Genomic DNA, 288,358 nt, shown 5'->3' with positions numbered 1-288,358 from the left:
AGATAGATTGCGTTTTCCTAAGCATTCGGCTTAGTAATGGTCAGGGAGCCACGGATTGTTGATGCCATTAATTAGCATTGATTTTGGCCATGAGTGACAGAAAACCCAAAATAACAGTGAATTAAGCAAGATAGAAGTTTATTTCTCTCTCATGTAAAAGTCCAGGTAATGGAAGGTACTTGACCATGAGCAAACCATAACTCAAGGCAGAGAGGGAGAGAAATCCCCTGGCTTCTGTCCTCCTCCTGCCCTCCAGTCTTCCGTCAGTGCCTTCTATCAGCTAACCTATTGGGAAGCCAGTTGGCAAGGGAACTTAGGACATGTAGTTTCCTACAGCCCAGAGCAGAGCAGAAAAAAGGTTGGAAAGAGAGTGGAGAAGAAACAGGCACATAACCACACCTGGATTTGGAGCAGTGAATATACCCTGTGGTGGCACCATTTTATGGAGGGTCTTGGATGTTGTTGGTATGGGCTTCTGCTTATTTTGTTAGGCAGAGGAGGGTCATAGAAGGTGAAAGGCAGAATGGCGTCATTGAAACTGTTTGAGGAAGACTTCCTCCATGGGGAGAATGGAGGGGAACGAGGAAATAATAGGTTCTCTTTGAGTACTTGCAGTGTTCCAGGCACAATTTTAGGTACTTTGTATTTATTTAATCATCTCAGAAAAATGATGTGTTGAACCTGAGAAGATTTGATGATACTCAGATGGAAACTTCCTGTAGTTAACTGGAAACGTGGGTCCAGGGCAGAGGGAAGGGGAGGAGGGTAGGGAATGAATTAAATTAATCAATGAATTTGGTGGGAAGTAATCAGAGTTGAATACAAGAATTGTAGAGCAGCAGCGAAGGACAAGCTGAGAGTGGAAAGCTACATAATACAGTAGTCTCTAGGTATCTGTGGGGAATTGGTTCCAGGACCTCCCCCCACCCCATGGATGCCAAAATCTCTTATATAATCCTTTATATAAAATGGCCTAGTATTTGCATATGACCTCTGCACATCCTCTCATACACTTTAAATCATTTCTAGATTACTTAAAATATCTAATACAATATACCACGGAATATACCACAGACTGCCAGAAGAACAAACAAATGTGTCTTGGAAGAGTTACAGCCAGAATGCTCATTAGAAGTAAGGATAGCAAGACTTTGTCTCACATACTTTGGACATGTTATCAGGAGGAACCAGTCCCTGGAGAAGGACATCATGGTTGATAAAGTAGGGGGTCTGAGAAAAAGAGGAAGACCCCCAAGGAGATGGATTGACACAGTGGCTGCAACAATGGGCTCAAGCATAACAATGATTATGAGGATGGTGCAGGACTAGGCAGTGTTACGTTCTGTTGTACATTGGGTCACTATGAGTCAACCAACTCAAGGCACCCAACAACAACCACCTAATGCAATGTCACAATTGTCACAACTGAAGACTTGCTATGGAAGGCAGCCTTATGTAAGTCTCTTGAGCTCTTCTGGGAACACTGATGCTACCTAGGCATTGGCCGATCCATGCTGATTCTCGTGATCTTGATGTTCATGAGACCGTAGCGTTTACATAGGTAAAAGCCAGCCATCACTTACTAGCCTGAAACAACTTCTGCTCGCTCTCCCCCCCGCCGCCCTTAGCTTTTGAAGGACTGCTTTGACCACTTCATTGTTTTTTGGGAGCCATTTTTTCACAGAAACAAAGAGTGCACACAGCCCAAGTAGTGAATGAAAGAAATGGGGGCAAACAATGCTGAAACAATGACTGCTGGAGAGAGACTGTGGGTTTGTGAAACCGTGGAGGCCACAGCAGGATGCTACACATCGCTTCGTTCCTGAGAATTCAGTGGCGTGCTCAGTGTGCAGCAAATTCAAGTTTTGGTTTTCAAAAGTTTTTTTTTTTTCCCCCCTGAATATTTTTGATCTACAATTGGTTGAATCCATGGATATGGAACCTGCGGTTATGGACGGCTGACTGTTTCCCAAAAATCTCAGTGATCCGTACTGATAAACAACAGAGGGTGTATCCCTGGCTGGGATTGGCAGGAAACAAAAGGACTAGAGAATGAGGAAGCTCAGTAGGGTATGCAAAGAATTTTTTAAATGTCTGACCAATCAGGTCCAGGTTGGTTAGGCAGGGAAATGTATCCTGAGAGGGGTGGAGGATTGGGAAAATAAGGAGCAGCTGACAGGCTTGAGGTCGTGAATTCAAAATCTTAAGCAGTGGGACCCAGGCATTAGTGTTTTTTAAATCACATCAGGTAATTCAAAAGTGCAGCCAAGGTTGAGTTAGAGGGCACTGGAGAGAGGGCTAACAGGATAGCAGGTTGGGGTAATCAGAGTTCAGAATCTTGACCACTCAACAATTTCAAGGAATAGTGATTGGCTGAGGTGGAGTGGAAATAAGGATAACCAGAATTGATGAGACTGAGCATGAAGAACTGTGTAAGGTCGTCTTGATGTGAATGTCCTTGGCTAAATTTGGATAATGATCTCACTAAAGGAGAAGCCAAGAGTTAATCATAAAGGATCACATTCAGGTAAAATATGTCTAGAGAGATGAAGTTGTCCATCAGGCAATCACCCAGACACCTGGGAAAAAAGGCACGGGCCATTGTTTAAAATCCTTCCATCTTGCTTTATTTGACACCCCCTCTCCTCCAAATCAACAGTTGAAGTTGGGAGATGTGACAGATTTGGTTGGGAGGACAGAAGCCATAGATAAACTGGCGTTTTGATGAGCCTCACGTGCCAGAATTAAGCTCGTTCTTTGTTCTTACTGTCTCACAGTCACCATTTTTTTTTTTTTTAATATATACATCTTCCACCTCCTGTCAGTTTGACATACTGTGGTGGCTTGTGTGTTGCTATGATGCCAGAAGCTATGCCACTGGTATTTGAAATACCAGTAGGGCCACCCATGATGGACAGGTTTCAGTGGAGCTTCTAGTCTAGGCCAGACTAGGAAGAAAGGCCTGACAATCAACTTCTGAAAATTAGCCAGTGAAAACCTTATGACTCACAACAGAACAGTGTCAAGGCTCACTTACTTTGGACACATCATCAGGAGGGATCAGTAACTAGAGAAAGAGATATTTGGTGAAGTAGAGGGCCAGGGAGGGCAAGGGAGATTCTCAGTGAGATTAATTGGCACAGTAGCCACAACACTGGACTCAAACATGCTGGTGATTGTGAGGTTGACACAGGACCAAGCGATGTTTCATTCTGTTGTACATAAAGTCACTATATGTTGGAGTCAACTCAAGGGCTGCTGTCTGTCTTACTGATAATACATTAAGATACTGAAAACATTCCAGTCGATCACAGTGTGTCTTATTTTTGTTCTCGTCTTCTGTAGTAAATTACTTCACTTAACTTCCCTGCGTTATCAGGGGGTGCCCATGGGGGATGTCGGAGGGAAGGAGAGACTGAACAAAACTCCACAGACAGAAATCTCCTCTCAAGTAGATGACTACACGCACATGTTTCTTCCCTTCCACTGAAAGAGGTCAAGGCACGTGTTCCAAAGACACCTGTAGTATTCGTCACTCTATATGATAGCTAACATTCATATGGCAAGTGGAACTAAATCTAATCATATTTTTATATCCATATGTCATTTTTTTCCCTTACCGAACAAGACCTGAGGATTTTAGTACTTTGCGCAGGTTTTGAGGCCAGGATATTGGTGCCTGAACGTTACTTGTTCCTGCTCGGTGATCCTGACCCAGGAGGTTGTACCTGCAAGGAAGAATAGCCAATGGGAAAGAAAGTACCACTTAAATGAGCTAGAAGAGTGCCTGAATTGCAGGACTTTTCCGGTAACCTGTGATGGAACAGCGTATGTTCCCATCATCCCTGTCCACCATCCTCTACCTTAATAGAGAAGGACAGGCTCCAGGGAAGCCCCAAGTCCAATTTCCCACTTTCCCTGCAAGAGAGAATGGCAGACCACCCCCAGATGGGTGAGCCCTACTTAGTGGCAGACTTAGTGGCAGCAGTTGGAAGAGCAAGAGTGACCTGTTAATACAAGACCCTGTCTGTCTGTAAAACCACAGCCCAATGAGTATCTTGGGCAACAACTCCTCCCTTAAGAGGGGTGACTAGGAAGGAGACAGGTGGAGAGGTGTAGAACTCCCCAAATACTCTGCATCGAGCTTGCTTCACCATGTGAGCCTTCAGTGCCACACAAATATCAAAGTGTGTGGGCTACATTTTGTTCTTTTGGCAATTTCTGTGCTATAGTGTTAAACTGAAATTTCAATTGTCATCATACTTTTTAAAGAATATTACAAGGTGACAGGAATGTGAAGGAGGCATCTTGGACCTTCCAGCTCTGCTGCCAGATGAATACCACAAAGCGACCGCAGTTGTTGCCTCTTGGAGCAGAAGAAATGCCACGCCAAGCCCTGCCTCAATTCCTGGCCCGCAAAATAGTGGGGTATAATAAAACAGTGATTGTTTTAAGTTGCTAAGTTTTGGGATAATTTGTTATGCATCAAAAGATAACTGGGACAAACATACCCTATCCACCCCTTGTCTCTCACCTCCCTGAAATAGTTATGCCTCTCTCCCAGTTACTGGTTAGTATTTATTGACAGCCTTTTCCATTTCAGAGCCTGCCTCTGCTGTTACCTAACTTCATAGTTCATTTTCAGATAAAGTTAGTGGACTCACCGATAGATTTAATTCCTTTGATAAAACACTGATCTGCTTATGAAGGTTAATTTCAGGTTAGGCTATTAACCCTGCTTAGAAGCTAGAATTGGAAAAATTTCTTCACTTTTTAAACTGGAAGCATTCCTTCTTCACTTTTAAAACTGTAAACATTTATTCACGTTTTAAATTGTGTAACAATGAGAAGACCTTGATTTTACATTTTAATTAGATGCTAGGGGAATTGGTTAACTAGAAAGCCCTTTTTGTTTCAGCCGTCACTGAAAATGTTCAATACAAACACATTAATCAACTCAAGTAGTAAGTAAAATTCAGTTAAACAAATTTTTTTTTTGATGGTTCAGAATCCTCTTGTAGGTAGTCATTCTTAACACCAGCTATCACTGCCTGAGATGGAACCTAACAAGTACCTGGCACAGATCTCGGAAATGGTGTTTGAAAATATTTTCATATGATCATGTTTTCTTCTAACTTGCTATTTCTAAAAGTGAGGGCCCAGGAATTTCTCTCAGATATTTAAGGTTTTATTAAACTTTTCTATATAGTGTTAAATTTTTCCTTTTTTCTTTAAGGGTGCTCTTAAAAAACACTGCCATTTATCCTGTGGACAGTCAAGTATGGCCTCTAATCTGGTACCCTTGTTATGGGGATGCACAAGAGAAATTCTCAGGTCTCAATAGGAATAATGGCGTGCTCTAGGGTTGGTTTGTTTTTATCTTAGGGGTGAGCCCTGAACAAGTAGCTGATAGAGGTGTTAAATACGAGGAAGCCCAGAGCCCACCGCCACCCACTGTAGTTTCACAGCATCTGTTTTGTTGTACTAACTTTACCCTCGCTTCATCTAATTTCTTCCATCATTTTCCTAGTCTTGATTTCCTCACTTTAAAAAAACACAACAAAAAACTAGTGTTATAAGCATTTTTATAAACTGTCTTAAAAACTTTTTGGCACAAGATGGGGTATAAATACAGCATTCTTTTAAAAATCTTTCCAGACCTTTTTAGGGTATCTTGAAGGCCCTTCTTTCATCAGCACACCCTACTATACCAGCACTCTGTGCGCTTTATTATGCTTTTCAGTTGAGAAGCCATTAGTCATTAAGCCTTAATTCTAGAAAGTGAACTGAATTTAGTGATACAGGCCGAAGTCACTAAAACCTAAGTTTTCTAAATAGATGCTTTGCTTAAAAAGCAACAAAGAGAAATTCATTCATTCTTCAAATATCCAGATATTTGCAGAAGGCTGCTATCTTTGCAGGAGGCTAAGGAGATTGAGCTAAAAGTTTAGACTTCCTTCTGGATCATTTTTTACCTTCTAGCCTTTACTTATAATTTTACCTTCAGATACTATTTGTTAGTTTTGAGGCTTTAAAAATAAATTTGTTAAGGTCACATTTGAGATGAAGCTTATACATAAGCTAGATATTATTACTGAGTTTTAATTCCTTACAATAAAGGCTACTACTATGGGTGACTTTAGATGATTTTTAGTTGAGTACTTTACTTTGCTGAATGAGATAAATACATTTGTTAAAAAGTGTCGTGTTCCAGGTTACTTAAATGGCTTACAAAAATACGTATAACAAGACAAAACTCAAGAGCATGGATATTAGTATATAACTAAAAGCAGATACTCAAAATACATACTGTGAGAACTTCTAAGGTGGGTTAGTGACAGAGCTGGTTGTGGAATTCAGGTGTTACTCTTTCCCCATCACTGCCTTCCAATTCAGAAAGCTCTAATTTTTATTTGTGTGGAAAAATACACTATAATATTTAAAAAAAAAAAAAAAAGTAAAAACTGAGGCAGTTGGTATTTCATGAATTGATTTTCTGCTTAAAAATACTGCAATTTTGTCATCGCTGTAGGCTTTGAAGGACTGAATAATTCAACCTGTTCTAGCATTCACAAGTCAAGACTGCATAAAAATGCTACAGTAGGTGAGAAGCCAGCCCATACCCAAGCCTGAGACTAATAGGGTCTCCACCGTCTATGTAAAGACTTACACGGAATGAATGACAAATTTAGGTGTCTCACACCAGTCATGTAAGTTGAAGCAATGTTTTGGTGACATCTGGAAGAATGTATAAAGGGTAAATTAATGCTCTTCTTCCTGTTTTGACATTGAATTCTGTCCTACCAGGCCCTTCTTTTACAGGGAACAGACGTGGATGCTCACTCCATCTATGAATGTCTTTGTCAGCTCTGCAGTTACTAGGTTGCCTGTGATCCCAAGCAGTAAATATGAGATTTCGTATTTACTAAAATCTCAAGCAAGTATTATGTTGAGAAAACAGAGGCTCAGCAAATAATGAAATAAAGGAAGCTACAACCAACAAAGAAGCATTAATAGAAATGACCAACACTGTTTGGGTACCAGAAAGGCAGTTCAGACAAGGTTCACAAGTATGAACCTTGTGCCATGGAGACAAGATAAGATGGACCACTTTACGTCCTGGCCAAGTCAGAATTTTATCGATTTAATCCTATTTCCCTTGGAACACAACTTTGAATTTGGGTAAAAGCAATTAGTCCTCCTGTTGTCACAGTTACCGTAGAAGGAAAACAGCTTTCCTGCTTCTACCTTTAACCCAAACCTTCTAGGTGGTCTTCTTTATCTCTTAAGTCCTATTTACATTCCCAAGCCTCATTTAGTTCTTTGGTCTTTACAAAACATATACTGGCTCCAAGAACATGTTTAACGTTCCTTTGGTTTCAACAGAAACCCTAGTGGTGTAGTGGTTAAGTGCTACGGCTGCTAACCAAAGGGTAGGCAGTTTGAATCTGCCAGGCGCTCCTTGGAAACTCTACGGGGCAGTTCTACCCTGTCCTATATGGTCGCTATGAGTCGGAATCGACTTGACGGCACTGGGTCTGGTTTTGGTTTTTTGGTTGGTTTCAACTACTACTTTTGTACAGGTAATAAGCAGATCTCTATACCCCATCCACACCAACTTCTGGATCTAGTAGCTGACTACAGGGCAAGTCCTGCCCACCATCTCCCCCCTCCAGGCACACACATGCAAGAAACTACTTATTAATAATTTCAATATGTTTATATAGCTGATTATATATTTTTAAAGTTCTATGAACACATATGCAAACTGTATACCTTCTAAATATCTTTTAATTCAAATTTTTTTAACCAAAAGTTGAAAACTTTACAAGAATGGTAATTATCTTAAAATGTTGGGGTTCCTTTTTTTTCCCCTTTGTAAGTCTTAAGCCTGGGTGGGTCCTTTTTAGGCTCATCTATTTTTAGTCCACAGGTCACATGATTAAGTCTCTCAAATAAGCTTTTTTTCAAGCAAGAATCCCTATAAAAACAGGGCCAGTCTATGTGATGGTGTTAATTTTCAAAACATCTTTAGTAAACAAATAAAGGGGAGACATAAAATACTGTGATTTGCTTGGTGAATTTTAGTTGCGAAATTTCTTCTTCTTTCGAAACTTCTTTCCTGCTGCATTTGCTGCTTTTTCAGCCATGATCTCTGAGTATTTCTTTCGATTGTATCTGGAGGAAAAAAAAAATCAAACCTTTAAGCTCTGAAGTATGACACATCAGAGATTACGAAGAAGTCAATATAGCCTTTTGGGGAGCTTTTAAATCTCAGAATTTTTTGTATTTTCATTATCTATTTCATCACAGATGTATTAAGTTGCCACCATGTGTCAGGGGCCGTATTAGGATATGAGGAGAGAGTAGTGGTCAAGAGAGCTCTAGTTCCTGCCCTCATGGAACCTGCAGTCTAGCAAGAAAAAAACGACAGCTGTAATGGGAAGACTTCTGAAAACTTTCAGCCATTAGAGGGCTGTGTACTACATCCACTGAACAACAGAGCTGCTGAATGCTATCTAATGCTTTAAATGTTTTTGTGAGATAAAAATGTAAAACCAAGGGCCAAACAGAACAAAAAGTTACACTTAGCTCAAAGTACATGGTATGTATTTCTTAGGATCTTAACACAATATACACTAGTGGTTTTCAAAATATGGTCCAGGAACAAGACCCTTCAGGAGTCCATTAGGTAAAAACCACTTTTACGGTAACCCTAAGGCATCAGTCGCCTTTTTCACTGTCATTCTCGTGTAGAGTTTTCCAGAGGCTACGTGATACGCAGTATCCCGGCCAACTGAATGCAGAAACAGATGGAGGGCGCCAACTGTTTTTAATTAAGCCACATGTTAAAAGATATTTGAACTAAATTATTCTTCATTTTATTTTCATAAAAGTATGTATTTGTTAGTATGTGATGGGTTTGTTATTTTTAAAGGAATTAATATTTTTAAAGTTTCTTAGTGTTAATTTCCATTGTGGTAAATATCAATAGATGTAATCCATAAAAATAAAGGTTCTTTGGGTTTTCAATAATTTTTAAGAGTGCAAAGATATCCAGAGAGAAGACAATTGCTGCTATAGACTATACTTCCCCTTTGAATTTTGGAAATACAGAAGTACAATTTATTGCAGAAAAATACCAATATAGTAGTTAGAACTAGCTTCAACAAAAGCAGGGCTGTCAGTACAGTTAATTAGGAAAAGTTAAAAACTCTGAACAGATAAGATCCCTTTGTTCTAGAACTTTCACTGCATCATATGTATAAACTCAAGTCTGCTATCACATGACCAAGGCTGAGGATTAATTAACAGCTTCTTTAAAAAGCCGTTTACAAGTTTACAACAGAGTATACATTTTGGTGGTAAAGGCAGTATTCATTTTAAGGTAAGAAAAAAAAAGTAAAACCCATTTACAGTAACAACATAAAGTTTCCTTTTAAAATAAGGTAGGTGGTGTACAGATAGTGCAAGCACTGTGACAGTGATATTCAAATCACTGACATGGGAAACAATGACCTGACAGATGATCTTTACCTGCAATTTTATGAGTTTCATTCTACTACATTTCTAGTTTACTGTTCCACATCCCTTAGTCTAAGATATTTTTGTTTTTTGTTTTGGTGAAAGCACTATGAACATTGCTATGGCTTGTGAGAATGCCAATCACCCAAGATTACAAAATGCAGATCAATTTTTATCCACAACATACAGTCAACACTTAGGTAAACAGCCTGAGTCAGCCTGCACCACACCTCTGTGATGATGGACAGAAGGTGACAGGCCTGAGAAATATTTGGGAAACCTGGAGGGACTCTGACAGTCTGAATATGGGATTTAAGAAAGAAGGGGTGTTAAAGACTTGCCCTAATGAATGGATGGTGGTGCCATTCACTCACAGAGATACAGAGCCCTGAGAGAGGACCAGGTTTTACTACAGGTAGGATGGATCAGTAGAGACCACTAGTTCTTGGATATGCAGAGTTTGAGGTGCTTTTCAGACACGCATTAGATGTTCCTGAGACACAGCTGGATATGTGGGTCTGGACTCAGGAGAGATTTGGACTAGAGATATACACTTGGAACTCAGCAGTACCTAGATTATAATTAAAGCCCTATGAGGATGAGATTTTCCAAGGAAAGCATACATACTGAGGAAAAGAGGGTTGTTTATTCTAAAATTTTTACCATTACCCAGACTCATCAAATACCTTACATAACCTGAGTTAATATGTCTTCCATGTAATACACACTCTATTATTCTTAAAATCCTTGATAAGTGTTTTCATCTTTGCTATTAAATCAACTGGAAAGTCAGCAGGCATCTACATGAGGTATGCTTTTAAATCTCTCTCCTAATATATATGTTCACTTGTTTCAAAGACATTTAAACATACAGTCATGCATCGCACACCCTCCCCAGGGGATGCCCACAACCTGACTTGGCAGAGACCCTACCCCGCCGCCCCCCACCCACAGGAACAGGAATGGGTACCCCTGCCACTGGAAGGACCAGGTGCCCGGTTCTGCTCCCGAGCACCCAAGGTTGGCATGCGTTGGGGTGACCTGCCAGGGCAGGGGCTCCAGCTCACGGGGACCACTCTCCTGTTGCCCCAGCCCATACCTAGAGGCTCCTCACCAACACCTTAACGGGCCTACAAGTGCTCACCTGAGGTGTCCACTGTGGGAGCTGCCCAGGCTGTGTACTACATAGCAGTCCCCAGGCCCATGCACCTGGGACCCCACACCCCACAGACCCAGGTGTTCGCACAAGGTCTGAATCACAGAACATCCTATTTCACAGAACATATCTTGGGTGATATCTTAAAAATCTTCCAAATCTACACCCACCGGCTCTGCCTCTCTCTTCCCCTTCACAACCATATTTCAAAGAGATGTCTCCATTTCCAACTCATCCCCACCCCCTCAGCTCTCCAGTCTGACTTCCTCCAAATCACTGCCCTAAAACTCTATTCACCAAGGCTATTGTGACCTCCATGTAACTAAACCCAAAGGAAGTTTTAGTCCTTATCTCATCTGACCTCTCAGCAGCATTTATTCTTGTGAAACACTCCATCTGCTAGTAATGTTCTCTTTCCTTGACTTCTATGACACCATGCCCTCCTGGTTTTCCTAATGGTCCGTTGGCTACTCCTTCCCAGTTTCCTTGCAGGCTCAATCTTCTATTCCCAGTCAGTCCTTTAAATATTTTCAAGCTTCCCTCTAAAGCAATGGTTCTCAACTGGGCATGATTCTGCACCCCACAGGGGACATCTGGAAATGTCTGAAGACAATTTTGATCGTCACAATCGGGAGTGGGAGGTATGTGCTATTGGCATATAAAGGCCAGGATGCAGACATCCTACAACACGATGGGACAGTATCCCCTAACAAAGAATTATCTGATCCAAAATGTCAATAACTGAAACAGTGCTGAGAAACTTTGCCCTAAAGCATTTACAATTATCTAACATTTTAAAAGTGTGCATATTTTTAAGCATACACATTATATAATAAAAAATGAATTCCTTACCTTCTGAACTCAGAATCAGCCAGCAATTCTTCCACAATAGTTCTTTTCCGTTCCTTCTTGGGAATTCGTGAATGGTAGAAGTCAGCTGGATTGTCAACAATGGTTCCGATCTATGAAAAATTGATTGAAATAAATCATGCAAATACCTGGATGTGATGATTTGCTTTCATATTTCAGGGTAGCTTTAATAAGGTATCAGTACAGAAAGGAACAGAAAACACGAGCTTACCGGTGTTAAATTTACTTTTCATACTTTTTTTAAGCAAAAATAAATCACCTATCCAATCAGCACACTGGTTCTACTAAGTGATATTTCTTCAAATATATAGCAGACTCGAGATTCCTTTTATATAATGGTCTACAGTAAATTCTTGATAAACAGTACAACTAGAGAAGAAAAGTAGGACAGATAAGCTCTTTTTTGCTTAGTTTCTCAACTCAGTGAAATGCACATAAACTCTACTACACTATTCTATTTCCCAGGTTATCATAAATGCTGCCAGATTAGGATCTACTTAGTGATGACTGCATCTGTTCATATATTCAACTGATTAAAATTTGTAGAGTGCCCAGTATGTGCTAGGCATTGTGCTAAGTGTTAGGAAAACAGAGAAAGGAACTGGTTTCTGCCAGGGAAGAGGAGTCTAGTCTTAAGAAAGGTTGACAGGTAACAAAAAAATTAAAGTATACCATAACATACACTAAACAAAGCACCACAGATGCTCAGAAGGCTAAGTAACCAACTCTACCTAAGAGAAGCAGGGAAGGTTTCACAAAGGATGACATATTACCTTGGATTTGGATGAGCAAAATTTCACCAAGCAAATAAGGTAAATAAGGGAGGGCCAAGCACATGCAAAGCCAAAGAATGCAAAGACTGGTATGCGCATGTTCTGAGAAGACTGAGTAGGCGAGTGTGGTGGAGTGTAAGAGGGACAGATGACACGAGAAGGGCTGGTGACCTGGGTTGGGTGCAGACTGTGGTGGGCCACAGTAAGGTGTACAGATTCTATCCTGTTGGTCATAAAGAGTCACTGAAGGTTTCTGAGCAGAGGTGTAACGTGAACAGATTTTTTTTTTTAAACAGAAGACTGGCTACAATGCAGAAGACGGATTTGAAGGGAGAGCACAGGACTATTATGGTCATCCAGGTGAATGACAAGAAAGGTAGTCAGAAGAATGGCATGAATTTGAGAGCAACCAGAGGATGCATACACTGGACTTTCTTCTAAAAACACTTTGAAAGACAACTTTTTAACTATTTGCAGAATTTGCCTGGGGATGTCCCAATACCTTGAAAAAAGGAAGGGATCGGTGCAAACAACTCCCTCTTTCCTCCACCCTACATGGGTTCTTGCTCGTAGGCTAGCACTATTCGTATATGGTACAGCCACCGTATAGGTTCAGTAAGTTTTAGAGAGCTGGCCCCAGTTACCATTTTTTAACGTCGTTCTTCTAAATGGAAACTCATTATAAGCTGGTGACTGTCTGAATTGGGTTCTGGCCATTATTATACGGCCTAAACACATAAGGTCTATACCTTACGTGTATGCCCTGTAAATACTGATCTATTTTTAAAATAAAAAGATGACTATAGTGCTTTCCAAACTAAAATGACAGAAGATCAACGATTATTCTTTTACTTCATACCTGGAAGTACTTCGGGAAGCCATCTCTATCATTTTTCTTGTAAAACCGTTTTGGGTCCATGCTAGCTCTCATCTTCAGTGCTTTGAGATCATTTTTTAGTTCATCTGTCAATTCTGGAGCTTTCATACCAAACCAGCCATTGCCTGCTGTTTTTTGTCGCTCTTCCTGAAATTCAGATTTCAACAATAAACATTCAAAATCTAATAAGCGAAGAGGATAAATTTTACCCAATTTCCCCCAAAACTATACACACAGAAAATTTTGTGAATTAAAAACAAGTAAGATTACTTTACAGAAAGTATTAGTCTCCAGATTCCTCATCTCTCATAAAAGGGATTAAATCAATCACAAAGAAAAGTGCTTTCTCTGGTAAATCAGGTATAGCACTACTGGTTTCAAAAATGAGAGTTCCTTCAAATTTATTTTATATCTTAGCAAATAATTGTTTCTGCTGGAGAATAACTCGCAGCTTCAATTATTGTCTAAAATAGCTAATAATGTATAAAAACATTTTCATCTCTGGAGCTTAAAGGTAAACATTAATACTTTCAGTCCCCCAGGTGTCTCAGAGAGCCACTCCACTCCAACAGTGCAGAAATCTGTATTACTTCTAAAGTAAAACAAAAATTGCTATTCTTGTGAGAACTCTTGCCCACTGCCGTCAAGTTGATTCCAACTCACAGCAACCCTATAGAGCCCAACAGAGTAGAACTGCAAGTTAATTATTTTTTGATTCATACGATAAATATTTATTGAGTGTCCACCATGTGCCAGGTAGCATACAGGGCACTCCACATTAGTGACATTAATGGGAGTGCCATCGTCTGGGTAACTTCTTTATGCTGGACAGTTGAGATGGCAGATGAAAGCAATCTTCTATACTTTACCAAAGAAAATGGGCTCTATCCTCTCATTTGGCAAACTAAATAGACCAGGGTTTTCAGCTAGCTACATTATTAAGTTCTCTACAACAGCCCACAAGTGAGCTGTAAAGATGTGAGAATACATATAAAATGTTTACAGAATCATATTTTATGGGTCTTTTGATAGATACCCGTGATCATTTTCTTTGGCAGTATATGCATATGTGTGTGTGTGTATATATATATTTAAATAGCATATAAATATATAATATGCACATAAACTACACTTATGAAAATATATACATATTTTAATAATACAACGATGTTGTATAAGTTGAAAAAACAGTCAAAGCCACCTAAACATCCTAAATTATTAGTCATTGTACTTACTCTGCGTTTTTTCTGACGCTGAAACTTTGATTCTCTGTATGGTGGGACACTGTAGTTTTTTTCAAAATCAGGTGTAATGACAGTTTTCTGCAGAAGCTATAAAAAATATTAAATTGGTTTTAAAATCACATCTGAATGCTATTTAATTTTTTCAGTATTTTTGACTTATACAAGAAAGATTTCCCACACTCCAGATATACTAACCTGCTTTATGCAACAGACACATTACTGTGAACTGTCCCTGTCCTTAAATTTGGAAATTATCATCACATTAGAAATGTTTTAGGAGGCAAACTGAAGTATTATTTTAGAGAATCTACAATAAAGTAGGTATCTATCTCAAATCCCCTTTTCGGATCTGAACCTATATAATCGGATTTCCATTAATATGCCCACCACTTGTACGTATCGTTTGTAACTGGCCACCTGCACCAAACGACTGGAAGATAAAGACGAGAGGAATAATGTCATAATAGCCCTTAAAGTCCCTGAAAGAAAAAAGAAAGGAAGGGAAAAAAAAAAAAAACCTCAACTAGTCTTTGATGATAAATTCTTTTCATGTTGGTTAAAACAGCTTTCTGTGGCCTAAAGAGACTTGGTAGACCATTAATTAACAGAATGAGAAAAGCAATATAAATTTTGATTGAACGAAATGTAATTTTTATAGTGGTGCAGTGATTAAGTGCTTGGCTGCTAAACAAAAGGTCGGCGGTTCAAACCCACCAACTGCTCTGTAGGAGAAAGATATGGTAATCTGCTCCCTTAAAGATTACAGCCTAGGAGACCCTATGCGGAAGTTCTACTCAGTCCTATAGGGTCATCATAAGTCGGAACAGATTTGACGGCAGTGGGTTTGGTTTTTGGCTTGTTCATACTAATCTGCATTGCTTTTAATGTCAACTCATACATGTAGAGATCGACTTCATCCTTTTTGATAGCTGGTAAGGAGCCGAGTGTTTAACCGTCTGCACCACCCAGGGACTTCTTGAACCGGATTTGAAGACCTAAAGTTAAGAGGCACCAAGGCTAGAAAACACAGATTTGAGAGAAAGCAGTATAAAGGTGGTGGTTGAAGCTGAGGGTTTGGATGAGGTTACCCTGACAGTATTCCTTCTGAAATTATATATAAAACGTTGTGTCCCCGCTCACGTATGCATTTTTTTCTGGTTGTGGGGTTGGGCACTCAACAGATTTCAGATTCTCAATAGGGTCCTGGATAGTTAAGAACTAAAGTATAGCAGGAAAAGAGAAGAAACAAACCCCTGGGATCACTATTGGTGGGTAAGAGGAATTAAAAAAAAAAAAAAAAAAAGGAATACTGGCCCTATATTGCTTTATTCTTCAAACATCATTTTTCTTAGATTAGACCTTATAAAATATACAAATATTGTGGGAGGGGGCAAAAGGAGCACATTAGGCTAATGTGGTTTCACTTAAGGGAAATCAGTCTTTTACCAAAGATGAATCATTTCTAGAAGTAACTGACTAGTTCTATGAAAATGTAACAGGACATTTCATGTAACTTACCTCATTTTTGGTTTTCTCCTTGATTTGTGTTAGGGTTCTCTTGTTAGACTGAAGTCTGTCTGCATTGAAATTAATATATAAACCGCCCAGCTCTTTAATACTCAGACCAGGGTCTATGCTGCTGCTTGTCAACTTCAGACTGAAAGAGAATTTGCCATTTAAAGATCAAGTAATCCAATCAAAAAGGAACAATTAAGACTTATTTTAAAATCACCTTTTCTTTTCTTTCCTTTAACTGCCAGTGATCAAAACAAACAAACAAACAAAAAAGTATCTTATTTTACAGTGGATGAGTTCCTGAAAAACTGTGCAGATCTATTTCACATCTACTAGTAAAGTCACTTAGAAGCAGCTCTGGGATGAATAATGAACTAAACAAAAAAGCTGCTCAGAAGCACATCCAAACGTATTCCCTACATTTCCTGAAGAGGAATAAGGCCATATAACATGCCAGCAGAGTTCACAAAGACTGACAGAAAAGAGGCATCTGGTAATTTGGCTCAACTTCACACGTAGGCAGTAAATTAATAAACGTACATATCACTATCTATAAAATCAATGAGAAAGACAGGTTCTTCTACTCTGAACTTCCAAGACATTCAAACGCAGAATGTTTTTCTGGCTAACAAAGGGCATTTGATAGTGTCTCTAAACTTGAGAGTCTTAAACAGGGATGAATATTCATGTTTACCGGTGGACCTTTTTCAAAATACAAATGTCATACCCCAGATCTACCAGATCAGAATCCTCCACAGTTGCCTGGTCTCCTCCTCCATTTATGTAATGAGAATTTCTACTTTATATTACCAAAGTCCTTTTTAATACAACTCTTAATATAAGCAAGTTTACCTGGATATATAGTCATGTTTTCCTCCTAACTATCCATATAAACTGAGCAGTTGAAAGTGTAATCAGCCCCTACTGGAAAGTGAAATCTTTCTACTGCAGTGCCTCGGCAGTGATTCTCAACCCTGAATGTACTTCAGAATTAACCTGGGGAAGGGTGTGGCTTTTAAAAAATACACCTGAGCCTAGCCTCAAGAGGTTGAGTTCACTGGTTTACAGTGAAGACCTGGCATCTGTTAATGTATATTTTCTTTCGAGACTGCCTATATTTCCAGTGGAAACATTGCCACCAGGAACCTGTACCTAGGAAAAACAATTTAAAACAGAAAAACTAAAGAAATGGCCTCAAACATTAGTGCTTTTCAATGGACATGATTATATGTGATTAATTTCCTCATACTTTTCTGTATTTTTCAGTTTCTCTACAATCAACATGTACAAAAACCAAATTGCTTTCCCTTTCCTTTTATGTGGAGTTCATGGGTGGTGCAAACAGTTAAGCGTTCTGTTACTACCAGAAAGGTTGGCAACTCATGTCTACCCACAGGTGCCTCAGAAGAACGGCCTTCTGAAAGATCACCAAACCAAACCCGCTGCAGTTGAGTTGATTCTGACCCGTAGCAAGCCCGCAGGGTTTCCAAGGCTGTAATCTTTACAGAAGTAGGCTGCCACATACTTCTCCCCGTGGAGCAGCTGGTGGGTTCGAACCACTGACTTTTTGGTTTGCAGCTGAGCGCTTTAACCACTGCACTACCAGGGGCTCCTTCTGAAAGATCACAGCCATTAAAAACCCTACAGAGTGCAGTTCTACTCTGACACACACGGAGTTACCATGAGTCAGATTCAACAGGACGGCAACTGGTTTTTTGGTTTGCTTTTACGTTGCTCTTGACAATCACAAAGAATATTTTGTTATCAGATAATTTCTAGTGTTAAACAAAAAGATATACTTTGAGCTATCATTGGTGGGAAAAATATATAGACAAAGGCACCCACAGAGACAACGGCAATACTGGGAAGGACAAATTGTACAGAACCTAAGGCAGTCGTTTTCTTCTCCAGGGCCATTTCTAATATTTTATATTTTTATGGTAAATTATCCACTTGAAATATGTATCAAAATTTTACTTTTAAAAATAAGCGTAAAACTTACAGTTTAGACTTTGTGCTATTTAATAAGTTTTCTTCATCACTGAGCTCATTATCTTTATCTACGTCATGGTCTGATACCTCATCACTTTCTTCATCCTCTCCCTCTTCTTTTTCTTCCTCAGTGGCAGCCTCACTAGCTTTGTCTTCCTCTTCCAAGTAAAAATTTTTATCAGCACCCAATCCAGGAGTTGTGTCAATTACAAACAACGCAGTGTCACATGACGTATTTCCCAAGTCGCCATTCAGTGACTCCCTCCGACTACTATTTTCAACAAAACATATGGTGTCTTCTTCATTCTCACTGTTTTCAGACTGCTGGCTTTCATCGCTGCTGAGAACTAATAAAACAGAATCACCTTTATCCTGAGATGTGTTGAGCTCAGACTTGTATAGTTTGGCATCACATTCAAGATCCACATTCCTTTTATTATTCATGTCTTCGCTAACACCTATAATTGTGCAGTCTTCATCATCATCACCAAACTGTGTCAAGTCACTTGTTTTTATGGTCCTCTTTCTTTCTTCATCCCATCTGTCCACTTCTACAACTGCAAATGTTTGAGCTAATGATTTCATTACAGCCTCATAGTTCAGATTTGAGGGTTCTGGTGTGGTTTTACTATTCTGGGGAGTTGAATGCTTTTCAGAAACTAATTGCTGAAGGCTAGTGTCCTGAAGCTCAGAAAGACTCTTCAACTGCGAACTTTCATCATTAATTTCTTTTCCCTTACTTATTATTCCTTTGGCCTTTTCATCTAAACCTTTACAGTTCTGCTTTTCATTTCCTGGTACTATTTTAACATCTTTCTGCTCAGTATGTGCTTGTAATTTCCTGTGCATACTCCGGGTTGCTCTCCTAACTGCAATTCCTGAAAATGAAGAAATGTCTGAGCACGATGACTCAGCATCAGAAATATCTTCTGCATGTGATTCTTGGCTTGGTTTAGCCTCCCTTCTTCTGGCTCTTGTAGTTATTACTGTGGTAGGCACAAATGCAGAAATGCCTGAAACGTGAGATTCTGCTTCAGAGACTTCTTCAGTATGAGACTCAACTACCGGAGTTATTTTTGGCCTTTTCCTCACACTGGATGCTGGGGTGCATGAAACTAAGATCTGCCTTCTCCTAGTTACTCTTACAATGGGATCCTGGAGCTCAGACACAGCAGAAGAATTTGATTCTGCTTCAGAGGTCCCTCCATCAGTAGATGGTTCAATCATCTCCGGTAATGAGGTTTCCATTCTGCTTTTCCTCTTTCTGTTTTTAGGAGTTCTAGGGACTGGACTCCGTTCCCCAGTGGTATGTGATTCAGCAGTACTTTGGTTATCAGACTTAGATTCCTTCCTGCTTTCTGGATGCTCTTTAATTCCATTAGCTGCATTCTGCAAGCAAGAGAAAGCACCCTAATTTAGGTAGAGCTGGAACTAGGGCAAAGTGAGTGAAGTACTCCCCTCAGAAGCAAAATTTAAGAGGTTGCCAAAAAACAGCAATCAAAATAAACATATTTTAATGCTATGTTTTTAGAGCAGCCTTGGTGGTGCAGTGATTAAGAGCTTGGCTATTAACCAAAAGGTTTGCAGTTCACTCCTTGGAAACCCTACGGGACAGTTCTACTCTGTCTTATAGGGTCTCCGTGAGTTGGAATCGACCGGATGGCAACTTTTTTTTTTTTTCTTTAAAGAAATCAAAATGAATGCAAAAAATCTCTTATGATATTAAAAATCAAAATTTTAAAGACTGGATCTGACCCTGCATTTTCAGGACCCTGCCTCGCTCTCCTCACCCTATTCCTGGTCCTGACTTTAGGAGGCAAAACAATTCAAAAAGGAGAATTCTCTCCACTCAAAGTTAAATGGTCTAGGTGGGTTTACATCCCAACCCACATATAGGGAGTGAGAGGAGAAAGAAAGGACTAACGCTGTCTGAGCAAAAACGGGTTTAGGAACACACCGATGGTATCAGTCGCTGCCTGATATGCAGGCGATGTGATGCTCCATTTCCTTCCCCGGAGAATCAAGAAGAAGTGGACGACTAGCGCCACTGAGAGCCACAGACTGCGTCACCGCGGCCCTCCCCACGCCGTAAGGGGTGATGTGAAGTCATTGCCAGCCTTCTCACGTGAAAACGGTGCTTTCTCTCCTATCCCCTACATTATACTCGCGCATCGTGTGCGAAGTTAACCTTCCGTTGAGCACTAGTGGCACAGTGGTTAAGAGCTCGGCTGCTAAGCAAAAAGTCAGCAGTTCGAACCCACCAGCCACTCCTTGGAAACCCTATGGGGCATTTCTACTTTGTCCTACTGGGTCGCTATGAGTCAGACTCGACCGAAAGGCAATGGGTTTGATTTTTCGTTTGGGCGTTAACAGTGAGATTAAAAGGCCTGAGCTATGCCTATGCATTCCGGAGCTGAACAACCCGAAGCAAGTTACTTAAGCTGTTTCGTAGTAAGAACTGCCTTAAAAGACGGTAGTGAAGACCAAACGAGACACTACCAGTAAATCGCTTAGCACGGGGTTCGGTACACAGCAGCGCGCAAAGTTCGGCCCTCGCCGCCCGCCATCCTCACGCTCCGCGGGACCTTGCGCACCCCACCTCCCTGAGCACCGCTCTACGAAGGGGAGAGGAGAAAGAGGGGAAACTCGAGATCTCCTACCTTCAGCGGGGATCTTTCAGCTGACGTGGCTTGGGTCGTGGCCTGTGGCCGCGCCGACCTGGTGAGCACCATCTTCCCGGCCACGGCCTCCCCGGCGGCCCCCGTGGCTTCCCCCTGCGCCGGCGCTACGGAAATGCGTCAGGGAAGTGCGGCGCTGTAGTTTCTCGCGAGGATGCCGAGACTCGCGAGAGCTCGTACCGGCCTCTTCCCCACCGGCTGGGCAGGGGCGGTCAGAGATGAAGATTTCGGAAGGTTACGTGTTTATGGTAGCCTCTTCTCCAGCGCTTTAGACGATGAAAGTTTTTTTTTTGTCTGAAGAGACCTTCGTGAGGTAGACAAAATCCGCAGTGACAAGGGCCTTCGTCCCCCTTTCACAGGAACGAATTGGAAAATCACATCTTTCTTAGCCAATCCTCTCATTTGTTCAGTAATTCTAAAGATTTTAATGTGGCCGTGGGTGTGGCTGAGGGAGATTTTTGTATTATTTATAACACTTTTTTAAAAACAATAATGCACTCGTGTGTTATTTGTGTAGTTAAATATGAATAAAATCTAAATTCTTGGTGTAAGAGCTTTATATTAAGTTCTGGGAGATTAGGAAGCTGTACAGTCAAAAGGCGAGATAATGAGTAGCGATTGGGAATAAGAAGAAATGAAGAAATTGTAAAGGAGAAGGATAAAAGAAAATTTCAGTGAAAGGAAGAGAATGACCAGAATCAAGCTTTCTGGTTTTCTGTTAGGATGAAGGGGAAAGCTAGTACATGTTTGAGGGGAATAGAAAGAGATTAAAGAAGTTAACAGAATTTATTGTTGGAGGTGAGAAAGGGTGAGTGCCTTACTAGGTCTATTTTCTCCCAATTTTTTAGTAACAGAAAACAAAGTTTTTTCTTAAAGTAACAACACAGATTTTTAAGTGGGCACACTGCTACACCCACAACTGTCAGTTTGTGCAGCTGTGGTGGTTTGCATGTTGCCATGAGCTAGAAACTCTGCCGCTGACTTTCAAATACTAGCAGAGTCATCCAGGTGGACAGGCTACAGTGGAGTTTACAGAATAGGGAGAAAGGCCTGGCGATCTGCTCCTGAAAATTAGCCAGTGAAAACCTTATGGATCATGGCAGAATATTGTCTGATACAGTGCTGCAACATGAACCGCCTAGGTTAGAAGGCACTCAAAATACACAATGGCTGCAACAATGGACTCAAGCATACCAATGATTGTGAAGATGCTGCAGGACCAGGCAGCATTTCATTCTGTTGTACATGAGGTTGCCATGAGTAGGTGCTGACTCAACGACACCACCACCAGGGTTTCCTGGCCCAGGATAGAGGTCAGAGATAAGCTTCTTACCACAAGCCATGAGTGCAATAGAGTCCCTGAGCTGTAAAGGCAAGAAGCCAGACTTGAACTCTCTGCGTTGGGTCCTAAACAGGAATAAGGACAAGTTGTTCAGAACCAGTGAATCCCTTAAGGTTTAGGCAGAGAAAATGGAAACCACCCCATAAGGAGGTTGTTAGGTTATGTACCAAATCCTGCCTGGTCCTGCACCATCCTCATGATCAGCACATGCAGGCAGAACATTTTCACTAACGATGACCTCAGAAAAGGATTACAAAAACATCTGTGGAGTGTTAACAGAAGAAACTCCCCAGGCCCAATACAAGAGAGTTCCAACTGGAGAATCCAGCAAAAATAGAGCAATCTCAAAACGTTTATGATTTGTTGGCTCTCTGTTGGTGGCCTTCTCTAGTGTGTACACTCAATGTAAGCAGAGTTGTTATCTTGCTCACTGCTAAATACGAGTGCCTGGCACATAGGAGGTACTCAATAACTGTTGAACAAGAATGTTAAATACAAACAAAATGGACTTTAAAATGATTGTTTATATTAAGATCAAAGAGCTAAAGGAAAAGCACTCAAATTAGAAATAGGAGAAAATAGAAACAATAGGCAAATAGGAAAGATAACCAAGCAGAAATCTTGGAGATATAAATTAAAAACTCAATAATGGATCAAACAGTAGATCAGGCTTGAAGATTTAGAGAATTGGAAGCTAGAACAGAGGAAATTTCCCAGAATAAAGTCCAGAGAGAAAAAACTTGGAAAAAGACGAAGAAATGAAGAGACATAGGCATAGAGTGAGAAGCTCCAGTACAGGAGTTCCAGAAGGAGAGAATACCAAGTATGGTGGAAAGACAATATTTGAAGAGATAATGGCTGAAATATTTCCAGAGATGAAGAAAGATGAATTCTTAGCATGAAAGTAAGGCTGAGTAAAAAATGTCAAGTCTACGCATAATCCCATTATAGTAAAACTATATCATCGAGGAAAGAAAATCCAAAAAGACACCAGTGAGGAGGACTTACACTACCTGATTTCATGGTGTAACTATAAAGCTATAGTAATCAAGATAGTGTGGTATTAGAAAGACAGATTAAGGGAAAAGAATGTAGTTCACAAATAGACCACGAATTGATTTTCAACAAAGATGCCAAGGTAATTCAATGGGGGAAGGGACAATCTTTCAATAAATGGTGAAAAGGAAAAAACAACCCTCTACCCTTGACTCTCACTATACCAATAATAATATAATAGCTTGAAATGGATAATATACGTAATTGTAAAAGCTAAAACTATAAAACTTGTGGGGGAGAAAATATCAGAAAGTCAAAGCTTTCTGATAACCCAAAAAACATTACCCATAAAAGAAAACTTTGATAAGCTGAAAAAAAAAATTTTTTTTAACTTAACCAAAATTAAAATCTTTAGCTCTTGGAAAGACACTGTTAAGAAAAAGAAAACTTAAGACACAGACTGGGGGCAAACATTTGCAGTACATATTTCTGATGAAAAATAAATTGAACATCATCAAAATTAAAACATTTTGTGTTTTAAGGAACGCCATCAAGAAAGTGAGAAGACAACCCATAGGATAGGAGGAAATATTTGCAAGTTACGTATCTTATAAGAAGCTTTTATCCAGAATATATAAAGAACTCTCAATAATAAGACAACCCAATTAAAAATAGGTGAAGATTAGAATAGATTTTTGTCCAAAGAAGACATATGAATAGTCAATAAGCACATTTAAAGATGTTCAACATTATTAGCCATCAGGGAAATGCCAGTTAAACCACAATGAGATACCATTATCCACCCACAAAGATAGCTAAAATTTTAAAAGATTGACAATACCAAGTGTTGGTGAGAATGAGGAGCAAGAAAAACTCATATATTGCTGGTGGGAATGTAAAATGTTACAATCACTATGAAAAACAACTGGGCAGTTCCTTATGAAGTCGAAAACACACCATATGACCCAGCAATTCTATTCCTAGGTATTTACTCAAGAGAAGTAAAAACATGTCCAAGTAAGACTTACATATGAATGTTTACAGCAGCTTCATTCACAAAGCTGAAAACTGGAAACAACCTAAAGCCCACCAAGAGTTGAATGAATGAATAAATTGTGGCATAACCATTCAGTGGAATACTACACAGTAACACAATATACACAGATGTATACTGTGGACACAGAGTACACGCTATTATTTCCATTACGTGAAATTTTAGAACCGACAAAATTAATCTATAGTGAATGTATTAGTTATCTATTGCTACATAGAAAATTATTCCAAAACTTAGTGGCTTGAAACAATGAACATTTGTTATCTCACAGGTTCTGTGGGTCAGGAATCTGGGAGTGGCTTAACTGGGTGCCTCTGGTTCAAGGTCTCTCAACAAGGTTGCAATCAAGGTGTCAGCTGGAACTGCAGTCTCTACTGAAAGCTTGAGGGACAATCTGCTTTTAAGCTCACTCACTAATCAAAATAATCAGATTCCAGTCCACGTTCTGCTACTTACCAATGATGTGACCTTGGACCAAGTCACCTTACCTATGTGAGCTTTATTTTAGATTCCATATTTTGAAATTAGGGATAATATTGCCAGCTTTGCCTGCTTTACAGGCCTTGGTTTAAACTTAAATGGAAAAAGTACTTTTGATAGTATCTAAATGTAAGTTCATATAGTTAGTACTACTACTAGAGCAATAAGTTATTCAGTTTTTAAAAATTATTTTTTTGCTTTAGATGAAGATTTACAGAACAAATTAGTTTCTCATTAAACAATTAATACACATATTTTGTGACATTGGTTGCCAACACTCTCCCCTCCTCAACCTTGTGCTCCTCATTTCCATTTGTCCAGCTTTCCTGTCCCCTCCCACCTTCTCGTCCTTGCCCCTGGGCTGGTGTGCCCATTTAGTGTCATTTTGTTTTATGGGCTGTCTAATTTTTGGCTGAAGGGTGGACCTCAGGAGTGACTTCAGTACCAAGTTAAAAGAGTATCCGGGGGACCATACTCTCAGGGTTTCTCTAGTCTCTGCCAGACCAATAAGCCTGGTCTTTTTTTGTGCGTTAGAATTTTGTTCTACATTTTTCTCCAGTTTTGTCCGGAACCCTCTCTCGAGATCCCTGTCAGAGCAGTCAGTGGTGTTGGCTGGGCACCATCTAGTTGTGCCGGAGTAAGTCTGGTGGAGGCTGTGGTAGTTGTGGTCCCTTAGTCCTTTGGACTAACCATTCTCTTGTTTTCTTTGGTTTTTTTCCTTCATTCTCCCTTGCTCCAGATGGGGTGAGACCAGTGGAGTATCTTAGGCGGCTGCTCACAAGCTTTTAAGACCCCAGATGCTACTCAGCAAAGTAGGACGTAGAGCATTTTCTTTATAAACTATGTTATGCCAGTTGAGTTAGATGTCTCCCAAGACCATGGTTCCCAGCCCTCAGCCCAGTAATTCAGTCCCTCAGGGAGTTTGGATGTGTCTATGAAGCTTCCATGACCTTGCTGTGGTCAAACTGTGCTGACTTCCCCAGGATTGTGTACTGTCTTACCCTTCACCAAAGTTAAAACCCTGTTGCCCTCAGGTCGATTCCAACTCATATGGACCCTATAGGGCAGAGTAGAACTGCCCATAGGGTTTCAAATGAGCAGCTGGTGGATTGGAACTGCCAACCTTTTGGTTAGCAGCTGAGCTCTTAACCACTGTGCCATCAGGACTCCTCAACAAAGTCACCGCTTACCTATTGTCTAGTTAGTGTTTTTCCATCCCCACCCTTCCTCTCCCTTGTAACCATCAAAAATTGTTTCTTTCGGTATGGAAAACTTTTCATGAGTTTTTATAATAATGGTCTCATATATGTCCTTTTGTGATTAACTTATTTCACTCAGCATAATACCCTCCAGATTCATCCATGTTGTGAGATGTTTCGAAGATTCAGCATTGTTCTTTATTGTTGTGTAGCATTCCATTGTGTGTATGTGTTTGTTTATCCCATTCATTTATTGACACTTAAGTTTCCACCTTTTTGCTATCGTGAATAGTGCTGCAGTGAACATGGGTGTGCACATATCTATTCATGTGATGGCTCTTATTTCTCTAGGATATATTCCTAGGAGTGGGATTGCTGAACTGGATTCTATTTCTATTTCTAGCTTCTTAAGGAAGTGCCATATCATTTTCCAAAATGGCTGTAGTATTTTGCATTTCCACCAGGAAGGCATAAGAGTTCCAATCTCCCGGCAGCCTCTCCAGCATTTGCTATTTTCTGTTTTTTTGATTTGTGCCAGTAATGTCAGGGTGAGATGGTATCTCATTGTAATTTCGATTTGCATTTCTCTAATGGCTGGTGATCACAAGCATTTCCTCATGTGTCTGTTAGCCGCCTGAATGTCTTCTTTGGTGAAATGTCTGTTCATATATACTTCACCCATTTTTTTAGTTGGATTATTGGTCTTTTTGCTGTAGAGATGTTGGGTTTTCCTAAGGATTTTAGAGATTAGACCTCTGTTGGATTTTTAATAGCCAAAAAAATTTTCAGTCTGTAGGTTCTCTTTTTACTCTTTTGGCAAAATCTTTTGATGTGCATCTAAGTGTTTAATTTTTAGAAGATCCCAGCTTATTTTCTGGTATTTGTATATTGTTAGTTATGGTTCATATCCTATTTATGTCATGTATTGGAGCCTCTTTTTTCTTCTATAATCTTTATAGCTTTTGGTTTTATATTTAGGCCTTTGATCCATTTTGGATTAGTTATTGTGTATGGTGTGTGGTATGGATCCTGTTTCATTTTTTTTGCAGATGGATATCCAGTTTTGCCAGCACCATTTGTTAAAAAGACTCTTTTCCCATTTAATGGATTTTGGGCCTTTATCAAAGATCAGGTGACCACAGGTGGATTGATTTGCATCTGGGTTTTTGATTTGTTCCATTGGTCAATGTGTTTGTTGTTGTACCAGTAAGGTTATTGTGTTTTTCAGTTCCTACTTTATTAGTCGTTTAAGGGCTTCAATGATGTTCTGATATTCAGTCTGCAACCTGGTATTTCTTTATAGATTCAATTTCAGATTAAAAAAAAAAATTTAGCTGGGCTTCTGGGACAATATGCAAACACAGCACTATCTGAAAGGGGTAAAGAGGAAAACAAGGAGTCCTGGTGGTGCAGTGGTTAAAACGCTGGGCTGCTACCTGAAAGGTCAGTGGTTCAAATCCACGAGCTGCTCCATGGGAGACAGATGTGGTGGTCTGCTTCATAAAGATTAACAGCCTTGGAAACCCTATAGGGCAGTCTGTTCTATAGAGTTGCTATGAGTTAGCATTGACTCAAAGGCAACGGGTTTGGTTTTTTGAAACAGGAAAACACAAGGCACAGCCATGGCATAAACTTTTGTTGGATAAAAGGGTCCACGGAATGGTGTGGTAGGCAAAAGAGCAGGCAACAGGTACAGGCAAGGCTGCCCTATTGGTAGTAGATGGTTGAATATAACTGGGAGTTTTGTCTTATATTGAAATTTACAGTATTAAATGGGTCTCACAAGACATGCATGATTTCTCAAAATAGGTACAGTAAAAACGTGTTTTTATTTTCTTGCTTTGTTTTAATTACATACATATCAAAATAAATGGAAAATTTTAACTAAAAATAAAAGGTACCAGAAAGAAAGGACAGACTACTTCAAGGGAAGAAAATCAGGACCTAGAAAGTTTACTGCCCCAAAGACCTGCACTGAAAGAATTACTGAGGACATAGGTAAGGAAGAAAAAAGTGAACTTAAAAGGAGTAGGATGCAAGAATCAACAATGAGCAAAGAAACAGGGAAAACAGCTGAATCAAAATAAGTAAGGCTTACTGAAAAACATGAATCCTCTTAAAATAATGGACCAATAGACACCAAAATCTTATAATGACATTTTATACATTTAGTCATTGCTGAGGGATACACATTAAGGTTTTCACAATGCTGCTAATGGAACTATATGCAGCCATATCTCAATGTATTTAGGGGAGTTGGGCAAGTTTTAGTTTTTTATAAAATGTGATTTTTCCAACCTTACCTAACTCTTGTCTCAAGAGAAGCTATTCCTTTCTACCTGCTAAACACAAGTTTTAGAATAAAGTGTTTTCCTTGAATTTCTGAAGTTTACATATAAACTGCTTCATCATTCAGTGAATCCTTCACCATTTATACATTCAGTAAAAGCATATTTACAAACCAGACAAACTAGGGCCTCTGCCCAGAATGGCAACTCACACCAAGTCCTCTGAGGTAACTCCAAGGCTAATTTCTTCAGGTAAGCCTTCCTCATCTTTAGCCTGCTTCCTTCCATATGCACCCAAGGCCTCTTCTCCACTTCTATCATTAACAGATCCTGTCTTTTATCGCTGTTACTCATGTAAGGATCTCTCCCTACCAAATTCACAATACCAAATAAACACAATATGCTCCTTGGAGATCAAGGTTTTCATCTCTGTATCCGTCCCCAGAACCTTGCACAGCGCCCAGCTCATAACAAGTGCGCAATGCTTGTTTATTGAATGAATGCATGGATATCTTTATGGCTTGGATTTTTTTTTTTTAATTTTTACTTTGCTTTAAGTGAAAGTTTACAAATCAAGCCAGTCTCTCATACAAAAATTTATATACACCTTGCTCATACTCCTAGTTGCTCTCCCTCTAATGAGACGGCACATTCCTTCCCTGCACTCTCTATTTTTCGTGTTCATTCAGCCAGCTTCTGACCCCCTCTGCCCGCTATGGCTTGGATTTCTAAAAAATTATTCATATTTTCAAATCATACTGGGTTTGAGCTCAAATAGTTTGAAATTGATGTTGCCATGTATTGAAACAATTTAGTTAAAAAACATACAACTCACATTAAATTGTAATATAGATAAAATTAAAAGCTGTTATATTTTATTAATAATGCTTTATATTTTGTCTTTTATAGCACACCAATAGACACATGTAAGAAAAAGTAGAATTATCTAATGAAAACATTTCCCCTTCTATGTATATTTCTAAGTCTGAAAACAACAAAAATATTAATGAAAGCCATGTTACATACTTTTCAAAAACAGAACTGACAAATCCTGTCACCAACTTTATGGGAAAAAGACAGGTACAAGTTCTGGTACATTAGGAAGTTAGCTATGAAAAAAATAGCTTCAGAATCATCAGTTGGTATATTTGAGTATGAAAACACAATTGATACAATGGTATAAATTCTCATGAAAACCACTTCATATTTCTCTAAATGTACATTTGGAAGAAAGATGAATTGTCAGCTGCTATACAACAAATAAATCAATTTCTTAAATAAATCACTTGCTTATATTCCCAAACGTGGAAAACACTGGGTGGAACTATTAGAAAGAAAATATTATAAAAAGAGACATAATTAAACAAGCCTTAGAATTTTTTTCATAAGGAGCCTCGGTAGTACAGTGTTTAAGTGCTCAGCAGCTAACTGGAAGGTTGGTGGTTCGAACCCATCATCATCTCAGTGGAGAAAAGACCTGTCCATCTGCTCCCATGAAGATTTCAGCCTAGGAAAGCCCCTGGGGCAATTCTACTCTGTTCTATATGGTCACTATGAGTTCTAAGTGACTCAGCAGCAAGAGGATACACAGACCTTAAATTGCTGAAAAACACAATCCTATTTCTATTACCACTTGGCTCTGGTATGAAAAGTCTCTACCATTCATGCAAAATAGAGTAACTTTTTATTTTTCATTTTACACATAGCTGTCCAAGTAATCTTTTTTGAGAACTGAAAAATTATTAGGTATTATTTGTGATTCAAGAAGTCCATGGGTGGCACAAATGGTTAAGTACTGAGCTACTAACCCAAAGGGTAGGGGCTCAAGTTCACCCAGGGCGCCTCAGAAGAAAGGTCTGGCAGTCTGCTCCTAAAAGATCACAGCCATGGAAAACCCAATGGAGCACAGTTCTACTCTGAAACACATGGGGTCACCATGAGTCCGAATCGACTTGCCGGCAACTGGTATTGGTTATTTGTGATTCAAGGTTTAACACCAGCCATCCGTAAATGTAGGCTTTTTTATTAGTGTGCCGGCACAATGTAATCTTCAGAGTTTACACCAAATGAGTACATTTTATAAGACACCTTGCTCCTTCAGGTGACTACAGTGTCTTGGATTTGAGACCAAGATGAACTCATAAAACAAATCCCAAAATACAGTATATTGTATTAAAATAAGGCTCCAGGGTTTCTTCCAAAATGTATTAACAAGCGGCCGCTTCTTTAGGTGTTTACTCGGCGGGGGGGGGGGGGACAATCATATAAGTGATCTCTACTTTGGTCATTGGATATACATTTTCCCAGAAAACATGACTGTCATATACACTGTTGATAGCTTAGCTTTCAGTTTTAAGCAATTATTTGGTAACGTTATTCTTTATTTTATGGCTTTTAAAACATTAAGCCCTTAAAATTAAATATCTGAAAAGTAAACACTATATTCTGAAAGTTCATGATAAAAGGAAAAGGGTGTAAACATTAGCTTGGAAAATTATAAAGCCTTTAAAAAATCAATAAGGTTATTCAATAACAGAAATTTAACAGAGGTTGAAACAAACACAAACTTATTTAAAAATTCCATTCATGGCCCTTTTCACAAAATGAATCTATAATCTTGCTTTTTTGTCAAGAGTCGGGGGGCGGGGGTGCGGTGGGGGTGGGAAGCCGCAAAAATCTTCTGCTGACGTTTGGACACATTAGCAAGATAAGTTTCCATTTTCAAAATAACTCTTCAAAGAATTCATTTTTCTAAGTCCTGGGTTTTAAAAAACAATAAATGTGACATAAACGCTCCCTCTTAAAATATCTCAACCGATTCACTATATAAGCTTAAAATAAATTGACCACTTGTTAAAAGATGTTATATGAAAAAATAAAAAAAGTCTGTGCATTTCCAAATAAAAAAGTTGACTATATATGTACTTACGAGCGCTGGTGACACAGTGGTTAAGAGCTCGGCTGCTAACCAAAAGGCTGGCAGTCTGAATCTACCAGCTGTTCCTTGGAAACCCTACATGGCAGTTCTACTCTGCCCTATCGGGTTGCTATGAGTTGGAATCAACTCGATAGCAATGCATTTTTTATATGTATTTAGTAACATTATATACAATTCATATCATGGCTATATGGCTTCAGGAAGTGCAAAATCTAAACAAGTTTTAGTAGGTGAATCGGCTGATTTCACACTGTAATTCTAATGATAAATTACCCAATCAGTAAACCACAAAACTTTAACTTAATAGGTTCTGGTGTACTTTTTTGAATATGGAACTATCATATCTAGTTCTTTTCCCTAAACTGAGAAACCTTCAGCAAATTATTTTATATAGCTCATGGCTTAAAAATATTGAGATACATTTTTAAAGAATTTTTCAAACTATTTGGGTTATAGGCACAAATTTATAGAATTAAGACGACCTACAGTATATATCAAGTGAGCCCTGGTTGCGCAGTGGTTAAATGCTCAGCTGCTCACCAAAAGGTCAGTGGTATGAACTCACTAGCTGCTCCACAGGAGAAAGACGTGGCAATCTGCTTCCATGAGGTTTTACAGCCTTGGATACCCTGTGAGGCAGTTCTACTCTGTCCTATAGGGTCGCTATGAGTTGGAATCAACTTGATGACAGTAGGCGTTTGGAGAGTATATAGCAGAGGTCACACCTTATTTATTTGCTATTTTCTGGCTCTTAAATTAATGAGGAGTTATACTAGAAGAGCTGGTCTCTTCTAGCTCTAAACTTCTGATTATACTGTTTTGCTTTGAAATAGTTGAGACCGTATCTCAAAGTTGTCTAAGTAGGTAACTTTGGCCTTGAATTAAAGATTTTTTTCACTCCTTTTTTTGGCTTTTAGTCCCTTTTAGCCAGTTATAAATCAGTTATCACTTATTTTACTCCACTGATTCTCAATCCCTGGCTCTCTACCCATTGTGCCCCCCACTGTCTCCAGAGCCCGCAATGGCCAACACATGGTAAGTGCTCAAAACTTCTTGAATGAGTAGCAAAATATTAAGGATGAATCAAGAATTAAAAGAATCTGGAGTTGGTAACAGTTCTTTTATAAAGCCTCCAAACAATAATTTCAAATTCTTCTATTTGCCTTTTCAGGTTTACTTTTGGTTTGTCTTTGTAAATAGTAGCAAGAAAAAATACGGGACAAGAATACAAGGTTAAATTGTTGTTATAGCTGAGCTATAAGCAAGGACACACAAAAAACTTGTTTGCATTCATGTACTGAAGAAATGAGCTTTATTTACACTACTAGTAGATCCCAGCTACTCCAGTTATTCTGAGATATAGCTAGTTTATCAACGACAGGAAAAATACCTTCCAGGATTTCAGTTTTAACAACTGTAGTTGCTTAGTTATATTATAGAGTAGGAAGCATTTAATGAAATTTTTTTTAAATAAAAAATATGTATATACATTACCCTGATACCTAGGCCAAAATATATCTAACAACAATTTTCTTGATTTCTATTAGTCATAAAAATAAAGGGAAAATATATTGCAAGTTTTTTTTTTTATAGACAATTTCAATTAGAAAACAACAGTTTAATGAAAACAATACAATGGTTCATGTGAGTGAATTAATATGAAGGCAAGAAAAGTATTGAATACCTGACAGATCACATATTGTCAAATGTAACTAAAGCATATGTGCCTCAAAGACACCATTTAGATTTTTACGCATCTGCATTTTATCTTATATTCAAGCAAAATACAAAGTCAGTAGTTGTGATCATAAATCATTGTTAAGAACCCCTTCTTTTAGCTTGTAGAATGTAGCCTTTTGATTTAATAATCCCTCTGCTTTTAACAATGACAGAATACCGCAGTAGCCACAGTGGTACCCACTCATGTGCTTGAATGTCAGGGATGCTTTCCTGAAGAGCTTCTTGGAAACTTGCTTCAGAAAGCAGTTCTAAAAAAAAAACCAAAAAAACAACCCACCAATAACAAAGTGTTAAATTCAGAAACTGAAGCTTACTATTTTAAAAATAACAAAACACATCTAATTGAAAGTAACCATTTCACAGGGATATCAGTTCAGACCTGATTTTTTTTTGGATAGTGGTTCTCAACCTGGGATTGATTTTGCCCTCCAAGGGACATCAGGTAATGCCCAGGAAGATTTCTGGTTGTCACAACTAGGGAAGGGTTGCTAGCCACATCTAGTGAGTAGATGCCAGGGATGTCCATAAACATTCTGCAATGCTCAGGACAGTCCCTATGAGACAGATAGGGTTAAGTGTGCTGGCCGAACAAAAGAGCTGTAAAAAGACAACCATCTAGAAGTTGGGTAAACACACCCGGTCAACATGAGATAAGGTTGAAACAACCCATGAATTACAATCTCCTTTCTTAGTGTTTTTCTAGTCCCTTCCCCCTTTACATGTGACCGCTGTTTAACCTTCCTCAGCCCTCCGAAGACGGCGATGTAGTTCCAAAGATCAGTGCACTTGTGCTATATCCCATAGTAAGTGACGCCAAGGGCTGCTGAGAAGACTCCATCTTGAGTATCAGCAGGTTCCATCTTGGATTTCAGATGTGCAGGCAACCTAATTAACATGCACCGCCATTCTGAGAAGTACCTGCCCTTTGAAAGAAGCCCACTAAATATTCGTTACTCTATTTTCTCTACCGAACCCATATAAGCCCGGGCCTTGCTTCCCTTTTGAGTCAGCCTTTGGAGAGGCTTAGTCCCCCACTGACTCCTTTTGTTTGACTCAAGCAAAATAACACTTCCTGAAGATAAAGTTTGTCTTTCGTGTGTATTCTTACTTGCGAAAAGACAAGGACCCTTTGTGTCAGCTTGGAGATTCGTAACACCTACAAGAAAAAGTTATCTGGCCCCAAACATTAATAGTGTTGAGGTTGGGAAACTGTTTTTGAACAAAACTTTTACAAGGAATAATAAAGGTTTTTTTCATATACCAAATGTAATACATGTACTGTAACATTTTAATGTTATATATTTATATATATTTTATATTTTTTATCTACTCAATATTTAATAAAATGTTTAAAATAAAAATATGAGTGCAATAAAATTGTACCAAAGAAGCTTACAATGAAAAGCATTGGTCCTCTGACTACCCTTACTCTTTTGTTCTGGTGGTTACTTCCCATCTGTAAATAATACACATGTCTATGCTAGCATTTTCTGATTTATTGTTCAGATATTACCCACTGACTTCCTTCTAGGACAGATGAAAATGTAGCTCACTTTATCATCAATCCCTCCGCTCCCTCATCTTTTCAACTGTTACTTTTAGTTCCTCTCCTGATTATCTTTGTAACCCTCAATTAACTTTGTAACTCTAATCCCATCAATCTCTAATCTCTAATCCCATCAATCCTATCAAACAGCATCTTTTCACTTACTAACCTGAAAGATAAGGACAACAGGACAATAAAGATGACAGCACCTCCCCTTTTCCCCTTCCATTCCTCCACATGTCAGTTATATTTCTCATGTCTACAATGTCAAAAATAACATCCACAATCTCTTCTGAAACAATAATGAAGTATACAGTTTTTGTTCACAGACCGATTCCCCAAGTTGAAAATCAAGCAGTGTCTAGATTATATTATTTGTTTCCATAAATATTGTTCACTGAAGTGCTGAGTAATATATTAAGATTCACTTCATTTCTTTTACAGCCCTTTATTTTTCCTGGAATTTTTAAGCCTTCCTTTCCCTTCCTTATACAATAGTATAAGATAAAACTAATAAGTTTTATCATAGTCTTGATTTTTCCTTCAAAATTTTCTGTAATATCTGACCTGGGCCCTTTTTGCTTGGAGACTTTCTTTGCAGAGCCTTCAGTACTCCTACTCCACTTTGGTCTGGCTGTTCCCTGGCCCTACTGTGTAGCATATTAGGGGGGAATTTTGCTTTACTGTTCTACTGGGAATGAGCCCTGGTGGTACAGTAGTTAAGCACTTGGCTGCTAACCTAAAGGTTGGCCATTCAAACCCACCAAGGGAGAAAGATGTGGCAGTCTGCATCCGTGAAAATTTACAGCCTTGGAAATCCATGGGACAGTTCTACTCTGTTCTAAGGGTCTCTATGAGTCGGAATTGACTTGAGGGCAACAGGTTTGGGTTTTTTGGGTTTTACTGGGACTGGATCCACTGTTTTCTGGATCACATGGCATGCCCTTTCTTGTACTGAACACATCTTCAATTAACTGCCTGTCTTTATTCTGCACTCACACTTGATTGATAATTAGGGTTGGTATAAAATTCTACGTTAAAGATCAACAACTCTCAGAAATTTTAAGACACTGTACCACTGTCTTCTACTGTTGTTTGTTACAAGAAATCTAAAATCACTATAATTCTCTCTCTCTTTTTTGCCTGTGACTTGTTTTTTTCTCTCTGTACACTCTCAGGATCTTTTCTTTATTGTTGATGATCTGAAATTTTCATTGTGATCTAGGTTTGTGATCATTTGTGATCTAGGATCTAGGTTTGGGTCTATTTTTACTATGTTTGGGCACCAGGTAGGGCCCTTCAATTTAAAGACAGGTGGACAGGTATCCAGCTCTGGGAGATTTTCAACTACTGTGATAATTTCTTCCCCTCAATCTTTTCTATCCTTTCTTTCTGGCTTTTTTTCAGTTGGAGGCTGGACCTTCTGCATCAATCCTCTTTTACACTCTTGTATTTTATAATTTTGTATTTTTTCCTACTAAGGTTTCCTCTACTTTATATTCCCACATACACATTTGTGAAGGACTGTGTGTGTGGGCATGTGCATAGGTAAGCATTCGTGTATTAAATTCCTAAGAGCTCTTTCTTAATCTTTTGCATATTTCCTTTTCCAAAGCATCCTGTTCCTATTTTGTAATTAGATTATCTTTTCTAAGGGCTTAAAAAAGCAATGCAACTTTTAGTGCTTTCTTTGTTCCAGGCTTTGTTTAGAAAGTGTTTCAGCAACTCCTTTAAAAAAATTTTTTTAGTTTTAATTTTTATCAAAGTTAGACATAAACATAATTTAGTCAAAAAGTTTTTTAAGATTTGTTATGAAAACAAGAGTCACTGCCCCACCATCCATCTTCCACCTTCCTAGAGGCACTTTCACCTGTTTTGCTAATTTGTCTGGTTTTATCTCCATGTCTCTGAGTAACATACTTGCATTCCTAAGAATTTTTTTTTTTCAATTTGTCATTATCTATTAATCTTTTGCCCACCCTTCATATACCTTTTCCATTTCCTAATTCTCTGAAAAGAGATATATCATAATTTTAATTAGATCCTACCCAGTATTTCCATTATCATGTAAATGTATTATGTACATGTAGCTCATGATTAACTATGGTAACTATGATCACTACCTTTCCTATACAACTTTGTTTTCCCCAGAGTTAGTAACTGTCTTGGGTTTTTTTTTGTACTTAGCACTAATCCTTAGCTTTTCACCAACTGTCTAGGTCTCTTCTCAGAACACTGCCACACATTAGGTGATCTATTGGTTTCATTTTCCTAAACCAGTCTCTTCTGGAGCCTCTGACTTTCTCAATGCTTGCCCTCCATGCCTGGCTGTCAACTTAGATATGCACTTCGTCATTATCCCGGAAATCCTGACTCTCTGTATGTAATCTATTTTTTTTTTCCTTCCTAGAAGACTACAGAACTTTTTTCTCCCTTGTGTTCTGAAATTTCACAATGATGGGCCTTGGTCTGCGTTGCGTATATTTTCACTCATCATGCTGCATACTCAGTGCCCCTTTCAAAATCAGGTCCTTTAATTCTGGGAAACCAAAAACGAAACCCGATTCTGACTCACGGCAACCCTATAGGACAGAGCAGAACTGCCCCATAGGGTTTCCAAGAAGCAGCTGGTGGGTTCGGACTGCCAACCTTTTGGTTAGCTGCTGAGCTCTTAACCACTGGGCCACTGAGGCTCCAATTTGGGGAAACTTCTCTGAATTATTTCGCTGATGCCTTTCTCCTCCAATTCCTTCTGTTTCTCTGCTCTTTGGGGGGGGAATTCCTAATACTTGAAGATGGGACCTCCTGGACCGTGGAACATGGGATTCAATTTTCTTACCTTTTCTATTTTCCATCACTTTTGTCTTTTTGCTCAGCTTTCTGGGAGATTTCCTCAATTTTATCTTCTAATTCTCTTTTCTTTGAGTTTTTTTTTTTTTTTGGTTCTATTGCATTAAAAAAATTTCGGGTCTTCATTTTTGTACTCTGAATGCTTATTTTTCTAATTCATAGTATTCCATTATAATTTTGTGGTTGCAGTATCTTAGAATATTATTGATAGCATTTTTTGAAGGTATATTCTCTGCATTGTTTCCTCCAAGTTGCTTTTTTCTTATTTATTTTGGTCTCCATTATTCATATCAGAGATGTTCCTCAGATGTATGGTAATCCTTTATTGTCTGCTCATATTTAAGAGCGGGGAACTAAAATTTTGACTGGAAGCCCTAAATGCATGAGTGGGACATTGTTAACTGGGTACTTCATTGTACAGTGATCTGGCTGGGCTACTTGGTTGGGGAAACTCAATGTCACTATCTTTAAGTCTTTCCTCTTGGATTGGTCAGAATACCCCCAAAAGATTACTTCAATCTCCTGTCCAGGTTTGAGGAGCCAAATGGCAGGGTCTTCTTAAATCTGAGAATACTTTTTTTTTTTTAAGCTCTCATCTGTTTCCTGAATTCTCTCTACTCATCTTTTTTAGTCCTTGCCCCAAACCCTTACTGTCCTTTGTTAACTTAATTATTGATTAATGTTTAAAAGTTTTTCTTATGATGATGGCTCTGGATATCTAGTAAACAGTTATAATAAAACCTCTTTACAAAAATACAAAGCAGATAACAATAGTGTAATAACCATCATGCTCCCAATACATGGGGGAAAAACAAAAAGCAAAATAATGGAGTAAAAGATGCAAAGACCAAAATAAATCTAATGTATTAAAACAAAGGAAAAAGGTGAATGGATATAAAAAACTTTAACAGGTGGTCATTCTGAGTGAACTTCTGATAAATTAACTAATCAGTCAACAATCTTATGAAAGGAAAAATTAAAGAAAATCTCAAAAGGTATTTTTCTCTAATAATTAAATAAGTAAATCCCAAATCTTTGCTTTGCATAGTTCATATTTATTTACTAACTAATCAAGTATGTCTAAAGTCCCTACTTTCAAACCACATCACTAAGAGGATTAAAAGTTCGTGGGGGCTTTACTATGGACTATTTTCTTTCAAATCTTATTGTCAAAGAGATATTAGTATTGCTCCATGAGTAACCCAAATCTTACGATTTGATGAATGGTATGCTGGCAAAGTGGAAAGAACATGAACGTTAAAAGTCTAACAAATCACTGTGTAAATATGTGTTGTCATAGTGATCTCATATGACAGAGTACAGCCGCCCTATTGGGTTTCCTAGGCTGTAATCTTCATGGGAACAGATCACCAGGTCTTTTCTCCCACAGAGCCACTAGTGGATTCAAACTGCTGACCTTTTGGCTAGCAGCTCAATGCTTAACCGTTGTGCCACCAGTGCTCCCACTGCCATCGAGTCGAGTCTGGCTTGTGGTGGCCCTATAGGACACAGTCGAACTGCCCCATAGTGTTTCCGAGGAGCAGCTAGTGGATGTGAACTGCCGACCTTTTGGTTAGCAGCCAAGCTCTTAACCGCTGCACCATCAGGGATCCTGCCACCAGCACTAAAAGTTAACTGCTATTTCAGTTATAGCCTTTCATTTGCAAAAACTACTGTGCGATAGATTGACAAACTTCACTTTGGTTTTTAAAAAATAACTTTTTTGTATGTGAGTATAAAATAATACATGTCCACTGAAGAACATTTGGAAAACACGAAAATATGAAAAGAAAAAAAGTCACTCATAATCCTATCAACTGGAGATGACCCGTTTACCTTGCCGTGTATTTCCTTCCATGTATGTTTCCACATCTTACACAACTAGTTACAGCTTAATTTACTTATTTTTCCACTTAATCATGAATATCTTTCCATATAATTAAATATTCCATGAAAACATTTAAAAATTCTCCAAGTACTGTATTTCATACATAATTTATACATTTATTATTAGTCAAAAATTGAGGTTTTTCCTAATATTTCGCTAGTGAGAATAATGCTGTGATGAACATCCTTAAGACTCATGTCTGGATATGGAATGATAGGGCCACAGGTCACTTTTAAGGCTTGATACATAGTATATTGCCAACCGCTTGCAGAATGGCTGTACTTCACACTTCCACCAGCAGTTGATAATGTGTGACTGCCAATGTCACCATATCTTTGTAAGCTTCAGCCATCATTTTAAAAATCTTTGGCAGTGGTATCTTTTCATCTGTGCTTCCTTGGTATTTCTAATTCCATGTTTGTATTCCAGCCCTCTACTACCCTTCCTGTGCCATGCTCACCACTCCCCTCCTCACTCCCGCTTCTCCAGCCTCACTGACCTCCTTGCTGGATCCTGAAAGCCTCCAGCGCATTCACACCTGGAGCCTCTGAAGCTACTGCTCCCTCTTCCCTGAACGCTCTTCTAGACATCCGTATGGCTCACTGTCGTACTTCTTTTGGGTCTCTGATTAGCGTTATCTTGGCAGAAAAGCTTCCCTGACTGCACGATATAAATCAACAACTGCTAACTGGGCACTTTCTTCTCCCTCAACCAACTTAATTTTCCTCCATATCATATACCAACACATATCACATTTGCGTGTATTTTATTGTCTGTTTCCTTCCATTAGAATATAAGTTCCAGGAGGGATGGCATTTGTCTGACTTGGTCCTATATGTCTAGTAACCAGAACAATGTCTGACACATAGTAGGTGCTCAAATATCTATTGAATAAATCAGTCAATACGGAAGGATTACACTGGGGTCAGAACTAACCATACAGATAGGAATTAGTGACCACCTACACAGTATGACTTGAGAGTACTATAGGGTTGCAATGAGTTGGAACTGACTCGATGGCAATGGGTTTGGTTTTTGTTTTTTTAAAAAGGCCCATCAGGAGTTCTGGTGGTACAGTGGTTAAAGCTCCCAGCTGCTAACTGACAGGTTGGTGGTTTAAATCCACCAGCCGCTCCGCAGGAGAATGATGTGGCAGTCTGCTTCTGTAAAGATTACAGCCTTGGAAACCCTACGGGGCAGTTCTACTCTGTCCTATAGGGCTACTAAGAGCTGGAATTGACATGAGAGCAACAGCTCTGAGCGGTTTTAAAGAGCCCATCTGCCCCAAATGACCTACTGTGATACCTGAATAGCATTAATAGTAAACTGTTAGTAAATGTTAACTATTGTCACACGCCAGGCACTTTTCTGAGTACTTTCCAAGTAGTAACTCATTTAGTCCACATGCTAACCCCATGAGATAGATACTATTATCCCCTTTGTAGGAGAGTGTGGCAGAGAAGTTAGGTTGCACACCTAATAAATGGTAGTTTTCATAACAGATTCAAATTTTCCTTGGAAAAGTAACATTACTATGGATTTGTTTATCAGATTGTCTAACAGAGAAGCAGTCCCTAAGGAGATGACACATAATACAGATTAGTTTTAATGGGAGCAGGGGAAAGGGTAAGGCAAATAAAAAAGGGAAGGTTCTAAAGTCCGGATCACCTACTTCACAATTTTACCTGTGAGTTAGAAACGACTTGACAGTGATGGGTTTGGTTTGGGTTTTTGGTAGTTACACTGTCACCACAGCTTCTAGGACAAAGCCAACCCAAAACCCAGTGCTGTGGAGTCGATTCCAACTCCTAGCGACCCTACAGGACAGAGTAGAACTGCCCCATACGGTTTCCAAGGAGCGCCTGGCAGATTCGAACTGCTGACACTTTGGTTAGCAGCTGTAGCACTTAACCACTATGCCACCAGAGTAATGGAAAATAAACCCTTTCTAAAGAAAAAGGGAAATTTCAGAACAGCGGTAGGCCTTCAAGGATTTACAAACAAAATTTTATTTTAGATGACAAGGAAACTTCAATGTTTTACAACTCAACTGCTTAAGAATTAAAAAATGTGACGTAGTTAATGAGTTATGCTACTCATTAACTACGTACTTTTAAAATTGATTCAACTATGTTAACTCATGAGTAAACACTACAAATCTTTGAAGAGAGCTGCTTCACTAGGGATCAAAGTGTCTGCAGATTTGTTAATGGTCTACCCAGGATCAGCCTACACGTTCTAACCAAAGGCTTTAGAAAGAAAACAAGATTAAAACTCTCTCTTTATATACGTATGCAATAAATTCTGCCACAACAATGATTCATTAGCACAGAGGTTAAGAGCTCCGCTGCTAACCAAAAGGTCAGCAGTTTGAATCCACCAGCTGCTCCCTGGAAACCTTTTGGGGCAGCTCTACTCTGTCCTAGAGCGTCGCTATGAGTCAGAATTGACTCAATGGCGATGGGTTTGGTTTTTGTTTTCTTTTTATATAGGCTCTAATGAAACATTTATCTTTGCAAGTCATGTTAAACATTCTCTTCTCAGTCCCCCCACTTATCTCGTAAAATGATAAATATTCTATAGAAGGCAGACAAGCCATTCTCATTAAACAATGTTTCTGAGTAACACCAAATATATGCTTTGATATTAATAATAAAATGTCTAATTATCACTATCCTAATACGTTTACGTTTCAAATTAAATTTTATCTGCCTTTTTTTCTAGATAGTTACTCTCTTTAATTAAATGGCTCTTTGGTCCAATCTTTGCTGTACTAGTCAAGTGTATATATAATACAATTTGGAATGCCTTAAGATATCTTTTCTATACAGCTAGTAAGATAGGCTCCGACTTACAACAGGGTCCCATTCTGACGATTACTCTGTTCTGTTGAATAACTCTCTTTTTTTCTTTTAGTTTTCATTATTATTCCCTCTCACTATCAGTATCTTTATAAATCTGATCTTTATTTGTCTTTGGGGGTTAGAAACATTACACCTATGTAATGTTAACATCAGCTAATTACACACTGCAATACGGTACATAGTGCATATTACTAACGAAAAGATGCACACAGACAAAAAAACGAGATGGTCGTAAGTGCAGTTCATTGTAACTTGAATACTTTGTAACTTGGAGACTACCTGTATTCGTTAACTTCAACAGGCTAGAAGCTCAGCAAAATTTCCCTTCACTTTTTTCCCCATTGATATAAAGACAAAAATAAAACTTTTTGAAAATAAGGGCTTATGTTTTGAACTAACCATTGAGAATAGTTTTAGATAACAGCATTGAACGTTTATCACTGTACACAATTAAATGCTAGATTTTAACAAGTAGCTTTTTGTAAGACAAAAGCCCATATCAAGCTTGATAAACAAAAATATCACTCTCACCTTTTGGATCATTATGAGTCAATAGCTGTATGTCAAATTGTTTAGCAAATGCAGTCAGATCAGGTGGCATCACACAGCAGGAGGCAAGATTAACTTGGTTACTATTTGGTTTTACCTAGAAATAAAAATAAAATCATGATATCTCTATTAAGTTAACTAATATGAAAAATAAAAAGCAATATGGGGTGGTAAAAGTGTTTTGGAACTAGATAGAGGTGATGGCTGCACAACATTGTGAATATACTAAATGCCATTGAGCTGTATACTTTGAAATGGTTAATTTTACGTTACATGAATTTCACCTGAGTTAAAAAAAAAAGCAGACAGCAATAGGACTCAATTTCAGGACTTAGGAAAAATCACATTCTACATGGCTTAAAGTTTGTGAAGTACTTTTACATGAATATATTAATGTATGCTTTTCTAACACATATTAATGGTAACAGGAACAGGAAAAATAGCTGTGGCATGGGGGAAAAGCCAATTCAGCACTACATTGTTAAAACGTCTCCCGCCGGAACCACTGGTCAATCTAATACATTGGCCTTGGAAAACAAACATGCTTCTAGGTGTGATGGTTCCAGCTACAGAGGAAATATGTATCTTCAAAGGTATAGAGAATCATACGCATATGATAAGTACATTTAAGGTTAAACTGTTATAAAATACGGCTATTAATCAGGCACATTTATAAAAAGAGAAGAATTAAAAAACTTCTAATAGCTGCACTGGCTAATTCATATACAGATTCTAGACCATCCAAGTCTTTCCAGCAGTATTTTGGCCACACTGTGGCTATCACCAAGTCAAGGAAGAAGGGGGAACACTTTCTTAGAGTCTTCCTGTCCATAAGAAAGTCTGAAAGTTCTGAAAAGGAGAAGGCTGGGTATAAAGTAAAAGAAATAAAGAAAAATACAGTAAGTTTTTTTTAAAGGTATAATACTAGTAAGCAACTCCTCTAACAACTCTGTAGGTTATTAGACCAGAGAGTGGGGGTGACTAATTAATTCCACCTAATCCATATCAAGCTGTATGAACTAAGAGGCTTGCCTCTTGAAGTCACAGTTGGCAAAATATTTGTTATGCGTGATATACCCTCATGAAATCAGAGCCATGGCCTAGTAGTACCTAAAGAAAAGCACAATTTCTCATCACATATGTAAAACTGAAGGACACGGTGTCAATTCATTTGGCTATGAATGCTTTGACACACATTTTCTGGTGTGCCTGGTCACTCATTTTAAATGGGATTAATGTTAAGTTCAACTAGGCATGAAAAATAAAAACCCTCATACTTTAGATAAAGCCTGTCTCCAAAGTCCCATGTTTGGAACAGTCACCCCACAGTGAGTGTCCACTATGTGCATGCCGCTGAATCTCTCAACCAGCAAAGACAGCAGTGGTAGGATCCTTTCCCAGAGAGCTCACAATCTGGCTGCCCTTTACCTGTGCCCACTGGTACAGCTGCTCCAACTGTGTTTTGTCTAGATCAGAAGTACCAATAGCAACAATCTTTTTGCTTTGCACTAAGTTTTCTAATTCCTCCCAGTAAGGCTGCAAATGCTCCAAGGAAAGATGAACGCCATCTTCAATAGGAGGAGAAGCAATGATGACAGAGTCCAGGTGCGCAACTCCAAGGACCGAGCAGGCTGACGTAAAAGAAAACGCAAGAACGACAAACATTCTTTACATCACGAAAACAAGTGCTTCTGGGATCCTCGAAGTACCCCAACAAATAAATGTCCTCAAAGCATCCCACTGAATTCTGTCCCTGTCATTCAATAGTTTTCTATACAACAGATTATTTCATTCAGTTTCATAATTTACATATCATTTAGAACATTTCCTTTGTTTAAAAATTTGTAAGCAGCCATTCACCTACTTGCTCTTTGTCACAGACAAGTGGGTTTCGTTGCCCTGCCTTTTTCCTAGGGAACTCACGGTGATTATGGGCTCTTCTTTCTGGGGAACAGCAGCCCCAGGATTTTTTGGCAGCTTCCTTATTGTCATAAAATTTTCTTCTCCAGCTCTACTTGCTCACCAGTTTCTCACATGGTTGATCATAAGAATTATGACCTAATATTGTGTAACTAGTAGTCATAGCAAAGAATAAACCTAAGAGTCTGAAAAGCTGAAATTTATGGTCTTATAATAAGAGGTATATTTCCTAATTTCTATAAAAACAATTTAAGAGCCTATCTTAAGCAATTACTGATCACTCCACAGATTCAGGAACCAATCAAGTTTTCAACATATATAAATACTGGACAAATGTTTTAAAAGCAAATAACTATAACATCACAATAACACAAATGACTGCTGAAAACAAATGCTTCATGGGGTAGGGGGCATTTCATCTATAGTATTAAAAGGGACAGGTTAAGAATATGATTATGGAGAATCTGTATCACCAAACACGTAATTAACAGTTATATGTTACACCTCTTATGTTCCCCTTACATATCAAAACATAATCCTACATAATTCAAATATAATTTGACAGAAGCCTTAAGAAACCAGGCCAAAAAATAAATAAATAAATAAAGGCAACTAGGCTAAAACTTTAAAAGGTGAAATTAGAATCAGCTCATTTTGATTTTTTCAGTTCGATTCACATTTTTCTCCATTAAACATTTTTTTTAGAGCAGTTTTATGTCTACAGAAAAATTGTACAGGAAGTACAGAGTTCCCACATACAGCCCTCCTCTCACAGTTTCCTCCATAATTAACATCTTTCATTGATGTGGTACAGTTGTCACAAATGATGAACCAATACTGATGCATTATTATTAAGTAAAGTCCACAGTTTACATTAGGGTTCACTCTGTATTGTACAGTTATATATGGGTTTTGACAAAGGCATAATGTCATATATCCACCGTTAAGGTATCATCATACAGAATCGTTTCACTGCCCTAAAAATGCCTTCTGCTCCACTTACTCATCTCTCCTCCCCTCCCAGAGTCTCTGGCAAATTGTTGATCTTTTCATTGTCTCTACAGTTTTGCTCATTTTCTTTTTTACCTGGACACAAGTTATAACTAACACACCTATACTAATTTAAGGTCCACTACTTAGAAGCCCAGGAGCCCTGGTGGCACAATGTTTAAGTGCTTGGCTGCTAACCAAAAGGTTGGTGGTTCAAACTCACCAGCTGCTCCTCGGGACAAAGATGTGGCAACCTGCTTCCGTAAAGATATACAAGCTTGGAAACCCTACAGGGCAGTTTAACTCTGTCCTATAGGGTTACTATGAGTTGGAATCGACTTGACAGCAATAGGTTTTTTGGACTTAGGAGCCCTGATGGCACAGTGGTTAAGCACTCAGCTGCTAACTAAAAGGTTGGCAGTTCGAGCCCCCCAGCCACTCTGCAGGAAAAAGATGTGGCAGTCTGCTCCCGTAAAGATTATAGCCGTGGAAACTCGATGCGGCAATTCTACTCTGCCCTGTAGGGTTGCTAAGAGTTGGAATCAACGCAATGGCAATGGACAGGGTAGGTAGGGTACTAATGTAAAAAGTTAAATGTTGGCTTACCCATGTCAATTGCATTTCTGGTTGACGATGAAGAGTTTGATCCTACAATGAATAGCTTTGCTGGGTAACAAAGAAAACAAAACTGATTACTGATTCTATATTTAGGGACACATTTAACTACCAAATATATTATTAATATGGCTAAAATACCAAGATGACACATAATCCTGAATGATTTTTCTTTTCCTATTCATGTAATTTCAGATTATTTTTATTTTATGACATAAAAGTATATTTCCGTTGTAACTCCTTATTATATGCTAGTTGCCAACAAATACCTGTATGTCAAAAAAAGTAAATATTAATTTCCCATGTATCAGAAGGCAGATCAGATATATATACAAAGATCTTAAATTACCTGAAATGTTCATTTTTATGAATTAAATATGGCATTCAACATATGCAACAAAATTTCTCTGAATTACATTTCTTGTTATTTGTCTCTTGCATTCTACTGCTATATAATCTTCCTGAAACATTGCTTTCCTTACGTTACCTCCCTATTTGAAAACCATCACAGCACCCCTACCAGGTGGCCAGATGACCACTTTGGGCCCAACCTTAGCTCCCATAACTACCCTCTGTGAAAATTCTTCCCACCACTATTTCCCTGGCCCTGAATTCATGCTGTCTGAAATAGCCTTCTCTCTCTGAAAGATGAGGCATTTTTAATTTTTAGATAGGCAGCGAGATGAAAGCTTTTCATATGGGGAGAATTTTGATGCCTATCAAAAACCTGAAGGCCACTGGAACTGGAGGACAACTTGTAAGAGATCTAAGGGGGATCTACACCATGATGCATTGCAACCAACAACAGAAAGAATGTTGCTTTCGGGTTTGGAAATGGGTTTTGGAGTCAAGCAAATCTGTATTCCTGGCTTAACCACTTACTAGCCACCTGTATGGCAACTTTTAACTTCTTTAATGTCACCTGTGCAATCTCTGCAAGATTGTTTTGAGAATTTTATGAGAAAATACAACCATACAGTGCCAAGTACCTGGCACAAAGCAGGGGGCACAAAGGGAGACCCAGCAGCAAAAACCAGCACCATCACCTAGCACTAACTTGGTGCCAAGCACCGTGCTCAGTGCTGTAGCTGACTTATTTCAACCAATTTAAAAAGAAGCCTGTGAAACAGATGCATCCCCATTTGACGGTTGAGAAAACACGCTCAGGGAGATTAAATAACTTGTTAGCCTAAGATTCTATCGGTGAGTAATCTGCACACCCAGGAATCTCAGTCTAGTCCGTCTAACTCCAGAGCTCAAGCTTTTAATGACGACATGATGCTGACTGTAGGCTGATGGCAAGAAGAGCGCATCTTTTCATTTTTGTATTCCTTGTGGTTTGTTTTTGAACCTAACGCAGTTTCTGCAATGGAGCAGTCACTCAATACATTTGTTGAAGTGATATAATGTGTTTTTTATTTCTCGCCATGCACCTTGTTGCCCAGGCTTCTTTTGACCATTCCAGGTGACCTTAGTCTTTGGTTACCAGTATCCAGCCAGGAAGGAAGCGCTCATGCCTGCTTTGGGTGGACACTGCTCTTAAGCCTCCCTTTATCCCTTCCACCTCCTTCATCTTAATCTTTCTATTGCTCTGAAGTCTGACACACAAGTTAAAGAAAACATTGTGAAAGGCAGCAAGTTGAAGTTCTAGTCAGACTCCACTGAAGCAGCTAACACTGAACTCCTATAACTCCCTAATTTAGAGTTGACATTAAAATTAAGTTTAAAAAGGAATATTTGTATTTCTTGCACTTAGTGACAGATTCACTCATTATCAGAGGCAGAGAAAGGCTTATTCCCATGCCTGACAAAACCTGAAGGTATCACTTCTATTGTGTAACAAAATGAACTGTAAAGGCTGGACTTTACCAGAAACTTTCATTTCTTCTCTTTCATCGGGATTTATCTTTTCTATCGCATGAGAGACAGTACATTCCAAGACATCTGGAAACTCCTATAATAAACACATGATATTTAGAATATAAAATTAAATGTTTCTGATTAACTATAATATTTTCTAATAAAGTCCTTCACTTTAGAAGCACGGAGCCCATAAGATGACAGGGCTCTTCCCCTGAGGTCCGGATGGGCTTCACAAAGTTTGCAAAGCCCTGAAATAAAAGTAAAATCCTGTGTATGTGTCCATTTTCTGGAAAAAGTGTTTTGTTTTGATCAAGTACTCAGAGGGCTGAATGAGCAAAATAACAAAAATAACAAAAAGGGGGTGGGAGTATGTGAGGAGTTAGAACCATTATCACAAACCAAAAATAACCAAACCCACTGCCGTCAAGTTGATTCTGACTCACAGGGACCCTATAGGACAGAGCAGAACTGCCTCCGAGTTGCCAAGGAGCGCCTGGTGGATTCAAACTGCTGACCAAAGGTTAGCAGCCGTAGCTCTTAACCACTACGCCACCAGTGTTTAATTTTATTTACAAAAGAAACCAATGAAAAATAATAAATATTATCCATCCCGAGTAATATGTGAAAAACTTTCTACATTAATTACAAAAATTTTTAGACAAAAAATTTATTTTCTGAGTGCAATGAAAAAACGTGAAGGCCATTCCAATGGGTTTAATAATGAACAATTCACGAGGATCATGATAAAATGGTAGTACATATTACTCAGAAATTTATTACCTCATGTTTGCAAGATTAAAACAAAGTAAAAGCTGAGGCCTTTCCCATGATTCTTACGTGCATTACAAGGCCTGGCACACAATGAAGGCTTGGTATGTGTTTAAGAGTCATGCACAGAGTAAATGGTAATTTCAGAGAAACACAGATTGATAAAACACAACTGTCAATGTCTGCTTAGCACCTACAGTTATAAATTTGCAGTACGCCCAGGGGAACAAGTATTGCCAGCATATCTCCTTTCGTACTTTTAAAGTAGCCTGTGTAATTTGTTAGGAACCTTTTGCTGAGTTAGATTCCCAAGAGTGGTTTACAGACAGGTGTTTTGTATATTAACATTTATGATAATAGTCACATACTAACATTTAAAGAAACAATTCTCTGTTGTTTCATCAGAAACCGACATTTTAAAATAAAAATTATTTCTAGTGACTACATTATTGGGTGATATTCTACCAAAGCCATCTACCAACCACAATTGCTCTACTAGACCAAATATAAAATGGAGCAAAGCACTGCTGGTGAGGAATAGTGTAATGGGAACTAAGCACAGAGAATCTTAGTATCTTGTCAAGTTGAGGGTTGAAGGATCCAGATTTTCTGTTTTATGCTTAAGCCAACTGGGCCATACTACCATCTCCTCAAATCAGCCACAGGAAGTTTTATGCCAATTCCCTATTTTATTTCCCTATCAAAACAGAGGAAATTAACTTCCTGCTTTAGCTTCACATTTCCTTTGATATTCACAATTTCTGCATTCCCATTGCACTTACCCTGACCAATTCTGGGCTGATTTGCGAACTCCACTCATTCAAGGTCTTTTGGATACAATCTCGAAGCTGCAAAAAGAATGCATTTTGAAACTGTGAAATTCTTTACACTTTTCTGTACTTCTACAATAAGAATGTATTAGTTTGATAAGTAGGAAAAAACGATCAATAGAAAATACCATAGAAACTAAAATCTTAATTCTACCAGGTTTTTGTTTCCTTTAATACAAAATCAGACTTGTTTTTACCTTATTTTTAATTCTCAAACATTCTTAACCTAAAGCAGTAGCTTAATTATTTTTAAAGTATTTCTGTACCAACGGGAATTTTAAAGTAAACTATGAGACATGAGAGCATTCACAAAAAAACATTTTTCAAGAATGAGGTTTTCTGTTTTGTAAAAATAAAGTATATAGTAATAACACTCACAGAACTTTGAACTGACAGGGTTTTTAACTAATCCTCCTACCAACTATATAAAAAAACCTACTATATAAAGCCAATAATATTTTATTGATGAGGAGAGTGAAGCACAGAAGGGTTAGTTTTGTTTGGTTTTGTTTTAAGGCTCCAGAGTTTATAAACAGGGGAACCTGGATTCAAGCTAAGGCAGTCTGACCAGGATTTATATTAACCCCTAGGCTGTATTCCTCAAAGACAAATGATTTAATAATTGTAGCCAGAGGAGCTCCTACATCAGATTCGCCCATGGAGTTTATTAAAAATTCAAACTCCTAAGCCCCTCCCAGATCTGCTGAATCACTCACTAAGGACAGCAAGGACTTAAATTTTAAAAAGCATCCCAAGTGATGGCTATGTACTCTGAAGTCTGACAACCACGGGTAAAGACATATCTTGCAGAAGTCAACTTGCATAATGTCAGTCCCTAAGCCATTTCCTCATACTTAGGTACACCTCCAAACTGTCTTCAATGTTATCTTACCTAAACAAAAAACATTTTTACACTAATATTATAGTAAGTTGTAAATTACAGTGTTTATTATCTTTGTATTTCTTACTAGCTGTATATTTCAAACTTATTTAACAGTGGTCCAAAGACAGACATGCATTCACATAATGAGCCAACACACACACACACAAATCCATATAAAACACAACAAAAATTTTACAAAACGATATTTACACTCGTTACGCATCGGCCACTCTGATGGCCTCTATTCTATTGATTAGAAAAAATATGCTGCTGCTTCATGACTCACTAAACTGATTCACAGCTACCTATCGACCAACATTAGCAGTCTGAAATCACTGCTTTATAAACATCCAAGGGCACAGTGCTTTGCATTCTGTGGACAATCAATGAAAAGAGAAATGAGTAACTAGGAGAAAGCCCTGAACTGTAAAAGCACTTTCCTTACAGCAACAACTACTAAGAACTCACTGTCTAAACTACGATTGCTTATGATGCAAATTGACACAAGCACTTCTTTGCTTTTATCTTAGCACAGAAAATTACAAGGAACAATTGATTTAACAATTTAAGGGCACACAGTCATCTACAGTAAGATTAACCACAACAATAATTTATGTGTTACCCACAATAACCCACTTGAACTTAAGAGACAAGGTCTGTATCTTCACTGAAAGTACATTTATAATCAAATTTAAGTCAAACCCCGCTGCCATCAAGTTGACTCCAACTCATAGCGACCCTATAGGTCAGAGTAGAACTGCCCCATAGGGTTTCCAAGGAGTGCCTGGTAGATTCCAACTGCTGACCTTTTGGTTAGCAGCCGAACTCTTTAATCAGTGTGCCACCAAGGCCCCTAAATTTAAGTCAGTAGATAAAAATTATTTCATAGCCATTACGGACAAAATTCTAAGTCAATATTCTTCTAAAATTAGTCAAAGTTGAGGTGGATCTAATCCTGAGAGAATTCTAAAAAAATTTCCCTTTGGAAGGATGGCTTGTTTGCATACTAAGACTTTCTTGATGAATTCCTCAATTCAGGAAGCTAAGTATATTTTTAGAGTACTCACCCTTTTCTTGAAACCGTTTCTTTAATCTTGGATTCTGCAAAATGTCAGGGCAACTTGGGGCCACAGTCTTGTGAGACAACTTAGTCAACTGGCATAATGACACAGTTCACAAAAATAATGTTCTACACCCTAGTTAGGTGAGTAGCATCTGGAGTCTTAAAAGCTTGAGAGTGGCCATCTAAGATACAATTATTGTCTCTACTTGTATTGAGCAAAAGAGAACGAAGGAAATCAAAGGCTCAAAGAAGAACCTGGTTCACAGGACTATTAGCCCACATGAACCACAGCCTCTTCTAACCTGAGACCAGAAGTACTAGATGGTGCCCGGCTACCACTACTGACCGTTCTGACCAGGGACACAATAGGTCCCCAAAAGAATGGGAGAAAAATGTTGAACAAAATTCAAATTCCTTAAAAAAGGCCAGATCTACTGGACCAATAGAGACGAGAGGAACCCCCAAGGCTATTGCCTTAAAATAACCTTTGGACTTGGAATTAAAACTATTTCTGCAGGTCACCTTTCAGTCAAGTAACAGATCAGTTTCTAAAATAAACAACATCATCCATGAGTAATGTGCTTCCTTAAACGAATAGCTATATGAGATCAAGCCATCAATGTTTATCCAAAACCAAAGACAAGAAGGCAAGGAGGGAAAGGGAAGTTAGATCAATGGAAACAGAACAAACGGAATGGAAAATAATGAGAATGCTGACACATTGTAAAAACTGTAACCAATGGCAGGGGACAATTTGTATAAAAATTGTTAAAGGGGATCCTAATTTGCTGTGTAAGCTTTTAACTGATACACAATAAAATATTAAGGAAAAAAAAATGTCAAGACAAGTCAAAGAGCAGTCCAATGTTACAATTACGTGAGAAATTCATCGACTACGTATCACAAACCTAAAGACTGTTAATCTTTTACATATTATCTATACTGACTAAACACGAACTTGCGTTTTTTTGTTCTCTGCTCTCGTCATTCTCATCACACAGAGATAATATCACTGAGGGTAAGTATCACCTCAAATTAGTGTATCATTAGAGTTGTTTTGTGCAAGAGTTAAAAACACCACATGATTCCACCGGTCACATTCCCTTACAACAAAAAATTGCGCAAAACAAAACAATAGTGTTTGATTTCATAAAATTCTAGTGAAACAAAAAAATTGGGGCAGAATTCGGATGCAAAAAAAGTTAGAGACTTTTTAGGAGAGTTAATCCAATTGTCTACTCAATGTGTAAATTTTCTCAATAAGGAGTGATTCCTGAGGTGATGCTAACAGTTAACGTGCTCCAAAAGGTTGGAGGTTTGAGTCCATTCAGAGGTCCCTTTGAAGAAAGGCCTGGCAATCTACTTCCAAAAAATCAGTCATTGAAAACTCTACAGCTCACGATACTGCTATGACACACATGAGGTCACCATGAGTCAGAATTGACTTGTTGGCAACTTGTTTTTTTGATTTTTTATTCCATTTAACATCTCCAGTGAAGTTGAACTGCTTCAAGTAGCGCACCCCAACTTGGGGTTCTGGATGTTACAAAGTTCTTCTTTATATAGAAACAAAACATGCCTCTCCTACTCCAACTAAACTGACACATTTTCTCCACAAATTTGCTTTAGGTTTGTGATACGTAGTCGATGAATTTCTCACGTAATTGTAACATTGGACTGCTCTTTGACTTGTCTTGACATTTTTTTTTCCTTAATATTTTATTGTGTATCAGTTAAAAGCTTATACAGCAAATTAGGATCCCCTTTAACAATTTTTGTTTCTTCTTCAAGTTTTCCTCAAATATTTTCCATTTCTTTAGCTGTGTCCCTCATACGTAGAAGCCAAAATAAAACACTATAAACCAGAATTAGATCTTTGGCTTTTTTTTTTTGAAATGTGTATTAGTGAGAGTTTACAGAGCAAATCAGTTTCCTATTTGATAGTTTGTATTTTTTATAGACATTGGTTTTACTCCCCACAATGTGTCCCCATTGTCCCCATTTCAGCCCTAGTTTTGTTTCCTTTCTGATTTCCTACCCCTTCCTGCCTTCTCATCCTTGCTTTTGGGCAAATGTTGCCTTTTATCCAGATCTCCTATACTTGGTTGCTGTAAGGAACATGTTCCTCTTCAGTGTCACTGTTTATTTCCTGGGCCTATCCATGGTTTGGTTGAAAGGTGGTCTCCAGGAATGGCTTCAGTTCCAGTGCAGAAGGGTGTCTTAAGGCCACAGTCCCCGGGGATTCCTCCAGAATTAGATTTTTGAAAAATGTTTTTCAAACTGTGGCATGTGACTCAGTGCATTAAGAAATCACATTCAAAAAAATTAAAATAGCATAGAAAAAAATTAGAATACATGGTATATACAGTAAGAATTGGGTTTTTCAGTGAAGCTTGTGTTTCATATATATATATACTGTGGTTGCACTAAAAAACAAAACAAAAAATGTTGAAAGCCACTAGTGCAGAGCATGTGGGAGAGAGATAAGAGAGGGAAAATTTCACCCAATATTACCAATGTACATGCAAAATGCTGTACTGAACCACCACCACTGGCAGAAATTAAGGTTCTAAATACAGAAATTTTTATCTTTGGGAGAGAACAGTCAAAGTGGGTGGTTTAAAAAAACATACAAACTGAGTTGGAACCTGGACCCAGAATAAGGTATAGATTCTGATTCCTATTAAAGGCGCACTGACTCCCAAGACCAGGCCTGGGCACAGAGGTCCAGCACAGACTTGGGGGGATGTCATGTACTGCTGCATAGTCTACCACCAATATCGTCTATGAAAAAGCAGAAACCACCTAGGAAAACAGCTGATGACATCAGAATATGAAACTGTTTAGGACTTTTCTTTTACTCAAGATTTATTTGATCTTTCTGACTGAGCGAGATAAGGAAGATAAATGCCCATACTGTGAGCATTTTTTAATTTTAATCCTCACAACAACCTAACAAGGAAGGTATTATTATTTAACCTTAGAGCTATCTAAACAGACTCTAAAAGGATAACTTTCCCAAAGTCACAGAGGTCCTAAACTAAAATGCAAACCAGCTGCCACTGGGTCAATCCCAACTCAGGGCCACCCTATGTGTGTCAGCGTACAATAGTGCTCCCCAGGGTGTGCAATGGCTGATTTTTTTAAAGTAGACTGCCAAGCCTTTCTTCCAAGGGGCATCTCCAACCTTCCCATTAGAGTCCACCACACCATGTTAGCCAGTTGTACCACACAGGTACTGGAGCCCTGAAAGTTTGTTTATTATTACTGTTTCTAATACTGAAATTGTCCTCTAACACCAACATGTCTCAACAATTATATGTGCACAGTCAACGGCTGACTATCGACTCATGAATGACCAACAGCAAATATATAACGAGTGTGTAATTCCAAGTTTATCTTTGCCATCCCAAGTTACTAAGTAGCCCTCAGGCAAATACAATTAGGCTGACTGATCTTTGACAAGAAAAATGTATACTTTGTTGAAAGCAAAATGTGAGTGTTTAGTAAGTTGCCTCACAGCAATAGAGAAACTAGTGTCAACATCCTAAAAGTTAAATTTACTAATATTACTTCATCTGAATCCACCAAAAGCTAACCTCTAGAATAATTCTTTACCTGGGCAGTGGAGGAAGGGAGCAAAGGGCAGGAAGAGGGATGGGGCGGTATGCCGGCCCTCTCTGACCCCACTGCCGAGGAGAGTAACACAACACGCTAGAGAGTTTTGCAATCAACCTTGAGCATGGTTAGAGGCGTCACTGGGCGTGAAGCTGCACCTGCCAAGTTTTTAAGCCGCTTTATCTCCAGCAGCAGGTTAGGATTCGAAGTCGCGCCGCCACCGGCCCCAGCCTCCTCCCGCGGACGGAGCCCAGGTGCGCGCCTCGACTGCGCCCCGAGCCCCGCCACCGGCCCAGCCTCGGGATCCGCCCGCCTGGCCCGAGGCCTGCCCGCGACCCTCGCGTCTCCGCGGGCAACGCTCGCCGGCCCTCACCTCTTCGCTGTGCGTGGATGGGCACTTCTTCCGCAGGCGGCCCCAGTTGAGCAGGTTTCCCGTCTGCAGGTGCAGGGTGCGGGCCCGCGCCAGGAGCGCCCCGGCCGCGTGGCTGTCGGTGCCCATGGCAGCGGCCGCCGGAGAGGGCGAAGCGGCGACGAAGCCGCGGGCGGGCGGGCGGGCGGAGAAGGCAGCCGCCGCGCAGGACGCGGTGCCCGAGGCGGAGCGCCGAGCGCGAGACCGCCGACCCCGCGCGGCCGACCACGGCCTGCAGTCGCGCCCGAGGGAGGCCCGCTGGTTGCGGCGGGGAGCGGCGCCCGGGAGGGAAGTGCTGGAGGCTGCGGCTCCTGGTACTGCGGCCGCCGCCGCAGGAAGGCAATGACTAAGCAGAATCGCAGCAGAGAAAGTGCTTGGTAACCGTTACCCGTCCCGCGGCGGCGCAGGGGCGGAGCGCCGGATAGGCTGCGGGCGCCGGCCCGCGGGTGACTGGCCCTCTGCCTGCGGCGGGCGTGGCGCTGGGCGGGCGAGAGAGCGCCGGGCGCGCGGGGCGGGGCGGGGCGGGGCGGAGCCCGACGCTCAGTAGGGCTCCCCCTGCCGGTCAGAGGCCGCGGCACCGGCCGACGCAACTTCCAGGTAGTGCGAGCAACTCGCGCTGGCGGTCTGTCCTCGCAGCCAATGGGCCGTCATGCCGGTGATTTTCTGACACACTTCTTTAAAAAGACAGCGACAGCGTCAACCACGGCTTTGAAATACTATCTGATCTGAGTTCTGGAGCAGGTGTTAAACCAGAAGCGCCCCCTTCCTTCTCCCTTGCTTTGCAACACTCTGAGTTCACTTCCTTGCTCAAGAGCTTTCCCCCAAGCCGATTATAATTCTTTATGGCCACTAATCAAATGCCTATTGATTTTCACTATGTGCTGGACAATGTGTGAAGTCAAAGAGTAAGACTTAATCTTGCTCTTGAAGCTTAAACTCTAGTTCCAGAAACAAGACAAACGTATGCGAAGTTTTATCATAGGGCAGTTTATTTCCAGATGAGTTAACATTAAAGAGAACATTTCAGCCAGTGAGATCAGGGAAAGCTTTATCACCTCCTTTAGAGATGGATGTGATTCTTTTACTCCCATTAATTTTCACCTGTGGTAGACTTGCTGTAAACATCAAATACAAAGTTTATTAGGTTTTTCTTAAGAAGCTTTCTGCTTTATTGGGGTGGAATCGGATATATTTACAGGCAAAATGGAAATCGTATTACAAGGGGTACAGAATGCAATTCCACTCGGTAAGTTGATAAAAATTAGGGGAGAGATGGAAAAGATCATTTTAGTAGGAGGTTATCAATTGAGCCTGATCTTGAGTAAATATTTGTTGGCCGAATGAAAGATGAGTAAGAGTTAATTGAAGGGAAATGTAATCCCAGAAGCGAGAACAAACATGGGCTATTTAAATTAATGTGAACATTTGATTCTTCTGCTGAATTGCCCTGTCATTATTCCTGGACATTTTGTATTCTCTCTAATAACATGAAAATAATATTTGGTTATGGCTTAGAAGCTGTTGTTGTTAGTTGCCATTGAGTAAATGCCGACTCATGGTGACTGTTGCAGGTTGAACTGTGTTCCCCTCAAAATGTGTGTCAACTTGGTTACTCCATGATTCCCAGTATTGTATGATTGTGCACTATTTTGTCATCTGATGTGATTTTCCAAGTGTTGCGAATCCTGCTTCTATGATGTTAATGAGGTGGGATTAGTGGCAGTTATGTTAATGAGGCAGGACTCGGATTTACAAGATTAGGTTGTGTTTTAAGTCAATCTCTCTTGAGATATAAAAGAGAGAAGTGAGCAGAGAGACAGGGGGACCTCAAACCACCAAGAAACAAGAGCCAGGAGAATAGTATGTCCTTCGGTTCCAGGGTCCCTGTACTGAGAAGCTCCTCGACTGGGAAGATTGATGACAAGGACCTTCCTCCAGAGTCAACAGAGAGAGGAAGCCTTCCCCTGGAGCTGGCACACTGAGTTTGGACTTCTAGCCTCCTAGACTGTGAGAGAACAAATTTCTCTTTGTTAAAGCCACCTATTTATGGTATTTCTGTTATAGCAGCACTAGTTGACTAAGACAGCAACCTTATCTGTAATAGAACGTAATGTTACTGGGTCCTGTGTCATCCTCATGATCGTTGCTATGGCATACCTCCTAAGCTCTTAGACCTCCTCTCTGGGAATTTGCATAGCATATTGGTCAAGAATGTTGATGACTGTATGGCTTGCAAACCTGGCTTTACCAGGTACTAGGGTCCCTATGAGTCAGACCTGACTCACCTACAGTTAGGAACTACAGAACCTAAAAACAACAACAGGATCTCTGTGACTCAGAATTGACTCGACAGCAATGGGTTTGGTTTTTGTGTTATTTAATCTTAGACGAGTAGCTTAGTCTCTTTGTGTTTCTCTTTCTCCAAACTGGGCAGTTGATAGTTTGAACCATTTGAAATTGCTGATGATTGACCATTTTTGATCTACGGAAATGGCAGGTACCCATGGTTCCGTGTAATATAGTATTTCCCACAGTGGGTAAGTGTGAGGAGTAAATGAGAGAATACTTGAAAAGTCCCTAGTACAGTTCTTGGCTCATAGCAAACACTCAGTAAGTGAGAGCTGCTATTATTATTAGTTTCCACTCTTTCCTTTACAGTTCAGTCCGCACATTGGCAGATTCATCACATGAATTCACAGCAGGCATCAATAATGCAGCTGTCACCAGCTGGTGCCATCTTAAGGATTTGGAGGAACAGACTGTGGTTTGGAATAGAAGAATATGGGCAAGTGCAGAGGAGTGGATTTAAACACAGTTTGTTCTGAAGACACGTAAGAGAGACAGCTATCTTGAGCAGAGAGTACCCCTTAAAGGTGATGGGAATGAGGAGATAATTAATATAGGAATATTATCATCAAGCTGAGGCTTTTGGGTTTGGTTTCAGAGCGACTGGGAAGCTGGTTGAACTTGAGTAAAGCAGAGTCTTGACTCAAAGCAGTGAATGGGCAAAAACTGATCTGTGTTTTAAAATACTATTTATGTATTAAATATTTATTCCTCAAGTGTCTACTACTTGCCAGGTACTGGGCTAGGCACCACAAATGCATAGTGAGCAGACGGACTTCATCCTTGTTCTCATGTAGCTTACAGGCTAGTGGAGGAAGCAGGCTTTAATCATATAATTAGAGATACATGTAAAATTTTACTGTAGTTGTTACTATACAGAAGGAGTAGAAATATAATAAATCTGCAAAAGGTATGTAAAATTGTAGTGGGGAATGACTCAAGATATCAGCAAGAAGATTCTGGTAGTCACCTAAACATAGATTAGTGGGCACCTGGCCCACAGTGAAGGAAGGCTGTGAAGATGCATCAAAATAGAGTGCACTTGCCTTCATTTTGCCCTAGTTTAGTAGAAAGGAGAGAAACCAGGTTACAGTGATGGGGTTAAAAAAAAAAATGGTAAACCAGGGAGCCAAAACACAGCAATTAGGCTCTTAACATTCTCCTTCCATAGTGATCAGAGCACAGCAAAGCCGATGAAATCCTAGCACAATCTGCCCTACATTTATCATGTCCCGTTTTTAAGTGTGGACAGTTGGGCGAAGTCACATTACGATAATTTTATATTACTTAGGAGATTGATGATTATGGGATGTATCCAAACAAGTGATCTATTTATTTATATAAACAGCACTTCTGTTAGCATAAATAAAGTGCCTGGCATGCAGTAGGTACTCAATAAATATTTGTTGAATGAATGAATGAATGTTGTTTCTGGTGATTCCTTTCAAGGCTGGGATGAGTGTCCACCTACCAGTTATTTTCTGAGGGCACAATCATTCCAATTAATCACCTCACTCAGCCACTGCTAAACTGTTGCTGCAGCAGAAGCTAAGTAGGAAGACACCAAGCAATCTTTCCGCCCATCTTCCAACCCTGGCCTCACCTTTCCCTGCCCCATTGCACTATCTAGTCGAAGGAGGAAATGGCAGAAAACCTTTTCTAAGAAAGCAGGCAGGACGGGCACTCTCAAAAGGACAGAACGTTAAGTCTGTCAAATGGCTACTAAGTGGTGGAGCTGAGATTCAAACCCAGGCAGCCTGGCTCCGGAGTCCATATGGTTATTGAGAAGTGATGAAGCTAGAAATCGAACTAGTTCTGAGTAAGTCCAAAGCTCCAAGTTTCATTTAATCCTCACTTGCACATAGATGATTGGATTTTCCAGAAGATGGTTGGCTATTTTACCTGGGTTATGCTTCTGAGTAAAAGGGAGCGGAATCAGTTATTCACACGCCTTACCATGTACAAAAAGGGCTACCAAATCTCTAGAAAATGAGTGGCATGAGTGTAGGTTATTCAGTCATTCAGCAAGTATCAATTCTTGCTCATGGAGACCCATGAGCAGAGTAGAACTGCACTACACAGGGTTTTCAAGGTTTTTTTTTTTTTTTTTTTTTAACCTTTTGGAAGCAGATTGCCAGGCCTTTCTTTGGAGGTGTCTCTGGGTTGTTCAAACCGCCAACCTTCTGGTTAATAGCAGAGTGCTTCACTGATTACACTACCCAGGGACTCCTATTCAATTCTAATGTGCCGCTCTAGGAACTGTTTTAAGGCATTTAGGCAGGTTTGTGAAGACGAAGTTCCTGCCCTCCTGTTCCTTGAATGAAGAAGACATATAGTAAATAAATAAATTTAAAGACAATTTGAATTAGTATTTAAGGCTATGAAAAAAAAATAAAAGTATTGTGATGGAGTATATGGGAGATTAGCAGTCTTTTTTTTTAAGGTTGTTTTCACTTTTATTCTCTTAGCTTACATGCAAAACTATCCATTTTCATTTTCATGGGCTCAGAGTTTGCATATTTTTGTTTACTAATTCTAACATAAAGCATATTAGTCCTCCTTCCTACCCAGCTTTGAATATTCTCCATAGCATCTATATATTCATGTAAATGATCTACACAAGCATTGGACAGTTCAGTGCAAAAGGACAAGCCACAAAAAAAAAAAAAACCACGTGAAAGTTCCCTCGATGATGTCATTGCATTCATTGGCATACTTTGTGTATTCTTCCCTTTGTATTTCTTTTTCCTTTTTAAGTAGTATTTTGTTGTGTTTTCAGTGAAAGTTCACATAGCAAATTAGGTTTCCATTTAACAATTACTACACAAATTGTTCAGTGACATTGGTTACATTTTTCACAATGTGTCAACATTCTCATTAATTCCATTCTGGATGTTTCATTTCCAGTAATTTGGTTTCCCTGTCCCCTTACTCTTTTATCTTTGCTTTAGCGTAATTGTTGACCCTTTGGTCTTATACAGATGATTTCTAAAAGGTGTGAAGTATTTATGGGTAATATTCTTTATTATTTGGAGGAAGAGTCATTAACAACCTGCGTTTTGCAGATAACACAACCTTGCTTGCTGAAAGTGAGGAGGATTTGAGGCACTTACTGATCAAGATCAAAGACCACAGCCTTAAGTATGGATTACACCTCAATATAAAGAAAATGAAAATCCTCAACTGGAACAATAAGCAACATCATGATAAACGGAGAAAAGATTGAAGTTGTCAAGCATTTCATTTTACTTGGATCCATAATCAGCACCCATGGAAGCAGCAGTCAAGAAATCAGAAGACACATGGCGTTGGGCAAATCTGCTGTAAAAGACCTCGTATTGAAAAGCAAAGATGTCACCTTGAAGACTAAGGTGCACCTAACCCCAGCCATGGTGTTTTCAATCATCTCATATGCATGGGAAAGCCAGAAAATGAGTAAGGAAGACCGAAAAGGAATTGACGCCTTTGCATTGTGGTGTTGGCAAAGAGTATTGAATTTACCAGAGACTGCCAAAAGGACAAACAGATCTGTCTTGGAAGAAGTATAACCAGAATATTCCTTGAAAAAAAGAATGGCAAGACTATGTCTCACATAGTTTGGACATATTATCAGGAGGGATCGGTCTCTGGAGAAGGACATCGTGCTTGGTAAAGTAGAAGGTCAGTGAAAAAAAGGAAGACCCTCAACGGGATGGATTGACACAGTAACTGCAACAATGGACTCAAGCATAATGATTGTGAGGATGGCGATAGTCTTGGGGAGCCCTCTAGTCTCAACCAGTCCAGTAAGTCTGGACTTTCGAAGAATTTGAGTCCTGTTCCACACTTTTCCCCTTTTAGTGGATCCATTTACCGATCGCGCAGCACCTGACAGTGTTTCGTTCTGTTGTATATGGGGTGGCTATGAGTTGGAACCGACTCGATGACATCTGACAACAACAACGATTCTTTATTATATGAGCCAACCTATTATTAGCTAAAATGTGACCTCAGGGGTAAGTTTCAGTTCAAAGTTTATGGAGTATCTCAGGGTGATAGTCTTTGTTATGTTAATTAGATCATGCCTGAGCAGGGGAGGTTCTGAATTGAATCACTCCTGAGTCACAAAAAAAGCAGATTAGATACAGAGGCCTGCACACGGGGAGGCAGACAGATGCACTCGAGAGGATCATTTACCAGGGAATGCTTGGGGCTAATGACAAGGAAGGAATCAACATGGCCGAGGCCTTGATTTGGACTTTTAGTCTCCAGAACTGTGAGAAAATAAATTTCTGTTCTTTCAAACCATCCACTTGTGGTATTTGTGTTACAGCAGCCCCAGGAAACTAAGACACCAGCCATGTAGCTAATTCAATTCTTGGTAATCACAGGGCTGCCTGGCTTAGGCTACTGTATAATTATCTTCCTCAGATCTTACTGTTGTTGCTTGCAAATGGCAATGACTTTACTCCATACAAGGATGGGATGAAGCTTTAATGGGATAGATGCATCATCGTTTCCAATGTTGTGTATTTTTATTATTGCTTCAGATAAATTTGCTTTCTTACTCAGATGTGACAGAAGAAGCCAGTTTCTCTGGGGTATGGCTGCATTCTCCACCTAACTTATGGTGAAAGCTGATAGAGTTTGGATGCCAAGAGATACCTTAGGGGAAAAGAAAGCAACCGACACACAATTTGAGCGAATTCTACTTACTAATGCCCTCAGAGTAGAGGGCTAGAACAAGCGCTGTACAAAGAGAGGAAACAGGCCAAGCCTTTTCCATTAAATCTGAGACACAGATCAGCTTGGCGCTGGGTGCACCCTCAAACCCCTGTACCCACGTTCCTGCTCGACATCGCCATCTGAAGTCCCACAAGCTCTGTGAGTTCTTGACAGTTAAAGCTGGCTCCTTATTTTCCTTGATAAACTATTTATCACAGTTGGTGACACCACTGTCCAGCAGTTCCCCAGAAGCCATGACAGCCCTCCTGTCGTCCTTTATCCCTCCCACTCCCCATGCTGGTTTTTCTTTTAAATCTCTGAAAACTACCATTTTTGTCCATCCCCACTCTTGGTCCCCTTTGTTCAATTATTGCAGCAGCCCCCTAATGCCATGGATTTCCACAGAACCACCTGGACGGTTGTTCTATACTGCAAATGAGCATCTTCTCTGTGTAAAACCCATTTCTTTTCTCTCTGAATGGGATGCCCTTCCTCTCATGTCTTTCTGGAGACAAACTCATCCCTAGGGACCCCACACAGGTGTCTTTTCTTCTGTGATACCATTGATTCCCCCAGTGAATCCATCTCATTCCACTTCCCCTGCTTCTGTAGCTAGCCGGCAGGTCCAGGACTGCAGCCTCACACTTGCTCTAGTGAGGGTTTCCAGTCTGTCCTCACTATGAGATCATGAGCACTGGGAGCACTTATTTTTGTATTTCTGTATCCAGCACGTTGCCTAGCGCATAACAGAAGGTGTGCTGTGAATGTCTGTTGACTTGAACATCCAAAGGAGCAACCACACACTGGGGATCCAGCAGAAAGATGGGATAGTCTGTGTCACATATAAGTCAGCGTCTCGAAGCCCCCAAAGAGCTAGTAGCCACCTTGTAACATTGCCCAGCTGTGTCCCTCAGTGTATTTGGTGATCCTCCTCATCTCATACACCATCTATTTCCCACCAGCCATGACGTACATATCAGTAAGATAGTTTTCATATTGTCTGCTTGGTATGGTAGAAGGGGAGGTGAATTTGGAGTTTTTTTTTTAGGCCTAGGAACTCATCATGGCTTTGGTACTAACTAGCTGTGTGACCTTTCAGAAGTCATATATATATATATATATATATATATATATATATATATATATGTATATATATATAATTTTTTTTTTTAATCAGCCTCTGTAAAATGAGGGTGTGGGTGGGTGAGTGACTTAGACTAAAATTAGTGGTTTTAGATATATGCTCAGGGGCTGAGGGAGGCAACTGCTGGACTGCAGCCTGGACCCTCCTTCAGTCAGAGCAGCCCTGTGTTGTTTACACATCTTGGTAGTGTTTAGTTGGAACAAAGCGTTCCTCAGTCAAAACCTGTTTGAAAATCCCTGGCTTAGATGAGTTATAAAATCCTTTTCCTCCTCCTATTACCTCAGGAACCTGGGTTCCTTGTTTGTTAGTAAGCAAAAGACTTTGCTAGTCTTCCGAAAAGGATTATTACCCGCCGGGACGATTTCTCTCTCTTTAGTTTTCTTAAAATCTTCATCTAATCATATGTCCAGCAGGTTCTCTAAACTGACGTTGCGTGTACCATCATGGCTTGCTGGTATTCTTAATGTCTATCCAACCCTTGCTCTCAGTTCGTGCCGAGATTTGCTAGCTGATTACAACTCTCGGCTCTGCAGTGATGTCATCTGGGAGATCAGCTAGCCGCCCTGAGTTTGGAGGCAGGCCCCGATTCGCCTTCTGTGAGTTGAGTGGGAAGAGAAGCATTAGAATTGGCAAGAGTTGTTTTAAACCTTCGTCATTCAATAAGCATTGCTAGGTGCCTATCCCGTGCAAGGGGCTGTGCTGGGGGGCCGCAGTGAGGAGTTGGAACACAGACTACTAGCTCTTAGGACTTTTACAGATTGTACATCTTCCAACCAACAATCAAATTAACCTAGAATTCGGAGGTTCATAATTGTTTGTTTCCTCTCGAAAACAAAAATAGAATTTGTGAGCAGTTTTGTTCCTATTGGTATAATTTTCATAGATGAATTCAGTTCAGACTTGCTCTCTGTGATCTTAAGCTGCATTCTTTCCAGCTTGTACATGCTGGTTCAATGGAGAGCAGGAACATTGCAGATCCTGTAATAGCTGTAACTGAGTGACTGATTTACTGTTTGCTCTGTTTTTCCTTTTTTTAAAAAAACAAAGCAAACTAGCTAAAGAAAGCATGCACTCTGGCCTCTATGCCTTCGCACATGTTCTTCCTTCAACCTGGAGCGTTATTTCCCCGTCCCTGTCTCCTCTTCCCATAGCTAACTGACTCTTTAAGTTTCTGTTTAGTGAATCAAGTCCTTTGGGAAGCCCTCTTAATTCTGGGGTATGCGCCCCCCTTGTGTTCTCCTAACACATCTTGTAGTTACCCTTGCTATAGAGAGCACTTACATGGTGTTGGTCTGCTTCATTATTGCTGCAGAACATCTGTAATACTAACTTACACATAGGGCTTACTGGGTACTAACCATAGACACGCTTTACATATATTGTTGTTGTTAGGTGCTGTTGAATCATTTTCAGCTCATAGGTACCCCCATATGATACAGTAGAAATGCCTCCATAGGGTTTTCTAGGCTGTAATCTTTCTGGAAGCAGATGGCCAGGTCTTTCTCCTGCAGAGCTGCTGGGTGGATTTGAATGGCCAACCTTTTTTTTTTTTTTTTTGCGTGTTTAAGTGTTTATTTATTTATCTAATTGTACCTTAGATGAAGGATTACAGAACAAACTAGCTTCTCATTAAGCAATTAGTACACATATTATTTTGTGACATTGGTTACCAACCCCACGACAGGTCAACACACTCTCTTCTCGACCCTGGGTTTCCTATTACCACCTTTCCTGTCCCCTCCTATCTTGTAGTCCTTGTCCCTGGGCTGGTGTGCCCCTTTAGTCTCATTTTGTTTTATGGGCCTACCTTATCTTTGGCTGAAGGGTGAACCTCAGGAGTAACTTCATTACTGAGCTGAAAGTGTGTCTGGTGGCCATATTCTCAGGGTTTCTCCAGTCTTTGCCAGATGAGCCACCAACCTTTTGGTTAGCAGCCAAATGCTTAACCTTTTGTGTCACCAGGTCTCCTTGCTTTACACATACAAACCCACTAATCCTCTTATCGCTATGAGGTAAGTACCGTTATCATCTCCATTATACAGATGTGGAAACTAAGACACATACAGGTTAAGCGACTTGCCCAGGGCCATGTAGCTAATAAATGGCAGATCTGGGATCCTAACCCAGGTTGTCTAGCTCCAGAGTCTATACTCTTAAGCACAGTGCGTTTCCAACACCAGGACAATCTTGCTCACAGGAGTATTAACTAGCTAACTAGTTAACATGTCATGGGGTTGGTAACCACTGTCACAAAACAATATGTGTACTAATTGTTTAATGAGAAGCTAGTTTGTTCTGTAATCCTTCATCTAAAGTACAATTAGATAAATAAATAAATAAATAAAAACACTTAAACATGCAAAAAAAAAAAAAAAAAGGTTGGCTATTCAAACCCACCCAGCAGCTCTGCAGGAGAAAGACCTGGCCATCTGCTTCCGGAAAGATTACAGCCTAGAAAACCCTATGGAGGCATTTCTACTGTATCACATGGGGGTACCTATGAGTTGAGAATGATTCAACGGCACCTAACAACAACAGCAACCAGGGCCTAGTGATTTGCTTGGCTCCCAGAAGGCACTAAATGCATACTTGTTGGGGGAGTGGATGAAGCATGACCCTCACCCCCAGGAACTACCCAATTGGTGGCCTGGCCACAGAGAGCTATAATACAAGGCCAGAGACAGAGACGTCAGAAAGAACACAGACCCAGGGCTGAGGGCCTGGGAAAGACTCATGCTGTCTGGGAGCTGAGGGCCCACTGCTGTGTGGCCAACCTTCTTTCACAGGGAGCTGACACTTCAGCTGGGCAGCGATCACTTTTGCCTCTGTCAGGACAACCTGGAACGTGTCTTGTTCTGAATCTTGAGCTAGTCAGTCAGATGACCTCAATTTTAAGAGAACTGTTTGATTTGTAAAAGAAGCCTATTAAAAACAATTTTCTCTCAATGCCAAAGAGTGAGGAAATAAAACTTGTAGTATCATCTAAACAATAGAATTCCCAAAGCACAAAGAGAGAGCGACTTTTCCTTTAAGAAGGATTTTGAGTCTAAAGAGCTTGTGTAGAGGAAGCTACCATGAGTCACAAAGCCTCAGCCACATGCGGGGAACAGAATGTCACCAGAAGTTGGCTAAGGAGGATGGTGGCATGGGAGATCTCAGTCCTGCCTGTCCCTCAGCTCCTTCATCCTGAGGGGAGGAGGCACTTACAGAGGTTTTTAACAACACGCATTCATAAAAAATACATGCTAATAAAAAAAAAAATTTATGGGGGGCCTTACTTTACAGATTGCAGCAGAGTTGTCAGACATTTTGCTCTAACAAAGTCTGTGCTTGGTCTTGCCCATTTTGTGAACACACCAACTCCTTCCCTGCACGTGGGTTCATTGCCTCTTCCCCTTCCCCTCAACTCCTCCAAATCCTTCTCCCTCTCCCACTGAGTCTTCTCAAGTAACTCCAGTCCCCATTAACCTCCTGATTTTTTGTAATTTGTAGTAGAATGTCGATCAGCCTCCATCAAGTCGATTCAGACTCATGGTGACCTCGTGTGTTTCAGAGTGAACCGTGCTCCACAGGATTTTCAAGCCGTGAACCTTCACAAGCAGACCACCAGGCCTTTCTTCTGAGGCACCTCTGGGTGGGCTAGGACCTCTAATCTCTCAGTTAGTAGTCAAGTGCTTAACCGTTTGTGCCACCCAGGCAGGGACTCCTGTGCAATGTTAAAGGCGATACCCTCTGACTTTAGGTTGTGCGGCTTAAAATTTGCTTCTGCCAATTTCTTGGGCATGTTACTTAACCTTACTGAGCCCCAGTTTCCCATATGTAAGACAGAACACTAATAACAGCTCCTGCACTATGGGGTTATTATGAGGATTAACTGAGGGAATATATGTAAAGTGGTTGGTACAGTGCCAGGTACATACCAAGCCTTCACGGTCTAATCCCATAGAACAGGGTCCCAGAAGCCCCCTCCCCCTTTGCCTCTGGCTGCTCTGTGGTCCTAGCAGCATCCCAGCAGTGGCTTTGTCATCTGCCACATACCGCAGTCACAGACACCGGGAAATTAGACAGGGACTGAAGTTCCTAATCTAGTGTTTATGCCCCTTGGTAATGCGGTGAAGCCCTTCTGGGACGCAGAATAAAATGGGCTACAGCAGCTTAAGCACCAGCTTAATTACTAACCAAGTCAGGGAGGGTTTGGCTGAGGACCCTAACTTACATTTGGGGCGTTAACCTTTATTCATCCTGTTACCTGCCTCATCTTGATCCTTTGGTTTTATTGAAGCGCAAGAAACTGAAGCCAACCCAAAGAGAAGAAGAAGGTTTATAAGCCCAGAGCTGGTAGAGGCAGCTGGGGCTCTGCCTCTGCATTCCAGGGACCATCCGTTATCACGTGTCCTGAAAGTATGCCCAGCCTCTTGGTACTTACTCCCCGCCAAAGCAGGCTACAGGGATTTTTCATGAGATTAAAAAGTAGCTATTCACCAGGCTCACTATGAGTAAGCAAAACTAAGACAGAGGACCCCAGGCTCAAATTCAGTAACTTGAGTTTGTTGTTGTTGTTGTTGTAAGTGCCCACGGAGTTGGCCTTCTGACTCGTGGTGACCCCATGCACAGCTGAACAAATGCTGCCTAGTCCTGCTCCATCCCTGTGATCGACTGAGGATTGGGCCACTGTGAGTCACAGGGTTTTCAATGGCTAATTTCAGAAGTTGATCTCCAGGCCTTTCTTCTGAGTCCATCTTAGTCTGGAAGCTCAACAGAAACCTGTTCAGTATCACAGCAACATGCAAGCCTTCACTGACACATGGGTGATGGCTGCCCATGAGATGCATTGGCCGGGAATGACCCCAGTCCTTCTGTGCGGAAGGCGAGAATTCTACCTCCGAGCCACCCACCGCTCCCAGACTTGAGTTTGGGCTGCCTGATGTCAGAACTGTGCTTCCAGGCAACAAAGAGACTGCATATCTGACCAGCATGAATTCTTGGGCTTTACATCTGCCACTGTAATCAGGAATAGGCCAGTCTTCTCATTTTTATGTATCTATTTACTTATTTTTTATTTTTACAGTTCTGAGCTTCTCAGTTGTTTAATCAAAAGTAGCTGGAGCTGTGGGGTAGAGGGTTTGATGAGTGAGAAACCTGAATTATAAGCCACGGGAGCAGGATTTGACCTCAGTATAAGCCCAATGACAATGGCTCATGGGGAAATTAAAAAAAAAAACTAAGTCTCATTGCTTTGCGCCAGAGGTTTCCAGGTTGTCAACAGTTGCAAACATTTGCCAAACACTTACACTGAGCTGCACTGTCCCTGTGCTGTGTGCTTGGCAGGCATTGATTCACTCACCCCTCATGGCAACCCTTCAAGGTCAGTATTAGTATCCCCACTCTGCAGATTCAAAATTGAGATGCAGAGAGTTTGGTAACTGGCCCAAAGCGAAGTAGCTAGAAAGTGGCAGAGTTGGGACCTGAACCCGGGTCTGGCTAATGCCAAAGTTTGCATTTAGTAGAATACAGGAAAAATATCACCAGACTCCCTCCTTTCCCCCCAGATCAGTGGAATCAGTGGGAATCAACATGCTCCTCTCTTCCTTAGAGCGGTCAGCAGTCTCCCTACTCTCAACACCTTAGAAAGGGGGCATGGATTTGCCCCCAGAGTAGGAACTTCAGGAGGGGAGGTTCAAGACTGGCAACACAGCTCAGCACTGTGGGGACAGTTATTTTCTGGTCTTGGTAGAGATTAAAAAAAAAGTCACCATGGAGTTGACTCCAACTCATGGCGACCGCATGTGTGTCAGAGTAGAACTGTACCCCATAGCGTTTTTAATGGCTGATTTTTTAGAAGCAGATTGACAAGTCTTTCTTCTGAGGAACCTCTGGATATACTCGAACCTCCAACCTTTTGGTTAACAGCTGGGTGTGTTAACCGTTTGCGCCACCCAGGGACTCCTGGTAGAGAAAAGGCTTAAGCAAAACCCGAACCATGGAAAATGGGTTGTAGGGAAGTATGTATGCTTCCTCCCAAAGAAAAGGTACCTTTCCAGTCTAGATTTGTTTGTTGTCAAAAGCACCAACTGCAGGGGTCTGCCTGAGATTTCTGTCCTGTGACCCAAAATGTGAATGTGTGATGCAAAGAGTGTTTGTTTTAGGTTGGAGGATTTGGGTTGGGTTGTATCCAGGGCTGAGGTGAAGGTTGGGTAGAGTCCAACCTGTGTGCCTTTCAGATTGGTCAGCCTCTCTCCTACCTCCCTGCCTGTGACCTTAGCCTGCAAACTAACCCAGCCCTTTGTTTTACAGGCCAAACTCCACACTGGTTTGCAGTAGTCAGAACTAGAACTCCAATCCCCTGGTGCTCTTTCCAGTGCTGCCAGGCCTTGTGATTCCTGTTTGTTCCCAGTAAATCCGCACCCTGGAAATTTATGTGAAATGTCTGCAATCCCAATGACTTCAGTTGGCATTTAACTCTCAGTGAGAGCACAGTCCACAGATGCTCTGTGCCTGACATGAGGAGGATGCCTGAGGGGTAGACCCACCAATAGGTTATTCACTCAGCAAATGTTAAGCTTCTGCCTTACGCCCAGAACTGGAGGTTACTGGAGTAAATACTACAGCCCTTACCAGCAATATAGCTAAGTCTAGTGGGTGCCACAGCCATGTAATCAGGCAGCCATTCTAGAGAGTGATAAATGTTTCAGAGGGTAGCCCCAGGGTGTGCTCGGAGCAGAGCTGATGATATCTGACCTAGTTTTTTTGGGGGGTGGGCTCAGGGAGGATGCTCTGCAGAGGGTGATAACTCAGCTGGGAATAAAAGAATGAGTGAAGGTATGGGAGAGGGGTGACAGTGTTCCAGGTTAGAGAGAGCTAATGACAGTTGAGGATCATGTCTCATTTAGTGTGCACAGAGCTGGAAGAGGAGAGAGATGAGACAAATAAGACCCAGACTTTGTAAGCCTCAATAAAGACTTTGGACATGTTCTTGAGAGCAGTGGGACATGAGACTTTAGTGCTATATGCAGCTTGTAACCTAAGAGAGAAATCTTTTGAACTCCATGGTAACTGTCCACAAAAGGTTTTTTTGTTTGTTTGTTTGTTTTAAGAGCTCTAGAGGTAGAATAAGTTCAGGGTCCTTGTGCCATGGATAATAACTAACCTTGGCATTTCACCCTGGCCACTAATCCTGCTTTTGCCCTTGTACATGGTTCCATCGGAGAAACTGGGGCCAGGCAAGCTCAGGTGCATCCCACTGCTCTGTGGTTTATTCCCTGCCACAGGTCAAAGACACACACTAGATGTGATCATCATGGGATAATGTGACTAGACACAGTGCAGACAAGGGCTGCATCCCTGAAAGCCAATGATATATCCTGTGTATTTCTTTGTTTTTCTAAATAAGGCTGTCTTCTAACAAGAGATTATTATGAAAGTAATATGTTGTTGTTAGGTACCGTCGAGTCAGTTCTGATTCATAGCAACCATATGTACAACAGGACGAAACACTGCCTGGTCCTGAGCCATCCTCACAATCGTTGTTATGCTTGAGCTCATTGTTGCAGCCCCTGTGTCAATCGACCTCGTTGAGGGTCCTCCTCTTTTCCGATGACCCTGTGCTCTGCCAAGCATGATGTCCTTCTCCAGGGACTGATCCCCCCTGACAACATGCCCAAAGTATGTAAGACGCAGTCTTGCCATCCTTGCTTCTAAGGCGCATTCTGGTTGTACTCTTCCAAGACAGATTTGTTCTTTCTTTTGGCAGTCCATGGTATATTCAATATTCTTTGCCAACACCACAATTCAAAGGCATCAATTCTTCTTTGGTCTTCGTTATTCATTGTCCAGCTTTCACATGCATATGATGTGATTGAAAATACCATGGCTTGGGTCAGGCGCACCTTAGTCTTCAAGGAGACATCTTTGCTCTTCAACACTTTAGAGAGGTCCTTTGCAGCAGATTTACCCAATGCACTGCGTCTTTTGATTTCTTGACTGCTGCTTCCATGGCTGTTGATTGTGGATCCAAGTAAAATGAAATCCTTGACAACTTCAATCTTTTCTCCATTTATCATGATGTTGCTCATTGGTCCAGTTGTGAGGATTTTTGTTTTCTTTATGTTGAGGTGCAATCCATACTGAAGGCTGTGGTCTTTGATCATCATCAGTAAGTGCTTCAAGTTCTCTTCACTTTCAACAAGCAAGGTTGTGTTATCTGCAAAATGCAGGTTGTTAATGAGTCTTCCTCCAATCCTGATGCCCTGTTCTTCTTTATATAGTCCAGCTTTTCGAATTATTTGCTCAGCATACAGATTGTATAGGTATGGTGAAAGGATACAACCCTGATGCACACCTTTCCTGACTTTAAACCAATCAGTATCCTCTTGTTCTGTCCGAACAACTGCCTCTTGATCTATGTAAAGGTTCTTCATGAACACAATTAAGTGTTTTGGAATTCCCATTCTTTGCAATGTTATCCATAATTTGTTATGATCCACACAGTCGAATGCCTTTGCATAGTCAATAAACCACAGATAAACATCCTTCTGGTATTCTCTGCTTTCAGCCAGGATCCACCTGACATCAGCAATGATATCCCTGGTTCCACGTCCTATTCTGTGAAAGTAATATATGTTTCCTATAAAAAAAAAAAATTACACATCTGGAAAAGAATAAAATAGAAAATGGAATTTCCTGCCTCCCCAAGAGAACCATTATTTTCCCATACTTTAAAAGAAATGAATATATTTGCATGTCTAGGCATTTCCTGTTTCAGTATTCTTTAACAAGTAAAAATAGGTCCTCAGGCCCCTCAAAATGCCCTCTAGTTCTTTCTGGAAATCCCCAAAATGGTGCCTCACATGTGCCCATAAACCTGTCTGTCAATTTTAGCTCCATATGGCACTTTCTCTGTTCTCCTTCTTCTATCTAGCTCCCACTCTTGTGTGTCTGCTGCTAGCAGAAGCGTGAAGACTTTCACAGAAACCAAACACCCTAGCCAATGTATGGGTGCTGTCCCCAGATGCCTCCAAGACTTCTAGTCCTTGGCTGGCAGAGTTGGGATATTGGGTTCCATGCAAAAGTGGGGAGAAAGCTGACTGCTCACTGTGTACCAGCCACCCTTTGTTATCTGGGGTCCCAAGGCTGCTCTGCTTAGATCCCGAATCTCATGACACCTTTACTGAACAATTCCATCAGTTTCTATTGCTAACCCCTCTTGCAAAGAAACAAAAACCAAACTCCTTGTTGTCAAGTAGATTCCTACTCATAGCAACCCTGTAGACAGACTAGACATGCCTTATAGGGTTTCCTAGGCTGTAATCTTTACGGAAGCAGACTGCCACATTTTTCTCCCATGGAGTGACTGTTGAGATTGAACTGCCAACATTTCGGTTAGTAGCTGAGCGCTTAACTGCCACGCCACCAGGGCTCCTTAGCGACCCTATAGAAAACAAACCAAGCTCATTGCCGTCCAGTCCATTCTGATTCATAGCGACTCTACAGGACAGAGTAGAACTCCCCCATGGGGTTTCCAAGGAGGTGCTGGTGGATTCAAACCACTGACCTCTTGGTTAGTAGCCAAGCTCTTATCCACTGCACCACCAACACTGCTTAGCGACCCTAGAAGAGCCACAAAATCAGTCTGGGGGTTGAGTGAAGGGGAAGTGCTTTTCTTTCTCTTATTGTTCTTTTCCCTTTTCTTTGCCTCTGCCTACCCACGTAAATAAAAAAGGCTCATCCCTACTGTCCTTTGTCTTCAAAGAGTTTATACTAATTCGTAGAAGCTCTTTGTGTATTATGACTATTAACCTTTTATTTATCTATATTGAGAATATTTTTAATCAGTTTGTCTCCAATATTGTTAGTGGTATCTTTTGTCCTTAAAACATTTCAAATTTTTGTGTAGTTAAATCTGTTCTAATTTTGCCTTTATGACCTCCATGTTTTGTATTCTGATTCGAAAAGCCTCTGCCACCCCAAGATTATAATAACATTCCCTTCTAGTAGTGTAGGGGTTTTTGTATTTAAGTTACATATTTTTTCCATGTCTGAAATTTGTTCTTGTGAATGTCATGTGGTAAATTGATTTCTTTAAATTTCCCCATCCAGTTGGGTGTAGAAGCCAAAACCAAGAGGAGAGAGGGGCCGAGCTACTCAGCTGGCTCGAATGCCTGCTGCACAGGGAAGCTCGTTGGCTGACAACTCAGAGGACTGTGCTCTTTGATAGCTCAGAGCCTGTCTGCTTCCTGCTGAGAATGACTCTCAAACTTTGTGTTTTAGAGCCGTCCTTTGCCTTGGGATTTAGTCCAGGCTTCAGAAGTTCAGAGGGACATGTTCAGGGCTGCATTTTGCTGCATGTGAGGACAGGTTGAAGCATCACTGTGAACCATGATGATTGAGTTTCAGAGAGGGACAAGACTCTCCTGTTCACAAGTCCCTGGCTCCATCCTGGCAGGGTGGGTGTCTCTTAGGGTTCTCTAGAGAAACAGTACCAGTGACAGATATAAATACAGATGATATAGATACACCTGCAGATGTAGAGATTGATTTATTCTGAGGAATTGGCTCTCATGATTATGCAGGGTTGGGCAAGTCCAGAATCTATAGATCAGGTGACAGGCTGAAGATTCTTGCAGTCTTGTGTCCCCAAATCTGTATGTCAGGAGATGGGAAGAGTGAAGAGTGAGGGAGTTCTGGCAAATGTCTATTTATGAACACGTTAACCAAAATTGTTCCCTTCTCTTCCTGCAATACATACAAAACAACTTGGGAAGTAAAAAGAGCACACACTCAAACTTTATCTTCAGTGAATTAAGAAAAAGAAAAAAAGATCCACCAAATCCAAAATACATATAAGGCTTCCCAAAAGATCTGAGAACTGGCAAAAGCCATGCAGAAAATGCTATGAGGAGTGTCAACGGGTCTGACCAGCAGCAGATTTATTCCCAAAGTGGCAGATTTATTCAAAAGATGAAGCACAGAGCTGTAGTTCTGGTCTACTACACCTCCAGGAGGATCTGTTGTGAGCAAGGTTGAGGTCAAACAGAGCTGTGACAAAGCAAGGTAGAGACGTTGTGGGGTAGGTAGAGAGAAATACTAGGAGCAGAGCTCAGAATTCAGTAGCAATTATTCCCTTGTTGAAGTGAGGGACATCTCTTGGAACAAAGAGGCCACGTCCCTTGATTGCAGCTATGCATAGGGCACTAGGGAGAACAAGGCTGGTGTGGACACCCTTCTGAATGTGGTTTGGTTTGGGGAAATAGAGGAAACAGGCTGGTGTAGAGAAGAATAGAGAGATACTGTTATGGATTGAATTATGTCTCCCAAAAATGTGTGTCAACTTGGTTAGGCCATGATTCCCAGTGTTGTGTGATTGTCCACCATTTTGTCATCTGATGTGATTTTCCTTTATGTTGTAAATTCTAACTCTATGATGTTAATGAGGCAGGATTAGAGGCAGGACTCAATCTTCAAGATTAGGTTGTATCTTAAGTCAATCTCTTTTGAGATATAAAAAAGAGAAGTGAGCAGAGAGATGTAGGGACCTAATGCCACCAAGAAACAAGAGCCAGGAGAATAGCATGTTCTTTGGACCCAGGGCCCCTGTCCTGTGAAGCTCCTCAACTCAGGAAGATTGATGACAGGGACCTTCCCCCACAGCCGACGGAGAGATAAGGACTTCCCTTGGAGCTGGCACCCTGAGTTCGGACTTCTAGCCTCCTAGGCTGTGAGCGAATAAACTTCTCTTTGTTAAAGCCATCCACTTGTCGTATTTCTGTTATAGCAGCACAGGATGACTAAGACAGAATTTGGTACTGAGAGTGGGGTGCTGCTCTGACAGATACCTAAAATGTGGAAGTGTTTTTGAAACTGCAAATGAATAGAGTTGGGACAGAGGCAGAGGACAAGTGCAGCAGAGAACCTGCAGCAGCATAGAAGCGGCAATAGCAGAGAACCAGCAGCAGCAGAACCAGGAGACCAGTGCAACATGGTGCTGGAGCTGACCTACGGAATGAGAGAGCTGAGTGCCTGTGAGCAGAGTGCTTCCTGGCAGGGTGGGTGCCTCCAGGCACTTATTGGTGGAGCTACTGAGCTTTGGGACACTTGCCCCTGCAAGGCAGATGCAGGTGTGAGGCCTGAGGAGCTGAGAGGCCAAGAAGCCAGGAAACAGAAGATCAAGAGACAAGGGACACAAGAAGCTACCTCAGTCTCAAAAGGTATAGTCATGGCCTCAGGGGTTTCAGAGCGTGGAGACATGGCCTCTGGTGATTCTAAGGGTGGAGTTGCCACTAGATGGACTAGGAGGATGGTGCACCTAAAGCCGAGGGAGCAGAGTTGCTGTCCCAGTGGGCCTGGAAGGTGGAGCTGAAGCTCAGGGCCAAGGGACCTTCACTCAGAACCTGAAGAGTATGGCCAATACCTAGAGTCTGGAAGACAGGTACATTGTGTAATTTGTCTCAGAGAACAGAGGATTATTTTCAGAGCTTTGAGGGCTAAAGTAATGTGTTCTGCTGAATTGCTTGGTGCCTGTTATCCTTTCTTTTCCTCTAGTTTCTCCCATTTGTAATGGAAATGTCTAGCTTTGTGCCTGTTCTGCCGTTGTACCTTTGGGAGCATATAACTTGTATTCTAGATTTCACAGATGAAGAGGAATTTTTGAATTTTGGTTTTGGAGTTAAGACTTTTGCTATGATATGATACGATAAATATGTTTTTTATGTTGCAAGGGTATAATTTTGGGGGAGCCAAAGGGTAGAATGTCATGGATTGAATTATGTCACCCCAAAAATGTGTGTATCAACTGGATTAGGTCATGGTTGTCCTCCATTTTGTGATTGTAATTTTATGTTAAGAGGATTAGGTGGGATTGTAACTAATGACTAATGACTAAGACAGTGTCTATTATATGTCTGACAATTTTCTAGAAAAAGAAGTGATCTGCCTTTGTGGAACTTATAGCTTGAGGAAGAAAACACAAAGATATAAGAAAACAATAGATATAACAAATAAGTTCCACGCTATGTTGGAATGTGATAGTGCTGTGGAAAAAGAAAAAAAGAACTAAGTAAGGGGGGGCTAGGAGTGCAGGTACATCGGGGTGGCAAATGAGTTGCAATTTAAATGTATTTCAGGTCAGAACTAATTTAGTTTTAGGTAAGAACTCAACTCCTCTGATTGGTGGAAAATGGAATCATTAAAGCAAGGGACACGGAGGGTTTCATAAGGAAAAAGCACATGGGTGAAGCGAATTGCCTTGATTCATGATTCCTCTTCTAATAATGACTTGAGTGCTATTTTGGTTGGTTAGCATCAGGACAACAAGGGGAATGACAGTACTAATCTGAATCAGGTTCAGAGTTAATCTGAAGCAGGACTAAAATATTGACTGAAAATCTAGTGCAGTAATGTGACATCGTGGTCGTGTCACCTGCCAGGTAAATGGAGGACAAATAGTCCATTACATAGGCGTGGAAGAAGTTCCACTAGAAATGGGGTCAGTGAGGCCATACTACAGAAGATGTACAATCACCACATTTATCTTTGCTTTCATCTTTCAGGTAGAGCTGGATATCCACATTGCTTGAGGCTTTGAACTCATTTGTTTCTCTAGGAAGAAGCATCAAACAAACAGTGGGGCTCATTAAAATATGTGCTATCTTCCTCAAAGAGTGGTCTTCTTGAAGTGAAAGTTACCCCTAGCATCAGAGAACCTTGGAACTTCAAGTAGCTTTAGAAGACATTTGGTCATTTACCTCAACTCCTCGTTTCATAGGTAGAGGAACTGCCCAAAGCCAGTGCAGAGGATTCCTGGGAATCAGGTCTCCTGACTTCTTATCTGGTTTTTTCCCACCATATTGTGCTGTCTGCGTTATAATCTTATAATTAGAATGTGGAGTTACTATATTTTTGTGTTAAAAAGCAAAGATGTCACTTTAAGGGCTAAGGTGCACCTGACCCAAGCCATGGTGTTTTCAATCGCCTCATATGCATGTGAAAGATGGGAAATGAATAAAGAAGACTGAAGAAGAATTGATGCATTTGAATCATGGTGCTGGCAAGGAATGTTGAATATACCATGGACTGCCAGAAGAACTAATAAGTCTGTCTTGGAAGAAGTATAGCCAGAGTGCTCCCTCGTCTTACATACTTTGGACATGTTATCAGGAGGGATCAGTCCCTGGAGAAGGACATCATGCTTGGCAAAGTAGAGAGTCAGTGAAAAAGGAAGACCCTAAACAAGATGGATTAACATAGCAGCTGCCACAACGGGCTCAAGGGTAGCAAGGGTTGTGAGGACAGCGCAGGAGCAGGCAGTGTTTCATTCTGTTGTAGATGGGATCACTATGAGTCAAACTGACTCGATGGGCACCTAACAACAACAACATTTTTGTGAGTGGTTATTCAGGAGTGACTGCTTATTTTCTCTTTGCTGAGAACGATTACCCCATAAGTGTAAGTCCTTGGCAGCCATGTTTTTACCAGGTAACCCTGTACCTGCCATAACTGATTTGGTCAGGATATATCCATGATTCAAGTTGGGCCTGTTGGATTCTTATTTTGAGATTTTGGACTGATTGAGACTAGGAGTTGGGACTTCAGTTACGTAAACTCTCCAAGCTATAGAGGTAGAGGGAAGGTTCTCAAATTCCCTCACTTGAAGTCCTAGAAACCGTCTTATCCTATTTCTTAGATTTCACCCTTCCAATAAAACCTTTGTTTTATTGATACCAACTTAGACTAGTTTCTGTTATTTGCAACCAAGAAAGTCTTAACCAAGAATCTTAGAAGCCAAGGACAAGAAACCAGTTGCTTCCAAATCTGAGCTTTATTTCATGTCTTGAGTAAAAGTCATGGTTCTTTTGATGTGGGTTATATTCCATTAAAACATGAAGGCTATGTGAAGAGTTAAAGTCTTTTGGTGGTACGAACAGTTAACATACTTAGCTGCTAACCTAGAGCTTGGAGGTTAGGGTTCACCCAGAGGTGCCTCAGAAGAGAGGCCTGGAGATCTGTTTTGAAAAAACCAGACACTGAAACCCTATAGAGCACAGTTCTACTCTGACACTCATGGGGTCACCATGAGTCAGAGTTGACTCAGCACAACTGGTTTTATTTTATTTTTTATTGTGCTTTAGGTGAAAGCTTACAGCTCGTATTAATTGCTCATACAAAAATTTTTACACATATTGTTATGTGACACTAGTTGCAATCCCTATAATGTGACAGCACACTCCCCCTTTCCACCCCAGGTTTCCCATGTCCATCCAACCAGTTCCTGTCCCTTCCTGCCTCCTCATCCTGCCTCTGAACAGAGGCTGCTCATTTGGTCTGGTGTATCTACTTGAACTAAGAAGCACATTCTTCACGGGTATTATTTCATGTTTTATAGCCCAGTCTAATCTTTATCTGAAGAGTGGGCTTCGGGAATGGTTTTCGTTCTGGGTTAACAGAGCATGTAGGGGTCATGGCTCCAGGGGTTCCTCCAGTCTCATTCAGACCATCAAGTCTGATCTTTTTACGTGTATTTGAGTTTTGCACCACACTTTTCTCCCGCTCGGTCAGGGCTCTCTGTTGTGTTTCCTGTCAGGGCGGTCATCAATGGTAGCCGGGTGCCATCTAGTTCTTCTGGTCTCAGGCTGATGGAGCCTCTGGATATGTGGCCCTTTTGTCTCTTGGGCTAATACTTTCCTTGTGTCTTTGGTATTCTTCATTATCCTTTGCTCTGAGTGGGTTGGACCAACTGATGTATCTTAGATGGCTGCTCACAAGCTTTTAAGATCCCAGACACCACTCACCAAAGTGGGATATAGAATATTTTCTTAATAAACTTTGTTATACCAGCTGAGCAACTGGTTTTATTTGAAGACTTAGTCTACTTGGAACTGTGGGAAAGATTGAGCACTCACCATGGAGGGCTTGTCCTAAAGGAGCTTATGTTCTCTTAGGAGTCAAGATCTGTGTGTTAATACTGGTTGTATAAGACAGTGTGAAAAGCGCTCAAATTGAGTGCCTCAGAATACAAACATCTTTCGGAAGCAACCTCAGTTTCTTTACCTGTAAAGTAAACATAATAATACCTTCATCATAATGTAAGGAGGAATAAATTATATTAAATGAAATAACACACACAGACATTAAGAGAGACAGAGGCACAGCTGGGTTTGAATTCCAGCTCTGCCTCTCATTAAAAAATGTGAAATCAATCCCAGAGCTTGGGTGGCCTCATTTAAAAGTGGGGGTAAGAATAACCACTTCACAGGATGGTTGTGAAATCTCTGGCTCATAATCAAAAACAAAACAAATAAACCCATTGTTGTCAAGTCGATCCTGACTCATAGCAATAATACAAACCTAGTGCCGTTGAGTCAATTCCAACTCATAGCGACCTTATAGGACAGAGTAGAACTGCCCGATAGAGTTTCCAAGGAGCGCCTAGTGGATTTGAACTGCTGACCCTTTGATTAGCAGCCATAGCACTTAACCACTACGCCACCAGGGTTTCCATAGCAATAATAGGAACTTGATAAATGTTAACATTCCTCCCATTCCTAATCTGTTGTCCTAGTCATCCAGTGTTGCTATAACAGAAATATCACAAGTGGATGGCTTTAACAAACAGAAATTTATTTTCTTATAGTTTTAGAAGTCCGAACTCAGGATGCTGGCTCTAGGCGGGGTGGGGGGCTTTCTCTCTCTGTTGGCTCTGGAGGAAGGTCCTTGGCTCTTCTGAGCTTCTGCTTCTGGGCAATCTTCATGTGGCTTGGCATCTCCCTTCCCCCATCTCTTCTTTGTTTGCTTGTTTAATCTCTTTTAAAAAAGAGATTGACTCAACAAGACACATCCTACACTAATCCTGTCTCATTAACATAACAACCCATTCCCAAATGGGATTATAACCACAGGCATGTAGTTATTGTTGTTAGGTGCCTTTGAGTCAGTTCTGACTCATTATGACCCCTATGGACAACTGAATGAAACACTGCCCAGTCCTGTGCCATCCTCACAATGGTTGTTATGCTTGAGCTCATTGTTGCAGCCACTGTGTCAATCCATCTCATTGAGGGTCTTCCTCTTTTTCACTGACCCTCCTCTTTACCAAGCATGATGTTCTTCTCCAGGTACTGGTCCCTCCTGATGACATGTCCAAAGTATGCAAGATGGAGTTGCACCATCCCTGCCTCCAACGACATTCTGGCTGTACTTCCAAGACAGATTTGTTCACTCTTCTGGAAGTCAATGATATATTCAGTATTCTTTGTCAACACCATATCTCAAAGGCATCCATTTTTCTTTGGTCTTCCTTATTCATTGTCCAGCTTTGACAGGCATATGAGACAACTGAAAAAACCATGGCTTAGGACAGTTGCACCTTAGTCCTTATAGTGACATTTTTGCTTTTTAACACTTTAAAGAGATCTTTTGCTTTAGGTTTGCCCAATACAATGCATCGTTTGATTTCTTGACTGCTGCTTCCATGGCTGTTGATTGTGGATCTAAGTAAAATGAAATTCTTGACAACTTCAATATTTTCTTCACTTATCATGATGTTGCTCATTGGTCCAGTTGTGAGGATTTTTGTTCTCTTTATGCTGAGGTGTAATTCATACTGAAGGCTGTAGTCTTTGATTTTCATCAGGAAGTGATTTGAGTTGTCTTCACTTCCAGCAAGCGAAGTTGTGTTATTTGCCTTGTTCTTCTTTGTATAGTCCAGCTTCTCAGATCATTTGCTCAGCATACAGATTGAGTAAGTATGATGAAAGGATACAACACTGACACACACTTTTCCTGACTTTAAACCACGCAGGATCCCTTTGTTCTGTTCTCACGACTGCCCCTTGTTCTAAGTACAGGTTTCAAATGAGCACAATTAAGTGTTCTGGAATTGCCATTCTTCCCAATGTTATCCATAACTTGTTATGATTCACACAGTTGAATTCCTTTGCATAGTCAATAAAACAAAGGTAAACATCTTTCTGGTATTCTCTGCTTTCAGCCATGATCCATCTGATATCAGCAATGCTATCTCTTGTTCCATGTCCTCGTCTCAATCCAGCTTGAATTTCTGTCTGTTCTCTGTTGATGTACTGCTGCAACCACCTTTGAATGACCTTCAGCAAAATTTTCCTTGTGGGTGATATTAATGATATTGTTTGATAATTTCTACATTCTGTTGAATCACCTTTCTTTGAAACGTGTGCAGATATGGGTCTCTTCCAGTTGGTTGGCCAGGTAGCTGTCTTCCAAGTTTCTTGCCATAGACAAGTGAGCACTTCCAGGGCTGCATCCTTTTGTTGAAACATTGCAATTGGTATTCTGTCAGTCCCTGGGGACTTGTTTTTTGTCAATGCCTTCAGTGGAGCTTGGACCTCTTCCTTTAGTACCATCAGTTCTTGATCATATGCTACGTCCTGAAATGGTTGAAAGTCCATCAGTTCTTTTTGGTACAGTGACTCCGTGTATTCCTTCCATCTTCTTTTCATGCTTCTTGCATTTTTTAATATTTCCCTGTAAAGTCCTTCAATATTGCAACTCTAGCCTTGAATTTTTTCTTCAGTTCTTCAAGCTTGAGGAATGCTGAGTGTGTTCTTCCTTTTTGATATTCTACCTCCAGGTCTTTGCACATTTTATTATAACACTTTACTTTGTCTTCTTGAGCTGCCCTTTGAAATCTTCTGTCAGCTCTTTTACTTCATCATTCCTTCTTTCGCTTCAGCTACTCTACGTTCAAGAGCAAATTTCAGAGTCTCTTCGGACATCCATTTTGGTCTTTTCTTTCTTTCTTGTCTTTTTAATGACCTCTTGCTTTCTTCATGTATGATGTCCTTGATGTCATTCCATAACTTGTCTGGTCTTTGGTCATTAGTGTTCAGTGTGTGAAATCTATTGATGGTCTCTAAATTCAGGTGGGTTATACTCAAGGTTGTACTTTGGTTCTGTGGGCTTGTTTTAATTTTCTTCAACTTCAGCTTGAAATTGCATATGAGCACTTGATGGTCTGTTCCACAGTTGGCCCCTGACCTTGCTCTGACTGATGATATTGAGCTTTTCCATCCTCTCTACCACAAGCACAGAGGTTAGGATTTAAAACACACGTGTTTGGGGGACCCAATTAAATCTGTAACATCTGTCTTTTTAGACTTCTCTGTTTGCTTTGGTGGGTTATAAAGTCACAGCCTTTGCCATATAATTATTGCAGCTTGGGACAGTTGGAGTTTATAAACTAAGGTGACAATTTGAAAATGGGAAGGATCAGCCCAACCTGTTTAAAATGCAGTCTTTGAGAGGAATCAGCCAGGTGCACCTAAAGCCTTTTGTGTGGCTAAGATGAAGGGTAGCCTAGTTGTCTGTGGGTGTATGCACATGCGTGTATGGATGTATGTGTGTGTGCGCGTGCACGTGTGTGTGTGTGTGTAAACACCGATCTCTTGAAAATCACCTTTGTCATTTCGGTCTGTGGAAACACACCCTATGGTCTGAATGTGGTCCCTGAGCTGAGGGCACTTGGGAAGGTTGGAAGCTTGGTAATGGCCCTGAACTTTTGGCTCCAGGCTTGATGGCATTGAATCGGAGATCTTAGACCAGTTGGCCACAGGTGACCAAAAAGTAGAGTTTTTTTTTTTTTTTTTCTTTTTGCAGATTTTGTTTAGCCCAGATGGAAATTCTTGACTATAAGACCAAGAAACAGCTGTGTCTTCTGGACAAGATGGAAAATCCCGTATTATAGGAATGGTTAAGAAAGTGTGGTGGAAAGACTATGTGGCTTGAGGGTAGACAGATCTGGGTGAATCTCCACAACTTACTAGTTACATGATCTTTCTCAATCTCAAATTCCTCTTAATTAAAGTTGGAATTATAATATCTAGAATTAAATGAAATGAGTTTAACATATGTGAAAGTGCCTGATGTATCTGTCCTTACTTTTGACAAAATAACTATAAAATGACACAAACATTATTTTGAGACCCCTTAAAGAGTTTATTTTAATTAAAACTAATTCCCAGATCTCAAAGTTCTTTTGAGATTTCAGGTATCTTTATCCCAGGTCAGCACAGGCTAGTTCCAAATTCCCTATCCCTAAGTTGCCATGGGCAGCAGAAAGTAAATGGTCATTGAATTGTCCTGACCCAATTAGCCTTTTGGCCTCTGCATTAGAACATATGGGTACTTGGTCAGGTCTCACTAAGACTAACCATTCAACTTTTCATGTTCGTGAATTATAAGTATTTTATTGCTTTAGTTCTTTAGTGTGGAATACTTATCTCTTCAAGTTTTAATGACTGTACTGGTTTATTTAATCAGTCATGTGTATGATTCCAAGTGATCCAAATTATGAGTGCAAATGATCGGTCCTTTAGAAGCTTTTTGTTAATTACAAATACTTTTGATACCTATACTGAAGCTTATCCTTTAATTAATGATAACAATTAATAGCGTTTCTTAAATTTTGTAGGTGTCTTATACTACACACACATATCATTGCATCATATACACAAAAAACCAAAAACCAAACCAAACCCGTTACCGTTGGGTCAATTCTGACTCATAGTGACCCTATAGGAAAGAGTAGAACTGCCCTATAGGGTTTCCAAGGAGCAGCTGGTGGATTCAAACTGCTGACCTTTTGGTTAGCAGCTGACCTCTTAACCCCTGCACCACCAGGGCTCCACACACACAAAAATGATGTTTAAATGTTTATGCATATTCTTGGCCTAGAAGCAGACAGGCAATTTGACGTAGAAAAGCCAGGATATTTGACCTGGGTCTCCTGTACCTGATTAATACTGTCGTCCCTTTATGGTGTTTAAAGCTCCTGAACATGATTATTTTTCCATTTTCTCCTCTAGATTCTCAGTGGTATCCATCCGGACAGCCAATGAGACTTAATTCCAGCAACTACTAGTCAGAATTCAGGCAGCAAAGAGGAAGTCTTATTAATCATAAGCCAAAACAATTACATGGGAAGTCTTTAGGAAAACAGTGGTCCCAGTATAGAGGCTGGTAACTGGGTGGCTGTGCAGCTGAGTTGTTAACACATTGGCTGGGGAGCTGAAAGTGAATCCTAGCCCACCCACTCTAATTTATACTGTACAGAGGCCTCCTGTTCATTTTAGACCTGCTATAGGGTCACTATGAGTCGGAACTGACTCAACAGCCCCTAATAACCACCACAACAACATCAAAGTAGGTGCTTGGTGTGGGGGCACAGACGAAATAAGCCCAAGATGTGGTTTGTGCCCTCTGAGGGTATGCAATATGAAACATAAATGCTACCTTCTGTAGTATTGTCCACCTTTGGGAAAGATGAAACTTTTGCTGTGGAAGAGGCAGGGGAAGGAGACGAGACAGGTGCTGGGCCCTGAAGGCTCGATAGGGTCTGGAACCTGGGGAGGGCAGAAGGTGAGCTCCGAGGTAGGATGAGTATTGCCTACCAGTGTCAGTCGACCTGGGATCCTTCTTATGCTCAGAATCACCAGGTTACAAGAAGGCAATTTCTGCAGAAATCCAGCTAAATGGATTAGGTTGTTGCAGGAAATGAGTGGCTAAGCTCTAGGTTAGATGTCGTTGTTGTAGCCACCACAAAATATTTACCAACGTATTGATCCTCTTTGGCTGCAATGAACTATGCTATATTAATCAGGGTGGGCTCAGCTCTCTGAGATGGTATAATTACCATTTCAGGGGTAAATAACCAACACGGCTTGCACCCAAGCTCCCCCTGGGCCTTTGTTAACTAAATGAGCACAGGTTCTGTCCTGTCAGGAGCTCCTGCAGCCCCCACTGGCCTAGACCCAGGATCTGCTTCAGGCTCTAGCTCCTAGCAGAGCTGTGTCCCTCAGAATTCAAAAGCCCCTGGTGGATCTGGGATCCTCAAAGCTTTCACAAGCCTTGGGTTTTTGGCAACAAAAGGGACAATCCAGGAACATTCCAGCAACAGACCTTTCCAATGACCTCTTTTCCCAGGAGATTGGCACTTTCAGAGCCAACTGTGAGCTTTGTGGCCCCTGGGCTACAGGTTACTAGAGGATTATCAGAGGATTAGGGGCTTTGCTGAGTGAGCATGTATGCGGTACTTTCCACCAAAGCGATTTTTTCTAAAACAGATCTGATCTTGCCACCCCACTAGGGCTCCATTTCTCCTACAGTTGTGTTTAAAAAAGTGTTGCTCAACCATCCTCTATCGAAATCACCCAGGGAAGTGGGTGGTTATTAAAATGTGGATTCCTGGGTCCACTTCCCTGACCTATTGAGTCTGAATATCTGTGTGCACACCCTGAGATCATGTACACATTCCAAGATAATGCACACACAGCTGGAGCACCAGGGCCCAGGGCAGAGGCTGGGGAAGACTGAGGGATGGTCTGCCTTCACAATACTCCCCAATTGCATGGTTCCATGGGTTCAGAGACCTATACTTAAAACAAGCTCCCCCAGTGATTCCTATGTCTACTAAAGTTTGAGAATCAAAGTATACTACAGGATAAAGTCCAAACTGCTTAGCATGGAGTCCAAGGCCAACGAGATGTGGCTCTGCCTATCTCTATCTTTTAATTTCCCTTGGCAGCTGCCCCCTGCCTCCTCTCCACTTCTAGCCAAATTGATGCACCTTAAAGAACTTGCCAGGGTCTCTCACCCCCATGCTGCTTTCACTGCTGAGAACACTCTCCCTACCATTTCTCCTCTTCTTTCTTCCCTTGTTATTCCTTTATTCTTCTTAATGATTAGCTCAGCTATTGTTTCCTTTGGATTAGGCATGAGTGCCCTTAGTGGCACTCATGGTGAATCATAACCACCTGTGCACTTGTCTTTCTGTCCATTGGACTATGTGCTCCATGAGAATGAGGGCCATGCCTTGAACCCTGGTTTTCCAGTGCACACTATGATCCCTGGCCTTTAGCAGATGCTCAGAAACAGTTGACAATCAAGTGAATCAAATGAATCATGTTCTCCAGTTAAAGACAGCAGAGTCTTGAGTTTATTTGTGTCGAATATGACTTAACAAGACCTAAACAGTGGTGATGGTTGTTGTTTTTAAACTCTTATCTATCAAGGACAACAGAAGAACTAATAAAGAAGAAATAAACCCATGCTATGAGATTAACCATGTACACTTAACTAAAAATTAAGTTAGAGTAGAACTGCCCCAAAAGGTTTCCAAGGAGCATCTGGTGGATTCGAACTGTGCACCTTTTGGTTAGCAGCCGAGCTCTTAGCCACTATGACACCAGGGTTCCATAAAACTAAGTTAGGCATAAAATATGCAACAAATTACAAATAGAGATATAATCACAGTGTGGCCCTGTACTAGCTGTGCAAAACCACATTCAAGGAGCTGAGGTTGGTTTTATTGGGGTATTAGGTGAGTGGGCTACACTGGTGGTGGGAGAGCCCAGAGGCTGAGACTAAGATAGATGTCCTAGTCCAGGACCTCAAATGAGGAAGGAGTCAGAGGTCTCAGTCAGTATGGTTAGCTGGGCCAAAGATCTGTCGTCCTAAGACCAAGTAACCACAGAAGGCAGCAACTGGGATGGGGACCATGAACAACATCATCATTAGGGCTCAGGAGCCAGACAAAAACTGGACCAAGACTGTCGACGAGTTTGGAAAAGACATTGTTAGCACCCCTCTCCAGGAGCTCTTGGGACAGCTTGACAGGCCTGCGTGATGAGGTTTTATGTTGAAGGCCTGGTTTGGGGCTGTCATGTTGGGGGGCAGCAGTGGAGCGTGAGCATAACACCCAGCCCCTGCTTTACCTCCATGTGCCTTTCATCCTTAGCCTAATAAGAAGCTCATGTCAGCCTCCGGGCATTAACCGAGTCTGTTCCCGGAACCCCAGGGAGTGTCAGCACAAGAGTGTTTAGTCCAAATGTTACATGCATGTGCTTCTTTTGCTTTCTTAAACCCTTTGGTCTTATTATTTCCATCTTCACGTTTATTTACCATTCTTTTCACCTCATCAAAAAGTTGAGTGAAAAATACAGAAAGTATCAAATGTTGGAGAGGTTGTGGGGAGACTGGAACTCTTATGCACTGCTGATGGGAATGTAAAATGGTACAATCACAATGGAAAACAATATGGCGCTTCCTTAAAAAGCACCATATTTAAAAAGTAGCTTCCTAAAAAGCATACAATCCAGCAATTCCGCCCCCTAGGAAAATATCCTAGAGAAATAAGAGCTGTCACACAAACAGACATATGCACACCCATGTTCATTGCAGCATTATTCACAATAGCAAAAAGATGGAAACAACCTAAGTGCCCATCAACAGATGAATGGATAAACAAACTATGGTACATACACGCAATGGAATACTATGCAATAATAAAGAACAATGATGAATCTTCGAAACATCTCACAGCATAGATAAATCTGGATGGCATTATGCTGAGTGAAATAAGTCAATCACAAAAGGACAAATACTGTGTGAGACCACTATTTTAAAAACCTAAAAAAAAGGTTTATACATAGAAAAAAACAATCTTTGATGGTTACAAGGGAAGGGAGGGGTATGGAGGAGAAATCACTAAATAGATAGTAGACAAGTGTCAACTGTGGTGACGGGAAAGAGAATACACAATATATGGAAAGTCAGTACAATTTATCCAAGGCAAAGTCATAGAAGCTTCCTAGACACATCCTAACACCTTGAGTGACTGAGTTCCTGGGGCTGAGGGCTGGGGGCCATGGTCTTGGGGGATATCTACGTCAATTGTTATGACATGGTCCATAAAGAAAAGGTTCTACATCCTACTTGGTGAGTAGTGTCTTAGGTCTTAAATGCTTGTGGTGGTCATCTAAGATACATCTATTGGTCCCAGCATGTTCAGAGCAAAGGAGAATGAAGAAAATAAAAGACACAAAGAAAAATTAGTTGAAAGGACTAATGGACCACCTGAACCACAACCTCCACTAGCCTGAGTCCAGAAGAACTAGATGGGGCTGCGCTACTACCACCAACTGCTCTGACAGGGATCACAGTAGAGGGTCCCAGGCAAAGGGGGAGAAAAATTTAGAACAAAATTCAAATTCGCCAAAAAAACCCAGATGTATTGGTCTGACAGTGACTGGAGGAACCCCCAAGGCTGTGGCCCACTGACAACCTGCTAACTCAGAACTGAAGCCACTCCCAAAGTCCACCTTTCAACTAAAGATTAGGCAGGCCTATAAAGCAAATAACAACACACGTCAGGAATGTGTTTCTCAGTTCAATCAAGTATACAAGACCAAATGGGCAGCACCTACCCGAAAGCAAACCCAAGAAGGCAGGAAGGGGCAGAAAAACTGGACGAATGGACACTGAGAACCCAGGGTGGAAGAGGAAAGGGGGAGAGTGCTAACACATTACAGGGACTGCAATAAATATCACATAACAATTTGTGTATAAAATTTTTGAATGACAAACTAATTTGGGCCGTAAACTTTCACCTAAAACACAGTAAAATAAAAACAAACCAACTAAACAAGAAAACAAATGTTGAATGAAACAATATTCATTGGATTTCTCATGGAACCATGCCGCTGGGGAGTATTATGAGGGCAAATTGTTCCTTAGTCTTCCCGAGCTTCTGTCCTGGGCCTTGGTGCTCCGGCTGTGTGTGCATTGTCTCGGGGTGTGTGCGCAGCCTCAGGGTATGTTTCTGCTTCCAGGTTGTGAACGACCACTCCAAGTCTCTCTGCAAGAATCTTTAGCATCGTTTCAAACCCCAAGGTCTCCTGGCTCTTGCCTTCCTTCTCATTCTACTCTGCTGTTCCAATCCCAAGCTTTGTTTCTCATTAGTGTTTTAAGCACTGTGGTGTGTCCCATTCCTTCCTTCCATCTCTTTGATTGTACTTGTAGAAATATTGTGCTTTTCAAAAGAGAGTCTAACAAGTGTATACACGTAGTTTGGGCCTTTTCTTGGGGCCTGTGGGCTTTCTTGCTGTTCCTTGTAGTTAAAAGGAGAGAGGTATGAACGTGGGCTGAGGACAGGACAGGGGTCATCAAGACTCAAGCCTGATCCTGGCTCTGACATTAAGTCTCTTTCTGCCCTCAGGTAAATTCCTTATATCTTCCCCTTCTCACTGGCTTTAATGAATACCCCAGGCTGTTTCTTGGGGAGACGTGAAATATTATTGAAAATGCTAAGTGTTGTTGAAAATATCTCCTTAGGTAGCTCCTCAGCTGCATCGTTGGGCAAATTCCAAATTCCTTTCTGTCTTCCTGCAGCTTCGCAGGGTCCAGGGTTGGATACCCTAGTTATCCTCTACCTGAGCACCTTCAGATAGCTAACCCCTTTTGCATGAAAATAGGAATATCAGGCACGGACATTTGTTAACTGTATCTATTTAAAAAACTCACAAGCAAATTCTAGTAGAATGCGCTTATGAAAGCCAAGGCCTGTTGCCAGAGAAAGCTGTGTGTGTGTGTGTGTGTGTGTTTCCTGTTGCGGGCCATGTGCCGTGTTACATAACATCTGATCCTTGACCTCTGGATGTTATCCAGCATATAGCTGGTTGGATTTGGGGCCTTAAACGCCTTAGGAGCTGTTTGTAGCCTTGCTGGGAACTAGGTGACGCTATGGAGTCTCAATCCTGCTTTGTTAAGTAGTCTCTTCCACTAATCCATCTGACACAGCCCAGCTGATTTTCAGCTACATTGATGTTGCTTACAGTGTTTCCTGGGTCCTCTGGAAGAGAAAGAGTTTTGATAAAAGCCCAGCTGCTGAGCTCGTGCCAGCCCTTCCCAAGCTTGCAGAAGAGGTCCCTGGTATTCCTGAGGACACCTGTACTTCTATGCAGAGGGTCCCAGCCTTGTTGTCTTGAGTTCCCCTGGGCCAGAGAACAACAGTACACTTCTCTCTATACCAAACTCCTTCACTGGGGTAGATCCATGTCCTATTCCTACTGGTATACAGTTAACTAAGGGTTTGTAACAGCATTACCTTAGTCTAGAAGGTCTTATTTTTGGCTGTTGGATGAAATAAAAGCAATATTTCCATCATATCACTTCAGTCAACCAAGCTAAGCTGCTTTAGCCAGAGACCCACACTAATTTGGACTGTCTGAGAGGACCCCTGGTGGTGCAGTGGTTAAAGCATTCGGCTGCTAACCAAAAGGCTTGTGGTTCAAGCCCACCAGTGGTTCTGCGGGAGAAAGATGTGGCAGTCTGCTTCTGTAGACTTACAGCCTTGGAAACCTTATGGGACAGTTCTACTTTGTCCTCTAGGGCCACCGTGAGTCAGAATCAACTCAACAGCAATGGGAACGGTCTGAGGGGAGGGTACTGTATTGATGGACAGCTCTGCTCCACACATTCAGGGACCCAGAGTCCTTCCATCTCATGGCTGTGCCATCCCCTGAGTCCTTGAGATTGGACATTACGTTACCCCAAGTCCAAGTTCCAGATGGCAGGGTGGGAGAAGAGAGCATGGAAGACATTGCGCATGTCACTTCTGCTCTGCTCTGCAGCAGAGAATTTAGTGTCAAGGCCACACTTTACAGCAAGGCTTGAGAAATGCAGTTATGTTACACAATTAGTCTGTCACTGTCGGAGAAGGGGAGAACAGATTTCGGTGCAGAGCTCTCAGCCTCCTCCCATCCTATCCTTCTAATTCATTCAGATACTTTAAGTTTTGTGTTAAAAAATCTGACATCAGGGCGGACTTCAGGGGCACGTGGTGTGTGCAGTTGGCAGAGTTCTACACGCAGAAGGGCCCGGCTTAACTTCATGCTCTGCTGCTGCCATCTTGAAATTCTTGGTAATTTTTTAACAATTTTTTCATTTTTGCACTGGACATAACAAATTAAGTAGCTGGGCCTGCCTCCCACTTCTCAAATTAACATTCCACCCGTTCTGTGTTTAATGAAAATGTACTTTGTAGTAAGGCACCATGAAAAATCATGTCGAGGATGCAAAGATGAGAAGATTCGTGAACAGAAATCTTACCATCTAGTAGAAGGGTGAGAGAAGTGGAGTAAGTTGCTATTCAAAAAAGTTGCCCACACATTACTACAAGTATTGAGACGAGTGAGAGGTGGCCTCTGGTTGCAGAGAGTGGCAATTAATGGTTTAAGAGATTAGCCCTGGATAGGATATCTTTCAAATCCATACAGAAAATACAAGAAGAATATTACAAATACTGTACCTATGTACCCACCACCTAGTTTTGTCATTTCTTAACCTGTTGCCATGTTTGCTTCGGAGCTTTTAAGAAACGAAACTATCACATATACAGTGGAAGCCCTCTTTGTAGCTCTCCCTGATCTCATTCTCCTCCCACTCTACCTAGAAATAATCACTTTTTCAGTTTGATGTTTATAATTACTGCACATGTCATGATATTTTTCCTACATATACATGTAGACATCAAAGACATTGGCAAAAAACAAGGCTCCAGAAACTGATGTAATACTAATTAAGATGTTTTAACAAGTGGATGCAGCGCCCACTTACCTATGCCAAGAAATTTGAAAGACAGCTACCTGGCCAACCGGCTGGCAGAGATTCATATTTATGCCTATTCTGAAGAAAGGTGATCCAATCAAATGCAGAAATTATAGAACAATATCATTAATACTACATGCAAGTAAAATTTTGCTGACCAACATTCAAAAGCGGATGCAGCAGTGCATCAATAGGGAACAGCCAGAAATTCAAGACAGATTCAGAAGAGGACGTGGAAGAAGGGGTATCATTGCTGATGCCAGATGGATCCTGGCTGAAAGCAGAGAATACCAGAAAGATTTCTACCTGTGTTTTACCGACTATGCAAAGGCATTTGACTGTGTGGAAGACTCTGACAGATTATATGACTCAGCTGCGAGTGTTGATTGTTAACAGTGTTAATTGTGATTGTAAAGACTGTGACTGTAGAAGCTCTAACTGTGAAAAAGTGGACTAAGGGGGAGGTACTGCTGGGCTCCAGTTACAGTCGATGAACTTAAGTTCCCTTAAAGGTTTTGCTTCTGCTGATACCTTGTGAGACTCCAAGCAAGGGAATAATCTTCTCGCAGTTCAGTTTTATCAGAGGCCAGAATAGGTGAAGACAAGATGAACTACTGGAGAACCTGCCCAGATCAGATGGACAGAAAATGATACACCAGACCTGAATGGCTGGTACCTGAGTAACCGTACCTTTAGTGCTTTTTGCCCTAATTGTTTTTTTTCTTTCTTTTTTTTTAATTGTGCTTTCAGTGAAAGTTTACAAATCAGGTCTCTCATACAAAAATTTGTATACACCTTACTACATACCCCTAGTTGCTCTCTCCCTAATGAGACAGCATACTCTTTCTCTCCACCCTGTGTTCCCTGTGTCCATTTAGCCAGCTTCTGTCCCCCCTACCTTCTCATCTCCCCTCCAGACAGGAGCTGCCCACATAGTCTCATGTGTCTCCTTGAGCCAAGAAACCCACTCCTCACGAGTATCATTTTCTATCCCATCGTCCAGTCCAATCCCTGTCTGAAGAGTTGGCTTTGGGAATGGTTCCAGTCTTGGGCCAGCAGAAGTTCTGGGGACCATGACCCCCAGGGTCTGAAAGACTAATTGTTAATGACTGTTTTGGACTGGTAAAATGATTGGGAAGGTGAAGTTATCCTCCAAGTATAAAAGCACTGTCGGTTGACCTAGTGTGTAATGGATTGCTTTTGGATGGCCTTTCTTGCCATGGTCTTATAACTTCTATCCAGGTGATTGGGTGAGATTGTGCAGATATGGTAATTGTGGCCCACCAAAGGGATTGGTCAGTTTTGCCATCCTGCTAGGTTTGATATGAGTGACCTCAGAAGTGGGAAAGAGACAATCCCACCACCACAAGGAAGGACAGCCAGGAGCCAGCACATCCTTTGGATCCGGGATCCCTGTGCTGAGAAGGGAGACAGAGAGAGAGCGGTAGCGCTGAAGATGGTGAGAAGAGGTGGCAGAGACCTGGCAGCAGGAGACTGCGTGGTGGGCTTCCCAGCCCATGGGGAGAGATACCTGAATGGCTTTGGGCAGAGGCCTAGGGCCAGGGAGAGGCATGCCTGTGAGCGCAGCTGGGAACAGACTGTCATGATGGAAGAACTGTGTCCTGAGTGTTCCTGAACCTCAATTATAACCTGTTTCTTCCCCAATAAGCCCCATAATCATGAATATTGTCTGTGAGTTCTGCGTGGCCATTGCAATGAATTATCAAACCCAGCAGAGAAGTACAGAGTGCTGAGGGAGGGACGGCTGGTGTCAGAACTGGTACAAGATGACGGTGAGAGAGGGCATGCCTCACAGGAATCAGCCTTGGGCTGTTGATCTTGGTTCTCCTTCCTCCTTGTGAAGTTGGAAGAGGTCAGGCACTGCCCCCATTCTGTTTTTACAGTGCATCATATTATGGATAACATTGTGAAGAATGGGAATTCCAGGACACTTTATTGTGCTCCTGAGGAACCTATACACAGACCAAGAGGCAGCTGATCAAAGAGTACAAGGGAATACTGCGCGGTTTAAAGGTGTGCATCAGGGTTGTCTCCTTTCACCATATTTACTCAATCTGTATGCTGAGCAAATAATCTCAGAAACTGGACTATATGAAAATGTAACCAAAGGAGAGGGTTCTTGTCCTGTCTTATTAGCCGATCAAAATAAGACGGACACCACACCACCAGTTGCAAGGGAAACAGAAAGTGGAAATTTATTGTCTGCACAGCCAAGGAGCAATGCAGGGTCTAACAACCACAAGGCCATGTGCTCGCTGTCTGAGGGGGTTGGGGAGCTTTTTATTTCCAATGGCATCTGGGGCCTGGGTTTGGTGCCCGGAACTCTCTGCCCTTATCACTCCCATGTCCACATTTGGAGGTCCGGATATTGAATCCTGTCGGTGATGTTCAGGTTCAAGGACAGATTGAGGACACCGCTCTTCAGGTCCTGCGCATGCGCCAAAACATTGGTTCGGGCATGCACAGGATTCTGGCACCAAATGCCAATTGTGGTTACGGAGGCAGCTTGGTCTGGCCAAACCGCAGTTAGAAGCTGTGGCTTGTCGGGCTGCGAGGGGGGCGGGGCACCGTGGTGGAGCCGGGAGAAGTCTCCGCGGAGGCTTCAATAACAATGTGGCATCAGGATTGGAGGAAGACTCATTAACAGCCTGCGTTATGCAGATGACACAGCCTTGCTTGCTGAAAGTGAACAGGACTTGAAGCACTTCCTGATGAAGACCAAAGACTACAGTCTTCAGTATGGATTACGGCTCAACATAAGGAAAACAAAAATCTTCACAACTGGACAAATAAGCAACATCATGATAAATAGAGAAAAGATTGAAGTTGTCAAGGATTTCATTTTATTTAGATCCACAATCAATACCCATGGAAGCAGCAGTCAAAAAATCAAACGCTGCGTTGTATTGGCCAAATCAGCTGCAAAAGACCTCTTTAAAATGTTAAAAAGCAAAGACTTCACCTTGAAGACTAAGGTGCACCTGACCCAAGCCATGGTGCTTTCAATTGCCTTATACACATGTGAAAGCTGGACAATGAATAAGGTAGGCCAAAGTAGAGCTGATGCCTTTGAATTTTATGGTGTTGGTGAAGAATATTGAATATACCATGGATTGCCAAAACAATGCAGAAATCTGTCTTGGAAGAAGTACGGCCAAAATGCCCCTTAGAAGGGAGAATGGTGAGACTTTGTCTCACATACTTTGGACATGTTATAGGAGGGACCAGTCCCTGGAGAAGGACATCATGCTTGGTAAAATAGAGGGTCATCGAAAAAGAGGAAGACCCTCAACGATACAGATTGACACAGTGGCTACAACAATGGGTTCAAGCATAAACCATTATGGGGATGATGCAGGACTGGGCGGTGCTTCCTTCTGTCGTACATAGGGTCGCTATTAGTCAGAACGGACTGAATGGCATCTAAAAACAACAACAACATACCAAAAAGATATAATCTTTAGTATGTTTGCATGTTTGAAACTTTATAAAAATGGCATCATACTGCATTCATCTATTAATTCAACAAATATTTATTGAGTATCTACTATGGCCAGGCACTATTTTAGGCATTGGGAATACAGCAGTAAACAAAATAGACAAAAATCCTGCCCTCATGGAGTTTCTATTCTAGAGGATCAGAAAGACAATAGAAACATAAATAAAAAATACATAGTGTGCTAGATAACGATAACTGCTAAGGATATTAAAAAAAAGAGAGAGAGAAGAGGGGTTGTGTGATATCAGAATGGGGTGGTGGGAGCAGTTGAAATTTTAGATAGAATGGCCAGGGAAGGTCTTGCTGTACCTGTCCTTCTGTCATTTGGTATTTTTGCTAATTATCATGGTTTTTTTAAACTGTGGTGAAAATATACACAACAAAATATTTGCCAATTCAACAATTTCTACATATATAATTGAGTGGCATTGATTATATTCTTCATGTTGTACAGCCTTTATCACTATCCTTTTCAAAAGTATCCCACCACCATTAACAGAAACTCCATGCTCCAAGGCAAACTCCTCCTTCCCTGCAATCACTAATAATCTTTGGTTTCTATATATTTCCTTATTTCATATGTGAGATCACACAGTGTTTGCCCTTTTGTGACTGACTTTTTTCATTCAACATAATGTTTTCAAGGTTCATCCATGTTGAAATCATTGTTTTGAGATTTATCTCTTTTGAAACATTTCTAGTTCATTCATTTTCATTGCTACATAGCATTTCATTGCAATAGGCCACTTTTTTTATTCATTTGCCTGTTGACTAATGTTTCAGTTGTTTTTAATATTTTGCTATCAGAAATAAGGCTACAAGGAACACACCTGAACATGTGCACATGTTCAGAGTTTCTCTAAGATACACAGCACCAAGGAGTAGACTTGTTCAGCCAGTGGACGTGCATGTCTTCAACTTTAGTAGATGTTGCTATCCAAACTGGTCGTAACCATGTATACTCCCTGCAGAAAGGGTTAACAGAACAGCCTGCTTACAAGAATAGCCCTTGGCTGGTGTCTGGGAACTTGGATTTCTGGAGTGTTCCCTCCATTCCCTAACCTAAGAGTTGTTTATAATGCCTAGCTTGTTTGTACAAACATTGTGGTTTATGCTGAACACCTGCTTTCCTTCTGGGAGTTGGAAATTTTGTAATGTGCTAGATAGGGGTACCCATGTGGACAACCCGTTGCCATTGAGTCAATTCTGACTCACAGCGATCCTACAGGACAAAGTAGAACTGCCCATAGGATTTCCAAGGCTATAATCTTTTTAATCTTTATGGAAGTATGACCGAAACCAAAAAACCCATTGCAGTTGAGTCGCTTCTGACTCATAGTGACACTATAGGACAGAGCAGAACTGTTCCATAGTGTTTCCAAGGAGCAGCTGGTGGATTCGAACTGCCTACGTTTTGATTAGCAGCCAAGCTCTTAACTATTGCACCACCCAGGCTCCACATATGTGACGAGCTCCTAGTAACCTTGGGCGCTGAGTCTCTAATGAGTTTTCCTGAGAAAAACATTGCAAGCACTCTGCTGAATTTTCACTGCTGAGTGATGACTGTGGTCTGTGTGACCCTCATGGAGGGAGAGAGCATAAGGAAGCCTGCACATAGATTCCTTCAGACTTTGCTTGTGCCTTTTCCCCCTATGACCTGGCTGCGTATTCTTACTACATCACTGTAATAAATCTTAGCTTTGTACAGCTACATGCTGAGTCCTTTGGGGGTGGTCTTGGGGACCCTACTTACATACTCTACCTGCAGTGAGAGTTCCCATTGCCCCATTATCTTGCAAGACTTAGCATTGTTCAACTTTAATTTTGAAATAGTATCCCGTTGTTATTTGAATTTACATTTCCTCGATTACTAGTGAGTTTGAGCATCTTTTCATATTTTTAGTGACTATCTGAGTTTTCTCTTCTGTGAAGTGCCTACTCATATTTTTCACTCATTTTTCTTCTGGTTGTTTGTCTTAGCTTATTGAATTATAGAAGTTCTATATATCTGGATACTAATTCTTTGTTGTTTATGCACATTGAAAATAACATCTCCCTGTCTGTGGTCTGGAGCCCTGGTGGCGCAGTGGTTAAGAGCTTGGCTGCTAGCCAAAGGGTTGGCAGTTCAAATCCATGGGTCACTCCTTGGAAACCCTATGTGGCAGTTCTACTGTGTCCTATAGGATTGCTATGAGTCAGAATTGATTTGACAGTTTTGGTCTGTGGTCCGTCTTTATCTTTTGTAGTGTGTTTTGCTTTATGGAAGTTTTTCATTTTAATGTAAAAAAATTAATGAATATTTCCCCCTATTGTGTGTGTGTTTGTCTTGCTATGTGTCTTTTCAGAGGCTGCATGGAGTAGTGATTAAGGGCTTGGGAGTCAGACTATGTCAGTTCAAATCCCAGCCTCATCACTTACTGTGCAATTTAGGTTAAGTTAACCTTCCTGGGTCTCAGTTTCTTCATCGATAAAATGGAGATAATCACAGTTCTTGCTTATTAGATGGTTGTAAGGATTGTATGGAGCCCTGCTGGTGTAGTGGTTAAGAGCTTGGCTGCTAACCAAAAGGTCGGCAGTTTGAATCTACCAGCTATTCCTTGGAAACCCTATGGGGCAGTTCTATTCTGTCCTATAGGTCACTATGAGTCAGGATTGACTCGATGGCAACAGGTTCAATGGGTTAAGGATGATATGATTAAATATGTGAAGTGCTTAGTAACAGTCTATGGCACCATGAAGACAGGGGCTGTGTCTTTACCACTTTTCTCCCAGAACATGGGCACTGAATGCTTTTTGTCCCTCTTCTGGCCTCAGTTTCCTCTCTCTCTCTTCTTTCTTGCTCCTTTGATTCTGTAAGAGGATTGACTCAGTTGTCAGTATCGTTCAAGACGGAGGAGATTGCCCACTTCTGGTGGAAAACGAGAATAGCACCCTGCTGCGTGCTTGGAATGTTGTCTGACAAGGTGATGTCTGTAGTGCTTTGCAGATGAAACGTGCCCCCCGAAATTCATATGACCCAAAACAATAAGATTTTAGCTACAATAAACTGAGACCCCATTGGAAAATTAGCAAAGTATAAAACCAAGAGGATGGCTGCTGTCTGGACACAGCTTGACTTACTGTACATCCCATTGGACAAGCCCTCACTGGTCATTCCATACACATCTAAGCCTTGATATCAGGCACCAAATCAGAAAGCTGAGTGTGTCTCATGGTAAGTCCTGGGAAAGGCTCTGAGAAGAGTGCCTGTTGGGGTCCTCATACCATATATGTCTCAATACTGTAAGTTTTAAATCAAGCTAGCAACCTGCTAAACAATGACCTTCATAATGACCTAGGCCAAATTTAGACTACTTGGACTCCTTGGAGTTCCACCTTGGATGATGGTGGAGCATCACCAGCTGTCCCATGTCTCAACTCCTCTTTTCTTCCCTCCCCTGTTTTTCCAAGGGATGTCATGCATGGTGCACGGTGGACACTAACCTGCATGTCCAAGGACCACCCTCTGGAGGAAAGACCTAGGAAAGAGGCCCACACAGACTCTAAAAGCAGGCTTTAGACCATCTGAGCAGGAAATTCCAAAGTTTGACCTTTTTTCTTGTTTTTTTGTGTGACTTCCCCCTTCCCTAGGACTGTTAGTACCTATAAGCCCTCAGGAATAGCACTCTCACTTCCCATCTTAAATTAGTGAAAATAGACTCCCATAAAAAATCCATTGCTGTCAAGTTGATTCTGACTCATAGCGACCCTATAGGACAGAGTAGAACTGCCCCATAGAGTTTCCAAGGAACACCTGGTGGATTTGAACTGCCAACCTCTTGGTTAGCAGATGTAACTCTTAACCACTATGTCACCAGGGTTTCTGAAAATAGACTAGTCCTTTTAATTTACTTCAGCTTATATTTTCTCTGGAGAGTAACTAGGCCAGTCTTCAGTTCTTAAATGCTCATGGTCAGTAAAGGGTATGCCTAGAAGCTGTCATTTCCCTTGAGTAGCAATTCTCCTGGCCACCTTTTATATTTAAGTCCTCGAGCAGCTGATGTGGACAGGCATCCTAGGCCAAAGGGCGAGAGGTTATCTGTGATCTTGGAGGTGACCTGTATGTCTGTTCTTTTGCTCTTCCTTTCAAAGAAAAGATGCTAGGGTAGGGTGCCACTGTCTGGACATTGGATATGGTAGAACGTGTCCATCCTCATCTGTGCCAAATATTATGGGGAAGAGTATCGCATAGCAAATTGGTCCTTCGGTCATGACCAGTTGTGGTCGAATTGACTTCGACTCATGGCAAGCCCATGTGTATCAGGGTAGAACTGTACTTCCCAGGGTTTTCACTGGATGATTTTTCAGAAGTAGATTGCCAGACCTGTCTTCTGAGATGCCTCTGGGTGGCCTCAGACCTTCACTCTCTCAGTCAGTAGCTGAGCACATTAGCCGTTTGTACCACCCAGTCGTTGTTAGGTGCCGTCCAATCAATTCCGACTCATAGTGACCCAATGCGACAGAATAGAACTGCCCCACAGGGTTTCCTAGGCTGTAATTGTTACTGGAGCAGATCTCCAGGGCCTTTCTTCTGAGGAGCTGCTGGTGGGTTCGAACTGCTGACCTTTTGGTTAGCAGCTGAGCACTTAACCATCGCATCATCCAGGGACCTCCTCTACTCATAGGAGTTTAGAAAGGGGCAAGAGATTAACAGGGGTGAGGTCAAAGGGCAGAAAAAGTACCAAGAGAAAGGAGCTCTTGGCCCTTAGACCTAAAGGCATAGGATGAGGGACATGGGCTGCAGCACCCTCCCTAAGCCCTCATCTTTATACCAGTTGACTAATTTCTTCTCCTCTCTTGTTCCTCTTTTCTTCTTGTTTCCCCTGCAGCCCTCCCTCCCCTTTAAACCTATCAGTAGGTCTTTTGGCGCAATTCTAGCCTGTTTGGGTATATCAGGCTTTGTCTAGTTCATGACATCTAACAACCCTCACAACCCACCACATGTGACTGCTCAGCCCCACTCCCTGCTTAGTCTTCTTCCCTGTGAAATTGTAGTTCTTAACTGAAATCACAAAACCAGCCAGGATGCAACAGTGTGATGTATCAGCCGCTCACACCTGGGCTTTCCCAATCTCTACTGTGACTCTAGTTAAAATAGTTTTATGGTTTTGGTCAATAGATAGATTAAAAAAAAAAAAAAGTTAAAACCAGATTAAGCTCTAAGGCTATCAGAGTGGTTTCTAAATCTTTATTGGCAGTTAGTTGGAAGCATCTATTATGTGCAAAGCAGAGAGCCAGTAGCTGTCTAGGATTTCTTGAGAGCTTTCTCTGAAGAAGCATAGAATTCTCATTGTAGAAGTAGCATTTTATCCCCCTCATGTTCAAGTTCTTCTATGTCTCTTTTTCAATATTGGGATTCTGCTCCTTTCTCTCCTCCTCCCCTCCCCTCACTCCTGGGGCCTGGGGTACATCTGTAGATAATGTGGTTGAGCAACACTGCTCTAGAAAGTGAACTAGGAAGCCCATCTGTGGGTCATGGAGAGGAGATGGCCTTGGCAGAGAGTCTATTTCCTCTCCTCATCCATAAGTCTCTTGAAGTGGTTTGGATAAAACTATTATTTTCGGATTTTTGGTAAGCTTTTATGTGTACTACTAGATGTTCTGTGAAACATCCCCTCCTATCACTGCAGAAGACACGCACTCAGCATTGTATGAATGGCAGGGCTTTGTATGAACAAGGGCTTCACGACTTTAAACAGATACAAAGATGCGTTGGACTTCATATTCAACCAAGAATCCATTCGTGTGTCCTTTGTTCTTTGTTTCTTGCTCCAATTATATCTATGAGGTAGGTACACAAATAAACTGGACAAACAGATGTGAAACCTAGATTCAGATAATACCCACTGACAATGGATAACGTTTATGTCCGTTACCAATTGGGTATTTCCTTCGAATCCTAGAAAGCAGACTTGGTGCAGAACATCAGGTCTAGTCCATTTGATCCACCCTAGGTGTTGCAGAATCTTGCCATGATTAGTCCTCCTGTGGCAATAAATCTCACAGAAGATTACGGCAAGACAGGGAGCCCTATGCACACACAGAGAACACCAGGTGTTACGGCAGTTTGTGATGAGTACCTCTGCATTTTATTTTTTCCTTAAAAATAAAACACACACACAGAGAAGAAAGCAGATCCACTCGAAATGAGAGAGGTACCGAGGCCAAAGTTACTAGAAGGATAGACTGGGCCTTCTACTTCTATGGTCTGGATGCAAAGGGTTCTTACATTGTTTTGGCTGGAACCGTTTCACCATCACGCGTCCCGGGTGAGTGAGTGAGTTTTGGTTTCCTTCCAAAAGAGCCTCATTTTGAGTTCACTGCACCCTCCTCATGTGTTTGTTTTCTGCTGCTGTGGGATCATTTACGCTGGCTGGTGGGTTCAGATGACCACGTGAGCAAAGACCCTGTACCTCCAGCCGCCTGTCATTCCTTTCCTGCTGTAGGGAACGGCCATGGGGCATTCAGCAGACCTGTGGAAGGAGATCAGATGGGCTCTCGTCATCTCGGTTTTCGGAAGAGATTGTGCAACTTCTTTTAGATTTTAAAAGTTAAACAGATGGCGAGCAATCCCTGAAGGAAGCTGAGCTGAGGCACTGTGACTCTGCCAGGTCAGCAAGGTTGCCAGCTGTTTGTCTCCCCATCTGTGAAGGGGTCAGAGCAGATGATTGCTTAGGTCTTTCTGGCTCCAAGATCCGGATGTTCTCTGCATATGCACTTATAAAGGTGCACACCCCTGTGTATGCACACACATGCACACATCTTAGAGAGAAGCTACACCCTCTGTGTTGTTTCCAAGGTTGTCTGGGGCTGCGTTTTAGCCTGAGAAATTTGCCATGGCCTTACTGTCTTAAAAGCCAGGGAGATGCCATAATTTATTGTTACCCTTGAGGTGCAGAATTTCCTTCAACCACCTCCAATCAAGGTGGTTCCTGGGAAGCATGTAAACTTGATGGGAGGTAAAGGGAGTGAAGGTAGGAGGGTGGACAGAGATTTGAGCCAGCACTCAGGATAGAAGGCTCCACATCGAAGCTCAGGGACTAAGTCTAAGCTCCATGAGAAGTGGACATTAAAAGGAGTACAGACTCTTGTTAAAAGGTGGAGTTGAATTCCTGAACTAGTACTCAGCTGTAGGGGTGGGGGATGTGAGTGAGGAGAGGGGTGGAAGCAGGTCTGCCCAGTGTAGACAAAACATGGTTTATCCTATTACTGGTTTAAAATCACACATCGCCTTTGGAAGATGACTAAGTATAATGTTAGGGCTGAGAACAGGCTTCGAGGTGGGGCAAGGAACCTATCAAGGCTACAAGTAGCTCTGAAACCAATTGACAGGACAAGTGTTACATGTGAAAACTTTGTAACAATGTGTAAGACTCAGGATCAGAAAGTGCTATGATTTTGGAAAGCACATGTGGTGGGCAATCAATCATTAACCCATTTTACCAATTGCCACAGAGGCGATTACGAGGCATGGCGACCCCATGTGTGTCAGAGTAGAACTATGCTCCACAGAATTTTCAGTGGCTGCTTTTTCAGAAGTAGATCTCCAGGCCTTTCCTCTGAGGTGCCTCTGGGTGCACTCGAACCTCCAACTTCTCGGCCAGCAGCCGAGCATGTTAACCATTTGCACCACCCAGAGACTCTATTTAGGATATTTCTATGTTGACTGATCAGGTGCCTCACCTATCAAAACCTTGACCCTCACCTGTATTCATAAGACAAACTGTGAGATTCTGCAAGTCCCCACCCCCAAAGTTGTTTTCCAGGACTGAGTTCTCTGAAGAATTTTAAGACATTCTTGATAAGCAGATACACTGATCTCTTGATAATGAAATGTCAGCATGGGTTTTGCTTACAACCTGGAGCTGTGAAACCACCAGCCTGCTGAACTTCCTGAAGCTTCTCACATTTGTTCAGGCGCAAGTTAGGAATGTTTCCTAGAACTCCTTGAGGAAAACTGCCATTTTCTTGTGTGTAGGATATTTTAAGGAAAATTGTTTTAATGTAGCTTAATGTAAAGAAGAACACAATTACTGTTCTGTGACTGATTTACTTACGTACAATGCCATACAGAAGGGTTTTTGCAAACCTTTGTAAACAAACTATGTAATAAAGTCAGAGTTAGTCTTACTTTTTTAGGTTTTGAATCACAAATTTATTATAAAAATATACCAACTGAATAGCCTTGCAGGTATTTTTTGCAGCAGGTTTTCTAATATCTGTCTGCTAAAAAGCCAAAAACAAAATTGAAAAATGGTCATATCTAATAAGGGGGAAAGTTTGCAATGAACTGCCGCATATCATAGACCATCAGCATCCCTGGCCTGGCCCAGAGAGGATTTGGTATTAACGCTTTAAGAAGAAATATGCTGGGGAACACAAGGCAGGGAGACCATTGGTAGTTTTGCGTTATCGTATCCTGAGTTATAAAAGGGATACCTGTTGCTGTCAATTCCAACTCATAGCGACCCTGCAGGACAGAGTAGAATTGCCCCATAGGGTTTCCAAAGAGCAGCTGGTGGATTTGAACTGCCGACTTTTTGGTCAGCAGCTGAGCTCTTAACCACTGAGCCACCAGGGCTCCTATAAAAAAAGATACTTAACTGCAAATGGCTTTCCAAAAATAATTTTCTACCACTGTCAATAGGAGATGCATAAATGAGAAACCAAAAAAACAAACCACTTGCCAGCAAGTCAATTCCGACTCATGGCAACCCCATGTGTTTCACAGTAGAACTGTGCGTAGGGCTTTTTTCAATGGCTGTGACCTTTCAGAAGTAGATTTCTAGGCCTTTCTTCCAAGGCTTGTCTGAGTAGATCTGAACCGCCAACCTTTCAGTTAATAGTTGAGCATTTAACCATTTGCACCACCCAGGGGCTCCTAAGTGAGAAAGAGTGGATGGGAAATCTCAGCAAAGCTAACCTTCCCAGGACAGGAGTCTTGTCTTCACTTAGGTACCTCTGGGCCCTCGGGCAGCAAAGTCAATATTAAAAACCTGTTGCTGTGGAGTTGATGCTCACTCACAACGACCCTTTAGGACAGAGTAGAACCACCCCATAAGGTTTCTAAGGCTGTTAATCTTTATGGAAACAGACTGTCACATCTTTCTCCCATGGAGCACTGGTGGGTTCCAACTGCTGACCTTTCGGCTAGCAGCTGAGTGCTTAACCACTGCACCACCAGGGCTCCTTCAATCTTACCAGGTAACCATTATGTCCCCACCAGAGGCAGGAGAAATATTCATTACAAGGACTGCCTTAGAAGGGAGTGTTTCAGTCATTAGCTGTATTTGATTTTTCTTGCAATCAAGAAACTGGCTGGGAGAAATAACTTTAAGGGATAAAAAAGTTTTGCACATCTTTGCTTATTAGAAAAATGCTCTGATTTGAAAAATAGAAGACAGGAAAGTTAGGAGAGATTGGCTGAGTTAATTTGTCTCTTAAAATTCCGTGCTTGGCAACAGGCACTTGGACGCTGGCACCTCATCCAGGACTTTCTCTAGCTCTCTCTATCTTTCTGGGAAACTGCGATGGGGGTGCACACTCCTTACATGAAGCATGGTGCCAGGGCAGGAAGCTGGAAGCACTCATCCAAGAGTTATGACAGGTCAGGAGACACAGCTATTACTTCCTCCTCCATCATCTTGATGTTTTTATAAAGACCAAAGCGCCCCCTTCCTACAACAGGTGATAATCTTTGATCTAACCAACTGTCTCCTCCATTGAAACTGAGTGCCTGGGGGCTGGCTAATTCCCTTCCCTTAAAACACAGACATCTGACCAGACATAGATTTCAAGTATCCCAACAACCAAAATGCTTTCATATTGTCTCCTACTTTCCTGACTTCTTATGTCTAAAATCCAAGTGTATTTTATGTATTTATTTTTGCTATAAGCAAAAAACATGTAAGGAAGTTCATTTCAAAAATGTTCTCTCATACCATCCAAATGGTTTCCTGGTTACTGAAGAAACCTATGTAACCACCAGCTGGAAAATGCTTCAGCACAGAGCTAGTGGGGTTGGCTGGCACGTGGTAAGAACATGATGGGGATGTGGCAAGGACATGGCAAGTGCGGGGCTCTCTGCAGGAGACCCAGGGGACCAGGTGGGCCTCCAAGCCAAGGTCTGCCCCAAGCAGCCGGCCGTGAAAAAGGAGCAGGGTTACCTTGGCTTGCAGTCTGGCTCCTGAGGCTCCTGCAGCTCGAGGGTGCAGAGGAAGGTCGTGAGCTTCTGTCTGCTGTTTAGCAAAGTTCACGAATACCTGGTGGCAAGAGAAGAGCAAGAGTAGGTAGAGATTTCCTGAAATGCAGCACCCTCTACCCGCTCACCCCTTTGCTTTTATTGTCTGCGGTTAACATACAACACAGCTGGAGTGACTTGTGGCCTGCCCAGGAGAGGGTGTCCTACCACGTGGAACCCCAGCCTGCAGGGACCTGAACAAGCTTATTTCTGGGGAGTTCCCACCAGAGGAGTCAAAGAACTTGGGGTCACCAAGGCAAGACAGGATCTTAGCTAACAGGTCCTTCTACTCCTTTAGAGAAAAGAAACTTTTTTTTAAAAAGATAGCCAATCTCTTTTCTTCCTTGTTGTTCATTTAGAGTGTAGAGTGTGGCCACGACTCCAGCTTGTGACTTCATCTGCGCAGGTGAGCAAGCTCCTCAAGGAGTAAATACACACGTGGCTGCTTCCACCTACTTTATTTGACTGTCTTTAGCCCAGACCCAGTTGCCATAGAGTCAGTCCTGATCCCATGTGTGTCAGAGTGGAACTCGAACCTTCAACCTTTTGGTTAGCAGCTGAGTGGGTTAACCATTTGCACCACCCAGGGACTCTGGACTGTCTTTAATGATGTTTATTAAAACAAAACAAAAAAATCCCACATGGGCATACACATTTATTAAAACTCACAAACTATATACTTAAAATGGGTACATTTTACTATATGTAAACTGTACATCAGTACAGTTGATCTGAAAAGAAAAAAAAAAAAGCCACCACCACAAAGCAGCACGGATGAAATAACATGCCATAGTGCAGTGAGGAACAATGATGTCAAAGAGTCAATGAAGTTTGCTGATGACTAAAATATAGTTAGAAAACAATTTTCCCCTAATGGACAGAGAGACCAATGTGTATTAAAACCTGGGAAAGTCGTGCCCTGTCTGGTGTCAGTTCCTGCCCCCATTGAGCGTTCTGGCCCAGTCTCTGCCTCCGCCCCGCTCTGCACTTGGAGTGCCTCGGGCAGACTTGCCTGGTCCAGCGTGGTCTGTGTGACTGAGTATTCCTCGATGAGCAAGCTGTCCTTGTGGGAGATGAGCAGCTGGAAGATCCTGGCCAGGGAGGAGGAGCAGACCTGGAACTGGAGCATGTTGTAGTGCCTCTCCCTCTGCACACTGCCCGGGAAGTTCCCCTGGAAGAACTGCTCCACGGGGTTCAGGTCAGGAAGCAAGTCATCCTTCGGGGATTTGATTTTCATTGTGACAATGTAGCCATCTCCAAACCTAGGGGATGCACATGGTGCAGGACAGGCCTCTGTTAGTGGTTGGGTCTAAGGCAATCCTAAAATAAGGAATAGACTTATTTTGAGTAGGAAATACTGGGGGTTGAAGTCCCATATCATAGACCTTGTGCGTATGTTTAAAACTAGGAGAAAAAAATCCAATAGGAGAAGTCGTTTGATATCAGTTTGGGGGCATATCAAAAGGTTGGCAGTTCGAATTCACCAACCACTTCTTGGAAACCCTATGGGGAGGTTCTACTCTGTCCTATAGGGTCACTCACTATGAGTTGGAATCAATTTGACAGCAATGGGTTTTTTTTTTTTTGGTTTTAAATGTCTGTGATAGGGGCATTGGTGGTTCAGTGGTATAATTCTCACCTTCCATGTGGGAGACCCGGGTTTGATTCCCGGCCAAAACACCTCATGCGCTACCACTGCCCATCTGTCAGTGGAGGCCTGAGTGTTTCTATGATGCCAGACATGTTTCAGCAGAGCTTCTGGACTGAGATGGACTAGGAAGATCTACTAGGCAATCTACTTTTGAAAACTGGCCAATGAAAATCCTATGGATCACAACAGTCACTACTGATCATGGGGATAACACAGGATCTGTCAACGTTTAGTTCTATTGTGCATGGGGTCACCATGAATTGGGGGCTGACTTGATGGCAGCTGACAACAGTAACATGTCTGTGTGATGAAGTGAGATAGACAGCCTTGCTGAAGTCAAAGGTGATTTTAGCCCCATGTGGAGATCACAGGCCCATTCATAAAGACATGTGGGACCAGTGCAAAATCAGTGGTAGCAAAGGCTGACTGGGTCTTCAGGAGATGATCCCGGGTGGGAGCAAGGGTTTGGCAGCACGTTCCCGAGGAAGCTTCCCGAAGCACATGGAGCTGTAGGGCCAAGGCTACCAGTGTTTCTCTCCTGCCTTCATGAGCTGGTCACCTTTCATGTGGATGAAGAATGGCCCACCCAGGGTCAGCACATCCTTACGGCAGGACATACTGGGTCAGCTCTACTTTATTTTAATGCCCCTCCATGACCTAGGGTTGTTCCTCTCTACAGCAAGATGCCTTTCATTGTTCAGCTCCAAAAAATGGCTGTCCTTCCATGTGTGGAACCCTCATCCCTACTCGCTCCACCACAGAGATATTGAGGGGTTACAGGGAAAACCCGCTCATTGCCATCGAATCAATTCCCATTCATAGCAACTTGTAGGACACAGTAGAACTTCCCCATAGGGTTTCCAAGGCTGTAAACTTTACAGAAGCAGACCACCACCTCTTTGTCCCACAGAGAGGTTGGTGGGTTCGAATTGCTGACCTTTTTGGTTTGCAGCAAGCACTTAACCACTGTGCCACCAGGGCTCCACAGGGAAAGCAGTGAGGGACATCTACTTCCCCAGGAGTCCGGCACAGGAAGTGCTACTGACACAGGTCTGCTGACCCAACAGGCAGATGAGCCCATAAATGTCTATGCAGTGTCCAAGCCATAGCTGCTCAAGAAATCAAGGGCCAGATACCCATTTGCCAAATGCAGCTTGTCTACTAGACCTTTCCCTCCATCATTCATCTGCCCTGATACATACGAAGGATAATATCTACTGTGCCACACACCACCATGGGTACATTGAGACTAAGAGCCTCACACAGATAAGGTGATTTTTATGCTCTTCCTTTCAGTGACTTTTATATTCTGGGCTCTCAACAAGTGTTTGTCAAATAAATGAGTGATAATTATAAATCCACATTTCCTCCCCTTCCTAGTTTATAAAGTGTATCAGAATGCAAGGAAGCTTGATGTTATTACGATAACCTTATTTTAACTGATTTCCAGCTTTGGCACCAAAAACCAAAAATGGTACTCATTACCTGTTGACTCCAGCTCGTAGTATCCCTGTAGGATAGAGCAGAACTGCCCCATAGGGTTTCCAAGGAGTGGCTGGCAGATTTGAACTGATGACCTTTTGGTTAGCAGCCTCAGCTCTTAACTGCTGGGCCACCAGGGCTCCAAATTTTGGCACAAGAAGTGTTGTTAATAAATTATCTATAGCAGCTTGTAATTTATAGGTACAGGATAATCCTGCTTGAGATTACCTGCATTGCTGGTTTTTATCAGTATAACACAGGATCATTTCTCAGACTCAAAAGCATACAACGTGCTAGGAAGAAAAACTGGTTCTCAAGCCATTTGGTTTCCTAATCATTCCTACATTGGTTGTGAACTCTTATGAAACAGGTCATTTGATCCTGGATCTGTCATAATAAATGATGGGATGATGAGGCAGTGAGAGTGACCCTCCCTCATCACAGATTGCCAGATTCCTGATCAGAATCCCCATCCAGAGACTCCAGTGTGCCTTCAACCACAAGCAATTAGCCCAATATAGAGGAGTTTCTAAGCTCCCTGGGTGGCACCAACAGTTTGTGCTCAACTGCTAACCTAAGGTTGGTGGTTCAAACCCATCCAGTGGAACCATAGAAGAAAAGACCTGATAATCTGCTTCCATTAAGATTACAGCCATGAAGACCCTTATGGGGCTGTTCTACTCTGTAACACATAGGGTTGCCATCAATCAGAATCAACTTGAGGGCAATGAACAACAACAAAGAAGAGTTTCTCATCAGTAGAATGGCTTTCTCCAACTGCTGCTGGAGAAGGAGGCCCCAGCTACTGCCTGCCTTTGCCCTGTAGGGTGAGGGGGCAACAAAGTTCTCCCAAGCGTCAGCACAGAGCCCAGGGCCTGGCTGAACCCCACCAAAGGTAACAAAGGGTGTCCCCCACATCATCTCCTTACTTGTACTTGAGGTGCTGAATGGTGCCCAGGCACTGGAAGGCGCCCTTCACCATGATGGCCAGCCGGGTACACAGGGCCTCACATTCCTCCATGCTGGGGGAGGGGGGAACAAGGAGGTGAGGAAGAGTAGGGAGGACTCTCGCCCACCCTTCCCTGAGACCCTGGGATTTCTTGCCTGTGGGATGTGAGGACCACAGCTCTCCCTTCCCTGATGATGCTCACGATGGTGTTCCACAGCATGCGGCGGGCCTGGGGGTCCATCCCTGTGGTGGGCTCATCCTGTGGGTAGGACAGAGGGCAAGGGGCAGTGCAGTTGGAATTGGCTTCTCCTGGCTACTGTATCCCCCTTGGCTGGCTCCTTCTGAGCTGCTCTGGCCTCTGGGGAGAAAGAGCTGATGGACATCATACAGTCAGCCTCAGCTGGGAGGGGCACAGTGTCCCCAGGTGTGGAGTACGGAAGGCATGAGACTAAATCAGAGAGTGAAGAAACATTTTGCACACCTCTAGACCCATTTCAGTCCATGAATGGGTTAACAATGATTAAGGCAACATGGAATTATCCCAAAAAACAAAAAACCAAAGCAAAAAAAAAAACTACATAAATGTTTTTAATGAGGCACGGAGATGGCCCAAGTGACTTTTCAGGTTCCCTTCTCAGTCCTGTGAAACCCTGGGTGGTACAAATGGTTAATGCACTCAGCTACTCACTGAAAGGTTAGAGGTTTGAGTCCACCCCGCGGTACCTTGGAAGCAAGGCCTGGTGATCCACTTCTGAAAAATCAGCCACTAAAAACCCTATGGAGCACAGTTCTACTATGACACACATGGGGTCGCCATGAGGCAGAGTTGACTCAACGGTAACTGTTCTTTTGTTTTGTTTTGGGTCCAGTCCTGTGACCCTCATGACCCTCAGGCTACATGGGGACGAGACCTCAGGGCTGGTCTAGCTCAGGTGAGCATCACACGACGAGGGGCTGCTCCACGACATGGGTGCCCTTTGATCCAGGGCAATGCTGCTGTCCACTTCAGATTGCAAACCGAGCTCCTCAGGCAGATGTCATTTCTGACCACTGACATCCCGCAGCATGGGCTGAGTTTCCCTCCTGGGGGCCCGAAGCCCCACAGAGGACTTCTGAGGAACTTTTAGTGAGAATGTATTGTGGCTCCAGTTTCATCCTAGATCTGTGAACTAAAAACCGGGCTGATTTCCTCAAAACAAGCGACAGGGAGCAATTCAGACTAGAAACAAACTGCTGCATTCTCTAAACTTGCTGAACATGTCCAGAACATGTCTCCCCAGCCAAAGAGATACCGCCCTCGGTTTAAGCTCCTGGGGCCTCCCACCCTGGCCGCGGGCTGCGGCGCCCCTCACCAGCAACACCAGCGGCGGGCAGCCGATCAGCGCCATGGCTGTGGAGAGCTTCCGCTTGTTGCCCCCACTGTACGTGCCGGCCAAGCGGTCCGCGTAGAGAGAGAGGCCGAGGCTCTGAATACTCCAGTTTGCAACCTAGGGAAGAAGAAGAAATCCTGTTTGGGAAGGCAAACAAGCAAATACCCTAAAACTTCAGCCACCAGGATGACAGACCCAGCTAGGCTGAGATGGGGCCACCTGCTGGTGGCCTCTAGCACATGCTCCTTTCTGCTCTGGGGCTTGGAGCTCATTGGGTGCTGCCCCCTGGGAATTGGCCTTCAGCCTTACACAGAGCAAGGCAGCTCTTCTTACTGAGTGTCCCGGACTACGGCTAGAGGTGGAGGAGGAAGAGTTCTAGGTTGTTTTAGAAGATGGTGGGTCCCAGACCGGTTGACTCCACCCATTGACACAGTCACACCTACGGTTCTGTGTTCTGGACTCATGGAAGAACAAGGGGTCAAGATGGCGGCTGCCTTTCCTGTAACTTTTAAAACAGCAAAGCCTAAGCCAACTCTCTGAAGCCTACGGCTGAGGGGCAAAAGTCTGATGTGATCTGTAAGCAGAGCACTGTGTCTAATAAATACTCCCTGAGTACCTACCATGAGCCGGACACTGTATGAAGCACTGCAGACTAATGGTGAACACAGCCATTGCTGCCATATTCACAGAGTGGAGGGGGAGGCCATAGACAAAGTAAACAAGATAATTAGGCCATGACAGTGCTTTGGAGGAACTCAACAGGGAATTAGATGGAGACCAACAAGTGAATGGGTGTATGTGTATTTGTCTGTGCATTTATACACACACATACACAGGAGGTAGACAAGGGAAGTCAATGGAGACAAGCCCATCATGCTTCTGCCTTTTGTACTTGTTGTACCTTCTACTTGGAATGCTCTTCCCCTAGATAACCACATAGCTCACTCTCTCACTTCCTCTAGGTTTTCACTCAAAAGTCACCTCTTCTATGAGGCTTTCCCTGGGCCATCCTACCTGACCAAACCCCACATTTGCTTTATCTTTCTCCTAGCAATTACTCTCTGATGTATATTTTACTTATTTATCCAGTTATTATCTATCTCTCCCAGTAGACTGTAAGCTCCATGAAGGCAGGATTTTTTTTTTTTTTTTACATTTTATTTAGAAATAGTTTCAAATTTACAGAAAAGTGTAAGAACAAGAGTAGTACAAGGAATATTCAGAAACCTTTTACTCTCTTTCGTATACACACACATACTTTTTTCTGACCCATTTTAGGGTAAGTTATACACCATGGCCCTTCACTCCTAAATACTTAATTGTGTATTTCCTAAGAGTAGGGATATTCTCTTATAAAACCACAGTACAGTTATCAACTTTAATAAATTTAATATTGTTACAATACTTTTATTTAATCTATGGTTCAGAGTTCAGTTTTGCTAACTGGCCCAATAATGTTCTTTGTCACATTATTTTTCCCTCTCTCTCCAGCACAGAATTCAGCATAGCGTCAGCATTACATTTAGTCATTATGTCTATTTACCTCCCGCAATTTATGACTTGGATATTTTTGAAGAGTACAGGCTCTGGTTGTGTGTGTGTGGGTTTAAATGGAGTGTCTCTCATTTGGAATTTGTCTGATGCTTCTTCATTAGATTCAGGTTACATATTTCCAGTCAGAATCCTACACAAGTGAGGTTGTGTGCTCCCCAGGCAGCACATCTGGAGGCATGCGATGTCCATCTGCCCCACCTGGCAATGCTAATTTTGATCATCTGGTCAAGATGCTGTCTGATTTCTCTGCCGTATTAGTTCCCCTTGCAACTAATAAGCAGTCTATAGGGAGGTATTTTCTGACCATGCAAATACCTTGCTTCTTATCAAAAACTTCCGCTAGAGTTGGCACCCACTGACAATGGTTACACAATCTCATCTTTACTATGATGGTTGCGAAACGGTGATTTTCCAACTCCAGCATTTCCTTCACACTAACCAGCATTTTTTAAAAATTTATTTTTTGTTGTTGTTTTTGAGAGTATACATAACAGAACATAGACCAATTCGACCATTTCGACATGTACCATTCAGTGACACTGACCACATTCTTTGAGTTGTGCAACCATCCTCCCCCTCCTTTTCTGAGTTGGTCCTCCCCCATTAAGTTGCTGCCTCCCAAGGTTCCTATCTAATCTTTCTAATTGCTGTGTCATGGCTCTCAGCATTTGACTGTCCACAAGAACCCTCCCTTCTCTTCCATTTATTTATTCATCTATTGATTAACGATATGGATTTATGGATTCCTACTTTCCCCCCAATGGTTTATAATTAATCATGGTGCTTAATTATCTTGATGCTCAAATTGTCCCATATTTGGCTAGTGGAAGCCTCTTTAAGATGACTCGTGATGCTCCTCCAACATTTTTTTTAAGCATTTACTTACTTTCTGGCATCATAAAATGTTTCAGATATATTTTATATGTATGCTGTCTCAGATCTGGGGTCAGTCATTTATCTGAGGAGTGATGATTTCTGTTAGTGGGGAATAGAGACCAAAATTTGGGCATTAAGTGTGCTCATTGCTACCGGGGTATTTTTGCTTCTTGGTCTTTTCAAAAGACAGAGCTGGGAATATACGTATGTATATATATATTTATGCTCAATATGCTTGAGCACATATATGGGCATACACAAAGACATATATATGTGTGTACATACATATATATTTTTTTAGAAGTCGTGAATCCACAGTGATAGTTACAATTCCAATCTATGCCCACAGGATTCTTTCTTGCCTTCACTCATTCCATATTTGCAGGCCCCTTCTTCTACACAGAGAACTCTGACTTCCAACAGTATCAACACATTTACTCATTTGCTCAATCCTGTAACACATCTAAAGTTGTTTCAGAATCACTTTGCCCACATCGTTATTTAAAAAACAAACCTATTAGAAAGATTAGGAGGATGGCACGGGGCCAGGCAGCATTTCGTTCTGTTGTACATAGGGTCGCTGTGAGTCAGAACCAACTCGACGGCACCTAACCACAACAACAACTAGAAAAAGCTCAGATTTTGTGGTTCTCTCCCCCATCCCACCCTGCCCAAGACTGAGGGTATACAGTCAAATACCGTGTTCCTCAGTTATTTGTACTAGCTCTTTCTTTTCTCCCTTTCAGTGTGATGACTAAGTATTCACTTGAAATACAATTAGGTTAAACTGTTTCAGGTTGCTTTCAATATTAGGTTTTGTTTTTGTTTTCATTTTTACCCTCTTCCTAGTCTTATTGATTTAATGTTCTCTTTTGAACATGTAGAACATTAACATGCTTCCAAAGGTCAAAACTGTACAAAAAGACATCATCAGAAAAGCATTACTCCCTCCCATTTCCTTTTTATCCGGCTTCCCTTTCGTAGATCATTACATCATTTTTTACGGTTCATCCTTCCTGGGTTTCTATTTGTAAAGATAAGCAGACATGTGTATGCTTTCTTATTTTTCCTTCTTCTTCACATAAAAGGTAGCGTTCTACATATGTTCTTTTGTACTTTGCTTTTTTCACTTAACAGCATCTCCTGGAAATCAGTCCATATCAGTTCACAGAGATCTTCCTCATTCTTTTTTTTTTTTTTTTTTTTTTACTGCTGCACAGAACTTCACTGTGTCTATGTATCATAAATTATTCAACCTATTGCTCTACTTAAATGCTTAGAAGTTTCCAAAATTCTGCATTTACAAATACTGCTGCAATGAATACCCTTGTGCATTTTTTATAGTTGGAGGTGTATCTGCAGGGTAATTCTCCAGAAATGGGATTGCTGGGTCAAAGAATAAAGGTACACAGAGTTTTGTTAGATATGAGGGCCTGGATTTTTTGTCTGTTTTGTTCATTATTATGCCCGCAGCTCCTAGACCAGGACTTAGCACACAGACACTCAGTAAGCATTTGCTGACTAAAGGCATGGATAACGTGCTACACTTTTCCCATCTTTAAATGAATTCGCTCTCATGAAACAGACTTATAGTTTATCAAACTTGCAAGTGGTCACAACAAAGTATTTTTACCCTCTCAATTTCCTCAGCTGGCACACCTCGAAGCCGGGCATAAAGGTAAAGATGTTCTCGCCCTGTGAGCAGGTCATCAATTGCATCAAACTGAGGACAGTAGCCCATATTTTGATGGACATCAGAAATGTTGGTTAAAATACTGCAAGAAGAAAGAACAGCTTGTGAGTTTCCTCCATAGAAGGGTAACTAGTGAGCTGGGACTGGAGAAGCTTCTGTCAACAGAATAAGGAAGCTGCATCTTCTCCCTCTTTGCTTCAGAAATGTGCACAACATTTCGGAATCAAAGCAGGGGTCCTTCGGTTAGAAAGTGGTGAATTTCAGGAGTTCTAAGCTTTGAATCCAGTCAGATCCTTCATAGTTTCAGGGCCTAGGATACACTGAATACATGTTATCCAAAGGGCAACTTTGTTTATGATTGAATCACCTCACACCTGAGTTTAAAAACAAAGAGACCATCAAGTTTAAGAAAATGATCAGTGGTTTTTGATCCCTTTCAGACATTTGGGAAGTAGCTAGAGAAGACAGATGTTTCCCAATGGAGGTAAACTTCTCCATCCTTTCCATTCTTGTGAATTGGCAGAGGTACAGTCCATGAAAGGGGAACCAATCAGATTACCACCTAGAACAAGAGGTAGATGAGGAGAATGAGTGAGGTGAATTGGGTTCTATTAGCTTCCTTTGGCTAGAATAGGAGCCCTGGTGGGGCAATTGTTAAGCACTCGGCTGCAAGGTCAGTGGTTCAAATCCACCAGCTGCTCTTCAGGAAAAAGATATGGCAGTCTATTTCCATAACTAAAGATTTACAGCCTTGGAAACCCTATGGGGCAGTTCTACTCCATCCTATAGGGTCACTATGAGTCAGAATCAACTTGACAATGTAGTTTGACTCAAATATTCTTGCCCACTAGAAAATATCTTGCCTTGAAGATAAAAAAAACTATCCATTGATTATCTGGTAGCCCCTCCCTCCTGCCCCAACCTTATAGCTTAAGATCTATGACTAAAGGATGATTATAATAGGATGGAACAGAGAGAGGCCAAGCAGTCCCCCACTATGACAAAAGCCACCTCATGTATGACTGGACCAACTAAAGCCACCCAGTGAAGCAAGAAGGGTACTTTGCCAAATTCACAGGAGCTACCCTACCAGAGAATTTCAATCCTGTGCCTTAAACCTATAGTTTCTTTCTAGCTTCCAGCTCAGTTTTACCTCCGGACACCAGACTTGTGTCTCATTTGGCTATAACTTAGTGTCTCATGGTAAATTTCCGTTACATCCCCCATTCCCTTCCCTAATGTCTCATTTTGTTGCCATCATGACTAAGCTAAGGTGAATCTGCTGATGGGGTAGGTCCAGCCATGGCTTAGCTCCATTCCTGCCAGTCCCTTTGCTCCAGTCCCAATAGGGCTGGGCGTGGAAGGCCGGGAAACCAATTTCATGATGTCTGAGCCACAGAAGAGTGCTCAGGATGCCTCCTGCCCAGTGGGCATTGGGCCATCTTGAGGATGGCTCTCAGGTGAAGGAAGGAAGCCCCCGTCAAGCAGATGCTAGCTGGGAAGATGTCAACAGCACTCAACTCCACTTATAAAATCAGAGCATTGAGTTTCTCTAGACACATCTAGTGTGTGTAAGAAGCGGTCAGGATAGACACAAACCAGCAAGAGCCCATGCTTCCTGTCCTGTTCTATAGAGAACCAGTTTGTCTAAATGCACCTCATTACAGACAGTAGCAGTCACCCTTCAGAACAAGCACACGCCTGTTTTCCCTTTATGCTCCTTGGCCCAGCAAACCCACGCTTCAGCACAGAAAAAGCTGATACTGATTAAGATCCCAGGAGGCCCTTGAACCGGCACCCATCTACTTAACCCAGAGAAAGGATGCTTCATCTAGGATGGCTTGTGTGTACATATATATATATAAAATAATGTACATATTGTAATTTTAGTTCATTGTTGTTGAGAATATACACAGCAAAACATATACCAATTCAACCATTTTTATGTGTACAATTCAGTGACGCTGATCACATTCTTTGAGTTGTGCAACCATTCTCGCCCATTAACATAATTCCACTGCCCCCCTAAGTTTCCTATCTAATCTTTCGAGTTGCTGCTGTCGCTTTGATCTCTATGGTGGTTCTTAGCCTGGGATCCAGGGGTCTCTGCAGGATCATAAATGTGCTTTAGGACTTGGTAAATTCCCAGAGACTGCAGAAAGTGTGGAGGGAGGTAATGAGAGGGCAGCGTGTTTTTCTGGAAAGAGCGCAAGTGCTCATCAGATAGTCAAAGGAGTTCATGACTCCCAAAAAGTAAAGAACCGGTTTAGTGCTTCCCAGAACTTTCTAAGAACCCATGCTTGCAGAGGAACCCTTAACAATCTCAGTTCAACTCAGTTTTTCTCCAGCGGGTCCGCATTTTGGATTTTTTGGACCAAGCTCTCCGGGATGTACACCCCTCTGCACTCACCTTTCAGCATCTCAGGCGCAGGGTCTGATGATCACCCTCTCTATGCTGGGATAGGGGCATGGCCTAGGACCTGTGAGTGACACCCTGAGACGGGAAGAGTAGGGCACTCACCTCTTGCCTGCTACGGTGGCGTCACCTGAGGTTACTGAAGTGTCCCCAGTAAGCATCTTGAATGTGGTTGTTTTGCCGGCACCATTCACTCCCAGAAGGCCAAAGCACTAAGGGAGAAAATGCAGAATTGGTTTCCCCTAGAGATATGGAGTTTCCTCCCTCCTTTCTTCTCTCCCTGCCTCCCTCTGTTTCACTCATGCATTCATTTATAAAGCCCTGCAGTTTACCAGGCACCACACACACACACACACACACCCGTTGTGGCTGAGCAGATTCTGACTCATAGTGACCCTGTAGGACAGAGTAGAACTGCCCTGTAGGACTTCCAAGGAGCGGCTGGTGAATTTGAACTGCTGACCTTTTGGTTAGCAGCTGAGCTCTTAACCACTGTGCCACCAGGGCTCCTTACCACGCCTGGTACTGGACAAAGGCAATAAGCCATAGCCCTGCCTTCAAGGAAGGTGCAGTCTAGCAGGGAGAGCAAGATGTGTAACAAGTGAGCACATAACACACTGAAGGAACTGTGACGATGAAGAGTGTACTGGGGCCAACTCTACCTAGAGGGTCAGAAAGAGCTTCAAAAAAGACGTGCTTTTCTGCTGAGTTTTAAAAAATGAAGAGGAATTTTGCAGGTGATCAGTTAGGAAAATGGCATTCTAGGCAGATGGGCAAGGTAGGCGAGGATGAAAGAGTATACAATGAATCCGAACTGCAAGCTGTTGGTTTGTCAGGAGCCTGGGCATGTGAGCCGGAGAGAGATGAGGTGGAGGGCTGGGGACGGACATGGGCCAAGACAGAGAGCTGTGAATTCATTCAGAGGCAATGCAGAGCACTGACGGGTTTTAAACAGTGACATGCTCAGAGCTGTGTGTTAGAATGACCTCAGCAATGGTGTGTGGCATGGCCTGGAGGGAATCGAGGCTGGAAGTGCCAAGAAGTTGGGAAACTATGGCAATTGACTTGGAGGGAAGGAAATGGGGGCTGCATCAAGGAAGAAGCTATAGGGTGGTGAGTATGGGACAGGCTTAAATGGGAGTCAGAAATAGAGGAGGAAGTAGCATAGTCTCTATACTCGGTTCTACTTGGTTAATAAAAGAGGGTTTATGGTTTCCTGGGTAGTGCAAATGGTTTTTAATTGACTATTAGTGGTCACATCCACCCAGAGGTGCCAAGAAAGAAAGGCCTGGCAATCTCTTCCTTAAGATTACAGCCATTGATGGGAACTAGTGTGGTGTGCTCCAAAAACATCAAAGCAGTCAATGCAGTTGAAGTGTAGTAAGCAAGAGACCTAATGGTAGGAGATGAAGTCCATGAGAAGCCGAAAGCTAGATCATATCCTGCCTTGAGGCCACAACATGGAGTTCAGATGTGTCTAAGTCCATAGTCATTCGCCTAATGTCTTTGCTTGAAAGACCTGGATAAATTTATGTACCAGGGATTCATACAGATGGTACTGGAGGAGTGCAGTGTCCTTCAGCCCCGACTCCTCCTTTCATAGATAAGGAGACCTGGAAAGGGACAGGATCTCACCTTGTGTTAACGGCAGCTAATCTAAAGCTAGTTTCACCACTACCACCATATAGAAATGTCTCCAGGAGGAGATGGTGAGAGGGGAGGGGCTGTCTCCGGGATCCCAGCAGGCACACAACACCGCGGTTGGGATGGGGGATGGGAAAGAGGAGAGAGAAGCTCAGTTTGTACCGGAACCCATGGAGTCCAAGGCAGCCAGAGCAGAAACAGAGAAAGTGGAGCAGCAAGCTGTCAGGGAGCCCGAGGGAGCAGAGTAAGGGGGGCTGGAACTCAGGAGGGGAGTAAGGGAGCCAGAGTCTGTGGGAGGAATAAAGAATGTTTGCTATTTTAGCTGCAAATTATATTGCGTTCTGTCCTGGGCTTCAGGCGTGCCTGCTGAATTAGGTGCTGGGCCATGTGAGTGCCCAGGGCATTTTTCCCAAGATTCCCCTCCTAGACTGAAAGTTTGTCCCTAAAAGACATTCTGTACCCCCAGAAGGTTCTAGGGGTCAGTCATGGGTACATCCACAAGGCTGAGGGACAGGACCTGGAGGCACTGCCTTGGAGAGGCTGTGTGTGATAGGGCTGCAGGGACCAAGACCATTCTGGGAGCTTAGGTCAACAACAGAAAGATAACAGCCATTGAAAATCCTATGGAGCATAGCTCTACTCTGAAACACGTGGGGCTGTCATGAGTCAGAATCGACTTGATGGCATGGGGTTTAAAGTATGGATCAAAGACATAGCACCAGTATTCACAGTTCCTCCAGCCAAGGCTGGCTCCAGGCAAAAGTTCAGAGCCCCTTTCTTTTCTTTTGATAACTTGGGAGTAGGATAACATGGAAAGCATTTGTCAAAACACTGGAAACTCCCATTTTAGTTCCTCATTTGGACTGCCTTTGGGCTGATTTCCCTGATTTTGCTTCCTACCCCTCCCTCTTGGAAATGTCCAAAGCTGAAGGTCTTCTCATGCCCCAAATCAAAACACATTTCCCCAATGTTCCTCTCTGTCCAGATTCTCTTCTTTTCACTGAATTCTTGCTGTGCCGATGACCGCCAAGGGTCGTGGCCCACTATGGGGTGTGAACTCTGGACTAGGCATCGAGAGATTTGGCTTTGAGTCACCTGCTGTGTGAACTTGAGAAGCCACATTTTCCTTCCTGGGTCTTAGCCTCCTTATTTATAATTGGGTAATGACACCATGTCATAGGGCTGTTTCAAGGATTAAATGAAATAATGCATGAGAAAATGCTTTGCAAAGCTAGAAGAAGACAAGGAAGCAGGTCTGAACATTTCATTGGGGGCCAGGAAGGTCTGCAATGTCAGCCCCTAGGTGGTATGATGGTTAAAGTGCTCTGTTGCTAACTGAAAGGTCAGCAGTTCAAACCCACTAGCCACTCCATGGGAGAAGGATGTAGCAGTCTGTTTCCGTAGAGATTACAGTCTTGGAAACCTTATGGGGCAGGTTTACTCTGTCCTATAGGGTCTCTATGAGTTGAAATGGACTCAACAACACTGTTTTTTTTTTTTTTTTTTTTAGGGCAAGTGTATACTTGGGGTCCCTGAGTGGTACAAAAGGTTGAAGGGCTGAGTCTACACAGAGGTGCCTCAGAAGAAAGGCCTGATGATCTACTTCCAAAAAAATCAGCCATCGAAATCCCTATGGAGCCTAATTCTGCTCTGATATACATGGAGTCCCCACAGTTGGACGTGACTTGATGGTGCCTGGTACCTGGAAGGGTGAGTGTGTGAGTTGGGGGCAGGAATCGTGCTGCCATCACAGAGCCCACTAGCCACATGTGGCTACTGACCACTTGATATAAGTCTAGTCTGAGTTGAGATGTGCTGTAAATGTAAAACACACTGATTTTGAAGACTTAGAATGAAAAAAAAGAATGTAAATGATCTCCTTTAATAATGTTTTATATGGATTACATGTTGAAATAATATTTTGGATGTATTAGGTAACAAAGGATATTATTAAAATTAGTTTCACCTGTTTCCTTTTCACTTTTGTTCACGTGGCTACCAGAAAATTTAAATTTACATACGTGTCTTGCATTTCTACTCGGTAGTACTGCTTCAGAAGGAAGAAGACACACGCTCTAGAGCTGATTTTCCGAAGCCCACTCCCATGTGGCCTGCAGAGTACCCACCTCTCCTGGGCGGACTCCGACACACAGCCTGTCCACCGCGGGGCTGGAGGTGCCGGAATAAACCTGCAAGGGGCAGAGCAACTGAACTTAGAACTGAGACGGGATTTTGTAGGGAGGAGAAGAGGCAGCAATGAGGAAAGGAAGGTTTAGGGGAAAAGTAACAGGATCAGGAGGTTAAATATTGACATGGGTTCACAAGAGGTGCTGAGTGACAGCGTGCAAAAGAAACGCTTGGGGTCCCATCCCCAGGAGCTGACCCATACTGCGCAGAACTGGAACAGAGAAAGGTCAGTGATGCTCAGCTGAGGTGGCTCCCTCTGAGACCCTGTGCTAACCTAGGATAATTACCGGGAAAAATGCATTGGAATTAGATGTTCTCAGAAGATAAGTTATAAAACAAAGAGGCGAACTCCCAATAAGATAAGGAAAACTGATTGCTCGCACAAAATTATAGCTTATTCTACAGAAGGCAAACTACGAAGCCGTGCCATCTGTGGCTCCAACAAGCACCTCCAAAGGAACATGCCTATACCTATTTTCTTACCTTTGTTAGTTCATGTAGCCTTAAGATATCAGTTTTATTTCCCCCACTAATAATTCTCTGTCTTTCTTCAGCCACATCATCGTCTTCATCAACTATGGGCTCCTTAGTGGGCTCTGCGATCCTAGAGGAAGGAGACAGGACCGGATGCCTCCTAGAGGAAGGAAACAGGACCGGATGCCTCCTAGAGGAAGGAAACAGGACCGAATGCCTCCAATCTTTCACCTAACCTTTCTTCCTATTCTCACACCTCTGCCCTCACCTGGGCTTCCATCCCCTAAGGCTTGAATTGTAAGAAAAGGCTCCCCTCTACCGAGCAGTGAGCTTCTTAAAGCCAGAGATAGCTGTATGCTCCCCTGGGCCTAGGAGTCCTGGCGGTGCAGTGTCTAAGTGCTTGGCTGCTAACTGAAAGGTCAGTGGTTTGAACTCACCAGCTGGACCACGGGAAAAAAATGTGGCAGTCTGCTTCTGTAAAGATGACAGCCTTGGAAAGCCCTCCTTAGCAAGCTTTCCTGGACAGTATCTTGTTTCTTATCCTGTCATCCTCTCAAGCTGAGTCTGGCCATTTGTAAATAAAGGTTCAGATGACTTGTTTTGATTCACAGGGAATGCATTTACTGGAAATGAATCTGTCCTCCTACTCACAGGGTTGTGGTAAGGACTGAATGAGACAATAGGTGTCAACACACTTTGAGTAAAACCACATGATCTGGAAGTGGCTCTGGTTATGGCAGACAGTGTGAGGAATTGTCTGTGGGGCTGTTCAGCCCTTTCAGGCCCCCTCTGCAGCGTCAGCCACGTCTTTTTTAAGAGGTGGCAGGTGTTCGTGTGTGAGAGAGCTGCGGAGGTTGGTTACCCAAGCCGACTCATTAGCTTCCAACTCTGAGAGCAGCACAATTGAATCCTGCCCTGCATTAAGCCCTAAAGAGGACCAGAGATCCGTAACCCCTTGCATCAATTCCGGCTCATAGTGACCCTACAGGGCAGAGTAGAACTGCCCCATAGGGTTTCCAAGGAGCGGCTGGTGGATTCGAACTGCTGACCTTTTGGTTAGCAGCCAAGCTCTTAACCACTGCGCCACCAGGCACCCAAGGAGGGTCCAGGGATTTGCAATTCAGGCTCCTGGGCCAAACCCAGTAAAAATTACTCTGGATTGTAGAAGGGCTGACCCCTGGAAACCTGAGCACCCAGGTCAGAACAAAGCACGTGCCGGTAGGGCCTGAGGGAAAAAGCCCTGGTGTGGAGTCAGGATTGGCAGCCACCTCTACCCCTCCCCCAGGGTGTGGAGGGGGCATCATCACTGCCCCTTACCCCTCTATGGTGCTCTGCTAACCTCACACCAAAAGAAACCTGTTATCAAATCGATTCCAACTCCTGGCAACCCCACGTATGTCACAGTAGAACTGCACTCCATAGGGTTTTCAACGGCTACAATCTTACAGACGGTCCCAGTGTGGCTCAAACAGTTAAGCACTCAACTACTAGCCAAAAGGTTGATGGTTCAAGCTCACCCAGAGGTGCTTTGAAAGACAGGTCTGGTGATTCACTTTTGAAAGGCCACAGCCTTAAAAACCCTATGGGGCAGTTCTGCTCTGCACACACGGGGTCACCATGAGTCAAAATTGCCTTGATGGCAACTAACAGCAACAATTTTACAGAAACAGATCACCAAGTCTTTCTTCTGAGGCATCACTGGTTGGATTTGAACTGTCAACCTTTTGGTTAGCTGCGAAGTGCAAATGGTTTGCACTACTCAGGGACCTTATACGCTGCCCGCATATTACTCCCCTCCTTCCCTACCCCCACTTTCAAATCTTCAATTAGGATAAGAGCTTATTTTTGTCTATTTTCAGGTGAAGACATGAATCTAGTTTCTGGACTTGGACACTCCTTAACCATTGACATTTGCAACGTTACCATCCAAATTAAAATGAGTATATGTTAATAAAGAGGATAAAATATGAGTAATCGAAGGTAATAACATTGTATTTAAAATATTTTAAAGTTTAGGCACCTCACAAATTCTAGCATGCCTATTTTAACTCAATTCTCCTTCTTGCCTTATTCAGAACATGCCAGGCTTTGATAAAATAAAAAAAAAAATCACGGAGCAGGGGTCATGAGGAAAGAGACGACCACATCTGTGTGAAATCAAGTCCTGGGACACAATGAGCTGGCATTGGCACCCTCAGGGCAGTGACATGAACGTACCATCGGGTGAGGAAGAAGTGTTGCTGGATGAGGAGGGTCAGGAGGAAGTACACCACCCCTTCTATCGCCATGGCAACCAGGTTCTTCCCAATCAGGTCCCATTGGAAGGGATTTGAAGAGTGCTGCTCACCTGGAGACAGAGGCCACCAGAAATCAACATGAATTGAATTCACTTCAGCTGTCCCAGCTCACTGTTATAGATCTGGCTTCGACACTAGGGCAGTTGGGCCAGGCATTAAGCAAGGGATCGCCAAGCAAGAGCCAAAAATGACAGTCCCATCTTGGGCTCCTCAAGTCAGAGTAGCAAAGAGGAGTGTCCTACCCTCAGTCCTTCCTGAGGTTCCTCAGCCATGGAAATAGAGGCACCCTCACCCCTTCTAGGCAGTAGACAACCCCAGACAACAAGCTACCCCTCACCCTCCACCCAGGCTGACGGTCTGACGTAGGAGCTCCTGCTGCAGCCCTCCCAGCCTCGGGGGATCCAGGTCCACCCTCCAGGGCTTCGACTGCCACCTACCAAACCGGGCATAGACGTCTGTCACGGCCTGGCTCAGCGCCAGGTCAATGAGGCCCCGGCCCAGGCAGAAATGGGGGAAGATAATGAGCAGCTTCCTCAGTGCGGCATTGAACCTGAGCAGCGTCTGAAAAACAGAGCAGTAGGATTGCCAGCAGTAGGGCCAGGCCTACCTGCCCCCCTCCTGACCAAAGTATGGCCTGTGTGCTTTCATGCGGCAGGATCAGGGGAAGGCTTGCAGACACAGAGATTTGTCAAGCAGAACACAAGGGTTTGATAGGGAAGTCCTGAAGTACTTGGAGGAGGTGTCTCAGGACTAATCAATTACTAGGGCTCCCTGTAAGCTTCTGGTGCGTGGGGACTGCTCCACTCATCCAGCCAAGCAGTGTTTTCTAGCACTTACGATGCTCAGTCCACCACCCATCTCTCAGTTTGTCATACTGCAGTGGCTTGGGGTTGCTGTGATGATGGAAGTTATACCACCACTATTTCAAATACCAGCAGGGCCACTCATGGTGGACAGGTTTTAGTGGAGTCGCCAGACGAAGCCAGACTAGGAAAAAAGGCCTGGTGATCTACTTCTGAAAATTAGCCAGTGAAAACCCTATGGATCACAACATTGTGCTGATACACTGCTGGAAGATGAGCCCCCTGGGCTGGAAAACACTCAAAATGCACAGAGGCCGCAACAATGGACTCAACATACCAGCGATCTTGAGGCTGGTGCAGAATCGGGCAACATTTTGTTCTGTTGTGCATGGGGTCACCATGAGTTGGAGTTAACTCAATGGCAACTAACACCAACAACAACTATGCGCAGTACAGTGTGGGCACTTGGGATAACTGTGATAAACTTCCAAGTTACTCTCCTTGAAACTAGCTGACTTCGTGGGCATCAGCAGGAATCTGTAGAGAAGCAGCCCTCTAGCTCTCTCCTTGGTGAACTCTCCCTACAAACGTACTTTGTAACTACACATGATTTGGCCCTCAGAGGCACCTGCCACTGGCAGACCCAGTGTCTCTTGCCTTGTGTACTGGTGTGAGCCATCACTGGGGCCTGAGACTCGTTCATTGGCCTGTACCAGAGGAGAGGGGCCCAGAGCCTCTCCCGGCCCTGCTTCTGAAGTGGTCCATGCCTGGGAATGCTCTTCTCAGCTCCCCTCAGGGGCAGCTACCATTGTCTGGACTGTCACCAGCAGACAAGAGGGCCAGAGACTCTCTGGGGTATGTGTTGAGTTGGGGGGACTTGTTTTCAGCTGGTCAGACTCAGTTCTGCCCCAGGGTGGGAGTGTTGGGCAGAGCCTCCCCCAAGAAGACAGAAGGGACACCAAGGGGTGAAGCCGACAAAGCTCCCAGCTGAGCAGCTACCACCCACTCCAGCCAAGCTCATCTGGCCCACCCCTACTCCACAAGCTCTCTGCTCTCCAGCCTCAGAGCCTCTGTTCACATTACTGCACCCCTCTCCCCTTCCCCCGTCCACAACATACCCTTCCCACAATGCACTGTGCTCTTTTGCCTCTAGGCCGTTGCATTGGCTGTTTCTATCACCTGTTACTCTTAGCAGGAAAGGGTGTTCTTTTCCTTTCTGCTCCCTGGCATATTCCTATTCTTCTTTAGAAAGTTAGCTCAAGTAGCCCCTTCTCTCATAAGCCTTCCCAGATTCCTATGGTAAAATAACCAACCCTCTCTTCAGTACTTTCCACATTCCATGATTAATTTTTTTATCTGCCTTCTTCCAAAAGTTGGTGGCCCCCTGGAGGGCAGGAACTGGGTCCTGATTATTTTTGTGTTCTTCCTAAATACCTGGTATAGTGATTAGCTCATAGCAGGCACTTTAATATTTATTAAACGGGCTAATAAAATTTTACTTATTCTAGGTCACGCTCAAATCAAATTTCCTCCACAAAGACTTTCCTGACCCTGCAGCCCACTATTCTGGCCTACTCTGATCCATGGTGTTTTATCTGTTTCGTTCCTTTGATGTTCTGTCACATACTGTCTGGTGGAATCTCTTGTACTGTGGTTTATATCAGTTGCTAACTTGGAGTGTGGGTCATTTCCCCACTGGAACAGGAGCGTCTTGAGGGCAGGACGAGTGGTCACACTTATTTATATTGGTGCATCCATTCCGTGGTGTACATGGAGTAAATATGTCTTGACTGAGCAGGGAGAGCAGCGACTGGAACTGGGGAGCCTCCTGTGGGAGACTGAGAATTTCTTTGGCATCCGTCTATTTGATAATTTGCATGAAAGCAACCAGCTTTTATGGGGGGAGGGGGTGTGCTAAGTGAATCTTGGTGCAGCCTGCAGGAGGAAGGATGTTCCTGGGTGGATTTAGCCTTGCTCTTTAATTATTCAGAAATAACATACTCTCTTAAGACTTAGTGAGCTGTGAGCCTGTGAGGAAAACAGCACTGAAGAGCAGCATTCTCAGTCTGCCAGCTGCTCTGGCTGTCGTTGGACCTCTGTTCTTATCCCTCTCCCTTCTGAGGTCCGAGTGTGACTGGGTAATTTCTCATCAGCCATGGGACAGATGGAGTTTCGTTTCTTGCTCAGTGGCCGCAGAAAGCCTAATAAGACCTGGGAAGCATCAATGTCAGGAACGGCCACAGGCTGAGAGGCCTCAACACACATTTATTTGTCTTCTGTTCTCCTAGCAGGTCCCAGAGGCAGAGGGGGAGACGGGGGCATGGGGAGCAGGGGGGACACGGAGGCTAGTGCCCACCCTCAGCGCTGAGAAGCGTTAATGAGGGAAGGAAAGGCTGGAAAGGCTGCTGGGGACACAGGCACATGGGCGAGCCCAGCAATTCTTGGGAACATTCTGAGGACAGTCATGGTCAGGACCCAGTCAGACACAGTGGCGTGGCGGTGTGTGTGCCTCTGTGTGTGGAGTAATTCCTGCAGCCATTGGCATTTTTTTTTTTAGTATCCATTTTTTTAGCAAGCAAATTAAACTGCTTTTTATGGGCAAAGAGAAAACTGTGGGGGTGGAGATGGGGACAACTGGACTTCATAGCTCATAAAAGTAAATCATTCAGTACCATAAATTCCTAATCCTGCCCTAGGATTAACTTGTACATAGAATAGCATGTGTTAGTATGCTACAATTTGCACGAGAAAGTGGGAGAAAGACTATATATGTATTTGCTTATATATTTTCAGAAAAATGCACAAGAAACTCGAATGAGAGGCTGTCTCTGGAGAAGGGAATTGGGTGACTAGGAAACAGGGAGGAAGGATTCATTGTATGCTTTTTTGTACCTTTACAATTTTGAAATCACATGACTGTATTACCTGTGTATGTGTAAAGCCTAACATTTGAAGTCCTCGAGGTAACCTTCTCAAAGGAGCAAGCAAATCTACAAGTTTAGGATTATGAACGGTCATTTATAGCTTGCAAAATGAGTTCAGAAACCCCTGACACTCAGAGAACACAAATAAACAAGGAGCTAAGGAAGGAAGGGAGGGACGGAGAAGGGAGGAAAGAGGAAGCAAAAAATTCATCTTGCACTAGCTTCTCTAGATACAGTGCTTGCCCACCGCCCTGCTTGATAACACATCCTCTCTGGTATCCTACTAATCAAACAAGGAAGCCACGCAAGTCATGCTCACCCGGTTATTTTCAAATAAGTCCAAGATGAAGGTGATTGCACTGCTGTTGATGCCAATAAACAGATTAGCACAAGACAAGGCCACGTAGGCTGTGCTGGGGACATCAAACAGGAAGGATGCTGGGTACATCATGGGAATGACTGCCCACCTGTGGGAAATGAAACAACTCAGAGAGGACAAAGCTCCAACTGCCATCCCACCTGCTGTACCTCAGAAACAATGCATTATCCTCACACCTGAGGTGAACTGTTTGAACTGGTCAAAGACCCAGAGGGACCAGAGGTACTCTATCCCCTTGGTCTCTGTGTCTTACCTTTTAAATCCATTTAAAATAATACCTGCCCTGACCATCCCAGGAGGGTTTGTGAGAAGAAAATGAGACAGTAGCTGGGACCGTACTCTGTGAATTATAAAGCCTTATACAATGCATGGAGCCCTGGTGGCGCAGTGGTTAAGAGCTACGGCTGCTAACCAAAAGGTTGGTAGTTTGAATCCACGAGCCGCTCCTTGGAGACTGAATGGGGCAGTCCTACTCTGTCCTATATGTTCACTATGGCTTGAAATCGACTCGATGGCAACAAGTTACGTAATGCATAAGATGGTTCTCCGCTCTGCAATCCTTTCTCCTCCAGCCTGGGACAGCAAAGCAGAACTGAAGGCAGCAACAAGATCATCTTCACAGCTCACTGGAGCTGACGTCTCACAGCTGCTTCCTGAAATCTCTATTTCCAAGAGCAGTGAATGGAGACCGCTGCTCTTACAAGACTCTACTGGCCTACATGTTGTTGTTGTTGTTAGGGGTTGCTGAGCCTATTTTTTATTTCATAGTGATCCCATATGACAGAGTAGAGCTGCCTCATAGGATTTCCTAGGCTGTTATCTTCACAGAAGCAGATGTCCAGGTCTTTCTCCCACAGTGCCGCTGGGAGAGTTCTAACCACTACCCTTTCAGTTAGCTGCTGAGCGTTTAACTGTTGTGCCACCACGCTCCTTACTGGCCTACATAGGAAGGGACAAGCATCATTATTTCCATTTTCCAGATGAGGAAAAGGAGGCCCAGGCGGGGTGAATTACTTGTCCTCAGTTGCATGTATAGTAAGTGGTAGGCCAGGGATATGAGGCTGCATGCTTTGCTCCATAATTCTACTGACCATAGGCCCCATGTCACCCTCTGTCCTTGACTCTTCAGCTAGAGCCTTCTACTGTGTGCAGACACCTCTCAGCATACAGCTGGAGATGCTAAGATGGGCAGATTGGGCACAGATGAATTGGAACCAGAGCTGAGGTAAGGAGCAGGTAAGGAGATTCTCATACTGCCTTGGTCAGGCCACAGTTTGAGTAAAAGAAGATTCAGACCACGTGGCGTCTGAATTCAAGACACTGTCCCTGAGTAGACTGAGCCTCAGAAATACCTCCATCCATGGAGGAGTCAGGAACAGAAGCCAGACCCTGGGGCTAGGGGCTAAGTCTGCCCATGCTACAGCCACTGGGGAAACCCCAGGTCTGTTGTCGGGACATAATACCCCCTCCCCTGCCTTCTCTTTCGTTGGCATTAGCTCATGGCCTAAACAGCTTACCCATACAGCATGAGCAGTGCAATGAGGGCAGGTAGATTGCTTGGAGAAGTGTATGCTTTCTTCTGAAACCCGATGAAGATGCCCACCACTAGGCCAGCACTCACAGCATAATTCATCTTGAAAAGAGAAGAGAAGGGCAAACTCACAGCCTCTTAGGCTCTCCCTTTCCTCCCCTGCAAAATGATGGGTTGGGACCAGCCTCCTTCAGGGCTTGTGGTCTGGGATTCTGATTCTATTTGTCTAAGCAGTTCTTGTGTAGTTAACATATGGTAATCCAGACCTTAGTCCTCTAACTTATATACCTCCTACCCCACCTTTTACCCTCCTGCTCAGGGAATCTTTAGTCTGCTAATCCTTCATTTGGCGGCCAAGTATCTGCCCATTGAGGCCTATTGCCACTGATTCTGACTCATAGAGACACTATTAGACAGAGTAGAAGTGCCCCTTAGGGTTTCCAAGGAGTGGCTGGTGGATTCGAACTGCTGACCTTTTGGTTAGCAGCCGAGCTCTTAACCACTATGCCACCAGGACTCTGCCAAGTGTCTACCAATATCAGCTTCTACCCTAGATACCTACTTTCTCTTTCTAGTCACATAGCTATCCTTGGGATCTCTGTCTGTCATCAGACACACTTAGCAGTCGGCCCCCAGTGTAAATTCTACTCCTAGTCTTTTAAAAAATAATAAAATAAAATAAATCAGCACTTTAATAAGTAGCTTTTCAGTGCAGGTGAGCCTAGCTCCTCTCATGCTAAAAGCACAAGGCCAGGAAGTGATGGTCAAGTTCAAAGTAAGGCTTGACTGTTCTGACCCCCGTCCCATGTGTTCATGAATGTTTTTGCATACAAATAGTAGAGAGGGGGAAGAATTTAGCTGCTACTAATAATTTCTGGGTTTTGTGTTGTTAAGTGATGGTTGCATAGTGAGTTGAGTAAGATAAAAAAAAAAATGTGTCTTCAGGAATCCTAATATTCACCATCATTATAGAAAGCCATAGTGGAGTAGGCTGTTGGTGCTGGTCTCCATCAGTTGATATGTCTTCTCACAAGAAGTGGAGGCTGACGTTGGTCTTAGAATAATGCAATGAAACAAGGGATCTTATTACCCAAGATGCCCAGAATAGACTGGGATTTGTGTTGTAATGATTCCTGGTACATTATAATTAGGCCTTTCCTACCGGTTCATTTTGACCCTGTGGCCTGTCATAAAGTGCCTCATCTTGACCACCCCCCTCCAACCCTGGTAGTGAAAGAGGGGGTAGTCTATTGTTATTTACTAAATGCTGATTCCGTCATTTACCCTAAACATTTAAGATTCTGATATAGTGAAGATCTGGTTACTCTGGGAAAGCAAAATAAAACTACTACGTAGAGCTGCCAGGTTTAGCAAATAAAAACATGTAGGATGTCCACTTAAATTTGAATTGCAGATAAACAACGAATCATTTTTTAGTATAAGTAAGTCACTTATAATATTTGGAGTGGGATATACTTACACTAGAAGTAAATGATTCATCGTTATCTGAAATTCAAATTTAACTGGGCGTCTTATATTTATCTGGCAACCCTACTACTAGGGAAGTTCCACCCTGACCCATTTGGAAGCAAGGCAGGATTTTAGAAAAGGAGGTGGTGTGAAGGACCCCTCAGTAGTGCCCCCTCAGCTCCAGACTACTCCTGAGAAGGCCAGCCTCATGCTCCACAGTGAAATGGTCATTCAGTGGTCAGAAGCCTCTGTGGGGCAGGACACCGAGAGCCCCCACTTGGCGGATATTAAGCTGCATTGCACATCCCTCTCCAGTGCTGGGCTGCTAGTTCCGTGCCTTTCTAAGATGTTCAAGGGACAGCAGACACAAAAGGCCCTCAGCATAGCACTTTCTAGCAGCACTGGCAGTGTAAGAACCCCACCTGGTGTGTCCCCTCAGTCATGACAGACACAAATGCCCACTTTGGGCCCATGGAAGTGAGAGAGGTGCCATCAGCTAACACTTACGATGTCCCAGAGGAAGTTGGTCAGCCAGTAGGTGGTGGGACTCACCCCACTGACAAACTGGAGGTGCTTGGCTTTGTTCACCCTCTCCTGGATCAAATAAAGGACAAAGCTGGCTGGGACGAAGGACATGGCAAAAATCACACAGATGGCAACCACGGCATCCACCGAAGTGGTCAGACTGCAGCGAAACCAGAAGACACAGGGAGTGAGATATGAGGAAGGAGAAGCAGAAGCAGGAAAACATCCAGAGTTGGTCTCTGCCAAAGCCTTCACCAGACTCCAGATAATGACCCCAGAATCCCCTTCCCTGGCCTAAGCATATCATTCCACTAATTCAAACCAGGTCGTGAGTAAGTGGATACTTGTGGGTTACCTTTCTGTTTCATGTTAGTATTTCTAGAAACCTTTCTTTTTATTTTCTAATTATTTGTTGAAAAAATAGATTTTTTATTAACCATATATACTTCAATGCTCTTATTAGTTCCAATAATTTCTCTATAAATTCTCTTGAATTTTCCATGTAGACAGCCATTTGACCTATAAATACATTCCTTTTGTTTAAATAAATAATTTATTTTGGTAAATTACATCTTCAAGAAATACATCACAACATGGGAAAATGTTCATAATGAAAATTTAAATGAGAAGATTGGTCAACATTTACTTTAAAACAAAGATGAGAATGTAAGGGGGCAGGGAAACAAGATTAATGGAAACAGAACAACCAGAATGGAAATATTGAAAATGTTCATGTATTGCGAAGAATGTCACCAAGGTCACTGAACAATTTGCATAGAAATTGTTGAAGGGGAATCTAAAGTGCTGTGTAAAACTTCACTGAAAACACAATAAAATATTAATAAACAAATTAAGTGAAAAGAGAAAAGGCAGGTTACGTAGCAGCTTGGGTTTATTCACCCTTTCCTGGATCAAGTACAGGATGGTCTGCGAAGGGAACAAGTAGGAGCTGAAATCCAACATATAAGCCCTGTCCCCTGGTGTGGGGCAGTGCCTGCCTAGAGATAGAAGCATCTTTGACTAATTCCCGCAAAAGCACCATGTGTGCGAGTAACTGTCCACATGAAACTACAAACGGTGGGATCCACACACATGGTAAGCATAGAACAAATGACTGGAAGGACATGCAAAAATGTTTAGAGGAGTTCCTTCCCATTTTCCCCAGGAGAAACATGGCCAGGAGCAGTGAAGAGGCACCAAACTACTGGTAAGGGGTCATGATTATGGTTGGTTGGCCAGGGTATGTCTTGAAATGATTCACATACCCACAGCTCTATTATGGAAATTTGGAATATGTCCTCGTACCTCATGGCATCATTGTGGACAGAACTGAGCTGCTGGCTAAGGATATAATGAAAGACGTAGGATACTGTGACATTATGGTCTGTGTGTGCTAAAAGGAGGTTACAAATTCCATGCTGACCTTGTAGAACACTTTAAGAACATCAGCCAAAATCCAGACAGATTTGTCTCTATGTAGGTTGATTTCATCAGACTAAAAAGTTACAGGAATGACCGATCCATGGATGAGATGCAGATAATTGGAGGCAATGATCTCTCCACACTTACTGGAAAGACTGTCCTCATTGTTGAGGATGTTGTTGGGACCGGGAGGACCATGGAAGCTCTACTCAGGAGCATCGAGAAATACTTGCCCAACACGGTTAAGGTAGTTGGTTTGTTGTTGAAGACAGTATGTAGAAGGAATGGCTTTAAACCTGAACATGATGGAAACCCTGGTGGCGTAGTAGTTAAGTGCTACAGCTGCAAACCAAAAGGCTAGCAATTTGAGTCCACCAGGTGCTCCTTGGAAACTCTATGGGCAGTTCTACTCTGTCCTAGAGGGTCGCTAAGAGTTGGAATCGACTCAATGGCAGTGGGTTTGGTATGCTGGATTTGAGACTACAAACTTATTTGTAGTGGGTTATGCCTTAAACTACAATGAGTACTTCAGAGATCTGAAGCACATAGGCACGATCAATGAACCAGGTAAAGCAAAATATCAAGTCTAAAGAAGTAAAATCCCACCACCAGATTTCCAGATAACTTCGTACTTAGGAGTGCACTGGGGAAGCCAGCATGTAAAGTTTATCTCCCAGGGATCTTCACTTAACAGGATATTAAGAAAAAAATTTAACGAGAGAGCTTACTTCTCTGAGATTATCATGTAAAGAGTACCAACTGTTCTTAAGGGAAAAAAAGCAAGGCTTTTATGTGATTTGTTCAAAATCAAACACTCCATCTTGTACCTCAGGAGTTCTATCTCCTTTCACACTCCTAGCTATACTTTCTTTTGTTTTGATACAGTCATTATGCTTTATTATTATTCCCAGGAATACCCCCCACCTAAAACCAAAAAACCAAACCCATTGCCACTGAGTCAATTCTGACTCACAGCAACCTACAGAACAGAGCAGAACTGCCCCTTAGGGTTTCGAAGGAGCGGCTGGTGGATTCAAACTGCCGAGCTTTTGGTTAGCAGTCTTAGCAGTACTATGCCACCAAGGTTTCCACCCCCTACCTAGTAACTCAAATATTTTTCACTTAACCTTTTTTCTTAAACTCTATTTTGGTAATATTTTACGATCTTTACAACCTGGAAATCTCTGAAGTCCTGAGCCTGTATACTGAGAATGCTACTAGATTCCCATAATAAAAATGGGGAGAGAGGACAATTTGATATAAATTTCTGTTTGTACATTTCTGACAGGCCATTAGGATCAGCTTTTGACAAGATCTTTGTGAAACATAGTTTCAGATGAATCATAATAATGTTATGAAGCCAGCCTGTGCTCGGTGCTCGTGATTTGGGCTTCCGGTCTGTGACGACGGTATGTCCTGTGTGTACAGATGTGCTCAACTGTGTTTAATAGTACGAATTTTGATTAGAAAAAATACAATGGCAGGAAGGCCCTGCTTTCTAAGTTGCATCCTTTCATTCATGTGGGACATGAGCAAATGCCAGATTTTAAAAAAGTATTCTTTTAATGGCAGAGAGAGAAAAAAAAGTATTTTCAATGTTCAAAACTAAGCAAATATAAATTTTTCCTCTTGTTTGCATCAAAGGACAAGACACTAATATTATGTCTTGTCCTGAACGTGAACTCAGAGGTTGGATTATTATTATTTTTTTAATGTCCTTTTAAGACGTTCACACAATCCAAGGCACTAGAGAAAACAAGCACGCTTCAGAAAGCTTTTTCAAGTAGCCTTTTTTTTCCTTGACCATTTTCACTGCTTTCTCAGGTGCTTTCTAATATATGGGGATTTTTAACTGAAAATAACTTTGGAGCTGTTTCTCCTCACTTCCTAAGTGGAGCAAATGTAAAATAAATAACTAAACAGCCTTTGTTTGGTTCTGAACCATACGTAGTGTATTTTTATTAGGCTTTAACTTTTTTTTTTTCTTGGCAATTTTTTTTTTTTTAATTGAACTTTAGATGAAGGTTTACAGAACAAACTAGTTTCTCATCAGTTAGTAGACACATTATTGTATGACATTGGTTAATAACCCTGCAACATGTCAACACTCTCCGTTCTCAACCCTGGGTTCCCTTTTACCAGCTTTCCTGTTCCCTCCTGCATTCCAGTCCCTGCCCAGGGCTGGTGCGCCCTCTTAATGTTCTTTTGTTCCTTGAGCCTTTTCAATCTTTGGCTGAAGGGTGAACCTCAGCAGTGATCTCATTACTGAGCTGAAAGTGTCCCGGGCCATACTCTCAGGGTTTCTCCAGTCTCTGTCAGGCCAGCAAGTCTGATCTTTCTTTTTGAGTTAGAATTTCATTCTACATTTTTCTCCAGCTCTGTCCAGGACCCTCTATTGTGATCCCTGTCAGAGCAGTCAGCTGTGGTAGCTGGGCACCATCTAGTTATACTGGACGCAGTCTGGTGGAGGTCATGGTAGATGTGGTCCATTAGTCGTTTGGACTAATCCTTCTCTTGTGTTTTTAGTTTTCTTTATATTTCCTTGCTCCTGAAGGGGTGAGACCAGTGGAGTATCCTAGATGGCTGCTGACAGGTTTTTGAGATCCCAGACACTATTCACCAAAGTAGAATGTAGAATATTTTCTTTATGAACTATGTTACACCAATTAAGCTATATGTTTCCTGAGACCATGGTCCCCACAACCCTCAGCCCAGCAATTTGGCCCCTCAGGGAGTTTCGATGTGTCTGTGGAGCTACCATAACTTTGCTTTTTACAGGTTGTGCTGGTTTCCCAGTATTGTGTGCTGTCTTACCCTTCACTAAAGTTATCATTTATCTATTGTCTATTAAGTGACTTTTAAACTAATAAAGAATAAGAAAGCTAGTTATGTTTAAAAAAAAAAAATGTATAGAGGAAACACCCTAAACTGTGTTGGGTTATAGATAGTAAATTCTTAATGAACATTTACTATTTTATAATCACAAAAAAATCATATTTCAAAAAAAAAAAAGGCTTGGCAGGACAGGAACTTGGGCTGAGTCAGAACTACACTAGGACAGACTATTTGTCCCCATTCTGGGGCCCTGAAGGACCCCTGGTGGTGCAGTTGTTAAGAGCTCGGCTGCAAATCAGAAGGTCAGTACATTCAAATCCATCAGCTGCTCCTTGGAAACCCTATGGGGCAGTTCTAGTCTGTCCTACAGGGTTGCTTGAGTTGGAATCAACTTGATGGAAACAGGTTTCAAGCTTTTTGTTTTGTTATGTTTTAGTTTGGGGACCCTGAAGGGTATCCAGAGAAGGCACAAATGGGCCAAGGCCCAAGTTTTACCAGATGACACTGGACATGTTCAGTAGCAATCAGAGTATACTGGGGATAGTAAAATGCCTTCTGGGAGGCAGCATGGTTCAGTGGCAGAATTGTCACCTTCCACGCAAGAGACCCAGGTTCAATTCCTAGCCCATAACTTCATGCACAGCCATCACTAGTGCACAGAGGCTAGCGTGTTGCTATGATGCTGAACAGATTTCAGCAGAGCTTCCAGACTAAGATGGACTAGGAAGAAAGGCCTGACGGTCTACTTGGGAGAAATCAGCCAACGAAAGCCCTGTGGATCACAATGGTCTGATTTTGTTGTGCTGGTCACCATGAGTGGGGGCCCACAGGGTGGCAGCTAACAACAACAGCCTTCCAGAAGATGTTCGTGTTAACAAAGGCATTTCCACAGAGGCCTCAAATATAGCAAATATTCTACAAAATGCAAAGATTGATGTTTTTACTGCCTGAAGCTGTCCAGTAAGTAACAGCTTAAGTCCAAGGAAGGCCAGAATCTGTCAAACATCTCCAAAGCTTGGCCATCCGTGGGAAATTACTGGAATCTAAGATAGTTAACTACTAGGGAAATGAAAGATTTATTGAACTTTCCTAGTTCCTGGCCTTCATTTTGCATACTGTTAAGGAGAAATATGTGTAAGCTCCAGGAGCAGCTTGTTATCAAGAGCCAAAAGAGAATGGAACCAAATAAAAGCTTACTTTCTAAATAAACTCTGGGGAGAAAGGATGGCCAAGCATTTGGGTACACAAAGTATTGTTTGCATACCAAACGTCTTAAGTTCATATGTGCCTGATAAACATTCAAGGAGCTTGGTGCCACATGGCTTAAGCGCTTGGCTGCTAACCAAGAGGTCAGCAGTTAGAACCCACCAGCCGCTCCATGGGAGAAAGATGTGGCAGTCTGCTTCTGTAAAGATTACAGCCTTGGAAACCCTGTGGGGCAGTTCTACTCTGTCTTCCATACGGTTGGTATGAGTTGAAATTGACTTGATGGCAACGGGTTTAAACAACATCGCCATCCAGCCCAGCGTGTCCAGAAAGTGGAGAAAGGGGGCGAGAAAGCTGAGAGATTGGGGACCATGGTGGCTTACACCGTAATCTCTGAGAGCTGCTCTTTGGTCAGGTTCAGGGGTTGACTTATGACAGTGATTCCATACTCCTCAGGATTCTTGTCCTCAGTCAGGCTGCTTCGTAAGATGGCGTTGTGGGCCACATTGAGAAAGCTGACCATCGCGTGCCAGCCTTTGTTGTTAAACCACACCTAAGAGAAGGTGGAGAAGGTGACTTTGTTAGTGTGCGGTGTGTTGTGACACCTGAGATATGGCCCTAATAATAATAGCTGTTTAAAGAAAAAGTTTACACAGGAAAAAGAATGTGAGAAGGAGGAAGGGCTTGGCAGCTGGAAGACATTCCTCTCTAGATATCAACAAGAGGAGGGGTGGAATTTAATTAAGCTGGAAAATAAAAATAAAATGACCAGCTCAGGTGAATTTTTAGCTCTAGGGCAGATTATTCGGGTTAAGTACCTTAATGTTGTCTTCAGTTTCTAGAAGCTTAAGGAATTCAGACATTTCTTTAGCGGCCTCTCTGGTGATAGGGCCCTACAAAACCGTAATAAACAAGCAAGAGGGATTTTTTTTGTTGTTGTAGCACTCATGATTTATGTTTCATGACACTTGAGCAAGTCAAAAATCCTACCCAAATCTCCAGTCTGTTTACATACCCCGCTCACATTCATTATCCGGCCAAGGTCACTTAAAAACCCAACAAGTGCTTCCCCAGTGATGGGGAGAACAGGAAGCTTTCCCCCAATGGAAATTCCTCCATACCTGACAAGGGAACAAGAAATTCTCAGATCAGTGCCATGAACCAGATCTGGGGTGCTTTGCTCCTACCAGTAACTCTGTCAGTTTCTGTAGGAATATGTATACTTTTGGGGGAATCATCTAGACTAATGATAGATACTGCTCCACTTTGCAAATCAACTTTTAATTCTTCCTTCGTTGCCTCCAGGATGAAGTTCAGACTCCACATCTCATTATGCAAGGCCCTTCTGAGTCTGGTCTCTGCCAGTCTCTCCAATCTCATCCCTCCTCACACTTTTCCTTGAATGATATATTCTGGCCATATGAATCACCTCCAGAACTCCAGGTGGTCCAGGTTGCCTTCATGTCCCTCTGCCTTTGCAGGGCTGCTAGCTTCCCTCAGGTGCCTTTTGCTTTCTTGAGCATCTGGCCAATTCCAACTCATTTTTCGTATGTCATCATCTCTTTGAAGTCTTCCCTGACTACCTCCCTCCACCCCAACCAATGACTCCTTTGCTGTGCTACCTCTGTACTTTGTGGTACTTCTGGCATCATTTGACTCACCTTCACATCTAATCTAGACCAAGTCCTGCCATCCTTCTCAGTGCCTCTCAACCCCACCCCTGGTCTCGGCAGGTGGTCAGCACCTCCTGCCTTGACTCTTGCTCTAGCTTCTCAACTGGGATCCTAACCTTGGGCCTTTCCCCCTCACGGATCTTCCACAATGCTCTGGAAGTCTAAAGTGATCTTGGTAAGACACAGATATCCAGTTTAAAACCCTTCAGTGGCAGCACAAAAGTCCAACTCCTCAACAGAACAAAGTTAATTTGCATATTAGGCAAAGCAAGGGAGAAGATCTTTATTTCTCATTGCCTCAAATTGTGTCACGTTTCTGCTTAAGCTGAAGCTCTACAGTTCCTTCCCAGGAGTGATTTCACTGAAAACCCATTTCACTTAGGGGGGTCTTTTATGGTCTAGAATATGGCCAGGACATAAAGTCAATTTCAGCTCTGTATCCATTCTGAAGGCCAGTTCCTGAGGGAGCCTGAGGGGCTAGGCTACTCTTAGAATACCCTTTGGGAATCTCCAAACCTCTGGAACCACTTAAGCCTCCAGTATGCCTCAGGAAGGTGGTGAGTCTGGAGCTGAGAAAGACCCCAAGAGCCTTTAAGGAATTAGCCAGGGAGTGCCTAGGGCTTAGGTCATGAGACCCCTCATGGGAGCATTCTAAACTGTATATGCTGGGAGGTTTTAGAACCTCCCTTGGGGTGAACTCAGGAACTTTTTTTCAGGGAATACCATCTCCCACTAATGTCCTCCAGAGATGTACCACTGAGCATTTCCTGAATTAGGGTGTCCCTGTCCACCCATACTTCAGGACATGGCTTGTGAATTCCTGGGCACATACAGAACAGCCCGTCCACATGACTTTGAGTTGTGGCTTATTTATGTGCAGCTATCTTGGATCAATCTGAGATCTGAATTTTTATAAAAATACTTTCTTACCTCTGTTCGTTGACCCAGAACTTGCTCTTTAAGCTGAAAGCCGAGATAAAATCATACAATGAATACCACGAGGACAGCAGCAGTGTTAGTTTCCTTCTCTAACGATCTCTGGGAGTGTCAGTCTTCCGGGGTGTTTCTGCATTTCCTGATATCAAGTAATGTGGGAATCTCCTAGCCTAGGTGCTGAGTGGAATACACATGTGGAAAAAGGATGGATATTTCCACCATTGACTCTCCAAGTCTATCATGTATGTTGGATTTTCTAGAATGTTGTCAGGGCATATTTTAGACCAATGGGTCCCAAGTGGACCCAGAAAACATGGTAGTCACCATACCTGTGTGGAGTGAAGGCTGCTGCTCTCCCCTCGTCCACCCTCTGCTAAGGAGGCTCTAATAACACTTGGGGGAAGGTCTGAAGGTACCGCCCCAAGTTAAAGACTGACTTCCAACCAATGGAGGGGGGGAGGGGAATAAAATTACAAGATTAGAAGTGAGAAGACACCAACTGTAGACTCCGAGTTCAAGCCTGCCCTCTCGCTGTTGTCAATCATCAAGCACAAAATCCAAAATTACATATTGCAAATTTGCGGCTGAGAAGTTTGGGATGGCCGTACCTTTGCAGAATTATTGAGCAAACTCTATGTGCTCTGCTTTTATTTTTATGCATGGCATTTATTTTACTTTTATGCTTGGGTGATATTCTGTTTGGCTAACTGGCGACTTGGCACTGCCTTCTCAGCAGTTGCTTTCACCATCTGTATCGTGTTCCAGTTAATGGACTCATTTTATCCCTTTTTAGGGCTCTGGTAGGGGAAGCAACAGAAGGCACTGTTAACATTAGACAGTATGTTTTATTTTAAAGCCCCAGAGCATGTGGGGACTGGGTCACCGTTCCTTACAAGCCCCTCTTGGGAGCATACTGTTGTCAAGCCACTTGCTCTGATAGGAGGCTACTGAAGTTGGTCCCTTCAGGGGTGGGGCTTGATAAGAACAGCTGAAGAGGAAAGTAGTACAGTAGGTGCTTACAGGAGAGTTCAACAGATCTTTTTTTTTTTTTTTTAAATCGTAGTATGTATAAAAGGGGAGCCCTGGAGGCACAGTGGTTAAGAGCTTGGCTGCTAACCAAAAGGTCAGCATTTCAAATCCACCAGCTGCTCCTTGGAAACTCTATGGGGCCATTCTACTCTGTCCTGTAGGGTCGCTATGAATCAGAATTGACTTGACAGCAACAGGTTTGTTTTTTTTCTTTAAGCGTAAAATGAGCCCTGATGGCACAATGGTTAAATGCTTGGCTGCTAACTGAGGGCTGGCGGTTCCAACCCACCCAGCAGCTCTGTGGGAGAAAGACCTGGTGATCTGCTCCTATAAAGAAAGATTAGAGCCTAGAAAACCCTATGGGGCAGTTCTACTTTGTCACCTGGGGTCACTATGAGTTGACAGCTCCTAAGCACAATAATGTAGTGTGTGTATATATATATATATATGGAGCTCTGGTGGTTCAGTGGTTACATTCTCAATGCTCTGAGGGAAAAAGATGTGGCAATCTCCTCCAGTAAAGATTTACAGTCTTGGAAATCCTATAGGGCAGTTCTTCTCTGTCCTGTAGGGTCACTAGGTGTTGAAATTGACTCAGCAGCAGTGATAGATATATGTGTATACATGCACATGTATATATAAATATATAATACATGTATTATATATGTATATATAGAAAACATTTGCCATTTTGACTTTTCTTACATGTACAACTCAGCTACATTAATTATGTTCACCATGTTGTATAACCATCATTACCATCACCACCTAAGTTTCCAAACTTCTCCATCACCTTTAACAGAAACTCGGGGCCCCCTTTTTCTCCCTCCCTCCCTCTTTCCCCACCCCTAGACGCTAGTAATAAACTCTGGTCCATTTGGAATTTTAATGGGCAGTAATAATAGATGACAATTTACAGTTAGAGTGTGACAAGAGTAATTAACCGGGCCCCTGGGCACACTGGCACACTATCTCACTCCTCTTTTCTATCTTGTTCCCTGTTTAAGTTTTTCCTTTCTCCTTTTTGCTTCTTATGTTTCCCTCATGGTTTTTTCTTCTTCCTCTTCCTTTTCCCCTTTACTCTTCCTCTCCTTCCAAACTGTCTCTTCCTTAACTAGTTAAATGTGAGGCTGCATTATTGAGTGAATCCTGTGCTTTCTGCTTTTGCTTTTAATAGTACATGGGTTAAACTTTAGACTGCTTGCCTTAAACAACAAACAAAATTAATCTTAAATACTTTCATATCACTCAATTGCTTTTTCTGTTGGATGAAGCCCTCAAACTAAAACAAAAAAGTCCACTGCCCTGGTCATAGGTAAATCACGAGACTGAATTATCTCCTGTCCTTAGTCAATGTTTTCTACAGGGAACCAGGATGAAAAGTATGAAAGGGTGTCTTCTTACCTGCTTCTTATAAGAGCAGGATACGTCTTTACCAAGAAGTCAGAGATGTTTCTATTGGTGAGGTCTTGGAGAATTTCAGTGCTGCGCTGTGTTCTCTGCGGCAATGAGACGCTCATGTTAACTACTTTGGAATTTGAGGACTTGCATTTTGAGAAACCATCTCCAAAATTATTTATAGACCCAGTAGTTTGGAAAACACTGAATAAAGCACTGGCATCTCCCTAGTGATGCAGGGGTCGTCTTTGTTCGCTCTCTTTTCTCCAATCCGCCCACAACATAGGATGGCTCAGATTCCAAAATAAATCTCCAATCAATTCACCTCACTCCATTTCAGCTACTACTACCTTAGCCCAGCCACCACCATCTATCTTACCTAGACCTCTACAAAATCTCCCAAACTGGTTTCCTGGTTCCACTCCTGGCCCACCACAATCCATTCTCCAATAAGCAGCCAGACTGAGCTTTAAAAATGTAAATCAGAACGCCCCAGACACCTTGTTTGAAACACTGCAATAAACCCTAGATCAAACCCAAACTTATTGCCAAGGCCTATTAGGCCCCCAAGGAGTCCTGGTGGTGCAGTCGTTAAGCACATGGCTGCTAATCGAAAGGTTCAAACCCACCAGATCTCCGGGGGAGAAAGATGTGGCAGTCTGCTTCTGTAAAGATTACAGCTTTGGAAACCCTATGGGGTATTTCTACTCTGCCCTACAGGGTCGCTATGAGTCCTAATCAACTCTACAGCAATGGGTATGGGGCAATGGGCGTGGGTATTAGGCCCAATGATCTGGCCCTGCCTCCTTCTCTGAGCTCACCTGAAGCTACTCTCCCCTCATGCTCCCCTCCCCTCACTCTTCCCTTCCCTACTATTCTCCCTTCCCCACCCTCCCCTCACTGCCACCCTTACCCCCACCCCTCCCTTACTCTCTACCTTCCCCTTATCTTCTCTTCCCTCTCCCTCAGTCTTCCCCTCCCTTCATCCCTCAGCCTTACTTCACCGTTCCCTCGCTCCCCTCTCCCCACCCCATCCTCCTCTGTCTCTCAAATGGCACCTCTCATTCTAGCTTTAGCCTTGCACCTGCAGTTAGCTCTGACTGGAATACCCCACCAGGAGAGCCTCACGAGGCTAACTCCTTATCATTCAAGTCTCATCCAAATTCTACTCCTTAGAGAGGTATTTTCTATTTCCAGTTGCTTGCTATTACTTCACACGATTTTATAATTTTCGCAGAACTCATCTCCATCTGAAATTTTCTTTCAGATGGATCTGTTTACTTGTTTTTATCTGTTACCCCTGCATAATATAAGCTCTGTGAGGGCAGGGGCCTTCCCTGACTTGTTTGCTGTTGTGTTCCCAGCACCCAGACTAGTACCCAGCATGTAGCTGATACACAATAAATATATTCGTGACACGGATGGAAGAATTCCAACAATGCTTTACAATTTACCAATCACTTTCAAAATACATCCAGAACTGCTGCCATTGAGTTGATTCCAACTCAAGGTGACCCCATGTGTGTAAGAATAGAACTGCGCTCCATAGGGTTTTCAGTGGCTGGTTTTTCAAAAGTAGATCACCAGGCTTTTCTTCCAAGGTGCCCCAGGTAGTCTTGAACCTCCAACCTTTTGATTAGTATGTTAACCTTTCCACCACCTAGTGTTGTTAGCTGCCATCGAGTCAAGTCTGACTCATGGTGACCCTATGTGTGCAGAGTAGAACTGTTCCATAGGGTTTTTAAGGCTGTCACCTTTTGCAAGTAGGTTGCCAGGCCTGTCTTCCAAGGTGCCTCTGGCTGGGTTCGAACTGCCAGCCTTTCCACTAGTGCTCAACCGTTGCTCCACTAGGGCTGGGCCACCAGGGTTCCCATCTAGCACTAAAAAAAAAAAAAAAAGCACTGGAAGCTAGTAAACAAAAGACTTTGGAGAATTCAGAAGTCCATTAGTTTGGCCACCAGGTGGCACTATTACTTAAAAAAAAAAACAAAACCTAGTGCCATCGATTTAAGACCAGATTTTTTTTTTTTTTTTTGCTGGGTTTTAATGTTAGTTTCTGATATTAAACTGACTCACTGCCAATTCCAACTCGTAGCGACCCTATAGGACAGAGCAGAACGGCCCCATAGGGTTTCCAAGGAGTGGGTGGTGGATTTGAACTGCCAACCTTTTGGTTAGCAGCCGAGCACTTAACCGCTGTGCCACGAGGGTTCTGTTTCTGGTATTAGCTGACTTGTATTCCAGTCATTAATCTTGTCAAAAGAGCACTGACTCTGGCAAGCCTCAAGAGTCGTGATGCTTGATGGATTTGCCAACCTGAAGGAGCTGAGAGAATTTTTGGTGGCTTTAAACCACCATCATCACACACCGTTCTTTTAATTTCGTACCATATTTTCCCCTCCCTTTTTCCATTTTATTTTCCCTCTTCTTTTCACTTTCTTCACCTTGTTTCTCTCTCTTACACTAGAAGAACTAGCATTTATTGAATGCCTACTGTGTGCCCAGCACTATATTAAATGTTCTAAATGCATCATCTTATTTAATCCTAACATCCTTATGAAAGAGGAATTGTTACTTTAATTTACAGATAGAGAAAGTGAGGCTCAGAAAGGTTAACCAGCTTGCACTGGTTACAGAGCTTGTAAGTAGTGGACCTTGGACTGCTGGTCTCCATAATTCCTACTTGTCTCAGTCTCTCATCCTGCTCCTCGACCTGAAAATGGCACCTGGGGGAACTGCCAAGCTCCGCCAGCAGAATCCAGGCTGGAACAGTTGCTGAAGTTTGGGACAGTTTATTATCATTTTTTTTTCTAAAACATTTGTCAATAAAATACTTTTATAGCTTTATCTCCATGTATACTATAACTCAGGGATCGAACACTTCCAATTCAGGCCCTACTACCATTCAAAGACTATTAGAGCACAAAGGGGCCCTAGAGACAATAGCACCCCCCACCTTCATTTTCCAAATGAGGACAATTTACTGCCTGAGTACCAAGCCCATACCCTCTGGACTTATCTCAGGCTGGATGGAAGTGTGTTTGAGGGAGTGGGATAAATGGGTATAAATAGGAATGTGTGTGAGATGGAGCAGCTCCTATCTCGATGCACAACACTTTATTTTGCACCAAAGAGAGGCATGGATAAGAGTGAGGAAAGGCAGGAGTGAAAGAAAATAACAGGAACTGTTTTGACTTTTTCCAGGACTTTGGCTGTAGTAGCTTATTAACTTTTTCCCCCAGGAACAATGACTGACCTTTCTAAGCTAGACAGGCAGCCTTCAAGTTTCATGAACATAGCATTTAGGAAATGAATCACCATGTAGCTAGACTTGCCACCTCCCCCAGTTAAGAACTTCAGGTACAGTGTCACAAGCCTCAAAAGTCCTGATACTTGATGGATTTGAATACAGGCAGCCACAGGGCCTTAGCTCTTGATTACAAACTAAAGAGATGCAAGGCTTCCTTTCGGGCTACAGAGACCAGTACGAGGAGAAAATGTGTTGTTTGAGAAATACAAAGATATATGCTTTTTGGGTATAAAATAGAAAGATTGGAGGCTCACAAACAGAATCATTTACAAGCCAGCATTAGTTTTCCCCCGTTTTCTGCTCTTTCCTTCTGCTGTAGTAACAGACTTTTTTTTGGGTACAAGGCCACCCAGAATAAAGACTGTAGTTCCCAGTCTCCCTCGAAGCCAGGTTCTGGCCAATGATAATAAGGGCAAGTGCTCTGTGGTAGGTTCTGGAAATCTTCTTTAAAAGATAGCACATTTCTGCACTTTGCCTTCTGTTTTTCTTCACCCTTTCTTTCATTCTGCTGCCCGCAAAGTAGATGCTGCCATCTTGGATAAAAAAATTGAGGCCTCCTTAACTTAGCATGGAGGAACAACAAAATAGAACATCATGGACCACCCACATAAACTTTTACATGAGGAAGAAATTGTGTCTTCTTTAGCTTGGATTGTCAACACTTGAGTTGCATCTAATTCTAACTAATACGATTTCTTTACATACTTTATTTGACTGAATCCTCATAATAATGCTGTGAAATAAGTACCATTATCCCCAACTTATAGGTGAGGAAATTAAGCCTCAGAGAGGCCAAGCAGCCAATCTGTGCTTCTCTGGCTCCAGTGCCCATGCTCTTCCTGCTACACCACACTGCCTCTTTGGGAATCATTTATTCATTGACAAATCATTCTAGAGGGCCATCTTAGTGCCTAGCTTTGTCCTAATCAGCTGGTAGGCCCACTGACAGCTCCAAGGCCAAGTAAGACTTCTCTGATCCCTTTCACTGTCTCTGTAATCCCCAGGAAAGGCTCACTGTGAAATATGTGGGAGTACAGAATTCTTCCACCATACCTATTCAATCTGTATGCTGAGCAAATAATTCAAGAAGCTGGACTATATGAAGAAGAACGGGGCATCAGGATTGGAGGAAGACTCATTAACAGCCTGCGTTATGCAGATGACACAACCTTGCCTGCTGAAAGTGAAGAGGACTTGAAGCACTTACTAATGAAGATCAAAGACCACAGCCTTCAGTATGGATTACACCTCAACATAAAGAAAACAAAAATCCTCACAACTGGACCAATGAGCAACATCATGATAAATGGAGAAAAGATTGAAGTTGTCAAGGATTTCATTTTACTTGGATCCACAATCAACAGCCATGGAAGCAGCAGTCAAGAAATCAAAAGACGCAGTGCATTGGGTAAATCTTTAAAGTGTTAAAAAGCAAAGATGTCACCTTGAAGACTAAGGTGTGCCTGACCCAAGCCATGGTATTTTCAATCGCATTACGTGCATGTGAAAGCTGGACAATGAATAAGGAAGACTGAAGAAGAATTGATGCCTTTGACTTGTGGTGCTGGCAAAGAATATTGACTATACCATGGACTGCCAGAAGAATGAACAAACCAGAATGCTCCGTAGAAGCAAGGACGGCGAGACTGTATCTTACATACTTTGGACGTGTTGTCAGGAGGGGTCAGACCCTGGAGAAGGACATCATGCTTGGCAAAGTACAGGGTCAGCGGAAAAGAGGAAGACCCTCAAAGAGGTGGATTGACACAGTGGCTGCAACAGGGAGCTCAAGCATAACAATGATTATAAGAATGGCGCAGACCGGACAGTGTTTCGTTCTGTTGTGCATAGGGTTGCTATGAGTCGGAACCGACTCGACGGCACCTAACAACAACAACACAGAATTCCCAAGAAAGGATGCCGTCCAGAGCCAAGACTGTTGATGTCTCTGCAAAAGATAAGTTGCTGGCTGTGTGTAAGTTAGGCACACAGCAAATGGCAACCTTCTCAACTAAGGCTGTTAATAAGTGTGTAAATGCGTAATGGGGGGTGGATAGTTGTGGTTCAGAGGTTGAATTTTTGCCTTCCATGTAGATCTGGGTTCAAGTCAGCCAATGCACTTCAAGAGCAGCCAACACCCATTTGTCAGTTGAGGCTTTTGTGTTGCTATGATGCTGAATACGTTTCAGCTGAGCTTCCAGACTAAGACTAGGAAGAAAGGCTTGGCAACCTACTTGGGAGACATCAGTCAATGAGAATCCTATGGATCACGATGGCTTAATCCCTTTGTGCATGAGGTCGCCACAAGTCAGGAGCTGACTCCGGGGGCAGGTCACAACAACAACAAACTGCTACGTGTTTGTACATCACAGCATTGTTTATAACGGTGAAAAACTGGAAATCTAAATATCCAACAATGGGAGATTAGTTAAATAAGTGAAAGTAAATTCAAACAGTGGAATAGCATGTAGGCATTAAAAAGGGTGGTGTTGATATATATTATTGACATGGAAGTATGTTCGTGATATATTATTAAGAGAAGATAGCAGGTTGCAAAATGGTATTTCGAATATCATCCTATTTGAACAGATAAAAATTGAATATTATTGGTGGTTGTTTCCAAGTGATGATATGTTTTTCTTCTGACCTATGTTTATTTTCTAATTTTTCTATGATAAACATGTATTACTCAGATACTTTTGAAATATTTTCTTATCACATCGAATAGGCAGTGTTTGATGGAAAATGAAGCTTGGTCAGTGACTCCACGTGGCAGCAGTGAGGCCCTCTGGGAAGCTTCTCTGAGGGCCCTAGGGAACCTACATCAGTCCCTCATTCAATTGTTAGTTTAAAATATTAGTTAGCTAGAGACTCTGGAGGCATTATTTGTTTCCCCAAATCCCTGCTGTCTCATACAGATTTGGGGCTCCCTTGAGTTTCCCAGGAGTCCCTGGGTGGTTGCACTCAACTACTAGCCTAAAGGTTGGTGATTCAAACCCACCCAGAGGTACCTTGGAAGACAGGCCCGGTGATCTGCTTCCGAAAGCTCACAGCCTTGAAAACCCTCTGGAGCGCAGTTCTACTTTGCATGCATGGGGTCACCATGAGTTAGAATCAACTGAACGATGACTAACAACAACAACAACAGGCTCCCTGGAGGTGGGGTTGGAGGTACCTGAGGGGGAGGAAGCCCCCCAGCACCCTCTGGGCATTCGGGGAGCATGGTGAGCTTCTCTCTGGTGCTGCACTTGCAGGAAGGTGAGGGGTCGTCTGGTGTCCATTTCTGGTTCTGAAGCAGATGGGAGACGTTCGGAGACACAGAGGGGGCCCGCCAGGGGGTTGAATTGCCGCAGGGATACTCCCTAGTGGAAGAAAATATCTCACAGTTGACCAAAGTTGGCCAAATCTATAGAAATGAGGAATAGTGTCTAGCTCTCTCTTTCTTAGCCTTTTCTCCTCATCAGACCCCTGAATTTTCTTCTTATATTCTTGGAGGTTAGTTTCTGCTCAAGAAAAATCAAGACTAGGATTTTGTGGATTGACTAGGTGAGGGCTGGGGAATAATGATCTAGTTTGTGAACTCTTTTCTCTCTCTTCTTTTTTTTCTTCTAGAGGCTTGGCTATTGAGACACACAGTAAATAAGAGAGGAATCTGAAATTGGTCTATTCTGGTCCTTATCAATAGCTCTGAAAAAGATTGGATGAGAAGTTAAAACTACATTGCATCGTTAGGATCCCTAGTGGACTTTAACCGTCCTCTTTAACTCCCTTGGAAACCCTAGCGGCGTAGTGGTTAAGTGCTACAGCTGCTACCCAAAGGGCTGGCAGTTCGAATCCTCCAGGTACTCCTTGGAAACTCTATGGGGCAGTTCTACTCTGTCCTATAGGGTCGCTATGAGTCGGAATCGACTTGATAGCGCTGGGTTTGGTTTGGTTTTGCTAACTCCCTTCTCTAAACTTATAACAATAATTGAGACTTTGCCGTATTTGTCATTAATGCCATTCTAGCCCCAATTATACAATAGCACAGCCTCCCATCTCCCTCCCTCCCCTGTTCAAACTCTTTTGAAGTAAGCTATGGAAAGCACATGTCAGCTCAATATAGGCTTTCTATATTGAGAAATATAGAAATATAGGGCTGTTCAATGCAGAGGCTTTCTAGGAGTGTTGAAGGAGAGGCTGGTTGAGAGCTGGTCAGAAATATGGAAGTGATTCATGTAATACAAAGCAGGGCTGTGTTGGGCCCTCTCCAGCCCTGCCGTTCCAGGGGATCCCAGGGGAGCTGTTGGTGTGAGGGCTGGAGTGTGTGGGGACTTACGGGAGCCACCCTTCCTTCAGGCAGCGGTTGCCAAAGCCTGGCTTGTTCAGAAGGACGTCTGCAAGGACCGCGAGCCGCTCACTGCCAGGCTCATCCATGCTAGACAGAGAGAGAAAAGCTTACTGAGAGTGGACAAAAGGGGTCAATATGCACCTCAACAAGCATTTATCGAAGGGTTATCGCATCCCAGGCATGAGGTTCAGTGCTGTGGCTGCAGACAGAACACTGCCTTGGAATGGTTATGGCTCTCCTGGGATTCTGGTAGGTCTCCGGCCACACCCAGTAATCCAATGGCATATCATGTCTGTGCCTCCTTAAGGCGTAGCTTCAATCCACTCACCTGAATTCTACTTCCTCTTTCCTTAACCCCCTCCCCAAACAATGCTGGTTGTCCACTTGGGATCACCTTTCCAGGTAGTGGCATTAGCTTCCTTTCTGAGGGCAGCCAAGGACCCCTACCATCCCGGTGAATGTCCCAGGGAAGTGGGATGGTCAGGGCCCTACTGAGCACTGTGTGACCCAGGAGCCCCACAGCCCAGAAGGTGCCTGATGACCTCTGGGGACAAGTCTGAGCACCTGAAGAAGGTGTACTGCTGCCCGTACATCCAGGGGTGAAGGGTCAAAGCGGGGTATTCACCAAAAGGAGGGACGATGATGGAAAGCATCAGAGCCAATAACACAAAAGTGGCTGGAAGAACAATCTGTGGGAAAATAAATGTGGAAACGGGCTGTGTTATGTGAGACATTAAACACACACACACACACACACACACACACATTCTTTTAAACACTTATCTATAGCTTCATAACCAGGCCCAGGTAGACAAGGTCTGGTTTCTGGGGAACGTTATAGGCAGAGGAAATGGTGTGTACAAAAATTGCATGGGCAGGCGATGTAGAAGAAAATGGAATGTTCCGGTGACTGGTGAGGAATCTGAATGTAGGCCAATGTTCAGCCAGAGGTTAAAGGGCAGTTCAGAGAATAAGTCATGTTACTGTTCTCTGGCCTAGAGTTTTTTTTTAATGAAAAACATCAAAATAAAAAAGAGGACAATGACCTTGGCATGCAGGGCATTGCAAAAATGAATGAAAACATGACTTTACCCTTCACTGTAAAAATCAAAACAATAATATTAACACATTTACTGTTATTCTATTTTCTCTGCTTGGTGAGGTCTAACACATACAAAGAAGCTTTGTGTTACTAAGAATCAAAATAAAGGCTTGGCGAGGAGGAAACAAGAGTCCTGACAGAATCCAAGGAGACTGCTGGTGGCTGCGTTGGAACCCCCTGTGCAGGAGAAGGCCCAGGAGAGGATGGAAACGCCAGGAGAGGGCACCACAGGCTCAGGCAAGGAGCAACTTGAGAGCACAGCAAAGACCCACAGTGAGACCTGCGCCAGGAAGTCCTTGTGGCTCCTCGTGGCATGATGGAACCGCTTGACCAGCAGGGCCTGCATGTGCTGGAGCACGAGGCGCGCTCCGGTGTTAAGTGGGGCACTGTGGTTCTCTGACTCTGCATGACACTGGTCCTCTCTGGGGCAGCTGCGGGAGTCCTGGGGAACCTGTCTGGCCTTCTCCCTGGGACCCAAACAAGGGTGTCGGAGACTGACGTTTTCTCCTTTCTGCTGAGTGCCACCTGGTTTGGGAGATTGAATTAATAATTTAGAAAAATACCCGAAGGGTCTGGATCACATATGTCATTTCTTCTTATAGCACTGGCTCTCCCTTCATTGAAATCAGCAACAAAACATCCACCAGGTACATCAACGCACTTTAAAAAAAGTCTGTTTTCCACTATAAATAAACTACAGGCAGAATCGCCTAAAATAACTTTAAAATTCTCTATAGCAGTTAAAGAGAACCAAACCAAACCCAGTGCCATCAAGTCCGACTCATAGCGACCCTATAGGACAGAGTAGAACTGCCCCATAGAGTTTCCAAGGAGCGCCTGGCGGATTCGAACTGCCGACCCTTTGGTTAGCAGCCATAGCACTTAACCGCTACACCACCAGGGTTTCCCTAAAGAGAACAAGATAGGTCTAAAAGCATTGACACAGAGAGGTGTTAAACATACAGCTAAGTGAAAAAAACTAAGTTGCAGAAAAATACGTATAATAAGATCAGATTTATGTTAGAAAACATACATCATATACAAAGAAAAATGACATTTTATGTATACACACACACACACACACACATAACTGCAAAGCTCTGAGAGAAAGCACACCAACTGTTAGCAGAGGTTACCACTGGGCAGGCAGAGTTGGATAAGTGAGGATGAAGCGGGAAGCAGTATTTTAGCCTTTTCATATTATTTGAAATTTTTTTTAACAACAAAATATATTTACATATTACCTGTTTACTTTTTAAAAAATTAAAATTCAAAGTCAACTTGGCACTTTCTGAATTTTTACAGGCTTCTGAGAAGTGGTAGAAAGACTAATGAACTTCCTTAAGAGAACCGGGCTTGTGGATGCTGGTACTTACTGGATTCATAAATTTGGGAGAGTGGTTTAACCTGTCTGAATCTGAGTTTTCTCAGGCATAATATGAAAATGAAAACATTTGACGGGGCTGTTAGGAAGATTAAATAAGATAAAATATGTGAATGTGTTTCATAAACCACTGGAAATTGTTGCAGCTGTAGTTTAACATCACTAATTAACATTCACTTGGAGAGCATCTGTCTTTGAGCAGACAGGGACAGCCTAGAGGATGCTGGCTACTGGCCATCTGCTTCTTTTTGTCGTTGTTGTTGTTAAGAGCCATTGAGTGAATCCCAACTCATAGTGACCCCTATGTACAACAGAATGAAACACAGCCTGGTCCTGTGCCATCCTCACTATCGTTGCTATGTTTGAGCCCATTGTTGCAGCCACTGTGTCAATCTATCTTGTTGAGGGTCTTCCTATTTTTTGCTGACTCTCTACTTTGCCAAGCATAATATCCTTCTCCAGGGACTGGCCCTTCCTGATAACATGTCCAAAGTATGTGAGACGAAGTCTCGCCATCCTCGCTTCTAAGGAGAATTCTGGCTGTACTTCTTCCAAGACAGATTTTTCGTTCTGGAAGTCCATGGTGTCTATTCAATATTCTTGCCAATACCACGATTCATAGGCATCAATTCTTCAGTCTTTCTTATCCATTGTCCAGCTTTGACATGTGTGAGAGGCAATTTAAAGTACCATGGCTTGGGTCAGGAGGACCTTAATCCTCAAAGTGATGTCTTTGTCTTTTAGCACTTTAAAGAGGTCTTGCAGCAAGTTTGCCCACTGCAATATGTCATTTTATTTCTTGACTGTTGCTTCCATGGGCATTGATTGTGGATCCAAGTAAAATGAAATCCTTGACAATTTTTCCCTTTTCTCCATTTATCATGATGTTGCTTATGGTCCAGTTGTGTGGATTTTTGTTTTCTTTATGTTGAGGTGTAATCCATAATGAAGGCTGTGGTCTTTGGTTTTTATCAGTAAGTGCTTCAAGTCTTCTTCACTTTCAGCAAGCAAAGTTGTGTCATCTGCATATCGCAGGTTGTTAATGAGTCTTCCTCCAGTGCTGATGCCACATTCTTCTTCACATAGTACAGCTTCTCAGATTATTTGCTCAGGATACACCCTCAAGTGCCCTAGGGCACAGGCATCTGCAAAGGGTATTAGGTCAGCTCAGTCTTCCTTTCAATTTACATCCATGGGCACTTATGATGTACCACCTGTGATGCCGAGGCCTTGGTGATATGGGACCCAGCCCAGCCCCTGCACTCAGAAGGGTGGAGAAGTTCTGCAGGTCTTCTGACCTGCCCAGTGCCAGAGTCCCGGTTCTCCAACCTTCTTTCTTCCCTAGTCTAGGCTCATATTTGATCTCTGCTGTGGCCAGCTCTCCCTCTGTTAGGAGCCCTCATGCCTCTCCTATTCACCGGCTGACCTAATCTCTAACCTCTAATCTTTGCCTTCTCCCTGGGCGACCCCATCCAAACTGGAGTCCAAGATCCTGGCCAGGCCTGTTCAGCATTGCTGGTTTGTTCCTACTTTTCTTCTGCTCTCTAGTGGTCACTAGTGTAAGCCATGTCTTCAGATGTGGCACTGACCTTCTTGGTGCAAGACCATGTGTGACTCAGTGGACAAGTTCCCTCAGAATTTGGAGATAAGAAAACATCATCCTCTAAAACGGAAACAATCCCTAACAGACGGACTTGGCCATCTGAAGTCAGCCATCCCAGGAGAGGCAGTGAGGGTGTGGAATCTAAGATCCTAGATTTGAAAGCTAAGACTATGAAATAAGATCCAGAAGCATGCATAACTTTAGGCAAGTCATTTATTCTGTTAGCCTCAGTTTCTCCCAGATGAGGCAGATCCTTGCCCTACATGCTGCATGATATTATAAAAACAAACCAGTTACCATCGAGTCAATTCCAACTCATGGTGACCCCATGTGTGTTAGAGTAGAACTGCGTTCCATGGGATTTTCAAGGGTGCCTCTGGATGGAGTTAAATCTCCAACCTTTTGGTAAGCAGCTGAGTGCATTAAATACTTGTAAGCACCCACGAACTCTTCATGAGATTATAGCGACAATCAAAGTAGATATTAAGTATTTTGGAAAGTATAAAGGGCTACACAAGTTTGAGGTAAGAAATGATTTGTAAACTTTGAGATTAAAATGTTTCTAAGTCTTGATTGGAGCTCTCGTGGTGCAGTGGTTAAGAACTTGGCTGCTAACCAAAAGGTCGGCAGTTCAAATTCACCAGCCACGCCTTGGAAACCCTATGGGGCAGCTCTATTCTGTCCTATAGGGTCACTATGAGTTGGAATTGACACAATGGCAAAGGGTTTGGTTTGTTTTTTTTAAGTCTTGATCAGGAATCAAATACTGTTTTAAGGACTTGGTGAGCATTAACTGATTTACTTCTCTCAATAACCCTAAAAGGCTGATATTATTATTATTATTATTTTATAGATGAGGAAACTGAGGGAAAAAGAGGTTAAATGAATTACCCAAAGGCACTCGGTTAGCAAATTACAGAGCTCAGTTTTGATATTTGGTCTGCCTCACTCTAGAAGCTGAACTCTCAACCACCACCCTTGGTGACTCCCTTGGAACATCTTATTCTAGGCCCATGCTGACCAGACCGTCTTCTGATCTATGATTTATTTTCCTGAATGTATCTCATTATTAAGAAGGAGAATTCTGTGCGGATAAAAGGCCCTAGTTCTTGAATCCAGCAAGTCGTTGTGTATTGTTGAATCAATTCTGACTCATAACAACCTCATGTGACAGACTAGAACTGCCTCATAGGGTTTCCTAGGTTGTAATCTTTATGAGAGCAGATGGCCAGGTCTTTTCTCCTGCAGAGCGGCTGGGTGGGTTCGAACCACTGACCTTTCAGTTAGCACCTGAATCCGGCATAGCTGCTGATATAAATTAGCATATTTTCGTTCTAGTCTTGGTTAATGTAGGTCTTTGCCTTTGGATGAGCTGAGAGAATTCAATTTCTGTGTCTGTAGAGCTGAAAAGAGAACCTGGGTCCTGTGGTGAGCACACCTCTCCAGAGGATTGCCCTACTCTCCATCCTCCCACTCTGCCAGGATGGTCACCTCTCTTGGCCACCACCTGACCTAGCTGGATGGACTGGAGAATGTTTGGGCTAGTATAGTTGACCACTGGTAATTCTGTGCAGAGCTGATAGGTGAACTTCTGGGATAACTTACCTAGCAAGATGAAAACCATGTTATCTTAACAATTGGCACCAGAATCCCCCTTTGGGAGGAGACAGTCTTTGCTCAGGAAAACATCGTGATATGCTACTCTGGGTAGAAGGAGATAACCAGTGGGCATGGGTGGTGTCAAGAGCCCAAGGCAGCAAAGGAAAATTGCAACACAGCAAGGAGAGAGGGAGCCAGATAGGGGAGGGAGGAGCCAGGGAGGAGATTTTAGCTCTGTAGGTGGGTGCCTATTGTACTCTCAGAAATGGTTTAAGTTGCAGGTGTCTCTCCTGAAGGTCCATCTCCCCACCCTCCGCAGTAAAGTCTTCTACACTGACGAATACATTGTGGGGCTATGGGGTATTGGTAAAATCGTGGCAGGGGCCAGATAGATACATGTAGAAGAAAGACTCCCGGAATCCATAGGGATCTTGATCCCTATGGTTTCAAAGGTCCACAGGGCACTAAATATACCCTGAATGATTTTGTCTAGATCTCAAAGGGACCAGGAGACTCTAGCCGGTTTCTGGGTTGTATTTACAGTCACCATTATCTTTAAAGGCTACCAGCTGTCACTCACACAGATCTTCCTCAAAGGCGGACAGAAGGGATTAGAGAGCCTGGTGAAGATGAGAGGAGACAAGGATGAGGATGTGGTAGGAACAAGAAACCAGGAAGTGGGATGAGAAATACTGGGATGGGGAAGCTATCCATTGATAAAAATCCTGATCCATCCACAAGAATTCTGATTCATCAAGGGTGTTCCCACTCAGAGCTAACTCATTTTGTCATTCCATTGTTATTCAAAGAATCCAAGGAGGTACAATGCCTGTTATTTCCAGTCAGATCAAAACAATGGAGGAATATTCGCCTGCTTTGCTGTTTCATGAATGTATCCTTAGATTTTTCTAAATGAGAGCTTGGGGGTGCAATAGGGGTACAAGCTACACACTCAGCAGCGTACCTACAAACAAAGGTCCTGAGTCAGAATCCTCTGTAACCTTCAGAAAAATCTGTCAAGAAGAGAAAAAGAGAGAATTTGGTTTAGGCAGTCCCACTCAGAAAAATCAAACCCAAGCTCAATTTTGTTGTGTATTGCTTCATAACGGGAAGAAAATACATATGACACTTTATCTAAGAACACAGTCTTCTATAAATATAAAAATGTATGCACACTGTGACGACAGCTACATCAAATATGTATGTGTATAAAAAAAAAGACAGGAGGAAAGAATGCCAAAAATGAACATAGTTGCTCTACTTGGATGGGGTGGGGAATTATATATATGCTTTTACAAAGCTTTCCTTTAGTGTTAGTTTTTTTAAAAGAGCCATCTCTTATGGCACCTGAGAGAAACCAGCTGGACTCTCTGCCTTACCTCTTCCAGGGGAGTGTCCGAAATTCCAAAGCTGCTGAGCCCCAGGTCAGCCAGCGTCTCCTCCAGCTCCCTGAAAAGGCTGGCATATGCTCTCTGCTTGAAATTCTTGTTGGGAAGAAGGAAGATAAGTTCTTGACCAATGCATTCCACCAGCTCTGCCTCTGGAACATGGTGGTGAACCAGTTTCATCAGCTCATTCACATCGCCTAGGACAAGAAAAAAAGACTGACACCAACTCTATTTTCCAGAACCTGATCGTTTATTTAGATGGGAGATTATGAAGGGCCACTGCTTTCTTCCACCTTGCGTTTGGGGGAAGGGCATTTAGATACCCAGTAGTGACTCTTCTGGAGGACTGCCACTCCGTGTGATGGGCCCTGAGAGGTAGATGGAGATGGAAGCAAAAGCGCTCCCACTAACTGGCTGTGCAGCCCTGGGGAGGTGGTGTGACATCCCTGTGCCAGCTTCCTCCTTTGTTCAATCACTTGTGTTCCTTACAAGCCCTGTTACATTGGGCAGGTTATATCTTAGTTTCTTTATCTGTGAAAGGGGAAAAGAATAGTACCCACTTTGTAGTTGTTTGTGAGGTTTGGGTGAATTACACATAAAGCACTTAGAACAGTGCGTCACGCATAGACGAGTATTTTTGGTAGTTACCTCTGAATCAATTCTGACTCATAGGTTCCAACTGCCAACCTTTCGGCTGGTAGTTGAGAGCTTAACCGCTTGCGCCACGCAGTTGCTGTCGTTATTATGAACATCATCTCAAGGAAGAAAGCTCTTCATCGTTCTTGTTGCTCATTCTCATTCACCACAAGCCTGAGGGTTAAGAATTACGTCAAGTTGTCTTCATTTTCCTGGTTTGAGCCAAGCTATAGGGGGCCTTGCCCAAGACACACACCTGGAACTGATCGCCAAGCTGGAGTGAGAATGCCCCTCTCTAAATCCCATACCCATACGTGGTCTAACTTTTTAGAGAATTGTACTATTTTCGGAGCCCTGGTGGTGTAGTGATTAAGAGCTTGGCTTCTCAGCAAAAGGTCAACAGTTTGAATTCACTAGCTGTTCCTTGGAAACCCTATGGAGCAATTGTACTCTGTCCTATAGGGTCACTGTGAGTTGGAATCAACTCCACGGCAAAGGGTTTGGTTTTTGGTTTCGATACCATTTTCCTTGGGATTGTGGCTGCCTCCTCAAACAAGACAAACAAAACAAAACTTAATATGCAGGTCACAGGAAATTCAGAAGGGTGTTGAGGAGCTATGGAGAGGGGCCAGAGGGATGGGGCCTGGGGTGAGTAGCAGCGGGTATGGTGAAGTGTCAAGTATTAAGTACTTACCTGATACCCTCCTATATTAGAAAATGACTTTTATACACAAGCCTGTGTTACTTTAAAATGAAAATTTTTAATTAAAATTTCTAATTAAAAAAAATTTAAAGAGTGTATTTAAAGAGCCAGTTCCCTAGTACATTCTCTTGAGAGGCAGGTCAAAGGGAAAGGGGTTCTGGAAACTTCTCAAGCTCTTCCACAAGTTGTTCTCTTAGAGAGTTAGGATCACCCAGTAGGGTTTTTTTTTCCTCCTTTGTTTTTAAAATGACCAATTTCATGGCTTTCAACCCAAATCCTTCTGCTGAGTTGGACTGGTAAGGCTTGCTCTATGTCAAGCCTACAAACTGGACTTGATTGTGTTTAGCTCTGGGATGACTTCATACAGAGGCTGAAGAGATCTTTACATGAGGAAGCAGCTCTGCCCTGATGGCTCTCTAGGGGTTAAGTTCATTGTTCTCTGAGGAAGGAAATTGAACCTGAAGCTGCTGGATTCCCAGGAATTGTGTCTTAGAAGTGTGTGTCAGCCTTTCCAGAAGTAGACCTTTAGGTCAGCAGGGCTTTTGGCGTCTGGCAGGAGGTCTGTGTGTGTGTGTGTGGTATGTGGGTGTGTGAGCCTTTCAAGGAGCTAACTGGGGATTAAAATGATCTTCCCTTCCTTACTTGGGGCACAACTATTTACTCTTCTTCTATTTGTACAGAACAGGGATGTACCACATTCCTATGCTAGGCAAAGAAAGTAAACCTTCATTCAGAAATAAAGTGAGATTTTTAAAAAACCACTTCATGATGAAAAAGTTTTGGAAATAGATGATGGTGATGGTTGTACAACTGTGAATGTAATTAATTACACTGAACTGTATACTTAAAGATGGTTAGAATAGTAAATTTGTGAGATATATATATATACGTATATATACATATATATACGTATATATACATATATATATACGTATATATACATATACATATATATATATATATATATATATAGCCACAATAAAAAGAAAAAGCATCCCAGCCAAGCAGGCCCTGTTTCCTACTTGATTTTGGTGGACCACAGTCATTAAACATATTAACATTCTTTTTTTTTTTTTCTTAATTATCAAATTTTTTACTGAGATTTCCTCCCAACACGAACATTCAGAAAGGAGGGAGAGACCCACAGCAAAACAGTCTGGGAAAAAGACACAGGAATGTTGTCCTGAAAGAGGTTCTCACGTTGACCACAGTTCTGGCAGTGCAAAGAGATGGTGAGAGAACAAATGTTGACAATGCAACTCTAGGCATTTTCTCTCGAGTTTTAAGCAAAGCACGTAAATATTGCCTCGTTTTCTTGTCTCGCCCAGACTTCAGTTAGTATATTCCCCAGATTTAGAAAAACTGTGTGCTAAGTAGGGAACTGTTTTGTTGTTGTTGTTGTTTTCGTTGATAAGCAGAACTCTTCCCCCTCCATGAGCCTGGGTCCACACATAAATTTAGCTTCACTCCTACTTGGGAACTATGGGCTGTGTGGTGTTTCATTTGCAAAGACACCCCCATGGGAGAGGCAGATGGGCATTAACGGAGAATGGAAAGAATTGTTGGCAAGGACTCTGGATCCCTGTGCCCATATTCCAAAAAGCAAGCTATCACTTCTTTAGCGACATCTCGGTGGAGGCTTCTCCGTGACATCTCCCTGGAGGTGGGGGTGCCCCTTAGAAGACTCTAAGGCAGTCTGTATGGAATCCAAGGGAGACTCTACGGAAAACCGTGAAGCTGAGGGGAGAGTTATGAGTGTAGCATGTGATGTGTGATATTACACAGACTTGCCATCCACAAAATGCGATTTCTGACTCCCTTGTAAAGTTCGCTGAAGACTGTGCGGCACTGTGTCTCCACCAGAGGGTTCCACAGGGCACCTTTAGAAGCCGTCCCTGGCAGCCACTAAGGAATGCTGCCTGGAGCCAGAGCCAGGAGGGCCCCAGAAACGGGGGCTTGATATGGGCAAGGCACAGAGTGAGATTCCTCATTAAACAGAAAGGTCCCCAAATTCCTTTTGGGAATGGAGGAGGATGGAGGAGTAGAAAGCGCAAAGAAAACGCTGAGCAGTTGCACGATGTTGAGCCAGAGAAGTACACAGAGTGCTCTCTTTGCTCCCACTGAAATGCATCACAACAGGACGCATCCAACAAGACCGAGGATGACAGCCAGAACCGAGGCATGGCCTGTCCCAGCCCTTACCGTCCAGGACTTGCTCTGGAGTTAGCTCATCAACGCAGGCTGGACAGCGGCTGGAGGAGCCCTTGGACACACAGCTGCAGGTCCCCTGCAACAGATGGACAGGATGACTGGCATCTCCCTGATGCCAGATGCTCGCACTGCCATGCTTTGTTTCTCACAGCCAAGCATGTGCTACGTGTTTTTTTTTTTTCTTCTGAATTTTAATCTCTTCATTCATCTGAGCAGTTTGAGGGTGTGGCCACTTGATTTTATCCTGGAGAGTGTGTGAGTCAGGCAGAGAGGAGAGAACCTCAAAGGATTCCGTTGGCGTGTCATTAGTTATGTGGCAGGTGTAGGTCTGCCTGTGCAGGCGTTCTGCTCTGCCCTCGCCGCGGGTGCGCGCTGGGCTGTGAATCTACCCGGGACAGCAAAACCCAGCAGCAGCCAGACCCTTACACTAAAGGGGCCAGAAGCATCAATAATGCTGCAGTGCAACAGCTGTGACACTCTGAATGAGTAATGCCTTTTCTCAAGGCACCCAGAGCACATTCATAATACGTTATCTCATTTATCTTCACCACATCCCTGAGAAGCAAAGGCAGAGATGATTAGTTTCACTCTCCCTGTGGAAAAACATACAAGGAATTACATAATTTGCCTAGGATCATGGTCTGTCCACCTTGGGTCTCCTGATGGTGAGGTGGTCCCTGCTGATCGGTGTTCTTTTTTTTTTTTTTAATACCTTTATCATTTTTATGGAGCCCTGGTTGTGCACTGGTTAAGAGCTCAGGCTGCTAACCAAAAGATCAGCAGTTCGAATCCACCAGCTGCTCCTTGGAAATCCTATGAGGCAACTCTACTCTGTCCTTTAGAGTTGCTGTGAGTCAGAATTGACTCCAAGGAAAAATTTTTTTAAATCATTTTTAGGTTATAGTTCATAAGGAGGCCTTTTCTTAGCTTTCTTTGCCAATGGAACTGAGGTTTATTTAGAGAACATAAATGTTGGAATGGAAAAAAATGAAGACTAAACAAACACTCTCCTTGAAACAGCATAATCTTTCAGAAGACACTCGCATCTCTGTTGCACCAAACCAAACATGTAGTGTGGGATAACCAGTTGCCCTGAGTCTGTTCCAACTCATGGCCACCCTGTGTCTGTCAGAGTAGAACTGAGCTCCTTAGGGTTTTCAGTGGCTGATTTTTCAAAATTAGATCACCAGGCGTTTTTTCTGAGGCACCTCTGAGTGGACTCAAGCCTCCAACGTTTTGGTTAGCGCCGAGCCCGTTGACCATTTACACCACTGGAGTGTGATCATCACAGGCCGTTCATTTAACACTAGTTATTTCTTGTTGGGCTAAGCATCTGTAGGAGGGTTCAGAATGCCAGTTTATCAAAATCTCCTACAAATGATCCCAGAAGCAAGGAGGCCAGTCCTGACAACTAGAGCCTGATTTGGGTAGAAATCCCCGAAACGGCAGCCACACTGTGGTAGCTGTTTTAGGAAAAGTCCTGAGTTCCTTCTCACCCAGGTACGGCTCTTTCCCTGGGCAGACATGTACCTTATCGCCTCTTGTTCGGCTCTGGATGTTCTTCATCTTGCGCACCAAGGTGAGGTAGAAGCCTGTGCCAAAGCAGTTCTTCAGGAAGAGCGGGGTGCCCGAGCAGTAGAGTCTCCCTTGGGAAATGATGGCAATGCGGTCCCCGAGGAGGTCTGCCTCGTCCATGTGGTGTGTGGACATAATGATGGTTCTGCCTGCAAGGAGAGGGGCCACAGGATGGCGAGGCAGGCCCTGTGCAGGGCAAGGTGGTAGAGGGCAAGCAAGGCATACAGCAAGCAATCTCCCGGTGACATGTTCGCCCAAAGTGGGAGCTAATAAATAAGAACAAGGGTAGGAATTCTGCAGCAAATTCCAGGATAGCAGAATAACAATGACAACTACCAATACCGACATAGCACACTCCATATTGTAAGCACTGTCACAAATAGGATCCTATCATCAGGCATAGGACCTGATTCAAATAAGTCACCATATATGGGACACACTGACTACTGTCAGTCAGCATCTATTGAGTTACATTTGTATAGTCTCTGGATTATGAAACCCACATTTATAAGCTTGGATTATGAAACCCATGTTTATAATCTTTGCAAAGAACACATACACATATATACTCTTTTGTGCTAACTAGAGAAAAAAAAAGTTGCTGTTGAGTTGATTCTGACTCATAGCAACCCTATAGGACAGAGTAGAACTGCTCCACAGGGTTTCCAGTGAGCACCTGGTGGATTCCAACTGCTGACCTTTTGGTTAGCAACCTGAGCTCTTAACCACTGAGCCACCAGCTAAAAGAAAAAGGTAATGAGGATTCTAGGATGGCAAATTTTCAGTGAAAGGTGTGGGGAAATACTGTGCACATAGAGTGATGGAGAATCTTGGGTGATGGGTTTGACCACAGGGTTGAGCCACACTGTCACTCTTATGGGCACCCTGAGCTCTGCTTGCTGTATTCTGTATTTCACTCTGGCTGGAAGGTGATGTGACAGAGGAGGAACTCGGAGACATTCCCATCTGCAGTAGTCCTCTCTCTGCAACACCGAATACCCAGCATGTAGTCCTCACACCTGGTCCCGAGTGGCCAGCTATGGAGCTTCCTGGGATTTTTGTAGGGGACTTGGGTTCCTTTAACCAAAAAAGAATTTCGCTTAGAGCTGTACCATTATGCCACACAGAAGGGCTGCAGGCTGGAAAACTTTCTAGAATATTCTGGGAAGTAGGTTATGCCATCAGTGACTCCTGCTTATGATGGTGGAAAAATCTCAGGAGGACTCAACTGGAACTTAGATTCACCCAAGTCACTGAGAAAGCCCCATCTGAGTGTAAATACTGCTGCTACTTTGGTCAGATGCAAGACTCCAGGTATGAGAGAGTGGGGACTGGAGACAAAGCAGTGTCCTTCCCAGGGCCATTACCTGAGCGATACTTCAGGAGCAGGTCCCAGATTGAGCGTCTTGAGTAGGGATCCACCCCAGAGGTTGGCTCATCCAGAATGACCACCTTGGAATCACCCACAAAGGCAATGGCAACAGACAGCTTCCTCTGCATGCCGCCTAGAAGTATAAGGGGCAGGGTGCATCACAGGAGCTATGGAGGGTGGAGAAGAGAGAGGAGCCAGGGCTGGTGGTATACAGGGAATACCCTACTCCAGCAGCAGTCTGGGGCTGTCACTTTAGACATTTATACAGCGTTCAAAAACCCTAGTGGTGTGCAGGCCTTGTAAATGTAGAAAAGGCAATCCCTACCTCCTAGGATCAGACTGTTTAAAGACTGCCCTCACATTTTAGTTCAAACGCATAGATACCAGAACAAATAAAGCCCAGGTTGCTGTGAGACAATGCTCCATGTGGGAAATGATCCAGAAGTTGGCTGCTGTTAGCATACTAGAATAACTTTACAGAAGTGTTCCGACTCTTAGGAGCTTGCCTGTTACAAGCCACCCACCACCTACACTCTCCTTGTTCACACACACTCTTGTCCTGAGGTGCACTGAGAAACAATAGCTTTTGCCATCTGTACTCCTGTATTTTTCCAATACCAAACACCTGATAGATCCTGCGCTTCTTCATTCCTTTTGTGGTGGAGGCCTGTGTCCTCTAACATGGCTTCCATCTCCAGCTGGGACTCCTCCCAGGACTTCCCTTTCAGCTGGGCATAGAACAGGATGTGTTCAGCAACCGTGAGGCTAGGGGGATGGGACAACAAGAAAGGCAATGAGCTCAGCAACTCTGCTTCTTCTGGGGATTTATCTTAAGCATGGGTACAAAGATTAAGCAATGAAGATGTTCACCATGGTGTTGTTTATAATACAAACCAAACAAAAACAAACACTGCCTAAACATCTAGCAATAGGGAAATACCTAAATAATATATTTATGTAATGGAATAGGATGTAAACATTAAAAAATTATTTTATAAAAGAGTAATTAACAACATGAAAAGAATGTTCATGATATCTTAGGTTAAAAAAAAAGTTAAAAAAAAAAAAGCAGTAGGTTTCAAAAACCAGTTAACATTGAGTCGATTCCACCTCCGGGTGACCCCATGTGCGTGAGAACAGAACTGTGCTCCACGGGGTTTTCACCTGGCTGACTTTTTGGCAGTAGATCGCCAGGTTTTTCTTCTGAGGAGCCTCTGGGTGGACTTGAACCACTGACCTTTTGGTTAGCAGCAGAGCATTAACCGTTTGGGCCACCCGTTTCAAGTGGGACTCCATTTAAAGTCTAAATGTGCATCTATATATGCATGGGAAACCCTGGTGGCGTAGTGGTTAAGTGCTCCGGCTGCTAGCCAAAGGGTCGGCAGTTTGAATCCGGCAGGCGCTCCTTGGAAACTCTATGGGGCTGTCCTACTCTGTCCTACAGGGTCGCTATGAGTCAGAATCAACTCAACGGCACTGGGTTTGGTTTTTTGGTTTATATATGCATGGGAGAAAGTTTTAAAAAATTATGATATTATATACTATACTAAAGTGTATATATTTATCTCTGGATGGTGAAATACAAAATGACTTTCGTTTTCTTCTTTTTTGTTATCTTTCCTTCCTTTTTTCCTTCTTTCCTTTCCTCCTCACCTCCCTCCCTTTCTTTCTCTTTCAACAATGACTATGTATAGTTTTTTAGATAAGAAATAAGAGATATTTTAATTGGTGAAAAAAAATTAATTGAAAAATGCCCTGAAAAGTCATTCTTTGGTGTCGTGGCTTAAAAGGGAAAAAGGAACACTGGTTCTCCTCCTTGGTTCCTAAAAAACATTTCAGGACCAAAGGGCCCGGAGACCAGCCACTCTGTCAGAGAGAAGGCAGCATCACTCTTCTGAGGTAGACATCATGTCTGAGTGCCAAAGACACAATCCCCTTTTCTCAGAGACATCTGTCTCTGCAAACAGAGATAAAAGGACCTTGAACACTAGGGAAGCCAAACAAAAGTACCACCATACACCCCCAGACCTGGCATCCCTAACTGGGCTCCAGAGTGTGTGTGTATCAGGAGCACAGGTGAGGAGAGGGGCGGGGGGGTGGGGTCTCAGTTCCTTTTTCACTTACTGGTGGAACAGGATGTTGTGCTGTGGACACATGCCAAGGCTCTGCCGCACCGCATCCAGGCTGGTTTCAATGTCCTTTCCCCCAATGAGCACAGTCCCCGACGTTGGTGGCAAGAGACCTGTCAAGATGGACCTGCCAAATGTGGGGGTCAGTGGGCAGAAGAGATGGTCTTTAGGAACACGCCTTCGGAGGGCAGCCCATCACCAGGGTCAGTGAGGACTCTCAGTGTGAGGCCCATCTGTCGCTCTGACTTGAACCCAAACAGTCATTAGTGTGGGGACAGTTCCATATATGGGGTTTGTCATGCAGTGTGGACATATAGGCCCTGATGCTGATGAACACAGTGCTCTCCTTTTCTGCTCCCAGTTCTCCTGGGCAGTCACTGAGGGCCTCAGGCAACCCCAGCCTCTCAGAACATGCTCTTTTTTTTTTGCTTCCTTTGTTAATTAACCTTCTTATTATTATACATACACACATAGACATATACGTATGTATACATACCAAAAACCCATGGCCATCGAGTCGAGTCTGACTCATACAGACCCTGTAGGACAGAGTAGAACTGCCCCATACAGTTTCCAAGGAGCACCTGGTGGATTTGAACTGCTGACCTTTAGGTTAGCAGCTGTAGCCCTTAACCACTACACCACCAGGTTTTCCGTATGTATATAACCCCCCCAAAAACCAAACCTGTTGCTGTGGAGTCAATTCTAACTCACAGCAACCCTGTAGGATGGAGTAGAACTGCTCTATAGGGTTTCCAGGGAGTGGCTGGTGGATTCAAACTGTTGACATTTTGGTTAGCAGCTGAACACTTAACCACTGTGCCACCAGGGCTTAAATGTATATATATATGCGTGTGTGTGTGTATGTGTGTATAATTCTATTAACCTTGTAATCCCAGTCTTAGCTACATAATCCTATACACAATGGTCAGAATGTTCTCTTGTAGCTACAGGTCCCTCCCCAATTTGGCATCACAGTAGCTGGCATCATAGGGGTCAATAAAAGGTGTTCACTGCAGGGGTAAATGCTTTGCCTGCTGGGGGAGCAGTCACAGACGTTGAAAATCCATATGTTCCCATTGCAAAGCCCAGGCTAAGGTCTTAATGGTGGCAAGAAGCCCTGGCACACAGTAGACCCTCAATATGTATTGTTGTTAGCTGATGTCGAGTCAGCCCCCAACTCACAATGAACAAAACACTGCCTGCTTCTGCACCATTCCCATGATTGGTTGAGGATTGGCCCATTTTGATCCACAGGGTTTCATTGAATGATTTTTGGAAGTAGATTGCTGGGTCCTTCTTCCTAGTCCATCTTAGTCTGGAAGGTCCACTGAGCATCACAGCAACCACAAGCCTCCAGTGACAGGTGGGTAGTGGCTACGCATAAGGTACGCTGGCTGGAATGGAACCTGTGTCTTCTGCATGGAAAGTGACAATTCTACCACTGAAAAACCAACGCCCCCTTCAATGTTTAGTTGTTGATTAATTGACTGAAGCCAGGCATCGGAATTATCACCAAGACTATCATCTTTGGACCCGACAGATAAAAAGCCCAATTAAAAAAAAAAAAAAAAACCAAACCTGTTGCTGTCGAGTCAATTCCAACTCATAGCGAGCCTATAGGACAGAGTAGAACTGCCCCATAGAGTTTCCAGGGAGCACCTGGTGGATTCAAACTGCCGACCTTTTGGTTAGCAGCCGTAGCTCTTAACCACTACACCACCAGGGTTTCCGAAAAGCCCAATAGCAACCACTAAATCTTTTGTAAAATGGGAAATAATGACTCGCACCACATGAAGTTGTTGTGAGGATTCAATAAGTTAAAGTGTTAGAACAGTGTCAGCATGAAGTAAAGCTCAGACACATTATTACTACTATCATTGCACACTATGTGTCCACCCCCTGGAGAAGCTGCGTTTCAGCAGTGGATGAAGTAATATGTTTGCCCTTGAGAAGCCCTGAGATTTGGATGGAACTTGGGGCTCTCTGACCATATTAGCTCACAAGGAGAGGAATCAGGCAGAGCAAGTGCGGCCACGCCCAGCTTTGTCCTGAGTTCAGATACCATCTCAGGCTATCTGAACTTGGACTTAGAAGTTGAAATCTCTGTTGATCAACCACTAGAGGGAAACAGAGCCAAATACAATGGCACTGGCCCCACATTCCATTCACACGGAACCGCCCTCAGAGAACATTCCAGCGTAGGGTGTACACTTTGCTGTTCCTTCCTGGGGCTTTGCAAAAAGCCAAGGGACAAGAAGACTACGTATCCCAGGGCTCACCTCCCTCAGAGAGGTCTGCCCCGCTCCTCCTTGGGAAACCTTAGTGAGTTCTCCTCAGCAGAGGGCACTCAGGCCCCTCAGAGGAGCTTGGAGAGCCTCGGGGTGAGCAGTCCACACAGTCTTCCTCCTCCCTGAACTGGGCTTTCAACTGCCAGGCTGTTACCCTACAGGCCCCTTTACAGAGAGCATCCTTTTTTCTTTCTCCAGAACTACCACCAACCCTTATCAGGGGCCCCACTCTGACATAGAAGCCACCTAGTAAAGAGCAGGCAAAGGAATGTTCTGTGAAAATAAGGCGTCCCTGAGTGGCACGAACGGTTAAGTGCTCGACAACTAGCCAAAAGGTTGGTGGTTCAAACCTACAGAGAGGCGCCTTGGAGACAGGCCTGGCAACCTGCTTTTGAAAGGTCATAGCCTTGGAATTCTATGGAGCTGTTCTACTCTGCACATGTGGCGTCGTCATGAGTTGGAATTGACTCAATGGCAACTAACAACTACCAAGGCAGAGCATGTGGCAAGGGCTTTATCACCAGCTTAATAACAGTAACCCAGGAGGGGATGGGGGTGGAGAGGGCTCCTGGATGTCAGGGATGAGCGACTGTGAAAGAGAAGGAGCCCTGTGGTGGGAAGACCTGCTTCTATCCCCACTGAACGATTGGAGCCCAATGACATTCAGAAAATGGCTTCAACTCACTGAATCTCTGCTTCCTAGGGCACACCAAGAGGGTGATGAATTTACCCCATTTTCCTCTCAGGCTTCTAGTGAAGATCAAATGAAACAACACATGGGACCTGGCTTTGAATTGCAGTACACTTTACACATTCCTGGGACCACAAATATAGAGCATATTTTTTGCCACAGAATTCAGTGGGAAAGGGTAGGCTGCAGCTAATAGGGAAAGAATAAAGAGAAGAAATGACAGGATAGAACGGCAATTCAACTTCTTTGCCTGAAGACTCACAAGGTGGTGGTTTTCCCCGCTCCATTGTGACCAAGGAAGGCAGTGATCTGGTTCTCATAGAAGGTAATGCTAAGACAGTCCACGGCTGGCTTGCCACAGGGCTCAAAAATCTTTACCAGATTCTTCACGCATACCCCAGGAACCAACCCTGGAAGCTCACGTTCAAAGAAGGATTCTGGGAGGGGAAAAAGGAACATGATGTAAATATAATGCCTTAATGTACACATTCCCCGAGGTTCTTTCTTCAGACAGTTGTCTTCTCCTGCAATTTTATCTGCTCCCATGGCTTTAGCTATGACCTTTGTACCGACAACTGCCAAATCTATAGAATAATGACAATAATGCCAGCTAACATTTATTGAGCGCTTACTATGCTCCATGTACTGTTTCAAGTATCACTCTTATAACAGCCCTATAGAATGGACATTATTACATCACTTCTATAGACGAAGAAACCTGGCATGGAGACATGAAGTGTCCTATGAGGCCACATAGCTCGTGAGTGACACAGCTGAGATTTGATCCCAAAATGTCCTGCTCCAATGTCCACACTCATCATGGGGCACTCTCTGTCTTTACAAAGTTAGCCCTAAGCTCAGTCCTCAGTACCAGGCCTTCATTTCTAACAGTGTGAGGCATTTCCTCACGGATTTCTCGTAGCAGGTCAAGCTCCTCATCTTCCTCCCTAAACAACATTTTTCTTCAGACTCTCTCATGTCCACTCCTGCAGCCACCATTCTCCTGGTCACCTTGGCTAATGCTGATTTTTTGCTCCTCAGGACTCCAGTGTTTCTCTGATTAGCTGGGCAGGCAGTCCATTCTTCCTCGTCACTGTCCCTCAGATTCCCTCTGCTGTCCTACTCCCACGCCCACCCCCCGCAGTGTAGACTCACATTGCCATGATTTCCCTTCTCTCTGACCTCCAGTCTCTCCCTGCTCAGTTCACCCCACACAAGGCTACTTGATTCATCTTCTCAATATTGTCGCTCTGAGCATTTACTCCCCTCCAGAAAGCATCCTATTGCTCCTTCTGTTCCTCCTGCCCTTGCCTGTGACTGAGGTGGGACTGGACCCCAAGCCCCTGATTTCAGCCTTGGAATTCCACTCTGGGAGCAGGGTCTTCCCAGAGGCACCGGTGGCTGCAAACCAGCTCTGTGAGTTGTTGCGGGTTGTCGGCCTCAGTGGTGGAAAACAGACATGAGGTGGGGAGAAGGCATGGAAACGAACCCACTCATGCAAAGTCAGGCAAAGCCCGGAGACCACACTGCCCCTCCCAAACCAGGGTGATGACAGCAACAGCATTTTAGCATCCAGAGAAATGCCATATGCTTAGGGAATGGAAACCTGTACAGTGCAGGTTTGAGAGGGATGATAGGGAAGGCAAAGGCAGGAGAGAGAACAGTCGTGAACCTGGTCCTTCAGGTCAAGAATTATTAGGTAACTTCCACTGTCAGGAAAGGCTTTTTTGATGGCTTGAATGAATGGGCTTCCAAATTTGTAAACCTGAGTGAAGTGTGGTCAGTTCCCCTGGAGCTCTCATCCCCCTTGAGCACAGAAGCAAGGCATTGCATTTATTTTTGTCTTTCCTTATAGCTCATATCCGCTTTAAGGCCCAGTGACCCAAGTTATTGTTCTCGTTAAATCCTCGGAAGTCAGCACGTTTGTGCAACTCACTTGGGATTTGCCTAACAAGGGCACAGACACACTACATACTTGGGGTTTGCTTTCTCCAGGAAATATGCGTTCATGTCTGGGCTGGACCATTCATTCTGCACACATGCAGCTGGACCCTTGAGAGGGCACCAGGTTTAAATCTGGTCAACAGAAAAGTGGTTTTCTGGGTTTCATTGCATGCTAATCATGAGGTATCTTGGTCTGTAAGACCCTTTACAGTGTTCAGAGCCTTTTCCTGGTCTCTGCTCTGTGTTCTTTGTTTGGAGATTTTACCATTTATTCCTTCTGGGTGTTCCGGATCCTCTGTTTCCTCCGTTAGGGGCTCAGTCTTTTCCAGGGCCCTTTCTTCTCTGGTTGAACACCCTGCATCAACCAAAAGCCAGTGTTATTCCCCCAACCAGATCTGGGAATCAGTAAAGACAGGAAAACAGGGGAGAAGTGGGGGGGAGGGGGGCGAGCAAATGAGTTTCCTAAGATAACGGGAAAGCGCAGTTCCCTCAGAAGTCTAAGTCAGCATTCCAACAACCAGCCCCCGTGTAGGCCCACCAGACTCGGACCCACTGCAGGCCTGTGAAGTGCTGAACCGACCCTGCTGGAGGTGCCTCACACTAGCTGGATGATGTAATCCCCCCAAGTCCTAGAGCAAGTTCTATAATGAGAGCTTCAGGTTAAGAGTTTCTCCTCATCCTGTTAGCACTCCAGGAGGGACCCACGATGTCAGAAATGATGACTTAAATAAAGGAAGAAAATCAGGACTGGATTTGAATTGGTTAATTATCCTTAGCACAGCACCAGTACTTTTCACCCCATTCCAGAACATAGCAAAGTCCTGGTGAACCATGAGTCAAAGTCCATTCAGGGCGATACGATGGACACCCAGTTTAAATTACTCCTCGAGGAATGGTTTACCTGAGAAATCCACCTATATAGGTATTTGAGCATCTCGTCTTGATTTTTAACTGCAGAGTTGAGCCTGGTTGAGGTATCAGAAAAAAATCAGTTGCTATGGAGTCAATTCTGATTCATGGAAACCCCACGGGCATGTCAGAGCAGAAATGTGCTCCCTAGGGTTTTCAATGGCTGACTTTTTGGAAGTAGGCCAACAGGCCTTTCTTCTGAGGTACTTCTGAGTGGGTTTAAACCTCCAACCTTTTGTAACTGGTTAATGCAGTCATCTGCTAACCCAAAAGTTGGAGGTTTGAATCTACCCAGAGACACCTACGAAGAAAGGCCTGGCAACCTACTTTCAAAAAATCAGCCCTCGAAAATCCTGTAGAACATTAAAGAATTTTATCAACAAAATGAAAAGACAACCTACAGATTGGAAGAAAATTTTCAAGAGCCATATACTAGATAACGACCTAACCTCCAAAATACATACAAAACAACAACAAAAACATAAATAACCTAATAAAAAAAACGGACAAAGGACTTGGACAGTTCACCAAAGAGGATATTCAAATGGCCAACAAGCACATGAAAAGGTGCTCAGCATGACTCATAGCAACCCTATAGGGCAGAGTAGAACTGCCCCATACAGTTTCCAAGGAGACCCTGGTAGATTCGAACTGCTGAGCTTTTGGTTAGCAGCTGAACTCTTAACTACTACGCCACCAGGGTTTCCTCATTAGCCATGAAACAACCAAAACCAAACCCACTGCCATCGAGTCAATTCTGACACATAGCGACCCTAAAGGACAGAGTAGAACTGCCCTATAGAGTTTCCAAGGAGCGCCTGGTGGATTTGAACTGCCGACCTCTTGGTTAGCAGCTGTAGCACTTAACCACTACACTACCAGGGTTTCTCATTAGCCATTAGGGAGATACGAATCAAAGCCACAATGAGATATCACCTCATCCCCATTAGAATGGCAATGATCAAAAAAAAAAAAGAAAAAACAAGTGTTAGTAAGGTTGTGGAAAACCTGGAACCCTCATCCACTGCTGGTTGGACTGTATAATGCTACAGCCACTGTAGAAAACAGTGGATCCTCAAAAAGCTGAGCATAGGATTACCATATGAGTCAGCAATCCCAATCCTAGGTATATAGCCAGAAGAAGCAAGAGCAGGCGCGCAAATAGAAACCTGTACACCCGTGTTCATTGCAGCACTTTTCACAATAGCCAAAAGGTGGAAACAACCAAAATGTCCATCAACAGATGAACAGATAAATGAAATGTGGTCCGTACATACAATGGAATACTATACAGCCATAAAGAGAAATGAAGTTCTTGTGTATGCCACAATATGCATGAACCTTGAAAACAGTATGATGAGCAAAATAAGCCAGTTGTGAAAGGACAAATACTATATGATGTCACTTATATGAAATAAGCAAATACATAGAAACCAAAGATTATTAATGGTTACAGGGGGTGGGAGGGAGGGCATAAGGGGGAGTTTTTGTTTGGGTGATCTACGTTGAGTTTATGTTAACGGTGGTTTGGATGAGGATGGGGATAATTGTGGCACCACAGGAAAAAGGGAATCACTGCCAGTGAGTTGTAAACGTGGAAGTTGTTGTGCTGGTGGATGCTTTGGCGTGTATATTTTTACCATAATCCAAATCAAAACAAAACAAAAAAATTCCACACACAGATCACAGTTCTACTGCGACACACATGGGTTGCCATGAGTCAGAGTCAGCTTGACGGCACTATATCAGACAATGTCCCGCTGCTATTTATAAGGTTTTCACTGGCTAATTGTTTCAGAAGTAGACATGAGGTTCTTCTTCCCAGTCTGTCTTAGTCTGGAAGCTCTGCTGAAACCTATCCAGCAAAGGTGACCCTGATGGCATTTGAAATACTGGTGGCATAGCTTCTAAAATTACAGCAACACACAAGCCATCACAGTACGACAAACTGACAGATGTGTGGAGGGTTGAGGTACAGGCCTGGACAAACTGAGAAGTATAAACACACACAGACACACACACACACACACAGGCATAGTTTGTAAACTTGGCATTTGGTTTAAGAGGACATCAGGACATCCTGGAAAGGGAAGAGCAGCAGAAGGGGAGGCCGGCCAGAGGAAAGCAGGGGTAGGAGGAAACTGCTGCTGCCAGGCGTCTGTAGTCACAGGGCCTCCCAAGAGGAGGGTGAGTTTTTTTTTTTTCCCCCCAGTGCAGTAGCCAACCAGGGCCTCTCTCAGTCCACTCCTCCCTCTGAAGAGTTGGAATATATGGGGTGCAGCAGCAAGCAATGAGGCCTGGTTGTCGGGGACGCTCCACAGCCAGTACTTCTCTTTCTACTTCCAAAGAATTTTAAAACTTAGTTCCCACATTCCTTTGATCGCTTTAAGAGCTAACACGCTGTACCAACGTGTAATAAAATCGCTCGGGAAATATCCTTCTAAATAGTTTTGTCACTGGAGTGAGTCCCGTGCCAGGAAATCTGTGTCCTGGTTCCAGATGGTGCCCCAAGTCACATTGTGCTGTGTCCTGTCTCTTCATTTGTGGAAGGCAGGGGCTGGGTCGAGAGACTCAGCTCTTCTCTGATTTCAGAATTTTACGGATTGATTTCTGTCTAGCCTGTGAAACTGAAGACAAATATTTGGCTTCTGTCAGCAAAAATACATGTGATTCACCTTTTGAAGGAAGACATTTGTCTCAGGAATTTTTTTTTTTTTTTTTTTTTGAGAGGTAGAGTACCTGCTGGAATTGTGAAGAAAGAAAATATCACAAGTCCTAACATTCACTGACATTAGAAGCATTCCTGGAGCACACTCCTATGCCAAGATTCCCACCAGTGACAGGATTATAACTTTATGACAGTGGAAATTTTAAAGTCTATAGACAGAGAAGACAGATAGACCAACGTAATGGAAAAATACTGAGTTGTCCTGCTGTTTGTTTGAACCATTAAGAAAAAAAAACAAATAGCTTTTTAAATGCCCTAGACTAATCCCTAGAGAAAACAAACATCTATCTTGGGGCTTAAAGGATAAACCCTGGCCCAGGCCCAATACTACAAAGAGCAGGTAGGTGAGGGAAAAAACAAAACAGATCGGAAAGAATTTTCTTTGCTTTCAGAACCTCCTAGCTCCGGGGGAATCCCCAGGTTCCTATGCTTCACAAAGGTCTGTGGTTTTTCCCACTTCTAGAACTCTCCCTGGGCCTCCTGTCTGGGTCAGTAGGAAAGGTTCGTCGTTACTGTTAGTTGCTATGGAGTCGGCCCCCAACTCATGATGATCTCATGTACAACGGACGAACATGCTGTCCGGTCCTGCACCATCCCCACGATGGTTGTAGATAGACCTTTGTAATCAGCAGGGTTTTCAATGACTGATTTTCAGAAATAGATCCCCAGGCCTTTCTTCCTAGTCTGTCTTAGTTGGGAAACTCTACTGAAGCCTGTTCAGGATCATAGCAACATGCAAGCCTCCACTGACATATGGGTATTTTGTATCTAATATCCACCCCGGACCCATCTGTTAGTCCTCCTCCCTGGACCACAAGAAAGGTCAGCTCCGGGAGAGCCTGGGAGTATCTGCCTTGAAGATCAATAGCCCCACCTCAACCTCTGGAAGAGCCATCATCTTGGGAGAAATAATTAATTTATATTTTGAAAAGGTAGAAAAGAATTAAAAAAAAAAAAAAAGCAGGCATCAGAAGATGAATAAAAAGATTCCTTCATGATTTTCTGGATCTCTTCGCCTTAATCTGAGAAACTGCAAAAGTCATTTGCACCCTGTGGTGATTTAGCCTTTGTTTAGTAAGGTAGCTTAAACCACCATGAACAAGTTGCACAGGACCCTGGGTTTATCAGTTCTCAGTCACTTGCTCTAGCCCAGGGTCTCTCAGGAAACGTGAAGGTGGGCTCCCAGAAGCTGTGATGCCTTGCCATGGTGGCAGAGGTCCCGGGTGGCCGCTGATCACCAGGAATCATCCCTGTGACACAAAGGACCACTTCTACAACCCACACATATCCCACACATGGCCAAAGGAGCTAGTCTGAAATATTAAGATTTGGTTTTGTTTTTAAATAACTCACCTTCACCACCCAGCCAGTAGGACTCTTGCAGAAGGAAGTACCAGGGAAGTGGGGTTCCATAATCCCCTAAAAATAGACAGACAAATAAAGAGAAAAGCCTGAATAGTCTTCCTTTTCCACTTTACCATAGTTCCATAAGATCTCGAATTCATCTATCTGAATGTCAGATTGTTAGCTATAATATTTAGAGTTCATTCACCAAAACATGGCTACCACAAAGTCTGCTCTCCCAATGTTTTTATCTAGAAGGTCATGTTCTTGGGTGGAATTAGCAACACTAATGATCTTGGTTTCCAAAAAAAAATTTCACTGAAGAATTAAATTATTTCTTTTTCCAACAATTACCAGATAATAATAATGATAATAATCACTAATATTTGTTGTATGCTTTCTCTGTGCCAGGCACTGCTGTAAGCCCTTTTCATGTATTAAATAATTGAATCCTCAAAACAACTCTAGGAGATAGGTAGTACTATTACTGTTTTACAGATAAGGAAACAGAGGCATACAGAGGTTGAATAATCTGCTTAAGGTCACGGCTAATTAAATAGGGGTGCAGGAATTCGAACTTGGGTAATTGGGTTCTAATACTACTTTCCTTAACCACCCCCATTTTACTGGCTCCATCTGAGTTTCAGGAACAAACTCCAAAATGTATACTTCAGTTCTCTTAGCAAGTTTTATTCCCTGCAAAACGTTGATTTTGTGAGAATGCTCTTTGTTTGTTTAATCGTCATCACGTGTTTCATGGCTTTCTCCACTGGCAGATCGTAGGCTCCTCAAGAGCAAGCCTAGGTCATTTTTGTCCACCCCTCTGTTCCCAGAATCTGGCTCTGCTCAGCCCCTAACACATAATCCTGCTCAGCAAATAGCTGTCGAAAAAGTTAAAGCTTTTGGCTGAAATAAATCACTTGAGTTAGGCACAAATTGAAATTTCAGTGCAACTAATAATTCTCACTGTAATACCTCCTCCCAATGGTCCAGTGAGAGAGAAGAAACTGAGGCTGAGCAAGATTCAATGTGTTGCTCAAAGTTACATAGCTAGGATCTATACTCAGGCCTTCTGACCCTCAGTCTAGCATTCTTTCTCGTTCTCTGAGGTTGTTGAGATGATCTGAGAGCCGTGAATTCATCCCTCCCCAGGGGTCCTCAGCCTCCCTCTCCCCTGCGTGCTTTTGGTCACAAGATGGAGACCAGCCCACGACTACCATAATGCAAGGTGGCTTTCGGTTGACTTGGAGATCACTCAAGTGAAGTACAGACTTTTTAGCTACCAGGAAATGCTAATTTGAAGGGAAATTCCATTTCCTGCAGAGCAAATACAAACACTAAATTTGGATTCAGGAGCTGATTTTCCAGGCTGCAACACACTGTTGTTGTTAGTTGCCATTGAGTCAATTCTGACTCATGACAACTCTGTGTGTTACAGAGTAGAACTGCTCCATAGGGTTTTCTTGGCTATGACTAATTAAATATTTATTCAGTGTCCACCAAATATCAGGCACTATTCTAGGCAAAAGGCCTATAGCAGTGAATGGAACAACCAGGTGACCGTGCTCATGTAGCTCATGGTTTCTTGAGGGTAGGCTGTCGATAAATACATAAAGATGTATCATCTCAGGTGGTAAACAGTGTTTAAAAAAATTAAGTAGGGCAAGGAGACAGGAGCACTGAAGAAATGCTATTTATATAAGGATAGATATTTAGATATTTTTCGTCAGGAAAACACCCTGTGATAAAGGGACATTCGAACAGGAAGCAAGTTGCAGATTGAAGGAGGAGGTGAAGGGCCGTGCTTCTGGCAGAGAGGACAGCAGATGCGAAGCCCTTGAGAAGGAAATGTATTCAATGTGTTGAAGAACAGTAAGAAGTTTGGTGTGGCTAGACCTGAGAAACATGGGGGAGAAGGGCATGAGATGAGGAAAACAGTGGGAGGCCAGATATTGTAGCATGTCACAGGCCAGGGTTGAGACCCTGAATTCACTCTGAAGGAGATGAAAAGCCATTGGAAGGATTTGAATATGAGCTGACATGATCTGAACTAGATTCTCAAAGGATCTCTCTGAATACAGTATGGAGAATAGACTCGCAGGAGATGAGGGTGGAGGATGGAGTCTTGGACTGGAAAGGTAGTGGTGGGGGTGGTAACAAGGGACCAGATTTTCGATACACTTCTAAAGTAGAGCCAATGGGATTTACGACACCAAGATTTAAGTTTCACATTTCATAACATGGAGGAATCTGGAAGGCATTATGCTCAGTGAAATTAGTCAGTTGCAAAAGGACAAATATTGTATAAGACCACTATTATAAGAACTCAAGAAAAAGTTTAAACAGAGAAGAGAATATTCTTTGAAGATTAAGAGAGGGTGGAAGGAGAGGGGTTTTCACTAATTAAATAGTAGATAAGAACCATTTTAGGTGAAGGGAAAGGCAACACACAACACAGGGGAGGTCAGCACAACTGGACTAAACTAAAAGCAAAGAAGTTTCCTGAAAAAACTGAATGCTTCGAAGGCCAGCGTAGCAGGGGTGGGGGTTTCAGGACCATGGTTTCAGGGGACATCTAAGTCAATTAGCATAATAAAATCTATTAAGAAAACATTCTGCATCCCACTTTGGAGAGTGGCGTCTGGGGTCTTAAACGCTAGGAAGTGGCCATTTAAGATGCATCAATTGGTCTCAACTCACCTGGAGCAAAAAAAATGAAGAACACCAAAGACACAAGGTAATTATGAGTTCAAGAGGCAGAAAGGGCCACATGAAGCAGAGACTACATTAGCCTGAGACCAGAAGAACTAGATGGTGCCCGGCTACAACCCATGACTGCCCTGACAGGAAACACAACTGAGAACCCCCGAGGGATCAGGAGAGCAGTGGGATGCAGACCTCAAATTCTCGTAAAAAGACCAGACTTAATGGTCTGACTGGGAGCAGAAGGACCCCAGAGGTAATGATCCCCAGACCTTCAGTTAGCCCAAGACAGAAACCATTTCCAGAGCAAGCTCTTCAGACAGGGATTGGACCGGACTATGGGATAGACAATGATACTGGTGAAGAATGCGCTTTTTGGATCAAGTAGACACATGAGACTATGTTGGCATCGCCTGTCTGAAGGGGAGATGAAAGGGTAGAGGGGGTCAGAGGCTGGCCTAATGAACACAAAAAGAGAGAGTGGAGGGAAGAAGTGTGTTGTCTTATTAGGGAGAGAGCAATTAGGAGTTTACGAATTTTTGTATGAGGGTTCGACTGATTTGTAAACTTTCACTTAAAGCACAATAAAAATTAAAGAAAAAAAGATATAAGTTTCAGATGGTGGTTCTGAGAGCACAAATTCAAGGAGCTTAGAAATGATGAAATTTAAACTAGATGGAATGGGTAGTGCTAGAGTCACCATGAGTCAGAATCAACTCCATGGCAACCAATTTACAGACCTGAAGAACCCAACTGCCTTTACTCTATAGAGGGAGATCCTTACCTGGAAACACCTGGTCAAGGTACCAGGCAAACAGGCCATACAGAGCAGCATCGAAGAGCATCATCTTCATGGACAGGAGGAAACTGAACTCATCGCCTTCCACGGGACTGTTGCCGATGTTGCTCCACTGCAGCCCCAGGCCTTGCTCTTCAAAGCGAACCAGGTACTCAGTGCCAAACCCGAATGCCACAGGAGACAGCAGGCTCTGCAGTAGGGAACGGGGGCCTGGGAGATGAGCAGAGGGTCTTTCACCCAACACAGCAGCACCCAGAAACCCACAAGCTCACAAGGTAGGAGAAGAACCAAAAGAAGTTCCACGTTGTATCTAAGTGTAAGCCCACCTCAGGGAGGGGTTAAGGCAGTCTTCCCATAGGAAGAAAATTCTGGAAATGTCTCTCAGGCCTCAGGGACCACTGCCCAACACCCACCGGGCCACGTCTCACCTGGTCAATGGAACACAGATGAGCTGTATAGTGTAATGGGGAAGACAAAGAAATGCCACACAACAGAACACACCCAGGGACCAAAGGACCTCACGTTGTCCTTCCTCCCTCTTTCCCCTTCTTCCTATCTCTTTCTTCAGATCACACAGTGCTTGGCAGAACAAAGATGTTAACATGAGATGCTTAGGGAAAATTCCATTTGAAGAGCCCATGAAGGTCATCAGTTTCCTAGGGCAGGCTAGGGGGCTAGTAGGGGATGGTGCCATGACCCCCAGTGGCTGATAGAGAGGCAGGAAAAGCCTCGCTTTACACTAACTACCATCCTTCCCTATCTTAAGACTAGGGACAATCATTTTCTTTCGTTATCTGTGAAGAAAACAAGTAAATTGAATAAACGGAATGCAGAAAGAGGTCTGAAGCAGAAGCTCCACAGCCATGTCTCCATGGGTGGCTGCTGATTGGGCAAAAAGCACAAAGGCACATGAGTCAGAATGGACTTGATGGCAACTGATTTGGTTTTGGTTTGGTTACAGGGTTCAGAGGCTGCTTAGCCTGGGTCAATGAGAGGGTGGAAATGGTTCATTTTAAACAATTAGAGACAAGACAGTGCTGTTAGTTTGGGAATTGTGAACTAAGAGATCTCTCAGCAACCGCAAGCCAAGTCCTGGAGCCCTCTCCTGACTGTGGTCTGCTCCTGTGTGGACTGGGTCATTGCCTTATCCTTCTGCCCACCCTGGTAGAGCATTTTAAAGACACTTGTAGAGCTACTCCATTCAAGTTATTTTAGAGAAAAACCAAGACTTAATTCACGGAAACTTCTTTTTAGATGGAACAGTCTGAATCTTCGCAAACACTAGAAAAAGAGATGGAGTGACATGCCACGTTGGTCGTCCTCTGGTGGATAAACAAAGGGACCTATGAGTTGAACTGATGTCTCAACTACTTCCCAGGGCAGATTCATGAGGCAAGTTGGATGAGGAGTAACTTCTCCTACTTTCTGCTCTGTGGCTTTTATCCCTTAGTCCCTTTACGCCCAGGGGCAAAGGGAGCCGCCTCAGAGGGTGACCTACAGGATAGGTTACGACCCTTCAGAGGAAACGTATCATCCACCAGGGTGACCCCTCACCACAGCTAACTTCAGCTCGGCCGTCATCTGGTCTTGCCAGGCGAAGCAGAGGATGTGTGGCAGATAGAGGGTGAAGTAGATGACGCCACTGCAGGCTGCTGCCAGGCTGGCCCTGGAGAAGAGTGTGCTGAGCAGGAAGCACTGCATGATCGTGGCGGCGGAGAACACCAGCAGGAACAGGAAGAGGATGAGTGGGTTGCTGTAATGTAAGATTCTTCCATGCTGAAACCAAAGAGGCCACAAGTCAGTAATTCCCCCCCACAACCAGGGGCAGCGTCACACACAGGGTGTGACCTCTGGTGCAGTGGTCCCAGGGTCTCTAGAAGCCCTCTGCCCCAGAAGGATCTCTCCCACAAGCCTGTTGTCGGTGCCGAAATTTCCGTATTTAGAGACCCAACACTTCAGTCTCTTAATCCTACAAATGCCATTTTCCCTGGGACAAGTTAACACTTTAGGCTGTCTATCAGTCACTAGGAAACCCTGGTGGCACAGTGTTTAAGATCTATGCCTGCTAACCAAAAGGCCGGCTGTTCGAATCTACCAGGTGCTCCTTGGAAACCCTATGGGGCAGTTCTACTCTGTCCTTTAGGGTCACTATGAGTCAGAATCAACTCGACGGCAACTGGTTTGGGTTTTTTTTTATTATCAGTCACTAGAGAAGCCCTGGTGGCACAACGGTTAGCCATTCTGCTGCTAAGTGAAAGGTTGGCAGTTCAAACTTACCCAGTGGCTCCAGAGGAGAAAGACCTGGCGATCTGCTCCCATAAAGATTATAGCCTTAGAAAATCCTATGGGACAGTTCTCCTCTGCCACATGGGGTCACTGTAAGATGAAATCGATTCGACAGCACCCAAAAAAAGCATCAAAAAAAACCAGACCAAACCCAGTGCCATCGAGTCGATTCTGACTCATAGCGACCCTATAGGACAGAGTAGAACTGCCCCATAGAGCTTCCAAGGAGCGCCTGGCAGATTTGAACTGCAGACCCTTTGGGTAACCCACAGCCGTAGCACTTAACCACTACGCCAGCAGGGTTTCCACAACATCAGTCACCAGTAATTATTACGTGTTAAGTAAGCAGATCCTTGGTGGGGAGGGGATAATGTAGATAAATGTGTCTACAGCAGAGAGGAAGACCAGCATAGGGGGTCTTGGGGCATTAATAGAGCCCAAGGCTATACTGGGTAGATGGGAAACAAGGGAGGTGGGAAACCACTCAAAACAAGCTTTAATATTTTGTCTGGAGCCTGGCCTGTTGACTTGATCATTTACACTTTGTATTCTGAGTTTTGCCACTCACATTGGTAAAAACATCAGTGATTAATCCAGATCACTTGGAAGTGGATTGATCCTTTCCATTCATGTTCATCACACAAATACATTTCTTAAAACCTGTGGATAATACTCAATAGCCTCCAAAGTCAATTACTTTGGCTTTGTAGAAAACAGGACCAAACTAACAACTCTCAGTTAGAGTTAGTTCGACTACAGGATAAATTGAGATGTTCAAATTTTTTAGGCCTCCTGAATTTTTACCCTTTGAACGTATCTCCAAATACATATAGACCATCCCCGGCTTTTCTCGAGAACTTAGAAGCACAAATAGGTTTATCTCGTAAGTGGGCTCTGATGAACTGGTAGTGGCTCCCTAAAGTACTGGGTTCCTCTCAGTAGAAAAGAGAGATCAGTTAACAATGTCTGTCATGTGCATGCGAGAGTTGAGGTGAACAGATGTGCTACTTATCTGCTATTGCCATCATTTCTCCTTTATAATCTAATGCCTGCTGGGCACTGACAGGAGATTGAAAAAAAAAAAGGATAAAACAAATGACAAAGGGGCTGGAAGAGAGCCATGCCTAACTAGAATCAGAGTCTGAGGAAATTTAAGCAAAGGGCAAGAGCTCTCGCTTATGTGTGTCAGAGTTCTCCACATCACCCTGGAAAGGCCACCCATTTTCCTTTATCACCTGGGAACTCAACAAAAGCAAGTCCATGACTGAACATGTGGCTTTTGGCTGGAAGAACATTAAGATAATTGCTGCTCTTCTCAGAAGAATAAAATCCGTTTCTTAGCCCGGTTTCTCCTCATAGCAAAGTCCTAGGACTTCTAACCCAGTTCTAAAAAGTTCTAGGCCTGTATAATTCTAATTGACTCAAGGCAGAGATGTCAGTCACGCCTTGGCTTCCTATAATGACCACTTTTCTTTGTTGTTTCTGTAGCTTGCATAACAATGGAACCTTCCCATTGTCCCTGCTTCCAGCTTCTTTCCTGAAATGTTGAGGTGGGGAGGAAGGGACAGGGAAAGATGAGAAAGTCATTCAAAGGAAAATCCTATTTTGGTGTGGAAAGCTCTGTTTCCGTCCTTACTGAAACAATGTTCCAGTTCCCACAAGGAGAAACCCCTTTGTGCGAGAAACTTTCTTTGCCTCACGTCCTAAAAGCTTTGAAGTCCTAATGTCTCATTGAAGTCAGAGCTCAAGGTCAAGTCAGTCAAAGTCTCATGGCCATTGCAAGTCAGATGTTTATGCATTTTTGACTTCTTTAATTCTAAGGACACAGACTATCTTGGAAAGGAGCAGACCAAAGGATGGGAAGGAACATGGGGCCACTAGAGGAAGACAAGGAGCTCAGCTTCTCCCCTCATCTCTATAGAGCTCTGGCACCATTTGGCACATTCAGATGGAGTCAGGTTGTTTGAGCAGAATGACCTCTGTCTCAGCACTGATTTTGAAAGGGCTCTAGCACCAGGTTTGACTAAGGCCAAAGCTCACTGGATTTTAATGCAACATTAAAAAAAAAAAAAAAAAAACCCTTCAGACTTGCTGCATTTCACTGCCAAGAAAGAGGCAGGACTTTAACTGGATATATGGACAGAGTATGTGATGGAACATTGTTGCATTAGATTAGCACTAGGTATGGTCCAGCATGACAGGGAGACACTTAGAGTTCTGTGGGTGACCACACATATTACATAGTGCAGAGAAGTACTTCATATGATGATGGAAAGAGGAAAAACAAGCTTGATATGACTACATTTCGAGCTTGTAGATTCTACCAAATAAAATATCAAAAATCTATCTAAATGTATGTCCTTATTATCCAACAAATACAATAAATCATCTACTGTGAAGGAGCTAAAAATAAGGGATTGCAGTATATTTGTGAACCAAAGTTTTATTTTCAAGTCTAGCTTGCAAGGGAGTTGCATGTTTGCAGAGCATGGGCCCATGCATGCTGCCTGCGGCTATAAAAAACCCTTATCGCTGAGGAAGGATGGACTCCAAATTCCATCCTTTAAGACAGAAAGATCTTGAAGATTCTGCAGGCAGGAGGATATTCTCTGGGGAAGCCATGAATGATGTGGCCATGATAATGATAACACTGAAGAGGCTCTCCACATTCCAACTTCAGCCAGTGGTTGGGACAGTAATCCCAGGAAAACACTCCTTGTACTCATTTCTTCTGTGTTTGGAAAGAGAGGACACTTCTGAACATACAATCAACCTGTGTTAACAGCAGTTTCTTGAGAGAACCCAAGGAACGGGGCTGGATAATCTATGTAGACCAAGTAGCTTCCTGGGCAGGATGTGGAAGACAGGGGGGTGCTATGATACAGTGGCTTCTTGGGTGGTCTTTGTTGCTCTAGGTGTCTTCCCCTTGGCTGAAACAGCCAGTCAGCTAAACTGCCATGCTCCTATTGGTGGCCAGAAAATAACTAATCCAGGCACAAGTTGATTAACATGAGGAAGTGTGAGGAAAACCAAATTATCCAAGGTTTTTCTGGGCCTTCTCCATCTATCTGCTTACCATGATGAACATTGTCAGGAGGAAGATGCTCATTGACATGATAGAGAAGCTGTCCAGGAACCAGGTACACCAAATTACTGCATTGGAGACACCCTGATTTTTTAAAGTTTCCTTCAATCTCAACTCCTTCTCCAAGACGATGCTCTTTACAGTCATGGAGACAGAGTAGATCCAGGCCAACACCATGAAGACAGGGAAACAGCGATTCAGGATGATCATAAAGCTGAAGCAAGAGCAAAGAATCAGAGTAGCAGAGTGCTCTGTACCTAGCAGAGGTATAGTACACTTATATTGAATGATTTTATTGAGAACAAAGCCCAGGTGTAGGGGAGAGAAAGCAAAAAAATCTCTACTAGGCATTTAATGGACTAGAATGATTTAATACATTGTATTTTTATTTTTATCTGGAAGGGTTACTTTTTCTTTAGAGCAAGATGGTAGCTTTCTAGTTAACCCAAATGAATAAATAGATAAAATGTGTAAATAAAATCATACTATATGTTTTATATAGCATAGACCTTCCCTGTAATTCCTCACAGGAAGGGACTACAGACTTGATGATGTGGAATGCGACTGGAATAGATAGGTACATGCTAACCGGTACTGACATCAAGAGGTTGGTCAATAAACAAGAGGAACTGGTCGTAGTGAGGTCAATAACTGGGCTCCTCAAGGGAGTCAGCTAGCCCAGTACTGTCTGCTATGCAGGAACTAATTAATGTGGCACTCCAGAAGCCAGCAGTCTATGAATAAACCCATCAGTGATCCCAAGCTCTATTAGCCACTGTCTCTACCAGCCATGTACAGGTAGAGTAGATCTGTGGATATGCACTCCAGGAAGCAGGGTGGATTTGATAATCTGGAATTACTTTGTTCTGAACTCTACACATGTTTTCTATGTGCTAGTAAAGCCCTTGGGGGTTAATATCTATTGGAAATTGTTAGCTGTTTTCAGAGAAAGGGCCAAATTCTAGTATGGGACGGTTTCACTCAATATGGCCCTAGGAGGAGCATGGCAAGCTCATAAAGTCTAAACTTCCGGTACTGACCACCAGAGGGCTCTCCCATGCTGAATGACCTAATCCCTATTGTCTTTCCACACCAACCCCAATTCTCGGCCAGTCCCTCCCATTCTGCTATTGAAAGTGGAACTGGGTTTTTGCTCCTGGGTCCACTTGCCATCTGTGCCTACTGTCCAAACCCAAACTGACTTCAAAATGGCCACTGGCATTTTGAATTGTTCTCCCTTTAGTCTTCTATGGAACTGAGCATGGAGAAGCGATTGGACTAAATTGTTGTGAGAACGATTCCTGTGCCCATACTGGGTTTTATTTCACTCTCTCTCTCACCAGCTAGCAATTTGACCCTTCCTTCAGGCTGTACATGCTTTTCTCCTCCCTGGACTCCGCAGACACACAGGTACGCTATAGGGAACTTGCCAGTTTTCTTCCAGGAATTGAATCCCTAAGCCAACTCTACAGTAGCCAGCTGCTGCACTGGGAACATTTCTGACCCCATCCGCCGTGATAAATGAGCCCTCCCAGCCCCTGTCTCCTTCTCTGCGCCTTTCTCCACCACCCCCCAAAAGCCGTGTTCAGCGAAACAGTAGGCCACTTCCTTAGCCTGGGGACTGGGTGGGCAGGGAGGAAGGGCCCAAGCTCATCCGACACATTCCTCTACCTTTTCGTTAAGCATACATCGTGGGAACGTTAATTAGAGAAAGGCCTGCATTACTCCGAGGCTCCTAGGAACCGGACCTACTTGCCATGCAGAGTCCTCATTTGCCGATTTGGCAATCACTGGGCAAAAACTCTGACCCGAATCCTTCCACATACCAAGCACACTACGTAGTGGGAATCTTAAAAAGCCTTCGTTCCCTCTGCCAGCCTCACTTCCTTTGCTTTAATTTTCACCTTCCCTTCATACCCACGCACCAACTCCTTTTTCTCTCCCTACTACTTCGCTTGTCCATTTCCCCCTGCCTGGAGCCTGGGAGAAGTTGGCTCCTCAGTCGGAGCCCCATTCTCCGCAGTCTGGCCTCAGTCCCTGAGCTTCTCTCCAAAGAGGTTGAAGCCCTGGGAGCACCCCACCTGACCCCAGCCCCAGTGCCCCGATTAGGGCGGAGGAGCTTAACCTGGGACTCACGAGTCATCCACGAAACAGGGGTAAGGCATCTGCTGGAGATAGATTCCAAACGGAACTTCAGCCTGGGCCTGACTCCTGGTGATCCCCTGTTCAATCATGTCCTGCAGATAGGCAAACCCTCCCCAGATATAACGGAAATCTTCCACAGGATCAGCTCTGGGACCAGAATCCCAGTACCTGAAAAGCAACCAGAGGGGAGAAAACAGGATGCCAGCGGGAACACTTCATGAACACACTTGGAACTCACTCTCTGGGAACCTTCTGTGGAAACTTTCCAATTCTGTTTTCTAATTCAGAGTTTATATCTCAGTTATGAACATTAGCCACAACGTGATTCTGTGATTGCTTTCATTCAAGGACTCTACTTACAGCTTTACAAAATTATCTTACTTCCTCTTATTTCACTTAATTTTATTGATCTACAGGCTGAGCCCAGTCTCAATTCCTTACCTTGTAAAACAAAACAAAACAAACAGACAAAAACCAAACCTGTTGCCGTGGAGTCAATTCTGAGTCATAATGATCCTATAGAACAGGGTAGAACTGCCCCATAGGGTTTCTAAGGCTGTAATCTTTGCAGAAGCAGACTGCGACATCCATTTCCCACCGAGCAGCTGATAAGTTCCAACTGCCCACCTTTCGGTTACCAGCCCAGGCTTAATTAACCACTCTGCCACCAGCGCTCCTTCTCCTTACTCTGTATGTACCAAATGTAATTTCCAACCAAATGTAACTTGCAGCCAAATGTAATTTCCCATCAACTTTGGAGAAACCCCATTTGTAGCATCCCTATGTGAAGTTAATGCAATGTCCTGAGGTTCTATAACCAAACTGCACAAGGCCAGCCGGGGATAAGTGCTAATTTAAGGGATGTGAAGACAGGGTAGCTGAGCTCTCCTGGCCCTACCAACTAAACACATCTAACTGGTTAGCTTTGTTCTTTGATCCTGAAGTGTTTCTGTGCTTTTCCAAGTAAACCTCCTACCACTGGGAGGAGATGGGTGGCCTTCTTCTTGAATCGTACCCTAGGAGTGGCTACAGCCTTCTGAGATTGCCTGAGACATCACCTGTCTTTGATCTTATTGGTTTTCTCCACCACATCTATGTCCATGCGGATCTTGTACTTCACGTGGGGTGGTAAGGAGCTGGTCCAGGGATACATGTCAGGGAACACCACGCCGGCCCAGAACCTGTTTTCCTCCAGCAGAGACAGGGCTCGTTGGGTGAGTTGGGTTTCATCATCGTAGCTTTCAAACTTATCCAGGGTCAAGCACTGCAGATAATCACAAAAGTTGAGAGAGTCTGATGAGCACCAGCAACAAAGATTCAACTTCAAAATAAAAGGCAGAGGATGAGGGCTGCTGCCCCAGGGAGGGGTCAAATGCAAGAAGACCTATAAACTTAATGTTTGCTTAACTCTGGAGTCTGGTGTCAATTTTTCAGTGTGTCTGAATTCAGGAGCGGAAGGGGGCTTGGAAATGCTGACTTGCTCTTAGCCCCGCAGGTTTCATGAGAACCATACAATCCAGCTGTCCAAGGCTGTCCAAATATGGAGCTCCTCAAATGACAAAAATACCCGGGGCTCTCACTCCCCAGCATGGGGAGGCAAGGGAGTGGGGTCACCCTGGATGAAGGCTGCTTTGAAGCTCAGAAAGCCTGATGATAAAAGAGTTTTAAAAAGGAGAAACATTCCTAGTGGCAAACCTTCCTGCCTCTCTCCAAATATACATGGATGGCCAGCTGAGGAAAGAACAAGAAGGAAGAAAGAAAATAATAGAGAGCCAAACTGATTTAGAGAAGTCATTTCCAGTAACAATTCTGTGACAGGTAATGGTGGTAGAACAGGAGCCCTGGTGGCACAGTGTTTAAAGCACTTGGCTGCTAACCAAAAGGCTGGTGGTTCGAACCCACCAGCAGCTCTGCAGGAGAAAGACGTGGTAGTCTGCTTCCATAAAGGTCATAGTATTAGAAACTCTATGGGACTGTTCCACTCCATCCTACAGGGTTGCTATGAGTAGGATGCAACTCGACGGCAAAGCCTTTTAAAGGTGGTGTACAAGGAATTTCCTAATATGTCTCTTTTCACCCCCAGAAGAGAGAAACAAAAGGTCAAAACTACGAATTTCTTTTAATGTGAATATTAGGGGTTGTCTACTTTGCTAGGTTTATTAAAGAATTATATTGTTATTTGTACGTGCTTTTTTTCCTTAACTTCTTGTTGCTGTAACACACTACAGGCATTTGTGTCAATGTCTCTTTCTTAGAATGTAACTCACAAGAGGTCAGATGGCCTTGTCTTGATTAATTTGATCATTAAATACTTACTGAGAATCTGCAATATGCCGGAGCCTGCTTGGCTCCAGGGATACAAGGAGGAGAGAGAAAATCTCTTCCTCAAAGAAACTCAAGACCTAATGAGGGACAGAGTTGGGTTAAACCAACAATTGTAATACAGAATGAGCAGGTTCTGATGGGTGCCAGCCCAGAGTCCTCTGGGAGCCCACAGGAGGGATGTACCAAAGTCTACGTGGATGAGTCAGGGAAGGCTGCTTTGGGGACAAGACTCTTGGGCAGGATGAGGATGAGCAGGAAGAAAAGCAGGGAAGGTTGGCTCAGGCAGAGGGAATAGCACATGGAGTGTCTGGGACCTGCAAGAAGAGAGCATGGCCTTATACTTGGCTGTGCACTGGAACCACTGGGGAGCTTTACAAAGATACCTACGCCCAGACCCCACTCCAAACCAATTAAATCAGAATCTCAAGAGAAAGGGCCAGGGCATCAGTATCTTGCAAAAACCTCTGAGGGTAATTCCAATGTGCAGAGAAGAGCGCAGGGTGGACAGAGATGAGTGGCCAGAGACGAGCACTAGAAAGATGGGTGGCAACCAGATCATGTTTGTCCTTCTGGAATTTGTAGGGTGACCAACTGACTGAATTCTTTCTGGGGACATGGGGTTATCAAAGCTAGAACCAGGAAGTTCTGGGCAAACTCTAAAAAGCCCTAAGGAGTTACTGCAGTGTTTTAAGCCAAGGGGGCAGTGGTGGTTCAGTGATAGAATTCTCACCTTCCGTGTGGGAGACCCAGGTTTGATTCCTGGCCAGTACGCCTCATGCCCAGCCACCACCTGTCTGTCAGTGGAGGCTTGTGTGTTGCTATGGTGCTGGACAGGTTTCGGCAGAGCTTCTAGACTAAGGCAGACGAGGAAGAAAGTCCTGGTCATCTACTTCTGAAACTCAGCTCTAGAAAACCCCGTGATTCACAGTGGTCCGATACCCAACCCATCACGGGGAAGGGGCAGGGCTCTGTTGTGTGGGGTTGGAAACCCTATGGGGCTCTTCTACAGGGTCACTATGAGTTGGAATTGATTGTAGGGTTTATGGCATCTAACATCAACATGATATATGTAATCAGATTGTTTCAGAAAGATCACTGGCAGGAAGGGGGAATATGGGGGGTTCAGGATGGATTCAAGGAGGCAAGGAGAAAAGCAGGAAGACTGGTTAGAAGGATTTTGTAATTTCAGTTTAAAGGAGCAAATTAATTTGCACAAAGAGCCTGTAAGTTACCTGGAATGCCAATTTTACTGACAAGGAAACTGTGCTTGTGGAGGGCACCTGCCTGAGACCTCACAGCCGACAGTGGCAGAGCCTGGATTCTCTCCTGTTTTCAGCTCTGGGCCCAGAGTTCCTCCTGCCACATCCCAGGTGCTCAGGAGGCACAGGAATAGTCCCATCTACTGTATGGCTTGTAAGGCCCTTTCGTGTGCTCACAACTGTTTTACAAAGGAGTTATCAATTATCCTCATTTTACAGCCCGGAAAACTTAGGCTCAAAGAGGCTGAGTAACATCTCCAAGACAGTCGTTACTGTCAGCTGCCACCAAGTCAGCCTCTACTCATGTCAATCCGTGTACAACAGAACAAAATGCTTCCTGTGCCATCCCCTTCATCAGTTGTGGATTGGACCACTGCGATTCATATGGTCTACATTGGCTGATTTTCAGAAGTCGATCTCCAGGGCTAACTTCCTGGCTCTTCTTAGTCTGAAAGCTCCATGGAAACTTGTTCAGCATCATAGCAACACGCAAACCTCCACTGACATTCGGGGGTGACTATGTATGAGGTACGCTGGCCAGAAATCAAGCCCAGGTTTCCCACATGGATGGTGAGAATTCTACCAGTGAACCACAGAGTAGGTATCAAATCCCAGTTCATTTGATTCCAGGAGAATTGTTACCAGAAGAAATAAAGAAATGAGAAAGGTGGACCAATCGTAAGGACCTAAACAGAGAACCAAGCTGCCACAGGACTGGTAAGAAGCAGATAAAGCCAGCTCAGTCACTGAAAACCCCTCATTCCTACATCCCATTCCAGGGGCATCAGAGCTCCCACCCCAGCCAGATGCCTCTTATTACTGAGGAGTTGTGTTTGGACGAAGTACTGCAAACCTAATTTAGGGCCTCCTGAGCTAAAGTGCTAAGGGAAACCCTGGTGGCGTAGTGGGTAAGTGCTACAGCTGCTAACCAAAAGGTCTGGCAGTTTGAATCCACCAGGCGGTCCTTGGAAACTCTATGGGGCAGTTCTACTCTGTCTTCTAGGGTCATTATGAGTCAGAATCGACTCGACGGCAGTGGTTTTTTTTTTTTTTTTGCGCTGAAGTGCTTCTCCTCAGGCTCCACAGCCTGGGAGCAGGCCCCATGTAATTTTCTCAGTCTTCTAGATAAAAAGAAAGCAAACAAAGGAAACTGTTAACTTTCCAGCTGATATGGGAAAGAGGAATACAGGTACATGAGAAAATCTGGAGGGTCAAGGCTTAAATAACACCATAAGAAGAAGATAACTATTTTAGAAGGAAATGGAACTAGTATTTCTTTAGAGAATACCATTAAGTACAGGCGGAGTTAATGGAAATGGGGAATTTTCTTCAGTCAGCCAGTCTCTCACAAACAGCCATTGCCTAGCCTAACAATGGCCAGTCCTGAAATGAGAAAAAGGATTTACTGGCCTCATACACAAAAGGTCCTCAGTAAATGTTCATTTCCTCTGCACAGACATAACATTGTTGTTGCAAGATACCGTTGAGTCAGTTTGACTCATAGTGACCCTATATGACAGAATAGAACTGCCCATAGTATTTCTAGGCTGTAGTTTTTACAGGAGGAGACTGTCAGGTCTTTCCTACCATGGAGTGGCTGGTGGGTTCGAACTGCCAACCTTTCAGTCAGCAGCTGAGCATTTAACTGTTGCACCACCAGGGCTCCTTAGACATAACATAGGGTTTGCTATTTTAAAAAGGCCTTTCGTGGGGAAGCTAATATGTAGACTTTCACCTCAGTCAGAGACCAAGGACCTGGTACTCAGTGTCTGTCAGTACTTGACCCAACAACACCGACAGAGAATTGTCAGTATAAGAACTGAGCTGCTTAGAGTACATATCAAATATACATTTAATTTCCCTTAGGGAGACCTCAGCATTCTATAAAGATGAGTAATAGAATAATCTCACTTTATCAGTTCAGTGAGTTTAGAACTGCATATATAGAGTTTTAGTATTGACTATCAGAGTGAATCTGAAATTAAATTTCTAAAATGAATAACAAAGTCATGCTGGGAGTTGAAAGTTCTTCTTTGCCACTTCTTTTAGCTCTGGCACTTTGTGGGCACATAGAAAATGTTCCACCAGTGGGTTTGAACTGACAACCTTTCAGTTAGCAGCTAGGCATTTAACCGCTGTGCACTCAGGGCTGAAATCCCATTGTATACTGTCTCATAAGTAATGTTGTCAGGTGCTGTCAAGTCAGTTCCAACTCACAGCAACCCTACGTACAACAGAACAAAACACTGCCTGGTCCTGAACTATCCTCACAATCAGTGTCATGCTTGAGCTCATTGTTGCTCAAGCATAACAACGTATCATAAATAAATCATAAATATGTTGTATCATAAAAAGGATTCAATACAACCATTATTATTACTGTTTACACAAACTATCTTGAAAGCCAACAGAGTTTAGTGATTTTTAAGTCCCTTTCAGGTCATCTTTCATTCGTGACAGCTGTTTACTAGTGGAGAAAGGCAGTTATTTTCTTTAAACAATATATCTGGGAACATAACCTGTCCTCAGCTGATCCACAGCACCTCATCTGGTTAAAACAATGTGATGGACAGAAGCCAAAGGCCCAGGTCCCACTCGGGTGAGGGGTGTGTGTGTGTCCTAACCCACTGGTGTTCACCGTTCATTAGGTGAAAGTCAGACAAGCTTTATCCAGAGGAAGGTCTTATAAAGCTAATCCAGAACGTCGCCCCCACCAAATCTTCCCGAGGTCAAGACAGAGCAATTGTAGAAGCTTCTTTAGACATGAGTCAAAATTCCCTGGGTCATCATCTGAGGTATGAATCATGATGCATCCTTGAATTCTCATGAGAGGCCACCTGCCTCAAAGCAATTGGCCTCATTCCCTATTAGAACTTGCTCTGCTCACTGCAGTTAAAATCTGGGCTAAAGCAAATATATATCCATTCAAGTGTGTGTGTGAGTGAGTGTGTGCGTTTGGGAGATTTTCTTGGGGTTAGTCGCTCTTGGGTTGGCTCCAACTCATAGTGACCTGATGTATAACAGGATGAAATATTGTGCCATTCCCAAGATCGCTGGTATGTTTGTGTCCATTGCTGCGGCTATTGTGTCAGTCTGTCTCACTGAGGGTTTCCCTCCTTTTCACTGGCCCTTCACTTTACCAAACATGATGGCCTTTTCGAGTGGTTGGTCTTTCCTGATGTGTCCAAAGTAAGCCAGTTGAATTCTTATCATCCTCGGTTCTAAGGAAATTCTGGTTGTATTTCTTCTAAGACTGATTTGTTCACTCTCTTGGCAGTTGGTGGTATATTCAATATGCTTCGCCAACCAACACCGTAGTTCGAATGCACCAGTTCTTCTTCTGCCGTCCTTTTTTACTATCCAACTTTTGCATGCATATGAAGTGATCGAAAATACCATAGCTTGGGGAAGACACACCTTAGTTATCCAAGTGACATCTTTGCTTTTTAAAACTTTTGCAGCAGATTTGCCCAGTGTAATATGTCATTTAAGTTCTTGATTGCTACTTCTGTGGACTTTGATTGTTGATCCAAGTAGGATGAAATCATTACTTCAATTTTTTCTCCATTTATCATGATGTCATTTATCAGTCCAGTTGTGAAGATTTTTGTTTTCTTTATGTTGAGGTATAATCCTTACCGAAGGCTGTAGTCTTTGACCTTCATCATTAAGTGTTTTAAATTGATTCATTTTTGGTAAGCAAGGTTGTGTTATCTGCATATTGCGGGCTGTTAATGAGTCTTCCTTCAATCCTTATGCCACATTCTTCTTCATATAATCCAGTTTCTGAGATTATTTGTTCAGCATCCAGATTGAATAAGTGAGATGAAAGGATACAACCCTAACACACACCTTTTCCAATTTTCAACCATACAATATCCCTTGTTCTGCTCAAACAACTGCCTCTTGGTCTGTGCAGGTTCCACAAGAGCACAATTGAGTGTTCTGGAATCCCCATTCTTCCCAATGTTATCCATAATTTGTCATGATCCAAACAGTCACATGCCTTTGTGTTGTCAATAAAACACAGGCAAACATCTTTCTGGTATTTTCTGCTTTTGGGAGATAAATGTTATTAAACCCTCAGCTGAATTCCTTGGTTTTGACATATTTGATCTGGTCTGATTTGCTGGTAAGTTAGAACACAGTAGGTTCTAATGAGGTTGTATAGAGTCTATCTATAAAAGCTTTTCACTCCATACAGGGAAAAACTGCAGTATCTTGGATGATAGGGAAGAATGTAGGTAGACAAGAACTGGCCAGCATAAGGGGTAAAACGTAAAACTCTCACTACTATTGGGAAAAGAATTCAAACGGCACCTTTAGTGAATAAAAGGACTGTTCTATGGCCTTAGAGGCAGATTTGGGGCAAATGTAGCTGCCAGAGTTCGAATCTCAATGAAGCGTTATAATGCCCTATGACAGCCAAAGGCAGTAAAGCAAGACAAGTGGTTTCCTTATCCCCTTCTGCCTCCCACTGCTGTAGCCAAACCCAGGAAGCAGGGCAATCACCAACTGACTGAAGTCCACACAAGTCCTGTGGTTCTCGTCAGTTGTTTTGCTGATACCAGGAAGCAGGGTTCACCCTGATGGAAGAGGGTAGAGCTCTCTCCAGAGCAGGCAGCTGTGTTCTGAGACCTCCTGAGAATGCAGTCATTTGTTTACAAAGCTAAATCAAACGCCACCTTGGGAGGAGAAGCCACAGTAGCAGCAGGCTGCCTTCCTCAGCTGTGACCTCTCCAACTCTAATTCAAACACATTAAGTAAGAGATAAATTAAGTTATCTACTTGGTGGAGGCAATGGAAGAAAGAAAATCTCTCTTTTTGCTTGAACTTGATAATCAAAGGAGACAGGCACCCTATGCAGACACCATAGCATAAGCAGCCACGTTTTGACTAATACACCCAGCATGTGTCACGGATGAGGTCTTCAGGGATAAAGGAGGCACTGCAACCTTAGAGATGTTGGCCTGGTAATCCTGCCTCTCTCATCTCTAATTTCCAAGCTCAGGCTGAGAACAAAGAGGCTGATGAATGGCTGTGGAGGCCTGAGGTGGTCCTGCTGGTGTTAATGCAGACACCTGGGGTTTCTTTTGAAAAATGCCCATGTTGTGGGCAAACATCCCAGAATGAACTTCCTGGCAGATCTAAACTGTAACATTCAAGATTCATTTCCCAGGGCATACAAAAAGCCACTGGAAAAATTGTTGCTGTTAGGTGCCGTCGAGTGGGTTTCAACTCATAGTGACCCTATCTATACACAATAGAATGAAACACTGCCAGGTCCTGTGCCATTCTCGCAATGATTGCTAGGCTTGAGTTCATTGTTGCAGCCACTGTGTGAATCCATCTCATTGGAGGCCTTCCTCTTTTTTGCTGACCTCCTACTTTACTAAGCATAATGTCCTTCTCCAGGTACTGATCCCTCCTGATAACATGTTCCAAGTATGTGAGACGTAGTCTCGCCATCCTTGCTTCTAAGGAGCATCCTGGTTGTACTTCTTCCAAAACAGATTTGTTCTTTTGGCATTCTATGTTATATTCAATATTCTTCACCAATACCACATCCAAAGGCGTCAATTCTTCTTCAGTCTTCCTTATTTATTGTCCAGCTTTCGCATGCATATAAGGTAATTGAAAACACCATGGCTTGGGCAGGCACACCTTAGTCCTCAAGGTGATGTCTTTGCTTTTCAACCCTTTAAAGAGGTCTTTTGCAGCAGGTTTGCCCAATGCAATGTGTCTTTTGATTTCTTGACTACTGCTTCCACAGGTGTTGATTGTGTATCCGGGTAAAATGACATCCTTGACAACTTGAATCTTTTCTCCATTTATCATGATGTTGCTTATTGGTCCAATAGTGAGGATTTTTGTTTTATGTTGAAGTATAATCCATACTGAAGGCTGTGGTCTTTGATCTTCGCCAGTGAGCACTTCAAGTCCTTTTTACTTTCAGCAAGCAAGGTTGTGTCATCTGCGTAATGCAGTTTGTTAATGAGTCTTCCTCCAATCCTGATGCCCTGCTCTTCATGCAATCCAGCTTCTGGGATTATCTGCTCAGCATACAGACTGAATAGGTATGGTTAAAAGATACAACCCTGACACATACCTTTCCTGACTTTAAACCACACAGTATCTCCTTGTTTTGTCCGAGCAACTGCCTCTTGATCCAGGTACAGATTCCTCAGGAGCGCAATTAAGTGTTCCAGAATTCCCATTCTCCAAAATGTTATCCATAATTTGTTATGATCCACACAGTCAAATGCCTTTGCATAGTCAATAAAACAGGTAAACGTCTTTCTGGTATTCTCTGCTTTCAGCTAGGATCCATTTGACACCAGCAATGATATCCCTCGTTCCACATCCTCTTCTGAATCTGGCTTGAATTTCTGGAAAAAATAGCTGTGGGCTATTTGAGTTGGTTGAGGTTGTGAGGTAGAGGCCAAAGGCATTGCAATAAATTTTATCTTACACACTGGGCACCGTGAACAGACATCTGAAACATTCAGCCAAAAAGGGTAAGGAAATGCACCAAGACTAGAAAACAAAGGGACAGGAAATGCACAGCTGCTAAAAAACGTCCTTTCTGTTTCTAAAATAAATAGATTAAATATAATAATAAACCAAATAAAAGATGGGCCTCAAAGACTCACAGGGGCGAAGCCACCAAAATGCTTGCTATCTAGTTGGGTCCAAGAGAAAACATGACTTAACCTGACTGATAACTGCAAGGGACTTTAGCTCTCAAAATTTTCTCGTTTAATCTTTCCAACAACTCTGGGAGGTGAGTGCTATTTTATTCAAAGTATTTAATAATCCACAGACCAGGGCAGTGATCAATAAGAACAGATCTGGCTGCAAACACCTGATTCAGCCACATTAGAGAACACCATCCAAACTGTGGCTCGAGTTATCATTCTTATTTTTCAGACAGTAGAACAGCCGTTTGCCCAAACCACAGAGGCTATAAATAAGGGCTAGAGACAGTGTCCCATCGCCTACAAGATGAAGCTCAAAAGGCCTTTATAAGTCAGGCCAGTTGACATTTCTAGTCCTATCTCTGGACACTGCTGTTCCTCCTCACGCTATTCCCCTGGTGCTACAGCCCCACCTCTACCCAGACTATCTGCTTCTCTTGAACTTGGCTTGCACATTCTCACCTCTGCATGTTACTCCTCCTTCTGCCTGAAATTGCCTTTCTGCCTTGCTTAGGTGGTGAATTCTACTTAAGGTCCAGCACAAATATTATTTTCAGTTGTAAGCCAGGTGTCTACTTTATGCCACTGCCCCTCCACTAGGGTAAGATCAAAAAGATAAATAAGATGCATTTATTCACAGTCAATGGTAGTGGGGAGGCATATGAACAAATAGTTACCAAGGGCTACAATGGGGGAAATACGGTGCATAGAAGAAGACTTGAAACACAGGAGCTGAGTTCTGAGGGATGAATGCAGGTGTAGACCAAGCATTCAAGAGCAGGGAAACGCCTGAGGGCAGCACGCCATTCCATATAATGTGGAAGAGTCATGACTGGGCTAGATAGGGATGGGCTCCCTGGGTGGCCTAAATGGTTAAGTGCTTGGTTAATAACCAAAAGGTTGGTGGTTCAAGTCTACCCAGAGGAAAGAAGAAGAAAGGACTTGTGATCTGCTTCTAAAAGATAACAGACATTGAGAACCCTATGAAACGCAGTTCCACTCTGACACAAATGGGGTCACCATGAGTCAGAATCAACTTGATGGCAATTGGTTTGGTTAGAGGTCCCTGGGTGATGTAAACGGTTAATGCTGTCGGCTGCTAGCCAAAAGATTGGCAGTTTCAGTCCATCCAGAGGTGCCGGTGCCGGGGAAGAAGGCCCTGGGGTCTATTTCTGACAGAACTATACTGAAAATCCCACGGAGCACAGTTCTACTCTGACACATACGGGGCCACCATGAGTCAGAGTTAACAGCAACTGGTTTGTTTTGTTTTTCACCTTTATAGTGAACAGGAGTCATTGAGGAGCTTTAGGTAGGTGTGTCACGGCAAGACTGGGAATTTAGATTTCACTGGAGGCAATGTGGGAACTGAACAGAAGCAGCGAGAGACTGGAGGCCCAACAACCAGCTAGGAGTCAGCAGTCTTGCCAAGAGATGGTACAAACCTCCATAACAGACGTTATGGAGAAGGAAAGGAAACAGGGACTTCAGAGATAATTTGGAGAAAGAATTGACAGTACTTGGGAGGATTTGTGATGTTTTGAATTTTGATTTGTACAACCTTTTTCTGCTCCACCATACTGAATTATTGTTCCATCAGTCCTTTGAGATACCACTACTATGGCATTATTTAATGACATACTTAAGTCTCCCAGTAGAATGTGAGTTTCTATGGGTCAGGGACTAATCATATTTACCCAGATATAGGTAGTTCAATAAATGCAAATGTATAAATGATTGAATTCAATAAATGCAAATGTATAAATGATTGAATGAACTCAATCTTCTTGGTTACCTACTCTAAAAGAGCCAATCAGAATAGTTTCTATTATCCTAAATATTATAAAATAATAATTGTTGCCTTCATCAGACTCATTATATAATTTATCTATTACTTGCCCAGTGGATATAATTTATCCATTACTTTATCCTGTACTTATTGAGTCCCCTACTAACGTACTTCACATACACATAGAAGAAAGAACTTCTCATTGTAGCCAGACAGATCTGGATTACAATTACCTGGTGTGGTACTTAAATGGTGCTTGGTTTTTAAATCTATAAGATGACAACAATAATGCCTACAAGGTCCTTGGGAGCATTACATGAGACGACTTGTAAAAGTGTCCAGTATAGAACTTGCTCAAAGCAGGCTCAGGCTCCAACCAATCTAAGTCCTTTCTCTCTACCCATGGCCCCCAACCTGCCCACTATCTGCATTCTCATTTCTCAGTCCAGTCTATGTTTCTGAGATACTGAAGAGGCATAAAATAAGGTCATTGCCTGTGAGTTGCTTATGATCTAGTTCACGGCCCTTGAAATAATACTTGCTCTAGTGTTGTAGACTTTTGTATTCTTCCCATCCTGCTCTCCCAATTTCTCCCTTGCCTCTCATCAACATCACTGGCCCTCTACTTAACGAAACATGATGTCCTCCTCTGGCAACTGATCTCTCTTGACGATATTCTCAAAGCAAGCAAGTGGCCTTCTCCCTTATAGTCTCTAAAATGTCTGTGTCTGTTCTCTACCCTCTCCTGTCTGTCATTGCTCAGTGGTCATCTAATGGCCAGTGTCCACCAAACCTCTAGTTCTCAGGTCCCACTGAGTGCTGGACACCCCCACCCCTTGGTCCCACAGGCACCTCAGACTCAACAGGTCCAACAAACATATTTATGCTCTCCCTCCGCATAAAACCTATCCCCCTTCAGCATTGCCCATCCTGGCTAATGTCGACATTCACCTAGATTCTCAAGCTAGAAATTTTAGGGTCATCCTTAATTTTCTTTCTTCTTTACCTTCCACAAAACAGCGATCATTTATCAAGTTTTACTTTTGCCAAACACTGTGCTAACTGCTTTTATGTACATTTACATACATTAGATAGACAGATGAGAAGATAGGTAGGTAGGTAGATAGATAGATAGCTGCTGTTCAGTCATCTTTGATTGATGGCAACCTTATATACAACAGAACAAAACATTGCCTCTCCTGCATCATCCTCATGGTAGCTGGCCTGTTCAAATGCTTCTTTGTGCTAACACACATCTAGAGTCAACGAATCAACAGAAGAAAGCAGTAGGACAGACAATCTGCAAATATCCATTACCTGACTCTAAAGCACATTGCATGGCCAGTGGCTTTACCTTCTTAAGCCTATTTTTCTTAGTGCCTGGGAAATAGCATATGCCCGCCCCCCAACCTGAGCACATTCCGACTTGGTGGTAGTGAGGGGCATGTGGCCAGGAGTGTGCAAAGTACAGAGGAAAAGTAGTCCAAGACTGCCCCCCCGCTCCTGAATTCATCGACAGCATAATCACCCTGTAGATAACAAAGTGTCACACACCTATATCGACCGTGCTGACAGCAGAGGAAAAAGCAGTTAATGAAGGCATGTTTTTTCAAGATTTAGAGAAAGGCAGCTGTTACTGGTTAAAGTATAATTTTATGCCTTCGTCAGAGGTATTTTCATATTAAAAGTTGGCTGAATTCAGCTTCCTGATGTGAAATTTGAGACTTGATATTCAAATGTACTATGAAATTAAAATACACTGTGAAATCTAAATAGTATTTCATCTAGGCCTAAGCTTTCACTAAATAAAGAAATCAAAGGCAAGAGGTGTGATGTTGGTTTTAACGAAAGGGTAAGCAGAGGAATAATTTATTAATTTTTCTAATTGCGCTTTTCTCCAGAAGCAAAAGATATGTGTGAACAAAGGCACAGATAAATCATGAATATACAGGTATATACATATCTGTTTAAGGCATTTTCCTATATGAAGACTCGTTTACCCTCAGTCTCCTCAGGTTTGGAGAAGGGGGCGATGGGAAGGCCAGTAGAAACGAATCCCTACACAGGTGAGCGATGCGAGGCTCCCAAGCTGTCGGTGTCATTTCTTCCCCTAGCCCACTGCCCGCCCTCTAACTGGGAGGTCTCCCTTTCACTTATTTCTATATTTTTCCCTGCAAGTGACAGGAAGAGATCAGGGCAAATGAGATTGAAGAAGTCCCCTGTTGAGGAGGTGCTCTGAGGATAAGAAAGTTCTGGAGCCACTGGAGTACCAGAACATTTTCTAGGGCCCTCCTTCTGAGTCTTCAGGAATGGTCTGACAGTCCCGATTATAAGTCAATTCATTAAGGTTAATATGGCTCCAATAGTCAAGCACCCAACTGCTAAGTGAAAGGTTGGCAGTTTGAACGCGCTCAGTGGCTCCATGGGAGAAAGGCCTGGCGATCTGCTTCCGTAAAGATTATAGCCAAGAAAACCCTATTGGGCAGTTCTACTCTGTCACACAGGGTTGCTATGAGTCGAAACTGACTTGACAGCACCTAACAGCAACAACAACAACAATATGGTGGGTAGCTAGAGTATACACAAAGGTTTTGAATCTTAGGAAAAATATATTCCCCACTGGGTCTGTGGCTCAGGGGTAGCTACATCTGTGTTGTTCATAATAAGAGCTGTTCATTGAATGTCTCTTTTGGACTCTGAGCCTAGCACTTTCTCATTTCATCCTCACAGCCACCTAGAAAGGATGGCATTACCACTCTCAAAGTGTTTTTGTTTAGCAGGGACAGGCTGCAGGGGCAGTAGGGAGTTATTGCTTTAGAGGTACTGAGTTTCTCCTTGGGGTGGTGGAAGGCATTTGGCAATGGATAGCGATGACTGTACAACGTGGTGAAGTGTAATTAACGTCACTGAATTTTACACCTAAAGATGGTTAAAATGGCAAATGTTTTGTTGTATACATTTTGCCACAATAAAAACGTTTAAGTGTTTTTGTTTCATTTTCTTTGGTGTTTTTTTTTCATTTGGGGGGATTGGCAGGGAAGCAGTCATAGAGGCTGACCAAAAGAGAACTTGTCAAACCTCTCAGTACAAGTCTTATTATTGAAAAAGACAGCGTCAGGTGACCCTAAACAGCCCATGAAACAACACACCTATTTTCAAGTCCAGGAGAGACACTTAGACCCATCAACAAGGGGTTTTCATGCCTGGAATCTGTAGGTGGTACAAACTTTTAAACTCAGCTGCTAATGGAAAGGCTGGAGGTTAGAGTCTGCCATGGGTGCTTCAGAAGAAAGACCTGGCAATCTACTGCCAAAAAATCAGCCATGGAGAACCCTGCGGAGCACAGTTCTACTCTGAAACACTTAGAGTCGGAGTCAGCTGGTGGTGGAGGTGATCTACTAGTGAAGGTGCTCAGGGTGGGGTGGGGTGGGGTTTTCAAGCCTCCTCCAGATGTCCCAAAGCAGAAGAACAAAAGAGAAAAATCCAGGATGAATTGCCAGGGATTTGTTTCTTCTTTACCACCCATTTCTCCCCTACTATCTTCTTTCAGTTAATTACTCCTTTGTTTTCCTCCCCATTCTGTACTCCACACTTCCAAGGGGCAGGAAGATCAGAAACCACATCCTTACTACCTGTGCGGGGTTTTGCCACCACCAAAATCCCTCTCGGAACCCCTGGGAGAGGCCACTGACCTGTGGCCACCATCGCCTCTGCTTAGGGGCACTTTGCTTGGCTAATGGAATTGCAAAGCCCTTGGGAAGTCTTGGTGGCTCAGGCAGGATGTGATTAGCAGATTCAGAATCTCTAGAACATCAGATGAGTGGTTGGGACTGAGTGAGATGATGCCATCCTTCTTCTGAGCAGTATTTTTTGGCTGTTTGTATTTGGTTAAAATCTAATATTTATTAAGTGATTGCCATATTTCTGGTGCTGTTCCAAGTGCTTTGCATTAATTAACTTATTTAATTCTCATAACAAGCCTATCAGCAAGTACCATTAATATTCATTTTACAGATGAGGAAACTGAGTCACAACTAATAGGGATTTGAACTCAGGCAGTCTGGTCTCAGAGGGTGAATTCTTAACCACTTAAGGAGTATACACACAGAGAGAGAGATTGAGAATCTGTTGTTGGGTGCCTAGTGTTATATTAAGCAAAAGCTATACAGAAAAAATAATCCTTCGAGGAAACAAGACTTCTCTATGTACATGATACATATGTCAAGTCAACCAAAAGATAGGAAGTATTCTTTATTACCCACTGGTAGTACTTTACAAAAACATTATGGGAACCACTGAACTCCATTCTGCAAGAATAAAGAATAAAGCCCCTCTCCTCTACCCACGCCCCCTCCCGGGGTCCTGCCTATATTTATGATGACAGCTGGGTGGATAGTGTTAGGCATAACCCAGGATGTGGAGCTAGCTGGTAGAGGCACTGGAAGAAGAGGGCAATGCCGGTTCAGTAATTGTATAAGGGAGCCCACACATCTAATAGGTCTGTAAATTACTAGGTTTCTCCCCTGGACATTCTGAGTCAGTTGATCTGAGTTGGTGCTCAGGATTCTGTTTTATAAAAAGCACCAAGGTCATTCTTGTCCTCTGACAGGTTGGGAATTGCTTAGTAATTTCTTGAGCTTTGGTGTTGCTACTGCCATGCCTGGAACCTTCTGGAAGGTCACTGGGGGAAACTGTGTTGCCACTTCCATGATTCCAGAGAGGGAGGGTCACACATCTGGGAAAATTCTGGTGGCGGTAGGGGCAAAAAGGAGTAGTCCTCAAGAGCACCCAGGTGACAGGTGGAGCCAGCTTTTTCTCCTAGTCAGTTATCCCTTGGGACCCAGGAGTCTGGTGGGGGGTGGGGGGAGCTAGCTCCTGAGGGTCCTCAGCTAAATTCCCTCTCCTATTGCCCAGAACATCTTCTACCTTCTAATGGTTTTAGATGAACCGAGACCCAGACCTGAGCTACTGGCAGGTGTGATAAGCCCTGGGGGTTAGAGATAGAGAATTTGAAAATGACTAAGTTGTGCTCCCTGACCCTGAGTAACTCCAAGTCCAGCTGTTCAGCCAGAGGTGTACACATTAACAGCTAACTCTGATCTACCTTGGACAAGGTTCTAAGAGAGATGTCAACAGAAGACCAGGAACGTACCAACGAGGGAGCAACTAACTATATTGAAGCAGAAGAGGTGACATTTGAGCTGAGTCTCAACGAATGAAGGAGTAGAAGTCCAACAGATGGGGAGGGGGTGATTTCAGGCATTAGTGAACATATATTTTTCTCTCTGGTTTTCTTCTGGGGAAATACCCTCCTTTGCTTCACTGTAATCCTGCTTAGTCCATGAAATTTAAATGATGCTAACTCTACTTCCCTTATTCCCATGGTGGCCATATGGTCCAGGCCTGGCCAATCAAAGCACACCATCCCTCCCAGGCTGAGGGATTTTGGGATAGGTATGTAAGCTAGGTCAAGAGGAGAACTCTCTGGAATACTATGAAACCAAACTCACAGTATTGCTTATGCTATGGGAAAGCCGTTCCTTCTTTCTGTGGAATTGCTAGCTGTAAAGATGACCACAGAGGGCTGTGAGCAGTTGATTCACCACCAAATGAAGAGGGCACGGCCAAGAACAAAGCCAGGAAGAGGCAGGCAGGAGGGTGAGATGTAGGGATGTGAGTTCTCATGGTAGCATCCCACTCCTAGATCTAGTTGAGCTTCATTGTGATGTCAGCCAATGACTTCCCTTTTTAATTTGGCAAAAAAGCCTGTGATCAAAAGGGATCCAATAAATGCACAGAGGAAGCAGCATTTGCAAAGAGATGAAATCATGAGAGTTCAAAGGTATGAGGGGTGGTCGAAGGGCCAGTGTAGCAGAGCTGAGGCGTATATGAGTGAGCAGTGGCTGGGGCAGATTTTGAAGCGATTGTGTTCTTTGAGGATTGAGTCATTAAGGTTTTAAACAAGACAGTGATGAAGCAGACGTGTGTTTGGGAATATAGCTCTGTGTCAGTGTGCAGAAATGCCTGAAACAAGAGACTGGACCCAGGAGTCCAAGGAAGAGGCCGTTAGAACAGACTGGCTAGGAGATGACAATGCCTCTAACCTCAGAGAGACTGGAAAGAAAGAGGCAGAGATGAGAGATATTTAGGAAGTAGGCTTGACCCAAGTCATGACAGACATGACAGAGGCAATCTAGAGGTCAGAAGGGCAGGCTGTCAATTCAGATAGCCCCAGATTTGGATCTTGCCTGCTGTACCTAACAGCCGTGGAATGGATCTTATTTAACTTCTCTAAGCCTTGGCTTCCATATCTGTAAAATGGGAGCGATAATAGTTTACACTTCATGGACCTTTTGTGAGGGTTAAATGAGCTAATGTATGTAAAAGCATTTAGCACAGTGTTTGGAAAAAGTAAGACTCAATAAATGATGGCTGTTTTGTGGAATGTAAAGAAGAAAGAAAGTTAAAGATGACTTTAAAATTTCTAGCTTGAGAATCTAGGTGAATGCCAAAGACACTAGCCAGGATGGGCAATGCTAAAGAGGGATAGGTTTTACAGGGAGGGAGAGCATAACTTTGCTTGGTGGACCTGCTGAGTCTGAGGTGCCTGTGGGACCTGGGGGTGGGGATGTCCAGCACTCAGTGGGACCTGAGAACTAGAGGTTTGGTGGACACTGGCCAATAGATGGTCACTGAGCAATGGTAGACAGGAGGGGGTGGAGAACAGACACTGACATTTTGCAGGCTATAAGGGAGGAGGCCAACACCTGTCTGTCAGTTTGTCATGCTGTGGTGGCTTGCATGTTGCTGTGATGCTGGAAGTTATGCCAGCAGGGTCACCCATTGTGGACAGGTTTAATGGAGCTTCCAGACTAAGACAGACTGGAGGAAAGGCCTGGTGATCTACTTCTCAAAATTTGCCAATGAAAATCTTACAGATCACAACAGAATACTATCCTATATAGTGCTGGAAGATGAGCCCCCTACTCAATGGCATTACACAATGGCCTCAACAATGGACTCAAACATACCAACAATCAAGAAGACGGTGCAGAAATGAGCAACATTTCGTTCTGTTATACATAAGGTCGCTATGAGCTGGAGCCAGCTTTACGACAACTAACAGCAACGACAAGGGAAGAGGAACCCACCAAGGAGAAGTCAAGGAGCAGTTAAACCAAAACCAAACCCCTTGCCATTGAGTTGACTCCGACTGATAGAGACCCTATAGGACAGAGTAGAACTGCCCCATAGGGTTTCCAAGGCTGTAAATCTTTATGGAAGCAGACTATCACATCCTTCTCCCGTGAAGCAGTTGGTGGGTTAGAAACACAGACCTTTAGGTTAGCAGGTGAACATTTAACCACTGTGCCATCAGGACTCCTTAGGGAGCAGTTAAAACCAAACCCGTTGCCATGGAGTCGATTCCGACTTACAGTGGCCCGACAGAATGAGTAAAACCGCCCCATAGGATTTCTGAGGAGTGGCTGGTAGATTCAAACTGCCGATTTTTTGGTTAGCAGGCATAGCTCTTAGCCACTGTGCCACCAGGGTAGGCAGTTTGGAGGTAGGAAATGTGAAGAGAGAGAGCTGTTTTAACTGTGGATTAGCTGACAGTGAACAGGACGCATCTCTGGGGGCTGTGGGAATTCTTGTTCTTCAGTGCAGAGAATGAAAGCTTAAACCCAAAACGGCTTGACTTACTAAAGGGATCTCTGGCCCCACCCATGGGGCTGTCTTCAAGGGGTCCACTGCAGCCCTCACATGCCTTGCTGCCTCTTACCTCCAGGTATTGATTAACCAGGCGTAGGGTACGATCAGTGACATTAAATATGTCCCTCCAGTCGAAATTTGCCATGTTGTCAGCCCTGCTCTCCGGAGGACCCTTATAGAGGAAGTTCAGCACGGCTTCTGCAGTAATACCTTCTTCACTGAGCTGCCTATTCAAAAAATCTTTTACTGTTGGGTTCTCCAGGATGTCCTTGGGAAAAAGCAATAGTCACAGCATTTAGAAAGTCCACGAATCTTGGACCTGTTCCCACTTTTAATGATTAAGCATGGAGACCCTAAGGCTCTCTACAAAACTGATTTTTCATCCACTCTAAAGCAGACCTATCCATACCCCATTTCCCCCAAATACATGAGTTTCCAATGGAAAGGAGGTGTGTGTGTGTGTGTGTGTGTGTGTGTTGGGGATATATAGGAAACTTTATTTCTCTTAGGAATTTTCTTCTTTCTTAATTATCCCTGTTATATAGGACTCTTGTCTCCTGGCTTTGCAGAGCTGGAAATGAGACCAGCCATCAGACTCAACCATCTTTGCAGTTCCAGAGCTCACCCCTTGGGGAGATGTCCCTTTGAATCTGAGGCCCTCAAGTGAATTCATAAAAGGAAGAAACCTCAGGAAGCTACTGGTCCTGGTGGCATAGCTTTTAGATTTCCCCCTGAATTCAAGAAACATTGCCCACCCAAAGTCAGTGACTCCATTTGGTGACAGCTTCTAGAACCTAGTGCCTTTGGGCCTTGCTTGTTATGCTTTTGGCCTAAGTCCAGTAGTGATTAACCCTTTCCTGGGAAAAGGAAAAAAATGGAACTTTCCTGGCCCTTCTTCCCCTTCCCCAATCATCCTCTAAGACCTTCCGTACTCTGATCATGGTCATCTGTGTGCTCTTGTCAAAGAAGTACCAGATCTGGGGCCCTACTTCTTCCCAGGCCTTGACCAACTTCCAAACACGCTCTAGTTCTTCAAAAGTTGAGTTGGCCTAAAACAAGACAGAGAAAAGAACAGAGAGAAAAAGAGAGAACTTTTCGTTGTATCTTTCCTGCCCCAGTCATAAACCTTGAATGTTTGGGAACATTCAAGGAAGTGTTTTTCATTTTCTTAGTCTATTGATATTTCCCAGAACAATCTGTTATTTCCCAGCCTCCCAGAAGGCAAGAATCTAATTTCTTAATATCTCTGAGGTACATGTAATATTGATGATGTTATTGTCTCTGAGCTTCATTAAAGCTAGATTTGGACTTCCTGTGAATAAATATTCTCCCGCCCTATCTTTGCCCGTTCTGTGTAGCCAGGATTCCAAGAACTGTGAACCCTTCCATCAGGGAAATAAGTCAGGCACTGGGAAAGAAAGCCTCATTGTAGGCTGCAGTAGAGGAGGGGAGTCCAGGCAGGGGCACTGAAGCAAAGCCAACCAATGGTGACTATGGATCAGGGAGGAAACCCAGGAGTTCACTTAGCAAAAAACAGACACAAGGCTTACTACCAGGAGGGCACATGAAAACACACACACATTCATTCTTCTGGGAGGCCCAAGGTATAAGGGACGAGAGCAGCTGGGATCTTACGTTCTTCAGTATTCTGCGAGCCAACTGGGAATCAGGAGTAAAGAGGATTTTTCCCATCAGCAAAGGCTTTGCTGTCCTCCAGACTATTTTGGTTAAGGGGTTTGACTCCAGGCTCTGGATCAATGCATTACAAAAGGAAGCTGCCAGGAGAGAAGGGACAGATTTTATAGAAACTCTCCAACTGCTCACAGCTAAACATGGTCATTAGTGTGTTCTAACCACATGTCTCTTTCAGCTCCTCTACGGAGGAGTTGACGAATAACCTAAATTAATAGGCTGTACCCTCCCCCACCCCAGCTCCCCAATAACAAGCTCATCATTAGTAACAAAATGCCACAGTGCATCTCAATAATGGCCTCATCAGAGAAACAAAGGGTGGGGCTTGCCTTGTGTTTTTTTGTGCTTTAGAAGAAGGAGGCTGAGAAGGTTGCGGGGTGATTATTGCAAGGACCAGAGGCCATTCTAGATGAAAGGAACCAAGAGGTCAAACAAGACCTCCCTTTGGAATCTCAGCGTTAGCCTCAATAATTCCCCTTCAATTAGCTGCTTAACATCTTTGTTGTGTGTGGCTATCTCATGGCCCAGCTAGTCTTGGTGAGTCCCTTGCAGTCTCTTTTCAATTTTTAATTACTAGTTGCATTTCTTCCCCCACACCCATCGATCTACCACACAGGAGCCAAAAAAAATAGTGAAAAGTGGGAATGATTACTTGCCAGGGACTTACCATTTGGAAAGTATTTCAGTACTGTACACACAGATTTTCACTGCATCGTGTGTGTAAAAATATCTCAAAGCCGTGTTTACTTGCGAAGGCTGTTCTGACCTGAGCTTTGCCTGCTATCCTGATTTTGCCTCCTCATTTATCTTTCTTCTCTTCCTACAGAACTTAAAGCCAGTCCAGTTAGATCAGTGGGAAATGTCCCCTCTGTTCCCTTTCCAAGTGGGCCTCAGTTGTTTCCATGGCTCACATTCCGAATTCTCTATCAGCACAGACACTTTTCTACAAGGGTAAATGGACTTTCTGGCAGAAGAACCCCCTTTGCCCAAATCTGCTCAACAAGATCAAGGTACAGTCAACTCCAGGGTTGGTATAACTTGAAGATGTTAAACCATCTGGGTAATCAGCATCAGAGGGGGTTGACACACAGACTCAGAACACTTACTTGTTCTTTTGTCATAAGAAAAGACAGGATCTTTCCTTGTGGAGTCAATCCCCAGGAAGGCCTTGTAATTGTTGTCTTCATACCAGTTGAAAGAGAACACTCGAGAACCTCCTCCCTCTGGATAGCCACACAGGAGGTCAGACAGGATGCCCATCAGTTGTGTGAAAGTCTGTGGGCCGCCATTCTGCATGAGGGGCCTGGTCACCCACAGCAAGTTTTGAACACTCGGACGAAGGACAAACTACAGCAAGACAAACACTTCAGGTTATTTTAAGACAGCCAGGATCATCATACATGGTGAAGCCCAAGCTCCAAAGTTTGAGGAGACCTCCACATGTACTTTAGACTTCTATATTTAAAAGAAAATATTCAGGAGGCAGTGCCAACATGGCACCATGCCATCTCTCTGCAGCAAAGATCTGAAAAACTAAGCAAACAGATACAAATGTCAATACCAGAACCTTAAGCATCAAATGAAGGGATAAAGAACTAGACCAAATATCAAATGGGAGAGAAAACTGAAGGAAAATGAGGAGAGATATGGAATGGAATCCCCTGCCAACTAACATGGCACAGTGTTGCTATATGGAATACAGCCAGCAACAACTCCAAACAGGGAGTATGGGAAGGCAACTTCACAGGGCTCCCAACAGGAGACAGCACCTGGTAACCAGAGAAACACACTTTCCCACCCCATACCCTTCTGCCACCTCTGGCCTGCTGCCGCCCTGGGTTCGTCTTACCCTCACCTGCCGGCCAGCACCTGCTGTGCCATTTTTTTTCTTTTCCCTTTCTTCCTTTTCTTTCTCCCCTCCAGCTAGCCCTGTACACCACCTCCACCCCTTCCTGATGGGCCATGCTGTGCCACATGGCTATAGGGCCACTGGCCCACAGCTGCCCCCGGTTCACCCCTGCCCCCCCCGCCACCAGCTCCTGCCATGCCAATTTTTTTTCTTTTTCCCTTCTTCTTTTTCTTGTTTCCTCCCATCTAGCCCTGTATGCCACCTCCACCCCATCCTGCCAGGCCACATCTCACCAACTCTGCTAGAGAGACACTAGCCCATGGCCGCCCCTGATCTGCCCCAACCCCACCCACTGGCCCCTGCCATGCTACCATTTTTTCTCCTTCTGTTTCTTTCTCTTCTTTCTCCCTCTGATCTAGTTCTGTACATTATATCCCCTACTTTCCAACTGGCCCTTGAGTCTGCCCTGCACCCACATGTTGGCCCCCAACATGCTTCCAGTTTTTTAATTAAAAATTTTTTTCTCTTTGTTTTTTTTCTTTATCCCTCCCACTTAGTTCCATACGCCACCTTCCCCCCTGCCACTGGAACTCACTCTGCTGCCGTGGCTAGAGAGTCACCAGCCTGTTGCTGCCCTGGTCCGCCCCACTCCCACCATGCTGCCACTTATTTCATTTTTTTCTTTCTGCCTCCCACCTAGCCTCATACATCACCTTACCCCCTTTCCCACTAGCCTCCAGGTCTACCCCATCCCCACTCACCAGCTACATTTTTTTCCTTTCCCTCTTTTTTTTTTCTTTCTCCCCCTCACTGAGTCCTGTCCTCCACCCCCCTTCCCACTGGCCCCCATCATGACACAGTGGTAAGAGCATCCCCAGTGCTTAGGCCCACTGCTGCAGTGGGCCTGTATTACCCCATCTGCCGCTTGACCAGCTGCTGAATGGTGGGAAGCAAGCCAGTACCACTCCCCATCCAACACCCTCATGTATCTGGCAAGGGGCTGTGAATGCTTCCACACTGCTGGACCAGCATCAGGAGGCAGACAGCACTCACCCATTCTGCCCTCAGCCACCTCGCCAAACCACTGTAGAGTGAAGTAGGCTCACCTGGCCCTACCCACCTAGACAAGGTGATGACAGTTATCATGCCCACAGACGAGAAAGCAGCAAAGCACGCTTGGCCTACCTGCCCTGACATATCAAAACAAAACAAAGAAACAGAACAAAACAAATGAACATAAAATCAACAAATAAAAAATACCTTAATGTCTCAGTGTAAAAAAAAAATTTTTTTTTTTACACAGCAGAAAATAACAAAACATATAAAATAGCAGGACAAGATGGCTCCAGAAAGTGATCAAAATAAAGAAACATATGACCTTTCAGTAGAAGAAAAGGCAGTGGAACTACCTGATATGGAATTCATGAGACTAATATTTAGGGATTTTCAAAAGACTAGGAAATGGATCAAGGAAAATACACACAAAACCAAGGAAGCATAGCTAAAATCAAGGAAAACATAGACAAAGTAATAGAAGAAGTCAGGAAAATAATACAAGAACAAAACATCAAAATAAATAAACAATCAGAAATCACACAAAAACAGCAATGAGAGATCCAAAAGATAAACAACAAAATTTCAGAAATGCACAACTAAATAGAAGGTTTTAGGAGTAAATTTGAAACAACAGAAGACAGACTCAATGAGACTGAAGACAAATCCATGGGTGCCACTTTGAGGAAAAATTGGAAAAAAGAATGAAGAAAACCTAAGAATTATGTAGGACACATCAAGAGCAAAAATTTGCACATGATTGGAGTTTCAGGACAGGGGGAAATGGAAAATACAAAGAAGACTATTGAAGATTTGCTGGCAGAAAACTTCCCAAATATCATGAAAGATGAAAAGCTGACCATCCTAGAAGCTCCACAAGCTCCATAAAGGATAGACTCCAAAAGAAACTCACCAAGACATATCATAAGCACACTTGCCAAAATCAAAGACAAAGAATTTTGAGAGCAGCTTAAGAAAAAAGAAAAGTCACTTACAAAGGGGTAGCAGTAAGACTAAACTCTGATTATTTGGCAGAAACTATGCGGGCAAGAAGGCAATGAGATGACACGTATAAAACCTTGAAAGAAGAAAAAAAAAAACTGGCAACCAAGAATAATATATCCTGAAAAACTCTCTCTCAAATACATTTCCAGATAAACAGAAATTAAGAGAATTTGTAAAAAAACAAACCAAACTTACAAGAAAAATAGAGAGTCCTTCAGTTAGAGAACCAACAGCATCAGATAACAACTGGAGTCTAGCACACAGGACAGCATCAGCCAGATACCAACCTAGCTAAAGAACTCTCAATAATAAAACAAAGCTAAAAGACTTAAAACAGGGAAACAGAGATGGCAAAGTCAAAACAATAAAAGGGGAATAAACAGTTTATGTATAGAACTTTCAAATGGAGATCAAGTCAAAAACCAAAAAACCAAACCCAGTGCCGTCGAGTCGATTCCCACTAATAGTGACCCTATAGTACAGAGTAGAACTGCCCCACAGAGTTTCCAAGGAGCGCCCGGTGGATTCGAACCTCTGACCCTTTGGTTAGCAGCTGTAGCACTTAACCACTACGCCACCAGGGTTTCCAGATGAGGTCAAAACAATATTAAGTAATAAAGGACTGTTTCAAACTAGAGAAGATAAGGGTAAATTTCAAGATAACCACAAAGAAAGTTAACAAATGTACTCATCAGAATAAAAAGGAAGAAAAACATAAAGATTCAGTAAACACAAAATCTAAATAATGAAACAAAAGAAAATCCACAAACAAAAGGAACTCAGCACCAGAGAGTAAGCGGAACAAAGAAAACATCAGCACCGCGAAAAAAAGCACAACAATATGACAACAATAAACTCATACCTATCAATAATCACACAGAATGTAAATGGTTTAAATGCACCGGTAAAGAGACAGAGAAAGGAGGAATGGATTGAAAAACAGGACCCATCAGTATGTTGTATACAAGAGACACACATTAGACACAAAGATAAAAATATATTAAAAAATCAAAGGATGGAAAAAAATATATCAAGCAAATGGTAACCAAAAAAGGGCAGAAGTGGCAATACTAATCTCAGATAAAATAGACTTTAAGGCAAAATTAACCATAAAAGACTGGGAAGGACATTATATAGTAATTAAAGGGACAATCCACCAAGAAGACATAACCTTAATAAATATCTTTGCATCCAACGACAGGGCTCCAAAATACAAAAAACAAACTCTAACATCACTGAAAAGAGAAACAGACGGTTCCATAATAACGTAGGAGACTTCAACACACCACTCTCAGTAACGGACAGAACATCTAGAAAGAAACTCAACATGGACACAGAAGATCTAAAGGCCGAAATCAACCAAACCGACCTCATAGGCACATATAGAACACTCTACCTAACGGCACCAAAGTATACATTCTTTCCCAATGCACAGGGAGCATTCTCCAGAATAGGCCACATTTTAGGCCACAAAACAACCCTCAATAAATTCCAGAACATCAAAATAATACAAAGCACTCTCTCTGATCACAATGCCATAAAAGCAGAACTCAAAAACAGGAAGAGCAAGGAAAAAAAAAAAATCAAATACATGGAAACTCAATAACACCTTGCTTAAAAACAACTGGGTAATAGAAGAAATCAAAGAGGTAATAAAAAATTTCCTATAATCAAATGAGAATGAAAACACACCATACCAAAACCTTTGGGACAAAAGCAAAGGCAGCTCTCAGTGGTCAATTTATAGCAATAAATGTGCACATCAAGAAAGAAGAATGGGATAATAAAAACATTAGCCCTACAACTCAAACAAATAGAAAGAGAACAGCAAAAGAAGTCCACAGCCACCAGGAGAATGGAACTCATAAATACTAGAGCAGAAATAAATGAAATAGAGAACAGAAAAACAATAGAAAGAATCAACAAGACCAAAAGTTAGTTCTTTGAAAAGATCAAAACAATTGACAAACCATTGGCCAAATTGACAAAAGAAAAGCAGAAGAGGAAGCAAATAAGCCAGATAAAAAATGAGATGGGGGACATCACAACATACCCAAGTGAAATAAAAAGGATCATAACAGAATACTATGAAAAACTGTACTTGAACAAATTTGAGAACCTAGAGGAAATGGACAAATTTCTAGAAACACACTACCTATCTAACCTAACACAAACTGAGATAGAAAATCTGAACAGACTCGTAACAAGAGAAGAGATCAAAGAGGAAATTAAAAAAAACTCTCAACAAAAAAAAAGCCCTGGCCAAATGACTTCACTGGAGAATTCTACCAAACATTCAGAGAAGAGCTCACACCAGTACTACTCAAACTGTTTCAGACCATAGAAAAGGAAGGAATACTCCCAAATTCATTCTATGAAGCCAGCATAAACCCGACACCAAAGCCAAGCAAAGACACCGTAAAAAAGAAAATTACAGACCAATATTGAGATGCAAAAACTTTGAGCAAAATTCTAGCTAATAGAATTCAGCATCATATCAAAAAGATAATACACATGACCAAGTGGGATTCGTACCAGGTATGCAAGGATGGTTCACCGTTAAAAAATCAATCAACATAATCCACCACATAAATAAAACAAAAGACTCACATGATCATCTCAATCAACACGGAAAAGGCATTTGATAAAGTCCAAAACCCATTCCTGATTAAAAACTCTCAGCAAAATTGGAAAAGGAGGGAAATTGCTGAACATATTAAAGGGCATCTACCAATAGCCAACATCATTCTCAACGGGAGAGGCTGAAAACATCCCACCTGAGAATGGGAATAAGACAAGGATTCCCTTTATCACCACTCTTATTTAACATTGTGCTGGAAGTCCTAGCTAGAGCAATAAGGCAAGAAAAAGAAAGGGTATCCAAATTGGAAAGGAAGAAAACTAACACTATTCCTCGATGATATGATCCTATACATAGAGAACTCCAAAGATTCCACAAGAAAACTACTAGAACTAAAAGAAAGATTCAGCAGAGTAGCCCGCACACCTTACTCCTTAAAGAGGTCTTTTGCAGCAGATTTGCCTGATGCATTGCATCCTTTGATTTCTTGACTGCTGCTTCCATGGATGTTGATTGTGGATCCAAGTAAAATGAAATCCTTGGTAACGTCAATCTTTTTTCCATTTATCATGATGTTGTGTGGATTTCTATTTTATGTTGAGGTGTAATCCATACTGAAGTCTATAGTCATTGATCTTCATCAGTAAGTGCTTCTTTACTTTCAGCAAGCAAGGTTGTGTCATCTGCATATCTCAGGCTGTTAATGAGTCTTCCTCCAATCCTGATGCCCCATCCTTCTTCATATAGTACAGCTTCTGGGATTATTTGCTTAGCATACAGATTGAATAAGTATGCCGAAAGGATACAACCCTGACGCACACCTTTCCTGCCTTTAAACCACACAGTGTCTCCTTGTTCTCTTTGAACAGCGCCTCTTTGTCTATGTACAGGTTCCTCACCCAGCACAAGTAAGTGTTCTGGTATTCCCATTCTTCGCGACGTTATCTGTAATTTGTTATGATCCACACAGTCAAATGCCTTTGCATAGTCAATAAAACACAGGTAAACATCTTTCTGGTATTCTCTGCTTTCAGTCAGGATCCATCTGACATCAGCAGTGATATCCCTGGTTCCACGTCCTCTTCTAAATCCTGCTTGAATTTCTGGCAGTTTTCTGTCAAAACACTTGTGCAGCTACTTTTGAATGATCTTCAGCAAAATTTTACTTAATATTAATGACATTGTTCAATCATTTCCACATTCGGTTGGATCACCTCTATTTGGAATAAGCATAGATATGGATCTCTTCCAGGCAGTTGGCCAGGTAGCTGTCTTCCCTATTACTTGGCATAGACAAGTGAGTACTTCCAGCGCTGCAACATCTCAGTTAGTGTTTTCCATCAATTCCTGGAGCCAAAAAAAAAAAAAAAATTTTTTTTTTTTTTGTTTTCCTCCATTCCCTTCATTACAGCTTGGACCTCTTCCTACAGCACCATCAGTTCCTGATCATATGCTATCTCCTGAAATGGCTGAACACCCACCAAATTCTTTTTGGTAAAGTAACTCTGTGTATTCCTTCCATCTTCTTTTGATGCTTCCTTCGTCTTTTAGCATTTTCCCCATAGAATTCTTCAGTATTGCGACTTGAGGCTTGAATTCTTTCTTCAGTTCTTGCAGCTTGAGAAATGCCAAGCATGTCCTTCCCTTTTGGTTTTCTAACTCCAGGTCTTTGCACATGTCATTATAATACTTTACGCTGTCTTCTGGAGCTGCCATTTGAAATCTTCTGTTCACCTCTTTTACTTCATCATTTCTTCTATTTGCTTCAGCTACTTGACATTCAAGAGCAAGTTTAAGAGTCTCTTCTGATACCCATTTTGGTCTTTTCTTTCTTTCCTGTTTTTTTAACGACCCCTTGCCTTCTTCATAGATGATGTCCTTGATGTCATTCCACGACTCGTCTGTTCTTTGGTTATTAGTGTTCAGTACATCAAATCTGTTCTTGAGATGGTCTCTAAACTCAAGTGAGATACCCTCAAGGTCATGGTTTGGCTCCCATGGGCTTGTTCTGATTTTCTTCAACTTCACCTTGAACTTGCATGTGAGCAACTGATGATCTGTTCCGCAGCTGGCCCCTAGCCTTGTTCCAGCTAATGATATTGAGTTTTTCCATTGTCTCTTTCTGTCTGTGGAAAGAAGTAGTTGTTAGTCTTGCAAAATTCTATCATGTGATCTCTGGCATAGTTTCTATCACCAAGGCCATATTTTCCAACTACTGATCCTTCTTCTTTGTTTCCAACTTTTGCATTCTAATCACCAATAATTATCAACGCATCCTGATTGCATGTGTGATCAATTTCAGACTGCAGAAGCTGGTAAAAATCTTCAATTTCTTCATCTTTGGCCTTAGTGGTTGGTGGGTAAATTTGAATAATACTCGTATTAACTGGTCTTCCATATAGGTGTATGGATATTATCCTGTCACTGACAGTGTTGTACTTCAGGAAAGATCTTGAAATGTCCTTTTTGACAATGAATGCAATGCCATTCCTCTTCAAGTTGTCATTCTTGGCACAGTAGACCATATGATTGTCTGATTCAAAATGGCCAATACCAGTTCATTTCAGCTCACTAATGCCCAGGATATCGATGTTTGTGTGTTCCATTTCATTTTTGAAGATTCCCAGTTTTCCTAGAGTCATACTTCATACATTCCACATTCCAATTATTAATGGAAGTTTGCAGCTGTTTCTTCTCATTTTGAGTCTTGCCACCTCATCAAATAAAGGTCCTGAAAGCTTGAGTCCATTCACATCATTAAGGTCAACTCTACTTTGAGGAGGCAGCTTTTCCCCAGTCATCTTTTGAGGGCATTCCAACCTGAGGGGCTCATCTTCTGACACTGTATCAGACAACGTTCCACTGCTATTCAGAAGGTTTGCACTGGCTGGTTCTTTTCAGAAGTAGACCACGAGGTCCTTCTTTTAGTCTGTCTTAGCCTGGAAGCTCAGCTGAAACCTGTCCACCATGGGTGACCCTGCTGGTATGTGAATATTGGTGGCATAGCTTCCAGCATCACAGCAACATGCAGACTCCCACAATGACAAACTGATAGACGCATGGGAGAAGGGCAACACTAGGGACCCTAATACATGGCATACGTAGGATACGAACCATAATTAACAATGCACAAACACCAGAAGATAGACTAGGTAACCGGGAGCTCCTAAAAATTAAATACTTAATGCTCATCAAAAAACCACCAAAAGAGTAAAAAGAGGACATAGAGACTGGGAAAAATTTTTTAGCTATGACATATTCAAAAAGGGTCTATTCTCTAAAATCTATAAGATATTGCAATACCTCAACAACAAAAAGACAAATAATCCAATAAAAAAAATCAGCAAAGGATATGAACAGACACTTCACCAAAGAAGACATTCAGGTGGCTAATAGACATACGAGGAAATGTTTGTGATCATTAGCCTTTAGACAAATGAAAACGAAAATTAAACAAGATATCATTCCACCTTGACAATACTGGCACTCATTAAAAAACAAACAAAAAAACCCAGAAACTGGCAAACATTAGGGTGCAAGGAGATTGGAATGCTTATGCACTGCGGGTGGAAACATAAAATGGTACAACCATTGTGGAAAACGATATGAGGCTTCTTTAAAAAGGTAGAAATAGAAATACCATAAAACCCAGACCCAGTGCTGTTGGGTTGATTCCAACTCATAGTGACCCTATACGACAGAGTAGAACTGCCCCATTGAGTTTCCAAGGAGTGCCTGGCGGATTCGAACTGCCGACCCTTTGGTTAGCAGCACTTAACCACTACGCCACCAGGGTTTCCAGAAATACCATATGATCTAGCAATTCCACTCCTAGGAATATATCCTATAGAAATAAGAGCCGTCACACAAATAGACATATGCATACTCATGTTCATTGCAGCATTATTCACAACAGCAAAAAGATGCAAACAACCTAAGTGCCCATCAACAGATGAATGGATAAACAAATTATGGTACATACACACTACAGAATACTACACAATGATAAAGAACAATGACGAATCCGTGAAACATCTCACAACATGGATGAATCTGGACGGCATTATGCTGAGTGAAATAAGTCAATCACAAAAGGACAAAGAATGAGACCACTATTACGAAAACTCAAGAAAAAGTTTACTCACAGAAAGAAACAATCTTTGATGGTTATGAGTGGGGGAGGGGCAGGAAATCATGAAGTAGATAGTAGATAAGTGTTAACTTTGGTGAAGGGAAAGACAATACACATGCTGGGGAAGTCAGCACAACTTGACCAAGGCAAAGTCAGAGAAGCTTCACAGACATAACCAAACACCCTGAGGGACCAAGTTACTGGGGTGGGGGTCATCTAGGTCAACCGGCATACATAGTTCGTAAAGAAAACGTTCTACATCCTACTTTGGTGAGTAGTATCTGGGGTCTTAAAAACTTGCAAATGGTCACCTAAGATACATCTACTGGTCCCATCCTGTCCAGAACCAAGGAGAATGAAGAAAACCAAAGACACAGGTAAATATTAGTCCAAAGGACTAACAGACCACATGAACCACAGCCTCTACTAGCCTAAGCTCAGAAGAACTAGACAGTGCCCGGCTGCCAACCCCAGGCTGCTCTGGCGGAGATCACAATAGAGGGTCCTGGGCAGAGCAGGAGAAAAATTTAGAACAAAATTCAAATTTACACATACACACACACACAAAAGACCAGATTTACTGGTCTGACAGAGACTTGAAGAGAGCCCAAGATGGTGGTCCCTGGACCCCCTTTTAACTCGGAAGTGAAGCCACTCCCGAAGTTCACCCTTCAGCCAAAGATTAGACAGGTCTGTAAAACAAACAATAACACACTCGAGGAAAGTTCTTATTTCAATCACGTATATGATACCAAATGGACAATACCTGCCCAAAAGCAAAGATGAGAAGTCAGGAAGGGACAAGAAAAATGGACGAATGGGAACAGGGAACCCGGGATAGGGATGGGGAGGTGGTGACGCATCTCCGGGATTGCAACCAGTGTCGCAAAACGATTTGTGTATAAACTGTTGCATGAGAAATTAATTTGTTCTGTAAACTTTCACCTAAAACACACGCACACAAAAGTAATAAAAAAAAAATTCATATTCTCAGCAAGCCTTAACCCAGCTGTGAAAATAAACCTATTGCCATCTACTCAGGGACTAGAATAAACCTTAAAGAAAATCAGAGAGTGAACCCCAAAGCATTTTAATATTGCTTCTTTTCTCCCAGTTCCCTTTATTTGAACTCCTTGGGAATGCGTCCTTGGGGAGGTGCAGAGACTATTTCATCATTAGCCCATCCTTGGGTCCTGTTATCCCACTGAGATGGCAATACTGAAAAGAACTGTGAAATAACGTGATGGTGGAATGGTTCTGTACAAGAAAGACAAGGTCAGAGCAAATTTCTTTGGCCAAGTACTTTAGAATTTAGCTTCTTATATTTGGAAAATTATATTTTTATTAGTTTAATTATATCAAATGCAAATTCCTCCATTTTGCTGAAATGTGCGGTTTGCAGTTTCTTTTATTGTATGTGTGTGTGTGTGTATTCAAGCAAGTATAGAATAAATGAAAGTCTCCATCCCTGACAAAACACTTTTTAAATTCCACACCAAACTGAGAAGACGCTGGTGGTCTTTTCCTCTCCACATGAGTGGATGCCCAGGGCACTCACTGGACCTGTCCTTTGAAGGTAGACCCGTAATCCTAGACACTAAGTTGAGGGGTGCCACAGTTGCCAGTGTCTCAGCTCCCATAATGCCATTTGGCTATTCTTTGTTGTTTTTAGGTGCCGTCGAGTCGGTTCCGACTCATAGCGACCCTATGCACAACAGAACGAAACACTGCCTGGTTCTGCACCATCCTTACAATCATTGTTATGCTTGAGCTCATTGTTGCAGCCACTGTGTCAATCCACCTTGTTGAGGGTCTTCCGTTTTTCCGCTGACCCTGTACTTTGCCAAGTATGATGTCCTTCTCCAGGGACTCATCCCTCCTGACAACATGTCAAAGTATGTAAGACGCAGTCTCGCCATCCTTGCTTCTAAGGAGCATTCTGGTTGCACTTCTTCCAAGACAGATTTGTTCGTTCTTTTGGCAGTCCATGGTATATTCAATATTCTTCGCCAACACCACAATTCAAAGGCGTCAATTCTTCTTAGGTCTTCCTTATTCATTGTCTACCTTTCACGTGCACATGATGTGATTGAAAATACCATGGCTTGGGTCAGATGCAACTTAGTCATCAAGGTGACATCTTTGCTTTTCAACACTTTAAAGAGGTCCTTTGCAGCAGATTTGCCCAATGCAATGCATCTTTTGATTTCTTGACTGCTGCTTCCATGGCTGTTGATTGTGGATCCAATTAAAATGAAATCCTTAACAACTTCAATCTTTTCTCCGTTTATCTTGATGTTGCTTATTGGTTCAGTTGTGAGGATTTTTGTTTTCTTTATGTTGAGGTGCAATCCATACCGAAGGCTGTGGTCTTTGATCTTCAGGCAAGGTTGTGTCATCTGCATAACGCAGGTTGTTAATGAGTCTTCCTTCAAACCTGATGCCCCGTTCTTCTTCCTATAGTCCAGCTTCTCGTATTATTTGCTCAGCACACAGATTGAATAGATATGGTGAAAGGATACAACCCTGATGCAAACATTTCCTGACTTTAAATCAATCAGATTCCCCTTGTTCTGTCTGAACAACTGCCTCTTGATCTATGTAAAGGTTCCTCATGAGCACAATTAAGTGTTTGGGAATTCTCATTCTTTGCAATGTTATCCGTAGTTTGTTATGATCCACACAGTCGAATGCCTTTGCATAGTCAATAAAACACAGGTAAACCTCCTTCTGGTATTCTCTGCTTTCAGCCAGGATCCATCTGACATCAGCAATGATATTCCTGGTTCCACGTCCTCTTCTGAATCTGGCTTGAATTTCTGGCAGATACACTGCTGAAGCTGCTTTTGAATGATCTTCAGCAAAATTTTGCTTGCGTGTAATATTAATGATATTGTTCTATAATTTCCTCATTTGGTTGGATCACCCTTCTTGGGAGTAGGCATAAATATGGATCTCTTCCAGTCAGTTGGCCAGGAAGCTGCCTTCCATATTTCTTGGCATAGGCAAGTGAGCACCTCCAGCGCTGCATCTGTTTGTTGAAACATCTCAATTGATATCCCATCAATTCCTGGAGCCTTGTTTTTCGCCAATGCCTTCAGAGCAGCTTGGACTTCTTCCTTCAGTACTATCAGTTCCTGATCATATGCCACCTCTTGAAATGATTGAACATTGACTAGTTCTTTTTCGTATAATGACTCTGTATATTCCTTCCATCTTCTTTTGATGCTTCCTGCTTAGTTTAATATTTTCCCCATAGAATCCTTCACTATTGCAACTCAAGGCTTGAATTTCTTCTTCAGTTCTTTCAGCTTGAGAAATGCCAAGTGTTTTCCTCCCTTTTGGTTTTCTATCTCCAGCTCTTTGCACATGTCATTATAGCACTTTACTTTGTCTTCTCGAGCAGTCCTTTGAAATCTTCTGTTCAGTTCTTTTACTTCATCATTTCTGCGTTTTGCTTTAGCTGCTTGACATTCGAGAGCAAGTTTCAGAGTCTCCTCTGACATCCATCTTGGTCTTTTCTTTCTTTCCTCTCTTTTCAGTGACCTCTTACTTTCTTCATGGATGATGTCCTTGATGTCATTCCACAACTTGTCTGGTCTTCAGTCACTAGCGTTCAACACGTCAAATCTATTCTTGAGATGGCCTCTAAATTCAGGTGGGATATACTCAAGGTCATATTTTGGGTCTCATGGACTTGCTCTGATTTTCTTCAGTTTCAGCTTCAACTTGCATGTGAGCAATTGACTGTCTGTTCCACAGTCAACCCCTGGCCTTGTTCTGACCACGTGTCGGTCAGTTTGTGGTACTGTGGGGGCTTGCGTGTTGCTGTGATGCTGGAAGCTATGCCACCGGTATTCAGATACCAGCAGGGTCACCCATGGAGGACAGGTTTCAGCTGAGCTTCCAGACTAAGACAGACTAGGAAGAAGGACCCGGCAGTCTACTGAAAAGCATTAGCCCGTGAAAACCTTATGAATAGCAGCGGAACATATGCTTTGGGCAGAAATAAAAAATAATAACAATGTCGTTTTTATCCCCTAAAAACACCACTTATTACTCATTCTCAAAGGCGCTTGGGAATTTTAAAAACCAACAGGGTTCAATCAGGTGAGACTGAAAACAGTTCTCCTACTGCAGTAAGGGGTATTTATCTCTCATCCCTCTCTTTGTCCATATACCAACACTTGCCCTCTGAAACTGACAAGCACCATGCAGAATCCACACAGTGAGTCAAGCCTGTAATCACAGTCTATGCTTCGATAGTAAAGTCAGCATCTCAAATTGCTTCAACAACAGTGGGTCTTATGACAGCCTTGTAAGGGGTTACTACCATTATTATGTTGCTCATTTAATCAAAGCACTCAGAGATGAAGGAGCTGTTCCAAGATCAAATGGTCTAGTATCAACTAATATAAACTGGGCCACCTGCTCTAGCCTAGTTCACAAATGCTTAGACTTGCCATCTAAACAGGCAAGGAAACTTCTGGAAGCCCCACATGGAATTAAGAGCATTGATAGGCTTTGGAGATTTTTTTTTTTTTTTTTAACATTCTCTCTCATTTTCAACCTTACTATACTGATATGAATTTTTAAAATGCTCATGAAGTAAAGAATATTAAACAGAGACTCTCAGTGCAGCAGGCGGACATCAGGACAACAGGCCCTTCTCTGACTTTCTCTGCACAGCAGTGCTCACACTCACTCTGTGCAGGCTTAGCTTAGAATTATGAAGACAGATCCCAATCATGCATTTTTTCCAGGTCTGCTAAGCTGAAGTCAGCTAGGAATACTGGAGGGTGAAAAAGTTTGAGGAAAATCATGTCATCCCTACGTCTCCCTTTTATAACACTCATCATAATATGGTGCCTGTAAGCATATTTGTTGTTGTTGTTTGCTTCTGTTGAGTTGGCCCCCAACTCACGGCAATTCCATGCAATAGACTGTTGTGATCCATAGAATTTCATTCGTTGATTCAGAAGTAGATTGCCAGGCCTTTCTTCCTAGTCTGTCTTAGTCTAGAAGCTCTGTCAAAACCTGTTCAGAATCATAGCAACACACAAACCCTGGATGCACATGAGGTGCACTGGCCGGGAACCAAACCCAGGCCTCCCACGTGGAAGGTGAGAATTGTACCGCTGAACGACTACTACCCTGAAGCGCTACGTAAGTAGTGTTGTTGTTGTTATTAGATGTTGTTGAGTTGATTTCCACTCACAGCAACCCCATGTGACTGATTAGAACTGCCCCATAGAGTTTTCTAGTTTATAATCTTTACAGGAGCAGATTGCTGGATCTTTCTCCCACGGAGTTGCTGGATGGGTTCAAACTGCCAACTTTTTGGTTAGCAGCCAACTGTTTAACCATTGTACCACCAGGGCTTCTCCTATTGTTATTATTATTTGTGGTATGTATCTATGTGTGTTTTAAGAGCATGACAGAATAAAGGACCACTTCAGTACTGGAAAGACTTAGATTCAATCGCAGGGCCACTGGTAATTTGCGCCATGTCAGGCAAGTTGCATATTTCCAGCGGCATTTCTTCCTAGGTATGAAATTAGAAAGATGGTTCCTTTCTTTTTGCCTCCTACACAGGAGCACAGATAATTTAGGACATGAGCAGGTGTTTTAAAATTGCTAGATGGAAAGTCCACACGTATTTCTCCTTGAACAGGTTTCAAGTACAATTAAATCATTTAAGTGTGGTCAAATTGTGGAAAGATATAATGAAATTATAATGACCATCATCAAGCCACTTACCTCTTGAATTCTTGGAGACATATCAGATAATATTCTTCCCCAGGATCTCAGATCGATACCTTGAGAACTGCTGTCTAGGAGCGTGGGAAGCTGTAATTGATAGTAAAAAATATTTTAAAATTTATCTGTATAGTTATATGTGCACACATAGGCGCTATCTGATCTCCTGTATGTTTGAAAAACATTTCCTCCTTTCTGATCACAGAACCTTTTCTGCAAGATTGCTTCCAGAAACAAAATTCTTTTATCTAATTGAGAAAATCAAAGGGGCTTATTCCAAGTCACCCTGCTGAGCTAGTCAATCACAAATAGTTTCATGGTGACATTAAATACGCCAAAGTGATTCTGATTGCTGGTTCAGAGCCACCAAACAAGACTCCTGGAGGAAGGAAAACAGAGCACAGCTGTCGGAGTGCAGAGGAAGGCTGCAAGCCGAGAGCCCATCTGTTCTCTTTGTAGACACTACCGTTTCCTCAGCATTGCTCATGTCTTTGCTCCCTTTGTGTTCTTTTCAGGCAGGTTGTGTCTTTTCCTCTCTTCAGAATGACTCTCTTATGGGAGATCTGGTCAGTTACATCACCTTTTTAATTTTTCATATTATAATTTTATCATATATATTTTAATATTATATCTTAATATTATAAAATGTATGAATATATTTAATATTATATTAATTATAACATAACATTTATTAATACAATTTACTATCATACTATTATAATTTTAATAAGTTATTTATTTGTTCTGATGAAAATATACACAACAAAAGATAGAACACTTCAACGATTTCTACTATAGGGTCGCTATGAGTCGGAATCGACTCGGTGGCAGTGGGTTTGGTGGGTGAGTGAACCATCCAGTGACACTGTTTACATTCTTCAAGTTGTGTCACCTTTCTTGACAACGTTTTCCAAACGACTTCACCATCATTAACACAAACTCACTGCCCCCTAAGCTTCTTGTTTATCCCTTTGAGCTGCTGTTGTCAATTTTCATCACGTATAGGTAATTCTTTAAAAGAGTATAACACTTAATGCAGACAATCCTTCCTAATTAGGCCAAACTATTATTTGGTTCAAAGATGACTTCGGGGGTTAATTTTGGTTCAAAGTCTAATGATTTCCTCAGGGTAACAGTCTTAGGGAGCTCATCCAGCCTCAATGGCTCCAGAAAGTCTGGATTCCATGAGAATTTGATATCTGCATTTCCCCCCTTTTGATCAGGATTCTTCTACAGGATCCTTGATCTAAATATTCAGTATTGGTAGCTGGGCACCATTCAGTTCTTCTGGTCTCATGGCAAAAGAGGCATTTGTTCGTGGAAGCGATTAGACACCTATTCCATTTCTTCTATAGATTCCCGATCCTCCTTCTTCCTCTGGTACTCTGGTATATCACACTTCTTTTAAAGCAGCTGCTAGCGGGAGCCAGAAAGAAGTTCCTTTTTAGATTCTCTAATTGACAGAAGTATTCTGGTGGCCCCAGGCCCATGAAACACTACCTAACTCTTTGTACATTTTCCACCTTGGCTGGCAACATGGAAGCCTATCAAGCTTCCTGGCTCCAAGCCCCAGAGCCTGATGTGAACACCTTGTTTACCAGGAACCAGAGTTCAAGTCCTAATTGAATGACTTCATTCTTCATTGTTTCAAAACTGATTGAAGCATTGATTGCATGAGCGCCTGTTAGGCCTGATTTCTAAGTGTTAAGGCAGTGGCTTTCAAACACAAATGAGCATCAGAATCAGGTGTCAAAATCTGCATTTTAACAAACTCAACTTGCAATTCTGATTCAAGTATTTTTGGACCATCAGCCACAAACCTAGGCTTTTTATTTGTCCTACAGTTTCCCTAGATGACTGTTGGACTGGTGCAGCTCGCGGCAAAACTAAGCAGTACAATTAGTCTCTGAGCAACCCAGCCTCCCATTTCTAGCTGTGCAGTCGTGCTCCTTTTCTTCCTGTTGAAGTTGCAGGGACTCTCGCATTCCCTCTGATCCTAAAGTCTCAGAATAAACTAAGTACACTCAATTCTCATTATTCACTGTAGTTATGTTTTATAAAGTCACTGCAACACTGAATTAGCAAATACTAAACCATTACTGAGGGGCCCTGGTGGTGCAGTGGTTAAAGCTTGACTTGTTAACTAAACACCTCAGCAGTGTGAATTCACCAGCCACTCCTTGGAAACCCTATGGGGCAGTTCTACTCTGTCCTGTAGGGTCATTATGAGTCAGAATCAACGGACAGCAATGGGTTTGGTTTGGTTCGTTTAAGCCATTACCCCTAGGGGAAACATAAAAAAAAAAACAAACCAAACCCAATGCCTTCGAGTTGATTCTGACTCATAGCGACCCTACAGGACAGAGTAGAACCACCCCATAGAGTTTGCAAGGAACGCTTGGCGGATTCGAACTGCCGACCTCTTGGTTAGCAGCCGCAGAACTTAACCACTACGCCACCAGGGTAGGGTTAGGTTTCTGTGAGCCTCTGGTCAAAATATAGGGGGTTTTTTTGGCTGTATTTAAAAAAATATATATAACAGAAGTAATAGCTGCTTGCATATACAAGGTGCAAAGTAAAGGCTCTCCCTGCTATCTTTCCCACCCAACAAGGGGATCCACTGGTTTGCATCCTTCCAGAAGCACCAAGCTATTAATTTTATTTTTACAGCTTTTTCATCACTGACAATTCCACAGACCTCTGCATTTTGTCTACAGTTTGTATTTCAATCACATCAGCTTATATAGCAGGGTTTGTGGAACACCCTGGCTCAGATGGTGTTTTTGCTTTCCCTAAAGACTAACATTCCCTGCAAGAATATGAAATCAGTCCCTGTATTTTTATCACCCTGTTGCCTAAAAGAGTCCTAATAAACCAATAACATGCAGCGTTAAGGAAGACTACTAGAGGAAGACAATCATTTATCCATTCCACCAACACTGACTGACTTATGTGCTAGGTTCCAGGTACAAAAACGAAATTGAGTTTGCATCTGTCTTCTCCACTTGACTGTAGGATCCAGGATGGCTGGAGACTTATCCGCAGCCGTGTCTGTTTCTCCATCCTCTCTCCTTTGAGAGAGCCTCCACAGACTCTATTCCCACTCTGACCTGGAGACTCCATCCATGTCAAATTCAACACATTGAAAAGCACCAGTCTCTCTATCCCTCTCTGTGTGTGTGTGTATGCATATGTATATGCATACACACACACACACACATACATACACATGTTTTTAAAAGGCTCTTAATTTTGATTTTGAAATCTTTTGGCTTTGAATAACTCTTTTAATGAATAACCAGATATGATTTCTCAGCAATCGTTGTGAATACTTAAAAATGTCTGTAAATGGGACAACCTGAACTATAAACTGGTTTTTGAATTTAAAATTTCATGAATACTAAATTTAACAATTAATAAAATTGAATAATATTACTTTGCTTAAACATTCAATTTAACACTTACAAATTTCAATTTCAAAGCTTTTTGTTTGTATTTCGGAGTAAAAAAAAAAAAAAGAAAAACTTAAAAAAGAAATTTAAATCTCAAAATTTTATAGGCCAGTGCAAAGCTTGCGGTCCTTAGATACTATGCCTATCACTTTAAAAACCCATGTTATCACTTTAGGGCCTAATAAATAAAATGGCCAGCCCCACACCATCCCTCGCATTCCAATACACCCCACCTCTATAGGCTAGAGTCAACTCATCTGTAACCATTTCACCTTCTCTAGAAAGTCCTCTCTCCACCGCCATACTGTCCCTGCTGTCCTTCCCCATGGCTTCGGTGACCCTCCTAGCTGCTCCAGTAATTCTCCATGCATCTATTTTTCACTTTCATATTGGTGTTCTATTATTTTCTAATGTATCTGTCTTTCCACCAGACTGTAAACTCATTAAGTACAGCAATGTGCATTATTTTGTTTTTATATCCTTGGAGCATGGTACACAAACCAAACTTGTTGCCATCGAGTCAATTCCGCCTCATAATGACCCTATAGGACAGAGTAGAACTGCCCCATTGGGTTTCCAAGAAACAGCTGGTAGATTTGAACAGCCAACCACTTGGTTAGCAGCTGAGCTTTTTAACCACTGTGCCACCAGGACCCCAACTGTATACAAACTCATTGCCATTGAGTTGATTCTGACTCGTAGTGACCCTAGAGGGCAGAGTAGAACTGCCCCACAGAGTTCCAAGGAGCACCTAGTAGATTCAAACGCCTAAGCTTTTAGTTAGCAGCCAAACGCTTAACCACTGAGCCAGCAGCGCCCCAACTGTACACAAACCCATTGCCGTCGAGTCAATTCCGACTCATAGTGACCCTATAGGACAGAGTAGAACTGCCCCATAGGGTTTCCAAGGAGTGGCTGTTGAATTTGAACTGCAAAACTTTTGGTTAGCAGCCAAGCTCTTAACCACTGCACCACCAGGGCCCCAATGGTACACAGCAGATGCTTCATAAATACTTGTTGTATTAATGAATAAGCTATGATCTAGTAGAAAAGAGTTTCCACAAAAGATGTCTGTACAAGGTATGATGGTGACTTAAAGGAGGGAGTGGTCAGTTCCCCTTGGGGCCAGGGAAGGTGACACTTGAACTGATGTCTGAAATAAGACAAGTTGATGATCCTGAGGGTGAGGGGAGTGTTTGTGGACAGAAGGGGAGGACCAGAAATTCCAGGTGGGGGGAGGAACATGATGAAAATCAGCAAGATAGTGACTAGAGAGATAGATAAGAACAAGACCAGGTATTTGGGGGAGAGGAAACAGGGAGAATAATACCTTAAGATGCATTTTTGTGTCTGGTTAACACTTAATTTTTTATCTTGTTAATAATTTAATCCTCATTCATCAAATATTTACTAAGCTCCAGCTATGTGCCTAGTACCATAGCTGCAATTTCTTTTCAGTGGAGATGTTAAATAATGAAGCTCTTGTACTAACACCTTCATTTTGGACACTACGCACGTCTCAGAATAGCGCCTGGTCTCTAGGTAGCCCTTCGTATGTGTCTGTTCACCAATTGTCTGACCGATGTTGCCATAAATTATAAAATAACTTTCCCAGGGCTCTCCTCTTCCTTTGGCTCCCTCCCCCATTATCTATTCAAATCCTTGTGAATTGTTTCTGCTAAAAGAATCGGAAGAGGCTGTAAGTTTATTTGAATGTGAAAACATTTCTGGAACAAAGATTACAGACCAAAGTGGCAAGTATCATCATCGTCTCTCACACACACACACGCACACCCCACAGCTGCTGATGCCGAACAAGTTCTCCTAATTGCCCAAACAACAGATAACCCTTTCACGTCACAACTGGGCTCAGCACTGCCCACCCAAGTCCAAGGTGTGATCAGACCTCTTAAAGAAGGTTGACGAAGTCGATGTCTAGAACGGGTTGTGGAAGTGATGTGTCTCTATCACCTCCCACCCACTGCAGTCGGTCTGAAGGGTTTCTGGGCCGTGATCCTGTACCTAAGAAATCAGTATATGCCTAGCCAGCAATCAAGGCAACTCTGGCCCCCGGAGGCCTTCATTTGGCCTCTCAGGGGGCAGAAAACATGGTCTCTCCTGTGCAATGTGGGTCCTTTTCTTAAGGCAGACTAAAAAATATCAAAAAAGCAAAACATAACAGTTGTCATGGAGTCAATTCCAACTCACGATGACCCCATGTGTTTTAGATTAGAACTGTGCTTTGCAGGGTTTTCAAAGGCTGGGATACTTTGTAAATAGATCACCAAGACTTTCTTCCAAGGCGCCTCTGGGTGGATTTGAAGTGGCAACCTTTCAGTTAGTAGCTGAGTGCTTTGCCATTTACACTACCAGAAACTAGCTCCTAAAAAAATCTTGTGGAGTAGTATCCAATGAGTTAATCAAACAGATATCACTCTACCATCACACAAAAGGAACATGTTCTTATGAACTGAATTTTTTGTTTTACTTTTTTTTTATTCAAAGAAGACAATCTGGGAAACAGCATTAATTTCTAAATTGACAATATACCTAACACAAGGGAAAACAGGTAGCCTCAAGTGAAAAGTAGAACCCTGGTGGCACAGTGGTTAAGAGTTTGGCTGCTAACCAAAGAGCTTGGCTGCTAACCAAAAGGTCGGCAGTTCGAATCCACCAGCCACTCCTTGGAAACTCTACAGGGCAAGTCTACTCTGTCCTATAGGGTCACCACAAGTCAGAATCCACAGGATGGCAATGGGTTTGGTTTTTTGGTTTTCAGGTTAAAAGTGTCTTTACGGGATGGCATGGCCTCTAGGAGCTGGTGGTAGGTTCTGCAGTGAGGGTTGAGCTGCTGTCTTGTGAGCACCCAGACCAGAGGTGAAGTGTAGATGAAGCTCTGGACAGACCGTGTGGGACCCTCTGTGTTCAGTCCTGGGCTGCTGCTACAGGAAACCCAGATTTATCCGGGAGGGAAGTTGTTGCTAGGCAATGGGGAGAATGTGGATTTGAAGCATGTTTGTTGCAACCTGACAGTTGTTAAGCATCAGATGAAAAGAGAGGAAGCTGGCTTCAGTGGTGTGGGGGCAGCTGGGAGGGGACACCCTGAGTACTAGGAAATGCGTCATGAATGGAGAATTCAGACTAAATCATTCAGAGGGGGAAAACGCCAAACTGTCTCTCCCCAAGAGGTCACAGAGACAAGCTGGCTCCCAGGCTGGAATGAACTGAGCGTCTGAATAAGAGGGTGGGCTCTGGGGTATGTGAACAGACGAGTTATGGGACTTTCTTTGGCTAAACAGAAACTAGGCCTTTTTCTCTTTGTGGTGACTTCAGTCCTGGCATTTGTGGTTGATGAAAGAAAAACGGAGTTTAGAATCTCGGAGCCGTGAAAAGTTCTCATTACACAGACCTGTCACTAGTTCGCGGGGTCTGAGAATGTCCCACCTCAGAGGACATCTCTGGGAATGGGGCAACTAGGGGGTGACAGTGGCGCTCTCCACAAAGCAGCCATATCGTTGCTTTGGTAAAAGCAAAGATGCTTTTTGTTTCAAAGTGTTTTTCCATCTTAAAGTGAATTTCACTACAGTCCCATGAGAGATGTAGAAAGGGTCTTGTTACCTCGATTTTACATATGGGGGAGCTGAGATCCCTTTTAAATAACAGCGAGGTAAAGGCCATCCTGGAACCAGGATCCATCTCCTGAGCACAAGTGCAAAGATCTCCCTGCTGTCCAGTGGCTGCCCGCAACTCCTCTAACTATGGGTCCCACACTCAGGGTCAACGCTGGTCACCTCATAAAGAAAGTTAAAGAAGAATCTGGCTATCTATACCGAGAGCTTTTAGGAAAACACGCATGTTCCTGGAAGGTAGGAAAGAAATTTTACGGCAACAGCTTTTAACCTAGGGTCCAGCTTCGTCAGCACCATGACCTCCCCCAACCGGTGTGTCTGTGCAAACTTACATAGGGAAAAGCTTCAGAGTTGTTGTCAGATTCTCAGGGTAACCCTAATCCATAAAAAAGTTAAAACCTATTTTTCTGTACAGAATGAGAAATTTCAGAAGCTAAAATCCTTACTAAAATCAGTTTACTCTGAGGAGTGCCTGACGCCTAACACATTGGCTCTTCATCTATACTGAATAAAGGCCAGGACTCCAGGATCCACTGTTCTAGGTGGATAGCACCCTTCCCAGAGGGCTGCTCCTGTGCTAAGTGACTTTGGTTTGGACCTTTCAGTATTGTTTTTGCTAATGAGCATGGGTTTTACTGTTTTTACTATGTGCCCCAGCTACAGCAGTATCTGGCTTTCCAGACTGTCGGAATGACCTGTTTTTTTGTTTTTAAAACAGATTTTATTTTTTAGAGCACTTTATGTTTACAGAGAAATTGTGCAGAAAGTACAGAGTTCTCATATACCCATCTCCTGCCTGCACATTGTTTTTCTACCAACATCTTCCATTCCTGTGGTACATTTGTTAAAGCTGATGAATTTATATTGATATGTTAGTATTAACTAATGTCCATAGTTTACATTAAGGTTCACTCTGTGTTTTCACTCAAAACTCTTAAGGGTTTTGAGCCCCGGTTGGGCAGTGGTTAAGAGTCTGGCTGCTAACCAAAAGGTTGGCAGTTCGAATCCACCAGCTCCTCCTTGGAAACCCTATGGGGCAGTTCTACTCTATCCTACAGGGTTGCTAGGAGTTGGAATCGACTTGACGGCAACGGGTAAGGGTTTTGACGAACGCATAATACCATGTGTTCGCCATTTCAGTATCGTACGGAATCATTTTACTGCCCTAAAAATGCCCTGTGCTCCACCTATTCATCCCTCCCCCCATCTCCCTTCCCCTGAGTCCTCTGGCAGCCACTGATGTTTTCACTGTATCTATAGTGTTGCCTTTTCTAGAATGTTCTATTGTTGGAATTACACAGTATATCTTTTTCAGACGGGCTTCTCTATTTTTTTCTTTGCAAATCCATAAAAAGTCATCTGATCTATCCTGAAAATAAGCCCTGGCCTACTGCGTGCCCGGAGCCTAAAGGAAATCAAGGCAGGCCAGTGACAATCAAGCCCATGGGCCTCACGGACATTTAATAAACGTGGTTCCTCCACTCTATTGCCTTTTAATTTCTTCTTTATTGAAATCTCTTCACACAGGGATTTTTGAGTGTAATCGTCACATGTAGGCAGAACAAACACTCATGCTATAAATCAAATATGCTTGTGGTGGCTTAATAACTTTCAAAAAACGGCTTGCTGACATAGTGTTGTTTTCCCCCCAAGGCCCTGCTGCTCCTTTGGTGCTCCTGGCATCTGGCACCAGTACTTTCTCTTCGCCCATTCCCAAACCTCTCATGCAGAAATGGGAGAAAGTTTTGAAAGTTCAAAGATTTGGAAATCGGGAAGAGAGAGGAAATCATGAAGCTAAGTCATTATGGGACCTCATTATAAATTCCTGGAGGCTTCGGGCTTTTTCAGAGGACTCTGGTGCGGCAATACCCATCAGAAAATTAAAACACACAGTCGAAATTTAACAAACTGCAATGAATGACCCCTGAGAGCAAAAAACCATGGGCGGCTCTCACTGGGCGGTGGGCAGTCTACCGTGCTTGTTCTCAAAGATTCCAGCATCCAGAGAGCAGAGCCAGGAACGAAGTGGAACACTTAAAGGAGCAGGACCCCCATGACCGAGTCCTTTCTTCCTCTAAACTCAATATCCGATCAGCACGGTAGTCAGACACGGGTAAAATGTAGTCAGAACAGTAAACACTACGATGCAGTTGTCGTTTAGGGAAAAGAAAGAAAGCTGAATCATGCCACACTGGAAATGTTTTGCAAAGGGGAAAATCGTGAGCCAACATGCCGGGGAGGCCAAATTTCCTCTATCAACATCCATTGAGGAGAGGGAAGGGGAGGGAAACTCAGATTTCCCAGCAGTGTGGCAGGTCTTGGCACCAGCCTCAGTTCCCCTGCCGAATTCCACAAATAAACATTCGAGGCAGAAGGGACAGATTTGCTTCTCAGCAAGATTTCAAAGCTGTGCTCCAGAGTCTGAGAGAAAACAGGAAGGATTGTCGTAGGAAGGAGAACAAGGAGGAGGGGCAGGCATGCTCTGGGCCAAATCAGATGGGAAACCTCCCAACCTCTCACCCGAAACTGACACACAGGGTTTTCTTCTTCTTCTTCTTCTTTTTTTTATGAGGTGTGAAATATTTCAGGTACTGTTGGCAGTAATGATACCTCAGGCCCAGGTCTGAGCTTCTAGGTTTCAAGCTGGGGGCGTTAATCCTGAAAAGGCCGCAGGTGAAGACCAGCTCCTTCAAGCTATTCAACCCACGTGAAACCAAGAGGGGCTAAATCTCAGATAAAATCCAGCCACCCGGCGTCTCGTTTCTTGCCCAAGCCACCTAGGTCACCCAGCATCCAATTCATGTGTGTGTGTGAGTGTGTGTGGGTGTATGTGAGCATATTATACAAGTGTGTGTGTCAATATGCATGAGTGTATGTGAACTATGTGTGTGTGAGTATGTGTGTATACCAGTGTGTGAGGGTATGTGTGAGGGTATGTGTAGGAAGGGGTATGTGAGTGTGTGTGTCTGCATGTGGGAGTGTAAGAATGTGTGTGTGTATGAGGGTGCGCGAGTACGAGCGTGCACGCATGTGAATGCATATGGCTGACTGTATGTGAGTTATGTGTGTGAGTGTACGTGCGTGTGAGTGAATGTATGGGGATGACTAGGGTGGAGTAAGGCCTTGGCTACTGCATTTGGATTATTTGAGGATGACAGCACTCATTTTTGATCTCCAAGGGGCTGAGGAAAAACACAGCTGGCCCCAGTTGGTGCTAACCCCCAACACTCCTCTCTGATTCTCCAAGCTCTGCAGGTTCCTGGGTTTCCGAGGCTGTACCCCCAGCCAACCACACCCCCAGCTCCTTACACAACGGGGGCAGGTGCTGTCACAGTGGTTTCCTGCGATTTTCCCTCTTTTCTCTGTTAATGCATTTCATACAACCTCATTTATACACTGGTGGAGTGGACAAGCATATGAGAAACAGCCCGGAAGAACAGAAGGCTCAGCTCTCTCCATGCTGGAGCTGAGCGTGGCTGCGCGCCAACCAACTGCAATAACAGCCTCCCCAAGAGAGGCCCCTTTCCGTGGTCTCGGAGTAGCCCCTGCCTGGCTAATGCCCCTCTTCGTGGGTCTCGGAGGGTCTTGCCTGAGGCTTTCTGTCCTGCCTTGGGATAGTTTTTCTAAAAACACCAATATAATGGGTATAGGAAAAATTTAACCTAGAATTTCTTTTTGGCTTCTTTGTTATTAGTAATTAAAAAAAAAAAAAAATTCCGTGCTCTGTCCATTTGCTTTTAAAAATACTAATGTCCAGCACGTACCCTAGAACAAGTGAATCAGAATCTCTGGGGATTAGGGCCAGGCGTCTGTAGTTTTTAAAAGCTTCCCAGGTGTTTACTGTGCAGCCAAGGCTGAGAACCATTGCTGGGGAGGGGATGCGGTGTTGTTAGTGTTGCTATTTCCTAGTGCGCTGCTGTGAGATGGCCCCTTTACTTATCTCTGGTCAATCCGTGAATTCAATGGGGCGCAAGGCAAGGTCTGGCGTCCTGATTGGAGCCTCCGCCCCAGCACTGCTTCTGGAGCATAGTAGGTACCCTGTTCATGCCTGAGCGCCTGGACACACGTGCTTGGCAAGCACACAGGACCCATCTGAGATCAGCGAGGGCGACCAGCCAAAGTTATGTCCTGGTTTCTGAACTCCAGCACTTGCCAAGCAGCCTGTGGCTCTCAGACTTTTCTGTCCTTCTTTTCTGATAAATAAACATTCTGAAGCCAGTGCCCTGAGTTTTGGGTCCAGTCCCTAAGGAAAAGTTTTGCCCAGGTGCCCCTTTACCATGTCACATCCAGAACTATACCCCAGAATCCGTGGTCATGCCCCAGAAGGTAAATTTACCTATACTGGTGCCAAGGTGCTTCAAGAAGAGAAGCAGGGCCCTCCCCACTTCCTAACAACCAGAGGATTGCAGGTCATGGGTGCCTGGGCAGCCTGGGCCCCCTGCCTCTAGAGCGAGGGTGCACAGACATTATCCATTCTGCCCCACATGTGGGTACGAGACCCTGCCATGCCTGACAGGGAACCTCCAACGACTCTCCAGACACAAATTCTGGTCTCCTAGCTGTATTCAGCCAACCAGAACAAATGCCCAGAATTATTGCCTTATTCTTCTGTCTTGTTCTAAAAACAAACCAAGAAGTGTTTCTAAATTCTAGCTCCTCTTGAAACCTTGGACAGAAATGTCTGGCCCGTGTGGCTTTTTCTTCTCCCTATAGCATGCAGAGCTGAGAAACCTTTTCTGGGTTCCTGGGCTCTCAGGGGTGGTGGCATCCACAGGCCCTGACTGACCCTCTGACCGGCTCCGGAGGCCCAGCCTGATGAGCTGAGGAAAGTCACAGTTTGTGTGGCTCAAGCAATAAAACAGGTACAGGAGAGAAAAGAAAATGTCATAGTTTGAAAGGAATTAAGTGTTAACTGCTGAAAACTGTGTTGTTGTTAGGTGCCAACGAGCCATTTCTGACTCATAGAAACCCCACGTTCGACAGAACAAAACACTGTCCTGTCCTGCACCTTCCTCACAATCATTGCTATGTTCGAGCCCATCCTTGTAGCCACTGTGTCAATCCATCTTGTCGAGGGCTTTCCTTTTTTGCTGACCCCTGTACCTTACATAGCATGATGTACTTCTCCAGGGACTTGTCCCTCCCGATAATATGTCCAAAGTACGTCTCTCCATCTTCACTTCCAAAACTGTGGGGTCTTGTTTTATTTTGTTTTTTATAAGCCTTCAACTTGCTTTTTAAGATAAACTGAGAGAGAGGGACCATACAAAAGACAAAACACAATTTCCTCAACCAAGTTCTCAGTGACTGACTCCCCACAACATACTTCCAGAAATTAAAATGTAGGCAAAAGAAAAACATAAACACACACACCATAAAGTACTAGTACCTTCTCTGACAGAATCTAGCCTACAGTTACCTCCATCACAATTGCTACGGTAACAGGACAGACTCTGGGAGGGCCCAGGCTTCCTGAACCACAGTCTCCAAGGGCTGGTATCTGGAATTTTTATCTTCTACCAGCAACCTTGATGATTCTGATGCACTCTGAGGTTAGAGAACTGCTGTTCTCAACTTCCTTTATATCATCTTCTCTCATCTTATCCTTTTAGGAAAAGGAGGCGATATTATCAGGTCCCAAGTAGTCTGTCTAGGATACAGTTCTGGAACAGACAGCTGAGCTAGGTCAAGGCTTTCCAAAAACTTTTGAGACTATGAAACTTTTTTCGGTTACTTTTTCTGTCAAGAAACAGCAACTTGTTGCTTGAGTCTGGACCCAGAGCAGGGAACGTGAAGCTCTCATTTACTGTAATCTATTAAATGTTTTGCATGTTTTTTTTTCTCATGTATCTTTTCCTACGACTCTTTAAAGTACAGCATAATATTTGTTTTAAAGATGAGTAAATGTGGCTTGGAAAGGTTAACTATACCGTCCAATATCACCTAGGTAAGAGTCAAACCCAGGGCTTCTTCCTCTACCACGCTGCTCGAGCTGGTGGAGAGGATTTCTCCCATGTTTGGAATGGACACAAACTCTCCACAATTACATGCCTGATGGCGAACCTAATGGTGACTCCTGAGTCCCTGGGCCACTGATCTAGAAATACCATTGGTCAGGATTCCTTAGGCCTTAGGAGCCTGGAGGTTCTTTGTAGATTGTCCTGAATGCCAGGCTCACACCCTGCCCAACTGTCAATCCATGGATCCCTGATGATCTGACAATAGGCCTTCTATCCCGTGGAATGACCTACCAAGGACAAGCAGCTAAACATCCCCCTTACCACGCGGAAGAGCTTGAAGAAGTCCACGTTGGCATACAGAGTGTCTTCCATCCACTGTAGGGTTCCCTGGGACAGGGAACACAGGGCATCACGCACCGTCTGCGCCCCACGACGCTGGCTGAAGATGATGAAGCGCTCCAGGAGAGCCTTGCTGCAGGCAATGTCCTTCAGCACCAAATCTGGGACTCCGTGAGCAAACTGCAGAGAGGAGAGGCAATGTTAGAAACCTCCTTGTGATAGGCAGAATACCAGCCCCCTTCCAGGAAGATGTCCACATCCTAGCACATGGAACATGGCAAGAGGGAATGGAGATTTCAGATAAAATTAAGGTTGCTAATTAGCTGACTTTAAAATAAGCAGATTATTTTGGATTTCTGAGTAGATCCAATTTAATCACAAAGGTCCTTAAATGTGGAAGGAGGAGGCAGAAGAGAACATGCCACAGTAAGGTGGTGCAAGAATGACTGGACTGGTCACTGCTGACCTTGAAGATGTCCTCCAAGAAATGCAGACAGACTCTAGAAGCTAGAAAAGGCAAGAAAACTGATTCTCCTCTAGAGCCTCTGGAAAGGAACACAGCCCTGCTAACACCTTGATTTTGGATATCTGACCTCCAGAATCAAACCAAACCCATTGCCATCAAGTCCATTCTGATTCATAGTGATCCTGTAGGACAGAATAGAACTGTCCCATAGGGTTTCCAAGGCTATAGTCTTTATGCAAGCAGACTGTTACGTTTTTCACCCTGGAGCAGCTAGTGGGTTCAATCTGCCGATCCCTGGGTTAGCAGCCAAGCGCTTAACTACTGCACCATCAGGGTTCCTTTCCAGAACTATAAGATAATAGATTTGAATTGTTTTAAACTACCGAGTTCGCGTAATTTGTTATAGCAGCAATAGGAAGCTAATATACTCACCAAGCCTCATTTCGCCAGAGAACCACTTAAAATTTGGAAGATCCCCATTCTTATCATGATGCTAAGGTATCAACAGGACCACCTCTCTGAAGCTGAGGGCAAGGGGTCGAGGCATAGGAGGAGTGGGGAAGGAAGTGACCAGAATACATTTGGAATGATAATAAATGGCCAACCTCCTCTCTCCTTTCTCATCCTCTGTAGGGTTGCCAGAGTTAACCAATAAAAATATCAGATGCCAAGTCAAATTAGAATTTCAGATAAATAACAAATACTTTTTTGGTATAAGTATATCCCAAATGGGGTCCAGATGGGACACACTTATACTAAAATATTATTTGTTATTTGTTTGAAATTCAACTTTTACTGGGCATCCTGCATTTTATCTTGCAACCCTACCTTTCCTGTGGAGCTCATGGGCAGTATGTCATGACGCACAGTCCCCACGATGACTTCCAGAAGCTAAGGTGGCAAGGGAGGAGCATCAACCCTGGCCAAAGACCCTTGACCACCCAACAGAGCAACTGGCATCTTGGGGTCCTGGACTCTCAGCAGTGGATGAGATCCTGAGTGCCATGGACAAGCTCATGAGCTGCCCTGGGCACCACAGCCTCCTCTAGCCTCCAACTACACAGTGCTCTGGACTGAGAGCAGAGCTGACCCAGGGTCTGCCACCCACCTTACATGGAAGCCTGGTCCTTAAATGAGGGCACACGTCACAGCTGACAGTTACAGTGGCCTGTAACTGGTGTGTTCCAACAGAGCCTTCCTGTTTTCCCCACACCTCCCTTGTTCCCAGGCAAAACCCTACCCATCCCTGAATCCAGTTTAAAGCCTTTTGAGGTGCAAGAAATCAATAAGCTCATTTTGTCCAAACCCCTCATATTATGGAGGAAAGGAGTGATGGAGGAGGGTGAAGTGACCTGAGAGAGCCATATAGCAGGCTGGTGGGGAAGCTGCGACACCATGAAGTTCCCCGCTCATCCACTCAGTCACTCACTCATCATGTAAGTCCTCATTCTGGGGGCACTACGCCAGTTACTGGGGGTACAGGGATGAATAAGATCACCAGATAGCTGGAAATGCAGGCATTTCAGTAGCTGTAAGTACCAGATGGAACAGAGTGAAACAAGGATACAGAAGAGTGTTACGAATAGCTAATAATAAAAAAAAAATAGCTAATATTTATTGAGCATTTACTATGTGCCAGGTTCCTTTTTTTTTTTTTGCCTTTCAGAGATATTTGGCAGTATCTGGAGACTTTTTTTTTTTTAATTATTGTACTTTAGATGAAGGTTTACACAATAAACTAGCTTCACATTAAACAATTAGTACACATGTTGTTTTGTGACATTGGTTACCAATCCCATGATATGTCAACACTCTCCCTTCTCAACTGCTTTCCTTGCCCCTGGGCTGGTGTGCTCTTTTAGTCTCTTTTTGTTTTATCAGGCCAGGCTCCATTCTAAGTCCTTTACATATATTAATGCTTTTAACCTTCACAACAACCATATAAAGTAGGTGCTTATAGGGTCACTATAAGTTGGAATCAACTTAACGGCAACAGGTGTGTTTTGGTTTTTTTTTTCAGTTATTATCTGTATTTTATAAACGAGGAGACAGAGGCACAGACTGGCTAACTAGCTTGCCTGAGGTCACAAAGTTAAACTCTTTCAGGCTCACCAGTATCTCTAGGGACCAAGTACTTTTTCTACCTCTGAAGGTTTACTGGGAAGCTGCTGTACCACTGACTGTGTGCAACTGTAAGGCCGGGCCTTTATGACTGAAACCGAAGAAATGGGAGTATGCTGCAAATTACAGTTTTTACAGGGTATTGTACAATGCGTCTAAATTTTTGATAGGAAAAACAGAAATTTTGAAAATTTTTATTTGTTATACATATGTACCAATATACCCTGGTGGGGACTCTGGGGTATAATTAGTGGTACTTCATATGTACCACTAAACACTTGTAGGAGGGGGCAAGAAAAAAAAATCCATACTACCTACCAAAAATTCAGACACACTCAATGATTCAGCATGCTTCCATTAATGAAAACACATAGTACTGACAAAAAATTCAAGGCAGAAAATAATTGGTTCCTGAAAGGATTAAGTGTGCTGTCTTGTTGAGATTTGAACCTGGAGCTTGTGCTTAACCATTTCTAGTTAGCTCATTGGCAAGTAGGGAAGAAGAAGAGGACAGAAAGAGGATTTATGAATAATTTCACTGAAGAGGAGATACCTGAGTTGGGCTTTGAAGCATGTCTAGGAGTTTATAGGGCTAAGGTAGAGAGTAGGGAGATGGGCCAAAGAATTGTGCCAGTCTCATCATCTAATAATTCCCTAGAGTGGGTCAGGGGGGTGACGTGCTATGTTTCAGAGCTGTGCTCAGACACCAGGCATAACCAGTCCTGATGGTAAAGGGAAAATTTCCATATTTGGTGATGATGATCCATTAGACAGCCACAAGCCACATGTAACTTTTTACATTTAAATTAACTAAAATTAAACTAAATTTAAAATTCAGTTCCCCAGTAACACTAGTCCCATCTCAAGTGCCCAAAAGCCATGTGTGGCTGGTAGCTATCATTCTGGCCAGCGCAGAGAGAGACCATTGCCATCGTGGCCGAAACTTTCAGGGGACAGGGCTGATAAGGACTCACAGAGCAGACGGTGACAGACAAGGAGACTAAGAGCTTGAGACAGAGAGCTGGAGCTAGAAAAGAGGTGGGTGTCAAGGCAACAGGCTGAGAAGCCAGGTGGGATGGGAGGCACAGGGGAAGCTGGGTGCTGTGAAGGAGGCCCTGCAAAGCGCAGGAAACTCCCATTCCCTTTTAAGCTCAGAGTTTGCTATCACGCAGCATCAGCCAATTGGAGCCAGCAACACTAAACAAAAGCGCAACACAGGGACCCTGGCCCTAATTCTCCCCACATGAAAGGCCTCAGCTCTGATGCCAGCAGTGTAGCAACTGGTGATCCAAACGTCACCTCGGTGAGGCCTGGAGAGAAATTTCCCCTAAATTCCTGCTCTTATCTCCATTTCCGTTTTATGGCCAACTGGAAGTTGTCACAGGCATTTCCAGGATATGAGTTATGTGAGCTGAAGAGAAAGCAAAGGGAAAACGAGCAGTTGGTACCATGGCACCACCTCTTAGGTGAGGGTGGAGGGGAGCAGCTCAGGGCCGGGCAGCCAGGCAGCTGACTCCAGGTCCTCGCCAGACGCCCAACGGCGGCCAAGCCCTGGGCTCTGCGGAGCCATGTTCCCAGCAGGTTCTGAGGACCCTGGCTGCCTCCTCAGGGCTGACCCTCCGTTCCCCTGTCTTGCTTCAGTGAAAACCTCAGAGTCTGAGAAGCCAAAAAAGCAGGTATCAGCTTCTGCAGGGCTGTGCAGGAACCATCCTGAAAACCCCTCTATGAGCTAGTCCCGGCCAGGAGGGTAGGGTCCCCACCCTCCTCCGGGCTCAGACAGCAGGGCATGCAGATTTTTATCTCAGGACAGACACCCGCACTGAAACTCTCTGTTTATGTCTCAGTCTCCTCTGGAGCCTGGAGGAGAAGCAGACCCAGCCAGGAGCAGAGTCAGAGGGTGTCTGGGCTGTTGCCCCCTGCTTCTCTCGCATTCTCACCGTGTTCATCATACTAAGAACCCACACCCAGGATGCTGGGCCAGGAGCCAGTGAGGGCCCACACTGGAGCAGTGGTTCTCACACCTGAGCGTCTGTCAGGATTCCCTGGAGGGCTGTTAAAGCACAGATCTCTTGGTACCATTCCCGGAGTTTCTCATTCAGTTGCTCTGGGCTGGAGCCTGAAAACTGGCATTTCTAACAAGTTCCAGGTGATATGATGCTGCTGGTCTCTCGGCTTTGAGAACCACTAAACTAGACTAAGAAACACTGGATTAAGAGTAAGGAGCACTGAATTAGATAGAATTGGCTCTGCCAATTTCTATCTCCGTTGTTAGTTGCCGTTGAGTCACCTCCCATTCATGGCGACCTCACACGTACAACAGAATGAAATGTTGCCCGGTCCTACACCATCTTCACAATTGTTGGCACTCTCCATTGCATCACGGCCGCCCCTGTGCATTCTGAGTGCTGTCCAACCTAGAGGGCTCGTGTTCCAGCGCTACAATGGACGGTATTCCGTGGTGGGTTTTCATTGGCTGATTTTCAGAAGTAGATCACCAGGCCTTCCTTCCTAGTCTGTTTTAGTCTGGAAGCCCTGCTAAACCTGCCACCATGGGTGACCCTGCTGATATTTGAAATACCGGTAGGAAACAGCTTCCATCATCATAGCGACACCAAGATACTACAGTATGGCAAACTGACAGACAGGCGGTAGTCTAGCTCTACAGCCTTGGGCTAGTCACTCAATCACCAGATGTTTAGGTTTCCTCATCTGTCTGACCTATCTTGGGATTATGGTGTGGAACAAAGTAGCTAACAGATGCGAAAGTAATTTGTTAGTGGTTAAAATGCTCTGTATAAATACAGATGAAATAGATTTGGGGGAGAGTAGGTCAGAAATGAAGGAGCCCTGGCAGCATAATGGTTAAAGCCCTTGAATGCTAACTGAAAGGTTCGTGGTTCAAAACCACTAGCCACTCCATGGGAGAAAAGGCCTGGTGATCTGCTCCTATAAAGATTACAGCCTAGGAATCCTAATGGGGCAGTTCTACTCTGTCCTATAGGTTCACTAGGAGTTAAAAGTGACTCAACAGAACACAACAACAACAGGTGAGAAATGTGCAAAGGAGATGGAAGCAGTTTGCCCAGCAAGGAGAACACGTCCAGGAAATCAGAGTTGGGCTCTGCGGGCTGCCGTGATCAGGTTCTGTAACTCCAGGGGTTCCCTGGCACACCCAGGGCCTCCACACTGCTGGGTGTTCAGCCAGAAACTCTCCTCTCACAGTTATTTGCAAGGCAGCCTTCTCCTCAGTCAGGTCTGCTCAAATACTGTCTCCTCAGGAAGGCCTTCCTGACCATCCCACTTAAAATGGCCCTTGTGCTCCTCCAGTTCCTCCCAGCTCCTTACCCTGCTGGATTTTCCTCACAGCACTTATCACAACCCGGAGACACACTGTAAATTCATATATCGACTTGTTTGCTTGGTTATTGCCCGTCACCCCACTGGAATGTAAGCTCCCTGAGTCAGGGGCTTTGTCCGTTCATCTCGTTCACACTGTATTTTAGTACCTAGTTGTTGCTGTTAGCTGCCGTGGAGTCAGCCCCTGACTTACGGCCACCCCAGGCGTGCAGGGTACAACTACTCTATAGGGTTTTCTCAGCTGTAATCTTTATGGAAGCAGGCCTTTTCTTCCATGGGTTTGAACTGCCAGCCTTTGGGTTAGTAGCCAATTGCAAACTGCTTGCGCCACCCAGGCTCACTAGAACCTACAACAGTCCCTAAATATTTGGTTAATATGTAAACCTTGGTTTCCTCAACTCTAAAAAGAGAAGGTAGAACCATGTGGTCTCTAAGGTCTCTTCCAATTATAACAATCAGATTTTTAAAGTGTTGCTGGATTTGTACCGCTTCAGAATCTTACAGCGTGAATGCGCATCATCACAAGCGGCTCCCAGGTGTTTTTCTGAGTGTGTGGCAGGGGTCATGGGTTCTGAAGGTGAAAACAAGAAGCCAAGAAAGCTAAGGTCCGTCTCCCTTGGCTCTCTCAGCCTCGGTGCTCACGATTGGCCCTTTTCACCCCTCCACTCCAGGAACACTGATCTCTCACAGCCACCTACCTGCTCTGGACGGACTTGGGAGTTGATCAGGAGGTACACAACTGAATCAGACAGGCCAATGTTTTTTATGAGAAACAGCGTCAGTGTTTCTTCATCCTTTAGCACATCCCGAATTCGTACTCCTCTTCCTGTATATGAATGAGAGAAAGGGCAGGGTGTTACAGGGAAGACGGGTCAAAAAAACGAAATTGCTAGAATTGACTGGAAACATTTCTAACTTTACTGTCAGAAGAAGGCACTGTTCTTAGGTTCCCTGGGAGAGCCATCATCCCAGTCACAACATTTACTGCTGAACAGGTGGGCAAATTTTAGTAAGAAGGCACGGAAGGAGAAAAAAGTTAGCCTACAGGGCACGTCAGATGCTTCGTCGTGTTTGTTGAGGGCCTTAGCGGACCCAGGTGGGAAGGAGTTGGAGAGCAGTGATTTCAGCCCCCAGGGAACATTTAGCAAATTAACATTTTGATTGTCACAACTGGAGAGGTGCTACTTGTAGCTAGTGAGTAGAGACCAGAGACGCTGCCAAGCATCCGGCAATGCACAGGATGTGTAAGGGAGCCTGTGTCAGAGAAGGAGGCATACACACCCCCAACAAAGAATTATCCAGCCAAAACGTCAACAGTGCCGAGGCTGAGAAAGCCTGATCTACGGTTGGAAGAGATACATGCTCTGTCCGCACTGCAGTTGCCTTGGGGTCAAGGACTCTTCCTGGCATCTCAGCTCAGGGTCTAAGTTCAGGGCACTGACATGGACTAAGAGAGATGGAGGAGCCCTGGTGGCACAGAGGTCAAAGCTCTCAGCTGCTAACCAAAAGGTTGGCAGTTTGAACTCACCAGCCACTGTGCAGGAGAAAGATGTGGCAGTCTGCTTCCATGAAGACTTACACTATTGGAAACCCTATGGGGCAGCTCTATTCTCCCTCACAGGGTTGCTATGAGTCGGAATCCACTTGATGGCAATGGGATGGGGGGAGGGTGAAGGGAGATGGGGCTGTTTTGGGTAGGAAAAAGGAGAAGGCCTATTGCCTGGGCTTGAGTCTTCATGCCTGTCTTAGTTATCTAGAGCTGCTATAACAGAAATACCATAAGCCGATGGCTTTAACGAACAAATTTATTTTCTCACAGTTTAGGAGTCTAGAAGTCCAAATTTAGGATGCCAGCTTTAGGGGAAGGCTACCTCTCTCTGTTGGCTCTGGAGGAATGTCCTTGTCTCTTTAGCTTCTGCTTCCTGGTTTCTTGGAGATCTCCATGTGTCTTGGCATCCATCTGACCCTGTCTCTGCTTGCTAGCTTACTTGCTTATTCTTTTATATCCCAAAGAGATTGACTCAAGATACACCCTGGGCTAATCCTGTTCATTACCGTAACAAAGACAATCCATTCCCAAATGGGATTATAACCACAGGGGTAGAGGCTGGAATTTACAACATATATTTTCTGGGGACACAATTCAATCCATAGTAATGCCCATGGGAGACCATGGAGTCACATTCTCTCTAGCTCTATACCAACCTAGTGGAAGCATGAATTTCTTTATAAGGAGGTGTAAACGTCTCCCAACAGTTAAGGTGACCTTGTGGCAAATCATTGAACCTCTCTGGGTCCTCACTTTCTACATCTATGTTATAGGGTTGTTGTGTGGGCAATACAAGATATGAAATATAAAGTGCTTAGCTCCCAGGCCTGAAAATAGTGAGCACTCAATAAGTGCTTCTTCTAATTACATTAATATTATCCCTCCTAGGGGTTTCATGGAGCCCTGCTCACACAGTGGCTAAGAAATTGGCTGCTAACCAAAAGATCAGCAGTTTGAGTCCATCAGCCACTCCTTGGAAACCCTATGAGGCAGTTGTACTCTGTCCTATAGGGTCACTATGAGTCTGAATTGACTTAACGGAATGAGTTTTTTTTTTTTTTTAGGGGTTTATACTAGCACCCACCTCCTCTGTTGGCTTCCAGGGTCAACTCTCAGCCTTAAGCAGACCAGAGAAGAGGGTTACGGGCCTAGATCCTTATGAGTCATTTCAACATCAAGAGAAAGCCTTTGGGCTGTGTAAAAATGCTTATCTCTGTGTCTCAACATCTTCAAAAGTCTGCTTGACTGCTTATCCCTTAGTTCTTTAACAACTTACGTCATCAAATGCCCCTGCTCCTTCCTGATCCTAACACCCCATCCTAGCAACCCCATCCCCTCCCACCTAAAGTTATCCCACCAGCCAGGCAGCCAAGAAGCCCACGCCGCTGAGAGTTTGACCGCCATGCTTTCCATTTTCAGTTGGTGATTTCTCCTGTACAGTTCTTGATTTCGTTGATAATTTCCTCTTGGAGGGCAATGGACCAAGCCCATAGGACTGGCCAGGCAGTGGGGGCAGGAGGACCAGTCCTGAAGTTCTGCCGCATATCAGCCTCCCTCACCATGGATGGTGTCCCTTAAAGCTGGGCCACCTGGTTGCCCAGTGTCACTACCCTTCATGTAGGAAAAGGCCACAGGCTTTGGGAGAACCCGAACACAGGAGGGGGTTCCAAGGGAGGAAGAGGGCTGTTTCTGAGGCAATCTGAGAGGGACTGCTCTGTTTTACTCTTCCCTTTTCTCCTTTTTGGTCACATAAGTCCTGTCTTTTTCCAAACCCAGCTCCTTCTTCCTTTCCTCTTTCGCCTGGGGCACCAGCTCAACCGCTGTTCTCCCAGTCACTTCTTTGTGTACAGGTTTGTGTTATTACACGCTCATCTCCAGCAATACCACCCCAAAACACAGACACACGCACACACAGACACACCTCTTGAGTGGGGCCTATGGATCCTGCTTTTGTTATACTTCTCATCATACTTAACAACACTGGTCACACAGACATATCCCTTGAGGTCACCTCTCTGACACTCAACATTGGAGCCTGACACCAAGTTAGCGTCTCAATGAAAGTCTGTGGAATGACAGGAGGCACCCAATAAATACCTGTTGCCTTGACCTGAGAGTCATGACCCCTTTGATTGTTTACCTCTTAGTTATTCTTTTACTTACCTGACTTTACATGCAAATTTCTAGCAGGGGAGAAGGACAAAACCAGGGAAAGCGGGAGCAATTTTGCGAGACATCACACAATATACCACCCAGGTGACTGGGCTGCTGTGGCCCTAGGGAGAAAGGGCAGGAATGTGCCGGTTCAACACACACCTGAGGAGGAGGTGGGGACCACCCTGTGGGGAAAGTGGGGCCCCAAAGTGTGAGAGGTGGCCGATACCAGACAGAAGCTTCCCTAGACTCCTGAGGGAGAAATGTGAACGGGGGGCCTGAGGAAAGAAAAATAAATTTAGTTTAAAATGTGGTTCTTCTTGTTCTCAACCCTGGGAAGACTAGAGGCTGGGGGACGGGGAGCTGCTGAAATACACAGAGCTGAGGGGCCGGTGGGAGGGAAGCAAGGGAGAATGCTTGGGGGCTCACGGGAAGAAGGTGTTTTAAAGATGACTGAGAGACCACAGAGCTTGCTTGTGGGTGGGAAGAGAGGGGGCTTCATGTCTGGTCTTTGCCATTAATCCTCCCCTGCTGAGAATGCAGTACTACAGGTTTGCTATGAAAGAAAGAAGCTGCCTGGTTCAACCATTGGCATACTTTCCCGGGTGGCTGGGACAGGCAAAAGCACACACTGTACTGCCCGCCCACTTTGCTTTCAAAGCTTAACTCTTCACTGCAGCTTCAGGCTTAGGATTTCATGTTGACCTGCCTACGTGGTGGCTCTTGGACAGACTCTGAAATAGTCCAATGTAGTGACAGTAGGCTTCGGTCCCAGGCCTGGGTCTTCTTCAGGTACTGTGTCCATTACTTGGGGATGGTCCCCTATCCCCCATCATAATCACGAAGGTCAGAGATTCTGCAGAGTCTCTATTCCTAAGCCGAAAATTTCTTTGGGGAATCTTAGCTGGCCTTCCCTGACCTCTTCTCTCCAGACCCTCTAAGCTGTTCTCCTTCCAGGAATTTTCCACACAGCCTTAGGGCTTGCAGAAGTCACCATCTCTTGTTGTTATTGTTAGGTGCCACTGAGTCAGTTCTGACTCATAGAGACCCTATGTACAACAGAACGCAACATGGCCCAGTCCTGCGCCATCCTCACAATCGTTGCTGTGTTTGAGCCCATTGTTGCAGCCACTGTGTCTTCCTCTCTTTCACTGACCCTCTACTTTACCAAGCATGATGTCTGTCTCCAGGGACTGGTCCGTCCTAATAACATGTCCAAAGTATGTGAGACAAAGTCTCATCATCCTCCCTTCTGAGGAGCATTCTGGCTGTACTTCTTCCAAAACAGATTTGTTTGCTCTTTTGGCAGTCCATGATATATTCAATATTCTTCGCCAGCACCACAATTGAAAGGTGTCAATTCTTCTTCTTCTGTCTTCCTTATTCATTGTCCAGCTTTCACAGGCATATGAGGTGATTGAAAACCCCATGGCTTGGGTCAGGTACACTTTAGTCCTTAAAGTGACATCTTTGCTTTTTAACACTTTAAAGAGGTCTTTTGCAGCAGATTTTTCCAATGCTGTACATCATTTGATTTCTTGACTGCTGCTTCCATGGGTGTTGATTGTGGATCCAAGAAAAACGAAATTCTTAACAACTTCTATCTTTTCTCCCTTTATCATGATGATTGTTGTTTTCTTTATGTTGAAGTGTAATCCATACTGAAGGCTGTGGTCTTTGATCTTCATCAGTAAGTACTTTAAGTCCTCTTCACTTTCAGCAAGCAAGGTTGTATAATTGGCATAATGCAAGTTGTTAACGCATCTTCTTCCAATCCTGATGCCCTGTTCTTCTTCATACAGTCCGGCTTCTCAGATTATTTGCTAAGTATGCCAGTCAAAATGAGTCCTGTTTTAAACAAAATAAAACAAAAACCACACCTGTTGCTGTTGAGTTAGCCCCCAACTTGTGCTGACCCCGTGTGTGATAGAGTAGAACTGGTCCATGGGATTTTCTTGGCTGTAATCGTTCCAGCAGATTGCCAGGCCTTTCTTCTGTGGTGCTTCTGGGTGGACTCAAACTGCCAACCTTTAGGCTAGTAGTCAAGCACAAACTCTTTGCACCACCCAGGGACCTTGCTTTTGGATTTGGAAGTAGTGATTTTGGTTCTCATACACACATCGTAAAGACCACAGAGAAATAGTGTTTTGAAATGACTTTTTTTAAATGTCCTCCCAGCCAGACTGGCTTTGACAATCAGACACAATGAAGTGTCCCCTCATCATAGATCCTGCTGGATCAGTGGGGTATGTGTCACTCCAAGAACTGGATGGCCCATGTTCTCGTCTGCTTGCTTTATCTTGGCTGGTGCTTCCCCTTCCTTCCTATCATTAATGCCAAATGTGCCCATACCTTATAAGGTCCTTCAAACTTGAACTAACTAAAATAAACTCTTCAATCCACAGCAGCAAAGAATGTAGTGCTTGTAACCTGGTTTTGAAGCAGGCAGAGGGTTACTGACCATCCCATAATAGTTGCTTTTCAGAACAGTCTACTCTTGTCACATTTTTGTTACAACTTTTACAACACCTCACCATGATTGGTTGATTCCCAGGTTTCCTTTCTTATCCTTGCAGGACGCTGAGGCACAGGCACGCCAACTCCAAATTTACCTGCTATACAACCTTCCTAGTATGGCAGAAGAGAGCTGTCACCATTTTTTTTAGGGCAGTGCGCAGTATTTTTAGAGCCGTGTGCAAAAACTTGTTTACAAAAATTATGCAGACTGATAAACAAAAAGTCACCTACAAAGGAGAGTCAATAAGAATAAGCTCGGACTACTCGGCAGAAACCATGCAGGCAAGAAGACAATGGGATGACTTATATAAAGCATTGAAGGAAAAAAATTGCCACCCAAGAATCATATATCCAGCAAAACTGTCTCTCAAATATGAAGATGAAACTAGGACATTTCCAGATAAACAGAAGTTTAGGGAATTCATAAAAACCAAACCAAACTACAAGAAATACTAAAGCAAGCTCTCTGGTTAAAAAATTAATAATATCAGATGTCAACCCAAGACTAGAACACAGGACAGAGCAATAAGATGTCAACCCGGATAGAGAAATCACAAAACAGGGAAACAGCGATGTCATTATGTAAAAGAAGACAACATTAAAACAATAAAGGAGGACTAAGAAATGTAGCTATAGATCTTTCATATGGAGAGAAAGACGAGGGGATATAAAGAAATAACAGTTAGGTTTAAACTTAGAAAAATAGGGGTAAATAATAAGTTAGCCACAAAGACTAACAATCCTACTCATCAAAATAAAATACAAGAAAAAAATAGAGACTCATTAGAAACAAAATCAACTACAAAAAATAAGAGGAACAGACAATATATAAAGATAAATTACATAGCACAAAAAATTAAGTGGGAAAAAGAAACTGTCAACAACACATAAAAAAAGACATCAAAATGACAGCACTAACCTCATACCTAGCCAAAATTATGCTGAGCGTAAATGGACTAAATGCACCAATAAAGAGACAGAGAGTGGTAGAATGGATAAAAAAAAAAACAACAAGATCTTATTATATGCTGCCTACAAAAGACATACCTTAGACTTAGAGACACAAACAAACTAAAACTCAAAGGATGGAAAAAATATATCAAGCAGTCAACAATCAAAAAAGAGCAGGAGTGGCAATATTAATTTCTGACAAAATACACATTTAAAGTTAAATCCACCACAAAGGATAAGGAAGGACACTACATAATAATTAAAGGGACAATATACCAGAAGGATATAACCATATTAAATATTTATGTACCCAAAGACAGGGCTGCAAGATACATAAAACAAACTCTAACAGCATTGAAAAGTAAGATAGACAGCTCCACAATTACAGTAGGAGATGTGAACACACCACTTTCAGTGAAGGACAGAATAACCAGAAAGCAGCTCAATAAAGACATGGAAGATCTAAATGCCACAATCAACCAACTTGACCTCACAGACATATACAGAACACTCCACCCACCAGCAGCCAAGTGTACTTTCTTTTCCAACGTACGTGGAACATTCTCTAGAATAGACCACATGTTAGGCCATAAAGCAAGCTTTAACAGAATCAAAAACACTGGAATAATTATAAAGCATCTTCTCTGACCATAAAGCCGTAAAACTAGCAGTTAATGACAGAAAAATCAGGGGAAAGAAATCAAACACATGGAAACTGAACAACACTTTGCTCAAAAATGATTGGATTATAGAACAAATTAAGGATGGAATAAAGAATTCATAGAATCCAAGGAGAGTGAAAACACTTCCTATCAGAACCTTTGGGACACAGCAAAAGCAGTGCTCAGAGGTCAATTTAATCAATAAATGCACACATACAAAAAGAAGAAAGGGCCCAAATCAAGGAATTATCCCTACGACTTGAACAAATAGAAAGAGAGAAATAAAAGAAACCATCAGGCACCACAAGAAAGAAAATAATAAAAATTAGAGAGAATTAAATGAAACAGAAAACAGAAAATAAGAGTTACCAAGACCAAAAGCTGGTTCTTTGAAAAAATTAACAAAATTGATAAACCATTGGCCAAACTGAGAAAAGAAAAACAGGAGAGGAAGTGAATACCCCAAACAACAAATGAGATGGGTGATATTACAACAGACCCAACTGAAATTAAAAGAACCATATCAGATTACTGTGAAAAATTACACTGAAAACCTAGAAAAAATGGATGATTTCCTAGAAACACACTACCTACTTAAACTAACACAAACAGAGGTAGAACAACTAAATAGACCCATAACAAAAGAGATTCAAAAGGTAATAAAAAAAACCTCCCAATAAAAAAAGCCCTGGTCCGAACGGCTTCACTGCAGGGTTCTACCAAACTTTCAGAGAAGAGTTAACACCACTACTACTAAAGGTATTTCAGAGCATAAAAAGGACGGAATACTCCCTGACTCATCCTATGAAGGCAGCATATCCCTGATACCAAAACCAGGTAAAGACACCACAAAAAAATAAAATTACAGATCTATATCCCTCATGAACTTAGATGCAAAAATCCTCAACAAAATTCTAGCCAATAGAATTCAAAAACATATCAAAAAAATAATTCACCATGACCAAGTGGGATTCATACCAGGTATGCAGGGATGGTTCAACATTAGAAAAATAATTAATGTAATCCATCATACAAATAAAACAAAAGACAAGAACCACATGATCTTATTGATTGATGCAGAAAAGGCATTTGACAAAGTTCAACAGCCATTCATGATAAAAACTCTCAGCAAAATAGGAATAGAAGGAAAGTTCCTCAACATAATAAAGGGCATTAATACAAAGCCAATAGCCAACATCATCCTAAATGGAGAGAGTCTGAAAGCATTCCCATTGAGATCGGGAACCAGACAGCATGCCCTTTATCACCAATCTTATTCAACATTGTGCTGGAGGTCCTAGCCAGAGCAATTAGGCTAGACAAAGAAATAAAGGGCATCCAGATTGGTAAGGAAGAAGTAAAAGTATCTCTATTTGCAGATGACATGATCTTATACACAGAAAACCCTAAAGAATCCTCAAGAAAACTACTGACACTAATAGAAGAGTTCAGCAGAGTATCAGGATACAAGGTAAACATACAAAAATCAGTTGGATTCCTCTATACCAACAAAAAGAACATCGAAGAGGAAATCACCAAATCAATACCATTTACAGTAGCCCCCAAGAAGATAAAATACTTAGGAATAAATCTTACCAGAGATGTAAAAGATCTATACAAAGAAAACTACAAGAAACTACTGCAAGAAACCAAAAGAGACCTACATAAGTGGAAAAACATACCTTATTCCTGGACAGGAAGACTTAACGTTGTAAAAATGTCTATTCTACCAAAAACAATCTATAGATACAATGCAATTCTGATTCAAATCCCAACGACATTTTTTAATGAGATGGAGAAAAAAATTACCAATTCCATATGGATAGGAAAGAGGCCCTGGATAAGTAAAGCATTACCGAAAAGAAGAACAAAGTGGGAGGCCTCACTCTACCTAATTTTAGAACCTATTAGACTGCCACAGTAGTCAAAACAGCCTAGTACTGGTACAACAGGTACACAGACCAATGGAACAGAATTGAGAATCCAGACATAAATCCATCCACATATGAGCAGCTGATATTTGACAAAGGCCCAAAGTCTGTAAAATGGGGAAAAGACAGTCTCTTTAACACATGGTGCTGGCATAACTGGATAACCATCTGCATAAAAATGAAACAAGACCCATATCGCACTCCATGCACAAAAACTAACTCAAAATGGATCAAAGACTAAATATAAAATCTAAAACAATAAAGACCATGGAAGAAAAAATAGGGACAACGCTAGGAACCCTAATACAGGGCATAAACAGTATACAAAACATTAAATTAGATAACTGGGAGCTCCTAAAAATCAAACACCTATGCTCATCCAAAGACTTTGCCAAAAGAGTCAAAAGATTACCTACAGACTGGGAAAAAGTTTCTAGCTATGACATTTCCGATCAGCCCCTGATCTCTAAAATCTACATGATATCTGCAAAAACTCCACAACAAAAAGACCAATAACCCAGTTAAAAAATGGGCAAAGGATATGAACAGGCACTTCACTAAAGAAGACATTCAGGTAGCTAACAGATACATGAGGAAATGCTTGGGATCATTAGCCATTAGAGAAATGCAAATCAAAACTACAATGAGATTCCATCTCACTCCAACAAGGTTGGCATTAATCCAAAAAACACAAAATAATAAATGTTGGAGAGGTTGTGGGAAGTTTGGAACACTTACACACTACTGGTGGGAATGTAAAATGGTACAACCACTTTGGAAATCGATTTGGTGCTTCCTTAAAAAGCTAGAAATAGAACTACCATACAATCCAGCAATCCCACTCCTTGGAATATATCCTACAGAAATAAGAGCCTTTACATGAATAGATAAATGCACGCCCATGTTCATTGCAGCACTGTTCACAATAGTGAAAAGTTGGAAGCAACCAAGGTGCCCATCAACGGATGAATGGATAAATAAATTATGGTATATTCACACAATGGAATACTACGCATTGATAAAGAACAGAGATGAATCCATGAAACATTTCATAACACGGAGGAATGTGAAGGCATTGTGCTGAGTGAAATTAGTCAGTTGCAAAAAGACAAATATTATATGAGACCACTATTATAAGAACTCGAGAAACAGTTTAAACAGAGAAGAAAATATTCTATGATGGGTACAAGAGTGGGGAAGGAGGGAAGGAGAGGGGTTTTCACTAAGTGTTGTTGTTAGATGCCATCAAGTTGATTCCGACTCATAGCGACCCTATGCACAACAGAACGAAACACTGCCCGGTCCTGCGCCATCCTTACAATCGTTGTTATACTTGAGCTCATTGTTGCAGCCACTGTGTCAATCCACCTCGTTGACGGTCTTCCTCTTTTCTGCTGACCCTGTACTCTGCCAAGTATGATGTCCTTCTCCAGGGACTCATCCCTCCTGACAACATGTCCAAAGTATGTAAGACCCAGTCTCTCCATCCTTGCCTCTAAGGAGCATTCTGGCCACACTTCTTCCAAGACAAATTTGTTCGTTCTTTTGGCAGTCCACGGTATATTCAGTATTCTTCACCAACACCACAATTCAAAGGTGTCAACTCTTCTTTGGTCTTCCTTATTCATTGTCCAGTTTTCATATGCATATGATGTGATTGAAAATACCATGGCTTGGGTCAGGCGCACCTTAGTCTTCAGGGTGACATCTTTGCTCTTCAACACTATGAAGAGGTTCTTTGCAGCAGATTTACCCAATGCAATGTGTCTTGTGATTTCTTGACTGCTGCTTCCATGGCTGTTGCTTGTGGATCCAAGTAAAATGAAATCCTTGACAACTTCAATCTTTACTCCGTTTATCACGATGTTGCTCATTGGTCCAGTTGTGAGGATTTTTGTTTTCTTTATGTTGAGGTGTAATCCATACTGAAGACTGTGGACTTTGATCTTCATTAGTAAGTTCTTCAAGTCCTCTTCACTTTCAGCAAGCAAGGTTGTGTCATCTGCATAATGCAGGTTGTTAATGAGTCTTCCTCCAATCCTGATGCCCCATTTTTCTTCGTATAGTCCAGCTTCTTGGATTATTTGGTCAGCACACAGATTAAATAGGTATGGTGAAAGAATACAACCCTGACACACACCTTTCCTGACTTTAAACCAATGAGTATCCCCTTGTTCTGTCCGAACAACTGTCTCTTGATCTATGTAAAGGTTCCTCATGAGCGCAATTAAGTGTTCTGGAATTCCCACTCTTCGCAGTGTTATCCATAGTTTGTTATGATCCACACAATCGAATGCCTTTGCATAGTCAATAAAACACAGGTAAACATCCTTCTGGTATTCTCTGCTTTCAGCCAGGATCCATCTGATGTCAGCAATGATATCCCTGGTTCCACGTCCTCTTCTTGAAACCGGCCTGAATTTCTGGCAGTTCCCTGTCGATATACTGCTGCAGCCGTTTTTGAATGATCCTCAGCAAAATTTTGCTTGCGCGTGGTATTAATGATATTGTTCTATAATTTCCACATTTGGTTGGATCACCTTTCTTGGGAATAGGCATAAATATGGATCTCTTCCAGTCAGTTGGCTAGGAAGCTGTCTTCCATATTTCTTGGCATAGACGAGTGAGCACCTCCAGCGCTGCATCTGTTTGTTGAAACATCTCAATTGATATTCCATCAATTCCTGGAGCCTTAGTTTTTTGCCAATGCCTTCAGAGCAGCTTGGACTTCTTCCTTCAGTACCATCGGTTCCTGATCATATGCCACCTCTTGAAATGGTTGAATATCAACTGATTCTTTTTGGTATAATGACTCTGTGTAATCCTTCCATCTTCTTTTGATGCTTCCTGCATCATTTAATATTTTCCCCATGGAATCCTTCACTACTGCAACTCGAGGCTTGAATTTTTCTTCAGTTCTTTCAGCTTGAGAAACGCCGAGCATGTTCTTCCCTTTTGGTTTTCCATCTCCAGCTCTTTGCACATGTCATTATAATACTTTACTTTGTCTTCTCGAGAGGCCCTTTGAAATCTTCTGTTCAGTTCTTTTACTTCATCAATTCTTCCTTTAGCTTTAGCTGCTCGACGCTCAAGACCAAGTTTCAGAGTCTCCTCTCCCATCCATCTTGGTCTTTTCTTTCTTCCTTCCTTCCTTCCTTCCTTCCTTCCTTCCTTCCTTCCTTCCTTCCTTCCTTCCTTCCTTCCTTCCTTCCTTCCTTCCTTCCTTCCTTCCTTCCTTCCTTCCTTCCTTCCTTCCTTCCTTCCTTCCTTCCTTCCTTTCCTGTCTTTTCAGTGACCTCTTGTTTTCTTCATGGATGATGTCCTTAATGTCATTCCACAACTCGTCTGGTCTTCGGTCACTAGTGTTTAATGGATCAAATCTATTCTTGAGATGGTCTCTAAATTCAGGTGGGATATACTAAAGGTCATATTTTGGCTCTCATGGACTTGGTCTGATTTTCTTCAGTTTCAGCTTGAACTTGCATGTGAGCAATTGATGGTCTGTTCCACAGTCAGCCGCTGGCCTTGTTCTGACTGATGATATTGAGCTTTTCCATCGTCACTTTCCACAGATGCAGTCAATTGATTTGTGTGTGTTCCATCTGGCAAGATCCATGTGTATTCAAAAAAAAATTTTTTTTTTTTTTTTTTTTTGTATATAGTTGCCTTTTATGTTGGTGAAAGAAGGTATTTGCAGTGAAGAAGTCGTTGGTCTTGCAAAATTCTATCATTCATTCTCCTGCATTATTTCTATCACCAAGGCCATATTTTCCAACTACTGGTCCTTCTTCTTTGTTTCCAACTTTTGCATTCCAATCACCAGTAATTATCAATGCATCCTGATTGCATGTTCCATCAATTTCAGACTGCAGCAGCTGATAAAAATCTCCTATTCCTTCATCTTTGGCCCTAGTGGTTGGTGCATAAATTTGAATAATAGTTGTATTAACTGGTCTTCCTTGTAGGTGTATGGATATTATCCTATCACTGACAGCGTTGTACTTCACGATAGATCTTGAAACATTCTTTTTGACGATGAATGCAACACCATTCCTCTTCGAGTTGTCATTCCCAGCATAGTAGACTATATGATTGTCCGATTCAAAATGACCAATACCAGTCCATTTCAGCTCACTAAAGCCTAGGATATCAATGTTTCTACATTCCATTTCATTTTTGACGATTTCCAATTTTCCTAGATTGATACTTCGTACATTCCAGGTTCCGATTATTGATGGATGTTTGCAGCTGTTTCTTCTCATTTTGAGTCATGCCACATCAGCAAATGAAGGTCCCGAAAGCTTTACTGCATCTACGTCATTAAGGTCGACTCTACTTTGAGGAGGCAGCTCTTCCCCAGTCATCTTTTGAGTGCCTTCCAACCTGGCTCATCTTCCAGCACTATATCAGACAATGTTCCGCTGCTATTCATAAGGTTTTCACTGGCTACTGCTTTTCAGAAATAGACTGCCGGGTCCTTCTTCCTAGCCTGTCTTAGTCTGGAAGCTCAGCTGAAACCTGTCCTCCGTGGGTGACCCTGCTGGTATCTGAATACCGGTGGCATATCTTCCAGCATCACAGCAACACACAAGCCCCCACAGTACGACAAACTGACAGACACGTGGGGGTTTCACTAATTAGACAGTAGATAAGAACCATTTTAGGTGAAGGGAAAGACAACACACAATACAGGCTAGGTCAGCACAACTGGACTAAACCAAAAGCCAAGGTGCTTCCTGAATAAACTGAAAGCTTAGACGGCCAGCATAGCAGGGATGGGGGTTTTGGGGACCATGGTTTCAGGGGACATCCAAGTCAATTGGCAGAATAAAATCTATAAAGAAAACATTCTGCATCCCACTTTGGAGAGTGGCATCTGGGGTCTTAAACACTAGCAAGCGGCCATCTAAGATGCATCAATTGGTCTCAGCCCACCTGGAGCAGAGGAGAATGAAGAACACCAAAGACACAAGGTAATTATGAGCCTGAGAGACAGAGAGGGCCATATAAATCAGAGACTACATCATCCTGAGACCAGAAGAACTAAATGATGCCCGGTTACAACAGATGAATGCCCTGACAGGGAACACAACGGAGAACCCCTGAGGAAGCAGGAGAGCAGTGGGATGCAGACCCCAAATTCTCAGAAAAAGACCAGACTTAATGGTCTGACTGAGACTAGAAGGACCCTGGAGGTCATGGTCCCCAGACCTTCTGTTACTCCAAGACAGGAACCATTCCCAAAGCCAACTCTTCAGGCAGGGATTAGACTGGACTATGGTTTGGGTTGGATGGGATAGAAAATTATATTGGTGAAGAGTGAGCTTCCTGGATCTAGTAGACACATGAGACTATGTGGGCAGCTCCTCTCTGGAGAGGAGATGAGAGGGCAGAGGGGGTCAGAAGGTGGCTGAATGGACACAAAAATAGAGAGTGGAGGGAAGGAGTGTGCTGTCTCATTGGGGGAGAGCAAATAGGAGTATATAGCAAGGTGTATATAAATTTTTGTATGAGAGACTGACCTGATTTGTAAATTTTCACTTAAAGCACAATAAAAATTTTTTTTAAATTTTGCAGACTGCGCACCCATCGCAGGACTGAAGATCCTCCCTGTACTGTTCATGAATATGTATGTCACTCCCTATATAAGGAGCAAATCTGCCTTAGTTCAGGGAGCTGGCTGCCTTAGATGGAGAGACCTGCCTGCCTCCCAATTTGCAAACTGTGAATAAACCTTTCTATTCCTCCAACCCTGTGTCTTGCTGACTCCAATTCCCTGGTCTGCTGGACAAGAACCTATTAGTTGTTGGCTTCAGTTTGTAGAAAATGACTACATAAAGTATATAACTTTCCCCGCAAAAAAACTCCACTGCCATTGAGTCCATTCCAACTCATAGCAACCCCACAGGGTTTCCAAAGCTGTAATGTTTACAGAAGTAGACTGCTACATCCTTCTCCCTCAGAGTTTCTGGTGGTTTCTAACCGCCAACCTTTCTGTTAGCAGTCAAGCACCTTAACCACTGCACTGCCAGGGCTCCTTAAAGTATATGTTTCACTATTTTACAAGTAATTAAAATGTAATTAAATCATCTTAACATGCCAATCTGAACATAATTTTCTCTTTTACTGTTTCAATGGTAGGAGAAGGGAGAAGGGAAAGATGGGTGGAGGATCAGATTCTCTTTGGATAGGTTCCCTATCCTGATTCCCCTGGGCTCCCACTGTTTGCCTTCCCCCAGCGCCCCCCGCACGTGTGATCATCTGTTTCCGCTCCTGCCCTGGGAGCCCTTGAGAGCAGCACTTGACTCATTGCTCCATTCCAGAGACTAATGCAGTGCCTGGCACACAGTATGCACTCACCAAAGGTCTGCTGAATGTTGAATGAGCCACAGGGTTGAAGAGCCCTGGGGCTGATTCACTCCATTCTCCTCCCTCACAGCTGGTCTTGGCAGAGACCTTTCTCCACCTCTCTGGAAACCTGAGCAGAGCCTGTTCTCTCTGCCCCTTTCAGCCCCCTGGTAGACCCCTCCCTCATTCCTGTCATCTTCTAAGGTCAACCCTAGAGTCTACTCTCCCCATTCCTCACACCCTACATCCAAGCTCTCATTCCTAGCAATATACATCTCTCAGCAGCTCCAAACTGCTTCCTCTGTAGCCTCTGAGCCCTATTCTACTGTGAACAACCTTTTCCCACTAGCAGCCTTTCATCAGTAGGACACTCTTTTAGTCCTCTGCAGAGGGCCCTACTGCACATGTGACCATCAACTATCCACTTATCCTTTAAAAGAAATGTTGTTGCTGTTACTGTTGTTGATTTCTGCTTGTTTCTTGTTTTCCCCCTGGAGAGCGGAGGCACGTGAGAGGGAGAACCTCCCTCCTTCTCATCACTGTTCCCGATTCCAAGTCGCTCTCTGACCCTCGTGGTGATGGACCATTTCTCTCTGCCCCATCTCCTGCCTCCATCCTGCGTAACCTCAGTGTCCATGCGGTGACTCATCTAACAGCCTGGCCTCTCATTTCCTTCTCCTCACCCTCTCCAAAAGCCTTCACTTCTGCTCTACTTCAACCCCTTGGCCACACATGGGGGCTTGTTCCCACCTAGTACTGCCTGTCTTTGAAATCCTGAGTTTGGATATTTCACTTTCTGACCATAGCTACCAATTCTTCCTTCTTGCTCATTTTCTCAGTCTCTTACTCAGGCTCATTGAACCCACTGAGACCTCACTGAACTCATTGAACCCTCCTGCCTTTCCATTTTTTCCTAGCCCATCTGTCTTTCCAGCTTCTCTTCCATCCTATGGCAGCCTGGACCTGACAACCTGTAGTCTAATCACTGTCCTCAACCTCCTTGCCTCCTTGACCTCCTTGCAAGCCCTTACCCCACATCAACCCACGCTCTACCCTCTCTGCCTCAGTGCCTGGAACACTGAATATTACTAGAAAAAAATCATACAATTGCACGTATTTATGTCATGATAAACGTATGGTCTCCAACCTCCACTGGGTCCTTAAGATTACTTACCATTACTTCTACATGCTCCTGGTTAGATGTCTCTCTCTAAGACTCTGTGAAAGCTTTTCCACACCTTTACCTGTTCTTCAATCCTCACGTCTTGCTTCCAGCACTTAACCTAGCCTCATACTTCCAAGCACATAATCTTACTTGGCGTCGTTTTTCTATTTCTGTATTTAACTGAGATGAGATCTTTCCTTCCCTCCTGCCCAACTACCTACCTTCTAAACTGACCTGAAGGAAGAGACAACCTCACCAAGGTGAATCCTCACACCGCCTCTATGTCCCATCCCTTCCTGCCTTCTCTGGTATCTTTTCCCACCAAACGCCCTAGTTGTTCCTATTTTCAGTCTTTCTGATGAGGGAGGCAAGAGGCGGATAAGTGACGGTTGAGTAAACAAGGCCCAGCTTACCTCCAATTCTCTCAGGGTGAGTCCGGAGCGTGTCCATGAATTGGGACAAGGTACGAAGCTCTGTCCAAACCTGACCAAGGTGCTGGCTCTCTGGTGCATTCATAAGGATTTCTTGAAAATCTCGATACACTCTTGCCAAACTGTAAGAAGGACAAAGCCTCATCAATAAAGAAATAGCTGTCATTTTTATAATAATAATAATACTTTGTGCTTTTTTTTTTTTTTTTTTAAAGACACCATGTGGTTGGCCTGGCTACTATATTATGTATCCTTATAGTACTTCTAAGGAAAAAGGAGAAAAAAATATTTTACTTCCTCATATATATAGGACAGCAGGAGGGGGAAAGGGAGTGATTTGTTCAGTCTTCCAGTTTTGGCAGGGCTGGGTCACCTCACAACCCACGCTCTGTGTGTCTCCTGTCCAGAGAAGGCTTAAACAGGAAGATATCAGTAGTAGACATTATTGGAGGTTCATCCCAGCCTTTGCTCTTTTCTCTGGGACCTGCCCTTTCACCCATTCATAGGGGTAGTCTCTGCCAGCTACGTGTAATCCATAACATCTCCCTACACACATACTCACACACACACGTATGCACTCACATTCATGCTCACACTCACACATATGTGCACACGCCCACACATGTGCTCACACATCAACACACCCCACATGTATGTGCACATGCACACACACACTCACACATTCATACATGTGCACACACACACACTCACACATGCTCACACCTCTGCCACAGCTGATTGGACAAGGAGAATGAAGCTGGGCAAACCAGATTTGTTCTCCTGGGAGTTTGAGTGGGACTCAGAGATGCTCTCTTTGTTTCCCAAACACAGGTGCTGTGAACTGGGTGACCTCTGCCAGTCTGGGGTGTTGAGAAGCAGGGAGACTGGTCCACAGAGGGAGGCAAGGGGGGTGGATGCTCAGAGAGAGGCAGAGGCTGGACCCTGCAGGCCCAGATGGGAGAGAGTTGAGGGCACTGCCCTTTGCAGCTCCCCAGTTCTTGTCCCTACCCCTTCTGAGGTTTGCCTTAACGCCCTTGGCTTTGTGAGAAATCACACATTTTAGTATCCAAATCATACATTTCCCTCTGAGACTTAAGCTTGTTTGAATGGGGTTCTGTGCCTTGCAAGCAAAAGAATCCTAAATAAACCAATATTTCAATCATAAGGTACGAAACATGAAACCCAGGTTTCCTGGGTCAAGCACAGGTGGAGTCTGGGGTCCCCCTTCCCCCACATTTAACCTTCCTCAACTGTATTTATAAGCAGCACTGGAGCTGCATCTAGCCCCCACTGAGCTTTCTCCGAGGTTCCCCTGATCCCACCGTGAGACCTTTTGGATCTTTCTGAATGGGTGGGTGTTTCTTTTCAGGGACTTCAAGGAGTTTCAAGTTGAAAGCATAGAATGTAGAGCTTCAAGGCTCCATCTGTGGCAATGTGAGCCCAGCTAAAATGTTACCTCCCTGACTCTTTCTCCTAAGAAGTGTTCCCTCTTCTGTGTTCCTATAATACAGAGGTCAGCAAACTCTTTGTAAAGAGCCAGATAGTAAATATTATAGGCTTGCAGGCCATGTGGTGTCTGTCACAATAACTCAGCTCTGCAATGAAAGGGCAAAGGCATCCATAGGTTGTTCCCAGTGGCCACCTCTGAGCCTTAGGTAGTGACCCACCAAAAGTTCCTTTCTTTTAGTCTAAATGCAGATTTGTCCTCGATGAATTATACCTGGAGCTCCTCCAAGGAAAAAAATTGGAGTAACCAAATATCTCAGTAATCCACCTAATCTTGTATTTATACAAGTAGGATAAAGCCCCTGCCCTAAATAAGCCCTTATTGGTGACCCTTGTGTCAGGCTTTACCAGCTGTGGCTCAAGGTCAGCAGAGCAGGTGAAGGATGGCCCTATTCATGTTCAAGGACATGTTCAAGTACATACTCAATCACCTACTCCCAACTCCTGCTCTGAAGAGAAATTTCAAAGGTGGCATTGCTTCCCGTGGGATTTGATTTGAAATTCAACTCAGGTCTGTTATCTATCTGGAGTCCACAAATCCTCTGAAATTATATGTAAATATTTAATGCATGTGGCCAATTTCTTCAGGATAGTTTCCATCCGCTTCTCTGAATGATCTTCTGCCACAAAGGTTAAGAACCACTGCTCTCAAGCCATACCCTAAGATTTCGCCACCCCAGGGAGCTGATGGCAATTACAACAAAGTGTTTGGAATTTGTTTCTTCTTTCAAGAAGAAAAGCTTCATTTTGTAAACCTGATTTCATTCACCTGGTCAACATTCCCTGATATTTTTCTTAGCCCTTAGATGTCCAAGAAGGATTTTAAAGGAAGCAGAGACCTGTCAGGATTGACCTGGGGTGAAGGGTGAGGGGAATGAATTTTTCTCACCTAGTGACCCCATCCAAGCAAATGGATGACCAGGGTGTGATGGACACATCTCAGTAGGAGGGATGCCACTAGAGTCCAGGCCACATCTTGGGGACATAAAGACCAAGAAGTTGTGTTCATGTGACCTTATTCTGAAGCTCTCCTACAAGTGCCCCCAAGAGCTAACAGGATGTTGCAGAAAGGAAACCTGCCATGCTCATAAGAGCTCAGGGGCTCAGCAGGCCACAAAAACACTCTTTCAGTGTATACACGCTTGCAGTGTGAACACAGTGTGTGAACACATGTGTTCTGGTGCATGATGGTCTCCGATCTGGTGGGAGTCTTAACACTTACATGGAGTTGTTATAGTTTGACACAATTCCAGGAGATTCTCCTGGGGTGGGGTTCTGAAAACAAGGATTGTTCACATTGCAGAAAATCCCCTGGAGCCACGGCAACATTCCTGCTGAGGGCATCGCCTTGTTGGGAAAATGGCCTTTAAGACAGGAAATGAAGACAAGAAGGAGTTAGTCATCGAAACCAAGCTGGATGCAGGCTCTAGGAGCTGGGGCCCCTACAGGAAGGAGCCTAGGCCCTTCTGGTGCTTTCCTTCATTCATAACATTTAAGAATCAGGAACATCTAGTATATTCCCTGTACTAGGTGCTGGAAACAATGTCTTTTCCCTCAAGCTCCTAGTCTAGTGGGGAGACTGGCAAATGTCCTAATGGAGGCATGGGCAGAGTAAGAGGGAAGAGTGGGAAACACATCATTCTGTGGTGGGGCACAGGGCAGCAGAATGCTATCTCAAGAAGGCTCTACAAGGTTGCTGATCCTTGAGGATGAAAGAGTTCACCAAGAGGAGAAGAGGTCTATCTATTCCTTCAACGACTATGTACTGAACCCCTATCCGCAAACATGTAAGAGAGTTATAGGTTATGAGCTCCTTGTGGGTGAGGAAAAGAAGCAAAATTTGATGGAAAGGAAGCTGATTCAGAACTTGGGCCTTGAAAGTGATGAACAAGAGGGTAAGGAGCAAGGAAAGGGAAGTGAGCTGCTTGGCATAGCCCCTGAGATCTCCACATTCAGCTGCCTGGAGGGAGAAGATGTTGTCCTGGCCAGAAACCAGATCAAGGCTTTCCCAGAGGGTTATAACATAAAGAGTTACATACAAGGTTCACTCCAAGTCATAGAACATCTCTGATGTCCAAGAGATAATGTTTAATTAAGTGTGATTGTATAGCATCCCTTCTCCCCTTTTTTTCTCTGTTATTGTTATCAGGCACCTTCAAGTCAGTTCTGACTCACAGGGATCCTATGTGCAACAATTAAACACTGCCCAGTCCTGGGACATTCTTAAAACTGTTCCTATGTTTGAGCTCATTGTTGCAGCCACTGTGTCAACCCATCTCATTGAGCGTCTTCCTCTTTTTAACTGACCCTTGACTTTGCTAAGCATGATGCCCTTCTCCATGGACTGATCCCTCTTAATAACATGTACGAAGTAGGTGAGATGAAGTCTCGCCATCCTGGCTTCTAAGGAGCATTCTGGCTGTACTTCTTCCAAAACAGATTTGTTCGTTCTTTTGGCAGCCCATGGTATATTCAATATTGTTTGCCGACACCATAATTTAAAGGCATCAATTCTTCTTTGGTCTTCCTTATTCATTGTCCAGCTTTTGCATGCATATGAGGTGATTGAAAATACCATGGCTTAGGTCAGGATCACCTTAGCCTCAAAGTGACATTTTTGCTTTTTAACATTTTAAAGAGGTCTTTTGCAGCAGATTTCCTCAGTGCAATATGTTGTTTGATTTCTTGACTGCTGCTTCCATGAGCATTGATTGTGGATCCAAGAAAAATGAAATCCTTGAAAACTTCAATGTTTTCTCCATTTAACATGTTGCTTATTGGTCCAGTTTTGAGGATTTTTGTTTTCTTTATGTTGAGGTATAATCCATACTGAAGGCTGTGGTCTTTGATCTTCATCAGTAAGTACTTGAAGTCCTCTTCACTTTTAGCAAGGCTGTGTCATCTGCATATCACAGGTTGTTAAGGAGCGTTCTTCTTCATAGAGTCCAGCTTCTCGGAATAGTTGCTCAGCATACAGATTGAATAAGTATGGTGAAAGCACTCAACCCTGATGCCCACCTTTTTTTATTTTAAACCACGCGGTATCCCCTCATTCTGTTCAAATGACTGCCTCTTGGTCTGTGTACAGTTTCTGCATGAGCACAATTAAGTATTCTGGAATTCCCATTCTTCTCAATGTTATCCATAATTTGTTATGATCCACACAGTCCAATGCCTTTGCATAGTCAATAAAACACACATCAGCATCTTTCTGGTATTCTCTGCTTTCAGACAAGATCCACCTGACATCAGCAATGACATCCCTCATTCCACATCCTCTTCTGAATCCGCCTTGAATTTCTGGTAATTCCCTGTCAACGTACTGCTGCAATCGCTTTTGAATTATCTTCAGATGATTTTACTTGAGTGTAATATTAATGATACTGTTCGATAATTTTCAACTTTCTTTGGAATGAACACGAATATGGATCTCTTCCTATTGGTTGGCAAATTTCTTGGCATAGATGAGTGACCACTTCCAGCATTGCATCCGTTTATTGAAACATTTCAACTGGTATTCTGTCAATTCCTGAGACCCTGTGTTTTGTCAGTGCCTTCAGTGCATCTTTACTTCTTTCTTCAGTACCGTTGGTTCCTGATTATATGCTGCTTCCGGAAATGGGTGGTTGTCAACAAATTCTTTTTGGTACAATGACTGTGTATTCCTTCCATCTGCTTTTAATGCTTCCTGTGTTGTTCAATATTTTGCCTGTAGAATCCTTTAATATTGCAACTCGAGGGGTGATTTTTTTCTTCCGTTCTTTCAGCTTGAGAAACGCTGAGCGTGTTCTCCCCTTTTGGTTTTCTAGCTCCAGTCTTTGCACATTTCATTATGATACTTCACTTTGTCTTCTCCTGCTGCCTTTTGAAACCTTTTATTCAACACTTTTACTTCATCATTTCTTCCTTTTGCTTTAGCTACTCTACATTCAAAAGCAATTTTCAGAGTCTCTTCTGATATTCACTTTTTTTCTTTATCTTTTCTTTTTATTGACCGTTTGCTTTCTTCATGTATGATGTCATCCCACAACTCCTCTGGGTGGTCCTTAGTGTTCAGTGCATCAAGTCTATTCCTGAGATGTTCTCTAAATTCAGTTGGGACATACTCTAGGTTGAACTTTGACTCTCGTGGACTTGTTTTAATTTTCTTCAGGTTCAACTTAAATTTGCATAGGAGCAATTAGTGGTCTGTTTGGCAGTCAGTCCCTGGCATTGTTCTGACTGATTATGTTGAGCTTCTCCATTGTTTCTTTCCAGAGATGTAGTTGATTTGATTCTTTCCGTCTGGCTAGGTTCACGTGTATAGTTGCCATTTATGTTGTTGAAAAAAGGTATTTCCAATGAATAGGTCGCTGCTCTTGCAAAATTTTATCATGCTATCTCTAGTGTCATTTCTATCACCAAGGCCATATTTTCCAACTATTGATGATTCGTTTCTAACTTTTGCATTCCAATCACCAGTAATTATCAATGCATCTTGACTGCATGTTTGATCAATTTCAGACTGCAGAAGTTGGTAAAAATCATCAAATTCTTCATCTTTGGCATTAGTGATTGGTGCATAATTTGAATATTTGTATTAACTGGTCTTCTTTGTATGCGTGTGGTTATTATCCTATAACTGACACCATTGTACTTCAGGATAGATCTTGAAACGTACTTTTTGACAATGAATGCAATGCCATTCCTTTTCAATTTGTTATTCCCAGCATAGTAGAGCATATGATTATTCAATTCAAAATGGCCAATTCCAGTCCATTTCAGCTCACTAATGCCTAGGATACTGATCTTTTTGTGTTTCATTTCATTTTTGACGACTCCCAATTTTCCTAGATTCATACTTCCTACATTCCAGGTTCCAATTATTAATGGATGTTTGCAGCTGTTTCTTCTTATTTTGAGTCATGCCACATCAGCAAATGAAGGTCTCAAAAGCTTTACTCCATCCATGTCGTTAAGGTCGATTCTGCTTTGAGGAGGCAGCTCTTTCCCAGTTGTAGCGGTTAAGAGCTTGGCTACTAATGAAGACGTCACCAGTTCCAATCCACCAGCTGCTCCTTGGAAGACCCTGTGAAGCAGTTCTACTCTGTCTTATAGGGTGACTGGGAGTCAGAATTGTCTCTATGGCAACAGTTTTGGGTTTGGTTTTCCAGCACGAGGGGCTTCTCTTCTAGCACTATATCAGACAGTGTTCTGCTGCTATTCATAAGGTTTTAACTGGCCAATTTTTTCAGAAGTAGATTGCCAGGTCCTTCTTCCTAGTCTGCCTTAGTCTGGAAGCTCTGCAGAAACCTGTCCACCATGGGAGACCCTGCTGGTACTTGAAATACTGGTGGCATAGCTTCCAGCATCACGGCAACATGCAAGCTACCGCAGTGCGAGACACAGACTGATGGTTGCTGCCTTTTTTCCCTAGCACCATGTATTTGGTCTCCAAAATATTTTAGATACCTTATTTATAACGTGATCTCTTTGAAACTAGTAAGAGTTTTTGTTTTGTTTTGTTTTAGGTGCTGTCTAGCCAATTTTCAGCTCATAGCAACCCCACCGTGACAGAGTAGAACTGCCCCATAGTGTTTTTGAGGCTGTGATATTTACAGGAGAAGATCACCAAGTCTTTCTCCCATGAAGTACCTGGGTGGGTTCGAACTGCCAACCTTTCAGTTAGCTTAACCATTGCACCACCAGGGCTCCTTGAATTCAGGTACAGAAAAAAATAAAAAAACAAAAAGCGATTTCACAATCCTTCAGTAACCACACATAAGAGTTTGCACAGACCGCACAGGATTAAAATATTAGATGTAGTATAACATTGATAAATCTCTGTTTTATGCACAGTAGACATGAAATGATGATAAGCAGATCAGAGCCTGGCTCCCCGCAACTCTCAAGACCTTCCAAAACTAAAGAATGAGTGTCTCCTTGGTACTTGCCAAGGGTACCCCCATAATGCTTACATTCGTGTTGGCTGTAGAGCGGGTTGGCATTCCTTAACCAGATCAAGACCAGAAATAAAGATAAAGGCCACAAAAGTTCCACAATAAAGCGAATCTGGAAAAACAAACAAAAAGAGATAAAGACCAGGGATGCTAAGAGATTACAGGAAGCAACCAGCACAGACACAATTCATCTATGCAGTAGGACTATGTTGTGGCATATTTACTTAAAGAACTTCCTTCTTTTATCCCTCCTCCCCCACTACTTCTATCCTGAAATATTAGACTAACCAGACTTTGTGTCCGTCTGGGTTCTACTCCAGAGACCTGGTGGTTCAGGTCAGCAGTTCGAATCCACCAGTTGTTCCTTGGAAACCCAATTGGGGCAATTCTACCCTGTCCTATGGGTAGCTATGAGTTGGAATCTACTTAATAGTGATGGGTTTGGGTTCTACTCTGCATTTATTTTAGCACGGGATTTTGGTAAAGGATCATCAAGACCATCTACTTCAATGCTTTTCAGACATTACTGTGTACATGCTTCACCTGGGTACCTTGTCAAAATGCAGATTCTGATTCTGTAAGGCCCCACCCGATTTTGCATTTCTAACAAACTCCCAGGTAAAAAACCGCGGCTGTCAAGTCAATTCCAACTCATAGTGACCCCATAGGACAGAGTAGAACTGCCCCATAGAGTTTCCAAGGAGCGCCCGGTGAATTCGAACTGCCAACCTTCTGGTTAGTAGCCGTAGCACTTAACCACTATGCCACCAAGGCTTCTGGGCTCATGCTACTGTTAGCAAAGGTTGGAACTTCTCATTCTGCTGGTAAGGAAACAGAGGCCCCGAGAGGGCAAGTGACCTGTGCAGTGCCACATCAGCCGAGACAGCATCAGGCCCGAATAGAAGCCACCTGTCTCCAGAACTGGTATTCCTTCTAGCCTGCCTGGTCCACAGTAGACCTTCCAGACTGGTCAATGAATGAATTAATGAATGAACAAATGAATGGATGGACAATCAATGACTCTTTGAATACTGTGAGCCATAGCAAGTCAACTGAAATCTGGGTTACCAACATTTTTTCCTTTAACAATTTCTCATGGCTTAAAGAACAAAGCAGGGTGTATTGCCAGGGGTTTTTCCAACACTGAAAGAGACTGCTGATATCAACATATAGTTGAAAATTGGTATTTAAATTAGGTTCAATTTAGAGTTTAGGAACTCTTGATTCCACAGGAAGAAGAACCAGTTGGTTGTTGTAGGCACACTTTCTGGTATTAGACACTACGGTGCGGGATTGGAGGGGTGGGGTTATGGGGCAAGTATAGGAGGCAAGATGGGCTATGAGTTGGAAAATGTAATACTTCTTCTCCCGAGCCCCCACTCCAGATACTTTAGGAAGGAAACTCATAATGCCTACAGGAGAACTTAAGCAGCTAGATAGGAATAGAAATCTGAGTATTTATAGATCAGCTAGGGACTATTTGCCTGATCTTTAACCCTTCCTCGTTTCTTACAGAGAAATGTACATCAAGCTCTTAGCAAAATGGTGGACACTATAGCAGGTACTTCATAAGTATTCCTTTCCAGCTAGTAAGGACAAACTATGTTCTTAAAAAAAAAAAAAAACGGTCTGCTGACAACTGAATCGTTATTACAAACAGAAAATAAACTGGTGGGGGAATAGGATAATACATTGAAGAAAAAGCAAAAAAAACGGTAGGGGGAGGTGGTAATTATGTAGCAGTAACGTTTTACAAGGAGTCCCAGGGTGGCGCTAATGGTTAAGAGCTCGACTACTAGCCAAAATGGTGGTGGTTTGAACGGACCCAGAGGTGCCTCGGAAGACTGGCCTGAATCTGGTCACAGCCTTGAAAACCCTGTGGAGCAGTTCTACTCTGGACACAGGGGGTCACCATGGGCCAGAATCAACTCAACAAACTGACAAACTTTTTACAAAATGTTGTACTCAAAATATGTCTAGGGAGATGTATTAGAGGAAACACATGAATATGAAAAGAAAAAATAGCAGATTTTTGTCATCAGCCTCATTTTTCAGGTCTCCCCCTACACATTCTCCCACAAGATGGCAAAACATCAGTAGTGGGCAATTTCCCCCAGTGTTAACAGGACTGACCCCAGACATACTTGGTAGCCGTTGGAATGTTGGCAGTTACTCCTAGGATATGCAAATCAAGGGGGGAGGGGCTGGCCCTCTTCCCCTGTGAACCCCGTCTCAAGGTTAACACCATGCCTCAGGGAGGTCATTCCTTTTCCCTAGGCCATGGTGGCAGCTATTCCCATAGCAGCCTGCACTCCCTGTCTTATCACTTGTCTAACTTCAGGGTGCTCCTCCTTCACGTAAGTGCACCCCTCGCTGAGCAGGGACCATGTCTGTCCTAGTCACTACTGTAAGTCCAGCACCCAGCTATGACAGCCTGGCTCATAATAAGTGTTCAATAAATACTCGTGGAATGAGTGAGCCTTTGTCAAAACAGGTCTGGGAGTCTCCTCCCAGACAGATGGGGGAGCCACTAAGGCTCAGGGTGCCAACTGTCCTCCGATTTAACAAACTGCACCCCCAGGGGCACGCACACTGACTTCACTCCTTCCATTCCAGATCCACCAGCCTGTGGATAAAGTGGAGGAGCAAGTTCAACAAGATAGCCATGTGAGTGAATAGGCACAAGTGATGAAACAGGAAATGAGACAACTTGTCCAGATCCTACATGTCTGACTTCTCTTTAAGACAGTTGCTTGCAAGGTTGGCATTCTAACAAGTTAAATCATCTGCCTTCCATGTAGCAATGTCTATCTGGGAGCAGTCTGGTATGTTAGACACTGAAGCTGATTTGGGAGTGGAAAGATCTGGATTAAAAACCACTTTCGGGCTTGCTTAACCTCTGAGTCCCAGTTTCCTCATCTGTGGAATGGGGCTGCTATTTTGTCCCACAGTACAGACTGAGGGTTAAGAGTATTTTTCTCTGGAGCCAAGTGACTTGGGTTCCCATCTAGCTCTGCACTCTATTAGCTATATGGCTTTGGGTAATTTGCTCAATCTTTCCATGGCCTCAGGTTCTCATCTGTAAAATTGGGGTGATACCAGGACCTATTTCCCAGGATAATCAAGAGGTTGAAATGAGCTCACCAAGTAAAATACTTAGAGCAGCTTCTGGCACAAAGTAACACTCAATAAATATAAGCCATTTATTATTGCCTCACAGGGTTGTTACAAGGTCACGGTAACACTGTGGGTGACCACGTTTTGTAAATCAAGGAGATAAAATTAAACCTATCTACAGCCTTTTAGGCCTGCCCTCTACTTGTATTCATGTTTTCCCCCTTTCTGGATTCAGGGTTGCTCAGTTGCCAATTTGGAAATGTGGGGCTTCCTGAGAAATTAACTACACTCTGTCCCCTTCTTTATATGCGAAGTGGGGCCTGGACCACTGGGCCATAAGAGAGATCAGCCAGCCTTGCCTACCTGTCCCATGGACGAAATTCCCAGACCCAAGCTAGTACATGTCATCCATCTTTGAAATGCTAGTCACACACTCTCATCCATTCACCCACCCGTCTGTCCATCCATCTGTCCATACATCCATTCATCCATCTATGAAGTGTCTACTGTATGCAAGGCATTGTGGTTTTAAAGTCCTCCCTATCAACAGGAGGCAGGCTCAGAGCTGTCCTCTCTCCCTTTGTTCTTTGCCTGGCCCTGGGACTAGTACAGGTGTTTCTCTTCACCCACCGTATCTCTGAATTAGAGCTGCCCCTCAAATTATCACCTTTGTCAGCCTAGGTCAGCAGTTCTCAGGTGGCTGCTTGCTGGAAGCCTCCAGGGAGCCCATGCTCAATTATATCAGAATCCCTGGGCGTGGCACAGCAGTATTTTTTTTTTTTTTTGAACACTTCTCAGGTAATTTGGATATGAAGCCCAGGCTGAGAACCACTGGCCTAAGTAAACTTTGGAAAACATGTGTTGTGAGGTTGATATTATTGTTCTCACTCGGTGAGTGAGCATTTGTTTTGGAGGGGCTGCATATCACACTTCACTCCCCACACAAAGACCACAGGCAACTCTTTCCCAGCCCAGGGGTCCTCATGACAACCTCCTCTCCCTCCCCTAGAATCATGTTCAGCACCCCCACCCCACAGTGGCATCCTCGTTCTTGATGCTCAGCTGTGCACAGGCGTACCCTAGGGAGAAATTCCACAGCGTAATTAAAAGCATGTTTTCTGAGCGGCTCTGGCTCCCCCCGCCCCTTCCCTTTAAACATGTCTGTAACTTTAATTAAGCCCAGCCGAGGCTCAGAAGGGGCCAGTGGAAATTTTTTTCCAAACTGGTATTTCCTTGTTCTCTCTCTTTTTCGCTTCCCCTCCCCCCCTTTACCACTCAGTCTGCATGGGGGAGGAAGGGTTGCAGGGCAGGGCAAAGTCAGTGCCTGTTGTTTTAAAACCTGACCAGTTAGATTTTCTTCCTCCCACTCTGTTTTCAATTTAAAAGTGGGAGGGGGAGGGGTAGTCAAGGCTTGAAATGAGCAAATGATTCTCTCTTCCGCACTAGGAACCCAGACAGCATTCTTAGTCTGGGAGAATAGAACCCAGAACCTATTTCCCCAGCCTCGCCCACTCACTGTCTTCTCATCCTGTCTAATTCTGTCACATTGGGCCTGGGACTAAAGGCCACGGCTCTGCCAGGTACCCGAGTGTTGGGTTGAGGAAATGATGAGCCCCCTACTCTCGTGAGTCCTCAAGCCTCCCCACATACCCTGCCCAGAAACAGAAGCTGAGATCAGGGGTTGATGCCAAGGGTCCCTGGATTGTGAGCTCTCAGGGACAACACACTCCTAATGCTCTTGGTAAACCCTCCTGACACAGCACCTGACCAATAGCAAATACGGATGAATGTGTACTCAAAGGAAACCCTGGTGGTATAGTGGTTAAGGGCTACGGCTGCTAACCAAAAGGTCAGCAGTTCAAATCCACTAGGCATTCCTCGGAAACCCTATGGGGCAGTTCTATCCTGTCCTATAGGACGATGAGTCAGAGTCAACTCGACAACAACAGGTTTGGTTTGTGTGTGTGTCTGTATGTGTGTGTGTACTCAAAGGAGCCCTGGTAGTGCAATGATTAAGTGCTCAGTTGCTGATGAAAAGGTCAGCAGTTTGAACCCATAAGCCACTCCATGGGAGAAAGATATGGCAGTCTGCTTCCGTAAAGATTAACCTTTTGCTTTCGAGTCGATTCCAACTCATATAGGACAGAGTGGAACTGTCCACCAGGGCACCTCCATAAAGATTACAGCCTGGGAAACCCTATGGGGTACTTCTACCCTGTCGTACAGGGTTGATATGAGTCAGAATTGCCTGAAAGGCAACGAGTTTGCGTTATTTTATGTGTGGGTACTTGCTGCTTACACTGGAGAAGGCTGTCATTAGGAATGCATGTTCTAGGGATGATGTCCTTAGGAAGTCCTCTCTCTCCCTCTCCAATCCCGGTTTCTCTTCTGACCTCCCACAGCTCATCCCAGCCCCTGCTTCCCTCTACTCCACTGTCGCACACATTATTCTGCTCAGTAATTGTACACGGCCTCGCTCAGGAGCGCAGGGGCTGCGTCTTACTCACCTTGGCGGACAGCCACCCTACAGCCCAGTTTGCCAGGACCAATACTGGTTTCCATTTATTGTCCCAGGGCAAAAATTAATTCGTTGTTGTTGTTAGCTACCACAATTATTAATAGTGCTCCCTTTTCATTTCAAAACTGCCCTAGTCTGGATGGGGTAAATTATGTGCTCACTGTATCTTTGTAGTCTCCATGACCAGCCTAACAGATAGGGCTTAAGACATGGAGGCAGCATGGTATAAGGACCCTGTCTGCTTGCCCAGGACTCGGATGGCTTTGCTTTGAATCCCAGGTCCAACCTCGTCAGTCACTAACCCTTCTCTTATCTTCAACTACCCCGTCTGTACCTGAGGGAATAACGGTGTCTCTCTAATGAAACTGTTGGAACTGATGTGAGGGTTAAATGAGAAAATACACTTAATACACTGCCAGGCACTTCGCGATACTTGATAAATGTCAACACATGACAGAAGAAGAAAGAACAGAGGCAAGAGAAGCAGAGATCTGAAGATTTTCATCTTATGCCCTTAGAAGTTGGGAGAGAAGGAGAAGGGACATTTGGTGTCTGCTTTTATTCTTGCTCCAAAAAAAAAAAAATTTTTTTTTTTTTTTTTTTTTATTCTTGCTCCATTCAAGATAGTAAATACCTGAGACCAGGGAAGTTTGAAAAATCAAAACTCTAGAAGATGAAATATGGACTGGGTGATTTTGACTTTTCTTTGAGTCACTATAGAGGTAGAAGTTTCTGGAAGAACCAGAAGCAGCATACACAAGGAGCCCCAGACCCCTCACAGAGCTGCTGGGGGCAGTAGGGGCTGCCTCCATCTTACCCAGACATCCTGGAAATTCCCAGAATGTGGTAGCAGTGTGGAAGCTGTCTGGAGGCACACAGACAGAGAGATTAATTTCCGGGCATTGGGAATGGCATCAAATGAATGTAAAATACCCTGGGGCGGAGGTTCTCAGTCTAAAAGGCCCCATTTCATTGCAGAGGGGTCACAATGTGCTCCCCCAAGCCTCCAAGCCTCTTTTCACAACATGGACAACAGGGCAAGTGTGGCGAGGACAGAGACTCTGAATGGGGGACACCTACCAATGGCAGGGAAAGGAAGTCGAATCAAACCTTGTCTTTGAAAACAGGGGTTTTCTCTAGACCAGCAACATGCTTATAACAGAACAGAGTCGTTTTGGGCCAGTAGCTACAGTCCCCAGGTAGGTGTTTTGAGGGCCATGAAGAGCACATTGAGAGAAAAATGAACTGAGAATATTAATTTCTTATGGGAAAGAGAGAGAAAGCAATCGCATACTGGATTTTTCTTGGCATTTCGTAGACGGTAAGCATCATGGCAGTGGGGACTGATGGTTTTACCACTGTATGCTCAGCACCTGGCACAGTGCCTGGCGATTAATAAGTATCTGGTGACTGAAGAAATGAATGAACAACTTCAATAATGAGCCTTGTTTAAAATATTGTCATTTTAGAAGGGAAGCTCCAAGAAAAAAAAAGGGGGCTCGAGTCTCTGATTACTGTTAGCACTTGGCAACAAATACCTTGAAAGCTGGTTTGAAAATCACACCAGCTTTGACAAAGGAAAGCAGCCTGAGGACAATGGTGTTTCTCACAGACAAGCGGGCTTTCACCTAGATTCCCCCTTCTGGCCTCCCTATGCCCTCTCCAAGCCACACACTGTGGAAAGAACCATCCGTGTGTATGGTTGGATCGTGTCCCTTGATACTTCCTTTTTGTGCCCATTATTAAGCTATTGTCTCTCAGCTCCAAACCTCGCAGTCAGTCCATGGCCCCTTCTTTGAGCTCAGAGACTCCAGCACCAGCCTCATAGAGCTTTTTCCTTAGAGGTCCGAGATTCAGCTCCAAGCCTTGCTAAGTGCAGCCCAGGCCCTTGCTTGCTTGTTCAACCACCGGTTTACCAGTTGCCGTCTAGTCGATTTCGCCTCATAGTGACCCTATGTGTATCAGAGTAGACCTGTGCTCCATAGGGTATTCAATGGCTGATTTTTTGGAAGCATATCACCAAGCCTTTGTCCTGAGGTTCCTCTGGGTGGACTTGAACTTCCAACCTTCCATTTAGCAGCCAAGCACATTTAACCCTTTGCACCACCAGGGACTCCATGCTCATTGAAAGGCCTCAGTAAATGTCCGTGATGGTTGATGATGGATTGCCTCTCAATGAATCTAAGATGTCATCTATTGTCAGATGCACTGTTATTTTCTTCACCACAAAGAAAAAAATGTGCCTAGTTAAACTGTGACTCAATTGTGAGGTGCACCCTAATTTCAGAGATGTTAAAATGTGAAAAAGAGTGTGGAACATAGACTCTGTTGGTATCACTGAGCTGGGAAGCTCTTCAGAGACATTGCTGTTTTCCTTTGAGCCTCTTCTCCAGGGCTTAGGGTACTTCCCACTACACAGCATGGACGCTCAAGGGTGCAGTAAATTGGATTGGCAGAGGAATGATACAGGCAGTGGTATGGATTGAATTGTGTCCCCCCAAAATATGTATTGGAATACTAATCCCTATACCTGTGGATAAGGAGCGCTGGTGGCAGAATGGTTAAATACTCAGCTGCTAACCGAAAAGCCAGCAGTTCAAACCCACCAGTAGCTCCACAGGAGAAAAGACCTGGTGATCTGCTTCCGTCAAGATTACAGCCTAGGAAACTCTATGGGGCAGTTCTACTCTGACTTATAGGGCACTGTTGGCTGGAATCAACTCACAGCACACAACATGCCTGTGAATAAAATTCCATTTGGGAAGAGAGTTTCTTCCTTGTTATGTTAATGAAGCCGTATCAGTGTAGGGTATATCTTAAATCAATCACATTTGAGATAGGAAAGAGCAGATTATGCACAGAAGCAAGCAAGCAGAGACAGGGAAGATACATACCACATGAAGACCACCAAGGAACTGAGGAACGGAAGCTGAAAAGACAAAAGGACCTTCCCCCAGAGCCAACAGAGAGAGAGAGCCTTCTCCTAGAACCAGTGCCCTGGATTCAGACTTTCTAGCCTCCTAAACTGTGAGAAAATACATTTCAGTTCATGACACCCACCCGCATGTGGTATTGTGCCAGTCAAATCCACTGCTCTCTTAAGCATCCGTGCTGTGCCACTAAGACCTGAAGAAGAAACTCAAAGGAAAACAAGAATGACCTTGAAGAGCTTTCCAGCTCAATGACACCATGTTTCATTGATTCTACAGTGCACATTTTAACATCTCTGAAATTGGGACACATCTCAGATTACTAAGACAGGCAGACAATGGGTCACTCAGGGTAGGCGAAAGAAGATTATAATGTGGACACGCAGGACCATGGGTGGACAGTGTTCATCTCAGGACAGAAAGGCATGGCCGCCTGTGACGAGCACTTGTCAAGAGGCTCAGGGAACCACAGCCAGACAGCTAAAGGCTACTTCAGTCCTAAATGTAAACAAGCCCACTGGCTCCTCCCCTCCACCCACCCACCACTTCTCTTTCAGACTACAGGGCAGTAAAAAAGACCCAGAAATAGCAAATGTGTGCTTGTTACCTTTTGCCTTTTCCGCAGGGTCCAGTTCTTCCAGAGCAGAAGCTGTATCTGTCTGGTGAAGCCCATGCTGGCCACTACGTGAAGACCAGGAGGTCACTCCAGAGCCGTTGTCCGTGGCTGAGGCTCAGGGACAGCAATGGACATAAATGCCACCCAGGGCACCTCCAGCCCAGGCTGCTGAGTCCTTCTGTTGGTGATTAAAGGCCACTTTCCCCCTTCAAAGCATAATCCTTTTTAATTACACATAAGCTCTTGAGTCGGAATCGACTCGACGGCAGCGGGTTTTGGTTTTGGAAGCTCTTCGTCAGAGAGAAGCCAAACACTGCGTTGGCTCTTTTTTAAAGAAGAAAAACTGAGTGAAAAAGGTGGCTGGGCCCTAAGGGAATTGAGGTGGGGGCATTTAACAACAAACCAGGCCCTTTAGGTTCCTCTTCCATCAAAGGGGCTCCTAAGAGGGGTGGCTTTGGAAATCCCTGACCTTTATGTTTGGGCAAAACCTCTGCATAATTGTAGGCTGGACGTTTGTCCTTAGTAGCAGCCTGATGTGAGCTGGCAGCCAGGGCTGACTGCCCCTCTGAGTCTAATTAACTCACTGGCCAGATCTGAATGATACCACCCTTTTTTAGCCATTTATCTCACTGTGTATGATTTCAGGCCAGCAATTTGGGTAAATGATTTTTATCTATTGTGCTAAAATTGATTGACTAGTTGTGGCTGCTTGGAGCTGTGCTGAAAAAACACTGTCTTAATCATCTAGTGCTGCTGTAACAGAAATACCACAAGTGGATGGCTTTAATAAAGTTTATTCTCTCACAGTCCAGTAGGCTAGAAGTCCAAATTCAGGGCACTGGCTCCCGGGGAAGGCTTTATCTTTCTGTCGGCCTTCTCATCAATCTTCCCCTGGACTAGAAGCTTTGGCATGCAGGGACCTCCCCCTGCCCCCCCAACCCCAGGTCCAAAGGGCGTGCTCTGCTCCCAGCCCTGCTTTCTTGCTGGTATGAAGTCCTGTTCCCACCCCCACCCTCCCCCATCTCTCTGTTCTCTTCTATATCTCAAGAGATTGCCTCAAAACACAATCCGATCTTGGAGATTGAGTCCTGCCTCACTAACACAACTGCGGCCCATCCTCCCTCATTAACATCATAGAGGCAGGATTTACAGCATATAGGCAAATCACACAATACCGGGAATCATGGCCCAGCCAAACTGATACACACATTTTTGGAGGAACATAATTTAATCCATGACAGGGAATCAGAAAGGAAAGACTGCTTGGAGGTGGCGGCATTCAAGATAGATTTTGATGAATTACAAAATAGTATTTTATAGTACTTTTACAGTGTACACACTTCTTTTTTGCATGTTTTCTCATTTTATTCATACCACAGTTTATGAGGTAGGTATTTGTTCTATTTTATTGATGAGGAAACTGAGCCAAGTGGGATTAAGTGCTTGGCTCAGGGTCACACATGATAAAGCTGGATTCTTGAATAAGTCATTTCAACTCTATGCAAAGACAGGGAGGCAGGGATAGTTTATAACTGCCTGGGAAGCCGCAAGAAGTGACGCATGGCTGGAGTGAAGGGTGTGGACCAAGGAACGCTGGGAGCAGAGGGTTAGAACAGGAAACAGGATCATACTAAAATCTTGATGATGATTATTGACTCAATCGAGATTTACTGAACACCTATGAAGTGATCTCTGAGTGACCCACAGGTGCAGGGCACCACCAAACAGAAGCAAGCTCTGTGCAGGATCGTTAAGTCCCTGTTGACAAGCTAAAGAGTATGAGTTTTATCACGCAGCAGGCTATGAAGGGGTTAATGCAATGGCGACAGTGATTAGTCAGTTCACTGGCTGCAGTGTGCCGTAGGCTAGGAGGAAGCAGAGGCCCTGAGCAAGGACATCAACAACCACATGGAGGGAACAAGTGGGATTATTTGAGTTTGAGTGAGAAGAAGGAAGGAGACACAGCAGGGGTGGGTGGCTTACTGCGAGTGGGTGGTGAAGTAGAGGGAGAAGGCAGCTAGAATGATTTGTGGCCTGGGTGGCTGGATAGCAAGATGGTGGTGCTCACCACTGATCGGGAAACGCCAGAGGGGGCTTAACAGGGGACTATAGGGTCACTGGAAACCCTGGTGGCGTAGTGGTTAAGTGCTATGGCTGCTAACCAAAAGGTCGGCAGTTCAAATCTCCAGTCGCTTCTTGAAAACTCTAGGGGGCAGTTCTACTCTGTCCTATCGGGTCGCTATGAGTCGGAATCGACTCCATGGCAGTGGGGTTTTGGGTATAGGGTCACTATGAGTCGGAATCAACTCAACGGCAGTGGGTTTTGGAGGGAGTGGGAGAGGGAGGGGAGGGCAGGTTGCATTTAGATACGTTGAGTTTGAAGTCCCTATGATGACACCTGGGAACCTGGTGGTGCAGTGGTTAAGTGCTCTCCTGCTAACCAAAAGGTCAGTGGTCCAAACCCACCAGCCGCTCCATGAAAGAAAGATGTGGCAGCCTCCTTCTGTAAAGATTACAGCCTTGGAAACCCTATGGGAAAGTTCTACTTTGTCCTGTAGGGTCTCTATGAGTGCGAATTGACTCAATGGCAACGGATTGTTTTTATTTTTATTTTTTTCTGCTGCAGAAGACTTCTTTTTTTTAAAATTGTTTTTTCTTTAAATTAATTTTTATTGTGCTTTAAGTGAAAGTTTACAAATCAGGTCAGTCTCTCACACAAGAATTTGCAAACACCTTGCTATACACCCCTAATTGATCTCCCTCTAATGAGGTAGCACAGATCTTCCCTCCACTCTTTCTCCTCATATCCATTCAGGAAGCTTCTGGCCCCCTCTGCCCTCTCATCTCCCCTCCAGACAGGAGATGCCAACATAGTCACACGTGTCTATTTGATCCAAGAATCTCGTTCTTCACCAGTATCATTTTCCATTCCATATTCCAGTCCAATCCCTGTCTGAAGAGTTGGCTTTGGGAATGGTTCCTGTCTTGGGCTAACTGAAGATCTGGGGACCATGGCCTCTGGGGTCCTTCTAGTCCCAGTCTGACCATTAAGTCTGGCCTTTTTACGAGGATTTAGAGTCTGCATCCCACTGCTCTCCTGCTCCCTCAGGGGTTCTCTGTTGTGTTCCCTGTCAGGGCAGTCATCCATTGAGGCTGAGCACCATCTAGTTCTTCTGGTCTCAGGCTAATGTAGTCTCTGGTTTATGTGGTCCTTTCTGTCTCTTAGGCTCATAATTCCCTTGTGTCTTTGATGTTCTTCGTACTTCCTTGATTCTGTTGGGTTAAGACAAACTAAAGTATCTTAGATGGCTGCTTGCTAGCGTTTAAGACCCCAGACGCCACTCTCCAAAGTGGGATGCAGAATGTTTTCTTAATAGTATTTATTATGCCAATTGACTTAGATGTCCCCTGAAACCATGGCCCCAAACCCCACCCCTGCTATGCTGGCCTTCAAAGCATTCAGTTTTTTCAGGAAACTTCTTTGCTTCTGGTTTAGTCCAGTTATGCTGACCTCTCCTTTATTTTGTGTTGTCTTTCCCGTCACCTAAAATAGTTCTTATCTACTATCTAATTAGTGAATACCCCTCTTCCTCCCTCCCTCCCCCCTCTCATAACCATCAAAGAATATTTTCTTCTCTGTTTAAACTGTTTCTCGAGTTCTTATAATAGTGGTCTTATACAATATTTGTCCTTTTGCAACTGACTACTTTCACTCAGCATAATGTCTTCCAGATTTCCCCATGTTATGAAATGTTTCATGGATTCATCGTTGTTCTTTATCAATGCATAGTATTCCATCGTGTGAATATACCATAATTTATTTATCCATTCATAAGTTGATGGTCACATTGGTTGCTTCCAACTTTTTGCTATTGTAAACAGTGCTGGAATGAACATGGGTGTGCATTTATCTATTCATGTAAAGGCTCTTATTTCTGTAGGGTATATTCCAAAGAGTGGGATTGCTGGATCGTATGGTAGTTCTGTTTCTAGTTTTTTAAGGAAGTGCCAAATCGATTTCCCAAGTGGTTTTACCATTTTACATTCCCACCAGCAATGCATCAGTGTTCCAGTCCCTCCACAATCTCTCCAACATTTATTATTTTGTGTTTTTTGGATTAATGCCAGCCTTGTTGGAGATGGAATCTTATTGTAGTTTTGATTTCCATTTCTCTAATGGCTAATGATCATGAGCATGTCCTTATGCATCTGTTAGCTGCCTGAATGTCTTCGTTAGTGAAGTGCCTGTTCATATCCTTTGCCCATTTTTTAATTGGGTTATTTGTCTTTTTGTAGTTGAGTTTTTGCAGGATCCTGTAGATTTCAGAGATCCAGCCCTGATCAGAAATGTCATAGCTAAAAACTTTTTCCCAGTCTGTAGGTAGTCTTTTTACTCTTTTGGTAAATGTTTTTATTTTTATGATGACATCTGAGTAGAGAAATTCATCAGGCATTAGATACATGAGTCTGGAGCTAAAGAATGAGGTTCTCAGACGGAGATATAGATTTAGAGATCACCAGCATATACGTGAAGGATTAAACCCTGGGGGCAATTAAATAGATGGAAGGAAGAAGTCCAAGCTGCACTGAAGGCATTGGTGGATAACAAGGCTCCAGGAATTGATGGAATACAAATTGAGATGTTTCAACAAACAGATGCAGTGCTGGTGGTGCTCACTTGTCTACGCCAAGAAACTTGGAAGACAGCTACCTGGGCAAACTACTGGAAGAGATCCATATTAGTGCCCATTCCAAAGAAAGGAGATCCAACAGAATGTGGAAATTATCGAATGATATCACTAATATCACTAATGATATCACTAATATCACACACAAGTCAAATTTTGCTGAATATTATTCAAAAGCAGTTGCAGGAAACTGCGAGAAATTCAAGCCAGATTCAGAACAGGACATGGAACAAGGGTTATGATTGCTGATGTCAGATGGATCTTGGCTGAAAGCAGCGAATACCAGGAAGATGTTTACCTGTGTTTTATTGACCGTGCAAAGGCATTTGACTTTGTGGATCATAACAAATTATGGATAACGTTGCGAAGAATGGGAATTCTAGAGCACTTAGTTGTGGTCATGCAGAACCTGTACATAGGTTAAGAGGCAGTAGTTTGAACAGAGGAAAGGGAAACTGCATGGTTTAAAATGAAGAAAGATGTGTGTCAGGGTTGTATCATTTCACCATACTTACTCAGCAATGGACTATATGAAGAAGAATGTGGCATCAGGATTGGTGGAAGATTCATTAACAACCCGCGGTATGCAGATGACACACCTTGCTTGCTGAAAGCTAAGAGAACTTGAAGGACTTATTGATGAAGATCAAAGACTACAGCCTTCAGTATAGATTATACTTCAACATTAAGAAAGCAAAAACCCTCACGATTGCACTAATAAACGACATCATGATAAATGGAAAAAAGATTGATGTCAAGGATTTCATTTTACTTGGATCCACAACCAACACCCGTGGAAGCAGCCGTCAGGAAATCGAATGACGTATTGCAAAAGAACTCTTTAAAGTATTAAAAAGCAAAGATGTCACTTTGAGGACTAAGGTGTGCCTGATCCCAGTCATAATATTTCAGTTGCCTCACATGCATGTGAAAGCTGGGCAATGAATAAGGAAGAACAAGAAGAATTGATGCCTTTGAATTATGATGTTGGCAAAGAATGTTGAAGATACAGTGGACTGCCAGAAAAACAAACAAGTTGTCTTGGAAGAAATACTGCCGGAGTGCTCTTTAGAAGTGAGGATGGCAAGACTTTGTCTCACATACTTTGGACATATTATCAGGAGGCATCAGTTCCTGGAGAAGGACATCATGTTTGGGAAAGTAGAGGGTTAGTGAAAAAGAGGAAGACCCTCGACAAGATGGATTGACACAGTGACTGCAACTATGGGCTCAAACATAACAATTGTGAGGATGTCACAGGACCGGGCTGGGTTTCGTTCTATTGTACATAGGGTAGCTATGAGTCGAAACCAACTTGATGGCACCAAACAACGACAACAACCACAAAATCTGGAACTGATATAAAATGTAGAGAAAGCAGTTGTTTTCAAGCTAAACCTGTTGCTGTTGAGTCAATTCCAACTCATAGCAACTCTACAAGACAGAGTAGAACTGCCCCATAGCGTTTCCAAGGCTGTAAATCTTTATGGAAGCAGACTGCCATATCTTTCTCTTGTGGAGCAACTGGGGAGTTCAAGCTGCCCATCTTTGGGTTAACAGCTGAACGCTCAACAACTGTGCCACCAGGTCTCCTTATTTCCAGGTAGGACCCTGTTACTGGATTGAGAGTTGTGAAGCTAAGTGATGAGCCATATCACAAGTACAAAAAAGTCAAGGCTATCAGAGAAGTTTTAAAGATCTTGTCATTCCTATTTCTGAGGGTTAAAATGTCATGTTATAAATAAAGAGGCACTCTGATATTTATACCTGTTACTTTGCAAGAAAAAAATTCAGTAGTGGAGAGAAATAAGTTATAATAAAAAAATTTTATTGGTTCCGGTGTGATCACCTGATCTTGGCTGGGTCAGAGTCAATCCACAGAATGTTTGAATGTGGTCACCTGACCTTAGGCCTAGAAGAAGCATGATTTGATCCAATACAGAAGCTGCAAGAAGTTGGGGCCATGCTGGCCACTAGGTTCGGTTGTGTAGCTTGTGCGCTGTGCAAAGATGCCCAGGTGTAAAGCTGAACGTGGGCTGAAATCTCACTTGCTTTCTGCTCACCAAAAAGGGATGTCTTTGGCAACTGGCACTGGTTTTTCCTTTTCACAAAGGTGCCGTTTGCTCACCAAACTATGCACCTGTGAGACTGCCTCATCTGGAGGGACTTTTCTAATTTGTGCAGAAGTGCCATGCAAGATGGCAGAGGCCCCGAGGCTGCAGACAAGGAGATGATGGGAATGCACAGAGAGAGGCCGAGGTAGAAAGTGTGAGTCCCAGCTTCAGTTGAGTCTCTGGTTCCAGCTGTCCTTGCAACACAGCTTCTCCCCTGCTTCATGGGCAAGTAAGCTATAAGACACTCCATCCTTCTAATAATATCCTAATAAAATAAGTTCAAGTTAGGCTTCTCTCAATTACAACAGAAAAATTCCTGACTGATATGAGTTGTCTTAGCCAAGGAGATGACCTGGACCAATTCACATAGGATAAAACAAATTATTTACAGCCTATTGGAACATATTTGGAGCCCTGGTGGCACGGTGGATAAGCATTTGGCTGCTAACCAAAAGGTCAGCAGTTCCAATCCACCAACCACTCCTTGGAAGCCCTATGGGGCAGTGCTACTCTGTCCAATAGGGTCACTATGAATCAGAATCAACTTGACAGCGATGAGTTTGGTTTTGGGACATATTTGAATAAAATTCCTGGCTAGGCTCATTAGTGTAATACTAATATAAATAGAAAATAGCAGGGTCGCAGAAAGTGTAAAGAAGAGCTACACTGTTGTATCTTTTAAGTAAGTAAAAAAAAAAAAAACTCCAAAATCCTCAAAGTTGTCAATTCTTTGTGTGCATCTGTTAGGAAAGGCTGTTATACATCTGTTAGGAAAGGTTGGCAGATTTCAAAGCATGCTCAGCAGAGCGCGGGGATAACACGTACGAAGACGTGTGGCAGGTTCAAAGCACATCAGTCATTGGGCATTATTAGCTGGGATCCAGGGACTTGCCGCGTTTATCAAAATTTTAACAGCTTATTGAGAATTACATCCACTGATTCTTCAAACATTTTGGTGGCCAGTGAATCAAGAGGGGTATTCATATTTGTTTCCAATACTGAAGTGATCTTTGTTTTAAATTTATCATTCACTAAGTGTTACAAGAAATCCCTCTAAAGAACCTCAAAGTGAAACTGTAGACATTTTTTTCCCTTTATTACCACATAATTATCATCAGAAAGAAACAGTGAATATTTCAAGACCATTTGGCACAGAGTAGAGAAATTTCTCCAGAAAAATAATCTCTAGAAGTCTCATAAATTAAAAAATAACTATCTTTGGAAGAGAAAAAAAAAAAGTCATCAGAATTTGAGCCGTGCATTTTTCTTACCACCTCAGAGCAGTATGAAGCTAATATCTACTACTATGGACTACCAACTATATTACTAGAGGTTAAATTCAACTTTGTTTCCTAAGAATGATTATGCTAGATTAAAAATAATTTCTGAACTAATAATTAAATAAAGCAATAGCAAAACACATAAAAATGTTTGGTTTTTTCCCTACAGTCTGGATGTAAATGTGATCCCAGAACTTTTCCATTACCTAAAGTAGCTCAATTTCATCTATAAACCCATCTTGACTGTTCTCTTCCTTGACATAGTCTTATTGTTGAGCCTTGTGTCTTAGAGCTATTGCATATTGCTTTAACTCGGCTGGTCACTGCAGCAAACAATGCCTAGTTTCTACTTTGCCTTGTTACAGACGTATTTATACAGGCCACATTACTAATTGCTGTGGAGCAAAACAAAATGGCCAGACTGATAGAACTTAAGCATTCGGTGGTATCACGGAATCATTGGCCCCATCAGTTGAGAAATAAATTCTCTTTTACAAACTTAATCTGTCTAGTAAGAATCTTGCCTATAAGAATTTTAGGCTTCAATTTGCCATTACTGTTGGATTAACATGTACATATTAAATTTTAGCTCATGAAAATGCTGCTATTTGAACATATCCTTGAGCTACTTTCTTGCTTAGTTAGAGGAGACACTTACTGCTTTCATGTCTAAGCAGCATTTGCCCATCCAGCCTCTGCTCTGTGGGAGGATATAGATGGGAAAGTCTAGAATGGAAGTCTGGGGAATTCACAGCACCCCCTCTAATAGCAAATCCTGGGAACTCACCAAATGACCAGCACAGAAGAATGAAGAAAGGAATATTCTTTCAGTACCTTGTTATATAGGAATGGGTACAAACTATACCTACAATATGGAGCAATCTCACAAACAAATGCTGAGCCAAAGAAGCCAGGCACAAAAGCATCATAGCCCACGTGTACATGAAGTTCAATCACAGGCAAAACTAATCTTCGATGTTCTAAGTCAGGGTGGCGGTTATGCTTCTGGGGTGTTGTGACTACAATGGGGCACAAGAGGGGTTTCTGGGGGAGCTGGAAACATTCTGTTTCCTGATCTGGGTGCTGGTTACATGGGCATCCTCAGCTTGTGAAAATTATTGACCTGTGAGCTTATAATTTGTGCACTTTTCTGAATATGTACTATGCTTCAAAAATAATAGTCCCTGAGACCAAGTTACTGGGCTAAGGACTGGGGACCATGGTCTCAGGGGGCATCTAGCTGAACTGGCATAACATAGTTACGTAGTTATGTAGAAAATCTTCTACATCCTACTTCAGTGAGTAGCGTCTGTGGTCTTAAAAGCTTGTGAGCAGCCATCTAAGGTACTCTACTGGTCTCACCCCATCTGGAGCATGGGAGAATGAAAAAAACCAAAGACACAAGAGAAAAATTAGTCCAAAGGACTAATGGACCACAGCTACCACAGCCTCCACCAGACTGAGTTCGACACAAATAGATGGTGACTGGCTATCACCACTAAATCTGACAGGGATCACAATAGAGGATCCCAGGCAGAACTGGAGAAAAATGTAAAACAAACTTGTAACTCACACACAAAAAAACTGATGGGCTATATATATAAAAAATAATAGTCCCTGAGTGGTGCAAATGGCTAAGCACTCGGCTGCTAACAAAAAGGTTGGAGTTTCTAGTTTACCCAGAGGCACCTCAGAAGAAAGGCCTGGTGATCTACTTGTGAAAAAAATCATCCAGCGAAGGCCCCATGAAAACCCACAGATCTACTCTGACACACAAGGTCACCATGAGTCAGAGTCAACTCGACAGCAGTTAGTTTGGTTAAACAATAACCTGTTAAAAGGCAGGTGAAGGAAGAGAACCTAGTAATAGAATCCGAGCGGGATAAGTTAGAGATGATAGGGAAAAGGCAGGACAGAGGGCTTCCCTGGCAGCCGTGAAAAGAGGACGTTTAAAGGAGGAATTTGTTCAAATGGCTCAAAAAAGGTCAAACAGGGTGAAGACTAGAGGTCATCCACTGGTCTTGATTGCTGACCTGTGAGAAAGA

The 288,358-nt window shown here is 43.0% G+C and overlaps 3 protein-coding genes and 1 pseudogene across 3 annotated transcripts; 1 reads left to right on the top strand and 3 right to left on the bottom strand.

The window, feature by feature from the left end:
• Nucleotides 1-6,541: 6,541 nt before the first annotated feature.
• DNTTIP2 (deoxynucleotidyltransferase terminal interacting protein 2) lies at nucleotides 6,542-20,746 on the bottom strand. The gene is made up of 7 exons (XM_010598094.3): nucleotides 20,613-20,746; nucleotides 17,963-19,341; nucleotides 15,964-16,102; nucleotides 14,437-14,532; nucleotides 13,184-13,348; nucleotides 11,534-11,643; nucleotides 6,542-8,178 (listed from the first exon to the last, which is right to left on the bottom strand). Exons 1-7 carry the CDS (start codon nucleotides 20,682-20,684, stop codon nucleotides 8,085-8,087), a joined length of 2,055 nt encoding a protein of 684 aa, XP_010596396.2. The 5' UTR covers nucleotides 20,685-20,746; the 3' UTR covers nucleotides 6,542-8,084.
• Nucleotides 20,747-32,640: 11,894 nt separating this feature from the next.
• On the bottom strand, nucleotides 32,641-55,444 carry GCLM (glutamate-cysteine ligase modifier subunit). The gene is made up of 7 exons (XM_003418473.3): nucleotides 55,288-55,444; nucleotides 49,303-49,368; nucleotides 47,759-47,843; nucleotides 45,881-45,940; nucleotides 43,793-43,995; nucleotides 42,347-42,461; nucleotides 32,641-32,915 (listed from the first exon to the last, which is right to left on the bottom strand). Exons 1-7 carry the CDS (start codon nucleotides 55,411-55,413, stop codon nucleotides 32,746-32,748), a joined length of 825 nt encoding a protein of 274 aa, XP_003418521.1. The 5' UTR covers nucleotides 55,414-55,444; the 3' UTR covers nucleotides 32,641-32,745.
• Nucleotides 55,445-105,497: 50,053 nt separating this feature from the next.
• Nucleotides 105,498-278,288, bottom strand: ABCA4 (ATP binding cassette subfamily A member 4). Its single transcript, XM_064279964.1, has 50 exons — nucleotides 278,223-278,288; nucleotides 269,069-269,162; nucleotides 264,334-264,475; nucleotides 261,588-261,727; nucleotides 244,596-244,723; nucleotides 237,936-238,133; nucleotides 224,574-224,663; nucleotides 209,300-209,540; nucleotides 208,137-208,276; nucleotides 207,434-207,550; nucleotides 206,572-206,769; nucleotides 187,776-187,981; nucleotides 186,709-186,885; nucleotides 184,564-184,786; nucleotides 180,756-180,977; nucleotides 179,187-179,391; nucleotides 175,709-175,774; nucleotides 170,984-171,073; nucleotides 169,037-169,211; nucleotides 165,788-165,919; nucleotides 164,289-164,428; nucleotides 163,659-163,796; nucleotides 162,247-162,440; nucleotides 160,708-160,792; nucleotides 157,158-157,363; nucleotides 156,743-156,791; nucleotides 151,473-151,717; nucleotides 150,655-150,779; nucleotides 150,079-150,177; nucleotides 148,936-149,122; nucleotides 142,457-142,551; nucleotides 140,018-140,050; nucleotides 138,430-138,535; nucleotides 138,233-138,307; nucleotides 137,798-137,967; nucleotides 131,934-132,111; nucleotides 129,943-130,058; nucleotides 128,366-128,513; nucleotides 124,757-124,880; nucleotides 124,240-124,369; nucleotides 122,032-122,152; nucleotides 121,488-121,550; nucleotides 117,823-117,929; nucleotides 115,242-115,383; nucleotides 111,161-111,295; nucleotides 109,964-110,067; nucleotides 109,789-109,881; nucleotides 106,739-106,988; nucleotides 105,653-105,748; nucleotides 105,498-105,569 (listed from the first exon to the last, which is right to left on the bottom strand). Exons 1-50 carry the CDS (start codon nucleotides 278,286-278,288, stop codon nucleotides 105,498-105,500), a joined length of 6,876 nt encoding a protein of 2,291 aa, XP_064136034.1.
• LOC100663361 (phosphoribosyltransferase domain-containing protein 1-like) lies at nucleotides 133,115-134,411 on the top strand (annotated as a pseudogene).
• Nucleotides 278,289-288,358: the final 10,070 nt, after the last annotated feature.

Source organism: Loxodonta africana, chromosome 3 (assembly GCF_030014295.1).
Source record: "Loxodonta africana isolate mLoxAfr1 chromosome 3, mLoxAfr1.hap2, whole genome shotgun sequence".
Classification (NCBI taxonomy): Eukaryota; Metazoa; Chordata; class Mammalia; order Proboscidea; family Elephantidae; genus Loxodonta; species Loxodonta africana.
Note: the sequence above shows the minus strand (reverse complement) of the source record. Positions and strands in the feature narration are given on the sequence as shown.

Coding starts and splice junctions, on each gene's coding strand:
- ABCA4 (XM_064279964.1), bottom strand. CDS start 278,288: ATGGGCTTCACCAGACAGATACAGCTTCTGCTCTGGAAGAACTGGACC. Junction 206,770..207,433: donor CACAGATGACCATGATCAGA/GTACGGAAGGTC, acceptor CTTTTTCCCAAG/GACATCCTGGAGAACCCAAC. Junction 169,212..170,983: donor ACACCCAGAAGGAATAAATG/GTAAAATCTCCA, acceptor TTCCCCTCCCAG/AATCCTTCTTTGAACGTGAG.
- GCLM (XM_003418473.3), bottom strand. CDS start 55,413: ATGGGCACCGACAGCCACGCGGCCGGGGCGCTCCTGGCGCGGGCCCGC. Junction 43,996..45,880: donor CAGAAATGCAATTGACATGG/GTAAGCCAACAT, acceptor CTTTTACGTCAG/CCTGCTCGGTCCTTGGAGTT. Junction 42,462..43,792: donor AGCTGTACCAGTGGGCACAG/GTAAAGGGCAGC, acceptor TTTTATTTCTAG/GTAAAACCAAATAGTAACCA.
- DNTTIP2 (XM_010598094.3), bottom strand. CDS start 20,684: ATGGTGCTCACCAGGTCGGCGCGGCCACAGGCCACGACCCAAGCCACG. Junction 16,103..17,962: donor AATAGCACAAAGTCTAAACT/GTAAGTTTTACG, acceptor ATTCTCTTTCAG/TCTGAAGTTGACAAGCAGCA. Junction 13,349..14,436: donor AGCGTCAGAAAAAACGCAGA/GTAAGTACAATG, acceptor TCTGAATTTCAG/GAAGAGCGACAAAAAACAGC.